Source organism: Notamacropus eugenii, chromosome 1 (assembly GCF_028372415.1).
Source record: "Notamacropus eugenii isolate mMacEug1 chromosome 1, mMacEug1.pri_v2, whole genome shotgun sequence".
Taxonomy (NCBI): Eukaryota; Metazoa; Chordata; class Mammalia; order Diprotodontia; family Macropodidae; genus Notamacropus; species Notamacropus eugenii.
Genome location: NC_092872.1, coordinates 80,741,332 through 81,001,389, shown reverse-complemented (window position 1 = coordinate 81,001,389; position 260,058 = coordinate 80,741,332). Strand labels below are relative to the sequence as shown.

Sequence of the window (260,058 nt, the reverse complement as noted above, 5' to 3'; positions counted from 1 at the left end):
CATATGGTATTCAGTTTTTTGGACAAGACTTCATAGTTGTTGAAAATACTTTTTTAGTTGCTTCTTGAGGTCATTAATACCGAAGTCAGCCATGGGTAGCTCTGCATAGTTGTCATTATTTTGATGTCTTTTGAGGATATCTTAGATACATGCCCTAGAAAGATGGCATATTTCTTTATAGTTATTAGCTACCTCCATACCCCTGAATAGGGAATCATTATATACCACTGCTCTTCCCTTCTTTCTTTACCACTTCCTGAATTATTTATAGTCTTATAGCTTCTGGAGCTCTGTTAGGACATTCTTGGAAGGATAAGCAGTTTCTTCCTCCTCAGATCATTAAGATCTATCCTTTTAAGGAAGAGACTCCAATCTGTCCGTAAACTGTAACTATACAACTGTCCTTTTCTTTCCCTTCTACCTCTGTGTAACATTCTGCCGTTCTCAATGAACTTGACAAAAGTCAAATTCCTCCTCTTCCATTTGAGATTCCTCCACTTTTCCCACTGAAATTTTGCTTCATTTTCCCTAAAAACTTGCAGTGTGGAAAGTATTAAATTCTTTCACCTTCTACTTAGAGAAATCAGTCCATGCGTGCAAGATAGGTAATAGTCACTCATCTGTGGCGGAAATACAAACTTTGCATACTTAATGCAAGTCACTGTATGATTTCCTTTACTCCCCCAGAAAGGTTGAGATGTTCAGCCTGGTTTCTTAGAACAACTTGTGGATATTTATACATGTTGTTCAATCATTTCAGTAGCGTCTGACTCTTCGTGACCCCATTCGAAGTGTTTTTTGGCAAAGATACTGGAGTAGTTTGACATTTCCTTCTTCAGTTCATTTTATAGATGAAGGACTGAGATAGACAGGACTGAATGACTTTTCTAGTCATACAACTAGTAAGTGTCTGAGGTCTGAATTGAACTCAGGAAAATGAGACTTCCTGATTCCAGGCCCTACCTGCTATCCACTGTGCCACCTAACTACTAACGGATGTTAGTACCTAAACCATAAGTAGCTAAACTGCTCACAACCTCTTAATATCACCTTAATATCTTTCAGTATAACCAGATATCAGCTCTTAATCACCTCTTTTGCATTCCATAAAATTTCCATTCCACCAATTTGCACGCCATCGTTTGTCTAGTCCATTAACCTACCTTTTTTTTACTTACCTTGCCATATCTTGCCAACTATCTTTTCCTTATTCTTTTTCAGTTTACCTCTTCAGGGTCTATTCCCTAGTTCTCCTTAATCCTCTTTAATCTTTTTTATATGCTCTTTAGTTATGTTTGATCTGTTTTAGTTTCAACTGGGAAAGTAAATCTGCACTAGTATCTGAGCTTACTTCAAATTTTCTTCTGTTTCTCCTAAATTTTGCCAAATTTCTCCTTCCCCAATTTAAATTTGAATCTACTTCACTAGTCTACATGAGATAATATACATAGTGCTGGACTTGGATTTAGGGCAACCTGAGTTCAAATCCAGCCTCAGATGCTTCCTGGTTATGTGACCCTGGGCAAGCACTTTACCTTGGTTTCCTTGAAACTAAAATGGAAATAACAACAGTGTCTACATGCCAGGGTTATTGTAAGGATAAAATGAGATAATATTTGTAAAGCAATTTACAAACTGTATGTATATACATATATATATACATACATGTGTATGGATATGTACTTATTTATTTTTTAGTTTTCAACATTCACTTTTATAAGATTTTGAGTTCCATTTTTTTTCTCCTTCCCTACCTCCCCTCCCTACCCTTGCCAAGACAGCAAGCAATCTAATGTAGGCTATACATGTACAATCATATTAAAAATATTTCTGAATTAATCATATTGTGAAAGAAAAACTAGAACAAGAGGGAAAAATCATGAGAAAAACAACAGTAACAACAATTGTGAAAATAGTATGCTTTAATCTGCATTCAGAGTCCATCAGTTCTTTATCTGGATATGGATAACATTTTCCTTCACGAGTTGTTCATACTTGTCTAGGATCATTGTGTTGCTGAGAAGAGCTGACTCATTCATAGTTGATCATCACACAGTGTTGCTGTTACTGTGTACAGTGTTCTCCTGGTTCTGCTCATTTCACTTTGTATCAGTTTGTACAAGTCTTTCCAGGTTTTTCTGAAATCTGCCTTTCATTATATCTTATTGCACAACAGTATTCTATTGCTTTCATATACCACAGCTTGTTTAGCCATCTGCTAATTGATGGGTATCCCCTCAATTTCCAATATTTTGCTACCATGAAAATATTTTTGTACATATGGATCCTTTTCCTTTTTTTATGATCTCTTTGATACAGACCTCGTAGTGGTGTTGTTGGATCAAAGGGTATACATAGTTTTATAGCCTTTTGGGCATAGTTCTAAATTGCTCTCCAGAATGGTTGAATCAGTTCACAACTCCATCAACAATGTATTAGGATTTCAATTTTCCCACATCTTCTTCAACATTTATCATTTTCCTTTTTGGTCACATTAGCCAGTCTGATAGGTGTGAGGTGGCACCTCAGAGTTGTTTTAATTTGCATTTCCCTAATCAATAGTGATTTAGAGCCTTTTTAAAAATATGACTATAGATAGCTTTAATTTCTTCATCTGAAAACTGCCTGTTCTTATTCTTTGACCATTTGGTGACTGGAAAACTGACTTGTATTCTTATAAAATTAACTCCACTTTCTATATATTTTGGAAATGAAGGTTTTATCAGAAACACTGGAAGTAAAAATTGTTTCCCAGCTTTCTGCTCTTCTTCTAATCTTGGTTGCATTGATTTTGTTTGTGTAAAACTTTTTAAATTTAATGTAACAAAAAGTATTCAGTTTGCATTTCATAATGTTTTCTCTCTTGTTTGGTCATTAACTCCTCCCTTCTCCACAGAGCTAACAGGTAAACTATTCTTTGCTCTCCTAATTTGCTTATGGTATCATCCATTATGTCTAAATCATGTGCCCATTTGACTTTATCTTGGTATACAGTATAAGATGTTGTTCTATGCCTAGTTTCTGTCATATCATTTTCCAGTTTTCCCAGAGGTTTTTGTCAAATAGTGAGCTCTTATTCCAGGAACTGGAGTCTTTGGGTTTATCAAACAGTAGATAATATTGTCATTTACTACTGTGTCTTGTGTACTTAACCTATTCCACCAATCAACCACTCTGTTTCTTAGCCAGTACCAAGTGGTTTTGATGATTGCTGCTTTATGATATAGCTTTAGATCTGGTACAGCTAGGCCATTTTCCTTTGCATTTTTTTCATTAATTCTCTTAATATTCCTGACTTTTTGTTCTTCTGGATGAATTTTGTTATTTTTTCCAGCTCTACGAAAGAATTTTTTGGTTACAAACTGTTATAATTTACATGTTTTCCTTTTTTCTTTAGTCAGTCCAGGTTAAATGAGTTGCTTAGTTACTCATTCTGAACTCAGACCCTCCTGACTTCAGGGCCAATACTCTATCCACTGTACCACCTAGGTATCCCTTTCTTTTTTTATTATTATTTTGCTCAAATCCTTCTCTCCTCCTCCTCCTTCTTTCTTTTCCCACAGTGACTAGAAGGGAATCATGGGATTCAAAATCATGAGCACAGAATACAGGGAATGAATGGTGAGAGATCCAGATCCTGGCATAGAGACTGAGATTATTGAGAATCTATTTGCACCAGACCAAGGTCATGAACCTCCCTTGTGAGAAGGCACATGATCACAGCAATCACAGTCCATTCAGATTTCATTTTGGGCATTAGGTCTATCCAAAAAGTGGTAGATAATTCCGGGGTTGGGAAATCACATCACATTTTAAAAGCATAAAGGTAGCTGTTATTTAAAGTATCCCAGAAGTGGTTCCACTTCATGTTATTGCTGCCATCAATCCTTCCCCAAGGCCCTGCATCTCTGTGGGAAATATACTCAATCATTTCCCTGCTCTGGTGAATTCCTCTTCACTGACTTTTGTAGTGGAGAGAGCATACAGAATTACAGAATTCTGTTAAATGGAATGTACCTTAAAATCTTTTTACCTAATTTCCTTATTTTACAGATGAGGAAGTTGAGGTTCAAAGAGGTTAAGTCAATTACCTAATATCACAGATTTAATAAGTGGCAAAACTGGGACAAATTCCAGGCTTCTGATCTGTGCAATAAATGGTAATAATGCCCTTTCTGCTATACTCTCACTACATCTTTTGTCTCCTATTTTATGTCTTTTGTGTTTAAATTTTTATATGTCAGCTTTTCTTAAAGTATGGCCCACTTGTATAGTTTCCTGTGTGTTCATTGAAAATCAAGTCCAAAAGGATGTGTGAATGGATTTCATGCCTAAAGATTAATCTGAGTTCCATTAGTGGCTGGGAGATGAATTTCACAGATGATAACTTTTCTCATTTATCCTAAGGTAGGGGGTAGAGAGACCATTTTAATTGCTCATAGACAGAGACGATGAATTGATTACAATATAAGTAGAATGGGAGGTCAGAAACAGAATAAGTCAGATATGCACAGAGAGAGATTTTTTTCATTCCTACTAGCCAAGAAGTGAGCAACATGCAAGGTCAGGTCCTCCTGTTCATTCTGTAGCACTGTACTCCTCTGGTGCTCAGCTCCCTCCTCCTGCTGGAATTTCTAATTAGAATGATATATGTCCAATCTTTTCCCTATTCTGGTGAGTTTTCACTTTACTAGAGGAGGAAAAAGGACTCTTTTCCTGTGCACTTCTAAAAGGGTGGTGGAACAAATGAGTATGTGATGAATGAAAAAGCTTTTATTAAGCACCTATGTGCCAGATTCTGTTTAAGGTGCTAAAGACAGTGCCTTCCTTCAAGGAGCTTGGAAGAGGAAAAAATACATCTAGGGAAGTCCTGGCAGGGAAAAGGAGTTTTGGTCTGGAAGTCACAGGAAAAGTGAATGGAACCAGAAGTTTATCATTTGCCATGCCCTTTTCAGAAATCTTTTTTTTGTTATTGTTGATTAGTCATTTTTCAGTTATGTTCAACTCTTCATGACCCCATTTGGGATTTTCTTGGCAAAGATGCTGAAGTGGTTTGCTATTGCCTTCTCCAGCTCATTTTACAGATGAGGAAACTGAGACAAATAAGGTTAAATGACTTGCTCAGGATCATGCAGCTAGTGAGTAGCTGAGACTGGATTGGAATACCTGTCCTCTTGACCTCACTATAGCCATTGTGCCATCTAGCTGACTCCCAGAAACAATAATAGTATTGATATTTATTACTGTTACCAGAACAAAAGAAGTAGGGATGGGGAGTGGGTTTCGAGAATAAATGGCGGAAGGACAGATGACAAGATATGTAGGATGGAGCATGTTAAGCATGATCTAGCTAGATATAATGGGTTCGATAAATTTGGACTCATCCATTCACCAACCAAGACAACTTTGTCCCATTATGAACTGAATGGGCTAACTGGTCTGGTAACTTCAATGTCTTTTTATAAGTTGACTACAAGGGATCCATCCAATGAGTTGGGAATCTTCCTCACTCTTGCTATTGCAAGGATACTAATAGAATTGTTGTATATTGATTACTTTTTACTATCCACAAAATCCTACTTCAATGTATAATTATAATTTGGAAGTGACCCTAGGTTCTTTAAGGTTGTGCTAGTGAAATGTAGGCTCATATTAAAAAAAGCTTCATATAAGGTCCTGGACATGGGTGGAGTCTATTTTCTGAATATCAGTCTAGTTAAATAGATAGAGATAGAGTAGATTGCCCCTTGGTAATGAATTCTTTGGTCATGGTAATCCATCCCATAACAAGTCATATTGAAGTAGTAGTAGTAATAGTAGTAGTAGTAGTAGTAGTAGTAAGAGGAGTAGTAGTAGTAGTAGAAGTAGTAGTAGTACTAATAGTAGTAGTAATAGTAGTAGTAGAAGTAGTAGTAGTAATAGTAGTAGAAGTAGTAGTAGTAGTAGTAGTAGAAGTAGTAATAGTAGTAGTAGTAGTAGTAATAGTAGTAGTAGTAATAGTAGAAGTAGTAGTAGTAGTAGAAGTAGTAGTAGTAGTAATAGTAGTAGTAGTAGTAGAAGTAGTAGTAGTAGTAGTAGAAGTAGTAATAGTAGTAGTAGTAGTAGTAATAGTAGTAGTAGTAATAGTAGTAGTAGTAATAGTAGAAGTAGTAGTAGTAGTAATAGTAGTAGTAGTAGTAATAGTAGTAGTAGTAGTAATAGTAGAAGTAGTAGTAGTAGTAATAGTAGAACTAGTAGTAGTAGTAATAGTAGTAGTAATAGTAGAAGTAGTAGTAATAGTAGTAGTAGTAGTAATAGTAGTAGTAGTAGTAATAGTAGTAGTAGTAGAAGTAGTAGTAGTAGTAGAAGTAGTAATAGTAGTAGTAGAAGTAGTAATAGTAGTAGTAGTAGTAGTAATAGTAGTAGTAGTAATAGTAGAAGTAGTAGTAGTAGTAATAGTAGTAGTAGAAGTAGTAATAGTAGTAGTAGTAGTAATAGTAGTAGTAGTAGTAATAGTAGAAGTAGTAGTAGTAGTAATAGTAGAACTAGTAGTAGTAGTAATAGTAGTAGTAATAGTAGAAGTAGTAGTAGTAGTACTAGTAGTAATAGTAGTAGTAATAGTAGAAGTAGTAGTAGTAGTACTAATAGTAATAGTAGTAGTAGAAGTAGTAGCAGTAGTAATAGTAGTAGTAGTAGAAATAGTAGTAGTAGTAATAGTAGTAGTAATAGTAGTAGAAGTAGTAATAGTAGTAGTAGTAGAAGTAGTAGTAGTAGTAATAGTAGTAGTAGTAGAAGTAGTAGTAGTAATAGTAGTAGTAGTAAAAGTAGTAGTAGTAGTAGTAGTAATAGTAGTAGTAGTAAAAGTAGTAGTAGTAGTAGTAGTAGTAGTAGAAGTAGTAGTAGTAGTAGTAGTTGTAGTAACTCACATTTATAGATCAAATGAGATATTTGTAAATTTGTTTAGCACAGTTCCTGCCACATAGTAGGTGATTTATAAATGTTAGCTATTATTATTATTATTACATAGACCTTCATGGTTTTGAAAATTCTTTCCTTATAATAACCACATGAGTAGGTACTTCCAATATTATCCACATTTTTCAGGTGCAAATGGTAAGGGGAAATCAGATGACTTGCCCATTGTCACATAAATAGTAGGGGAGGCATTTAATAATGATTTGTTGAATTGATTAATGTGTCAGAGCCCTGACCCAAGCTTCCCAATTCAAGTCCTTCAAGCTTTTCCATGACTACAGTGACGTTGGGCAAGTCACTTTACTTCTATGGATCTTTTTCTTTATATATAAAATGATCAAAATAATCTCTTTGGCCCCTATATCCCTAACGTTCTATTTCACTGACTTTTGGAACTATTTCTAGACTCCGAAGGAACTAGAGTGAGTCATCTTCCCCTGGGCTAATACAGTCTAGCACCTGTATTCTGAATTTTAAATATATAAAATAAAGGCTTAACCTCTTTTTGTATTCTGGATCTCCTTATCAATTTGATGAAGCCTCTGGAACCCTTCTCTGAATAATGGTGGCTTTTTAAAAATTTCATAATGGAAACTAATGCTAATTTTCAGTTAGAGATTAGTTTTTTAAAAAAGATGTAATTTCCTCCCCTCCCCCCACCTAATCCCACAACCCTCCTGAAATCTGTCCATGGACCTCTTGGATCTAATTGAGAATCCCTGACTGGTGGTCTTCTAGATGTCTGCAGCCCCAAGGCCACATGTGGCCCTCTAGGTCCTCAAGTGTGGCCCTTTGACTGAATCCAAACTTCACAGAACAAATTTCCTTCATAAAAGGATTTGTTCTTTAAAACTTGGACTCAGTCAAAAGTCTGCACCCAAGGACCTAGAAAGCCACATGGAGCCTAAGATTCCCCACCCTTGCTCTAGGCTTTAGGAGGAAGCGTCATTATTTTGTCCCAATTGTTTATTTTTGATACCATAGGTCCCTCCCTAGTTTTGGAACAGATGTTATTTTCTTTGCTTTTGGAGGAAAAGATGCCAGACTCAATTATCACAGGTTTTAGACAAAGCAGCCTTGGTGAGAAGGCACTGGCAATTAAGTGGACCAGGAAAGGCTTCATTCAGAAGGTAGCATTTGAGTAGAATCTTGAATAAAACCAGAGATTTCAAGAAGAAGAGAAAGTACATTCCAGTCATAGGTGAAGGCCAGTCCAAAGGTATGAAGATAAGAGATCTGAAATCTTTGACCCAGCTATCCTCAAAAGAATAAGGGCTCCTAAAATGTTAAGTTGTCATTAACCTTTGTGACACAGAGCTGAACTTCCCAGCCCTTTAGTGTAGTCTGTGCCTAAACGGCTCAGTTCATGGCCTTATGCACCCGACTATTTCCCTGGATTCATTCAACTCAGGGCAAATAGAGACAGGTAGGGAAAGATGCCTTGTTAAGGTCCTTAGAATTACATTGCCTTACTGTAATAAAGTTATACCTGTCTATCTTGCTTTACCACTTATTACACTCAGTTCTACAATTAAAGAATTAGGGTCAGTTTAGTGAACACCAGCTGCTAGTGGCCAGAGGGGTTCCTCTATAATTATACAATTTTGCAACATCTCTTGCATTCATCCCCTTTTCTTCATTTACATGGCCACCACCCTAGTTCAGGTTCCCATAACTTTTTGCCTGGGCCAGAGGTGGGAAACCTGCAGTTGCGAGGCCACATTTGTACTGTGAGATCCTCAGGTGTGGCCCTTTGACCGAATCCAAACTTCACAGAACAAATTCCCTTAATAAAAAGATTTGTTCTGTAGAACTTGGACTCAGTCAACTAAGGCCACACCCAAGGACCTTTCTAGTGATCTCAATGCCCAGGACTCTTCCTATAACCTCCTAATTGGACTCCCCACTCCAATCTAACCTTCTTGTAACCATGAAAGTGATTATTTCCTAAAGCACAGTTCTGACCATGTAACTGGGTTACTCAATACACACAAGTGACCCCCTGTTACCTCGAGGATCAAGTGTAAACTCTTCTATTTGTCACGGAAAGCACTTCACAACCCCACATTACCTTGTAAGACTTATTACACCTTATTCTCTTCTGTGTACTCTCTGGTCCAGAAAAACAAGCCTTCTTACTATTCTTTACAAATATCACTCTATCTCTCATCTCCTATACCTTTGGACTGGCAGTCACCTATGCCTGGAATGTACTTCCTCTTTCTTTTTTCCTCCTGGAATCCCTGATTTTATTAAAGATTCAACTCAAATGTTTCCTTCTAAATGAAACATTTCCTGACCCACCTAGCTGCTAGCGCCTTCTCCCCAAGGTTACCTTGTCTCAACTGAAAGACCATTACTGAGTCCACAAGGGCTGGGTACTGTACTCACTCTTTTCTCCATCAAAAGGCCCCTTTGCTATGGATCCCTTGCTTATAGTCCAGACTGTACTCAATCCCGGGGCAGACTGACCTCTAATGAGTGGAAAGGCATGCTCCTTCATATTCCTTGACTCATTAAATCTCCCAATCTGCAGACCAGTCTCTAGGGAAAAGGACTTCTTATGGCTTAGGTTGTACCTTATATATAGAACTTCTCCAAAAGGCAGAGTAAAAAGATATTTAATATATAATATGAACAAGTATTTATTTTCTACACACAAAAGAAATGCTAAAACACAAAAGGCTGTCACTGACACAAAGACTTTAAAAGGAATTCAGCAATTTGACTTCTAAGTACTTTGAATCTCTTGGGAGGCTAATACCTAAAACTCATCAGAAAATAAAGCAGATTTTGCAATTGCTGATCAGAAATTTTATATTTCATCTCAGATCTGCACTGTACAAAGAATTCTTGGTACGTGTCTGCAAGTAAAATGCACCGGATTTGGGTCGATCCTCTGGTATTTGTCATTTCTAAGAGGATTACAATGGATGTTCTATACTACCAGTCATTTTTTATCAAAAAGACCCTAAACCTCAGGATCACTAAAACTCACAGCCTGTATACATTCATTTTGGGATAAATACTCATTCTCCTAAAGTCAGGAAAGGAAACAAAAAACAGAAGAGGTAACCAGGGACTTGGGCACAAGTTTATCTAGTTAAAATCCCTCCTCTAGATGCCAGATGGGTATGATCACCATGATATCAGCATGGAGAAGGGCCAGTCCTTCCCCTACCCTTCATTGGAAGTGTTGGAGTTACATGATGCCACCTCAAATATCTAGATAGACAGTTATCTGGAAGCTGACATAGCACAACAAACTTTGCCACTGTCTCAAGGCAGGAGAAAAGGACCAAGGTACCACTTAGGATTTTTGGCATCATATCAAAGTGTCACCATATGACTGGAAGCAGCCAGGAATTTCAACATCAACAAAAGGTCTAAGGGCAGAATCACCTTGTCCTAGAATTCCCAGAAGTTACCAAGAGAAAGCCAGGTACGCCATCTTTGGAATGACCCCCATAGGATGATTCACCCTTGATATATGTTTGTGTGAGTGTGTGTGTGTGTGTGTGTGTGTGTGTGTGTATTATATAAACTCACACCAAGTGTATATTGTCTCCCCCATTAAAGTGTAACCTCCTTGAAGGCAGGGAGTAGGGACTATTTTGCTATCTTTACATTCATAGAATCTAGCAAAGTGCTTGGCATGTAATAGGGGATTGATAAATGCTTGTCAATTGGTTGATTGCCTAAATAGAGGCTAAAGTGGGAAAGAGCCTGTTTCCCTTATAAAGGCCATTGGCATCAGCTGCGACCCTCCTGAGCTCATAGGATTTCTATGCCTGCCTCCCCGTTTGTGGCAACAGATCCACCTGTAAGAATGAGGAAATAGTCTGGCTTTTACATTCTCTGATTCGAATCCGAAGTTTCTCTAGATATAATTGAATTACTCTAGTTACTGGAGTAAGGAGTTCTTAATTTGTTTTTGTGTTATGGACCCCTTTGGCAGATTGGTGAAGCATATGCCTCCTTCTTGGAAAAATGTTTTTAAATAATTGAAAGAAAGGCTAAATTTCAGGTAGAGGTCAGTGAAAATAAAGATGCAATTTTTTCCCCCACAGAAATCTCTGGACCCCTGCTCTAGCAGCTGTGACCTCTTTCTTCCAAGAATAAGAAATCCCAGGTGTGTCTTTGTGTCAGAACATGTCTAAGAAAGTCTAACCTGTTTTTCCTGTTTCCAACTTAGAATTCTGATAACACAAACACTTCACTGGTTCAATTCCCTTCTTTGAAAATCTATACAATCCAGAGGTAAAGGGCAACTGGGAGGGTCTGTGGCAGGCCTTTATTCTTCCCTGGAGGCCTCCCTAGTATATATATTTTGGTGGTTAACTCTTTTAGGGGCCATGCTCCTCTCTGGTGTGTTATGGATCACAGTAGGAACTCACCTACAATGTCTACATGAGTAGACATTCTTACCCACAGATTTAAAACAGTCCTCACTAGTATGGTTTGAGAAGGATTGCTTTGAGATTGCTATCACACTGTTTCTGGTCTACCAAAGCCTTCCATTGTTCAGAAAGCAACTGCTCTTTTCCTTCACCAGGAATTTTCTATCCAGTCCTTAATGATGCAGACTTCCTTCAAATCAAATAAGTGAAATAAAACAATCCCTACCAAGACTCTCCAGTTACAGTCCTCAATTGACCTGGGTCGTCTTGGTGGATTGAGGTTTCTTATCCCCTAAATTACCTTAGCAAGCTCTTACAAAACATACGCCACTCCTTGCATTCCATGCTGCTGTCATCATTCTTCAGCATCTTTCTAACTAGTGCCCAGACAGTGTGGTAGAGCTTTTGTAGGCTCTCCTTTCTTTAACCTGTCCAAAGAATTTTATGTGTGATTCCCAGTCTTAGTCATTTGACTTTCTCATCATGTTTATTGCTGCCTCCCTATCTGTAGTGGACACAGAGCAAAATACTTAAGCCCTTCCTCTCACAGAGTCTCCAAAACCTCCTTAGTTTTCTCTTAGCTTGTTTCTTCATTATGACTGCCAATGGCTTTCTTCTGACCTTGCAGGGTGTATACAATATTAACAACAACAATGAAAATAGGTAGCATTTATATAGCATATTTAGGTTTGCAAAGCACTTTTCATATATTATCTCATTTAATTCACACAGTAATCTTGTGAAGTAGGTGCTATTATCACTATCTCCATTTCACAGGTGAGGAAACTAAGTCACAGAGAAGTTATGCTTTGCCCAGGGTCACACAACTAGTAAGTGTTGGAGGTGGGAATCAAACACAGGTGTTCCTGACTCTGAATATAAAACTCTCTCCACTGTATCACCTATATACCACATTTTCTTCCTCTTCAGAAAAATCACCCTCTGCCCTTTCTCTATAGCCATTTCAAAAGGCAGTAATAGGCTTCACAGGCTCTCTAATAATTTGCATATTTCATCATCTGTGTCTCGTTTTGCATGCATGTGTTATGTGCTTACTGATGAGCACTCATTTTCCAGGGAATAAGCTCAGTAGTCAATAAACATTTATTAAGCTCTGCCCTCAAGGAACTCACTGTCCAATGGGAGAGACAGCAAATAAGCAATTATATACAAACAAGATATATACAGAATAAACTGGAGAGAATCACCAGAGGGCCACTGGAGAAGGAAATGGCAAACCACTCCAGTATCTTTGCCAAGAAAACCCCATGGACGGAATTGGCATGCTATGGTCCACGAATCGTACTGAACTGACTGAACAGCAGAGGGAAGGCATTCACATGAAAGGCATCAGGAAAGTCTTATTGTAGAAGGTGGGATTTTAGTTGTGACTTGAGGGAAGCCAGGAAGTAGATATGAAGATGGAGCACTTTCTGGACCTGGAGGACAGCAAGTGGAAATTCCTGGAGTGGGGAGATAGAGCATCTTGTCTGTGAGGAGGCCAGTATCAAGGAAACAGAATACATGGGGGTGAATAAAGTGGAAGAAGACTTGAACGTTTAAGGGTGAGGGGTAGCTGCTGACATTTAGATAGGCAGACCTGGCCTGGAATTAATGAACTAAGCTCTTTGAAGGGACAGAGTCTTTTTAATCTTTGCATCGCTAGCATCTAACACAGTGCTGGTATGTAAATAGCAGTTAATAAAAAGTGACCTGAAATCTGAGACACAGCTTCCTTACTTATTCCTCTAACTCTGGCATATGCTAGGTGGGAGATCAGGGTCCACAATCCTTGACTAGCCCAGATAGCTGTGAACCCCATCCTCATACGACTGTGCTGATACAAGTATAGAAAGAATCAGTCTCCGGCAATACAACTGCATTCTTCTTTCCAGACTTGATTGGTCATGTATTCAGGTCATTCACTCTCACTACTGGCTAGTTCCAGCTGTCTTCTTGCTAAGGGAAAGAAGTGCTGATGGCATTCATTTTCTCTTAGTTTAGCTGGTTTTTATGGGCTTGGCCTCAGAGAAGCATCCCAGGGGAGTCTCCTACTTGTGCAACATCACTGGGCTCTTTTCCATGTCCATATTCTTTAGCATCTCATTCTCATTCTCATACCGAGAGATATAACCCCTCTTGTCAAGTTGTACCATAATGGAGGGGTCTAGAAGCATTATGCACCATTATGACTTAGATTTTGTTTTTTCAGTTCTTTCAGTCTTATCTGACTCTTTGTGACCCCATTTGGGGTTTTCTTGGCAGACATACTGGAGGGGTTTGCCATTTCCTTCTGTAGCTCATTTTATAGATGAGGAAACTGAGGTAGTTAAGTATCTGTGGCCGGATTTGAACTTAAGAAGATAAGTCTTTCTGACTTCAGGCTGGGCCCTCTACATACTTCACTTCTTAGTTGTCCTGTATTTTGCTTAGTTTAGTACTTTGCCTGAAAGTGTTTTGTCCTTCGTTGCCTAAGACCACGCCATCAGAGAAATAACAACATGACTTGCACTTGACTTTTTTGAGTGAGGGAGGGCTGTGCAGGTCACCAGCCTCACTTCTCCTCCAGAGCCATCTGAATCCAGTGACCAGATATTCATCAGGATGACTGGAGATGACCCAGGATGAGGCAGTTGGGGTTAAGTGACTTGCACAAGGTCATGCAGCTACTGAGTGTCTAGTGTCTGAGGTGAGATTTGAACTTAGGTCCTCCTGACTCCTGCACTGGTGCTCTGTCCACTGTACCACCTAATAAATGGTAGTTGTTGAAAAGGGAGGAGTGAACGTACATGGATCTGGATATCATGCTTTGTTTTGATTGTTTTCTTTAGCCCATATCTTAAGATTTTGTCTTCTGGCAAGAACATGTTACCCTTATCCTTGAATTGGTCACTATCCTTCCAAGGAAGTAGTAGCGGTATAGAGTTCCACATACAGAATCAACAAATATGGGTTCTAATCCTACCTTTGACCCTTGCTAGCTGTGCTACTCTGCCTCTCTGTGACTTGTTTTCCTCATCTCTGAAATGGGAATGATAGTAAGTGAGCTATCTATCTGCTTCACCAGGTTATTGTGAAGGTCACATGAGATAAGTCATGTAAAACTCCTTGTAAACCATAAAAAGCTGTATGAGTGTGTTAGAATAGTGTTTTATTCCTCCTCAGAGGCAGTGTGGTTAGTGGCTAGAGGAATGAGCTTGGAGTCAGAATAGACCTCTGATTTGGACACTTCCTAACTGTATGATTCTGGGTAAATCACTGCTGAGATAATATATTTAAAGTGCTTAGCTAACCCTTGAAGTCCTATATGAGTGTTAGCTGTTGTGTTCTCTAGGCAATTCCCCGAAATTTATCAAAGGCATGTATGATTACTATTGGTCAGGAGAGTTCTTACAAATTGATGTCTAAGCTGAATAATACAATCTTCTGATATTTGTTTGTATTCCTCCTGATAACTGAAATTCACTAGTAAATCCCACTTTCCAGGGATGAGTGTACAGTAAATTGTGATTTTCTATTCTTTTGCTGAGTAATATAGCCTTTAACATTCAAATAGTCAGAAAAAAAAATCCCTCTTTTAAAAAATATTTTATTTCCCCCCAATTACATGTAAAAACAATTTTTAACATTTTAAAAAAGTGTTGAATTCCAAATTTTATCCCTCCCTCCTTCCTTTTTTCCCCCTTCCTGAGATGGTCAGGTTCAGCTTCATCCTTGGATCTCCCCTCTGACTGAAGGATGGAGCACTTAACTCCTCCCAGGGTTTTCCTTTATAGAGTGCAGGAATTGGACTTCCAGGTCCCTCTACCTTCCATCTATAGTTCTGCTTGATTTCAACTTCATGGAACAAGACACCTTTCCCAGGATAAGCTAATCACTTTTAATTTCATCACTGTGCTGCTAACTCAGTCTTGGATATTCAACAGCTTTCCAATGTGATGAAGGATTTCCTCTAGACCTTTTGGCATTGTGTGGATACCAATGGTGTCTGTCTAACTATTATTACTCACTCTTGCTATGTGATTGGTCCGTCTTTTCCCCTAGCTCTATCCTTTAAGCCATTTTTTTTTGTATGACTCCTCCCTTGTAATGGATAACAGATGGCTTAGGGCCATCACATAACTCTTAATTGCTTTTTGGCTAATCATCCACTTGAATTCTTTAGAGACTATGATATTCTTTGGTTATATAATATCACCAGAAATATATTGACATTAAAATAGTCTTTTGTTTTAAGAAGTGTGGAATTATTAAAAGAAACAGTATTGTTATGCCTATTTTGAAGATGAGAAAACTGAGATGCAGAGAGGTCAACTGACTTGCTCATGATCATATAGCTGAAATGAATAATAATTGAATCTCAAGCCTAAATTTCAAGCTTAGAGCTCTTTTTACTATACCAGATTCTAGTGAAATTTTTAATAGTTTTGTAAATGAAACCATATTTTAGATCTAAAAGATCAAATATCATTGGAGCTTGTCCTTTATGGTTCACTGGATATCCTTGCCCTAAGGGAACAGCAGTAGGAACACCCTGAAAGAGCCCATCATGATTAAGCTATAACTCACTGAAAGTTGTGGCCAATATAATAATAGCAAAAGAGATCCTTCTGGGCTGCTTTAAAAGGACATATGAAGAAAGATGCTATCTGCATCCAGAGACAGAACTGATAAATAGAAGTATGTGTAGAGCAATTTCACACACACACACACACACACACACAACACACACACACACACACACACACACACACACACACACATTGTGTTTAATAGTAGCTATCTTTAGGGTTAAGTGACTTGTCCAGGTCACATAGTTAGTTAAGTATCTGTGGCCAGATTTGAACTTCAGAAGATAAATCTTTCTGACTTCAGGCTGGGACCTCTATCTACTTCACTTCTTTGTTGCTCTGTATTTTGCTTAGTTTAGTACTTTGCCTGAAAGTGTTTTGTCCTTCGTTGCCCAAGAAGACCACGCCATCAGAGAAATAATGACATGACTTGCAGCTGACTTTGATTTGAGTGAGGGAGGGCTGTGCAGGTCACCAGCCTCACTTCTCCTCCAGAGCCATCTGAATCCAGTGACCAGATATTCATCAGGATGACTGGAGATGACCCAGGATGAGGCAGTTGGGGTTAAGTGACTTGCCCAAGATCACGCAGCTAGTGAGTGTCAAGTGTTTGAGGTGAGATTTGAACTTAGGTCCTCCTGACTCCTGCACTGGTGCTCTATCCACTGCACCACCTAGCTGCCCCTAACATGGCACATAGGGCTGTTTTTAAGACTGGCCACAGTCAAATTTTCTTTAGTTGCATACTTTTTGGGGAGGGAAGAAAAAAAAGAAATTTACATGATATTTTTTTTGTATATTTGAAAGGTATAGGAAGTTGTACATAACATTTACAGTTTTATGTACAATCATCTTTATTATTGTACTATGTTATTGAAATACTTGTTTTATTCCATAAATTAAAAATAAAAATATCTGACCACCCCACTCTAAGTCTTCTAAGGAATTTTTTTCTTTAAATTTTCCCTAAAATTTTTTCATTGATGCCTCTTATTTTCATACCTTTCTTCTTAACACTCCCACCTGAAACCAAAGTTTCCTTTACAATAAAGAAAAATATTTAAGCAAATCCAATGTACTGCATCTGCTGTTCAGCTCCCACAGCTCCTTCTACTCAGTCTGTTCTGATACTGCATCATATACATTTCATACGAGTCTTTCGATGTTTCTTTGAATTTTTCAGGAAATGGATACTGCCCCAAACCAAAGCATGATGAAAGTATTGGCCAACTCAAGTTTGTAAATCACCCCCTAGCCCAACCCTATGTGAGGCATGCCAAGATCCATTTATGTATAGGAGTGTGTGAATGTGTCTTTATCAATCAAATCACTCTGTGTACTTGTCTTCATGAATTAGCAACTCTCATTTGCCCCTTCTACCTCTGCCTTACTGAATTGCCTCTATCACTGTCATTACTTTAGCAAATTTCTTTTTAGCCAAAGAAACATAACAAGTCAATACCAAAGCACCCTCTGACTGCATCCCAGAACTCAACCCCTCTTTAGTCCTTCTCTAACCTCTGTAAACAGCTGGGAAGCTTGTAACCCAGAAAATTAGTTCTCTGCTCAGCTTGCAGTCAGTAAACGAGCAGCAGGGTTTTTCTCTTACAAACTGAGTGATTACTCAGACTGAGCCACTTACTGCAGGAACTTCAATGGAGCTGGGATTTTTTTCTCAGTCTACATATATTGGTGTGAATAGGGAGAAATCTGGAGTTGATTTCACTTCTCCCCAGTGCTGTTGCAAGTATCAACTCCTCGCAGCTCCACACTGGTCTTCTCTAGTGCTTGAGATTAGGTGTAAATGTCCATAAACATATCTCTCCCTTTAGTACTAAAATTAATTCTGTCATTTAGGAAGAGACCCTACTATACACTGTCAGGGGCTAGAAAACAAAGCTAGAGAGAATAGGGAATGATGTAAATAGATTTTGAGGCATGGGGTAAGGGAAAAGGGAAACTCAATGAACGTTGTCAATTTCCCCAACAAATTAAGAGGTAAAAGAGGAAGGGATGGGTGAGGTGGTGGCTTAGGGGGCTTGAAGAAAGAAGAGTAAATTTGGGACAGTTCCTTCAGGTATTTTGATAAAGTCCATCTTTGAAGACTTTGGAAGAGAGAGTGAGGCAGGGAATTGGCTACTCTGCCTCTCTTAAATCCAGTTCACAGCACAGGTCATTGGTCCTGTTCAAAAATGAAAGAAAAACAGCTAATGAACAAAGTTCTTTTAAGTTTCTCCCCAGGGAGGTAGTATTGCCTGAAGGGGATGAATAGCCAGGCTTGTGTTTGATCACCATTAGGCCCTATTCCAATCTCAGCATTCTCTGCAATCGTTCTGTTCCAGTTTCAGTGCTGGGGTTCACCCTGTGTCATTACCCTTTTCAGTCTGCTTCCTGAGCCTAGGAATAGCTTCCTTTCAAGCTCTCACTGAGGTTCCCCAAATATGGATAGCTCTTCTCAATCAGTTCACAGAGACCTTAGAACCTGCATAGTCTGTAAAGGTATCTTTTGCAAATGTCTTTAATAAAATGATTGTATTACAATTGTCACTTGGGATCTGCTGTGTAGCACAGCAGGATACACCATATATTCAATAACTATTGTTACTGTTGTACGAGGTCTTATGAGTGCAAGTGGAAAGGACTGGGAAAGGGCATTGGTGAGACACAACTTAGGATATACCTTTGACCCCAAGACTATTACTTGATGTTTCTTCTGTATGTATGTATGTATGTATGTATGTATGTATGTATGTATGTATCTATCTATCTATCTATCTATCTATATATATATATGTCAGGTTCAGCCAAGTCAAGTCTCCATTTGCTTGTTAAATGCATCCTCTGTTCACACATGAAATGAAATAAATATCTGCCTCTGTATGGTAGCCTGTCCTCTGCTAGGTATGTTTTCATGATCTTTGGTTCCAGGATTATTTATCTTATGGAAGTAGTTCTTCCCATGTTGTGCGGTTCTGCCCATGGTTCCATTCCTCTGCAGACTTTCCATGACCTCTTGCCTGAGATTAAGCAAGATCTCTTATCTTGCTTCCATGGTCAACACAGGAGAAGATGTTTGGCACCTTCTACTGACCTCTTCCATGGTTCTCTGACCTCTCAAAACCTTGACTTTTGGCAGCAATTGGTATTTTCCAATCTTCCTCCTGTATATTATAAGACCTTCCAGAGAACCCTTTAGTTTCCTTAATCTAGCAGTCCTCAGGCCACCTGAGATAATCTGATTTTCATCCCTCCTACCTTTACTGCTTCTTTGACTATCAGCTTTTGAAGTTACTCATCTAAGCAGAAATTCCAGAGGCTTCTCTCCCTCTCACAGAGATTCTGATATGGATGTATACTTTTCATTTATCTTTTGAGATATCAAACTATTTCTCTAGTCTTTGTAAGCATTCCCACAATGTGACCTCAGAATTCTGTGACTTCAGGTCACATAGGAGATCAAATGTAGCTTCCCTGAGGCTTTAGATTAGCCCTCTCATTTTTCTACCTCAGTTCCCTTCTAATGATGTCCTATTTCAGTGGTACTTCCATCCAGGGAATCAAATGGTTCTTCCCTAGCAGGATATGAATGCTTTCCTTAAAAGGTCTATAACTTAGGAGCATGAGTTCCTTGAATTTTCTCTAGCAGCTGTATAAACTGCTCATCATCTCTCGATTTTACACAGCAACTTCCCCTTATCCAGTTGTCTAACTCTGTCCTTAGACATTCCTTCATGTTCTTTCCTCATCCTCAGGAGAAGGTCTAGCAACTAGTTTTCAGAAATTCTCTCTAACTCTTATCTCATCAGGGATGTTAGATTTTATAGGATGCTGATAGGGCTCTGTCTGCATCTTTGTACTTTTTAGTAAGGAAGTACTTCACCTCTCCCCAAATCACTTCCAGACCCTCTTAATGCAGCATCAATATTCTTGTTCTCATAGTAAATGGACCCTAATACAAGAGGAGCCCCGATGAGGATTTAAATCTAACGCTATGCACTGACATTCAGAAGATTTAACAGTCATTTTGGTTATTTTAGCTTACATTTTACACAATGACACAACTGTGAATTCTTAATCACACAACCATGCAACAGCGACAAGTGATACCACATAGTGATGTCATCAAATTAAACGCAGAAACACAACAGTTTTGTTCAGAATGGAGCCCCGGTAGGAAGAATACAATTTTGACTTGTCAATACATCTTAACAGAAAAAAAGGGAAAAATGTTTCTAGCTCAAAGGAAATATCTGTAGGCTGTACCAAATAAATTAAAAAAAAAATCACATTTAAAATATTTTTTCTCTGAATGAGCTTTTATGTGAAATAGATACCACCCAACACCAGAGGGCACTAGAGGTATTAGCCAAGCCAAGTTATCGTGTAGGCTCTCAGGACAGCGGGATGTCAATCACACCTTAGCTCCACCCCTACACAGGTGGTGGTGTTCAGTTCCGAGTATCTCTACGGATTTGCTCAATGTCACTCCACCAATCAAATAATTTGCTTTATCCACTAGCAAGTCTTTGTCCCATACAGCTGTGTCATTGAATTACCCCTAAGCCATTACTTTAGACGTGTTCAATTAAAGTGACAAAAGAAAAAAACATTAATATCAACAAAACTGTCCCACTCCACCTCTGCCGCATCCTAGACTATGATTTTTATTTGGTTTCACTTCAGCCTTCCAAACAGGCAGCGAGAACAAAAACCTGGAAGTTCACTTTCCTGATTCCTTCTTAAGGGGGTTTTCGTTAACAAACTAAGCAATTGTTCTGAACAAAATAAGGATGGAAAGAACCGTGAGGTGCTTGGTGTCTCTTCCAAAGCCTATGTGTGAATATATGTACACATATATGTGTACATATACACATACATATATGCATGTACATGCACACATGTGTATGTGTGTTGTATATATGCATGTGCATATATACATTTATATACACACATATATTTGTGTGAGTAGGGAGACATCTGAAGTTGGTTTCATTTGCCTCCTATATTATTACTGGTCTGAACTCATGTTGGTCTCCTCACTTATGTAAGATTAGGAACAGACATCAAGCTATATGTTTGTCCCTTTAATACTGGAACAGAGCCTGTTGGGCTTCTTTGTGAGGAGGTAGCATTACCTAGCTAACAAAGTCCATCTGAAGGCAAATAGCATGAAGGGGAAGAGTGAACTGACTTTATTTGATTGTCATGACTCTTCCTCCTGAGGTGGTGCTATGGTTAGAGCACTGGGTTTCGAATCTGTAAATCTCATCTGAGTTCAAATCCACCCTCAAACACTAGCTGTCAAATCATTTAACTGCTTGCCATCAATTTCCTCATCTATAAAATTATCTGGAGAAGGAAATGGTAAACCATTTCTTTGCCAAGAAAACCCCAAAAGTGTCCATGAAGAGTTGAACATGACTGAAATGACTGAACAGACTCTTCCTCCATTTATCAGCATTTTCTCTTATCAATCTTCAGTCTCTCTCTCTCTCTCTTAAATTTCCCATCCCAAATATATGTATGTATGACATCTAGGTGATCACGATGATCACCTAGGTAATGAGCTCTCTTAATACGGATAACTTTATCTCCAGTGGCTAACATACCATAACTGGATAGGCTCTTAATGGCTGTTTCATACATTGCAATAATATCCCATTATGTTCCCTGCGCACAGCTTGCTCAGCCATTCTCAACTGAGGTTCTTGGATTAGACCACTTCTAAGGTCTTTTCCAGCTTTAAACCTATGGTCCTCTAGGTCCAAAATAGGTCCTTATTTTGCTTCTGGGTTTTTTGGCACCTTAAAAAATTGCCACTACAAAATGTGAAGGAAAGGAGCACTCATTTGGGTCAGTACTTTTACACAACTCCACACAGCCATAACCAGTGACCTGTTTAACTCTGCTTCTGGGGACATGAGTTGGGTCATTTGCATTCCTAGAGTGCAGAATTTCTTTGTAGGTATCTGCTTTGTATGTATCTATGTGGGGCTAAAAGGTTTCAGAGGCGAATCTTTAGGTAACCAGTTAATGAGGATTTGGTAACTGCTGCTCGAAGCTGACCTTGTTCTGATCCATAGAGGTTCTGAATCCTCTGTGATGAGATCCCTAGTAAGGGCAACTGGGGAGGATATTTCCTCATGTGCGCTCTCTAAATGAGTGTTACCAAACTTGAGATGAAAACGAATAAAGGTCAAATGCACAAAATGTCACGATTCAGTTGAATGATGAATCGTCTTACAGGAGACCATTAGAAAAACTGGGGTCAAGTTCTCTAGGTTCACAGACTTCTTTCAAGTGGGCTTGACCATAATTTGTTCCAATAACAGCTTTAAAAACACATTTCCAGGGATCAGGACAGAAAATGAACACAAAGGCTAGAATGAACACTACTGGTGATCTGCTTCTGCTTGATTCAATGCTACCTCAGTGGGTGAGTCGGTGTGTGAGGATGGGAGGGAAGTGGGACTGGAGGTCACAAACCAATAATCCAAAAAAAAATCATGACTCCTATTGCTAGTTTTAAATAAGGCATAATTTTACTTAATGTAGATCTAGTATAACTAGCTGGTATTCCTTAGATTGGAAACAGGAACCTAGTAGGAGGTCTAGGAGGAGATGGCAGTCTTTTAAGAGTCATGAGGGGGAGATGACATAAGGCAGAATAGAGTGTCACATGAATGAGACTGCTCTCTACTGAGGCAGAACAGCTTCCAGAGGGAATAGCTGTAGATGTTTTGTTTTTTAATTGACCCTATGATTTTATTGGCTTAGGGTACTCCTCATCAAGAGATTTGGTTTGTTTTTTTTTTTTTGCCTTTTCAATACTTTTTATTTATTTCATAAAATATTTCCTTATAACTTGCTAAACTTTTAAATTCTCTTTTTTGTCTTTTCAATACTTTTAATGTGTTATAAAATATTTCCCTATTGCTAATTTTTAAAAATTCATTTTTTTTAAGATTTTGTGTTCCATGTTTTCTTTCTCCTGTCCATCCCCTACCCCTTGAGAAGGCAAGCAATATGATATTGACTATACATGTGAAGTCATGCAAAATGTATTTCCATATTAGCCATGTTGCAAAAGAAAACACGCAAAAACCAAAACACAAAAAAAGGGAAAAAGTATGCTTCAGTCTACACTCAGCTCTCTCTGGAAGTGAATAGTTTTTTTCTTCATGGGTCCTCTGGAATTGTCTTGGATCATTGTCCTGATCAAAAAACCTAAATCTTTCATAGTTGATCACTGTACAATGTTGATGTTACTATATGCAATGCTCTCCTGGTTCTGCTTACTTCACTTTGCATCAGTTCATATAAATCTTCCCAAGTTTTTCTGAAATCATCCTGCTCATCATTTTTAAAAGAACAACCATATTTCATCACAATCATATGCCACAGCCTGTTTAGTCATTCCCCAATTGGTGGGCATCCCTTCAATTTTCATTTCTTTGTCACCACAAAAGGCTGTGGTGTTAATTTTGTACAATTAGGTTCTTTGGCCTTTTCTTTGAATCTCTTGCTGGATCAAAGAGGATACATAGTTTTACAATCCTTTGGAGGTGATGAGGAAACTTCTACCACTGAAGATCAGTATCCGCTCTGCAACTTATAGCCTTAGAGTTATGGGGCAGGGGATGAGGCGGCAGGCACTGATCAATCGGCAAGCATTTATTAAACATTTACTGCGCGCCAGGTGCTGTGCCAAGCTCTGGGGATATAATAAAGGGCAAAAATATGGTCCTCGTCCTCAGGGCCCTCATGGGTCCCTACCTATTACTTTCTAATGGGAGATACAGTATGGAGAAATTGTGTACACAAGATATATACAGTGTAAAATGGAATGGAATTTCAAAGGGAAAGCACTGAGAAGAGAGGAGGAGACTAGGAAAGGTCTTTTGTAGAAGGTAGGCGTCTTGAAGGAAGTCAGGAGGCAGAGGTGAGGAGGCAGAGCATTCCAGGCATGGGGGACAGCTATTGAAAAGACAGAATCAGGAGATGTGAGGAGGAGTAAGAAGCCCAGTGTTACAAGACTGTAGAAAACAGAGGGGAGTAAAGTGTAAGAAGACTGGGAAGGCAGGAAAGGGCCAGGTTGTGAAGGGTTTTAAAAGCCAGATGGAGGATGTAATATTTGATCCTGCAGGTAGTAAAGAACCTTTGGAGCTCATTGAGCAGAGGCATTAAGTGACCTACTCAGGGTCACATAATCAGTATGCGTTGGAGGCAGGATCTGAATCTGTCTTCCTGACTCCAAGACCTACTCCCTAGCAACTATGTCAGGATGCCTCTCTAGATACTTTCTCCAGATACTAACCTAAAATAATAAGAGAATTAATTGAGCATCATCAAAAAGATAAAACTATCTGTAACTGACGTGAATATGCTTTAAAGAAACTAAGCAAAAAGAAGGGAATTAAGGGAAAGAATAGGATATAGACACATCCTGGAAGGGTAAAGTGGGTGGCTTTGAGGACAGGATAGTCAGAAGCCAGAGGAATATTCTTTGGGACTAAACAGGGACTGTACCTTCCTCCTTTTGAGGCCAAGAAGGACAGAGATCCAAGGGCAGGATCCAAGGACAGAGAAGGGCACATTGTAGGGCCAGAGGAGATACTATGTGGTCCCACATCCAGAGAAAGAGGTAGTAGAGTTAGGAGAGGATTATGAATCTATCAGAGAGTGAGTGGTACAAACTCTAGTCTACCATAGACTGATAGTCAGAGAGTTCATCTATTTATCATCTTAAACTGATTAGAGGGATATAAAGAAAAGCCAGGGAGAACTCCCACAAATTCAGCCAAAATTGGCTCTACTTTAGTTATGTGAGTATAAGAAATCTGCATTCTGTAAATGTATTTATTTCTGTAGTTTTGCAATTCATTCTTTCCTCTGTATACAGTAACATCAAACTAGGAAGCTTCCTAGTAAATTTCCTATTGAAAAAATAATTTAATTTTCTCTTAGTGGAACTGTGGGGGAAAAGTCAGGTTAGAGAAGGGGATCAAAGCATACCATCAAAGAATTTTAGAATTAGAAAGAACCATAATTACCCCCATGTTTGGAATTCCCTCCCTCCTCACCTCTGCCTCTTGGAGTCCCTGGTTTCCTTCCAAGATCAACTCAAATGCTCTCTTACCTGAAGCCTTTGCATGCTAATACTTTCCTTGAAAAATTACCTGGACTCTATGTTGTATACATATTTTGAATATAACTCTCTACCTACATGTTGTCTCTTCCACGCAGATTGTAAACTCCTTGCAGTCTAAACCTCTAATCAATGTAATAGCCAACCACAATTTGAAAGAATCAGTGATGAAAACAAGCTACCCATCTCCTGAAAGAGAAGGGAAAGATTCTGAGCGCAGAATGAGGCATACATATATATCTCTCTATATGCATACAGATGTGTGCATGTCACATAACACATGCACACACATACATACACATGTATGTGTGCGTGCATATACACATATGTGTATATATGCATGTGTGAGTATATATATGTATGTATATACACACACACGACCAATATAGAAATTTGTTTTGCTCTACTTTACATGTTTTAACAGAAGTTTTATTTTTTTCTCAGTTTTGTGTGGAGGGTCTGGGAGGGAACATAGATTTCTGCTGATTAAAAAAAGTAATTTTTGAAAAGAATGTATTATTATATCTTTTCTCCTATCAAAAAGCTAACACTCACAGCTAGCATTGACATAATGCTTTAAGGGTTACAAATTATAAAGGTGTCGTTTTATCCTTATAATGACCCTGGGAAGTAGGTGCTATTATTAAGTCTATCACCCTCCAGGAGCGACAATAGCAACCACCCACCCATAACATAATCTTCCAAAGAGCCACTTCCTAGTGCATTGGCCTTGCTGTTTATGGGGCTACTAATAAGAATGCTGATTTTATTGTCACTTTTATATTCCTAGAGAAAAAGGACAGACTGGTAAAGAATTTTTGTTGGCTAGTAAACATAAGTAATTACCTGCAAAACAGCTCGGTGTCGTAGACACTAGTTTCATGTCTCTGAAAAATCACAGACCTAGAATTGGAAAGGGACCTTACATCTAACTCTTCCATTTTATAGATGAGGAAACTGAGGCCTAGAGAGGTTAAGCAACCTATCCAAGATTGTTGTTTAGTCAGATTGTGTTTGACTCTCCACGATCGCATTTGGGGCTTTCTTGGCAAAGATACTGGATTGGTTTGCCATTTCCTTCTCCAGCTCATTTTACAGATGAGGAAACTGAGGAAAACAGGCTTAAGTGTAACCCTTAGCTAACACTTGAACTTTTCCTATCAAACAGAAGGCTAATTTAAGGCTCTGCAAACATTAAATAGAAAAGATTATTGCAAATAGTGAATAGGACCAATGAAATTGAGATTAGGAGGAAAGCAGGAAACAAAAAAAAATTACAGCAGGTTTCTCTGAGAAAAGCCTCATTTCTCAAATATATAGAGAACTGAGTCAAGTTTATAAGAATACAAGTCATTCTTCAACTGCTAAATGGTCAAAGGATTTGAACTGGCAGTTTTCAGAAGAAGAAATGAAAAATATCTATAGTCATATAAAAATACTCTAAATCACTATTGATTAGAGAAACTCTGATGTATCACCTACCACCTATCAGATGGGTTAATATGACAGAAAAAGAAAATGACAAATATCGGTGGGGATGTGGGAAAATTGGGACACTAAACATACTGTTGGTGGAGTTTTGAGCTGGAGAGCAATTGGGAACTGTGCCCAAAAGGCTATAAAACTGTGCATACCCTTTGACTCAGCAATAACACGACTAGGTCTCTATCCCAAAGAGATCAAAGAAAAAGGAAAAGGACCTATATTTAAAATATATTTATAGTAGCTCTTTTTGTTGTGTCAAAGAATTGGAATTGAGGGGAACGCTCATCAGTTGGGTTGTGGCTGAACAAGTTATGGAATATGATTGTGATAGAATACTATTATATTATAAGAAATGACAAATAGGATGATTTCAGAAAAACTTGGGAAGGCCTATTTGAACTGATGCAAAGTGAAATGAGCAGAACCTGGAGAGTATTGTGCATAGTAATATCAATGTTGTACAATGATCAGCTGTGAGTGACTTAGCTATTCTCAGCAATACAATGATCCAAGATAATTCTAAAGGACTCCTGAGGAAAATGCTATCCACATCCAGAGAAAAAACTGATAGAATTTGAATACAGATTGAAATATAATTTCTACACTTTATTTTTCTTGCTTTCTTTGGTAACATAGCTAATAATGGAAGCATGTTTTGTAAGTTAATTTATTTTTAGTTTTCAACATTCACTTACTTAAGTTTTAAGTTTTCACCACATTCCTTCCCACTCCAAGATGGCATGCAATCTGATATAAGCTGTACATATACATTCCTGTCACATTTTCACATTAGTCATATTGTATAGAAGAATTAGGATCAATGAGAGGAACCATGAGAAAGAAACAAAAACGAAACAAAAAAATAAAATAGTCTGCTTTGCTCTTCATTCAGTCTCCATAATTCTTTCTTTGGATGTGGGTGGCACCTTCCATCATGAGTCCTTTGGAACTGGTTTAGGTTCTTGCATTGATGAGAGGGACTCAGTCCATCAAAGTCAGTCACTGCATACTGTAGCTAATACTGTGTACAATGTTCTGGTTCTTCTCACTTCACTCAGCATCAGTTCCAGGTTTTTATGAAGTCGTCCTCTTCATCATTTTTTATAGCATTATAGTATTCTATTACATTCATATACCACAACTTGTTCAGCCACTCCGAAATTGATAGGCAGCCTCTCAATTTCCAGTTCTTGGCCACCACAAAAAGAGCTGTTAGAAATTTTTTGTACATGTGGGTCCTTTTCTCATTTTAATGATCTCTTTGGGGTATAACCCTAGAAGTGGTATTGCTGGATCAAGGGGTATACACAGTTTCATAGCCCTTTGGGCATAGTTCCAAATTACTCTCCAGAGTGGTTGGATCAGTTCACAACTCCACTAACAAATGAATGCATTAGTGTTCCAATTTTCCTATATCTTCTCCAACATTTATCATTTTCCTGTTTTGTCATGGAAACATGACAAATATGATAGATATGATGTGGTACCTCAGAGTTGTTTTGATTTGCATTTCTCTAATCACTAGTGATTTAGAGCATTTTTTCATATGACTATAGATAACTTTAATTTCTTCTTCTGAAAACTGCCTGTTCATATCCTTTGATCATGTATCAATTGGGGAATGACTTGTATTCTTATAAATTTGACTCAGTTCTCTATATATTTTAGAAATGAGACCTTTATTAGAGACATCAGTTGTAAAAATTCTTTTCCAGTTTTTGGCTTCTCTCCTAATCTTGGTTTCATTCACTTTGTGCAAAAACTTTTCAATTTAATGTAATCAAAATTATTCATTTTGCATTTCATAATGTTCTTTATCTGTTATTTGGTCAACGGAAACATATTTTGTTGAACAATATTTTATTTTTCCCAATTACATGTAAACCAAAATTTAACATAAATTTTAAAAAATTTTTCAATTCCAAATTCTCTCCCTCTCTTCCTTTTCTTCTCCCCTCATTGAGAAGGCAAGCAATTTGATACAGGTTATTCATGTGCAATTATGCATGATATATTTTTATGTTAGTCATGTTGTGAAAGGAAACACAGACCAAAGAAAAGCCCACCATAAAAAAATAAAATGAAAAGTAGTATGCTCTGATCTGCATTCAGTCCTCACCATTTCTTTTTTCTCTTCCTCCTTTCTTAGAATCCCTAATTTCCTTCAATACTTAGGCCAAATGCCATCTTTTACAAGAAGTCTTTCTTTAGCCTCCCACCTTCATCCCTAGCTATTGGCACCATGCTTTCTAAGGTTATCTTCCATCTTTCCTGTACATATCTTATATGTCCCTACTTATATACCTGTTGTCTCTGCCATTAGAATGCTGGCTCCTTCGGGGCAGGGATTTGTTTGTTTGTTTTTCCTTTTCCTTCATATTCTCATCACGTAGCATAGCGTCTGGCACATGATAATTGCTTATTGATTGATTTCTCCTATTCCTGTGATTTCTCACCTATGTATCATTTATAGTTAATAGATTCTTCTGCTTCTACTAGAGTTTTTTTGTGTTGCCCTAGAGACAATCGTCCTACATGTGCTACTGTTGACGACCCTGTTAGGAAATGGGAAGGAAATGAAGGAGGAGGTGCACATTTATGAAATTATTGCCTGGAAAAAAGCAACAAATTATTGACTGATGGTGGCAAAGGCAAAGGGGCTTTAGCTAACCAAGGACAGGTTATACACATCTTCCTGGCACAGAAGTACCATCCTTTCTTGGTTCCCTATTTGCAATTGACAGCAGTGAATCATGAGAAATGGGAACTTAAATGAGGATAAACACTCTCTTTGTTCTCTTGGTTGCTAAATACAGGCTCTGCCCAAACCTACAGAATGGGTGAAAAATCTCACAAAATGTGGTGAGGTAAAAATAAACAGCCACCGTGGGAATCTCTGCTATCACGGAATATGTGCAGAATAAAATGAGTCTTAAAAAACAAAGAAGTTTTATCAATGCCTCTTGTTTTTACATCAGTCATTTCTTTTTCCTCCCCCCCTTCTCCCACATCAGTCATTTCTGTGTACCACCACCATGATCCTTTCACTATAACAAAGTGAAATGGCTAAGCAAAACCAACTGACACACAGTGCCCCCCCCCAATATGTGATACTCCAAATCCATAGCTGCCCACCTTTCTGTTGAAAAGAGGAAATATATTTCCTCATGTCTTCTCCAGAGTCAATATGGATGATTATAATTGTTCAGCATTTGACTTCATTGTAACAGGCATTTAAAAATTTTTATGGTGTAATCGTTATGTATATTGTCCTCGTGGTTCTCTCTGTACCAGTTCATACAAATTTTCCCATGTTTCCTCATAAGTTTGTTGTTGTTCAGTTGTTTTAGTCATTTCTGACCCTTCATGACTTCATTTGGGATTTTCTTGGTAAAGACATTGGAGAGGTTTGCCATTTCCTTCTCCAGTTTATTTTACAGATGAGGAAACTGAGGCAAACAAGGGTGAATGACTTGCCCAGGGTCACACAGCTAGTAAGTGTCTGAGGCCAGATTTGAATTTGGGAAGATGAGTCTTCCTGACTCTAGGCTCAGAGCTCTATCCACTATGCCACCTAGTTGTATGCCACCTAGTTGTAATTTCTTAAATATCTTGTTACGTACGTATTCCATAGTTTGTTCAACCATTCCCCAGTTGATGAGCCCTTATTTTGCTTTCAGTTTTATTTTGCTTATCACAAAATACTTTGCCATGAATATTTTGGTAGCTATGGAGTCTTCTTTTCTGTCCTTGACCTCCTAAGGGTATCTACGCAAAATAAGATTGGCTTTGTGAATATTGTAGTACTAAGAGAGAGAGGTAGCCATCTTGCCTTGAATACAAGAAGCATTTTACACCACTCAGTTTCTTCATCTGTGAAATGGGTGTGATATCCTCTTCACAGGATTTTGGTGAGTAAAGCACTTTGTAATCTTTAAAATGCTAACTAAATGTAAACTATCATCCTTAAAACCATTTATTTATTCCATCACCATTTATTGGGATCCACTATGAACAAAACACCCAAGCTGTGCTTTTGGTTGGTTGGTTGATGTCTTTTGTTCTCGAAGAGGACCAAAATGACATCACTGTAATACAGTGAAGTTTCAGTGTGTATAACTATGACGGATCAGGCCAATAGGAGCTTGGAATGCTCTACCAGAGACTGGGCACAGATAGTCCATGTGAACATTTGGGGTGGTTACTCCAAATTTGAGCATCCTACATTTACTTTGTGTTGTCTCAATTCTGCTTTGCTCATAGAGCACAGCACCCTTTCTGATGTGAACACGCCATACTGTGTGGTCCTGTCCCATGTCACAAAATCAAATCCAAAGTTCTTAAGAGAGACCTTGAGAGTGTCCTTGTATCACTTCTTCTGACCACCATGTGATCACTTGCCCCATTGAGTTCTCCATGAAATAGTCTTTTTGGCAAGTGTACATTCTATATTCGAACAATGTGGCCAGCCCATTGGAGTTTTGCTCTCTGAAGCATAGTTTGAATGCTTGGCAGTTTAGTTCAAGCAAGGAGCTCAGTGTCTGGTACAGAATCTTTCTAAAACAGGCTTTTAGAGGAGATATAAAGACAATTAAGACAGAGTCCTTACCCTCAGGGTTTATTCCCTTGAGGATGCTAAAGTTGGGAGAGACTTCAGAGATCATCTAATCCAACCCTCCTGTGTCTATCAGTTTCATAAATCACTTATACAACTGGAATGTCTCAATTGATTACATATTACTCTCCCTTATACACTTTATACCCCTGCCAAACTGATCTATTTACTATTCTTCTTCAGTTAACTTTTGCATCTCCTTTTCCATCTGTCCAATTTTTCCTTTTAAGGAGTTATTTTCTCCAGTTAATGTTTGTACTTCCTTTTCCATTTGTCCAATTTTCCCAGTTAGGTTTTGTGTTTCCTCTTCCATTTGACCAACCGTTTCTTTTACGGAGTTATTTTCTCCAGTCAATTTTTGTACTTCCTTTTCTATTTGTTCAATTTTCCTTTTCAAAGAGATGTTCTCATCAGTGAATTCTTTTTTTATAATTTTAAAATCATTGGCCAGTTTTTCTTCTATTTCCTTCTTCAGCTGTTCCAGGAGAGCTGCTTGTGCTTGTGAGCAGTTCATAGTCTCTTCTGAAGTTTCAGATGGAAGTACAGTCTCAGCACTGACTTCTTTGGTGTTTGTGTTTTGGTCCTTATCCCCACAGAAAGATTCTATGGTTTTTTCATGTTTATTTTGCTTTTTTTAATTCATGATGTTGATTGTGTGTTGTGGCTTCTGGTTCTTTCAGTTAGAAGCTACAGAACTTTGTGTTGGGCTAAGGTGTGAAAAAGCTAAGAGCAGGTTTTTGTTTTGTGTTTCCTGATCAGCCCTGGGGTTAGCTTGTTAAGTGTCGGGGAGGAGTGGTCTGGTCACAGGAGATCTTCTCAGCTGAACTGAGGCAAAGGAAAGCTCAGGGGATGGTGATCCCAGCTTCCCTATTGTCTTCCCATTTCCCTTGGAGTGCTGAGGCACACCTAGATGCTAATGCCTATTCCCACCCCTCCTGGGGCTCCTCTCCTGGGGCTGAGGCTTGCCTGGGTCCTAGTGTGAGTTTTCTCTGCCCTAGGTCCTCTGTCCTGGTTTGCTTCCGCCACAGTAGGAGGAATCCCCCTTAGCTATTTTCCTAGCCTCAGGTGTTAAGGAGACGATTGGCTCCTTCTGCTGTTCCCGCTGATCCAGGATTTTTCTAGGGAAATATTTTATGGTTCTTTCCCGGTCATCAAGGGGGGAGGAGAGAGCATTTACTGATCACTCCACCATCTTGGCTCCCAGAAGTTCAAGTAGGCGACTTACTGATGTTTAATCTTTAGGCTGAAAGTCTCAGGAGCTGCTGCGCTGATATCTGGCAGTCAGTGGCTCTCACTGGCTTGGGGAGGCTTGTCTCCCACCCTCGGTGCTGCTCTGCTGGTTCAGCCCACCACTCTTGGTTTCCCGGGCCCTTCCACTCTGCTGCGCTGACCATGTTGCGCTGTGCACTGGGGGCTCACCCCCGTGGAACAGATCTTTCCCGTGGACCTTCCCGTCTAACCTGGGCTCTGATTCCGCCACAGTCTGTCTCCCACTGGATTCTGCACCTCCAAAATTGGGTCAGATTCTCCTTTCAGAGGTATCTGAAGGAGTTTGTCCAAGAGCTTAGGTGAGTCATTGCTCTCACTCCGCCATCTTGGCTCCGCCCCTCTCTAGTTACTATTCTTTACCTAAGGCATTCTGTCTCCCACCTCTTTGCTTTTGTCTAGGCTTTTCCCCATGCCTGGAACACTCTCCCTCTTCATCACTGCCTCTTGGACACCCATGTTGCCTTCAGGGTTTAGCTGAAGTATCACCTCCTTCAAGCCATTCCTAATGTTTTTCAGTTTTTAGTTTTCCATCCAGGTCAATTTACATTTATTTTGTATTTATCCTGCATTTACTTATCCATGTGCCTATATTTTTCCCGCAGTAGAAACTATTCCTGCCTTTGAGGGACTGTCTTTTGCGTTTGCATCCTCAGCTCCTAGTACAATACCTAGCTCAGACTAGGAACTTAAAAAATGCTTGTTGAATGATTAATTTGCCATGGAGGAATTTGGCTATATCAGATAATGCTCCAACGGATAGGACTCTTTTGTGCTTGGGGATTTCTGGAGGAATCCTTTGGTCTTATGTTGTAAAATTTATGTTCTGAAATCAGCATTATCAACCATCTGGCTTCTCAGCCTATTTTAGAATGCTAGCCATGACCTCTAATGTCCAAATGGATGAAGTCACGTTATTCTAAAGGCCAGAGATGGGGAGTCTCAGAACTCACTGTCTTCTCTGTTGCAAAGAAGCTGAAATTTGAATTCCTTCAGGAAATGGTACAAAGCCCACAATTTTAATCTGGTTTTTTGATGGGTGTGACTATGTTAGGGCATTTTCTGTTATCTAGGAGAAATGGCATTGACATATACCTGGTCTGGCAGGGACTTAGCTTTTAATCTGTCAGGTTTGTCCTTTGCCCTCTATTCCTACAGTCATTCTCTGTTTTTTTTTTTATTCCTAGCGTGTCATCTCCTGCCTCAATGCTTTTGCCTAGGCTGTTCCCTATATCTAGAATGCTTTCCCTTCTAGCCTTTACTCCAGACTCCCAAGCTTCTTTCACTGCATAGCTTAAGGGCTCCCTCCTATATGAGGCTTTTCCTGACTCTTCCTTTTCCTAGTTCTTAGTACTGATTTGTCATTCAGTTAAGTACAACTATTGTGACCCCGTGGACATTGTCCATGGGATTTTCTTGACAAAGATATTACCTCAGGAGGTGAAGGGTGAGACCACTTTTTCCTGTCATAAGCATAGCAATTGCCCCAGTGCTAATATAGTACGTATTAGACCAAATTTCTAGTTTAATATTATAAAAGCTTGGGGAATGTTTATTTTACTCCCTTGGAAAGCTTCATGGTTGTTGTTCAGTCATTCAGTTGGGTGTGAGTCTATGTGACCACATGAACTTTTGTCTGTGGGGTTTTCTGGGCAAAAATACTGGCATGGTTTGCCATTTCCTTCTCCAACATGTCTCCATTTTACAGATGAGAAACTGAGGCAAATAGGGGTTAAATGACTTACACAGGGTCACATGTGTCTGAGGCCAGATTTGAACTTGGGAAAATGATTCTTCCTAACTCCAACACCACCCAACTGCCTTAGTAACTTAGGATTAGCACCCTCCAAATTATTTTGTATTTATTTCGTATATATTTAGTATTTACTCATATGTGTATGTGCAGTGGCTGCTCCTCCCCCAGTAGAATGTAAGATCCTTGAGGGCAGAATTTTGAGAAGTGACATAATAGTTACTTAATAAGTACTAGTTGAGTTGATACCACCTTTGTACACACTCACCTCTCATCTCACTACTGAATATCCTTCCTTCCTCCCCTCCTTCCTTTATTCCTTCTTTCCTTCTCCTTCCCCAAACCTTAAACCCAGTGCACTCTGAAGCCCATGGACTGGACAACAATAGGTCCCTGCCCAAGCTCCACTTAATGGCTGGCTTAGAGTAGTTATCACTAGTAACAGTTTCTGTTGATTTATTATTTTTTCTTTAGTTCATTAAAAGGGCCATTCCCTGACTACTTCTCAAAGAGGTCTGTTCACTCAATGGGCGTTACCTCCCTCTAAGTGAGTAACTGAAGAGGCCAGCCTAAAAACACCAAGGTCTCCCATTGCATCCTGGGCCATTTCTAGTCATCCTGATGAATATCTGGTCACTGGACCCAGATAACTCAGGAGGACAAAGTGAGGCTGCTGACCTTGCACAGCCCTCCCTCACTCAAAACAAATGCAAGTCATGTCATCATTTCTCTGACGTCATGATTTGAAGATGAAGGACAAACAGACATTACTGAACGTTTCAGTCAGTCACTCTGGCTCTGGACTTTTTCTGTTGTAATTCATTGTGTACATCATTGTCAGATAAATTTTCCTAAATATGCTTCGTTCCCAGGTCTACCAACCTATGAGAGCTCCTTGCAGTTTATGAGGCTAAGTCCAAACTCCTCAACTTGATATTCAGGATTTCTATCAATTGGCCCCACCCTGCCTCAACCTTATCTCTCTCTCTTGCCAAACAGCTACCCACAGCTCCAGTCAAGCCAGTCCTTTCTATTGTTTTTATCTTTGCTCACACCTATCCTTTATTTATTTGCCTCCCTCATGCAGTTATCTCCATCAGAGGATCTTCAGAAGAAAGCGCTTCGAAGACTATAAAGTACTAATAATTTTTTGTTGTTCAGTTGTGTCCTGCTCTTTGTGGCATACTCTGCAGGCCCATTTGTGATTTTCTTGGCAAAGATACTGGAGTGGTTTGGCATTTCCTCCTCTAGCTCATTTTACAGAGGAGGAAATTGAGACAAACAGTGTTAAGGGACTTGCCCAGGGTCACACAGCTAGTAAGGCTCTGAGGCCAGATTTGAACTCAGGGAGATGAGTCTTCCTGACACCAGGTCCAGCATTCTATCCATTGTGTCACCTAGCTGCCCCACTACTAATAGTGAGTTGTTAATTAATATGAATTGTTATCTTTTTTTTGTTCAGAATGCCCTTCTGTTAATTCAGCTATCATTTTAGGTCATTTCCTCCATGAAAACTTACATGACTATTCTAATTCACATTGACAACTCCTTTTAATAGAATTGTAGAACATTACAAATAAAATCAAATGAAGCAACATATTATTCTGTGACAATTTCTCTTGTATGTTGTAGTAGTAGTAGTAGTAGTAGTAGTAGTAGTAGTAGTAGTAGTAGTGGTAGTAGTGGTAGTGATGGGGTGCAAGGGCACCAAAATATTGAGCCACCAGAATATTGAGGTGAAAGGGCATGTATGTCTTGGTGTCATCTCGAAAGAATTTGCTTGGGCTGTCTCCAAGTCAAGTAAAAGCACTTATTTAGTGCAACCAGTGGGTTCTTATCCTCTAGGGGAAAGAGCCAACCCTTAAAGGAGGCAGCCCCCTAAAGGATGTGACTCCTCAAGGGATGCATCTTCTTAAAGGAGATGTCTGCTTAAGGGAGACTGTGCAAGGAGACTAGCAAGGAGAAGCAAGGGATTCTTATAGAAGAGACATGCCCTGTGGGCGGGGAGATGAGGTAATCAGGGGCATGCAGGCAAGGGGTGAGTAGCTCAGAGTTTTGATTCCACTGCCCAGTTCTTTTGCCCAAGCAAAGAGCAAATGTTAATCTCATCATCTCCAGAAAGGCTTCAGCTAATCTCATCTGTAGTAGTTGTAATAGTATTAGAAGTAATAGTAGTAGGAGTAGTTGTAGTAGTAATAATAGTGGCAGTTGTAATAGTAGTAGTAGTAACCTGTCTTCTTTACAATTCCTCTTCAGGCGATACTTGTGACTCTGGAGTTTCTTTATCCAAAAGAAAACTATTCACCCTATTCACTTCACCCCTAGACTTCACACATTGTAAGTACCTTCTGTGGCTTCTCCCTGTGAAGGACTGATTGCTCACAGATCCTCCTTATTAAAAAAGTAATATTTTATTTTCTGTAGTTACATGTAAAGACAATTTTTAACATTCACTTTAACAGAATTTTGAGTTCCAAATTTTCTCTCTCCCTCACTGAGACAGTAAACAATTTGATAAAAGTTATTCACATTCACTCACGCAAAACATATTACCGTATTAATCATGTTGTGAAAGAAGACACAGACCCAATGAGGGAAAAACCCATGAAAAAATACAGAAAGCCAAAAATAGTATGCTTTGATATGTATGCAGACTCCATCAGTTGTTTCTTTGGAGGCAGATTGCATTTTTCATCATGAGTCCTTTGGAATATTGCTGAGAATAGTTGAGTCATTCGCAGTTGATCATTGTACAGTATTGCTGTTACTGTGTACAATGTTCTCCTGGTTCAGCTTATTTCACTTTGCATCAGTGCATATAAGTCTTCCCAAGTTTTCTTCTGTTCATCATAAGAAATGATGGTACAATATCAAAATCATATAGCACAACTTGTTTAGTCATTACACAATTGATGGACATCCCCTCAGTTTCCAGTTCTTTGCTACCACAAAAAGAATTGCTATAAATATTTTTGTATAAACAGGTCCTTCCCCCTTCCCTTTTTTAAAAATCTCTTTGGGATACAGACTTCATGGTGGTATTGCTGGATCAAAGAGTATGTACAATTTTATAGCTCTTTGGGCATAGTACCAAATTGCTCTTCACAATGGTTGGATCAGTTTACAACTCCACCAACAATGCATTAGTGTCCCCATTTTTCCATATCCCCTCCAACATTTATTATTTTCCCTTTCTATCATCTTAGCCTACCTGATAGGTGTGAGGTGACAACCTCCATTTTAAAAAGGTGCCAGGGCAGCCATGTTTTTATTTCTCTCCAGATTATATTCTTGACTCTCTAGGACTTTCACTTCTGCCTCCCCTTTCAATTTCTTTTTATGTTTTATCTTCTTCCATTAGAATGTATGCTCTTTGAGAGAAGAAACCAATTTTCTTTTTGCTAATACTGTACTTAGAACACTGCTTGCCTATTACACAGAAAATGCTTAGTAAACTGAATAACTTTACTTGATATGATAGCCCTTCCAATATTTGAAGACATGAAATATCTCCCTTAAGTATTTTCTTCTTTAACCTCTTAAAGCATCTAAACTTTATACTATACAATTTAGCACTGTAGTGGATTATTTTATATTTTTCTCTGATTACTTCATGTGTCTAAATTTGGTATCAAAGAGTCAGGAGAAACTTGATGATTTTAGGATGATGTTGATGATCTTTCTTATTAGGTGGGATGTAGGGTTTGTTTCAAATTCCTTCCTAAGAGTAGATAATCTTTATGTATAGTACTTCGAGGATCTATGATTTCATTGGTACAGGTATTCCCTGCATGACTGCAGATCATGTTCCTTCTATGATTTAGGAGATAGTTGTCAAGAATTATTGTGTCTAGATGGCAAAGTAGAAAGACGCACATACACATAGCTCCGAACACACAAACCACAGAACGGCTAGAGGGGACCAAGCCAAGGCGAATTCTGCACCCAGAGACCACGGAGTATTGGAGCGAGGGAGATTCCTGCTCCGGAGAGACCTGCGGACCTCTCGCGGGGGGTCCTTCGCGCCGCGGACTGGGCGCCGGGACGGGGAGCGGAGTGCGGCCGTGCCGCGGCCGCGACACTGAGGGGAGGAGATCCGAGAGGGCTACGGGGACGGGATCTCCAGCGGCCACGCGGGTCCCCCCACCCACAGAGGGACCTGCAAACCTCTCGCAAAAGGTCCGTCGTGCTGCAGACATGGAGCCCAGCCCGGACCTGCGGCGGCGGCGGCGGCCACAGCTCCGAGAGGCACAGATCTGAGAGGGCTCCGGAGGCGGGATCTTCAGCAGCAGCACGGGCCCCCCACCAACAGGTGACTGACGGGGGTGGGTGAGAGAGTCTCTTGGGTGGGTTGAGAGGGGAGTGGGGTGCCCCCAAGGCTCGGCCCCCCCCCCCCCCCGGGAGGTGGGGGCTGAGAGGCGGCTGCGGACGGGGGCTCCCCAAACGGGCAGGAGCCTGGATCCATTGTGGAAGGTCTGTGCATAAACCCCCAGAGGGAACTATGCCTGAGAGGTGGCCCTGCCCCTGACCACCTGAACTTAATTCTCACACTGAATAGCAGCCCTGCCCCCACCAAAAATCCTAAGGCGGGAAGCAGCATTTGAATCTCAGTCCCCAAACGCTGGCTGGGAGGACCAGGAGGTGAGGTGGGTGTGAGGAGAACATTCAGAGGTCAGGCCACTGGTTGGAGAAAATGCCAAGAAAAGGGAAAAGAAATAAAACTATTGAAGGGTACTTTACCGGAGAAAAGACACTTCCTCCCTTCCTTTCTGATGGGGAGGAACAATGCTTGCCATCAGGCAAAGACACAGAAATTGAGGATTCTGTGTCCCAGCCCACCCAATGGGCTCGGGCCATGGAAGAGCTCAAGAGGAATTTTGAAAATCAAGTTAGAGAGGTGGAGGAAAGACTGGGAAGGGAAATGAGAGGGATGAGGGAGAAGCATGAAAAGCAGATCACCTCCCTGCTAAAGGAGAACCAAAAAAATCTTGAAGAAATTGGCATCTTGAGAACTAGCCTAACTCAGTTGGCAAGGGAGGTGCAAGGGGCCAATGAGGAGAAGAATGCTTTCAAAAGCAGAATTAACCAAATGGAAAAGGAGATTCAAAAGCTCACTGAAGAAAATAGATCTTTCAAAACTGGAATGGTACGGATGGACGCTAAGGACTTTTCGAGAAAGACAGACATCTCAGAACATACCGCGCAGATTCGAAAAATGGAAGATAATGTGAAATATCTTATTGGAAAAACAACTGACCTGGAAAATAGAATCAGGAGAGACAATATAAAAATTCTGGGACTACCTGAAAACCATGATCAAAAGAAGAGCCTAGACATCATCTTCCATGAAATTATCAAGGAAAACTGCCCTGAGATTCTAGAACCAGAAGGCAAAATAAATATTCAAGGAATCCGCAGAACACCGCATGAAAGAGATCCAAAAAGAGAAACTCCTAGGAGCATTTTGGCCAAATTCCATAATTCCCAGGTGAAAGAGAAAATATTGCAAGCAGCTAGAAAGAAACAATTCAAGTATTGTGGAAATACAATCAGGATAACACAAGATCTGGCACCCTCTACATTGAGGGATAGAAGGGAATGGAATAGGATATTCCAGAAGTCAAAGGAACTAAGACTGAAGCCAAGAATCACCTACCCAGCAAAACTGAGTATAATACTTCAGGAGAAAAAATGGTCTTTCAATGAAATAGAAGACTTTCAAATTTTCCTGATGAAAAGACCAGAGCTGGAAAGAAAATTTGACTTTCTAACACAAGAATGAAGAGAACCATGAAAAGGCGAACAGCAAAGAGAAATCATAAGGGACTTACTAAAGTTGAACTGTTTACATTCCTACATGGAAAGACAATATTTATAACTCTTGAAACATCTCAATATCTGGGCACTGGGTGGGAGTACACACACACACACATGCACACACGCACACATACATAGAGACAGAGTGCACAGAGTGAATTGAAGAGGATGGGATCATATATTAAAAAAAAATGAAATCAAGCAGTGAGAGAGAAATATTGGGAGGAGAAAGGGAGAAGTTATATGGGGCAAATTATCTCTCATAAAAGAGGCAAGCAAAAGACTTATTAGTGGTGGGATAAAGAGGGGAGGCAAGAGAAAAACATGAGGTCTACTCTCATCACATTCCACTAAAGGAAAGAATATAATGCACACTCATTTTGATAGGAAAACCTATCTCATAATACAGGAGAGTGGGGGACAGGGGCACAAGCAGGGTGGGGGGGAGGATGGAGGGGAGGGTATGGGGAGGAGAATGCAATACGAGGTCGACACTCATGGGGAGGGAAAGGACCATAAGAAAATAGAAGTAAAGGGGGACAGGATAGGATGGAGGGAAATATAATTAGTCCTATACAACACAACTAGTATGGAAATCATTTGCAAAACTAAACAGATATGGCCTATATTGAATTGCCTGTCTTTCAAGGGGAAGGGGTGGAGAGGGAGGGAGCTAAGGAGGTTAGAACTCAAAGTGTTAGGACCAAATGTAATGTTCTTACCACTGGGTAACAAGAAATACAGGTTAAGGGGTCAAGAAAGCTATCTGGTCCTACAGGACAAAAGAGAAGACGGAGACAAGGGCAGGGAGGGAGGATAGAGGAGAGAGCAGATAGGTCACAGGGGCAATTAGAAAGCTCGGGATTGGGGGGGGGAGGGGATAAAAGGGGAGAAAATTTGTAACCGAAAATTGTGTGAAAATAAATGTTAAAAATTAATTAAAAAAAAAAAGAATTATTGTGTCTGAAAAATCCATCACCTTGTGGTCAGTCTCATGTTGAGATTTTCTGAACTAGACTTGTCCTTGGATGACAAGCATGCACCCCATCTCTGGGCAGATACTCAAAATCTTTCAAGTTTGCTGGACTTGTAGGTATCTGAACTTTACTGGCTTAGCATTGGAAAGTCCAGGGTCAAGCTCATGCCCAGTGAGGTATCAAAGTAGGACATTAGAGGAGAAAGAGCTAATCATTCGAGAAATTTGTCTCAGGTTTTAGTCTGTGGTTTACGTAGTATCCAGTTGCTCAATATAAATTCACTCTATGGAAGGGACTGTCATTATTGAGGCAGACACCAGGATACAGGTGAGTTCTTGGGTCTCGGGCAGCATCGACCTTCTGTCTCCTTTCATGTGCTAAGCATATGCATTGTGCAGCTGTCTCTGCTCATTTCTGGGAAAGGATATTCATTTCTCTGCTCTTTGTAACTTGATTTGCAAAGGAATCTAGCAGCCTGTGAGGATAACTGCTGTGCTTTGTAAATGTCAGATGGCTTCCAGGGCTATTTAGCTGCCTGCTGCATCCTTACACATCTCTAGTCAGCTCTTTGTTACTTAGATCTTGAGAGAGCTCCATTTGGAGGTGCACCCCCTCCCCCCCACACCCCCAAGATTTAAAAGACACATCTTGTTCCTGCCTTGCCTGAGTTTTAGGGATTTTTTCTATTGGTGTTCTTTTCTTGTTTCCTGGGAAATGTCATTTGGGGCCTTTCAATATATTTCTGGCCTCTTCTTTCTATAAAGCTTCAGTGTCCAAAGATACTGGATCATTAGTATCTTGAAGGTGGGGCTCAAGTCATAGCTATCTTTCCAGTTCCTTGAAGTGCCTATCACTAGGCAGAACTCACTTAATGTTTAAATGAATTAAGGTCTCTTTCCCCTGGGATGCTTGACATTAGCTGATAACAGTTACTTCCCTCTAGAAGCTTTAATCTTTTGAAATGTGTACCTCTTTTTTTGTGTTTTTTTGTTTAATAGTATTTTTTCTAATTATATATAAAGACAATTTTCAACATTCATTTTTTTTTAAAACAAGATTTTGAATTTGGAATTTTTCTCTGTCATTTCTTCTTCTCTCCCTTCCCCAAGATAGCAAGCAATCTGACAGAGGTTATACCACATGTAACTCTTTCAAGGAGAAACTAAGTCTCCTTTAGTAGCAACAAGGTGAGATTCACAATTGAAGAATTCAGTGTGGGTGGTCAACAAATATACTGGAGAAAACGGTTCCATACTCAACACATTGGTCTATGCCATATTTTAAGTCTTTCTATAGGAAGGTTCACAGTTCATTATTGATAGGCAGATATTTTGCCTTCCTACTAAGCTACAAAGAAAACAGGAAGAAAACCCAGAGATAGCCTTTACCATTTGAAGTTTCTGTTGAATAAATGAAAAAAAAATTTATTAAACACCTACCATGTGCCAGGCATCATACTAAATACTGCGGATACAAATATAGTCATAGACAATCTCTGCCTTCAAGGAGCTTACATCCTCAGGAGGGATAATATATGTAGGGAGTAGTGACCTGGGGAGGGAGTTTTGGTCTAGAGAATTACAGTGATTACCTGTGATTGGAGCCATATGACAGTAAGTAAAATGCCCTTTCTTGAGGTAAGGATAGTATTGACTTGATTCCCCTAATGCTATTCCAGGAGGGGATAAAGGGGCAGCAGCAAGGCATATGTCAAGATGTCTGAGTAGGCTCCGGTTTCCTGGTGGATGAGTCTATGGAAGGTGAAGTGTTGTCTGAGGCCTTATAGATCTAGTGGGTTACCTGTTGGACATTAGGAATGGCTATATGGAACTGCTCACAAACCACTGTTAGATCCTCTGCCAACTAGGCCAATCTGGCTGGACAACTGTTCTCTCTTGTGAACATATTAGCCAATTTTGTTAACGCTGAAAAAAGGTAGTGAAAATAAACTATATTTTAAAGGATTGCATTGGCCTTGATTCTTCCTTATGTATGTATGTATCTAGGTAGGGTTTTACAATACAGATGAGAGGGAGACTTTCTTTAGTCTCCTTCTTGGATTCTCCCTGTCAGCTTGATTGCCAGAGTAGTCATGGTACATACATTTAGAACTAGAAGGGACCTTAGATGTCAAATAGTTAAATTCCTCCATTTTACAGTTGAGCAAACTGAGACCTAGAGAGGTTAAGTAAAGTACCAAAGGTCACACAGGTAGTTAGTGGAAAAGCTAGGATTTAAACTCAGGTCCTGTGACCTGATCCAGGGTTCTTGCCATTGCACTCTTATGCCTCCTAAACCCAGCTACATACTCTATGTCCTTAGATTTATAAGAATAAGCCTCTCATTGAGACGTTGGTCATAGTGATAATAGTTAACATTTATATATCAGTTTTTATATATTATCTCATTTGATCCTCATAACAATGCTGTGAAATAGGTACTACTCATCTCTATCTCCACTTTACAGATGAAAAAACTGAGAAAAAAAACAAGAATAAATCTCTTGTACTTTAGGCTAAATGACAGTGACTGTGCCTGCCAGGCAAGGCTATTGTAGGAAGAAACATGGATTCCTATTGGTAAGTGACATTTCTGATTTGTAGGAGGGAGAAGCCACATTGAGTATATCTTCAGTGGTGCTGACCAGGAGTCCAGAAGTTCCAGCATGTTCCTGACATATGTGGAGTAAGGAGAGGAGACTTCTGAACTATGGGGAGAAAAAGACTGGAGGATCCTATAGAGAGAGATTCAGGCAATATGTGGGCAAAACTGGCAAAGCGCAGACCTACTATGCTAGAGGATTGGTCAAAACATAGAGTGTGAATATTTGGTGGGGGGAAGGCGCAATTGCTTTTTTACTTTTTTTCACATTTTACAAATGCGATTTGCAGTGAGGAAGTTTTCACTGAGGAGTGCATACATGGGGTGGGGAAGGGAGGGAGGGAGGGAGGGAGGGAGGGAGGGAGGGAGAGAGAGAGAGAGAGAGAGAGAGAGAGAGAGAGAGAGAGAGAGAGAGAGAGAGAGAGAGAGAGAGAAGAGGAGAGGAGAGGAGAGGAGAGGAGAGGAGAGGAGAGGAGAGGAGAGGAGAGGAGAGGAGAGGAGAGGAGAGAAGAGGAGGGAGGGAGGGAGGGAGGGGGAGAGAGAGAGAGAGAGAATATAATTTGTCTCCATTTTTGCCATTTCAGAGGCAAGAGTCACAGATGCTATTTTCCTCTGCATCAATTGGAGAAGAGACTGCATTCATTTAGGGAATGTACTGAGAATGTTTCTAATGTCTGAAGTTTCCTTTTATGTTCCAATTAAATGTTTTTTTTCTTTTTGGTTAGTGATTCAAAGCTGCTGCTTTCTGGGGTTTCTGTTGAGTACTTAGATCTGAGTTTGACCTTAAAGATTCTCTATTTCACATGGGAATGGAGGTTTAAGTCATGTGAGAAACACTTACCAAAAAGTATCCTTTCTGAACATAAATCCAAGTTAGTGAGAGACTAGTGCTGACTGGTACATAGGTGATACTTATTTTGCATTACTACCTATCAAGGAAACTATGTTTGAATTAAATCAGACTACAAGTTGTTACCTGAATTCAACATGCCTTCTCTTGTCTTTTAGTTCACACAGACTTAGAATGCATTCTCTGTGTGTGTTTCAGACACCCCATCTTCCTTTAAGGCTCTGCTTAGGTATCATTTCCAACATGTAACCTTCCTTGATCCCTCCAGCTTCTCATGTTCTCCCCTCCTCATATATTATCTCCTCCCATTTCTGCCCTCCAGGGTAAAGGATAAATTTAATTCCTCTTTCATGATAGTCCTTCAAATACTTGAAGACAGCTTATAGTTTCCTTGAAAGTCTTCTCATCTCCAGACTAATCATCCCTCATTCTTTCAAACTGATCCTCCTATAGAATGATTTCCATATCTCTTACCAGGTCTATGACTCTCCTAAAATGTGGTGTCCAGAATAGAACACACAGTTCTAGATGTGGTCTGACAAAAGACTGAATACAAGAGAACTATTATTTTCCTTATCTTGGATACTATGCCTCTCTTAATGAACCCCAGGACAACATTCATTTGTTTGGTTGCCAAATCTCTTCTCCCTCCCTCCCTCCTTCCTTCCTTCCTTCCTTCTTTCCTTCTTTCACTGTTTTTTGACCAAAAGTCATTCAAAGACCACATAGACCAAAGAGTAGATACAAGCAAGCTTTAAAATAAGTGATCAAGAGAGCCATTTTCAGAGTCAGGAAGACTTAGGTCCAAGATACTTTTTAAAAAAAATACAGACTAGCTGGGTGATCCTGGGCAAATCACTTACCTTCTCAGGGCCCTAACAAGCACATGCCTAAGACTAAGCTGCAGAACAGTAGCTGACTTGCATTGGTCAAAAGGACTGAGGAGAGAGAGTTCTCTCTTCAGAAATTTCCTACATCAGTGAAATTAGAGGTCTGGACAAAACAACTCAAAAACAAAAACTGAAACAAATAATAAAGATTAAAACAGAAGTTAATGGAATCGGAATAAGGTAATATTTTAAAGTTTGTTTCACAAAAGTCATCACTGGGATTATTTCATACCGTTATCAGTCAAGCATCTTTAACTCTGATTTTAGAGGTAGCTAGAGCAGAAAGGCTTTAATAGCGATGTACATATCTCGATCAGATAGTAACTTATATCCCCACCCCAATGTATTAAAATTCATATGTCATTGATATACTTGGTATATATAAATGTTAACATAGAATTCAGCTTTGATTTTTCCCTTCCTAATGATACATAAGTGTGTATGTATTTATGTGCATATGTATGTATTTACATATAAATTATCACAATATTTTCAGGTTTGCATTCTTTACCCACTTTCTCTTATCCCCACAGAGAAAGCAAGCAAAACAAAATCTGTTTTAAATGTGTATAATCAAGGAAAACAAACTCCTGCACTGGCCATGTAAAAAGAAGTCTCAATCTGCACTCTGAGTCCCTCATCTATCAGGGTGTGGGCAGCATTTTTCACCATTAATCCTTTGGAACTGTGGTTGTGAGAAGCATCTTTTCTGTCAGTAAACAGACATTTTAGTACTGTGGTGATCTGTGATTTATTTACTAACGCAGATCACTGTCCTTCTATGCCTTGGTAGACAGGACTTGTGGGCAAAAACTAACTACCCGGTAATTATAGTGACCACATATAGCCAGTTGCCCAGTAGATGATAGACATATAAATCCTTGTGGGGCCTATCTGAGAATCTGGAATAGCTGCCTTTGGATCTATAATTAACATTTAGAATGGGGCTAATTACAATTACCTCTAAGAAATTTCTGGCATGGTTTCAGTTAGTTGGGACAGAACAAAACAGTCTGTTAAAAGATCTTTCTCAGGGTCAGTTAATTCTCTGTTTTATTCTGCCCTATCTAAGTAAAGGTGCTTTCTCATGTCACTTTGCCAAGAGTTGGTGAGTCAAAACCTTTTCATAGATCACCAGCCTGTTGCTGGCTCTGCTACCATAAGTCCTTTACTGAAGGAACACACTGGACCCCTGACAGATGTTAAACATGGATTCCATAGTACTGAACAAGGAGTCAGATGACCTGAGTTTGAATCCTGGCTTGAACTGAGTCACTGTCTTAGAGTATTTGCTTTTAATTACATAGGCATTATTGTGGGCATGAAGTGGAAAAAAATCATCTAAAAAGTAGATGGTATTGATCAGGAAGAGCAAGCTACCACTTTAAATTATTCCCCATTAGAATATAAATTCCTTGAGAAAAGGATCTGTTTTCTTTGCATTCCCAATGGCTTAGTGTGATGCTTGGCATATAGTAAACTCATAATAAATGATTATTGATTGATTGATCCTGTGTCACCTGTAAAAATGTTCAACAAATAGAACCAGTCTGTTGAACAGAGTTCTTTGATAAGAGATCCAGTCACACAATGAAATATCTTTGACCTGTAAGTTCATGGAAATGAAAAAGTCTTAGGTAGGGGTGGGGAACCTGTGGCATCAAAGGTCCTCAAGTGAGGTTCTTTGACTGAATCCAAACTTCATTAGATTTAGTCAAAGGGCCACACTTGAGGGCCATATACAGCCTCGAGGCTGCAGATTCCCCACCCCTGAATCTGTAATTATAATAATCCAAATTCTTTAAGTTCTGGAGGTGAACAAAGGCATCCATCAACTGGTGGTTTTAATGAGAATCTCACTTTCTGTTGATATATGATCATGGAAAGTTACATGAACATGGCCTCTAATAGAAGGGGGCTTATTCTTTTCCTTTATTAGAGCTTTTGGGAATACTGAGGTGGGCAGAAGTAAGTTGCATGTTTTGAAAACTCTTTTGTCAGGTTTTGAGATTTTTTTTTTAACCTTCTGCTAAAATCTGAATAGTTTATCCAGTATTGGAACTCAACCAGTCGGAGTTAAAATAGCTTTGTAGGGAGCATATACTCTACTGGTGCCCTAAATGAATACAGAGACGCAATAAGGACTTTGATAGGGTCTCTTTCATCTTTGAATCTATGATCTCTTCTGTATATAATCCAGGGTCACTGAGGTAAATAGATTATGTTTATTAATTCATTTTGGTTGTATTCCCAAAGAGGAGTCCTAAAGTTATTGTGAAGCTTTTGTCATTCTTTTAAAGGTATTTGTGGTCTAGCTTTGTTTAGTCCAGATAATACTAGATTCCCTACACATATTCATTTTCCCCCTTGTAGAACTAATCCTAGCTCTTTCTATTGGCAACCCCCCCCCTTTTTTTTAAATTCCAAAAGGAGTTGTAAGATTAAGGAGAAAAGAAGGAGGGAGAAAACATTTACAGGGACTGTGAACTTTGCATATTTTAAGGAATGTTTGGAGATGATTATCCATATTTCCTTGAGGGCTGTTAGGAACGTTTGGAATCTGAGCCCCTCCTAGACCCTCCAGTTGCCCTAGTTTTTCTGCATAGAAAAATATTTAGAATAATATCTTAGAATCACAAAATCTTAAAATGAGAAGGGACCTCAAAGATCATATATTCAACTTACCTGAACAAGAATGTCTCTTCTAGGATATTTGACAGGTGGTCATCCAGCTCATGCTTGAAGATCATACCATAAGGTGTTCATTCCACTTTTGGATAATTCTCATTGTTAGGAAATTCTTTTTTGGTTTTGACCTTTCACACTTTGTTGCTAGTGCTAGGACAAGTGAAACCCCTCTCCGTTCAACAACTCTGCCCCAGCTATTATTATGGTATTATTTTGAATGCTGGGGGATACAGAGCCAAAGCAAAAACAAAAAAGTCAAACCTGTCATGAAGGACCTTACACTCAACGGCCAGAAATACATGTATAGAAGGTATAATGTGAAATAATGTAGAAAGTCATTTTTATAAACAGAACAATAGCAGGTAGGGGAACGATAGTGAACCAACTGGGAGATGGTTCTTGAACTAAGGTTTGAAGGAAGCTGAGGTTTCTCCATAGTTAAAAGTAAGGGAGGAATATATTTCGGGTATGAGGACAAGCTGTATAAAAGGTGAGAGATGGAATGTCATGTATTGGGGATCAGAAGGCAGTGTCAGTTTGGCTGGAATGCAGAATGCATGGAGAGTAATGCATCATAAGCACAGAAAATGCCACAGGCTGGGGTCAGGTTGTAAAGGACTTTAAGAGTCAAATAGAGGAATATGAATTTTACTCTATAGGCTGAAATGAGCTACTGGAGCTTTTTAAGCGGAGGAGTGACATGATTAGATATATACTTTAGGTATATCAAATTAGAAACCGTGGAGAATGGATTGCAGAGAGAAGAGATTACAATTACAGTTATACCTTCCACATCTTGGCTCCCACTATATCACATGTATACATAAGAAATTAAATGAGAATTTGGGGGGAGTTTTGCAGAAGCTTCAGATGATACACAAAGGCCAGCATATGACACAGAAAAAGTTTAGAAACTCAGAAATGCATAAAATATATGTATAGTATGATCTAGTATCAACATATTTTAATATCATAATAGTTCAGACTTCTTCTCTGGTATGAATGGAGGATCAACAAATTTTACATGGATATTCCAGATCATGGGATTCTTTGCTTTTAACCCCCTCAAAATGAAAGTGATAACTGTATAAAGCTATTGTCTTAGTCTAGGTGAGAGGTGAAAGGTTCTAAACTTAGAGTGTGGAGGTGTGAGTGGATAGAAGGGAATAGGTGTGGGATATATTATGGAAGGAGAATAAGGCTTGGCAACTGATTGGATATGAGAGAATGAGGGAGACTGAAGTAGAAGATGCCTCCTAGATTGTAAACCTAGAGGTCTGAAATAATGATGGTAACTTCTTCCATGTCAGCCCTATAGATACTTAAGAGCCCTGTCATGCGCCCACTTACTTTTCTCTTCTCTTGACTAAACACCCCTATTCCTTCATATGACCTGTACTTCAGGTCTGTCCTGATCTCAGTCAGACTTCTTTTGGACAGATTTCTAGCTTATAAAGAACCCATCTGTAATGTGGTACCCGGAACCAAATGTGCTACTCCAGATGGGGTGTGATTCCAGCACAACTACCTCTTCTTTATTCCTGGGGTCTATGACTCCTTTAATGCAGTTTTAGATTTATTAGTTTTCTTGGCTGTCTTATTATTATGTTGGTAACATATTGCTTATAATCTTTCATTTAGATGAATCACTGTCTAGCTGTAACTCACCCATTTCTACATGGGGTTTTATAGCTAGAAGGGATCTTAGAGATCATTTAATTCAATATCTTCATCTTAGAGAAAAGTAAACAAGACTACTCTTCATATTAGTGGCATTGCCATTCATTTAATTACTCAGGATTGAAACCATGGAGTCTTCTTTGAGTTTTTCTTTTCTGCTTCTTCTTTCTTTAGAATTAGCAACCCTGAATTACTGGAATAGAATTTTAACTGTTTTTCCTGTGTACAGTATTACTTCTCTAGTTCAAATAACCTGTTGTTGTCAGGTTAGTCAATTGACAAGCATTTATTAAATACTTACTATGTGTCTGGCATTGTGCTAAAAGTTGGGAATGTAAATAGAAGTGGAAAGACAGTACCTATCCTCAAGGAGCTTATGTTCATTCCAGCGGATCAAGACAACTCTTAAAAGGGAACTGAAAAGGAGGGTGGAGTGAGGAAGAGACAAGATCTAGCTTGGGGATGTAGTAGAGAAAGTTTGGGATACAGCTTGGGATGCAGGAATGTCTAGTCTGGATTTCTCCCTTAAATGGAGGTTTTTAAAGGAGCTATCCAGTCAGAGGGAGGGTCCCCAGAGGTGGACAGTGCTTCCACTGTGTGAATTATAGGGTTAGAGTAGGCTTCCAAGATGAAGAGGTTTCTGGGACATGGTAGAGGAAGACCAGAGTGCAGCTTCTTTCTAAAACATTAGTTATGATTTCACTTCCCTAATTCAGAATGGTATCCCATTACTTAGAGGAATAATTTTAAAAATCCATATGATCCCCGTTCTGGATATGGTGCTTTTCTCATTGTTTCCCAACATGCATTTTTTTCCCCAAAGTTAACTTTTACTTATGTAATTTCCCTAGCCTGAGATGTCTTTCCCTATCACGTCTGCACCTTCAATTTTTTACCCATCCTTTAAGATCCAGCTCAATTTTGACCTTCTCTAGAGAAACATCCGTAGTAGTAGTAGTAGTAGTAGTAGTAGTAGTAATAGTAGCAGCAGCAGCAGCAGCAGCAGTAGTAGTGGTGGGAGTGGTGGTGGTGGTGGTAGTAGCAGTAGCAGTTATAACAATAATAACTTTTTATGTCAATACTTTGAAAGATCTTCCATTTCATTTAGAGTAACGGTTCCTAAAACATTAACTGGTGATTCTCTAGTGAAAAACTATTCCATATTTTGCTTGGCTGGTCCTTGACCAACTGACATAAGCTCTGCTCTTGGACCTGTCTTGGATATTTTTCTAGCTTAACCTTACAGATTCTTATGAGAAGATGTCAGAAGCCCCCTGGTCCAACCTGAACTTGCATAGGAATTTCCCCTATTACATAACTGACAAATGATCTAGCTTTTGCTTATTAAAGACCTCTAACACAGGGGAAACAACTTCTTCTAGAGGCAGCCCATCCTACTACAGAACTGCTCAAATAGTTAGGAATGATAATAACAATTACCATTTAGTATTATTTTATGTATTTATTATTATTGCACATTTGAAAATGTGCAAAATTCCTTACTTATATTATCTTTCCTTTACATCAAATCTAAATCTATTTCTGCAAACCCATTACTTTTAGTTTTCTTCTGTGGCCAAATAAAACAAATCTCAGTCCTCTACTACTATTCTAAGGGCTGTCATGTGAAATACATGGTTTCCTCCTCATCTCCCAAGTCTACTCTTCTCCAACGTAAAGAAAGGTTCCCTGCCCTTTCAAATGATCCATCTAGTAAATGCCAGAGCCAGAACGAGTACTCAAGTTTCTTGATTTCAAGACCAGTATTCTTTGCACAGCAGCTCTTTGCTGATAAATTCAATGACTGGGACCATAATTTACTTTTCTTTTGTTTCCCTCTCAGAAGATACTAGGAACTCAAAAAATGTTCGTGAAATAAATGAATGAAAGGGTGGCACGGATGATCACACAAATGTAATGGAATTTATTCCTACGTGGAGACCAAGCTGATAGGGTTCGGGTTATCCTTCATTCCGTGGAGTTGGGCGTGTGCATTTGTGTAAGTGACGGCAGCTCATGAGCTGAACGAGAAACATTTTGCCAGTATTTGAGGCCCAAGGGATAATGACGGGGTGCCAGGACTGCAGACGGTGGCTGCGCACCCCCAGGGCCGCTCTCCAGCCCGGTGGGTACCAGCGTGGTTAATTTCCGTTTGCTTCGCCTGAGCCAAGTCTAACCCCACGTTACCTACGGGCCGGCGGGATAGTGATCTCTGGAATCTGGGGCCAGGTACTTTCCTTCTCAGGTGGCAGGGGGAGGATTTCTCCAAGTTTTCCAAAGCTTTGGTAACCCTCGGCAGGGGCGCCAGCGACGATCGGCGGAGTCCAATCAAGTCCCACTCTCCCTCCCTTCCCCTAGCTCCATGCAGAACAGCAACCAACCTCTCCAGCGGACTTCCCACCCCGGGATGGGACCTTGCCCACACTAGACATGGCCACGCTCCGGCTTCACGTGGCGGGCTGTGCCCAAAGCCGAGGAGGGCTCCCGCGGCCGGGATGAGGAGGCTCCGTTCCCACAGTCGACATGGCCGCCGCTTCAACTTCAGCTTCCGCGTGCGGGGTGGGGAAGGAGGGAGCGTGCCCTCCCGCGTCCCTGGCCACCGGCCGGCTCCCAGGCTTCGGGCTGGAGCCACGTGACCGGCCTCCAGCTGTGCCGGGGCCGCGAGCCCGTGCCTCTCGCTGGGTCCCTCTCCCGGGTGTCGTCGCCCTCCCCGGGAGCCCGCGAGGCGCAGGGGGCGGGGGATGCGGCTCGGCGGCGGCGGGAGCAGGAGCAGGAGCAGCGGCAGCGGCAGCGGCGGCGGGCGGCCTCGGGGGGGCGGCGGCGGGCGGGCGGCGGAGGGGAGAGGGGATGTGCATAGGGCGCCGGGGCCATGTCCAAGGTGACGGGGCCCGCGGCCCCCGGGCCGGCCGTGGCCGCGGGGCCGGCGCCGAGCGGGAAGGAGAAGCGCTCCTTCAGCAAGAGGCTGTTCCGGAGCGGGCGGGCGGGCGGCGGCAGCGGCGGCGGCGGCTCCCCGGCCTCGCCCTCCTCCGCCCGCTCGGTGGGCAGCTTCATGAGCCGGGTCCTGAAGACGCTGTCCACGCTGTCGCACTATAGCTCCGAGAGCCCCCCGCTGCCCGGCCGCGGGCGAGCCCCCAGCGGCACGCTTGGGCCCGTGGGCTTCCGCAGCTGCTTCCCGCCGGGGCCCGGCCACGGGCCCGGCCCGGCCGCCCCGCCCCAGCGCTGCCCGCCGCCGCCGCAGCAGCAGCAGCCGCCGCCCCCCGCCGCGCCCACGCCGCCGCCCCCGGCGGAGCTGCTGTGCCTGGCCGGGGGCGACCCGGTGCCCGGCGTGGCGGGGCTCAAGAACCACGGCAACACCTGCTTCATGAACGCCACCCTGCAGTGCCTCAGCAACACGGAGCTCTTTGCCGAGTACCTGGCCCTGGAGCAGTACCGGGGCGGCGGCGAGCGGGAGCCCCCCGACTCTGCCCCGGAGGGCGGCCCCCAGGCCAACGGACTCCCCTTCTCCCGCGGCCAGCAGGGCAAGGGCGAGGTCACGGAGCAGCTGGCACACCTGGTGCGGGCGCTGTGGACCCTGGAGTACACCCCGCAACACAGCCGGGACTTTAAGGTGAGCGCCTCCCTTTGCCGCCTGGGAGGACAGCGGGGAGACCGGGCTGCGGTTGGCCTCAGGCGGGGTGCAGTTGGGGGGCAGCTTTGGTCTGGTGACTTTATGGCAACCCTGGGGAAGGCTGGGCATCCGAATCTCAGTGGGGCCTCAGTTCACTGCGATGTGGATTACGGTTTCCGTTCCTTCCTTCCTCCACTTCTCCCTTGCCTCCAGTCCCCGATAAACGCAGAAATCGGACTTGGTGGTTTGGCTGGACTGGTCATTTTGTCTCTTGGTCAGAAAGATTTTTCATTGCTGTTCTCGTCGGCTGAATGCTGGATCTTGCTAAACACAACGATGTGTGTTTCCTTTAAGAGAGTTTCCAGCTCTTAACAGATTTCACAGAGGGGTTTCCACTTGAATTCATTTAGTAGTTCTCTTTTTCTTTCTTTCTTTCTTTCTTTCTTTCTTTCTTTCTTTCTTTCTTTCTTTCTTTCTTTCTTTCTCTCTCTCTCTCTCTCTCTTTCTCTCTCTCTCTCTCTCTCTCTCTCTCTCTCTCTCTCTCTCTCTCTCTCTCTCTCTCTCCCTCTCTCTCCCTCTCTCTCCCTCTCTCTCCCCCTCTCCCCTTTCTTCCATCCATCTTTGTCTCTTTCTTTCAGAAAAAGACTCAAAAGATGAAAAAAATCACAGACTCCTGTTTTTGCCCCGCATTTAGTTTTATCCTTTGCATTTTGCATACTATGACTTTATGGTCTGACCTGGGTTTTTTTTAAAAAGAGTACTCTTGCACTTTGAATGTGAACGATTGGTACTGAGAGCTGACAAAGAAAAAAATACTCAAAGGCTGAAGATATTAAAAAAAAATCCCCAGAAATCAGAAAAGATCTTAAATGGCCATCAAAAGTCACTTTTTCACTTTCTTTCCTTGTATCTCTTAACTGTAATCTTTATAAACTTTTAAAGGGAATTGTATAGCACCTAAGTTTTAGAAAAAATGGCAAAAAAAAAGCAGTAACAGTACACGTTCCAATTAGAATATTATCCATCACTCTGTTACTTGACTTTCTATTATTGTCCAGTAAGAAAATGAGAACAGAAATGTGTCAGTAGTTGTAGAAGTTCAGAGTGATTTATAGGTAAGTTGTGTTTGGCATTGATAAAGGAATGTTAGGGATGGATAGGTACTAGACCTGGTCTAAAGTTACCACAGGTTGCAGGCTGGCACCTTCTCTGTAATTTGTAGTCTTAGAGAGCAGGCATGTAGAGCATGTAGAGATTTAAAAGATTTCCCCCAGGGGTTACAAAGCCAGTGCTAGTCAGAGGCAGTACTTGAAGCCCTATCTTCTTGGCTCTGAGGGCCAGTTCTCTATCCACTTGACCCAGATGTCTGACAGTCTTAGAAATGACCAGTTTAAAATTAAATGGTCTTTAGTAGATGTCAATAGATGCCTATTCTACTTTTCAAGATGTAAGAAAATTTGTGATCAATACAGTAAACATTTATTAAATTAAAATACTTTTCAGTGGCACAAAGAACAGGCTGCATTTGAAGGATGGTGCACCAGAGCATTCACAACAACAAATATTTATTGAGTCCTTTTGTACAAAGGTATTATGAGAATGATACAAAAAGAAGTAGGGCATAATGTCTGCCCTCAAGGAGCTTCTGTCTTCTGTGTGTATGGAGGGAAGGGCAGGAAGAGATGAAGCAAATTCACAGATAACTGTATTGGATTCATAGATGGAGATTTGGAGTTACGTAGTCCACCTCCCTCCTTTTATAGGTGATGGAACTGAGGCTCAGAGAGGCTAAGTAGTTTGTCCTTGATTTTACAGCTAATTGTCAGAGTTGGGATGTGAAGGCAGGTCTTTCTGACTTCCACATTCTCCCCTTTATTCCAGGATGCATCTCCATATATAGCAGCAAGAATTGAAGATGTACCATAAAAGGGACAAACAAAATGTAATGGGGAGGTCCAATGAGGCTGGGAAGGAGGGATCAGTGCAGGTTGCATAAATGAGGTCATATTTGAAATGGTATTGAAGGATGGATAAGGCATCAGAAATGGAATCCATCCATTCCAATTAGTATTTATAGATGCCTGTAATGTGGACCGCACTGGTGGTGGGTGTGAGGAACAAAAGAATAGAAAGAAAAATAGTCCCTTCCTCTCCCATGATCTAATAATCTGCTTGGGGAGGGGGAAGGGGAAAGTGAGAAATCTAACACGTATGCAGACAAATATATATACATGATGGTTTGAGTAGGATGGAGAGAGTGCAAGTCAGTCAATTGACACTTATTAAATGCCTGCTTTGTGTCAGATGTGTGCTAAATACTAAAGATCTATAAAGAAAGATAAAGGACAGATCCTGCTCTCAAGGAGCCCACAATCTAATACGGGAGATCCACTGAAAACAACTATGTACAAATAAGCCGTATGTAGAATAAACTGAAAATAATCAGCAGGGAGAAGGCACCAGAATTAAAGAATTGGGAAAGGCTTTTTAACTAGGTAGAATTTTAGCTAAGACTCAAAGGAAGCTAGGAGACAGAGATGAGGTAGAAAAGCATTCCAGGACTGGAAGGGGTGGGGGAAGTCAAGAAAGACTTTCTGTTCAGTAGATGTCACATCAATTGAACTTGGAAGGAAGCCTAGGGATTCCAAGAGGCAGTATTGAGGAGGGACTGCATTCTAGTCATAGTAAAACATAAAATGGTACCTGAAAACTAGGAGCCTGGAGTCTAGTTAGTTTGTTTCAGTAGTTCAGATGAGGTGATTAAGACCTTAAGTAGTGTGGTAGCTTTCTGAGTGGAGAGAAGGGGATGTCTGGGAAAGATGCTGTGGAGGTAAAATTGACAAGATTTGGCAACTGCTTTGACATGGGGGTAAGAAAGAAGAGTTGAGGATAACTCTGAAATCATGGCTATGGATGGTTATACCCTCAACAAAAATAGGGAATTTTGGAGGATGAATGGGGCTAGGGGACACAAGATGATGAGTTTTATTTTAGACATGTATTTGAGATGCGTCCTGGACATCCACTTAGCTACATCCAACAAGCAATTGGTGTTATGGAACTTGATGCCCAAGAAAGAGACTAGAGCTGGATAAATGATGTATTTAGCAGTTTTCCTTGTTTAAGGTGGAAGGTGGTGGGTGTAAAAGCCCTTTCCATCTTTTAGCTCCTTAAAAACCTGGTTACAAGAACTGATTTAGAAAATAATTGTGTTCAAAATTAGCTTCCTTCTCATTTTTCCTATCATCATCATCATCATCATCATCATCATCATCATCATCATCATCATCGCTCTCTAACCACATTGTTTGAAGCCCAAGGGATTTGGTAAAGTAAACTTCTTTTGGATGGGCTTACATGATTTTTTAAAGGTCTGTTTTTTCATTCCAATTCTATTCAATAGACACGAACTGTCTACTATATGCAAGACACTGCTAGGTGTCGGGCATATAAAGACAAAAAAGAAACAATGTTTACCCTGAATGGGTCCCATGATCTACTGGGATTGGGGCTGGAGTAATAAATAAGAAATATGTAGATAAGTATATACAAGGAAATTTGAGAGGAGAGCTTGAGTTTAGGAACCGAGGGGGAGGGGAGAATCAGGAAGATCTTCAGGGAGGAGGTAGCACCTGGTCTGAGCCTTGAAAGGTCTGATGAGCCTGGGGGCTGGTTGACTGCTCTTATCTAAGGACTTGGTATGATTCCCAACTTAACAATTTTGGATCTCAGGATCATAGATTTAGGGCTGGAAGGGACCATAGAGGTCCCATCTCATCGTGTCCAATTCCTAATAAAAAAATACAAATTACTGGTACTCATCTTTGCTACATCAGGTACTTATTTTCACCCTAGCTTCAATCTTTACATCCTCCTGATCTGTGGTAGAAGTGTTGTGCCCTCTTTCCATTACCTATTTATTATAATAGCTAACTTGTTGCTTTCACATATCACTTAATGATACTATTGTAACTTGACTCTCCCCTAGCTGACCTCCTAAATTAGCTTTCTAGTAACAGTAACTTGTAATTGTTACTCAAAATTGAAATTTCTTAATGTTGGAATGTACTGGTTTTCAGGGAAACAGTATTTTGCTTTACTTAGTCTAGTAACAGTATGCGCACCTGATATATCTTGTTTGTATATACCATGAATATCTGAGGTGCCTGGGAGTACTTATTTAAAGTACAGATTTTATCTGACATATCTTCTCTATATCCCTTTTGCAGTTATAAAAGGTAGATGCCAACCATTCAAACAAGGTAACTAAATTATTGAGAAAACAAGTGTCTTGTCTGAGATTCCATTACATATTGGTGACTGATGGTCATGGAGCATGCCTGTAATCCCAGTTCTAGGAATTTTGAGGTTGGCAGATCTCTTGAGCTAGGGAAGGAATTCTTAAATTTTTTGAGACCCCTTTACATTCTTAAAATTTATTGAGGACTCCAAAGAGCTTTTGTTTATGTACCTCCAAGGCCATTGTAAAATTTTCAGTGTAAGCATTTACACCTCAGAAACTACCGATAAATCAGAGTTTGGTTTATTTTTTTGTGCATTGTCTAGACTTAAGAGAGTGATGAAGAAAATGCCAGTGTGGCAGGTTAAAATTAAAAGTGTGTCATGCGTACATTTTTTCCTTGGGTTATTAAACACCATTGATCATAATCTGTCAATATTTATTGCATTAGAAATTAAGACTGATGAAATTTTAAACTATTAATTAAAAGATAATAATAACTAACAGTTCATATTTATATAATGCTTACTATGTGCCAGGCACTGTATTGTGATTTTTAATCATTATCTCAGTTGAGTCTCATAACAATCCCAAGAGGCAGGTGCTACTGTTATCACCATTTTAAAGAAGGGGAAACTGAGACAGGGATTAAACCTCTTGTCCAGGGTTATGGAACTAATAAGTGTCCGAGGCTGGATATGAACTCAGGTCTTCCTGACTTCAGTTTCAGTGCTCTATCCACTGAACCTACAATGCTAAACTCATTACATATGAAAATAAATAGCATTTTCAATGAAAAATAACTATTTTATAAAACAAAAAAGGCAGTGAGAACCATGGCATTGTTTTATGTATTTTTACAAATATCTTTAATATCTTGTTTCATGGAAAACAGCTGGATTCTCTTATTTGTGTCTGTTGTGATATGTTGTTTTGGCTGAAGTATTTGAACCTTACGTAGAGAATGTAGTTGAAAAGGGCCTGGTATTTTATCTGACAAATAATATCTTAATATTTTGATGAAAATAGTTTTGTCCTTAGGGAACCTTTAGAAGGGTCTTGGGAGTCTTGGACCACACTTAGAGGACCACTTCGCTAGGGAGTGTTGAGGTGCTTTGGGTGTCCACGCCAAATCTTCATCAGTATGGTGAGCCCTCCAGTGGGCAGAGTGAGGGGACTGGGTTGCTGAAGAAGGAATGAAATCAGCAGGTCAGAACTCCACTCCTGCTCAGCACTGGGAGCTAGCCTGTGAGTAGCCTTTGTACTTGCAGGCTGGGAAAGTTAGGGAGATTCAGTCTTTATTAAAAAACAAAAAAACAAAAAAAAAAACCCCGATGAATTAGTGGCTGAGCATAGAATAAAATTCACTTCATTCAGCAAATGATTAATGAATACCTTCTAATTCAAAAATATATCAGACCAATGATTCTTAGCCTTTTTTTTTTCAATCAAGAATACTTTTTGGCAGTCTGAAGCCTATAGACCCCTTCTCAGAAAAATGCTTTTTAAAAAAACTAAATTTAAAATTTAATTGAAGGAAATGTTAAATATCTGTTAGAGGTTAATAAGTACATCATTCTCCCAATTCAAGTTCAAGGACCTCTTAAAATTTATCCATAAAACCCCATTTAAGAATCCTATTTTAGACAAAGTCTATTCTACTTAAGGAGCTTACAATGTAGTAGGGAAGAAAATATTTCGGTGTTACCAGTTATGGCTTCATGCTTCATGTTTTCATTAGCATCTTTTACTAAGAGGCCATGTAACGTTTCCTGCTAGTACCTTTCTACCAAAATTAAAAGCAAAAAGAAGATGGGCAGTTTTGGTGGATTTCAGCAAATGCAGATGTTCCAGGTTTTCTTTTCCCTGTTGGATTTTTCAGAATATAAGTCTGTGAAGTGTTTGTGTTTTTAAACAAGTCAAACAGAAATGAAAGTAGCTCTTCCTGGAGCATATGAGGGGAGAAGGCAAAGAGCACAGATCTTTAAATAAGACTTGCTCTTAAATCCTCTTGTCTCAGTCCTGCAGACACCTTTTTTTCTCTTCCCACCTCATTGCTTTAAAGCCTCAGGTTAGATTTCCTGCCCTTGTGAGTCAATAAAGTCTGAATCACTTGAAGAAGTTATTTCCTGGGTGACTCTCAAAGTTTAATTCATATCAGAAATCATATGCTAGTGCCGTGCCTTGATCATCCATTCATCTAATTTCCTTGGGTATGACAAATGCATTTCCCAGACCTATCCTTTGTGGCTGTGATCTCAAACCTGAGGCCTACTTTGGGTTATCTTGCAGTTCTCTCAAAAGAATATGGTACAGCTCTTTGTTCAGAAAGATACGTAACTGGACTAATGAGTCTGAAGAGAAATAGAGATTTAGATACCTTTTTGTTATAAACTTGAAACAAATGAGATTTGAAATTGAGGTTGTTGATCTAAGGGAAAACATGGGGAATAGAATTGTATCCTCTTCTTTCAGTCTGTTCTTTATCAGTCTTGTTAGTGTATCTCCTTCATTGTCACTATACGTGATCAGGCATGTAAAATCTGCCCCAGTAAGATGTCATAAAATCTCATCACCTTTCCTGTTTCTAGCATGTTGGACACAATCAGGTGCTTTAGAGCCTAGCAGTTTAAGTTGTGGCATGCTTGCTGTTTGTATACTATCACCAGGCCATTGAACCATATTGCCACTTTGAACTAGGGGGAAGCCTTTTTTCTTAAAAGGATTAAGGTGGGAAGGGGCATGTAACATAGAGATGGGAGGCAGAGTGCAAAGAATGGTAAAATTGCAGTTGGAGGAAGGGAGCTTAAAGCCTGACTCTGACACTTAAAACCTGTATAATGTTGGGCAAGTCACTTAATTTCTCTGGACCTCAGTTTCCTCACTATAAAATCAGGGAGTTGGACTAGATCTCCTGTAAGATGCCTTCCAGCTCTAAATTATAATTCTGTGATCCTACTTTTAGCATTCTTCCTGGCCCCAGCTACTCACTCTCAAGTCCTCATGGATCCGAAACTTTTGTTCTTCTTCTATTTTGAAAACTCCTTTCAGTCAGATCAGCTTATTTTCATTTAGGGCAATCTTACCGTTTCTGTCCTTTTTCTTAATTAAAAAAATACTTCTCCAAAGTCCAGTCAGCTGTTAGTTTAGCATCATTTTCACATTTTTATTGATTGTTTGGTGCTATGGGATTCAGGAAAGACATGATTCCTGCTTGCAAAAAGATTATTATCTAGACATTTGGGATAGGGAAAAAGAAGAAAAAATACTAAACTATTTTGACTATAATTAGGAGGTCAAGGAAAGGAGAGGTCATCCTGGGTTGAAAGAGTAAGGAAATGTTTTTCATAGAAAGATGCTGGAGTCAACTCTGAGCTTTGAAGAATTCATAGGACTTGGATTGTACAGGGGAGGAGAGAGTTTTTCAGGTGTGCATGGAAGGAGGAAGCACCATGAGAAAAAGCATAGAGATTAGAAGCAGTATGGTGTGTGCTTGAGTCAGTGTAGCAGAAAGATGACTGAATTTGGAGTTGGAGAGGCGAGGTCAGACTCTGGCTCCTTTTGAACTTTCTGTTTGATCTTGGGCAAGTCAATCTTCCTGAGCTTTTATTTCCTCATCTATAAAATGAGGGGGTTTGATTAGATGATCCCCAAGGCCCTTTCTAGTTATAAATTCTGTAATCTTGAGGTACTGACTGCCTACATTTGAGGGCTTGGTTTTGGGGAGTGGTGTGAAATAATGTTTGATAAACATGTGTGTGTTTTGGATAAAGTAGGGAGGGCTGAAGAGGGAAACCTTTGAGAGTCAGGCACAAGAGTTAGGGTTTGATAAAGAAGGTAGCGAGGACCCAGATATAGTTTTTTCAGGCAGGAAAGTGACATGATGGAAGTGATCCTTTGGAAAGATTACTGGTAGCGGTAGCAGGCAGCATGACGTGACTGAATGAGGTGGAGGGACCAGGTGGGAAGCTCACCTCATTACCCTATTTATCCTCCTAATTTACTTATGTTTTGCTGATGGAGTTACCATTTTCTTAGTTACTGAAGTGCAGAGTCTCAGTATCTTTAATTCTTCTGTCTCTTGACCACCATCTACCTCCTCAATATCTAAGCAGTTGCTAAATTTTGATAATCATCCATTCCTTTCCTTTCTCTTCATACCTCAGGCCTTCATTACCTCTTCTTGGGCTACTGTAATAGCCTCCTAAAAGATTTCCTTGCTCAGACACTACTCTCTCCAATCCATTCTTCACATCACTGCCAAAATGCTTTTTCTCCAATCCAAGTTCACAGACCCCTTGAAATCTATCCACACACCCTTTAAAGATTCATAGAATCTAGGTTAATAATCCCTAACATTCAGTGGCTCTCCATTGCTTACCAAATAAAATATAGCTTTCTCAGCTTGTTTTTCATTGCCTTTTGTAATCTGAATGCAACCTGCCCTTTCAGCTGTATTTCATATTATTCCCATTAATATTCCTTACACACAATACTCCATCTCCCATCTCTGTGCTTTTGCACTGGCTGTCCCCCTTGGCTGGGATTTATTCTCTTCTTTCATCTGCTTTTTAGAATGCCTTGTTTCTTTCAAACCTCAGCTCATAACCTTCCTAAATTAAGCTTTTCCTGACATTGGCAGCTGCTGGTGTTTCGCTGCCCCACCCTCACACTTGCATTTATTTTGTATGTATTTATATATGTATGTGTTGTCAAGATGTGTTTAGTCATTTTTTTTTAGTTGTGTCCTACTGTTTGTGTTCCCATTTGGGATTTTCTTGGCAAAGATACTGGAATGGTTTGCCATTTCCTTTTTCAGCTCATTTTACAGATGAAGAAAGTGAGGCTAACAGGGTTAAGTGACTTGCCCAAGGTCACATAGCTAGTAAGTGTGTGAGGGTGGATTTGAAGTCAGGAGGATGTGTCTTCCTAACTCTAGGTCAGCTGCTTTATTCATCACACCACCTCGCTTCACTTGTCAAGATACAAACTTTAATTTTTGTCTATCTGTTCCTGGCACCTTGCGCAGGGAGTGGTGCAGGGAGTAGTGTTTAATAAATGCTAGCTGGTTGATTGAATGTTGTCCATATTCCAATTTGTCTGGACTCCCTAGCTGTTTCAGGATTCCTTCTTGTCCCTCCAGTTCTGTGCATTGGCTCATACCGTCTTCTGTGACTGGAGTGAACTCCTTCCACAACTTTGCATCTTCAAAATCCTTCTCTTCTTTCTAAGCCTAGCTTGTAGCTTCTCCATGCAGCCTTTCTTGATTCTACCCAGATAGCTGTGGTCCTTCCCCCCTTTGAGCCCTCCTGGTTGTTCTACTTGGAATTTCCCATGTACTTTAAGCATATTTTAGCTTGCATTATAGTTATTTGTGTATATTTTAACCCCCTCCCACCCACTAGATTGCAAGATCCGTTGAGGACAGGGACACTATAGTTTTTCATCATTCAGCACGTAGTAGGACTGTAAGTAAATGTTTGATGATTGAATGAAACTGAGAAGTAGAGTCATTTGCTTCTCATGCATCGTCTTACAGTTTATAAGAGTTAGAACCACAGAACTGGAACAGAGGTCTACCAAATTAAAATCTAATGCCCTTTCCATAGCAGGCTGCCTTTTGTTCTCTTGTCTCCTTCTCAGAATCTAACTCTTTATCTTTACCTTATACCTCAAAATGTGGCCATTCCTCAGAGTTCTGAGGCCCTTGTGGTTCTCTCTCTAAAATCTCTCTGAAATATCACCCACCTTCAGGCATTCCACTGTTGCTTCTATAGTAATGATAATAGTAATGATATAGTAATTCTAAGCCTGTCTCTCTAAGTCTGTTCATTGAATGAACAAATAAATGAATGAGTTACACAAGGGGAAGGCATAATAAAGATATACATGAAGAAAGTTCTATGAGTTTAGAAAAATTTCCTTTTTAGGAATCATGAAAGTTATAGCCTGAACAGAGACACATTTACATGCACAGGTAGCAGTTTTTAATAATACCTACATATTCAGATTGGTGTGAAATGATGGGGAGAGGAGAAATCCAGATGAACTTTTATGAGGAGCAACCGCCAATTGTCAGTGGGTTAACTGCATTCATTACCTGTGGGCTAAAATGCTCTCTGAAGTTAGCAGTAAGTCCTGTATTTCTAATGAACTGAATTTATGAATGGATATACAGTGTGCAGAATTATGGGAGAATGGGGGAATGCTAACATTTTTAAAGAAATGCTCGTGACTTTAGTCTGAAGGCCATTGTAGTAATATAAACCCCCTTTTTTGAATTCTTTGTTAGTAAGTATCCTGGATGCACATCGAGCTTGCTTGGCTCTATCCCCTGATACTGTCTTGCAAAGTTTCTTAAGTAATTTGATTTAAAATTGACCTTTGGCCTCAGATCCTCTGGTCCTTCTAATAAAAAATACTCTTCTCCTTTGCTAATTCCCTCCCGCATTTAAAAAAATATAGTAGTTGGAAGGCTGTGCTGGTTGGAAAACTCTCTTCTTGCTACTTATTAAACATAGCAGTCAGTTTTTACCTCTTGATCTATGTATATATTTCATTTTCTTTAAAATGTCACAGAACTTTCATTAGTCAGTGAGTCAACAACCATTTGTTAATGTTTGGAGATGTAAAGAAAATCTCTCTTCTTAAAGACCTCACAGTCCAGTGGGGAAAAGAACATGCAAATAACTGTGTACAATCAAGATGTTTACTGGACAAATAGGATGTAATCAACAAAGGAAACATACTAGTATAAAGGGGGATTGGAATGGCTTTTTGTAGAAGGTGGGATTTTAGCTGGGACCTGAAGGAAGCCAGGGAAGACTTCCAGATGAGAACAGATAGAATTCTGTGTGTGGGGGACAGCCTGTGAAAATGCAGAGTTGAGAGATAGATTGTCTTATTCAAGAAACAAAAAAGAGGCCAGGTTCTGGATCTGAGTACTTGCAATCTGAGTATAAGGAGACTGGAATGGTAGGAGGGGAGAGTCAGGTTATGAGTGGCTTTGAACACTAGAGGGTTTTATATTTGATGGTGGAGGTAATATGGATCCACTGGGTTTTATTGAAGGGGAGGGGTGACATGGTCAGGTATGTACTTTAGGAAGATGACTTTGAAGGCTGAGTAGACAATAGGCCAAAGTGAGAAGAGATTATTTGCATATTTTACAAATACCACATACCTTACTATTTGTATTAACCAGGGACACTTAAAGGAAACCCTGTACACTGACTGTGATTCTTGGTCATCGTGTCAGTCATGTCCTACTCTGTTGTGACCCCACTTGGTGTTTTCTTCACAACGAGGCTGGGGTGGTTTGCCATTTCCCTTGGCTCATTTTACTGATGAGGAGCTGAGGCAGAGAGGGGTAAGTGACTTGCCCAGGTAGTCAGTGTCTGAAGGTGGATTTTGACTTAGGACAATGTCTTCCTCATTCCAAGCCCAGAGCTCTATCTTATGCACCACCGAGCTGCCCCTTTGATCTCAACACATTTTTTAAAAAAAAAATCTAATTTTCAGTGTACTGCTTTAAAAAATCCTGTCAAATATAGTTGTTATGAAAGTCATTATAGTAGTAATGAAAGTTATCATTGCTTGCATTTCTTTCTCTCAAGTTTGGATCCAAGACATATGTGGTTACTTAAACTAGGTGATAGCAAAATTCATGCCATTTCATAATAACGTATTTCATTTTATTTTCTTCCATGCTCAGAGATATGATATATTTAAAAAGTTTATTTTTTCTGAGACTCATGGCAAGTTCAGACTCCAATGCCTGACTTTTTACAGTTTCCACGATCTAACCCTAACTTAACTTTTCTGCCTTCATCTATTACCGCCCTTCTGTGTACTTTCTGCTCCAATGAATCTTCTTACATATGCCCTCCAAACACATGCTGCATTCTCTGGAGACTGTGACTTTGCTCATGATTTTCCCTGTGCCTGGACTATCCTCCTTTTCTTTCTTTGTCTACTGAATCCTTACCTATGCTTTAAAACCTAAGTCAAAGGCTCCATTATCTATGAGGGCTTCCTTCTGTAAGATCCTTTCCCTTTAGACTTCACACATCACTTGGTTTTACACTTCTTGTGCCCTCACCTGTAATTGAAAACATGCCAGAATGTCGGTGTTGGTATCTTATTCCTCCTTTCAGCTCCCTTCACCCTTCCTATCATTGCCTAGCGTAATGGTACTTTTGTGCGCAGTAGGCATTTGATAAGTATTTGTTGAATAGAATGAATTAATGTCTAGTGAAAGAACACTTTGTATTCAAATAGAGTTGATTGCTGAAGACATGGTTTACATTAATCAGTGTTATAACTGATGGGTATTGTCATCTAGCATGGTCCTCTTCATGCTTCTGGATACTTTAAATTCTTTGGCCATTAGTAATTTTTGAAAGAACTCTCTAGTTTTGTCTACTCCTCTGTCCCCTAAAAGTGTGTGTCACATTAATTCTTTTTATTCTCTTCTCCTTTTTTTTCTTAGAGATTGCAGTTATAAGAATAGTTGTTCTATGTTTTGGTCCTTATTTTCCTTGTTGATCTCCTAGAGATGTGATGACATTGAGCAAACAAATTGAAGGCCTGGGATGTATCCTTTTGTAGTAACATGTAGGTGTTCATCTCTTTTACCTCTCCCAGGCTGCTGTTAGATGACTGCCCTAACCTTTGATTGAAATGCTTTCGTCCTGATATCCTGCATGTTCTCATTCATTTTTACATACTCTGTATTGTGTTTCTTCTCTGCTAATTCAGTATGGGTTAAAAATCTGGTTGCAGAATCATTAACAGTTTGAGACCTTATCCTCTTACCTTTGTTTGAATATTTGTGAAATTTGTAATAAATTTGGTAACCAGTTCCTTTGATGCCTGTTCATGTTCTGGCTAAAAGAATTATTCCAAGAATTTCCATTTGACAAATAGTGTGGTAATTTTTTACCCCTCTGCCTTTTCAGTCAGTCAGTCAATCAAGCATTTATAAACCTCCTGCTATGTACCAGGCTCTGCTCTAGGCTTTGGAGAAAAAAGACAAAGATTAAATAATCCTTGCCCTCATGAAGATTATATTTTATCAGGGGAGGCAGTGTGTGTGTGTGTGTGTGTGTGTGTGTGTATGTGTGTGTGTACATACAGATTATATACAAAAGTACAAGGCAACTCTTTTGCTGGGAAAAGTGCTGGTAGCTGGAAAAATCATGTAAAAAGTGGTCCTTGAGTTGAGTTTTGAAGAAAATTTGAGGAGCTAAGAGGTGGAGGTGAGGAGGGAATACGGTACCTTCCAGGTGTGGGGGACAGCCGGTGCTGCAGCAGAGAGATGGAATGAAGAGCAAGAAGACCAGTTCATGACAGTTCAACAGAATTCAATTAGATAAACATTAAGTATGTTCAAAGTACTGGGCTGGACTTTTGGGAAGGTTTATAGAAATAAATAAGAGGCGGTTCCTACCTCCATGGAGCTTGTGGCTCAGAAGGGAGGGCTGACAAGTACACAGAACTGAAGTGTGTGAGAGTGATATAGAATGAGAATGATACAGGTAAAGTGTCTTGAAGTTTAGAGGAAGGAATGATCATTTCTAACTTGGGTTAATCTGGGAAGACTTCATAGAGAGGAGGTGGCATTTGAAATTAAAGAATGAGTGGAATTTCCACATAGAGATGAGAGTTTGGAGGGCATCCTGCACCAAGGGAATGGCATGAGCAAAGTCCAAGAACAAGAAAATATTTGACAGATTTGGGGAGAGTGTGTGCAGGCCAACAGTATGTGAGAAGAAAGTAATGATAAGTTAATACCTGATAGTGGAAGGCCATGACTTGCCAGGCTAGAGAGTTTGACTTTTATTTGACGGAAAGCTATTGAAAGATTTTTGTCGGTTGGATTTAAAAAAATTATCTTGCCCACAATTTGTTCAGTTATTGTTATGATGTTCAGATGTCCTCTTGTCAAAAAGGAAAGCTATATTTTTTGTATATGGTTACTTGAAAGATACTTGCCTTAAATTTGTTGGCTGGGCAAGTTTTGTGGTGATGCTGATATCAGTCAAGGCAACAGGTCTGCCGGTATTTATTAACTGCTTACTATGTGCTAGACACTGTGCAGAGGAATAAGAAGCTAATTTTGGATGAAAAAGTGGCATATATTTCTTTCCAAGTTTCTTTATTATAGTTTTTAGGATTTGTGTAGTCTGCAGGGTACTTCTTATACACAAGGATCTGCTGGGTTTTTTTTGTTTTCCTGTGTTGTCTCCCCCATTAAGAATGTTAGCCTTTTGAGGGCAGGAATCATATTTTTGGACTTTCTTTCTGTCTCCAGCTCTTAACTTAATACCTGACATGTAGTAAATCCTTAATAAATATTTGTTGACTGTCTCATAGCATTTGTAGGTGTATGTGAGTGTATTGCACAAACACATTTAATTTGATAGTATTATTAAATCATGTTTTATTATTTTCAGACTAAAACATTCCTCCATGGTAGCAGTTGGTCATGCCATCTTGCAAAGTAGGATAAAAGAAAATTGCAGCTTGGGCACAAACTTACATATAAACACTAAGTTACCACAAATGCAGATTCAGTAACAGGGTCTGACATTACCTCAGAATTAACTATGAACAACCTTCTAAACTTGCAGGCAGAACTTGTTTCACTATCAAAACCAAGTTAGCTGTTTTTGTTTGGTTTGGTTTGGGGCTCTTTTGGGACTCCACATATCAGATGAGTAATTCAATGATAATTTTAATATTTTTAAAAAATACTTGAGTGGTTTCATGATTTTATGATGATAGTCATTCCCTCCATTTCTGCATGTGGCACCCCATCTATGCCTTTTTAAAATTTTTGTTTATTTTAAATTAAATTATTTTGTTTGTTTTCAGTGTTCTACAATCACTTCCTTTTTTCTATTCTGTGTAATTGTTGTCTATGTCTTTCTGTAACTACTGTATAGATTTACTCAATCTCCTAGAGGCTTTCTTGTGATTCTTTTTTAATATTTCCTGGACAGTTGTACAACACTCAGATAGTCCACTTTTTATCTCTCATTGTATTTTCTTTTTTTTTAACTTTCCACTTTATTTCTTTTTAATTTTATAATTTTTATTGGTGCCTTAACTTTACGAAGTTGATATTTTTAATTTATGATTCTGAAAATAGCTTTCCTTTCCCCCACCCATGAAACTATCCTCTATAAGAAAAAAACATAAAAAGAGAGAACAAAGGACATTTCAGCTAAACCAACCAAGGTCTGTCAGTTGAGTCTGCCACGCCCTCCCACTTCTGCAAAGAAAGGGATAGAAGTGGCACCAAGAACGGAAGGTTCAGTTTTTGGGTCTCCCCCCGTTTACATTTTTGCCACTGTTTACATTGTGCTCCTGGTTCTACATATTTGAGTCTTCATTGGTTCATGTAAGTCTTCTCGTGCTTTTCTCTATCTAACAGTCATACTTTCTTACAGTGGAGTGATGTTTCATTATAGCATGTGCCACAGTTTGTTGTGTCCAAAGGTTATAACATATTCTGGATGTAATTATCCTCTGTTCACCCCACAAATCCTGCCTTTATAACAAAGAACAATGACTAAGTAACTTCAGCTAACACAGATTGTCAGACCAACTTCTGCACCCATGGTCCCTTGCAGTTACCTGGCAAGGAGGTATATTTCATCACCTGTTTTGTTATTATCCCTCATTCTTGCTATGTGACTGTCCTTTTCCCCCCTACTTTTTACTGTCCTTAACCACGTCTTTTGCAACACTTTTTTGAACACAAATCCTTATTGATAATATAATTCAGACTGCTTATATTCACCAGACAACTTTCCGTTGCCCTTTGGGTTATTTGCAGTTTGGATCCCTGTGTAACTGTTATGTTACATGATTCATAGCTATGTACATTGCCAAGAGAATATCAGTGTTAGAAAGTTAGACTTTTCCCTGTATGTTATGATGTTTGTAAGAATATATGAACGTAGCTTAAAAATACAATGAATATCTTATGAATTCAGATACATTTAGCTCTTTTATCTTTTAACATGGAATTCTTTGGTGGATCTCAAAATCACAGGGCTAGTTTCATAACTGTTGAACTCGTAGCTGCTTTTCTCTCCCCTTCTCTTCTAGACCTGCAGGGCAGTGAACTTCCCATTTCTGTTTTCTGCAGGAATAAGTGAATGTGACTGCAGGTGTTCACTTCACTCTTGGACCTTTAATTCCTGATGGGTGAATAGTAACATATTTACTAACTTCTGGGTTAAAAATCAATAAAGAGAACACCCACAAGCAGAAAGGTTATTGATGCTTCCTTTTCTTTCTCACATGGTAAAAGTAGCAATGACCTCTTACATTTGAGAGTTCTGTAACTTTCAGTAAATAGGATTGAAAGGAGATTTTTTTTTTTTAAGAATTGGAAGGGACTTCATGACCTAATAGGTTAACATAAAACTATTACTATCATGGAGCTTTTCAGGGAGTAAAGTCTGAGTAGCAGTATGAATATCTCAAGCATTGTATTTATAATTTTAAAGTTTCAATATCTAAATTTTTTCAATTTTTAATTTTTAAAGAAGAAAAGCCTTCTGTGGGGCAGAAGTAATACCATCAATCTTCCCTTTTTCCTTGCCTTCAAATACATATTTTACAATACAAATGATAAGTGATTGGTTATACTTTTATATTTCACTGGATCCAGACATGCTGAAAAACTTCCTCTATTTCTTTGATTTTTTTTTTTTTTGTAGTACTAGGGTTGACCAGCTGTTGCCCCTCATTCCTGTTACATGATTGGTCAGCTTCCTTTTTTAGTCATTCAAATTCTTGGTGTTATGTATTTTATGCTATTTCTTGTATTCAAGTCATCTGTAGTAATATATTACATCTTGTGTATAGCCACTCAACAAGATGTCTCATACTCATATGTTAAGGTAATTCAAAATTTCATGGCGCTTGTGACCACAGTGATAACTTTGTTCCACAGTCTTCTGGGGAGGGGTCAGTTTAGCATGTAACAGTGAGACATATGGTCCCCTAAGACATTCACTGGTGTCATGGAGATTATTCTGTGCAAAGTCTAAAGAGAACTGATTCCCTGTGACAGAGAGGTAGTAAAGATGCTCCTATTCGTGGCTCTTATTGTATTGCTTGCATTTAAATGGATTCCTCCCCAACCTTTTCACTTTCTATCCTTGTGAAATGGAGGCAGTAATATTTGCTGTCCATTTATTTCATGAAGCTGTTACGAGAATTCATGACTTTTATCAACTCTTAAAATTACTGTATCTACTCTTGCTGAGAGCTACCCTGAAGAATAAAAATAAATATAGAGCACTCTGTAATGAAAGTGCATGATCGTAAGACAACAGGCCTGAGCTAAAAGAACTCTGAATTATTGAGATCCAAAAATGTGATTTGCGTCACCAAGTCTCTGTGGTTTTGTAGCCTTCAGTTAAAACTGGAGTGGTTTTAATTGAGTTGGATGTTACAGTTTATTCTTTGTCAGTTAATATTGTTTTGATCGTTCCCAGGACCCATGAATTTTTTGGGTTGAGGTGGTGGGCTGGACCTTTGAGAGTTGCCTGGGGCACTAAACTGTTAAGTGATTTATCCAAAGTCACATGATGAATTTATATTAGAGGCAACACTTGAATCCAGATTTTACTGACTCCAGGGCTGACCCTGTCTCTGCCCAGTCAAACAACCTCTCAGCTTGCAACAGACTTAAACAAAATAATGTGAATATCTTTTCTGTAAAATTTTTTTTCTCCTGGAGACTTTAAAAGGTGTTTTATTTTGTTAATTGCTTGTATTTGTACAGTTTTACTTTTGTTTGCTCTATATCTATATTATCTATAGTATATTACCTTTCTATATTATCTATATTATTTTTTGCACTAAGCTTGCCTTCTCAAAACTTCCCTGATACTGTCACTATTACCCTCCAGTCATAAATGTTTGCAAGCTCAGTGATCTCTTCTTTCTCCCTCACTCCTGTCTCCAAGTAGTGGACAAGTCTTGTCCACAGCTTTTATCACATTCATCTCCTTGGCTCCATTCACGTAGCCACTACCTCGAACTCTTCCAGCACTCATTACTTCTTGCCCAGCCTTGACAATCTATCCCTTACATAGCTGCCACAGTAACCACTAAAACAAAGTCCTGTACATCTTGGGTCTTCAAATAGTACCTGTGCTCCTTGAGGGCATGCTCAAAGGGTTTCATTTTTGTCTTTGGATCCCCAGAACCTTCTCTGGTGTCTAGCACGTAATAGGTGCTTAATAAATGTTTGGTATGATTAACATTACTCCTTGCTTTAGAAACTTTGGTGGCTCCTGTTGCCTGTAGGATAAAATGCTTTCTCCTTTGTTCGATATTTAAAGCCTGCTCTAGTTTGGCTCCACCCTACCTTTTCAGGCTTCATATTACCCTCTTTCACATACCCTTTATGCTGAATGAGCTGTACTACTTGCTATTTCCTGAACATGACATCCTACCTCCCACTTCTGTGCCTTTGCCTAGGCTACCACCACCTTCTCCCATTCCTAGGATGCACTTCCTCATTATATCTTCCTTCTAGAATCTTTTAGCTTCTTTCAAAGCTCAACTTATGTGCCACCTTCTATTTGAAGGTTTTACTGTTCTCATCATGTTTGGTGCTCTTTGCCTTTTCAAACTGTTTTATATTTACCTTTTGCATCTCTGAGTGGAATGTAATGAGGTCTTTGAGGACAGGGATATTGTTTTTTTTGGTGTAGTTTTTGTAACCCAAATATACAACATAGTGCCTTGAATGTAGTTAAGTGTTGAACAAAGGTCTCTTAAAATGAATTGAGGAGAGCTGAGAGAGAGAGAGAAAGAGAGAGAGAGAGACAGACAGACACTGGTATTGAAGTAAAGGGAAGCTAGATATTGACTCATCAGAAATGTTTATTTTATTTTATTTTCATTTGCAGGATCCTTCCCTCTACCTCTTCCCTTCTCATTGAGAAAGCAAGAAATAGATATCTATTATTTGTATGAAATGTTGTAAAGCAGAGTTTTTTTTTTTTAACTTAGGGTCCAGAATATTTTCATTTACTTTGAGCTGAAAAATTTAGCATTTCCTTCAATTATTTAAAAACATTATTCTGAGAAGGTTTCCAGAGGTTTTGCCAGACTGCCTTAGGGGTCCATGGCAAAAAAAAGGTTAAGAATCCCTGTAGTGGAGGGTATTTGTGCTTCAGACAGCAGATGGGTTGAAGGATCTGTAAGGCCACTTTCAACTCCCCAAGTCTGGAATATACTTCCTCCTCACCTCTAATTCTTGAAATCTTCTCATTTCCTTTAGAACTCAGCAAAAACACCACCTTCTGCCTGAGGCCTTTTCTGATTTCCTTAGCTGCTAGTGCCTTCCATATATATATGAGTAGTGTATGTATGTGTGCACATTTTGTCCTTTCTATTAGAATATAAGTTTCTTGAGGGCAAGGACTGTTTTGCTTTTGTCTTTGTACTCTCAGAGCCTAGCGTAGTACATGACACATACATAGTGTTGAATAAATTTTGCTTGTTATTTACTGGAGACTAGATTTGTTATTGATTCCCAGTACAGTGCTCTTTTCAGTCTACTCTGCTGCAATTCAGTTCAACAAATGTCTTCTTGTTCCAAGCCCCTCTATCCCCAAATGGGCAGAAAACCCTTTGTTTTTCTTCTTTTCTACGGGGAGAGAAATGAGTTGGGTTTTTTTTTTTTTAGCATGATATTCTTAGGATGTAGTGCTGTTTAGTATTATTCCTTTAATGATTGGTTCTCAAATCTGTGGAGCTGATCAGAGTTATTTCCTTAGTAGGGGTATTTAAAATTTTGAAGGTTTGTCATAACTTATGCTTTCAAGTTCAATTCATTAGTCCTTTTTTTTTTTTCCAAGACAATTGGGGTTAAGTGACTTGCTCAGGGTTACATAGCTAGTAAGTTCCAAGTGTCTGAGTCAAGTGTCTGATTTGAATTCAAGTCCTCCTGACTCTAGGGCCAGTGTACTATCCATGGTACCACCTATCTGTCTCTCATTAATCATTTAAAAAAAATCAAATCTGTCATTTAATTGGTAGAAGATATTCACTCTGTCAGTGAAGACTGGCACCAGTATTGCATCTCATAGCCTTACAGAGTTGCCCTAATGGATTTGCCCGAAATTACAAATAGCTGTAAGACCATGGCTGACTTTCTATCCATTGCCATGCTGCTTTTCATTTGAACTGTAAGGATATTGGAGTATATGGAAAAGTCTATGCTAGTCTCAGTGTAATGAACGAGAATTCACTATGGAACAAACCTGATATTAGGGCTAATTATTCTTTTTTTTATTAGTCTTATACTTCAGTGAAGATACTTGTTTTGACATATGAGAAGAAGTGATAGTAATAGTCTACATGTCTGTTCTGCCACATAGTTTATGAACTGTCAACAAGCATGTAATGGAGTAGTTAGCTTTGGATCTGGAGTCGGAGGACCTCAATTTGAATCCTGGGTTTTGCTACCTGTCTTACTTGTGTGGCCTTGGGTAAATTATTTCACTTTTCTGGGCTTTAATTTCCTCTTCTGTAAAATGAGAGAAAGGTCCCTGGCAGCTCTAAATATTTCATGCTTATCAAGGTGGCTATTGTAAGTGGGGACAGACCATCACTTCATGCCTATTTCAGTGGCTTTCTGATGGGTCTTCTTGTTTCGTGTCTATATACTCCAATCCATCTTCTACTCAGCTATCAAAGTGATCTTCCTAAAGTACAGATCTGACTATCACCTAATTCTCCCACTTGATAAGCTCCAGTGGTTCCCTATCACCTCCAGAATAAAATACAAATCCTCTATTTGACTTTTAAAGCCTTTTACAACCTTCACAAAAGAGTCTTTTCCTACCTTTCTGGTCTTATGTTTTCCTCTCTTCCACATACTCTATGATCCAGTGACACTGGCCTCCTTGCTTCTCTTCACTGAACACTCCATTTCCCAGTTCATTATCTTTTCATTGGCTCTCCCTCATGTCTGGGATGCTCTCTCCCTCCTTACTTCTGGGTTTCCTTTGAGACTCATCTCAAATTCTATCTCTGCAAGAAGCATATGTGCATACCCTTGATCTTGCCTTCACTCACAGATATGTGCCCTCCACATTCAAGAATTCTGAAATACCTGTATCTGACCATAATCTACTGGCTTTCCCCTTCTACCTCTGCCTTCCCTCACCAGTCCCTACTCTTTGTCTGCATCATGACCGCTGATCCCTTGACCTTTCAGTTTTCTCCCAAGCCATCTCTCCTATACTAGCCACACTCTCTTCTCTTTTCTCCATCTTGTCCTACTAGTGAACCAGTTCAGCTCTATACTATCCTGTCTTCTTGGGTCACTAGCCCTGTATCATTTTGCTCATTGCATCCTGCCAAGCTTCAGTCCTAGATCACTTCCACCATCTGTTGTCTTTACTCTTACATTTGTGCTGCTCAATAAAGGTGGGAAAAAATCACAAAATTATTCTGATGAGGTTCTCTATGAATATTTATGTTATACAACCTTAATTGGGCCTTTACTGCTGCTAAGCAATCCTACTCTACCTCCCTTATTAACTTCCTAGCCCACTTTCTACAGTGGGCTCTTCCAAAACTTTTTATCCCTCCTTAGGCCTCCTGTGGCCACCCCTTCCTTTGCCCTCTCAGGTGAGAACCTTACTTCATAATTTACCAAAAAAAAATTGAGGCCATTCACTGTGAGTTCCCTCCTCTTCCCTCTTCCTCATTCTATATCATTCATGCGCTCTGTAATGGTAGGCAAAGTAGGATCTTTTGCAGTTTGAGTTTTAGCCAATCAAGTGCCTTTGACTGAGTCTAGCTTTTGAGTGAATCAACCAAGAGTCTTTGATTAGAAACAGTATATTTATTGTAGAGGGAGCAGTCAGAAGTAGAGCTGAGAGAGAAGAGCCTGTGAGCAGGTTAGGGGAACTGGGAGGCCGAACAGAAAGAATGTTTGTGATGTTGGTGCTCTGTCTGTTGGTCTGTGTTAGTTTCTCAGACAGAAGTCCTGTCTGTAGATCTGTTTTGATTTCCTAGACCTGTCTGTTGGTCTTTATGGGTGAATTGAGATGATGGCACTGGTAATCTGTATAAATATTGTTATAGCCCTGTTAAGCTTTGTTTTCCTAGAAACAGAAGCTATGGGCAGGAACCCCTGGAGCCTGCTGTCAGGCAGAAGCAGGAAGAGTTTGGAGTGGAACAGGCCCTGTGAGCTGGGACAAGGAGCAGGAGCAGAGAGCTGCCCTTGTGTGAACCCAGGCAAGAGCTGGGAGTGGTCAGCCCACAGAGAAAGAGCCGTAGGATTTGGAAGTAAACCTCGAGTTAAGATGAAAGAGGGCTTCACTTGGACACTTGGTATCGATTAAGAAGATGGTTCTTATTGTGGCCGAGGGGTAGAGAGGGCGGTATTTTGAAAAAGGACTTTATTTGGATACCTGGTATTGATTAAGGATGTTGCTGTTGTTATGAGATATATGTATTAGATGATATGTTTTGCTTAAGGAGACTGGATGAATGTTATGCTTTACTTTATTGAACAATGTTTAATTTATTGCTGAATAAATGGAGTTCATTATACTATATGATTAGACCCTTAAAATCATTCACAACAGCAGTACTTGGGTGTGCTGCTGTGGTTGGCTTTACGCACTCTGCCACTATTTTCTCCTTTTTCTCTCTAACATGAAGAGGAGCTCTTACTCCTTTCCAAGGCTAACCCCTCAATCTGAATAAGCAAACCCTATACTATTCCATTTTCAGCAGATTGCCCTCTTTTTCTTCTCTACTTTATCACTCGCCTTAATCTCTTCCTCTCTATTGGCTCCTCTCCTACTGCCTGGAAATATGCCTGTATCTTCCCCATCCTCAGAAAAATCCTCACTTGAGCTTTCCATCCCTGATAACTGTTGTAATTCTCTTCTGACCTTTGTGGCTGACCTCCTTAAGAATGCTACCTACAATAGGTGCTTCATCTTTCTCTTTTCTCATTCTCTTCTTAACCCCAACCATATCATTCTACTGAAACTGCTCTGTTCAATTACTGTGGATCTCCTAGTTGCCAAATCCAATAGTCTTTTCTCAATATGCATTTTCCTTGACCTCTCTGTAGCCTTTGACAGTGATGATTACTTGATATCCTCCTTGATATTCTCTTCTCTCTCGATTTTTGCAACACACTCTTTCTTGGTTATCCTCTCCCTATCTGACTAGACCTCCTTCCTTAGTCATCTTTGTTGGTTTCTTATCCACATCATACCCTGTTATCATAGGTGTCCCACAGGGTTCTGCTTGGATCTCTTCTCTTTTCCCCTCCCTTTGTAGTACACACTTAGTGATCTCTTCAACTCCCATGGAATTAATTACCATCTCTATGCTGATAATTCTCAAATCCACTTATCCTGCCCTTCTCTGTTGACTTCTAATTTTGCTTCTCTAACCACCTTTCGGACATCTTGAATTGGAAGTCCAATAGATATCTTAAACTCAACATGTTGAAAACCAAACTTGTAATCTTTCTCCTTAAACCCTCCCCACTTCCTACCTTCCATGTTACTGCAGAGAGCAGCACCATCCTACCAGACTTTCAGGCTTGTAACCTAGGTGCCATCCTCAGCTCCTTGATCTTTCTTACTTTCCCATTCAATCTATTGCCAAGGTCTATCAATTTGACTATTTCAACATCTTTCCAATAATGCCTCTTTCACCTCTGACATTGCCCTCACTCTGGTACAGGCCTTCATCACCTCACTCCTAGACTATTGCAACAGTCTGCTGGTGGGTCTGCCTGCCTCAAGTCTCTTTCCACTCCAATCTGTTCTCTATTCAGTCACCAAGTGATTGTCCTAAAGCTGAGATCCAACCATGTCACTCCCCTACTCAGGGTATGTCAAGGGCTTCCTATTGCCTCTAAGACCAAATAAAAAATCCTCTGTTTGCCATTCAAAGCTCTTTGTAACCTAACCCCTTCCTACTTTTTTTTTTTTAGTCTTCTTATATCTTACTCCCTGCCATATACTCTTGGATCCAGTGACACTGGCCTCCTTGCTTTTTCACTAACAAGACATTTCATCTCTTTGCTTTGGGCATTTTTCTCTGTTTCCCAAGCCTAGAATGCTCTCCCTTCTCACCTCTACCTACTGATTTTCTTTAAGACTCAACTAAAATCATAGCTTTTACAACACCTTTTAATTCTAATGCCTTTCTCTCTTATTTTCCATTTATCTTGCATGTAGCTTGTTTGTACATATTTATTTGCTTATTGTCTCCCCCATTAGATTGTGAGCTCTTTGAGGGCTCTATGTCTTATTTCTTTTTGTATCTCTAGGGCTTAGCATATAGTAGATGCTTGATCAATGTTTATTGCCTGACTTTCTGACTTCTCCCCACTATTTGTACTTTCCCTTTGGGATTATGTCTCATTACATGGTCTATATCTTGTTTGTATACCATCATTTTTGTGTTGTCTCCCCAAATAGAGAGGACACTAGTGTACCTTTCAGAAATGATTATTGATTGACTATTACCACAGTAGTAGTAGTTTAAATTATGGTTATGAAAGACCTTGAAAGAGAACTTTCAGTCCCACCCCCAAATTCGACTAATGAAAGTTGGTGAGTGACTTTAGGTGATCTTCATAGAATGAGACTCTTTCTTCACTGTTTCTGCTGGTGATTTTAAGGTCTATATAAAAGGGATATGAGTGACCATTTGGTGCAACTCTTTTGTTTTACTGGAAAGGGAGCCTGATATTTGCCCAAGGTCACACAAGAAGTGGGAAGAGTAAGGGTATCAAACTGAGGTCCTCTAATTCTCTGTTCTCCCCTGTATTCCTTATAAGCAGCCACTTCTTAGAGTTAGTCAGTGTTTTATAGAGCAGTAATAATCCATTACATTTATACACTACAATTTTTTTAGCTTTTCCTCAATTACTACAATTGCTTTTGGGAAAGCTACATTAAAAAAAAAAAAACCAAACCAACACCTAGATTTCAATTCCTGATGGTTTGTCAGTTAGACCACTAATTAGAAAATGTGAAAGGAATGTTGGATATATGTAACATATATTTGGAACAGCCAAAAAAAGTGCTGATACTGTGTTTCTATTGGGAAATTTCCCTGCAAGGCAGCAGGGAGTTGCCTAGAGAGGGAGGGTAGTTTGACAGTCACAAAAAGAAAGAGAAACAAAAGGACACAGTAGGAGAGAGAGAGAGAAAGAGAGAAAGAGAGAGAGAGAGAGAGAGAGAGAGAGAGAGAGAGAGAGAGAGAGAGAGAGAGAGAGAGAGAGAAAGAGAGAGGAAGAGAGGAGAGACGAGATGAGAAATCAGCAGATCAGCATGCAGCAGTGTTGTGGTATTGTCTGTTTTGCCAGACAATCCTAAAAGCTTTTGATAATGAGATACTGGGAACTATAATTTATGAGGCCAGCAATGATCTGTTCCCTCTAATTTTACCCCTGTCATCCAATAAGGAGCAAGGGCAGCACAAAGGAAGCTTCTTTTCCTTTACTCCTCCTAGTCTTTGATTCAGGTTGTGTGAGGGCACTGTTTGTTTCTCTTTGGTTAAACTTTATCCTGTGTACTTACTGTAGGTTTGGATTGTTTAATATTTAAAAACTACTATATCTTCAGAAGCCTCTGTTGTACATTGATCCTGGTACTTTAGAAATACAGATAAGCTTTATTTTCAATAATAGGGGTATTACTGAAAAGCTATGTTAGATAGTTGCCATCCTGTTTTCCTGTACTAAGTGTAGTCTTTTGGTTATCCTGACTTGATCATGAACTCATAATTCAGAGAGAAAGAGACATTCAGACAAAGACAGTCAGAGAGAGACACACACACAGAGACAGATTCAGAAATTCAGGCTTCCACTATAGAAAGCACATAGGATACATTTTTGTTTTTTCAAGTTTAAAAATTTATTTAAAAAAATTAATCTATTTTTAGTTTAAGATTTTGAGTCCTAAATTTTCCCTCTTTCTCTCCTTATCCCTCCCCAAGACAGTCTGCAATCTGATATAAGTTATACATGTACAATTATATCACACCTATTTCCACATTAGTCATGTTGTGAAAGAAGAATCAGAGTGAAAAACTATGAAAAAGAAAAAACAAAACAATGAAAAAAAGAGAAAATCGTATGCTTCAGTCTGCATTCAGACTCCATAGTTCTTTCTCTGGATGTGGGTAGCATTTTCCATCCTGAGTCTTTTGGAATTGTCTTAGATCATTGCGTTGCCAGGAAGAGCTAAATCTGTCAAAGCTGGTCATTGCACAGTGTTGCTGTTCCTTTGTATAATGTTATCCTGATTGTGCCCACTTCACTCAACATCACTTCATGTAAGCCTTTCCAGGTTTTTCTGAAGTCTGCCTGCTCATCATTTCTTATAGCACAGTAGTATTCGATTACATTCATATACCACAACTTGTTCAGCCATTCCCCAATGGATGGACATCCCCTCAATTTCTAGGTCTTGGCCACCACAAAAAGAGCTGTTATGATTATTTTTATACCTGTGGGTCTTTTTCTCATTTTTATGATCTCTTTGGAATACAGATTTAGTGGTGGTACTGCTGAATCAAAGGGTATGCACAGTTTTATAGCCCTTTGGGCATAGTTCCAAATTGCTTTTCAGAATGGTTGGATCCATTCACAACTCCACCAACAATACATTAGTGTTCCAATTTTCCCACATCTTCTTCAACATATAAAATACATTTTTAAAGCAATGATTTAGATTCCTTTTTTTTTTCTTTCCAGATTTGCTTTATAGAAAACTGGCACTTATTTTATTTGTCAGTGCTGTTTGAAGTCAATACTTGGCAGGGCAATCATCTAGGCTGTTAGTTAAATATATGTATTTAACTTTTTTTATTGGTATTTTTTCTTTATTGATTCTGCACATTTATCAGTATACTTCTTTCCTACTTCCAAAAAAGCCATTCCTTATAACATGAAATAAAAAATAAAAAAATGCAGTTGAGGAAAACCAACCAATACATCATCCAAGTCTGACATTATGTGTAGTGTTTCCCACCCATAATCCCCCACATCTGTAAATAAGTGAGGAGAGATGCCTTCTCATATCACTTCTTTATAGTCAAATTTGGTTATTATAATTCTTCAGAATTCAATTTTGATTGTTTTGGTATTATTACTTTTTCTTTTTACATTTGTGTGTATTGTTTCCCTGATTTTGCTTTTACTTCACTTTGCACAGTTTACATAAATCTTCCCATATTGTCATGTTCATTGTGTTTTATAGAGCAGTAATAATCCATTACATTTATACACTACAATTTTTTTAGCTCTTCCTCAATTACTTAATTTCTAGTTCTTTACTATTACAAACACTTTAAATATTTTGGTGCATATGTGGCTTTTCTTTTTATGGCTGACTTCCTTGTCGTGTATACTTAGTAGTAAGTAGTAAGAGCTTTAGGTCAAATTTATGGTCATTTTTTTCTCACTTTCTTAGCATAATTACAAATTGTTTTCATAATGGTTGGATCAGTTCACAGCTCTCTTGGTGGAATATTTTGCTATGCTGTATTAGAAGGATTCAAGTTTATTACTAAAAAATAAACTATAATTGTCTTGCATTATTGAAAACCAAGTTCTTACAGTTTAAGTATTTTCAATAACATGCATAATTACTTCAACAAAAAGCATATGTCTTTCTGATTTTATTTACTTAAAATATTTTTAAGAACAAAAATCAAATGGATTATTTCAACCCAGTCAACGTGAAGCTATCTGGAATAGTGAAAAGAACATTTAGCTATTATCCAGGAGACCCGGATTTATTGAGATTTGACACTAAAACTTATTAACTGTGTAAATTACTTGCCTTCTCTGAACATCAGTTTTATCAATGTGGGAGTCATCCTTGACTCTTGACTCTCATTTTACATATCTACTGAGTTGCCCAGTTCTGTCTATATCCCTATAACATCTCTTTCATCCCCTCCTTTCTGTTTACATCACAGCCATTATTCAGGCCCTCATCAGGTCTTGCCTGTTCTGTTGCAGTAGCCTCCTCATGGTCTTTTTGGATCCAGCCCTTTCTCTCTCCAATCCATTTGGTACACAACTGACAAATTGGTATTTCTAAAGTCCAGGTTTGAGCATGATGCTCCCTTATTCAAGAAATTTCAATGATTACCCATTTCCTTCAGAGGTTCCCAAACTTATTTGGCTTACTGTCCCTTTTTAAAAAAAATTACTCGCCCCCTGGATATCTACTTTCTTTAATCTTTTAGCTTTTTTTTTGAAATTTGTGTCATTTTGAGAAAAATACCGCCCCTCGGATCATTCCTGTGCCCCCCCAATCATTCCTGCACCCTCCAGGGGGCTGTATTTTCCACTTTGAGAGCTTATGCTTAGGATAAAATACAAATTACTTTGGTATTTAAATCCCTTCCCAGTGTGGCACTAACCTAACTTTCTAGCTAAATATACATGGCTCCCCTTTGTGAATTCTCAGTGTTGTGCAAAAACATGGAGATTGGAAATGGAATGTCAGGTAGATAGTAGGCTATTTTTATTGAAATATATAGTACGAGGGAGAATACTGTGTAATCAGCTAGAAAGATCGATTGGAATCAAATAAAGGGCTTTAGCAACCAAACTAGATTACTTGCTGTTTCCTGTATCAGACATTCTAGATCCAGTCTTTCTGCCTTTATACAGTTTGTCCCCCTATGCTCCTCAAATTCTCTTCAGACCCCCCATCTCCCTTCAATGTTCAGACCAGGTTCCAGATTTCTATAAGAAGCACTTCTAATCCCCAGCTGATGCATAATTTTCTGTCCTCTGAAATTACTTTATTTTTATTTCAGTATGTTTTTCGTTAATTAACTATGTGTTCATTCATTGTTTCCCCTTTATAAAATATAAATTCCTGGACTATAAGCTCTGTTTTGTTTTTGCTGTGTATCTCTATCCCTAAGCAAAATGCCTGGTACATAGTAGGTACTTAACAAAGGCTTATTGAATTGAATTGAGTTGAACTATCTGTAAAACTGGAGCAATGATACTTCTTACCAAGGCTGTTTTATGGAAAAGATTTTGTTTATGTAAATCATAAACTGTTATGTAAATTTTAAGTTTTTAAAGGACTACTAGCTTATAAAACTAACCCTTAAACCAGAGACTGTACTTTAAAGTCAGCATTGAAAGAATCTTAGAAGTTGCCTACTCCAAGCCCTTCCTTTTAGACTTGAGGAGCCTGAGGTCCAGAGTATTGAATAATTTGCTCCAGAAGCTTCAGTGGCTTTCTTTTGCCTCTAAGATACTAATTGTCACTTAAAGCCCTTCACAATTTGACTTCAATGTATCTTCCTAGCTGATTCCATCTTAATTCTCTTCCTGCTGCATTCCTTCTTCTTCCCCTCCTTTACCCATTCTGCCAGTCTAGGTAGAAGTAGAACCAGGATAGTGATCTAGGGATTCAGACTCCAAGTCTGTTACCATATTGTATCCCTCTCTCACCAGAAGTATGGCTTACTTAGGCTAATTCCCTTTCCCTTTATCACTTTTCTGTCTTGAGGCCAAATCCCATGCTGTCTTGGTTATATCTTTGGCTGAAATGAAAGAGTAGAGTGGAAGACATAGGATTCCAAAAGCAAAAGTAAACCTGGTACGCTGTCTTAAGCCTAATGGCTTGTATGCCAGTGTGACCCCTCTTTTGGCCTTTGACACTCGGGGCAGGTGCTTTGGTCATCTGGGGCTTCCTCACACTGTTACCTAATGGGTTGTTGATTGTATACTTCTGTGTCCAGGGGTCTTCAGAAGGCCTTCAAGAGCAGCTCCTTGCTCTCCCTTTTTTCATTTTCTCAACTGTTGGTATGTAATAGGAACCACAAATTGACTACCTTTTCCCAATCTTCTCCCTTCTGCCTCTCTTATGCTCTAGGCTAGTTTTATGCTCAGTGTAGGTAGAATACTGCAAATTATTATTATTTTTATTTTATTATTAATTTATTTGTTTTCAGTTTTCTACAATCACTTCTATAAGTCTTAGATGTTCTCCCTCTCCCTCTCCAAGATGGCATGCAATCTTATATAGGTTCTGCACATGTGTTCTTATTAAATACATTTTCATATTAGTCATGTTGCATAGAAGAATGAAAATGAATGGGAGAAACCATGAGAAAAACCAAACCAAACCAAAACGTAACACAAGAGAAAGTATTCTGCTTGATTCTGCGTTCCAATTCCATAGTTCTTTCTCTTGATGTGGAAGGCAGTTTGTCTTAAGTCCTTCGGGAATGTTTTAGGTCTTTGCATTGCTTGAAGGGCTAAGTCTACCAGAAAAATTCCTCATACACTGTGGTTGTTACTGAGTACAAAGTTCTCCTGGTTCTGCTCCTTTCATTCCGCATCAGTTCATATAAGTCCTTCCAGGCCTCTCTGAAATCTTCCAGTTCATCATTTTCTTATGGTACAATAGTATTCCATTACATTCATATACCACAGCTTTGTCAGCCTTTCACCAGTTGATGGGCAACTCTTCGATTTCCAGTTCTTGGCCACCACAAAGAGAGCTGCTAGAAATGTTTTTGTGCATCTTTCCCATTATGATGATTTCTTGGGGGTACAGTCCTAGAAGCAGTATTGCAGGGTCAAAGGGCACGCACATAAAATAGGGCAAATTAAAGAGAGATTTCCTTATGCCCAGACGTGAGGAGTATTTGGAAATTCTGGAGCACTGGATCTTTGAAGAGGGCAGTCCTTGAGGAAGCTTTGGGTAGTACAAGGGCTCTGGGTCTTGCAAAGTAAAAAGGGAGGCCTGTATGAAAGAGGCAGAGGGCAACCAAAGACAAAGCTTAAGTTTTATTATTGTTGAAATTTACTCCTTCCTTTCTTCTGAGGCAGATCTCTGCTGCTATTTGATTGTTGTCCTTTCCGCCGGCTCCCTTTCTTGAGGAACATTGGACTTTGCATGAACTCTTCTATGATTACGCATATGCAGTCAACAAACCTAAGGTTACGTTTATGTGGAGGTCTTCTTTACCCCAAGGTTTCTTTGCCCTTTCATGCTGCCAGAGCCTCCGCTGCCTAGGATTAGAAAGGATATTTATTTGCTTTCATCAGTGTGGAAATGAATGATTTAAAAACTCTTTGAAACAATATGTTTAAAAACATCTGCCAAGTAAATAAAAAGAGTTTTAAAGTTTGATTAACATGGTTTTATTTCTTATCTCCATTTTATGCTGTACGTTAGTTTTTCCTTATCCCTGTCCCTCTGACCCTAACCCCTGACATTTTCAGGACTCTAACTCTGATTTCATGGGTGTAAGGAGCCCTCATTACTGATGCCTATCTACAGCTCTTTTGTTCTTTACAGTTCTAGAGAGTTGGCCAGGGGCCTGGGAAAAAAATAAGTTGTTCTTAGCCCCACAACTAGAATATTTTAGAAGGGAACCATGAATGTTGGAGGCTCAGACTAGACTCTAAGACCAACCTTCTGTTCATTATAACATATAGCTTTTTCATCCCCCATCTACTGCCTTTCACCTTCCGCCTATTATTAAATACGTTATGACTGTGAAATAAGTAAATCTCTGTAGAATGAACCTTCTTTGAGATAGACAAGAGAGATTCACTGAGATTGAACTTACTACTTACCATCTAGTATGGAATAGAGTTTGAGTTTGCTATGCCACTAATTCTTTTGAAGTACTGCATTTTCTGATAATTGTCAGTCTTTCCTGTGTCCACCTGTGCAATTGTTATATGATGAGGGATACTAAATTAGGTCTGTGTCCTCTATTCATTTAATTTCAGCACAGCTGTTTCCCCCTGTAAACACTGTGGAAAACAATGACCCCATACTTTCCACAAAAATCCTTTACATACAACAGTGGAAAAGAAACAACTCATCCAGTATTGGGTCATTTTAAGTTCTCTGCTGTCTCTTTTTTAAAAATTCTCATTTGTTCTACTAGTTTGCTCAGACAGAAGCCTTTGCTTGAACGAGTTTTTTTTTTTAAATTTAACAAACAGTATTTTCTGTGACTGAACAAATCAGGATCTTTTGTTTTTAATTTGATTGTACTCTCTGTTACAAAAGCATTGTTTTTGTGCCTTGGATTGTGAAAGCTCCCAAAGGAATTGGCTGGTCCCCACTGTACATCTGTTGTGCTTCCTCCCCGTGACTGCCAACCCACTAGGGCTCGATGTTTGGTGGATCTAATGTAACTAGTGAGGAAATGCTGCTATTTGTTACTAATTGTTCGTGCTTCTATTGTCAGAGACACACATCTGGAGTGGCATAAAAATCTTCAAATTCTTGTGAGGTTGCTTGCTTTTAAATGCTAGACAGTTCCCTTTAACTCTTTCTTTTTTATGTGCTATTATGTACTTTTTATTTTGTAAAATATTGCCCAATTACTTTTTTTAAACATTTTTATCTAAAGTTTTGAGCTCCAAATTCTATCTCTCCTTAACTCCCCCCCCCCACTTCCCTGAGATGGTAAGCAATAGGTTATATATGTGCAATTATGTAAAACATTTCCATATTGATCGTTTAGTATAAGAAGACTTGAATAAAAGAAAAAAATAATGACAGAAAGTGATAAATAGCATGCTTCAGTTTGTATTAAAAAAATATCATTTCTTTCTTTGGAGGCAGATAGTATGCTTCATCATTCATCCTCTTGGATTGTCTTGGATCTTTGTATTACTGAGAATAGCTAAGTCATCCACAGTTCTTCATCAGTGTTGCTGTTACTGTGTACAGCATTCTCCTGGTTCTGTTCAGTTCACTTTGTATCACTTCATGTGAGTCTTTCCAGGTTTTTCCAAAATCATTCTGCTTCTCATTTCTTATAGCACAATAATATTCCATTACAATCATGTACCACAGTTTTTTAGCCATTCACCAATTAATGGGCATCCCTTTGTTTTCTGATTCTTGGCCACTACAAAAAGAACTACTATAAATATTTTTGTACAAATAGGTCCTTAGGTCCTTTTGTCCTTTTTTGGATATCTTAAAGATATAGACTTAGCAGTGATATTGCTGGATCAAAGGGTATGTTGTACAGTTTTATAGCGCTTTGGGCATGGTTCCAAATTGCTCTCCAGAACGATTGGATCAGTTCATAGCACTACCAATACTCCATTAGTGTCCCAGTTTTCCCATATCCCCTCCAATATTCAACATTTTCCTTTTTGTTGTATTAGCTAATTGATAGGTGTGAGGTGGTACCTCAGAGTTTTAATTTGCATTTTGTTAATCAATAGTGATTTAGAACATTTTTTCATATGATTATAGATAGCTTTAATTTCTTTGTCTGAAAACTGTTCATATCATTTGTCCATTTGGGAATGACTTGCATTTTTATACATTTGGCTTAGTTTTCTATATATTTCAAAAATGAGGCCTTTATCAGAGATACCTGTAAAAATTTCCCCCCAGTTTTCTACTCTTCTTATAATTTTAGTTGCATTGATTTTGTTTGTGCAAAAACTTTTAAATTTTATATAATCAAAATAATGTATTTTACATTTTGTAATGCTCTCTATATCTTCTTTGTCCCAAATTCTTCCCTTGTCTGTAAATCTGGCAGATAAACTATTCCATGTGCTCTTAATTTGCTTATGGTATCGTCCTTTATGGGCAAATCATGTACCCATTTTGACTTTATCTTGGTGTATGATGTGAGATGTTGGTCTATATCTAGTTTCTTCCATACTGTTGTCCAGTTTTCCCAGCAGTTTTTGTCAAATAATGAATTTTTGTTCCAGAAGTTTGGATCTTAACACTGTACTCAGTAACAGCAACATTGTGCAACGAACAACTTTATGAGACTTAGACTTCTGAGCAATGCAATGATCTAAGACAATTCCAAAAGACTAATGATGGTAAATGCTATCCACTTTCAGAGAAAGAATTATGGAGTCCAAATGTAGCTTGGGGCATACTATTGTCTCTTTTTTATTGTCTTGTTTTTTCTTTCTTATGGTTTTTTCCTTTTGTTCTGATTCTTTTTTCACAGCATCACTAATGTGGAAGTATGTTTAACATGATTGTGCATGTAAAATCTATGTTATATTGCTTTCTATCTTGGGGAAAGGATAGTAGAGGGAGTGGAAAAATTTAGAATTCAAAATCTTATAAAAGCAAACGTTGAAAATTAAAAAATAAATAAATTACTTAAAAAAATCTAAAGTTCTTATCTTTGGATTTATCATACACTAGATTAGTATGGTCATTTATTATAATGTATTTGTCCCTAATTTATTCCACTGATGTGCCACTCTGTTTCTTAGCCAGTATCAGATTGCTTTGATAATTACCACTTTGTAATACAGCTTGAGGTCTGGTGCAGCCAGGCTACCTTCTTTTTCATTGATTCCCTTTATATCCTTGAGCTTTTGTTCTTTCAGATGAGTTTTGTTATTATTTTTTCTAACTCTATAAAATCATTTTTGATAGTTTATTGGTATGGCACTGAATCAGTAGATTAATTTAAGTAGAATTCTGATTTTTATTCTATTGACTCAGTCTACCTATGAGCAATTAATCTTTTTTTCAATTGTTTAGGACTAACTTTATTTGTGTCAAAAGTGTTTTATAGTTGTGTTCGTATTGTTCCTGAGTTTGTCTTGGCAGGTCGATGTCCAGGTATTTTATATTGTCTACAGTCATTTTAAATGGAATTTCTCTTTCTATTTCTTGCTGTGGGACTTTGTTGGTGACATGTGTGTGTGTGTGTGTGTGTGTGTGTGTATGTATAGAAATGCTGATAATTTATGTGGGTTTATTTTGTATCCTGCAACTTTGTGAAAGTTGTTAATAATTTCAAGTAGTTTTTTCAGTGCATTCTCTAGAATTTTCTAAATACAGCATCATATCATATGCAAAGAGTAATAGTTTTTTCCCTCATTGTTCTAATTCCTTTAATTTCTCTTTCTTCTCTTATTGCTATGGCTAACATTTCTAGTACAATATTAAACAACAGAGGTGATGATGGATATTCTTGCTGAGTAAAATAAGAAGGCTTCTAGCTTATCGCCTTTACAGATAATGCTTGTTGATGGTTTTAGATAAATATTACTTATCATTTTAACTTAAGTTTCATTTATTTCTATGTTCTCTAATGTTTTTAATAGCAATGGCTGTCATATTTTGTCAAAGACTTTCTCTGCATCTATTGAGATAACCATATGATTTCTGTGCATTTTGTTGCTGATATGTTCAATTATGCTGATAATTTTTGTAATATTGAACCAGCTCTGCATTCCTGGTATAAATTCCACCTGGTTATAGTGTGTGGTATATCTTTGTGATATATTGATGTAATCTTTTTTGCTAGTATTTTATTTGAAAGTTTTGCATCAATATTCTTTAGAGAAATTGGTGTATAATTTTCTTTCTCTGTTTTAGTTCTCCCTGATTTAGGTATCAGCACTATATTTTTGTCATAAAAGCAATTTGGTAGGAGCCCTTCTTCACTTAGTTTTCCAGATAGTTTTATATAGTATTCAAATTAAGTGTTCTTTAAATGTTTGGCAGAATTAATTTATGAATCCATCTGGTCTTGGACATTTTTTTCTTAAGAATTTCATTGATGTATTGTTCAGTTCCTTTTTCTAAGATTAGGCTATTTAAATATTTTATTTCTTCTGTTAGTCTGAGTGATTTCTGTTTTTGTGGATATTCACCTATTTCATTTAGATTGTCAAATTTATTGGCATATAATTGGGCAAAATAGCTCCTAAAAGTTGTCTTAATTTCTTCTTCATTGGTGGTGAGTTCACCCCTTTCATTTTTGATACTAATAGTTTGGTTTTCTTATTATTTTAATCAAATTAACTAGTGTTTTATCTGTTTTATTGATTTTTTTCATAAAACTGGCTTATAGTTTTATTTCTGAATTCAGTGGTTGTATTTTTTCTTTTCATTTTTATTAATCTGTCCTTTGATTTTCAGGATTTCTAGCTTGGTATTTAATTAGGGATTTTTAATTAATTCTTTTTCTAATTTTTTTAGCTGCATGCCCAATTCATCGATCTACTTTTCTTCTATTTTATTGATGTAAGCAATTAGAGATAGAAATTTTCCTCTAAGTACCACTTAGGCTGAATCCCATTAATTTTGATATGTTGTCTCATTATTGTCATTTTCTTTAATGAAATTGCCAATTATTTCTGTGACTTGTTCTTTGATCCATTTAATCTCTCTTTCCATTGTTTATTATTGAATGTAATTTTTATTGCATTATGATCTGAAAAGGGTGCATTTACTATTTATGCTTTTATGCATTTGGTTGTGAGGTTTTTATGACCTAATACATGATCAGTTTTTATGTAGGTGCCATGCACTGCTGAAAAAAAGTTATATTCCTTTGTATTTCTATTCCATTTTCTCCAGTGATCTGTCATATCCAACTTTTCCAGAATTTTATTCACCTCCTTTTAACTCTTTCTTAGGAGTGCCAGAGCAATTTCAGAACAAAGGAGAAACTAGAATTATTCATAGATTTAGAGCTAGAAAGCATCTGACAGGTCATCCAATTTCTTTTAGTGAGGAAACTGAGGTTCAGAGAGGTTGAGAGACTTGCATAAGGAATAAAATGATATAAATACATAATTATTTATTATATCAGATGAAAAATGATGAAATCTAGATTTGAACCCAGGTTCTCAGAATTTCCACTACTTAGCATTGTCAGAAGGATTGTCACTAGAGCAAGGATTAGACTTGTTCTTCCTGGCTTCGAGGACAGAACTAGAAGCAGTGGGTGGAATATTTTGGCTCAATATAAAGAAAAACTTCCTTAGCAATTAGGGCTGCCTAGAAATGGAATGAGCTGCCTCAACGGTTATAGTTCTTTGCAACTAGAAATCCTTAAGTAGAGGCTAAATGACCACTTAGGGATTTTTCTCCAAGAGATTCATATTTTTGTCATGTGGGTTGTGTATTACAGCTATCTATGTATTTCTCTTTTCCTTCTATCCAAATGTCAGCTCCTTGAACAGTGCCAAGCTCAGTGCTGCGCTTATTTACTCTCACATCCAGCATTTTGTCTGCCACGCCAGGCTGACTTGTTAGGTGTTAGAATTACTGAATGAACTTCAACTCTGTCTGGGGACAGGAGGAATCTGATCTCTTGACAGGACAAGGACCATAGGATTTTAAAGTTGTAGAGACTTCTCAGCTTGGGTATTAGCAACCCATTGGCACTGGGCATGTGTAGTCAGCAGTAACTGAGTATGTTCTAGGTGCTTTAAAAACGAGTTGCTTGATCAAAGTGATAATTATACCAGGTATCGCATTCCTTTTCAATGCATTTATAAAAAACCCCAAATCCAGAATTCCATCATAAAGAAGTTTGATTTGCAGTGCATGAGTTTTCAGTTATGATACAAATATCCATTTCACAAAATTAACAATGTGGAAATCTGTATTAATACAAACAGTGAGTATTCCACAAATCATTTGAATTTAATTTTACTGTGAATTTTTTGGTTTTTTAGCAGATTTTTTATTTTCTAGGTAGCTTTGCTAGTGATAATAAATTAAACTGTGTTGCCTACAGCATGATGTAGTGGAAAGAAACCTGGGTTCTAGTCCTGGCTTTGCCACTAATTAGTTGTATAAGCAAGCCATAGCATTTTGTTTTCTGTCTTTGATGCACTTATTATGTAATAGTTTGTTTTATCGAAACTGGTAGGAATTTAGCAAAAGTAGAAGACATTAAGGAAAAGTGGTGAGAATAAATAAAAAAAAAACTATACAAGAAAGATTTTAACATTACTGATAACCTTGATATTGTGGTTACTGATCTAGGACCAGATATCCTGGAGAGTAAAGTCAAGTGGACTTTAGGAAATGTTACTAACAATAAGGTTAGTGGAGGTGATGAAATTCCATCTGAACTATTTAAAACCCTAAAAGATGATGCTGTTAAAGTACTCCATTGAATATGCCAAAAAAATTGGAAAACACAACAGTGACCCCTAGATTGGAAAAGATCAGTGTTTGTTCCAATTCTAAAGAGGAGCAATGCAAAGGAATGTTCAAATTACTGAAGAATTGCGCTCATTTCACATGCTAGCAAGGTTATGCTTAAGATTTTTTGAGCTAGGCTTCAGCAATATGTGAACTGAGAATTACCAGAAGAGTAGACTAATTTTCAAAGCGGAGGGACTAGAGACCAAATTGCCAACATTCTCTGGATTATGGTGAAAACAAGGGAGTTCCAGAAAAAAATCTACTTCTGCTTCATTGACTACACTAAAACCTTTGACTGTGGATCACAGCAAAACATGGCAAGTCCTCAAAGAGATGGGAGTCCCATACCATCGTTGTTTTGAGGGTAAGGACCAGGTTTTACTCTTTGTATTTTCTATAGTAACTAGCCCAGTACCTTGTACATGACAGGTGCTCCATGAATACAGTGTAATATCTGTTATAGGGGTTCTTAACCTATTTTGTGCAATGGACCCATTTAGCGACTGGGTGAGACCTCTACATCCTTTCTATTTGCCTCAGTTTCCTCATCTGTAAAATGAGTTGGAAAAGGAAATGGCAAACCACTCAATATCTTTGCTAAGAAAAAACCTTGCATAGGGTCACAAAGAGCTGAACATGACTGAAATGACTCAATAACATTTTTTGTTGAGGAATATAACATTTTAGTTTTTTGCATAGTTGAAGAATATTTCAAAATTGATTTGTAAATACTTATAAAATTTCTAAATATTTCTAAAATGTACTGTGTACTTTTCACACTTCTATGCCTTCTTATATTATTGAACTTTGTTGAAGATGTAGATGAAGCCTACACATGGCTGAATAACTTATCTACATCTACCTTTCCTCAGGGGTAGCCAGCTTGTTCTTCTTTTCCCCTCTCCCACTTTTCTTCTCTCTACCTCCTTCTTCTAGTGGGGCAGGGACCAAATGGTGGAGATATTATGTTGTTCCAGGAAGACAAGACTAGCTTAGACTGGGTGAGCTTAGGCTTAATCAGAGTAGTGTGAGTAGGCTTTTAAATTACTACAGACTTCTCAACTTGAGTACTAGCAAACTACAGGCACTGGACACGTGTCTAGGGATGATTTTCCGTGGTATAGCATCTGCTATCAAGGCTCTGGGCAAAACTGTGTTCTTTGGACTTTCCCACCTGTCTCCTTTCCCCTCCCCTTCCCATATCTGGTATGACAGCAAGATATCCTTTTTTTCTCCAAAGTCTACCACCCCACCCAAGCTAGCCTTCCTATAATTTGCCTTGTACTCTGAATTTGTCCTTGTGCTCTCCACCATCAAGCATAAACTCCCATATGGGTTTAGTCTCTTCAGAAATATTGATATGACAGTTTGGTTAAATCCGCTGCCCCTAAGGTTGGAGTGACTATTAGATTTTGCTCCTTTTGGTTTGTTTTGATTGGTCTCCTTGTCTCAAGGCTTTCCTAATTCCCGTCCATCCTCTGCTCAGCTCCCAGAGTGATCTTCCTAAAGTACAAGTCTGACCATATCACCTTTCTACTCACTAAATTCCAGTGACTCTCTCTTACCTCCAAAACCAAAAATAAAATCCTTTTTGGCCTTTAAAACCCTTTACAACCTGACTCCTTCCCACTTTTCCAGTCTTCTTACACTTTATACCTCTCCACATACTAAACAGTCCAGCCACACTAGCCCACTTGTAGTTCTTTGCACATAGTATTCCTTGATTTAGTGCTTTTTCAATGGCTGTCCCCCATGCCTGGACTCTTGCTCCTGCTTTAATCAGCCTCCCGACTTTCCTGATTTCATTCAAGATTCCCCTTAGATCCCACTTTCTGCAGGAGAGTGTTCTCTTCCCTGTTAGAGAGTGGGCTCCTTGGGGACAGACTTAATTTTGCCTTACTACAAAGCAAGTGCTTAATAAATTTTTGTTGATTGATTGGCCTTCAAAAGAGGAATTTCCTTATCTAAGTGAATCTCCCCAGCAGTGCAATGCCTGGAGATTTTTGAGCATGGAAACTTCTGGTGCTGCCCCTAGTCTCCCCCCACCCCCAACCATTCTTTGCAGACATGAGCTGTATTCTGTGGGGCTCAAGAAAAAGTGGGAGGGGGAAGAGACACAAGGACCCCAGGAAATATTCGAAACTTTGAATGAAATAGGTAAGCCATTACTGCGCGGCACAGTGGTGGGAGTGGGGAAGGGATCTTGATAGGCCGTGGGAATGGGAATTTAATAGCACTTTTACTAAGTATGCGGAGAGCTGCAGTGGGCCAAAACAACGGGGAGAACCACAGCAGCCAGAACCCCGCCTGCTCCCAGTGCTGAAGGCAGGCTCCACGTAATTACAGAGTGTAGGAATGCCTTAATCTTACCCACCCCAGGCTCCGAGGAAATCCCTGTGGGGCCTGTTGGGGCATCCTTTGGTAAAGTTCACTGGCCTCTTTCTTAAAGGAAATGGGCTTACCTGGAGATACCTGAAAAGTAAATAAACAAACCAAAGATTTCCAAAGTAAAAGTAAACCCATTTAGAGCAAACTGTCCCAGATAGAGAGCCGGTGGCCCAGGGCAAAAATAGCCAGGAGTTTAAGAGTTTGGGAATTTAAAGAAAGGGGGAGTATTTGAAAGTCATTCTGAGAGGAAGGAGGAAGAATGGCCCATTTTCCTTAGAGGAGGGTCTACTATATTTAGGGGTAGCCTCCTATGTCTTCATTTATTTATTCCTTCATGGTTGGAAGGAATTCAGGAGGGGTGAGTTCCTTTGGGCCTATTGATTGTGAGGGACGGCGGAATTAGGCTTGACTTTTTCTCTCTCCATCCCTCCCTTGCTGTAAAAACTTTAAGAGGCATCGGATAATAGCACCTCAATTCCCAGTTGATTTCTTAGAGGAGCCCAGTAAGCAATGGGGCCTGTTGGTAAAGGACAGTTAAAGGACAGAAGAAGTCCTAGAAAGGGAGGTAAGAAGTGGACAAAGATGAAAAGTATGAAGCAGTTTCTTTAGCTGGTCCTAAAGGTATTCAGACTTTGTGACCTATTTGAATGATACAGGAATAACCACCTCATCTAACATTCTAGGGGTGGGTTAGGGTGGACCCCAAACTTTTAAAAAATACATTATATTGCCATATTTTGTTTTTAATTACCAGTGTATCTCTCTTCCCAGAGAGCTGTCCCTTGTAATAAAGAATAAGAAGGAAAAGAAATTGAATGAACACTAATCAACATTTCAAAAAGTCTGATGTTATATGTAATATTCCTCACCCATAACCTTCTACATTTTCAAATAATTGGGGGAGGTGCCTTTCCATATTCCTTCAGGCATCAAAGCTTTTCAGAATATCATTTTAACATTTTTTCTTTATAACTATTTGTATTTTTGTCTTATCTCTTTATTAGACTCCGAGCTCCATAAAAACTAGAACTGTATTTTCCCCCTAAGTTTTGTTTACTTCTGCATCTATTCCAGTACTTTGCATATTGTAGGTATAAAATAAATATTTATTTTTTACTGTTTATAGGATTGTGGGTCTGAATGCAAAAATATGCTCTGACTGTTGTTCTTTTAAAAGAATGGAATGGAGTAAATATTTATTTAGCACCTACTGTATATTCCAAGCTCTGTGCTAAGTGCTTCTTTACAAATATTATAAGTATTGACTCGTTTGATAATGCTGAACTGATAACTGAAATGTTTAAACCCACTGGTGTCTGGGTGTGGTGGTGCATGCCTGTGATCTCTGGTACTGGGGGGCTGAGGCGTGATCTTAATGCTGAACTGTTCTAAGCTGACTGGATGAGTCCTGCACTGATATGATGAGCCTCTGGGAGCTGGGAGTGAAGGAAGAATGTTGAACTAGATTGCCTAAGGAGGAGTAAAATGGACCATGTTGGAAATAAAGCACATTGTAGCTTATGAGCAGTTGTCAGGGGCCCATAGGTCCATGGGGATGCAGTATGTGTAAGAAAGAAAAGAAGAAAGAGATGGAGAGGGGGGAGGAAGGAAGGAAAGAAAGAAGAAAGGAAGGACAGACAGCAACAGAGCCTTAACTAGCCAAAGCTATACCTGTGGCAGTTTCAGTTACATAGAGAGGCATGGCGGCACCAAGGTGAATCTTATCAAGTACGCTTCCATTGCTGTAAGGGAGTTGGAGAGGGAAAGTAGGTCTTTGGGACATGGACCAAGATGGGGAGGAATCATGTACCCATCCATATAAGGTCCATATTCACAGTGGCTAGTTTTAGCTCTTCACAGAGGAAGGCTTCTAGCACATTAGGAAGATCCTCTCCTGAGGTTTTATGTGGTCAGTAAACAAGCATTTATTAAATGCTTACTGTATGCTAGGCATTGTGCAAGTACTAGAACTACAGATCCTAGGAGAAAGGCAGTCTTTGCCCTCTGGAAACTCACATTCTAGCGGGAAAAGATGATATCAAAAGGGAAAGTGAAAAGAGGAGGGGGAGAGACAAAGACCTGGGTGCAGGGAGGTAGTAGAGGAAGTTCAGAATGCATCTTGGGAACAACATAGACCTGGCTGGCCTAGGTGTCCTCCTCAAATGGAGATTGTGCTGAAGGTTCTTCCAATGTAAGAATTCTGGTGCTGGATTGTGGCTTCTGGATGAAGAACTGGGGCCTGGTAGAAGTCCTGGAGAGGATCAAGGGAACATAAATAAGGACTACTTGGTATTAGAAGACTTGTATGCATTTCAGGCCACAATGATGGAAGACTTACTCATATCTAGGAGATTCAATTCAATGCAACAAATATTTATTAAGTCCCTTCCTTGTGCCAGAAGGGATACTGGGGATACAAAGACTAAATTGAAATAGTTTCTGCCCTTAAGGAGCTTACATTCTATCTGAGGGGATGTAACACATACTTAGCTAAATATAATTTTAAGAGGAGGGTGAGTGCTGTGAGAAATGAGCCCATCTAACAAGCCCCCGACTGTGAAAAACATGCTCACCTTAAACACAGAACCATACCTGTTGTGAAATCAGGAAAGCTTTTATTAATATTTATGTCCATTCCCCCCTGAATGTCTCCTCTGCCCATAAGGTTATAGGAAGGCTGCAACATGTTCAGAAAAATGGAGCTTCTTATACTGTTTTCCGAACTTTGGATCTCTCTTGACACTGTCCCCTGGCCATATGACTTTATGTTCTCCTCTCCGATAGACTTTTCCTCAGACAGTTCATCAAGCCTTCGAATTAGTTTCTGATCATGCTAGGTCACAGGTCACAACCCTTATCACCCAGAACTGTGGAAAACAGAACTTCCATGTTTCCTACAGTGCTAATAACAGTAGCTAGGTAAAGCCTTTTGTAGGAAGTGATACCTTGAGATCTGCTTTGAAGAAAACTAGGGAGTCTAATCAGTCAAAGTGTTAAGTTTAGGTCATGGGCTTACAGATAGTCTGGGGTCTGAGGGCCAGGTTAAGGAATATGGATGGAATTTGTAAAGTAATAAGGGAGCCCACTGATGATTCAAAGGAAGGGAATAACATGCTTTAAACTGTGATTAAAGTGGCTCATGCGCTTATTTCCTTTATAAAGTGACAAGTGCTATGCTAACAGACTTTAAACATGTAGGAGACCAGCATTCAGTGTCTTCATAGGACCTGAGTTGAAGTCCTGGCTTTGCTATTTACCCTCTGTGTACCACTGGACAAGTTACTTAACCATCTGTAAAGTGGGAATAATAATATTTTCACTACTTAAAATGCTGGTCATAAGAAAAGTACTTTGTAAAGCCATGAGTTTTTTTTTATATAAGGCTAAGTAGGAATAGTGGCAGTTTTTGAACTCAGCAATTGTGTCATCAGCCAGCCTTGATTAGGTGCCTACTGTGGGTCAGGCACTATGCTAAGTGCTGGGTATACAAAGAAAGAGAAAAACAGTCCCTGTTTTCAAGATTTACAGTTGATGACCTGGGTTTGCATTGTGGCTCTGTTATCTGCTACCTGTGTGACCTTGGGACTATCACTTCCCCTTTGAAGGCTTCAGTTTCCTTATCTGTAAAATGAGAGGGAATTAGATTAGATGATCTATAAAGTCCTGTTCAGCTCAAAATCCTTGCTATCTTCTGTTACTTCTGCTGCAACCACTGTGGAATCTAGAGATCGGGGTGAGCCAGGTCTGATTTGGGAGATAACTGAGGATGACAGTGTTAGGAGAGGGGTGTGGTGGGTAGGACTGTGCTAAGTGTTCTGAGGGGAGCCCTTAGGAGTTTGAATGCTTATAATGTGGTTTGGGGGACAGGGACTGGTGTGGAGTTCTGGTTTCAGTGCAGCTTAAGCCCTGAATCAAAATGACTGGTATACTTAGTCAAACTCACATAGTGTTGGGGGGGGAGGGAGCTGAAGAAAGGGTGATATTGGGGTCCTTAACAGGGACTTATCAGTCAGCGTATTTATTGTATTTCAAGTTGATGACAGGATGATACACAAAAAACAAATGCATCTTGAGTAATGATTTATAGCTACCATTCATAGAGAGCTTTAAGGTTTGTAAGACATTTGGCACATCTCATTTGTTCCTCCTCCAACCCTATGTTGATAAGTTGTAGGTGTTATTATTGTGCTAATTTTCATGGGCTCAGAAGCTAAAGTTAAGGAGGAGGTTAAGAGACTCACCCAGGCCATCTTCCTATGGTACCATCAGCTTCCTGTGAAATGAGTGTGTAGTTAACTCTTCTTTTCCTCTGACTGATGTTTGTGTGTTCTCAGCGATACATGTGCACATTGTTCCTCTCCATAGAAATAGCTGCATATTGATTTAAACCCAAGTTGATGCTCAAGTAACTGGAAACCCTTTGTAAAAGTGGGTTTTGATCCAAATACTGTACATTAAAAAATTCTCAGCACAAATCAATATTACTATAATTGGAAAAGAGACAGAAATGAGAGCAACTCCCCTTTGTAAGGGGGGCGAATTTATGGAAATCTAATTTCTGTTTCCTGTATCTTGTTGTTGTCTGTTTTTCATCTGTACTGGAGGTTGATGGTGACATTTGCTTTAAACTTGTGTTGACTGTGAGCCAACACTTTAGTTTTGTTTGGTTATGTTATAATTTAATCTTAATGTAAAGGTGAAATCTAAAATTGAGGAAGGGATTAAGAAGAGAGATGCTATATTCTAAGTGCTTTCTGAATGAAGTAAACAGTGCATATAGGTGAAGGAGGATAGGAGCCTTTTAAGCCAGTATTCAGTGTAGATAGATGACCTCAGCTGACTCTGATCTTGGCACTAGAACAGTTATTGTATTTATATGGCACAGTGGTAAGACTACTCTGTCTTGACTTTCATCTCTGGGTAGCAGAGCTGCTTAGACCAGTTTAAAATTTTTAAATAACATTTATGAATAGTGCAGGTATTTATAAAAGGAGCAATGCAGCCCCCATCCCCAAAATAAAACCACCTTCATATCAATTTGATGATGGACATGTCTCCTAGGAGAGATCTTTGTGTCTGCTCACTCCTTTTCATCATCTCTTAGCCCTCTTTGTTTTCTTTAGCATCCCAGCAGAGCCAAGCAGCTCTTATACCTTGCAACTTGATCCTTTGTCATAATGCTGGAATATGACCCTTGAATTCCCCCTCCATCCCTCAATAGTAAAATCTTAGTCAGATTACCTTGAACTTACAACTAATTGGAATGTTTCGGGATTTATATTCCAGGGAAAGATGCAATTTTCAACAAAGTAAGCAGTCATTTTTTATATACTCTTGAATAATCTGTACTACACTTGACTTTAAAACAACAGGCAGTTATCAAGCATTTATTAAGTGTTTTTCCTTTGACAGGCTCTATCCTAAGTTTTGGGGTTAGAAAGAAAGGCAAAAAAGTGTCTCTGCTCATATTGTAATGGGGGTCAGGGTGGGAAGATAATACGTTAGGTACATATGTTACATACGTAAAGTAGATAGAAGTAATCTCAGTGGAAAAGGCATTAGCAGGTGGGGTGGGATGGGAGAGGATCTCTTTCAGAAAGTAGAATTTGAGCTGAGCCTTGTAGGAAGCCAGGCAAGCAAAATCAAAGTCCCAAACAATTAAGCATAAATTTGCCACTAGTTACATTTAAAAATTTATCAACATCCAAACACCCATAATAGATTATGAATTGCTTTCTTATTAATTTTTTAATTTACAAAAATAAAATTTCTTCCCTCTCAACTCACCAGCATTAAAAAGGAAAAGTAAACAAAACTCTTGTAACAAAGATGCACATAATCAATCAAAACAAATGCCTCCATTGACCATATAAAAATCATATCTCATTGTGCACTGTGTCAGGCGGTGTGTGTTTCATGATTAGTCCTCTGGAGTTATGGCTGCTCACTACATGGATCAAAGTACTTAAAGCTTTCAAAGTTGTAAGTTTTACAGTGTTGCTGTGATTGTATAAATTGTTTTCCTTGTTTTGCTTACTTCTCTCTGCATAGCTTCATATAGATTTTCCCAGGTTTCACTGAAACTGTGCATTACATCATTTCTTATGGTAGAGCAGTATTCCATTACATTCCTAATGCATATTTGTTTAGGCATTCCCCAATTAATGGGCGTCTCCTTGGCTTTCAGTTCTTTGCTACTACAAAAACCTCTCTAGATTTTAGTGACTTTTTGGCCATCCTTCCTAATTGTTTTACACAGTGGCCGAACCAATTCACAGTTCCACCAAGAGTGTACCTGTTTTCCTGCAGTCCTTCACAATCTTTGTCATTTCCCCTTTTTGTCAGCTTTGCCAGTATTATAGTTGTGAGGTAGAACCTCAAATTTCCTTTAATCTTGTCTAATTATTGGTGATTTGTAGTACATGGAGGGGAGTAAGATTACTGGAAAGGTAGGAAGGAGCAAGTTTATGGAAAGCTTTAAAAGAGGAAGATTTTTTTAGGTTTTATCCTGGTAATAATAGGGAGTTGGAGTTTATTATATAGCAGGGTGACCTGGTCAGACCTGAGCTTAAGGGAGATCAGTTTGACAACTGAGTAGAGGATGGACATTTATCTGGCATCAATGTGAATGTAATTGTAAAGGACAAATTAAGAAGCCATCAGAATTAATGGAAAATAGAGAGAGATTTGAGGCCAGGAGACCAAGCAGTAGGCTAGTGCAATTAAACAGAAATTAGGGGTTGAGGGCCTTTGAGGAATGGCATTATCAGAGGAGGGAAGGGGCTGGTGGGAGCATGAAAGGCTTAGGGTAATACCTAGGTTTCAAGCCTGGGAGAGTGGGAGGACAATAGTACCCTTGACAGTAAATAGGAAAGTTAGGAAGAGGGTAGGATTTGGGGTGGGGGGAAGGTAACAAATTCGGTTTTGGACATATTGAGTTTAAGATTCTGAGACATTCAGTTTGAGATGCCCAAAAGGCAGATGTAGATACAAGACTGAATGTCAGGAAAGAGGTTAGAAATGAACAAATAGGTAATAGAAAATTGGAAAAAAATCGAGTAGCTGGGAAGTAAGGAAGTGGAGGAAGCCTTATTTAGACCAGTACACTGAAAAGACTGTTAGGTAAAAGACATAAAAATATCAAATTGCTTACCATCTCAGGGAAGGGGTATGGGAGGGGAGGAAGAGAATTTGGAACTCAAAGTTTTTGTTTTTGTTTTTAAATTTTATTTTATTATTATTATTTTTTAATGTTTTACAATCACTGCCATAAAATTAAGATTTTATCCCCCCCACACCTGCCCCCCACTACCCTCCTCCCTCCCCACAACAGCATACAATTCTGTATAGGTTCTACATATACTTTCCTATTGAGTACATTTTCACTATAGTCATGCTATGTAGTCCAACTAAAATAAATGGAAGAAATCATATAACAAATCAAAACATGATACACAAACACACATACACATACACACAAACATGATCTGCTACATTCTGCAAATGACTTCCATATTTCTTTCTCTGAGTGTGGAAGGCGTTTTGCCTTAGAAAACCACCATTGGGATTTTTTTTTTTAAATAAGTTCTTGCGCTATTACGAAATTCCAAGTCTACCAGAAAAAACTCTTGCACACTGTGGTCCTTGCTGTGCACAAAGTTCTCCTGGTTCTGGTCCTTTCACTCAGTATCAGATCATATAAGTCCTTCCAGGCCTCTCTGAAATCTTCTTGTTCATCATTTCTTATGGCACAATAGTACTCCATTACATTCATATACCATAATTTATTCAGCCATTCCCCAGTTGATGGGCATCCCCTTGACTTCCAGTTTTTGGCAACTACATAGAGTGCTGCTATAAATATTTTTGTACATGTGGGACCCTTTCTGATTTTTATGATCTCTTGGGGATACAGTCCTAGTAGCGATATTGCTGGGTCAAAGGGTATGCACATTTTTGTAGCCCTTTGGGCATAGGAACTCAAAGTTTTTAAAAAATGAATGTTAAAAATGGTTTATTACATGTAATTGGGAAAAATAAAGTATTATTCAAAAAAAGTAAGAATAGGATATAAGATAGATGGAGCTTTAGGGACAAATATGGTATCTATTCCCCTTCTCTCTCCCTCCCCTCCCCCCATAAGACTCATGCTTATTTTTAGGTATAGGGGAATGAGCCTAGGAGGAAATAAAATGAAGATGGAGAGAAATTTAGCAAATTCAATTCAAGCACCATTTATTAAGCAACTATGTTTAAGGTAGCATATTAGGGGCTAGAGTTACAAAGATGAAAAAATGATACAATTTGGTTGGTAGGGATATGTACTGTAATAAGTATAATACAAAGTAGGGCATGGTAGAGACAAAGATCTGAAAGGCAGAGATAAAGAAGGAATGCATTCCAGATGTGGAGGGTGGATATACATGTGTAGTGGTAAAAAATGGCATTTCCAGCTTGGGAAACAATAGTGCAGTTTGGTTGGAATATAGTGTCTGAAGGGGAATGATGTGAAGTAAAAGTGGAGAGGCCAGTGGAAGCCAGACTGTTTGGGCCCAGAATGGTACGCTGATGTATTTGCAATTTACCCTATCGGAAAAGGCATCCATTGGATGTTTTTGAGTAGGGCAGTGTTGATCATTTTGTCACTTGTATGAAGGTGGCACTAGAGAGAAGAGGCACAGAAATAAGGAGACCAATTAGGAGGCTCCTCTAGCAGTGGAGGCAAAAGGTGATGAAGATAATAATGAGGCAGTGCTAGTACAAGCAGAGAAGAGGGGACCTATGTGAGAGAGAATGGGCAAATGGAATCTATAGAATTTGGCAACAGATTAAATGTGGGGTGGTATAAGGACGTTAAGAATCAGAGATGACTTGAGATTTTGAGACTGGGTGACAAAAGATGGTGGCTTCAACAGGAATAGGGAAGTTGGGCAGGAGGACTGAGTTTTGTAGGGGTTATTAGTTTAGTTTTAGAGATGTTAATTTTGACATCACAGTCAATATCTTGGTAGACTTGGCAGTTGAAAGTTGGGATTGGTGTTGGATAGATTCTGAGTTTATCTGCATAAAAGTGAGTTTTGAGTTTATGGAATGAATGAGATTAGCAAGGGAGAAAATGTAGAGGACTGTTGATAGGCCCTTGGGAATCACTCACTCTTAGGGGTGAGAGGATAATAAACCAGTGAAAGAAAAAGCAATTTGGAGGTCGGACCAGTTTTAGAGCAGTGAATTGGAAGTCAAGGGAAAAGGGAATATTCAGGGAGAGTCAGGTGTACACCATGTCAGATGCTGTAGGAAAGTTTGAAATGCATGAAGAATATGAATAGATTTGGAAGGGGGAACATTGTGGGAGAGATTAAAGATGTCCAGAGTACTATAACCCCCCACAGGTCTGCAACTCTGTGTGTGTGTGTGTGTGTGTGTGTGTGTGTGTGTGTGTGTGTGTTTATAGTAATCCTTGAAATATTGGCTGAATTAAATTGAGAGCACAGAGGGAAGAGTCACATAAAGGAATATGGACATATTTTTTCTCTGATAACAGGAATAGAGGAATTTGGTCATATAAAAAATAATGCTATACATTTTAAAAGTCAGATCCCAGGTTAAGTATCTGTACACTATCCACAAGCTGCTTGGGTCACTGACAGTAAAATGCTGTGCCCAGTGTCTCATACATACATATGTATTATCTATATGTCTGTCTGTCTGTCTGTCTGCCTTTATCTTACCTTACCTTCCTCTCTCACAGAGTAGCTGTGAAGAAAGTGCTTTACAGGCCTTTAAATTTAGTACAAATATGAATTACTATTTTCACATGGATTATCTTGATTGATTATTTTGACAGTCCTGTAAGCAGAATACATATTATCATTTTTTAGAAAAATGTAAGAGAGGGAAGGTAGAGAGCTGGTAGCATGAAAGTTCCAAACTTTTTAGTGAAGTTAGAATAGGGTCTTTGGTTGAGTGAGGATAGGACAGGAGGATTAAGAGAATTTTTTTCTTGGTATTTAAAATAAAAGACATCCTAGAATTCTGAGATTAAGAAGCCTTGTATGAACCACCAGAACTAGGAAAACTATCATACACACATACACATGCATGCACAAACAATTCCCTAACAAAACTGAATGCTGTGTAACGTAATGACTAGTAGTTGACCCTGAAGAAAAGTTGAGCTCATTCCCACCTTTGCAGAGGTAGAGGACTACAAGTGCAGAATATTGCACATACTGTTAGTCTTGATATGTTGGGTAGCTTTGCTGAACTGGTTATCTTTTTTATTTCCCTTTTCATTCTTTAATATAGGTCATGACTGTCTGAGTATGTTAAGGGGAAGGGAAATGCTTGGAAATGAAGGGGACATAAAAACAGAAAACATCAATAAAAAGAAAAAAGTTAAACTAAAAAAAAGACCACAGGAAGCATTCTACAATTCTATTGAATTGAATATCTCTGTAGTACATAGAGTGCTTGGCCTGGAGCCAGGAAGATTTGCCTTTCTGAGTTCAAATCCAGCCTCAGATACTCACTAGCTGTGTGACCCTGGGCAAGTCACTTAACTCTATTTACCTCAGTTGCCTCATCTGTAAAATGAGCTAGAAAAGGAAATGGCAAACCACTCCAGTGTCTTTGCCAAGAAAACCCCAATCGGGGTAATGAAGAGTTGGGCATGGCTGAAAATGACTGAACAACAACAACTCCTCTCTTTCAATTGCCTCTGTGTCTCTGGGTGAAGGTGTTTTATTAGTTCAGGAAACACCAGGACTTCCTTTATTTTCAAGGTTTTTATGATTGTTCTTTTTGCTCACCTCCTGGCAAAAGCTTTGTTTTCTCTTCAGGGAATCTAAAAATGCATTAGCCATGGATTTATGCCAAACTTTTGATTATTCTAGGCATCTTCTACTTTGTATTTTCTGTAAGTCACTAAAGCATTAATTTGAAAACTATGATTTTCTCTTGTGTTGTTATTGGACCAACTGGTAGCATTCTGTGCTTCATTTGGTGCTCTTTCTATGTCTCTATTCAATTTAATTTCATTAAAAGACTTTTTATTGAATGTTTACTAGATGCAGTACTGTCAAAGGTGCTGCTCTTATTATGCTTAGGAAGCACACAATGTAGTTGGATGCAGTAAGAACTGAAAGAGATCCAAGAGTCTTAGTAGACTTGCAAGCTCGATATGAATTAGCAGTATGATATGACAGCCTTAAAAACTAGTTCAATCTTGGCCATAGATTAAAGGAATAGGGAGGTGATAGTCTTTCAGTTCTTTTCCTTTTCAGACCTCATTTGGAGTATTGCATTCAGTTCTGAAGATCACAGTTTAAGAAGGACATTGTTAACCCACAGAGTGTCCAGAGGAGGGCAACTAGGGTAGTGGAAAGCCATGAATGTACATCATATGAGGAGGATTGGTTGAAGGAATTGGGCTTATTTAACTTGGAAAAGAGGAGACTCATCGGGACTTGAAGGGCCTGTGTGTGTGTGTGTGTGTGTGTGTGTGTGTGTGTGTGTGTGTGTGTGTGTGTATGTGTGTGTGTGTGAGAGAGAGAGAGAGAGAGAGAAAGAGAGAGAGAGAAAGAGAGAGAGAGAGAAAGTTTTTTGTTCTGTTTGCCTCCACAGGTAGAGTTATAAAGAGAGCAAGTTAGGCTTCATCTCAGGAAAAACTTCCCAATAATTAAAGGAGCCCCAAAGTGAAAATGGGTTGCCTTGAGAAGCAGTGGGGTCTCTCACCTTGGGCATATTCAGGAGAAGCTGAACCACTTTTTATTTGGTATGTGAAAGAGGGAATTCCTTTTGTGTTTGTGTTGGCTAGTGGCTGCTGGCCTTTTCATTCTCAGATACTATGGTTCTTCTGACGACAAAGTCAGTGAAAACTACACTGGAAGGCAGACCAGAAGCGAAGTCTCTATCTTAGTAGTTTCTATTCATTTTGATGAACTAGTTTTTTTCCTATAGAATCACTAATCACTAAACACTTTTAATCTCCCTTCCATTACATAAAAACTGTAAGTGAGATGTGAACCAAGGTGCTCTGGGGATTCAGAGGTAGGAAAGCTTTCACATCATGTTGCAGGAAAAGTCTTCATGAAGAAAGTCACATTTGACAAACAGGATTTCAGTAAACAGAAATAATTGGGGGAAGACATGTAGCAAGCCTCTCATTGTCTGGTAATGAGTTTATCATTGTCATTCACTTCCTGTATTTTTTTGAATTCTTCAATTTACTTTAAAAAGCAAGATGGGTCCTAAAAATTTGAAGACAAAAAAACGTTCTATTTCCAGTGTGTTTGTTGAGCCAAATATAAAACATTTGATGAAGTCTAGCATCCTGAATTTGGGGGAGTAAAGAAAGAGTTTATTTTTAAAGCTAGAGCCATACTGATCTAGAATGATTTATATACTTGCAGAGCATTGTCTCAAAGAATGCACTACAGTATCGAGGGAATTCCCAGCATGATGCCCAGGAGTTTCTGCTATGGCTTTTGGACCGTGTGCATGAAGATCTCAACAATTTTGTGAAACAGAGCGGCCGACCTCCCCTGAAGGTAAGGGAATTTATTTGTTTCTCTTTCTGTTCTTTTGATTGGAGGTCTAGTTTTTTTTTTTTTAAAGTACCTGGATGTAACAAATATACAAGAAGAAGGTTAGAAGGAAAGCCCGTCCTTCCAAATTGTTGCATTATTTTTTGCAGAGTTTGCATTTAGTTAAATCAATACAATGGAGTAAAAAGATCTGGATAAGCTGTAAAATATATGCGCAAATAGTGAAGGCATTTCATATGCCTACAACTGTTCTTGAAACAGTAGAGGATTAAAGAGATGTTTAAGTATCAGATCAGTAAACAAATCAATGAAAATATGAAGTAGTATGCCTATGACTAACTGTCAGAGTAAGTGATAGAGGTGATTCATGCTGCTTGTGAACTGAGTTTGTCCTTGCAACCTTGGAAGATACAGGGTTTGACCTAGGCCCTAAAGCAGAGGAAAGATGTATGTTCATGGATAGGAAAAGGGGATAGCATTCCAGGTAGGGGAAACTCTGAACAAAGGTAAGGATCTAGGAAAGATAACAGTCTATTTGAGAAGAGAGATGGTGAATAAACCAGTGTGGATTTCCATCTCATTAGCCGTTTTTACTTAGGTGATCAATGATGAAATTCAATAAACAAGTATCTTTCACTAGGACTTCTGGAGCCAGGAAGGCCTAAATTCAAATCTTGCCTTACGTACTTAACAAGTCAGTTATGACCTCTCTCTCTCATTTCTATCATCTCTAAAATGAGGATAATTACAGCACCTACTTAACAGGGTTATTGTTATCAAATGGGATATTTTAAAAAATGCACACCAATCTTAAAGTGCTCTGTAAGTGTTGACTGATATTATCCTTATTCTTACTGTTTCTGACATATATCCTTCTGTAGAAATTTAGAAAATATTTGTGAATTTTAAAAGCTAACCTCTAGGGAAGAATTGATATTTCCAGTTTAGAGACTTGTGCTTTCTTTTTCAGCCTCCATTAGAAGATGATGTAGTGCCTGAGGGACCTTCCTTTCCAGTCAGTAGCACATTTGTACAAGAACTTTTTCAAGCCCAGTACAGGTATAGTACGTCGTGAGCTTTGTGGAACGCATGGCAGTATATGGAACCGCTGTTGTATATAGGACAATGAGCCTCTTTTAATCCCTGCAGGGGGAGGAAAGCTTCATGTGATACACACTAACAATTAGCTACACAGCCCTCTGTTTTGTTCTTTTAGTCTGGTGGTAGCTGATTCTTTGTTCTTTGCGAATATAGGAACATAAGAAATTTAACACTGTGTCAGTCCTGTGGTCCATCCATCTCTGGTAGTGGTGAACATTGGAGAATGTTTGTGTGGGAGGATACAACTTTCCATCAGGTCCCTAACTTCAAAGACTGGGAATGTATACTTCCTGATATTTTAATTTCCCATTATATTGAATTTACTTAGTCCCTCCTCCCTTAAAAAAAGAAGGCACAAAACTATATTTATAGTTGATGTCAACAATTGGGATAATGACCTTCATATATTTAATGGTATACCTGCTGTGAAAAGTTATATAGTCCCCCCTGCTTTGGATCCCGCTAAATTACATCTCTGTACACAGCATTCTCACCACTGGTGAAGATTTGTACCATTTGATACACTGTAGCTAAAGCATTCCATTTAAAAATGAAACTGAAAGCGATTACAGTGGATCTTTTCTTTGAGGAGGGAGTTTGGATAGAATGTATCAATTGCTGGCTTTATCTGCATGTACATATGCATATGAATATAAGTACAGCTACAGTTATAAATATATATTTATATTTGTACACACATACATATGGATACATATCAAATTAACATTAGTAGAAGATGCTGCCTTGGCCATAGAAATAATCTTTTATTTAAGACAGGTTTCTATCTGTGAAATGTTGACACATTTCCTTAGTGCACATACAGTGATTTGTTGTTTGTAGATCTGATTATTTTGTTTGTTTTGTTCTTTTAAGCCTTTTTGTCTTTTCCTCTTAGCTTTGAAAATAACCTGGTTTACTTTGGAGATTCTGGTTCAGGTCTTGTTCCACTTACTGCTCTCTTCTAATCTTTTAACTTGAGCACTTGTCATTCCTTAGTTCTCACTGTGGGGTCTCCCCTGCCATAAACAAAATCCTACAGCAAACAGCAAGTTCAATAACTAAGACTGAAAATATCCACATAATGTTTTCGTAAAATTTGTGCATTTAAATATATCTCATAAATTAGATAAATGTGCTTTGTAAATAATAAAAGTGCTATATATTTAAAATATTATAATGATTATTAAAATATCATTGTATCATGAAATGTTAATAGATAAATAACGAAATAATCCACCATAGAGATTGATGAAATGAAGAAGTGAAAAATACAGGACTTTTCTTTCAGTTGAGTTACATTAAGATCCTCAATATTTTGTTAATAATGGACTACTGGGGAAAATGGGGAAATTACTTTGTTACATAGCACATATGTTATACTATTTTGTAAACTAGGCTTCTATCTTCCTCTCTGTTGGGGAATCTTCCCTCAGTTACCTGGTGATCTAATATAGGAAGTTAGGGAGTAACTGATGTTTACACTACCAACTAATTTTTTCTTCCTTAAGGGAAGTTTGGCACTTACCAACAAATTTTAAATTGGTGGAATATCTGTGGGAATGTTGTTTGATGGCTACTTCAGGCGACTGTTCCTCTCTGCCCCCAAATTAGCTTCTTACTGGGAAGAGGAGAAGGAATCGACTGCCTGAGGCAACTTCCCTTCCTTTCACAAGTAGCTTTTCACCACCATGAAAACTAGAATAGAGAGTCTGGAACATCATTCATGCCTGGAATGAAGAACTTCTCCGATGTGTGGATTTACTGATACTCTGTCTTAAGGAAGTTACTGTGTTTCTAATGATTGAAACTAAGTCCTTCTAGGAGAAAAGACTAATCTTAAAAGTTGTTTCTTTACTTCTTCCTAAATTATTTATTTGTGAGCTACTCGTGGTCTTTTTTTATTATTAATCACTAGTTACTTGTTTCCTAGTTTTGACTTATAATTATGGAATCTTGTAGGTGGAAAGAATTTCAGGTCATTTAGTTAAACCTGTGCCTGACAAGAAATTCCCTTTACAATGTTCCCAGCAAGATTATCTAGCCCAGTCTTTTTTTTTTTTTTTTGGAGGCAAGTGGGGTTAAGTGACTTGCCCAGGCTCACACAACTAGTAAGTGTCTGAGGCCAAATTTGAACTCAGTTCTTCCAGACTCCAGGGCTGATACTATATCCACTGTGCCACCTAGTTGCTCCTAGCTCAGTCCTGAAGACTCCACTGATAGAAAACTTTCCCCTAAGTTAGCATATTCCAAGTTTGGACAACTGCAGACTGTCAGCAAGTTTTCCCATTATATCTAGCCAAAGCCTACTTTTCAGCAACTTCTACTCATAGTTTTTTCTTACAAAGCCAAGCAAAACAAAGCTAATCCCTTTTCTACATGACAACCTATCATATATTGAAAGGAAGTTATCATGTCTTTCTTAAGTTTTTTTTCCTGCCTGGAGAGAAGCCAACATCTCCAGTTCCTCCAAACAAATCCTTTTATGACATGTTTTTGGTTCTGAGTTGACTTATCATCCTAGTCACCCTTCTCTCTAGATCCTCCAGCATTTAGGAACCTGATTATGGTATTTTAGGGCAAAATATAGCATGATTATTATGTCCTTCATCCTGGACACTATTTTTCTCCCAATATGGCATAAGATTGAATTTGATTTTTTTTGACATTGTATTCTTGACTGAGTCTATTAAACCGCCCAGGTCTTTAAAATTTTTTAAATTTAATTTATTTCAGTGAGCCAAAAAATCTATTTTCTCATCCACTTTCTCCATTAAGAAACAAAACAATACCCTGTAACAGATATACATGTTCCAAACAAACACCCACATTGGCCATGTCCAGAAAATATGTCATTCTGTACCCTAAGAATATCACCTCTTTGGTAGAACATAGATAGCATGCTTAATTATTAGTTCCTTGGAATTATGGTTGGCTGTTATATTGATCAAAGTTCTTAAGGCTTTCAAATATGTTTATCATGTCATTGTTACTGTATAAAATAATTGCCTACTCTGTATCAGTTCATAAAAGTCTTCTAAGTTTTCTCTGAAACTATCCCTTCCATCATTCCTTACAGATCACAGGTCTTTTTCTTTTCTTTGTTTCTTTTCCTTTCCTTTTCTTCTTTCCTTCCTTTTTTTTTAAATGAGAGCTATTACATAGCTATATCTTTCCCATCTTGTGCTTGGGATTGTTTTCTTTGAGCCAATGTCAGATTTATATTAATCCCTATTAAATCTTAGGAGATTTGGTATACCCTTATAGCTTATTGATCTCTTTTTGCATCTTTACCAGACTCTTTCTGCCCTACCCTTTTGTGTTATGTTCAAATTTGGTAAGCATGCCTTAAGGACAGAACCCTTTGGGAGCTCTACAAGAACACTCCCTCTGAGTTGACTTTGAACCATGAATGACTGTTTTTTTTTTGGCCCAGCCATTTATTCAGTTCTGAAATCATCTATCTTTACTTTCATTTAGTCCATCTTATTCACAATAGTCTGAGAGACTTTATACAGTACCTGCTAAAATTCAAGCATACTATGTTTATGGAATTTCCTTGATTTGCCAGTCTAGTAGCACTGCCCAAAAAACCCAAAACAAAACAAAAAAAGAGATAATGTTGATCTGGCATGCCCCTTTTTTGATGAAGCTATGCTGGCCTTCAGGGATCACCTTTTTTCCTTTCTAAATGCCCCATAATTCATCATCTTAATAACACATACTAGAATTTTTCTAGGAAATTGACTTTAAGTTCACTGGCCTATGGTTTGAATGATTTTCCTAGCTTGAAATCCATTTTATTTGACAGAGGAAACAGAAACAAAATAAAAGTTTACTGTTCATACCTTTTGTCAGTAGTTTATCATCATTGTCTCATCTCCCCAGAACGGAATTCCTACTGCTTCTCTGGGTATCTTCCTGCTTTCCATGAATCTTTTAAAAATATCCTTCTTTTGTCTTTAGAATTCATGATAAAACTCATCTTCTGTGGTTTAGCATGCTGATATTATTCTCATAGTATTGTACTGTTTTCCATGTTAATTTATCTACTCATGCTTCCATCTTCCATACATATCTTTTTAAACTTATCTGATTTAATCAGTAAGTAACTTGTGTAGTCACATGCATGTCTAGTACCTCTCCCCTTCCTTTGTTTATTGGAAGTATTTTGTATCCGTATCATCAAAATTTCATTCTTGTGGGCTTCCCATTCTTATTGGATCTGACTTCCTTTGTAGAATTGTAGATGAATACAATCTTACCTCTTCTTTCTTGGAGATCTTTGGTTTGAAGGTAAAATTGATTTGAATATTTCCAAAATATCTAAAGCTCTGGACCATTATTGTTGAATTTCTGAGGAGTGGAATAATTTCAATATTAGATCAATTTTGTTCATCATTATTAAATGCTTACTACAGGCAGGGCTTTGCTGGTGGAATGGAGAGGCTGCTGTGAGAAAGAAAGAGCTGTAACCCGCATCTCTGCCTTTGGGGAGTTAATCTCATAGGAGAGATAAGCCAAATACATGAATAATTATAGTTTAAGTGCCAGAAGATAGAGGCACAACAAAATACTTTGGAGAAGGGAGAGATACCATCTGATAGGGAGGAATATCTCACAAATGTTTATGAACAGTGTTCTGTGTGGCTTAGCTACATGTAAAAACAGAGTTGGTTTTCTTGATTCCCTTCCCTGTCCCTCCTTTTAAACATTTGAATTTTGACATCATAGTAATTTTATGTGATGATATTTGATGAATAGTGACCTAGTGTTATAGTTACTGAGTTTCTATGAAAGATTTATTATACATATGTGTGCTTTTGCTCATATCTGATATATATCATATATATCTGACATAATAAATAATATTAAATCATATCTGATTTAGAAAAACTAAAACCCTAGAATAAGAGTGTTTTCATTACTGTCCCCCCCCTCCCCCTTTTTGACTGCTTAATGAAAGGGGATCTTCTGCGTACTGGGACTAAGTTCTAACAATGTTGCTCTGTCTCATGCTTTTGTTTTTGAAGATCTTCTCTGACTTGTCCTCATTGCCAGAAGCAGAGTAACACTTTTGATCCTTTCCTCTGCATCTCCTTGCCCATTCCTCTGCCCCACACAAGGTAAGAATGGAGCTGATTTCACCAAGACTGTTTATGTAGTGTGTCGTCCGTCTTTCTCCCTTCCCCAATACTGACGTTGGCCAGGAGAATACAGCACAAGAAACAGGGTTCTGGACTAAGTTAAGACATTCTTTAATAAACCCTTGAAGAATTATTTCTCTACATTTACAGGGTGTACAGATCTTGGTGGTAGTTACATGAGGGCTGGAAGCTATTCTGTTCAATTAGTCCTTGCTGGGCATGTTGTCTGTCGAGTGGAGAAGACCATGGCCAGTCAGTTGGCCAAACATTTGTTAATCTTCTACTGTGTTCTAGGTGGTATGCTTGATGCTGGGGATAAAAAGACAAAAATGAATCATTGCCTGCCCCCAGGAATCATAACCCTGTTGAGGAAACAACACATACACTTAGAAATAAATACAAAATACCTACAAAGTGAAGCAACTGTGAAGCAATTTCTATCAGGTAGAGGGGAGACACTGGTGTCTAGTGGAATCGGTGGCTCCCTTTTGTATACTATCCTATTAGTAAAATCAGTCTTTGTAGAATACCTTTTCTTGAGGTCAAACCATTATTTGAACTATCTAGATCCAAAGAAGTTACTCTGTTTGGTTTGCAAATAGTAAGTGGTCTGGAGGTAGATTCACCATTGAGTCAGCTCAGGTCAGATTTGTTTATTATAGGTGTTAGCTGAAATGTGAACAACCTGCCTAAAGGAAAGACTCAACTTTGATCTGTGCAGGCCTCTCTATGTCACAGTCGTGTATCAAGGAAAATGCTCTCACTGCATGAGAATCGGGGTGGCTGTGCCTCTGTCTGGGACTGTAGCTAAGCTTCGGGAAGCAGTGTCTGTGGAAACTAAGATCCCTACTGATCAGGTAAGGAGGAACATTGCCCATGTGCCTGAAATTTCTTTTAATCTGTCACCCCTCAGTTAAGTGGTTAGTATTATTTTAGTATTTTTAAGTATTTTTATGCCCAATATAGAAATGGATTTTTAAAAAAATCACTACATCATTGGGGGAGGGATATTTCAAGACGATGTTGACCAATATCTTATTTTTTGTTTGTTTTAGTTACATACACCCTCCCCCCCACATCTTTTGAAGAAATATAAACAAGATGAGAGATTTTGTTACAGGTTTTACCAAAGTCTAAAAGTCTCCTGGGAATATGGAAACAAAAACTCCTAATGAGTCCAAATTACTTTATAATCATTCTTGTTTATTCTCAAGGAGATATGAAATCAATAAAAGTATTATCCCAATGTTAGCCAACAAACAGGCTTGTTTCTTATATATTGCCTAGTGATTCACCCAATAGCTAAAGCAAATCAGTTTTCAAATTGGTAAAGAGTGGTGGTTGTAGGGGAAGCCTACTATCACTCATTACGGTTGAATGCTTTTCTCTTTAGCCAAGTACTTGAACTGATAATTTGGATCAGAATTCCTTGACCTTTTTAGGTGGAGACAAATAAATGGAAATTGTCAATGCTTTTTATGTAAATCTTCCATGTAGTAGTCTCTTTAAATCGAATCAAACTAGTTTTAGCCTGTTTTTAACTAAACACGTCCTTTGGATGTAGTTCATAAGCATTTACTGCTCTGATTTCAATAATAGTTTCTTATTTGAGATTTACTAAGTACTTTCTGACAAAATTTCTGTGATGCAGGTCACACAAGTCTAAGCCTCATTTTACAGAAGGGAAACTGAGACTCACAAAGGCTAAGAACTGGGATGTAAGCTTGGGTCTTCTGACTTCAAAAAAACATTTCTTACCATGATACTACATTGCTTCTCCTGAGAAATATTTCCATTTTAGGATTTACTAAGATACGTCAAGTTTTAAACTTCCTTTTCCCTGAGAGTTTCTGGAAACCATGTTGTCGTCAGTTTGATAATAAAAATGTTTTGCACCCTGATCTCATGGGACTTCATTTGAGAAGTAATTGTGATAAGGCAAACACCATGAGTGCCGATTATTGCCTTAACATAATAATTTCTTAGTTTCTCTAAGGTTGTAGAATTATAGATTTTCAGATGCAAGGTTGTAATGATGAAAATAATGTTCTTTTAAAGTTATTTCCCTTAATCCTTCTCCTGTCTACCAAGTTCAGAGGTTCTGTAGTTAAGAGAGAAGATTTTTTAACATGGGGATGGGTGAGAACCAGCCATCCCCAACTGAGAAACTCTTAGCCTGATTGAGTGGGAATTCTAATGACTCTCTCATACCCCAGTAACCCTTGGATATGGGTGGTGTATCACCAGGTTTGCCCTCCTTGATTTCTGATTATCCTCCTTTCCGGTGAAGGATACCTGACTGAATACTTTCCCACAAATGATACATATAACCCTGAGGAAACCGCATAGTATAGCAAAAAGATCACTAGATGTAGAAATTAGGAGACCTGGTTTTAAATCTCACCTCTGTCACTAACCAGCTGTGTAACCTTAGGCAAAGTATTTAGCCATTGAGGCTTCTACTGCTCCTCCCATGCCCCCCATTCTCCCAAATTAACTTATTGGCCTAGGTGGGCTCTGAGGTTTCTTCCAACTCTAAAATTCTATGACCATATTACTTTAGAGCAATGTACACATCCTGAAATTAGAGTACACCATGCCAGCATTTTCTTAAAAGTGCCTAGGGATTTTTCCCTTCTAAATTGTGCTCATTGAAGAAATGGTTTGTGGAACTGTGTGTTCTTTTACTGTGAGTTCTTTCAAAGATGCTTCTCTGCCAACTCGCGAAGATTTTTGTGGCTCTGCTTCCTAGTAGAATTGAGAGGTCAATTTCTGACTAACTCTATGGTTGTCTAACCATTTCCATTTCTCCTGTTTTTAGATTGTGTTAACGGAAATGTACTATGATGGCTTCCATCGCTCCTTTTGTGACACGGATGATCTGGAAACCGTGCATGAGAGTGACTGCATTTTTGCCTTTGAGACTCCAGAGATATTTAGACCTGAAGGAATTCTCAGTCAAAGAGGTAAATGATTAGGTTTTTACGCAATAATACTTTCAAATGACTTTTAAATGTTTTGATTAGCCATTGGCTATTGTATCTTCTTAAAGTGTGGTATATTGTAAAGTAATAGGTTTGACATGGGTAGTGTTTCCTACAGTACCGACTTGCTTCGTTATTTGATTTTTTCCCATTAGGATTGTCCTTTTTTGAGTCAGGTCTAGAGATACATCCTCACCGGATTGATTCAGTTACTGAGACGTAATTTGCAGGGTCTCTGGGCAATGCCAGGAGAAATATGTGATACGGTATTCTCCTTATTTTGTATATGACAAGAAAATAATAGGGAGAGTGATTAGGTTCTAAATTCTAAAATATTTGTCTGCTGGGCTTGGTACCTGTTTCTAAGAAATAAACACATGGCACTTTGCTGCTGGCACAGAGCTACTTATTATGCCACTGGTTTTTTTCTTTTTTTTTTTACGAAATGTGCATCTGAGAAGATCTTCCAACAGCAGATGGTGGATTCTAGGTCTCTCTCTCTGATGGTCAGGAAGGCTGTTGTCTTGGCAGCTATTGTAATATCCTTGGGGATCTTTCTAGGGGTTACATGTTCTCTGTAAAAATGAAATGTTTGCTGCAGATCTTCTGGCATCACAGTAAGTACCTCAATTAAAAAAAAGAATATAAGAATTGCTAAACTCATTGGGAGTTTGAATATGTATGTTGTGGAATGGTTATTTTCCTTTACAGCAGTCTTAAAGGTTAAAAACATGCCCCCATGTATCCTAGTTTTCTTTAATAACTTTGACTTAAAAAAACAAAACACAAAATACCAGCACTTCAGAACTCAAACTCAGTCTGTCAAAAACTATGGTTATTTTCTTACCTAAGTCCAGCTTTCCTTCTGGCTTTCCTACCTGTCTTTAGTACTACGTTTCACTTAGTCTCCCAGGTTTGAAATCTTGGGATTTTCTTTGACTCTTTCCACTTACCCACATGTGATCAGTTACTTGTAATATTGACTTTATACAGTTATTGAGTGGCTTAAATGAAATAATGTCTGTAGAGCACTTTGTAAACCTTAAAATGCTTTTGAATTCTATATTTTATTATTTCCTCCCTTCCTCCCTTCCTTCCTCCCTCCCTCCCTTCCTTCCTTCCTTCCTTCCTTCCTTCCTTCCTTCCTTCCTTCCTTCCTTCCTTCCTCCCTCCCTCCCTCCCTCCCTCCCTCTCTCCCTTCCTTTCTTCCTTCCTTCCATCTTTCCTTCCTTCCTTTTTCTTTCTTCCTCACCAATGGTTTGTTTAAGTAGATTAGGTTAGAATTGCCTCAATTGAGAAGATAGGAGACACATTTGTATTCTAATTTGCTTTTGATCTTTGCTGTAGGAAGTCAGTGGTCTAATGGTACACAGACAGCTGATTCAGGAATGATTTCCATAGCAGTAAGAAGCTACCATCAGTGTCACTTTTGGGGGCACAGTGTTGTTTGATATTCTTCTTGAAGAAAGTATCCATGGGTATACAGGAATGAGGATTCTGTGTGGTTTATAAGTCTTTGGTTTTCCTTTCTTACTCCTGAATCATGTTTTCCAGTATATGCACGTACACAGATGCATACATGCACATTTACATGTATACACATATGCTGTTGTTGTGGTTTAGTGGTTTCAGTTGTGTCTGACTTTTTGTGACCCCATTTGGCCTTTTCTTGGCAAAGATACTGGTTTGCCGTTTCCTTCTCCAGCTTATTTTACAGATGAGGAAACTGAAGCAAGCAAGGTCACAGCTAGTAAATGTCTGAGGTCAGTTTTGAACTTGTGAAGATGAGTCTTCTAGACTCCAGGCCCGGAACTCTATCCACTGTGCCATCGAGCTGCCCTATATAAATTGTGTGTGTGTGTGTGTGTGTGTGTGATATGTGCATATATGTGTGTATGTATGTTTTAAATATACATTTATATATAGTATATATTTGCTGCCATGTCTTATGCGACCTTTGTGAAGTCTCAGGGCACTCTAAAGTACTTGTTGATTTAGCTTGAAGGATCTTACTGACTTCTTCATATCATTTCTTTACCTCTTCACTGACTGCTGCGGATGTTTAGTACACAGGGTGCCGTTTTTACGTTGCTCTTCTTGCAAATGCTTATCATGTGCATTGCAATTTGAAGTTGCCATCTAATGAAATGATGTTTCTTGTTGGCCTTGGAAATATGAGAAAACCAGCTCTGACAACTCCTTTATTTGTGTCTCCAAAGAGAACCTGTGAGCCATCTTTTTAATTATTTGCATCTTCTTTTTATCTTCTATTTTTCCATACATCAAGAAGGCTGAGATTGATATGCTCTAGATCTTCTAGTTGTAGGTCATTTAGTGTTTACAGATGGTTTGAAAATACTGTGATTTTTAACACCTTTTGCTTCTTTCTCTACCATTCTGACAACTTTCAGTGCAGAAGTAGAAGTGAAAAGGCTTTTTTGGGGGGGAGTTAGTGTTTTTTTAATTTCAAAATGGGTTGTCATGAAATTTATCAAGTGGCTGAATAACTGGAAACTTTTGCCCTAGGCCAAGAGTCAGAAGGGGAGACCAGAGTGAGGGAGGAGAGGCTCAGGGAATCAGATTTAGAGCTAGAGGGGACCCTAGAAGACATCTGATCTAATCTCATTTTATGGGAAATAGTGACGATAATAGCTAATGTTTATATAACGTTTACTATGTGCCAGGCAGTGTTTAGTGCTTTGCAATTATTATGTCATTTGATTTTCACAACAGCTCTAGGAGAGAGATGCTTTTGTTATCCTCATTTTACAGATGAGGAAACTGAGGCAAACAGAAGTTAAGTGACTTGCCCAGGCTTACACAGCTTGTGTCTAAGGAAGGATTTGAACTCAGGTCTTCTTGACTCCAGGCCCAGTGCTCTGTCCACTGTACCACCAGCTGCCCTTGATGAGGGAATGGAAGCATAGAGAGGTTAAGTGACTGGCCCCAAATCCTACAGGTCATAAAGGACAGAAGTAAGATTCAGACTCAGGTTCTCTGTCTCCAAATCCAAGGCTCCTCCCACTGCCCCTTATTGCCATCTATAGGAGTAGATCATCTGGTAGCTTCCAATCCAGCATGAATTTATTAAATGGCTACCTTGTGCATGTGTTGCAATTGGTGCTCGGGATAGGAAGACATGATCATTTGAAGCGAAAAAAACATTGATAAGTATGAGGTTCAGGAAAGACTTCCTGAAGAAAGCAGCACATGTACTGAGCTGTGAATGGAAGCCAGGGGTTCTGTGGAGGTGGAGGTAAGGGAGAGATGACTTTCTAGGCATAGAGACATCTTAGTTATTATTCCCACAGATGACAGAGAAAACATATTCAGTCAGGCAGAGAAACAGAAGAAAGATGTACAAAGGAAACTGAAGCAAGACAGAGTATCTAGAAGGGATGGGCTGTCAGCAGGCAGGCAGAAAGAGGTGAAAATTTAGTCAAGAACTCGGAAGCTCATACATGTTATATGATCTGAATCTTCCATCTGCCTGGGGGGAGAGATTAGCAGGATAGAATTACATTCAGTAGGGATGGAGAGGGGACCTTGTTGGAATCTAAAGACTAGGGTGGAGCAAACTTACACTTCCATAGGCCCTCATTCCTTTCCTTGGAGTTCTAGATACCTGGGAGCCCCAATTAACTCCAGTGGTCTTAGTTTCAACATATGCTGAAGTTTCAGAAATTCCTGAGAGTATTGGAGCAAGATAGCCTAAAGGAAAAAAAAATATTTAAATTTAATTTTCTCAGACCGTAGCAGGAGTGTTGGCCATCATGATCCTCTCCTATCATTCTCCAGAATATAGATCTGTAGATATTCCCCTACCCAAACAGTTCAGGGGTCATGCTGATACCATCTAAATTTGGTCATGCCTAGAGCAAAGTTAAACCATCACTGATTTTGTTCTGCCAAATGGCTTGCATACTGCTGTGTAGTCTTTCATACTTAGCTTGGCTTTTGGAAAGGAGTTATAGTCTGTTGTGGAAAATTATATCCCAGAGCCTTTCCAGCATGATAGACCCTGTCAGAGTTTATGATCTTCCATTATAACTTTCGAGAACCCAGGGCCATCCCTGGGCAAGGATGAGATACCTGAAAATTTATTTGTAGATACATTACCTTTTATCATTTGGGAATATTTGTGTCAGTTCAGAAGATCCATAATGAAAGATATTTTCTGCTTCTCCAGAGAGAGATATAATATACTAGAGGTGTGGAATGAAATGTATATTTTTAGATGGGAACAATATGCTGATTTTTTTTTTTGTTTGATTGCATTTATTTGTTACAATGGAGAGTTCTTTGGCAGGGTAGGGAAGAATCATTAGGAAGTCATTGTGATATTAAAAAGGAAAGGAATTTGGTATCTAATATTACCAGCCTGTTGGACAGGGTATTTTGAACAAGTATGCTAACAAAGATGGAAGATGTGAAGAGCTAGCTCCTTAACTTTAACGTCTTACCTGTTATGCCAAACTTAGCTTAGGGGCTATGAAGGGATCAAGAAAAATTGGCTTGAGGTTCAAGTGATAGCTCTTAGATCTTCATCTTAACCTACAGACCATAAATAAATTATGTCAAATTACTGTAATTAAGCTAAGCTACCCAGAAAATCCATTACTTGGCTAGAAATTCAAGGCAACAAAGTTATAATACCAGAAACTAGGTCAGCCACCCTACCACCCACATATCTGTAATCCATGTTACAGAACTAATCATCAGCTTTTCTTTAACAAAAATGCTTGCTACCTCTTCCTTACAATTTTTTTCTTTATTTTACTAAGAAACTTGGAGACTATAGTATCCTAAAATTACTTTATCTGTGTAGACTTTCTAGTAAAATTCTGTGTTGGGAAGTCAAGGCCTATCTAGCTGCTAGGCTCATAGTAGGGACACAGTGAGTTGAATAGAATATACATTGTTCACAATCCTATTCTTTTGTGCTTAATATGCTTCTCGGTGGTTTCTGTAGGACTATTATCTAGGTTTTAGGACTTTCCATTCCATGTTTTCTGTTGCCTTCCCACTCTCCCTTTGCTTACCATTCTATTCCAGATTCCTCCTTTCTCTTTGGCTTGATCTTAGTCTCTCAGGTGGTTCTATCCTCCTGTATGAAACTGAAGCAGAATGGTAATGGAGACTTCCACATAGAGCACTTCAAAGTCTGCAAAGTGCTTTCCCTACAAAATCTCTGTGAGGTAGATAGATAGACTAAATATTATCATACTCTCTTTTAAAAATAAAATGTTATTGATATCTTTTTATACATCAATGACATTTCTCCCAATATTCTTCTCCCTCTCACCTATAACAATGAATACTCTTTAAAGGAAAAAGAGGAAGAAGAGAAAAAAGTCAGCAAAAATGTTCAGTACATGGAAAACTTCTGAAAATAGATGCAGTGATTCATACCTGTGTACCTCCTTACCTCTGCAAAGGCTTTGGCAGGGTGGGGTGGGGTGAGGTGAGGGGCGGATGGGGAATACAGGTGGGAAGGTGTCTCCTTATACCTCTTCTTTGGGGCCATGATTATTCTTTATAATTCTGTAACATTCACTTTTAGTTGTTTTGATCCACTTTCAATGACTGTTCTTTCAATTGACTTCATAGTAGTCATTATAAATATTGTTTTCTTGGCTCTGCTGAATTTACTCAGCATCAGATATGTCCGTTTTTTGAATGAGGAAACTGATTTTCAGAGAGGTTTAACTTGCTAAGATGATAGAGCTAGCAAGTCTTTGTGTCAGGATTTCATCCCAAGTCTCCTTACTCCAAATCAGATTTCCTTTGTTCTACCACTTTGATTTCATTTAGTACCTTGCAATTTATCTGGTGTTAGCCCAGTCTAAGACTTTCTGTCTTGTTGAAAGTGTATCTACTAGGAGGATGTCTTTTATAATCAGTACTATTTCAGGTGAATCAAAATTTTCCTTCACTTAATTTAATCTGAGCTGTTTTGTTGATTCTACTAAATATTATAGGCCTTTTTTTTTTAAGTGGCCTTTGTTCTAGTGATGGATAGCCATGTTTCTTACTAGCTGTTATGTTTTTGTGCTTTAAGTAGGGAAAGGTAATGCCATTGTAGTGTTAATTTCCTCCAGATACCTGTTGTCATATTCTTATTTCCTTTTTATTTATGGTTTTATAAGTCAACCAACATTTTTGGCTTAGCATTTTGCTTTTTTTATAGGTGGGTTTTGGGAGAGGCAGAAGTTGATATTCCCCCCCCCCCCCATTTTGTGGGGAAATTCCTTTCCAAGGAATTTCTAAAGTTAAAACTAAAGTGAAAAATTCCAATTTTCAGTCTTCTGGGTCAAGAAGAAAGCCAGAATTAAGATAAAAAACTGTGCAACTAGGCACAATGAATAGAAGTTGTAGGAAGGCACATTCTGGATCATTATAAAGAAAAACTTCTTAACAGTTAGGTAAACAGCACTATGTCATTTGTGATCTTCAAGCGGATGCTTGATGGCCATTTGTTGGAGAGAAGAGAGTTATACAGACAGCTGTAGTTGAGTAGGTATGGGCCAGATTTGATAAACTCGGAAGTCCATTACAATTCTAAGATTCTGTGATTCTATGAAAGAAATACATTTTTCTTTCTTTTTAAAAAATGTGTTTACATGTTTTGTTATATATTTTAAGATTGTTTGAAAATTTTTTAACATTTATTTTTAAAAATTTTAACTTCCAAATTTTTTCCCACCCTTTACCCTTCCCCCTTTCCTTGAGAAGGCAAACAATATGGTATTGATTATACATGTGAAGTGATGTAAAATATATTCCCATATTAGCCATGATACAAAATAAAACGAACAAAACACCATGAAAAATAAAGAAAGTGAAAAAATTATGTTTCAATCTGCATTCAGAGTTCATCAGTTTTTTCTCTGGGGGTGGATAACATTTTTCATCATGGGTCCTTGGGAATTGTCTTGATTAGAGTTGCTAAGTCTTTCCCAGTTCATCATTGTTACAGTATTGCTATTACTGTGTACAATATTCTCCTGGTTCTGCTCATTTTTGCATCAGTTCATACAAGTCTTCTCAGGTTTTTCTGAAACCAACCTATGTGTCATTTCTTATAGAAATATAATAGTATTCCATCACAATCTTATAACACAACTTGTTCTGTCATTCCCCAGTTGATGGGTGTCTTCTCAATTTACAGTTCTTTGCTGTAAAAAGACCTGCTATAAATATTTTTGTATATATAAATCCTTTACCTTTTTCTTTGGTCTCTTCGGGATAACAGACCTAGTAGTGGTATTGGTAGATCAAAGGGTATGCACAGTTCCAAATTGAAGAACACATTTTTCTAAAAAATGTATTGCAACAATGGCCTTTGATTCCATTATTAGGTAAAATTCCTAAGTCATGTCTGGAATAAAAAAGAATGCTGAAGTGAGAGAAAAATGACCTGTTCTTATTCTACTTCAGGGATGCATCTAAACAACAACCTGAACAGCTTGAAGTTTGGCAGTGACCACCATAGAATATCTTCTCATGCACAGACAGCCACAAAACAAGGGAAGCCGGACCTGCCTTCCACAAGAACAGGAAATGACAAGATTGTTCTGCTTGTGTGTAATAGAGCATGCACTGGGCAACAGGGGAAAAGGTAAAACAGATCTATTTCTTATCAAATTAACCAATTTTAATTTTTTTTAAGTTTCTTTTTTCAATTTTTCAATTTCAATTTTTAAAAAGATCTTTTGGTCTAAGTATGGTTCCATCTAACAAGGTCCTGGGGAGATAAAGATTGCTTACTATATATACACCAGAGTATGATCTATTTTGACACCTATTATGATATAGGACATATGTTTACATATATGCCATGTGGAGACATAGAATTCCAACCACAACAAATCAACTAGAGTTTTGTTTTTTGTTTTTTTGCATAGAAATACTTTATTGTGATGGTTGATCCTGTCCTGCTGCTAATTACTCTATTGTAAATTCCCATAACATCCCTGTCTCTTAAGGCACTTACCACATTCAGTTTGTAGTGTAATTATTTGTGTATATATCTTATTTCTTCTATTAGGTTGTAAGCTCCATAAGGGCAAAGATTGTGTCATACTCCTTTTTATATCCCTCTGAACCCCAACCATGTTTAGTCTTGCATACAAGTATTTCAGAAATTTTGAATTTGAATTTTCAGAAAATTGAATTGGAAAGAGTCACTGGATAGCAGTGGGGTATTTAATGAGGTAGTCTATGCTTGGCTTTTATCACCGACCTCTGTGTTATTATTTGTAGAATGAGGGGATGTACTATATGATATATAATGTTCCTTCCCACTTTGATGGTTGATTAATTCCTCCTCAGCCCTTTATCCCTCACCTCTTTTATCAGTTATTATCCATACCAAGCCCCTTAAGGGTCTCTGCTGTTATGAATTGGAGTAGTTAGTTAACTATATGTGGGAGCTGAAAAGACCAAAAAAACTGTCTGATTAAGATCTGGCTGTCCTTTAAGCATCACTGGATCTATCATCTCTCTCCTAAACATGATCTAGATAAACATCTAGAGATGTTACTTATTAGATTTTTTTTCTTATTACCTTTTAGCTTGTACTTCTTAGCTTAGGAGTCTCAAACTGAAGTGAATTATTTAAAATTATTTTTTATAGCACTCTTCTATTTGGGTTGCTCTGACCAAAATTTTTACTTCTTTTCTTCAGACTTGTTAATCTGATTGCATAGTTGTCTGAGCAAAGAGACAAAGGGCTGCATATTCTACCTTAGAAAACTTCATACAGCTGGATCCTAAGTCATTCAAGCTCTATTGGGTTTTCCCTTTTATCCCTTCTCAATCCTTTCTGGGACAAACTCTTCCCAGGTTGTTATATTGTAAACTCCTTCTTCTGTGTTGCTGGATTATTGTTTTTGGCATATCCTGATCTCAGAGAAGATCTAGAAATGCCCCTATTTATTAGTAGACTGAATATGGCATAGCCTTTGGAACACACCTACTCTTATAAACCTCTAGAGGTTAAGGAGTTCTTAACTTTTTTTGTGTGTGTGTGTGATGGATGGATCCCTTCACAGAATAATGCCTTTAAATGCTTAAAATAAAGTACATAGGACTACAAAACAAATCAGTTATATTGAAATAAAGTTATAAAAAATTGAAAATAATTTACCGATTCCCATATTAACCCCTTTTCGAGCCTTTAGAACCCCTCAGAAGGAAGTGAATTCACTTTTCTTATGGAATTAGAGGTGTTCACATGTGAGCATCTAGTTATGATTGACATCTGGAGCTTAGGGTATGTCATACCTAGCAGGCAGAGAGGTTTTACTCTAAATTCAGTGAGCCTCTTTTTACCATGTTGTTCTTATGGACTCTGCCTTCCTTTTCATCCTGTTTTAGCTGTTTTTCAAAGATGTGACCTCTTTTCTGCCTGACCGCACCATACTTTGTTCATCCTTCTAGCCTTGTCTACTTCTCTGGTATTCAGTCTTCTTGTCTGCCCAGCTGCTTAACAAGGCAAGCTTCTGGTCTCAGTCTTTCCTTCCTGGTCCTTTCTCGCTTTGCCATGGCAGTCCCAAGATACCATTCTGGCCTATCACTTGTTACATGTAAACTAGAAATGGAAACTTTTCTTTCTACTGTTATCATGTCACTGAAACTGTGGAGCAGAGAGTGTGGTAATTCATGTTGAATTTTGTAGTTTCATTTCACATTTAAGTCTTGTCCTAAGAATAGTCCTATTCTGATTCCAGATAATGACTCAGGCCTAATAAAATAATAACACCTCATTTATATAGCATTTTAGGTTTTATATAATATTTTCCTCTCTATAACTCTGTGAGTTATATGGTTTACATATTATGGTCACTTTACGGCTGAGGAAATTCAAAATTTAGTGACTTAAATGACTTACTCATGGTAGTCTGTAGGACTAAGAGCTGTAGTATTAACCCTCCATATGCCAAATAAAAAACGTTTTGTTTTTCCTTAGATTCGGACAACCCTTTGTGCTACATTTAGAGAAGACAATAGCATGGGATCTCTTGCAAAAGGAGATTTTGGAGAAGATGCAGTATTTTTTGAGACCCACAGTTTGCATCCAGGTGAGTAAAACATTCTAGTTTCCACATCTTTATATAATTGGTAAAGAAAGTGAGTTATTAAAAGTGACTTTACAATTCCAAATTCTTTCTTGTGGGGGCAGGAAACCAGGCTCCAGTGTGGAGAAGACCTGATAAAATGTAACTTAGCTAAGTTGGGTCTGTTCAGATATTCAGTCCTTCCTGGGTTGTATCTTTCCTTTTAAGGGAATTGACCATTGAAGGATTTCCTTTGATTTGGTGGACATTTTATTATAATGTCTGGCAAATACTTAAAATGCTATAATAAAGTGAATTATAACTGAGAAAGCTTGGTAGAACTTTTATGTTTTACCCTCACAGTCTTTAAGCATCAGCAGTTCTTTGCTTAAACACAAACGAAAGACTGCATCAACAACTTTCTCACATTTTGATCTCCCGATCTTAAAAAAGAAAACAAATGCATAAATATCAGTGAGCTTAAAGCGATGTAACAAGAGCACTTTGCTTTATGTAAATGATATTAATTAGATAGTTAACAAATGAACTGATTTTTAAAATAAGTGAAGATTTTTTAGTAAATTGGATTTTCTTTCAAGTACTTGAGGAATTCACTCCTTTAGTGATTCCTTGACAAAGTGACTCTTTATCCATTCTATAAATTTGATTATATTAAATTACTGCAGGGATATACTTGTGTTAGGCATCCTCCCTAACCTAACTCTTATGTTCAAAATAGGTGTGCCCATTTAGTTTGCGTGTTGTCAGTGTTGTGGGAATAACATACTTGCTACCACAAGAGGAGCAGCCCCTGTGCCACCCAACTGTGGAAAGGTAAAGCCACATCTTTCCTGACCTCACTGGCTGAGTGAGCTTTTAACATGTCTGAATACCTAGGATTAGAGGGTTATCTGTTAGACATTCCTCATTAGTGGTAGTTTCTCCAGATCTGTATGGCACTGAAGTTTTCTTATCTTACACAACACATTTTTGAAATAAGAATAAGAGTCATTTGACATTTCTTTATTAATTTCATGACTGTTTTGTGTTTTCTATATTGGTAAATAACAATAATAGCTATGTATCTATGGAACTTCAATTTGTTATGTGTCTTCTACGTTCCAGGCATTGTGCTAAGTGCTGGGGATACAAAAAGAAGCAAAAGATAGACTTTACCTTCTGGGAGTTTATATTAGTATAAATGAGGAAGATACTATACAAATAGATATGTACAAAGCAAACTACATATGGGATAGAAAAACTATATATAGACACACACATGCATATATACATACGTGTGTGTATTAAGTAACTGGGTGGAGGGGGAGACTAGCAGCTGGGGAGGCACTCAGGTAAAGTTTCATATGGGAGGTGATATTTAAACTTAATTTTCGAGGGAATGGGGCATTCTAAGAGTCAGAAATGAAGAATGAGTGGATTTTATTCATGAGGGACAGCATTTACAAAGGTGTTGCTGGAGATAAGAGATAGGAACAACATGTTTTCTTGAGGTCAGTTGGGTTGGAGCATGGAGGTGGATGAAAGGGAGCAGCATTCACGAAACCTGGAAAAGTACTCAGATGAGAAGGAGTCAGATTGTGCAGGTCTCTGAATGCGAAATAAAGGAGGTTGTGTCTTATACCAGAAGCAATCAGGGAGCCAACTGGAACTTTTTGAACAGGGAGGTTTTATAGTTAGACCTGTTCTTCCTAAAGATATTCCTAAATATCACTTTGACAGCTGGAAAGGGACCTTGTAAGTCATCTAATTGAACCTCCTAATTTTAAGGAAGAGGAAACAAAGAGGATGAATGACTTGCTTAAGGTCATATTGGTAGTTAAATGGCAGAGCTAAAATTTGAACTAACTTCAGATCTAGCATTCTTTGCACTGAATCAGGATGCGTACTATGATAATTTTATAAAGATTAGAGTCACTGACTTCACTGTATACAAAATGCCCTTAAAGCTAGATAAAAACCTAGTGTGAAGAAAAAAACAGCTCCTGGCAGCTTAATGTTCTTGTTGATGACACTGTTACTTGGCTTTTCTAAGCTTGGGTTCTGTGCTAGAATGAAAAAAAGAATAAATTAAAAATTACACCTTCTAAAAATATAGTTTGATGACATAAGTGTCTTTTGTTCTGCTATCCCTTAAAATAGAATTAATACCCTGTTCTTTACTCACTTTCCTGCCTTAGATTCTGAGGTAAACACAAAAATAGAATGGAAGAACTTCTGGCAGTATTGGTGCTATGGAATCAGAGAAGGGAAGGGACAAAATGAATTTAGCTCGTTGCATTTTTTAAATAAAAAATTAAATTTTATTTTATTTTCAGATCTGAATTCTCTCCCTTCCACCTCCCTCACCCTCTTGAGAAAACTAGAAAAACAAACCTTTGTTACAAACATGTAGAGTCAAAGGCAGAACAAATGACTGCTTTGGATATATCCTTCCCACCCCCCACTATGTCTCAGTTTGTACTCTGTTTTCATCACCTCTCTATCAGGAGGTGGGTAGCATGTTTCACCTTGCATCCTCTGAAACTGTCATTGCTTATTGTGTTAGCCAGATTTCCTAAGTCTTTTAAGTTGTTTGTCTTTACAATGTTGCGACTATTGTATAAAATTGTTTTCCTAGTTATGCTTACTAAACTGCATCAGTTCATGCAAATCTCAGCTTTCTTTAAAAGCATCCTCTTCATCTTTTTCTTTTTAGCACTGTGGCATTTCATCACATGCACACACCATAGCTTTTTCAGCCATTCCTCAATTGATGGATATCCCTTCCATTTCCAGTTCTTTGCCACCACTACAAGAGCTACTATAAATATTTTTGTACATATGTGTCCTCTTCCTCTTTCTTTGATCTCTTTGGGGGTATAGACCTCATAGTGATGTTGATTTTTTGTTCTCAGAGAACCATGTTATCCGGAAGATGATGCAGTGACTTGCAAATGAATTGGATTTAAATGAGGGAGAGCTGTGCAAAGTCATCAGCCTCACTCTGTCTTCCAGAGCCATCACAGTCCAGTGGCAAGATATATTGATCAGGACAACTGGAGATGGCCTGGGATGCAGTGGGAGACTTTGGCCTTTTTAAACTAAGGTCTTTTCCAGGTCTCAGTTTGACTGAGGCAATGCTTATTCAGTGATTAAGGCTAGGTAAGAATGAGAAAAAGAATGGCCTCTTTTACTTAGTCCAAAAAAGAAAAATCAACCTAGATGGGGAAGACCCTCAGGGTTTTTGGCCAAAACAGAAAGAATTACTATTTACTTTTAGTCTGAGTCAATCCTGGCCTGAGAAATGAAGGCTAAGTGGAGGTTAGGCTGGGACCTATTGTTGGCCAATCAATGAGAACCAGAGTGCATTCTTAAGGCATGGCCCTTAAGAAAGAAATCTAGCCCATTAACCCCAATATATCTTTTGAGGTTTCAGTGATCAAAGAGCTCCTCCTGGTAAGGGTATGATACCCTATGTGGGCAGAGAGAGAGGAAAAGAGAGGAGAGAATAGGAAGGGATAGGAGAGGATGGTATAGTAGAGAGGAGAGGGGACAGTCACCAGCCTCACTTTCTCTTCTGGAGTTATTTGAGTTCGGTGGCAACATATAAATCAGAATGATTGTAGATAACCCCTCCTTCCCCCAGTGATATCATGGGATCAAAGGGTATGCACAGTAAAAGCTTTTGAGGCATTGTTCCAAATTGCTTTCCAAAATGTCTGAACAGTTCCTTATAATTCTGTGATAATAGGTCTATAGAAAATAGTTCCTAGAGAAAAAATAATAGAATATACCTTTCTTATCTTAGCAGAAGGGTGAGGAACTACTAGGATGGAATATTGTATACATTGTCAGATATGGTCACTGTACTGAATGCTTTTGTTAAACTTTTTCTGGGCTGTAAGGGAAGGTTAAATTTGGAGGAGGCTGGAGGGGGCATATTTCTGACATAGACTGTGGTATAAAAAAAAGGGCATCAATAAAACATATTTTAAAAAATCAATAGAAAAGAAAGAAAATAGTGTCACTGAGTACATGTATCCCTTGTTTCACAACATTCTTTCTGATTTCTCTGCTGTATTTGACACTGCTCACCTTCCCCTCCTGATTACTTTTTCCTCCTTAGTTTTTGTAACACTGTTCTCTTCTGGTTTTCCTCCCATTTTTTGACAGTTCCATCTCTGTCTTCTTTGCTGTTTCCTCATCCCTGTCATGTCCATGAACAGTGCGTTTCACCTTCTTCTCTTTTCTCTCTGTATGACCTTACTTGTTGAGCCACCAACTTCTGTAGGTTCAATTGTCATTTCTATGCAGATGATTTCCAGACATATATCTATATCTACCTATATAGATATGTATGTGTGTGTATTTTTCTTTTAGTTGTTTTTCAGTTGTGTCCAACTCTTTATGATCCCATTTGGGGTTTTCTTTGCAAAAATATTGGAATGGTTTGTAATTTATTTTATTAGCTCATTTTTACAGATAAGGAACTGAGATAAATAAGGTTAAGTGACTTGCCCGAGGTCACATAGCTAGTAAGCCAAATTTGAAGATGAGTCTTCCTGACTCCAGGCTTGGTGCTCTGTTTACTGTGCTATATCTGCCTCTATATCTGTATCTATTTCTATAGGTATACATGCATATATATAGATGTATATATACATATATACACACACACACATATTCATAGACATATATTCTACTTCATATAATCTCTTCTTAGTCTCACTTCCTTTAAGAATTAGTTCATACCACATCTTCTGCAGAAGGCCTTTCCTGGTTCCTCCCACCTCTGATTGCTAATGCCTTTCCTGCTAATATTACCTTCCATGTATATATCAGGTTTGTACATAATTATTTACATGTTGTTTTCCTTGTTAGTGTATGAGCTCCTTGAGGGCAGGGGCTGTTTTTGTCTTTTTTTGCATCCCCACAATTTATTACCATGCCTGGCATATAGTAAGCATTTAATAAATGCTTTTTGATTGCTGGCTAAAGTGAATTTACATCAGCTAACGTTCATTTTCCTGTTAATATCCAATATAAAAATCAAGAGATGTGGTATGGGAAAAAAATCTTCCTATAAATTGGGTTGAAAATATTAGCAGATTAGGGCTTAAGAATTGTATGCAGATCATTATAGTAAGACTGTAGTATTCCATCTCTTGGGAGTGTTTTTTTGTTTTTAATCTTAGATTCAAAGAATGTGTTATGCCCTTCTACATACTAATCACTACCCTGGTGTTGTTGAGCATGCAAAAAAGTATAAGACAAACAATACATGCCCTTAAGAAACTCCCAAGTTAAGATGGAGAGACTAGACTTGTGAAAAGACAGTTGACAAGAAAAAGCAGTATATGATAAATAATTGTTGAGAGGTAGAGAAAGTAATGGTAAGGGGAGGGAGAGATTCCAGTAGATTAGAGTTGTTTGGAAAGAGTTTACATACATTTTAAGGACTGTCTAGGTCTGCATGCATGGATATTTTTGCTCCTACCAACTTAAAATGCCAACCTTCAGGGCGGCACTCTCAGTTGGAAGGCACCCGAGAAGTCTTCTGATCCAACCTCTACCTGAACAGGAATCCTCTTTACAAGATCCCTGACAAGTGACCTATTTGATTTCCACTTTATGACCTTTAGTGATGGGCATCCAGTCCACTTTTAGACAACATGAGTGTTGGGAAGTTTTGCTTATTTCTTTTGGCAACTTACACCCATTGCTCTAAGATCTGTTTTGGGGCCAAGCAGAACAAATGTAATCATTATTCTATATGAGGATGATTATTAATAGCAGTATAAATGATAATAACATAGAGTACTTTAAAGTTTGCAGAATACTTTAACAATATTGTTTCATTGCTTGCAGATAGCTATCATTCCACTCAAGTCTTCTCCAGGCTAAATATCCCTAATTCCTTCAATTGATTCATGTATAGAATGGTTTCCAATCTTCTCACCATAATAATTATCCTTTTTTAGACACAATCAATATGAAGAATTTAAAGAAGAATAGGAAGGCTTTATATGAAGACATGCAAAATTAATTAAAAAAACCCCCAAACAATATGCACACTGGCTACAACAATATAAATGGAAAGAACAAAAAAGATTGAGACAGAATACATTGTAATTATGATAGTCACAGTTGACCCCCCCCCCCAAATAAGGAAAATATATCTCCCTCTCTGTTTAGAAGATGTAGGGCATCTGAATGTGGAACCCTGTAGTACTGTCAGGATCAGTTGATATAGTGAATACATGCTCCTCAGAAAGCACTGCTGCCTTCAGTAAGTACACTAATACATCCATTGGTGGAGTTGTGAACTCTTCCATCCATTTTGGAGAACAATTTGGAACTACGCCCAAAGGGCTATTAAACTATGTACATACCCTTTGATTCAGCAATGTCACACTAGATCTGTATCCCAAAGTGACCAAAGAAAAGGGGAAAAGACCCATATGTACAAAATATAGGAGCTGTGGTGTCAAAGAATTAGAAATTGAGGGGATACTCATGAATTGGAGAATGGCTGGCCAAGTTGCTATATAATGTTGTAATGAAACAGTACTGTTATAAGAAATGGCAAGCAGGATGATTTCAGAAAAACCTGAGAAGAATTATATGAACTGATACAATGTGAAATGAGCAAAACCAGGAGAACATTGTACACAGTAATATCAACATTGTAACATTGATCAACTGCGAATGATTTAGCTACTTTGATCAATATGATGATCAAATACAACTCCATAGTTCCCATGATGAAAAATGCTATCCACCTCAAGAAAGAGAACTGATGAACCATGAATGCAGATTGAAGTTTACTTTTTTCGCTTTCTTTGTTTTTCTTGCTTTTGTTTTGTTTTGCAACATGGTTAATAGGGAAATATATTTTGCATGACTTCACATATGTAATTGAAACTATATTGCTTGCCTTCCCAAGGAGTTAGGGAGGGGCAGAAGGAGGAAGAGAATTTGTTACTCAAAATTTTGAAAAATAAATAAGCAAATAGAGGGAAAACAGGAAAAAAGGAAAAGATTTGCAGAGAATATGAGATGAGATGGGCCTCAAAGGATGCAAAAGAATTGAATACTGGAAACAGGGAGAAGAATATTTAGGAAAAACAATATGAACAAACATGAAGTGATAGAGATTTACAATTCACATTCATAGATAATGAGTAGACTGTACTGGAACATAGGGTTTATGTCAGGCAATAAGACTGGGTGGATTAAGTAGAAGTCAACTAGTGAAGAACCTTGAATGCCTGAGTGAAGACTTTGGATTTGATCCTGGAAGCAAAGAGGAGCCATTGGAGTTTTCTGACTAGTTTTAAAATGAGAATGATGGTTTAGGAAGATTAATTTGACCTGGATGTGTAGGATGGCTTGGAAGGAGGAAAAATTAGGGAGATAATGAGGGGATGTCACTTCCTGACTCCTACCTAGCATCATCTTCGTACTTAGACTCCTGGAAGAACACGTTTAGAGCTAGGAAGGGAATCCAGAGATCACTTAGCCTCACCTCTTCACTTTGGGGGAAGCAGTGACCCAGAGACATCCCATCTTTCAGTTCTGTAAGTAGTGCCTTCTGACTCTCTCCCCTTATGCTGGAAGGGTTATGTAATGTATCACTATAAACACAGGCTGACCTCATGGTCAGGTAAGAAGCGTTGAGCTGATGAGCTAACACAGTGCACTGCTTTTGTTTCTTTTGTAGAAAGTTAGGACATCTGTGACCAACAAAGCTCTTTCTGCTTCATCTTGTGCAGCTAATGCATGAACACTGATGTGTCTGTATGCTTGTAGATAGATGACTTCAATAAAATTCCCAGGTAATTGGGAATGTCAAGCATTATTTTATCAGGCAATATTGCTAACTGGTAGTCTGTGTCTTAGTTGTAAAGTTAGTATCTTTTCAAAAGATGTAAATCTGACTGCTACTCCTATTTAAATATGTGTTTGTCTTTTTATGAGCAAAATTCTCTGGGTAGATCATAGGTTCATGGGTGCAAGTTGAAATACAAGTGATGGTAGCTAATTTCAAAGGAGGTTACTTGACCCTTTCAGCTTTCTGAAAAGCATTGGGAGGGAGTGAAGAATGCTGGACCTGAAATCATTCTCACGTCTGCCTCTTTGTTTTAACACTCAGCTCAAACCCCACCTTCTTCAGAAGTTCTTCCCTAGCCTCCCCAGCTGACAGTACCTTCCTCTCTGAGATTAGCTCTTATCATGTACTCTGTACATAACTTTTTTTTTTTAACATGTCTCCCCAGTTGCAATGTGAACTCCTACAGGGCAAGGAATATCTTTTCTTTCTTTTTCCTTCCTTCCTTCCTTCCTTCCTTCCTTCCTTCCTTCCTTCCTTCCTTCCTTCCTTCCTTCCTTCCTTCCTTCTCTTTCTTTTGTCTCCTTCCTCTCTCTCTTTCTTTTCTCCAGTGCTTTACTTAGCACAGTAGGTGGCACAAAGTAGTTCTGGATAAGTCCTTTTCCATTGAGTCAGGAGGGACCCAGAAGCAAAGGTTCAAATGCCAATTCTGACACTTTAATTATGTGACATTGGGCAAATGACTGAACTTCTCTGAGCCTCAGTTTTAATATCTGTAAAATGTAGATGATGCTTGTACTAGTATCACAGAAGTATAACTCGAGAGTTGAATGAAAACTTAGGGCCTCTCATTTCACAAATGAGGAAACTGAGACCCAGGGGAAGGGAAATGACTTGCCCAGAGTCACACAGATAGTAAGAATGAGAAGCAGGATTTGAAACCAGGTACTCAGAGCCAATAGGACATCTAGGTGGTGCAGTGAATAAAGAGTCGGGCCTGGAGTCAAGAGGACCAGAGTTCGGATTTTGGCCTCAGATACTTACTAGCTGTGTGACCCTGACAGGGCAAGTCACTTAACTCTGTTTGCCTCAGTTTCCTCACCTGTAAAATGAGCTGGAGAAGGAAATGACAAACCACTCCAGTATCTTTGCCAAGAGAACCCCAAATGGGATCACAAAGAGTCAGACATGACTAGTCGACCAAAAAAGCAAAAAACCCCAAATCCTCAGAGCCAGTGCTCTTTCTCTTGTACTTTTCTGTCTCTTGGAGGTCTTACATCCCTCAGGGTTGTTTGGAGCAAAAACCCTTTGCAAACCTTAAAGTCCTGTTCAGATGTAAGTAGCTTCTTGCTTATTATTTTGATAGGTTAATTTTCAGTGGAAAATAGACCAGAAACAGTCTTATCAGAAATCTTTTAGACTAGCACTTGTTTCCAAGGTGATTAAATTGCATAGGAACCTAGACAATTTCTGCCATGCTCCAGCTGCCAGTACTCCTGCCTGGGGCTGTGCTATCCTTATTGGGGAGAGTCCATTTTATCTGTCTACCTTTTAAATTGTGTGACCATGAGTTTGTAGTAAAATAACAAAAAGAACCATTGACTGAGAACTTTGAAGGGGAGAAGACTGAGTAAGGAAGGTGAGGAGGAAGTGAGACTTAGTTTGGAATCAAGAAGACATGAGTTCAAATCCAGCATCGGATACTTACTAGCTGTGTGGGCAAGTCACTTAATTTCTCTTTGCCTTAGTTGCCTTAATTGTAAAATGGGGAAAATAATAGCACATATTTCTCAGGGTTGTTGTGAGGAACAAATGAGATGTTTTTTTGTACTTGTTCCTGACTTCTTGACTCCCAACCCGGCATCTTCTTCCCATTAGACTCATAGATGAACAGTTTTAGAGGTAGGAAGGGACTCCAGAGATCACTTAGCCTCACCTCTTCACTTTATATTTGGGGGAAGCAAATGGATGACCAGAGACATCCCACCTTTCAGTTCTATAAATAATGTCATTGGATTCTCTTTGGATTATGTAATTTATATAATGTATGGTATTATCCGACCTTGAAAGGTCAATAGGATTTACCATAGTCAGGTGGAGAAGGTTGTGAAGGGAGAAAGAATGTGGCTGAAGGCACAAAGTTGGGGATACACATGATGTGTCTGAGGAACAATAAATTGACCAGTTTGGTGTGTGGAAAGTTCATATAGAGCTTAAGGTGGTATCAGGTGCATCTTTAAATTCACAACTGTAATACTTAGACTCTTTATCTTGTGTTTTTTTTTTTCTTTTCACTTCTCTTATGCATAGTTACTTTTGAGTGGGAAGAAGATGCTGGGTTGGGAGTCGAGGAATCAGGCACAAGTACAAAAAACATCACAGTGAGAAGTAGGTTTTTCAAACTTTTCTCTCAACTGTTCATTTTGTCATTTCACCACAGAATGATTGTCACGTAATTTGAAAGGTCGGAGAAAGAACTTTATACTTTAGTTATAACGTATTGTTTAAATTATGCATGAAGTCCAGACTCTGGTTAACTACTTTCTTTATAGGAGTTAGGTTTATAAGTTTAACGTTAAAAGAATGGAGCTGAACATCTTTTAATTCATTAAAAATCATTAAAACTAGGAGATGTCTTTCTCTAATTCGGGAAATGAGGAAAAAACAGCATTTTGGGGCAGACTTTTCTGAGGTGAAGATGAAATACTTAACGTTTGTAGTAACAGGTTTTTGAACAGAGTTTATTCATAAAAATGAAACGAGCACATCCAACATAGCTTTTGAGTGGGAAAAGACCCCAGAAGTTATCTAGTCTAATCTCCTCATTTTAAGAGTGGGGGACACAGCCAGAGAGCCCAAGTCAACACAGGGAGCAAGTAACTTGGCTCGGATTCCTTTTCTTCCCTTTCTGTCTGTCATACTCACTCTTAAATGTAATTGACTTCTGATTACCTCACTAATAAACATTTTTGATAATCTATTTTGTACTCTTGTAAGCCAACTAAATTTGCCCTCTACTTGATGTATTTATATCTTTATTCACAAAGTGACTTTCTGGGAATTTTCCCAATGATCACTTGTAGGGGTCTCTTTCTCTTGTGCAAAATAAATGAAGCAAATTCTGGCCCTAGTTCTAAGTCTTTGATAACTTGGTTATTTCCTACATAACTTCCTATTTATTTCCTTTTATCCTTATTAATTTCCTAGTTATTTCATGGAGAATCTGAATCTTTCTTCTTCCCCACTGTCATATTTCTACTTTATTTCATGACACCCTGGATTCAGTTCTAGATATCCTTCTTGGTACAGAGCTATGCTAGAAACTTTGCTGTATAATACTATTATGTAACCAAGAGCCTGGTTTCTTAACATCTTTTAAATATCAAGTTATTGTAATGTAGTAGACCTTGTAATGTTTCTGGAGTTAGAAGACATGGGTTCAAATTCTGCCACCAACCTTTGCTTGCAGACATTCCCTCAGATAAGTCCCTATACTTCCCAGGTTCAATTTCCTTGTATGTAAAATGATGTGATTGGACTGGTAGCCTCTAAAGAAGGGATTCTTTATCTAAGGTCTATCAACTGTTTTTTTAAGTACTTTTGTAACTACATTTCATTACATTTGGTTTCCTTTGCAATTCTATTTTGTTCATTTAAAAATGTTCTGAGAAGGGGCCCATAATCTTCAACAGACTGCTAAAGGGATCCATGATGCCCAAAAGCTTAATTACGTCTACTCTAAAATCTCCACATCTATATCTGTAATTTTCTGTGTATTTTAAAATGTTGCAGCCAAATTGACCAAAGAAAGTGACATGTGATACAGTTATACCACATTTCACATTTGTTTGTTTTGTGGTGGTGTTAGAAGGGTTTTGATTAAATTCAGTGTACCTCTAAAGATATATTTGAAGTTCAATTTTGGGGCAGTGCCATTTTAACATCATATGGCCAATATAAATTTTCCAGTGGATTTTTCTTCCACAGTTTTAAACAAACCAGTCAAAACTGGCATGTACCAAACCTTACTTTTCCTTCTCATGACAGCTAAAATGGGACTTTTAGAGATTCAGAAATAGAAGGGAAAAATATTAAAAGAAATATAAATTAGAGAAGCTAACTGAAAGAGTGGACCATCAAGCAGCACCATACTATTTATATGTTAACTCTCTGCCCAAAGAAATGTTACAATGTTAGAGATGAAAGAGAGGGAACAGAGATCATTTAGTATAATTCCTTCATTTAACAGATGAAGAAACTAAGGCCCAGACTGGTGACAGTCACACAGTGACATGATGGATTTCTGGCACATCCTGCCCTAGAACTTGGGTCTGCTGACTGCCAGCCTTGTGTTTGTTCTCACAACTTCACAGCTGCCTCCTTCCTCCCACCCACAGTTAAAAATTTCCATTGGTCTTTGTCGTACTGTCTGAAATTCCTCCAATTAGAGATTTATTTGGGTTAATAAGTATTTACTTTTAAAAATACAACTGCATTTGGGAGGGTTAAGGAGCTACTGAGCACTTATAACTTAGTGTAATGTCATCTAATTAGATTTTTTCCCTCTTAACAGCTGTACCAAGAGCTTAAGAGTTTTGGTTATGGTGAGGGAAAATAACTGATTTTGGAGTTTGGAGTAGCACTTAGGGAATTTGTATGGGGTAAGTCTATACTTGAGGGAAAATAGCTGATTTTGGAGTATAGACCATTACTTTGGGGGTCCTGTTCTCCAAAGGGGAGGAGCTGTTGTGGGGAGCTTAGGGATAGCACCAGGAAATAGGAAAGAAGTGAAGAAAGGAAAGCATGAGATTATTTAAAACAAAATTAGCATTTCCCATTTCTGCCCCAGGACTGGATTTGTGCAGTTTCCTTGATAGGATTGTAGATTTAGAGCTGGAAGGGAATTCAGAGGCCATCTGTTACAGCATCATTTTACAGATGATTAAACTGAGTCTTAGGAAGGTTCCGTGTTATGCCCAAGCTGATTATTTGCAAAGCACACAAATTTTTTGATGATAATAAAAAAATTTTTTTTGAGAGGGTGATATTTGCCCATACTTTCTGGATCATGTAGGGACATAGAAACACTTACTTAATATGCTTATGTCATTTTGAATGATATTGAGATGACTAGAGAATCCTGAATAACACTCCCATAGCTATTTCCAGTTTACATGAAAGAATTAGGTGGTTAGTAATACTTGTGGAAGAGACGTTGATTGCTCAGCTGTGAGGCCTGGGTAGGAGCCTAGGTTCCTTGATAAGAGGCAGGGTGATATAGTGGAAAGACCTGTGGATTTGGAGGTAATATAGGCATAGATTCAAATCCACCTTCTAGCTGTGTAAGTTCTCTCTCTTTCTACTTTCCTCACATACAAAATGGAATTGATCAAGTAGTATGTCACCTGAGGACCAGGTGGTACTCTGTTCCATAAAGGTTCCTGGGCTCCAGTGAGCCTAGTTTTGATTCTGGGGACCTTGACTCTAAAAAGAAAGGAGAATCAAGCTTTAATCATATTCTCTGACTTTTAAAGACTTACTCAGGGGTTTTTAGGAAAATTTCTTTATCTCTCGTTCCCTGAAAGGCATTAATAGAGTCCATTCTAAAAGAGGTATACAATGTACAAAGCAGATATATGACACAGAGCAGCTATTTATTTCTTCCACCATAAAGGAAATGCTTAAAACACAAGACACTTAAAAAACATCTTACTTATATCTTTTGTTTTATATCATTTAGGTTTCTTTCATATTCCTCTTCATCTCCTAAAGACCAATCTCTTATGACAAATAAATAACAATATGACAAAAAAATCAGCAAAACCAGTCATTACATTAAAAAAAATCTGATATTACATGCACTATTCCTCATTGTGGACCCCAGCCTCTTCAAAGGAATGGGGGTGGGAGTGGGAGTGTCTTCTCATGTCTTCTTTGACATCAAGCTTATTCTTTATACTTTTGTTTCCTTTAGTTCGGTGTTTTGGGGTTGTTCTCTCCACTTACTTTTTTTGTAGTCATTGTATGTATTATTTTCCTGGCTCTGTTTATTTCATTTCACATTAGTTCATTTAAGTCTTATCATGTTAATCAGTATTTCTCATGTTTTTCGTTTCTTACAGCATGGTAGTATATTCCATTACATTAATATACCAAGGCATTATTAGCCATTCCCCCAATTCTCTTCCCTACCTCAGTAAATGATGCTATTTCAAAAAGGACCATGACATCAGGAAAGTGATGCCATGACTTGCAAATGAATTGAATTTAAGTGAGGGAGAGTTGTACAAAGTCACCAGCCTCACTTTCAGGCATATATAGGGCTTTTCTTTTTTGTTAGTTATCACCTTGTTGTGTGTGTGTGTGTGTGTGTGTGTGTGTGTGTGTGTGTGTGTGCGCGTGCGTGCGTGCACGCACACGTGCTCGTGTGTGTATGCACACACATATGCATGCATGTATTTGTAAGCTGTACTTTAATTTTATTATTTTAATTTTTTGCTTCAGTATTTATTGAACCATTGCTAGGTGTGTATATATGTATACACACATGTACCTCTAGCATTGTTGCTATAATATTAAATAAAATTAAAATCATAAATAAAATAATGATAAAATAAAATATTAAGCAAGATTTATGTGAAATGTCGATACCTATCTGTTTCTCTAATTAACCTACCAACCTAGCAATAGAATCTTTTGAGTCAAAAGATATGGGCATTTCAGTCACTTTATTTGCATAATTCTATAGTGCTATCCACAGTTATGATGCCAGTTCACAGCTCTGCTGACAATGTGGGGGTTAACATGGTTATCTTTCCATATTGGTGATTCCCATCTTCTGTTATTCCAGTAGGGGGCCTTAGGAAGCTATTGAGTCCAGTCCTCTCATTTTGTAGATGAAAAGCTGAGGCTGAAATAGATTGTGACTTACTTGGAGATGCCCCATAATTAAGTATTTGAGACAGGATTGTAACTCAGATCTTCCTGAGTCTAAAGCCAGCATCCTGTCCAGTGTATTCACCTTGTTGCCTTGGAGTCACTCTAGTACAGTGAATTAGGGGGTTTCCCTGATACACCCCTCTTGCTTTCATGTGTTTACCTCACAGGATTGCTGTGAGGATCAAATGAGATCTTGTTTGTAAAATGCTTTATAAACTGTAACATGTTCTATAAACGTCAGCTTCAGTTGTTATTGGCGTAGATGTATTGTGGAATCTTTTAGCCCTCCAATATTTAGAAGTATGGAAACACATTAGGAATTCTCTCCAGTCACTTTCTTATTGGGATTCTGGAAGCCTTTAATGATCAAGTTGGGGTCCTTTAGACCATAAGTTGGATTGTAGACAGGCACCATTTATGTCTATAGTTATAAAAAGAAAGCCTAGTCCTAAAAGTCTTTAGCAGCAGTACTCCCAGAGGTTTCAAGATGCAGATATCACTCTGTGTCATGTGCTAAAACTTTATATGTTTGGGTTTCTGGACTGGTATTTCAGAAATGATATCCCTCAATTTATTTTCTCCTGGGTACACTATCTAGAGTTTGGGTACACTGCCACCAGTTGGTCGCTTGTGTCCTGGTATACAAACCTCCTGGGATGAACAGCTGAGGTTCTCATGGTGATAGTTAAATGAATAACATACCATATCATTATCTTCCACCCAATCTCTAAAAAAAATAAACTCCAAATGGTTAAGGATAGCATTTACTAATCACTGACTTCAATAGATCTCTGCTCTAATTGGCATGTATGTTATGTCCATCAGAATCATGTCTCCTCATCATGCCATGTGTTTTGTAGTGGTCCACAAGATTTATTCAGCAGAGACTGTGTAAGCATCTGAGATTCTGTCTCTGTTTTGTATGATTTAGAATTGTTATTGTGCCTTGTTCCACTTCATATGTTTGGAATTTTTTCCTCGTTGTATTTACACAACTTTTCTTTTATTTAACCTTGATTAGATGGTGCTTAATTCCCCTCTTGTCGTTGGTCTAGCCTTAATGCCTATCCATTAGTGGTCATGTTGCAGTGCTTAATGCCCATGGGTCCTTCCTTGGTGCTTCTTGGTTTTGTAACTCATGACATATATTGTATGCAAAGTCTGTCCCCAAGGTCCAGCTTCAGACAGGGCAGTCTGTTCTAAACTTTTACTTTGTACTAGTTGTCCTTCCTGCCTGAAATGCAGGAATTAATTTTTTAAAATTATTTAATTTATTTTCAATTTACCACATTCAATTCCACAAGCTTTTGAGTTTTAAATTTTCTCCCTTTCCCTCCCCTCCAAGACAGGGTGCAATCTGATATAGACTCTACACATATATTCATATTAAGCACATTTTCACATGAATCATGTTATAAAGAAGAATTATAACCAATGGAATGAATCATGAGAAAGACGAAACAAAACAAAACAAAAATGAGAGAGAGCAAATAGTATGTGTCAGTCTGCATTCAGAGTCTGTAAATCTTTCTCTGGATGTGGAGCATTTTCTATCATGGGCCTTTTAGAGTTGTCTTAGAACCTTGCTTTGCTGAGAAGAGCCAAGTCTGTGAAAGTTTGTCACTGAACAGTGTGACTGGAACTGTGTACAATGTTCTTCTGTTTCTGGTCCCCTCACTTAGCATCAGTTCATATAAGTTTTTCCAGGTTTTTCTGAAGTATGCCTCTTCATCATTTCTTATAGCACAATGGTATTCTATTACATTCATATACCACAACTTGTTCAACCATTCTCCAATTGATGGGTATCCCCCCAATTTCCAATTCTTTACCACCACAAAAAGAGATGCTATAAATATTTTTGTACATGTGAGTCCTTTTCCCATTTGTATGATCTTTTTGGGTACAGTCTTTTTATAACCCTTTGGGCATAGTTCCAAATTGCTCTCCAAAATGGTCAGATCAGTTCACAACTCTACTAATAATGCATTAGTGTTCCAATTTTCCGACTTCTTTTTTTATTATTATTTTATTTGTTTTCAGTGTTCTACAATCACTTTCATATAACTTAGATATTTTCCCTCCCTCCCCCTCCCTCCCTGAGATGGTGTACAACTTTATATAAGTTCTACACATACATTCCTATTGAATACGTTTTCACCTTAGTCATGTTGCATAGAAGAATTAAAATGAATGGGAGAAATCATAAAACAAACCAAAACATAATACAGAAGAAAATGATCTGCTACATTCTGTGATCGAATTCCATAGTTCTTTCTCTGGATGTGGAAGGCATTTTGCCTTAAGAGACCATTGGGAATTTTTTAAGTCCTTGCATTGCAATGTAGTACAAAGTCTACCAGAAAAAAAACCTCTCACACTGTGGTTATTACTGTGTACAGAGTTCTCCTTGTTCTGCTCCTTTTGCTCAGCATCAGTTCATATAAGTCTTTCCAGGCCTCTCTGAAGTTTTCCTGTTCATCACTTCTTATAGCACAATAGTATTCCATTACATTCATATACCACAGTTTATTCAGCCATTCTCCAATTGATGGGCATCCTCTTGATTTCCAGTTTTTGGCCACCCCAAAGAGAGCTTCTATAAATATTTTTGTACGTGTGGGACCCTTCCCAATTTTTATGATCTCTTGGGGATACACTCCTAGAAGCGGTATTGCAGGGTCAAAGGGTATGCACATTTTGTAGCCTTTTGGGCATAGTTCCAAATTGCTCTCCAGAACAGTTGAATCAGCTCACAGCTCCACCAACAATGAATTAATATTCCAACTCTCCCACATCTTCTCCAACATTTATCATCATCCTGTTTTGTCGTGTTAGTCAATCTGATAGGTGTGATATGGAACCTAAGAGTTGTTTTGATTTGCATTTCTCTAATCAGTAGTGATTTAGAGAAATGCTCTTCTCTTACTCATACCTCTTAGAACCCACACTTCTCTTCAAGGTTCAGTTTGTGCCATTTCCTACAAAGGGTCTTTCCTGATTCCTCCAATTGTTCATCTCCTGTTCCCCCCCCCCCAAAAAAAATTACTTTATATTTTGCATGTTTTTTGCCTATGCTTATACGTGTACAGGTCGATGCCCACCTCCGTTACTCTGTAAAGTGAAGGCTTCTTGATGGCAGGGATGGTTTCCTTTTTGCCTTTGTATCTTTGGTGAGTTCCTAGAATGGTGCCTGGCACATCATGCAGGTACTTAGCAAGCGCTTATTGAATTGAAGCAGATGGATTTCCTAGCAATCTGCTCGTTGGTGCATGATCTAATACATCTGTAAGTCCAGGAATCTTGGAATGTTAGAGTGCCTAAATGGCTGATATCTTCCTTCCCTAAATAAACAGTTTTGCTTAATTTGATGGTATTGTTGAGTCTAGAGGTGGCTTCTTTGGGTGAACTATGATATTTAAAGAGTATTTCCCAAACTGTTACCAGATTGAGATAACCTTGGTATCCCTTACTCTTGCCCCATACCTGACAAATTTCCTTTTCTGGTCATGTGTCCTCGATCATGTCTTAGAGGTCATTTCTTGCATGCAAGTCATTATTAGTTAGTATACTACAGTCTATTTATACTCATCATGTATCTTTCCATTGTCCTTTGGGTTCCCTGCAAATGAGATACTTATGAGTTCATAGTGTTCCATGATTCACAACTATACATCATCATTTCAAGGATATTGGTGTGGAAAAGATGAGCTTTTGCTGTGGATAATGGAATAGATTATGATTTGGTTTTGGGACCAGATAATTTTGTCATCTCTGGCATCTGCTATCTGTTTGTTCTACCTTTCTTTCTTCCCCCTTTACCCTTTCTCCCCTCCCTTCCAATATTTGATAGCAGTATTTTTTAGTGATACAGAACTGGTCTAGGACTCAGAAATACCTGGTTTTAGGTCCTATCTCTGACACATATTGACTGTGTCCCCAGGGGCAAGTCATTTAACCTCTCAGTGCTCTAAATTAGTGGTCCCTAATGTGGGGACTGGAACCTTACCTCAAGAGATGTATGATTAACCTGTATATGTATGTATATGATTGATGGAATAATGCATCATGTATCAACGGACTGCCTGTCCAATTGCATACTATCATCTGAGCAATGAATACTTTTCATCCCATTGTTTTCCCTCTGTGGAAGGCATGCCTATTTCTTTTTCTATTTCACTCACTCAGAAGACCCTTTAACATTCTGGGACTATATGCTATCAGAATAATGTCATCTGAAAACAGAAGCATCTGTAGTACTGCTCCATTGATAAAGGCAATCCCTCTTCTTTTTGAATATTCTGCAAGGTAGTCTGTGAAAAACATTTGCTTCATTCTTCCATTCAGCAAGTATTTTATTAAGCATCCTGTATATGCAGGCGTTATGCTAGATGAGTTTATATCCCAGCTTGATGCTCCTCTTGATGTTGATAGTGTTATCAATGAACACAGTTACCTTTGGGTTGCCATTTATCATGGAATCTTGATCTTAACCTATGAGTGGAGGAGCCATGTATGAGGAAAAAACTTTAAGATTTCCTTTTCCTTTACAGAGTTGCTTGATTATAATCATCAAATAGACAGGGCAGGATTTTTTATTCCATACAGCTTTCAAGTCACTTATATGACTGTGAAGATGTAGTCCACTCTGGAAAATTAATTGTGAACTTCTGCCTGACCCTTTCTCATTTTCCACAAGGATATCCTCAATGTATGCACAATTATGATTTAAGAGTTTTTATAGAGATGTGGTCCTGAAAATATTGGCCAATAGTTGCTCATGAATTGTCCGTTGCTTTTTTTGGGAGGAGAGGGTAAGAGCAACATTCATAACCATGTCTATCCTTTTGAAATTTTCCTCTCTTCAGGATATCTTGAAAATTGATCTCAGTGTCTTTAAAATTATCATCATCTCAGCAGATTAGAAATTTCTTGAGGGTAGACTCTGTTTTCTTTTGGGGTGGGGAAGGAAGTCTTTGTATGAAATGAACGTATATCCTGTGAAATTATGTTTTTGGTTGTCTTTGGATCTCTGATCAAAATAACTCCTCCAGCATCGCTATTCACTTCTTTTAGGAGATTATCTTTCTGTTTGGTTGCAACTATTTTGTCTTCTGGTTTTACTTATAGTAAGAATGTCTCTTTGGATATGATGTAATTTTTCCAATTGTGTAGCCACTCATGAGTCATTGGACTAACATTGTATATTTAGAGTGCTAAGAATTGGATTAATATTTTTCAATAGGCATTTCAATATGTATTCAATCAATATTGCTAAGTATCAGGGATACAAGAGGCAAAAGAGATTTGCTGTCTTCGAGGAGCTTATGGTCTACTGAGAGAGCCAACATACACATCTATATGTGGCATGAGGGACAGCCAGGGAGAATTCCCAGAGCTGAGAGGTAGAGTATCTTGTTCATGAGACAGCCAGGGGGCCAGTGTCACTGGATTGAAGACTATGTGTTAGAGAGTAAGATGTAAGAAGACTGGATAGGTAGGAGGGGGCTGAGTTAGGCAGGGCTTGGAAGACCAAAGAGAGCTTTTGGATTTGATCCTGCAAGTGATAGGGAGCCATTGGAGTTTATTGAGTGGGGCTGGTGTGGTGTGTGTGTGTGTGTGTGTGTGTGTGTGTGTGTGTGTGTGTGTGTGTGTGTGTGTGTGTGTGTGTGTGTGTGTGTGTGTGTATATGTGCGTGCACATATGCATGTGTAAGAGATGTATTCCGACATGAACTTTAGGAAAATCACTTTAGTGACTGAACCAGGGATAGATTGGAGTGGTGGGGAGACTCACCAACAGGGTATTCCTATAGTCCAGCCGGGAGGTGATGAGGGCCTATATCAGAACGGTGGCAGTGTCAGAGGAGAGAAGGGGGTGTTTTGAAAAGATACTGCAAAGATGAAACCAACAGGCCTTGGCAACAGATTGGATATGGGGAAGGAGAAAGAATGAGTTTTTGTAGATAGCCCCCAAATCCTAGAACCTTCTGTTTCTCTCCCCTCACCCCCATGTTGGTACTATTGTGGTAGAAGCTATTTTGCATTTTTTTCCGTTCAATGTGTCACCATGGTGAAAAAACTCATAACCTAATAGTCTAGTGATGAACTAAGGATGATCTTGGATGGCAAATCTTGCTTCTTGCTGGTATAGCTTTTAGGAATGCAGAGTCATTTCCTGACCATGATAATGCATAAGTACTGTTGTGGAGGAATAATCAGTATGGTTATAACACTATATAATTAGAGAAAAGTTTAAAGAAATAGAAACACTTTGGAGATGTATGTACCTCACTCACCGATCTCCAACACTACTCACTTTATAAAGTGCGTTCGTCTTTCATTGCTGAAGAAGACCATGCCATCAGAGAAATAATGACATGACTTGCACTTGACTTTGTTTTGAGTGAGGGAGGGCTGTGCAGCTCACTAGCCTCACTTCTCCTCCAGAGGATGACTGGAGATGACCCAGGATGAGGCAATTGGGGTTAAGTGACTTGCCCAAGGTCACACAGCTAGTGAGTGTCAAGTGTCTGAGATGAGATTTGAACTCAGGTCCTCCTGACTCCTGCACTGGTGCTTTGTCCACTGTACCCACCTAACAAATGATAGTTGTTGAATGGGGATGAATGAATGTACACAGATCTGGATATCATGTTTTGTTTTGATTGTTTTCTTTAGCCCGAATCTTAAGATTTCATTTTCTGGCAAGAACATGTTACCCTTATCCTTGAATTAGTCACTATCCTTCCCGAGAGGTAGTAGTGGTATAGAGTTACACACAAAGAGTCAGCCCACATGGGTTCTAGTCCTACCTCATATCTGTCGATGTATCTTTCTTGCTACGGATCTTTAGGGAGACATCATGATCTGACTTGCTGGAATCAGTTGTACCAGATACCTCATTCTCCACATTTACCACTCTGCTTGTTTGTTTGGAATTTGTGCCTATGGTATCATTGCAAATTGCTCTTAAATTCCTCCCTACAATCTAATGTTACACCCCCTGCCCTGGTCCCCACCTAGTTATTTCAAGGGATTTGCAAATTTTTAAATGAACAAGTATGTCTCCTATAGAATGTATAAATAACATACCTCTCATATGTATATTTGTTCTTGTTCAGTCACATTTGACTCTTTGTAACTCCATTTGGGGTTTTCTTGGCAAAGATACTGAAGTGGTTTTGCTATTTCCTCCTCTAACTCATTTCACAGATGAGGAAATTGAGGCAAACCGGGTTGAGTGACTTGCCCAGGGTCACACAGTAAGCATCTAAGGATGACTTTGAACTCAGGTCTCCTGACCTCAGGCCCAGTGCTCTGTCCATTGTGTCTCCTAGATGCCATATATATGTTACTGTTTTTCAAATGTGTGTTGATGCTGTGATGAAATGGGCAGTTGGGAACTCATCTTCCTGAGTTCCAATTCGGCCTCAGATGCTTGCTATCTGTGCGACCCAGGGCAAGTCTCTTTAACCCTGTTTGCCTCATTTTCTTCACCTGTAAAATAAGCTGGAGAAGGAAATAGCAAAACCACTCCAATATCTTTGCCAAGAAAACCCCAAATGGATCATGGAGAGTTAGACATGACTGAAAAACATCTGAATAACAAAGCTGTTGTGATGAATAAAATGCAAATCCCTTTAAAATATTACTGAATTCATAGTAGCTTCTTGTCATGTATTTCCTTGAATAATGGATATTGAAGAAGGCAGGTTGTAACAATGGGAAAAGTCCTAATTCTTAAGTCCTAAGACCCGGGTTTCAAATACTTTCACTTGTCCTTCCTGCCTATGTGGCCTTTGACATGTCACTTTAACCTCAGTGCCTCAGTTTCCTTATCTATAAATAGGAGTTAGACTTTGAGGTGCTTTCTATGATCTTATTATCCTGTGATAATATAATTACTATCATGTGGGGATCCAAGAAATGCTTTAATTTTTTAAAAGGACTCATACTTGAAAAGACTAGGAGCTACTTTCCTACATTATGGCCTTTATATCTCCCCAACTGACCCAGCTGCCATTATCTCAACAGCCTGTTTCCTGCTTCCTGTGACAAACTCAACTGGAACTTGATCTTGGCATCTGTTAATATGAAAGTGTAAATGTGATAGGGAAACTTCTGTCCCTATAGGCATTCTAGAGATATAGCTGCTGTCACTCATCCCACCCTATTTTTCAGAAGTACATTAGCTATGATGTTCTCAGGGCAGCTTGAGGACATTAAGTAGGTTAGGGATAACTGTTAGCCGCATACATGGAGGAGTTCAAGGCTCTTTCTCCTCCCTTGTACTGTCAGGGAAGCAGAGATCTAGCTACAAATTCGTTTCAATTCAGCAAGCTTTTGTTAAGTGCCTACTGTATGTCAAGCACTGTGCCAGAGTTGTGAAAATGAAACTGTCCCCACCCTTAAGGATTTTATGTTCTACTTTGGTAGAGCACAACATATATGCAGTTAAGTAAATGCAAGATATATACAAAATAAATATAAATTTAATTTCAGGGACAAGGGAAGAGGAGATGGAAAGGAGGAAGAGGGCAAGAGTGAAGATGTCATTAGCTATTTATTTTTGCCATCAATGGGGATTTAGTCCACTACTGTGCTTGCTGCTCTGGTTCCTGGTACCCTATCTGCCTGTAGTAGACATCTGTTCTCACTTGGAATCTCTGCTCCTTTTCTGCTTCCTCTCAGGGTCCTCAAACTTTATGTGGCTGTAAGGTCTCATATTATCTCCTTCTCTTAAGAAAGGTGTCACATTAGGAAGGTAGATTAGAATGGCCTATATTAGGAAGACTGTGAGAAATTTTAGATGTTAAACATTTTTGTGCTTTATCCTAGAGGCAATAGGGAGCCGCTGACATATCTTGTGGTCAGATATATGCTTTGGGCTCATAGTCCCTTCACAGTGCAGGGAAAACCTGATGCTTTTCTCACTGGAAAATTCTCAAGTTTCTGCTGGGTTGGGACACTTGACTGTTTAGTTTTAATTTGTATAACTCTTCACCTCTTTCTATTGGATCATGACTGTCGATTTTAGTAATCATGTTATTTTTGTTTTTTAATCACATTTAATAGAATAATACAATGTCTTTTTTCCTTTTATAGGGCATTAAAATCATGTGGACAAGGTGGTACTGCTCATGTAAAGTTGGTAGTGGAATGGGACAAAGAGACAAAAGATTAGTGAGTATTGTTTTATTTGGCAATTATGACATCATTGTTTTACTTTTCCTCCTTTTTCAACTCTGACCCTTGAAACTTTAGCTGGAGATAGACAGCCAGAGGAAGACGTCCTTTCCCCTTGTTGTTGTTGAGTTGTTGTTTTTCAGTTGTTTCCAACTTTCCATGACCCCACTTGGGTTTTCTTGGCAAAGATACTAGAGCAGTTTGCCATTTCCTTCTCCAGCTCGTTCTACTGATGATGAACTAATGCAAACAGGTTAAGTGACTTGTCAAGGGTTACACAGCTAGTGTCTGAGACCAGATTTGAATTCAGGAAGGTGAGTCTTCCTGACTGCAGTCCTGTCACTGTATCCACTTTGCCACCTAGCTGCCACCTTTTTTCTCCTCCCCTGATGTAAATACCTTGACAGTCTTGTATTCTATTTGATTCTCCCTAACCATTCTAGGCTTAGCTTCACTTTTACAGTCCCTCATAACCTACTTCATTTGTTTCATTGCTAATGAAGTAAAGGCCATGAATTCAATTTCTGTATATCAGTTGTCTTTATTGTATTCTACCTTCCTCCCATCAGTTGTTTTTTTTTCAAATGGAACATTCCATTGGTGGCAAAAGTACAAATTTAGTATGGATTGCTTCAATTTATTCCTGCTACTCTAAAAAAAAATTTCAAAAGCATTTTTTTACTAAAAAAGAGTGAGATTTGGAATCAGGGAGCACTTAGTTCAAATGTCACTTCTAATCCTACTTATATGACCATGAACAAGACATTTAACTCTCTGAGCCTCAGTTTCCTCAGCTGCAAAATGGACATATCAATGACCATAATACCTAATCTCACAAGGTTGTTTTGAACTCAAATGAAATAATGTATATAAAGTGCTTTGTAAACATTAAAGCTCTATTACAGTTATAACATTATTACTAAAGCATAGTACTTTTCTATTTTGTTTTTTGTTGTTGTTTCATGAATTGCCATGGCCAAAGAATTCGTTACCCAATAACCAACCTACTAGTGAAGTTCCTTTCTCTACTTAGCTGGATGGGTCTTGGAAAATAGACTTGATACCTTCTAGCATGGTAGAGTCTACCAGAAACTATGCTTCATTGGTATTTCCTTAAAGAACATAGAAGGACATGACCAGGAATTGCCCAGAACTGGCAGACATGAGTGGATTGCAATCTGCATTGTTGGAGGAAGCATCTTGCTTGGAGGTGTACTTGAGTGCTCTTCAGAATCACATTTAGTTTATCTCTAGTATTTTTATGTCTCAGTCTCTTGGTTGCGAACTGCTTAACAACTGCATGAACCGAGGCTATCAGAAAATGCTCCAGCTGGCACCATCTTCGTTTGCCTTTGGCTTTGGTAACTCTTCCTTCTTTTTTGCAGCTTGTTTGTAAATACAGAAGATGAATACGTTCCTGATGCAGAAAGTGTCCGTCTGCAGAGGGAACATCATCACCAGCCTCAGACTTGCACTTTATCACAGTGTTTCCAACTGTACACCAAAGAGGAACAGGTGAGTGAAGGTAGAATGGATAATCTGACACTTTAAGAAAGTGGAAAATTGGTAATTGGCAAACAAACAGGCTTAACGATTTTCTTTGTGTGTATTTTTTTTTAAAGTGTATCCATGGCTTGTGGAATGGCTTAATGCCTACGTAGAGGATATTTGATATCAGTTCCATCCACTTAACTCTTGTTGATTTTAGACAAAACATTTCCTTCTTAGCACAGTGCTTGGAGCATAGTAAGGTGTTTTTGTTGACTGTTTTTGACACCACTCTGGGTCACAGTTTCTCCATCCAGGAAGCAATAGAGATGGTGGTGGTAGTGAGGAGGTTGGATTAAATATCTAAGGTTCCTTCTAATTCTAAATCCTGAGATCCTATGTTCCTTTTAGGACTTCAAGGTTATTAATATGAATATCAGTAAAACTTTGATTAATCAGATGGTTTAGAGCAGGGGTTCATAACCTTTTTCATTTTATAGACTTCTTTGGAAAACCCTTCTCAAAATAACTTTTTCTAAAAAAAAAAAAATTGAAAGAACTCTTAAATTTACGTTAGAAGTTAGTAATAAAAAAGTAGAGTTTATTCCCCCATTCAAGTTCACAGACTACGTAGGCAAAGAAACTCTGGTTAAGAGAATAAGATATATATATATCAGCTAATTTAATTTTATGATAAATTAAGAATAACACTGAAATTTCCTTTTTGTTTCAATTTATGGTGCTGAAAAGCTTTATGAAATACACTAGTTCACCCTTACATTTCTGTAATTCTTTTCTTTGGTCTACCAAGTCGACAAGTATCCAGTTAGCACCTAGTTTGTGCCAGGCCCTATGCTAAGAGCTAGGCCATTTTTAAATTTTAAGACTTTAATAATCCCATATGTTGTATAGAATTTGGAATTTGTTCCATATGAAATCGGGCTTGTAAATGAAACTGTGCCCTCCACTAAAATCTTGGAATCTCCAATTCTATGCAGACAGAGTAGCAGCTTTGGCAAGTGAAGCTTGTCTAGGTATGTGTTGGACTAGGCTTAACCTTGCAACCCTGAAGTTTTGTGATTAGGTTGGTTTTCCTCCTTTCATTTCAAGTAGTGAAAGAAAACACTGGATTTGGAAGTCAGAAAACACAAATTCATATTCTGGCTTTGCCACTTATTAGCTATGTGACTTTGGGCAATTCTCTGACTGAGCCTCAGTTTCCTTGTTTTACAAAACAAGGTAACAGGAGGAGGTAATAGTACTTCTACTGCCCATGTCACAGATTTCCTTTTGCGGAAAATGCATTGAAAACTCTTGAAGGTATAAAATGGAATACTATATTATCTACACATTCTTTTAGGATAAACTGATTTCATTGGATGTCATACCAAAATCTGTGTATGTTTGTTTTTCTCCTCAGCTGCTTTTTTCTGTTTTATAAATCAGCAATGACCCCTAATAATCTGTAATGTTTTACAAATGAATGTGTAATCTCAACTGCTGTTGCTGTTGGTTTCGGTCTTTCTGCTTGGCAAGGGAATCGGTCATTTGCTGGCTGAGTCAATCTTTTGTTCTTGTTATTACAGCGGTTTTTTCGTTGTTTTAGTTCAAATGGTGACAGATAAAAGTTTATTCACTTACTCTTTTTTTTCTTATTCTTCAGAGTTGAGAGCTTATTTAAGCGGGTCATGTTGGAATGGCAGTAATTGCACAAAGTGTCTTTCATCCAATTTGATGAATTGTGTGTGTGTGTGTGTATGTGTGTGTGTGTGTGTGTGTGTGTGTGTGTGTGTGTGTGTGTGTGTGTGTGTGTGTATGTGATATTTATTTTGGCTTTTGCTCCAACCAGTTGATGTTTCAACTGCACACAGATGGCTGCTTCTGAAATGACCGCTGTATTGGTAATCAGCTGTTTCCTGTTTGATAAGATATGCTCTACTGCCTCCTGACTCCTCAGAGTATTTATGGTGTTCAGGCTTGCAGTTCTAGTCATCTTGGGTTCCTTTCATTTCTTAATGTCAAACCACATTTTCTGACTGTTGTCATTGCCTTCCCTTTTGCCCATTCAATAAAGTTAAGGCTACGTTGGTCTTGTTTGGAGGATCTCATCAAGTTCACTGTAGAGCTTTTCTTTTTCTTTATATTTTGTATTGGATGTTGGTCCCTAAGCCACAGTTCTCATGGTGAAATCTATTTAGGTTTGTCGTTCACGGTCATGGAAAGATAAGGTAACAGCATAGTCATCTTTTGGTAAAGGAAGGAGTATTTGGAGTCAAGGACATGAGTTTGAATCAAAGACAGCAGGGTATAGTGGGTAGCATGATGGATTTAGAGTCAGAAAGACCTGGGTTCATATCTCACTTCTGACACTTAGCTATGTGAGCATGAGTCCATGGTCTTATGCATTCCTGCTCTGCTGTTTGCTATCTGTGTGACCATGGCAACTCATTTAACTGTTTTTAACCTCATTTTCCTCTTTTAAAATATGAGAAAGTTGGCTCAGGTCTTCTAACAGTTTATAAAATGAAGAGCAATCTGTAAAGTTCCATCCGTTATAAAATCCTATAATGCAGTGAGTGTATTAACAATGCTTTCAATTATACATTCCTAATGTCCAAGTCTAAACTTTGGGCATTATGTATCATCAAAAGAAACATGGTGTCAAGGAGAGTCTTGGAGGCACGCAAAGTCTGGGCTTGAGTTCTGATTCTGCTATTTAGTATCCATGGGACTCTGGATAAATCACATAACTTTTCTGAGACTTGGCTTCCTCGTGCTTAGAATGTCATTATACAATGGCATGCCATGATAATAATGTCTGTAAAACCTAATTCACATGGTTGTTGTGAGGAAAGTACATGATATCCCTTAATGAATAGAGTAGTTGAATCCCATTTGGTGGGAACATTAGTGTCTTTTTACCTCAATAAGCCATCCAACCCTTGGAATTTCTTCAGCCCAAGTCAAGGCTGCTTTGATTGGAAACCAGTTTCTGATATGGTATTAAATCTCATTTCAAGTGAACCACCCATAGCTGAGCTCAGCAGCAGATATTTTCTGGAATGGTATTTAGATTCATAGACTTAGAATTCGAAGGAACCTTAGTGACCATCTAGGCCAACCTTCTCATTTTACAGTTGTGGGAACTCAGGCATAGAGAAGGTTGAGTGACTTGCCCAAGGTAACAGGTAGTACCGAATCCTACATGGTTTTGGACTCTATCCCATTCCCATTCAATCCGTGTTTCCACAGATCAGAACTCCCTTCTCTGGTTAATATCAGACACTAATGTCTAGTGTCCCCCTATTAGAATGTCAATTCTTGAGGTAGGGACTATCTTCTCTCTCTTTTGAATTTGTATCCCTTGTACCTAGCATATTGCCTCATACATAGCAGGTGGTTAATAAATACTTGGTGATTGATTGATCTACCTTATTTTCATTCTAGGATTTGTCTTTCATTGCCATTAGAAGCTAATCACATGGTTTCCTGTATTTATCTTTATTTTCTCTAAAGCAAGAGTTTGGTCTTTGAACATATTTAAGGGGCTCATGAACTTGGACAGAAAGACACATCTGTATTTTTTACTAATTTTTGGTTTCCTTTGTAATCCTATTTTTTTAAAATTTAACAACCTTATTCTGAGAAAGGATCCAATGACCTTTACTAGATTGCTACAGGGTGTTCATGTGACAAAAAAGATGAAGGACTCCTTTATGTCCAAAGTTTCATTCTTTGTCCTACAGCATGTTCCTTATCCCTTTTTACCAGCAAGATTCTGAATTGGAAAGTTTCCTGGAAAGGAAAAATTATTTCTCTCAATCTATATAAAATATCATTGGAAGATGTAGCTTAACACAAGGATAACTAGTCAAAAAAAATTAAACCAAACCTTTTGCTATTAACTTATCTCTGTGATGTTGTATAAATCATTTCACTACTTTGGGGCTGAATTTCTCTTTCTGTGACATGAAAGGGTTGGATTAGATCTTCTAACACTTGGCAATTCTCATTTTTAGCTTGCCCCAGATGATGCTTGGCGTTGCCCACACTGTAAGCAGCTCCAACAAGGGAGCATAACATTAAGCCTGTGGACCTTGCCCGATGTGCTTATTATACATCTGAAGAGATTTCGACAGGTAAGGCATCTTCTGTGAGGTAGGAAGAACCCTAAGGACAAATTGTAAGTTTTTTTACAAAAAGTAAGTGACTTTCCTATAGTGGAATGCTGCCCCCAAATGGTTCTATTATGATTAGCCCAGAACTCCACCAGTACCTCTATTTTTGTAACATCTCCTTATTTTCCAAATCAGTGTTCAGCATCTTCTCAACAAGTTTGCAAATTTGATTTCATGTTGCCGTTTCTTGCTTTGCAATTCTTTAGTGTTTATTGTGTATTTGTCCAAATGCTTCATTTATGGTTTGGAGTGTGTATGAAGTTAGTAGAGAGAAGAACTAGTAGAACCTAAGTAATTGAGAGCAGAAGTAACGAGACCTAGATAATTGCAATTCAACTTCATCTGAAGTATAGCTGCTAGCGCTCATTCCTTCTATAAGTTCTTGGTTGTAGCAGAGCAAAAGTTGATGTATAGTTGCCTGATATACAACTTAACCATTCAGTAGAATGGAAATTCCTTGAGGATAGGGTTTCTTTGCCTTGTCTTTGTATCCTCTGCGCCTAACATGGTACTTGCACATAGTAGGTGCTTCGTGTTTTCCACATTTAAAACATTTCAGGAAAGGTGTTTTTTAATAGCGGAAAAACTTTTATTGGTTTTATCTGGGAAGTGCAGCAGCTGTAATTGGTACAATTGTGACAAGAGATGGCTCACTGAATGAAGAGAGGGGAGTACTACTTTGGCATAGAGTTACTGAGTAAATATATTTTGAAATGAAGGTGGTGTAAGAACAACTTATACCAGTGATTTTTTTTTGTAAGTTCCAAATGGTGATTAGGTGTCATTGAAATAATACTATTTATGAAATAGTATATAAATGAAATAGTGATACTTCAGGGGCATCAGAAGCTAAGTAAGCTTTTATAGGTTGGCCTAGGGAAACCAAGCATAATTTAAAACTTTTTTTTAAAGGAGGAGATTCATTTTGGATTCCAAACAGCTGACTTATAAATAAACTCTTGGAATTCAGCCTGTTTCTTAATAAGAAGTTGGGGCTTATTTGTAGCATGAACCCTTTGTATTTCTACTACTGGAGGGGAATAGAACCTGTGTATATTCATTTCTCTTTTCTTTGGGATGTGGTTCTGTACTTTGAAATGAGATGTGGCAGCTAGGTGGTGCAGTGCATAGAGCACCTGAGTTTGAATCATGCCACAGATACTTACTAACTATGTGACCCTAGGTAAGTCATTCATCCCCTCTAAGCTTCATTTTCCCCATCCATAAGAGTCATATAACAGTAACATATAACAGCATGAAGTCGTTGAGGATCAAATGAAATTACATGTGTAGTTTATAAGCCTTAAAGCCCTATATACATGCATGGAGGCAGCTGTAATGTTGTAGATAAAGAGTGGCCTCAGAGGGTGAGCAGGTTCAAGACTTGCCTCTGGCACATGTTGGTCATGTGATTCATTGTCTTGGTGCCCCAAGTTAAGTCTGGGTTGTATTCAGAGGCATCCAGGGCCCTGTTCCAATGTCACTTCTGCATCCACCATCTTTGTTCAGGCACAATCTGTTCTGCCTTTGCTTCCCTTTCTACCCTGATGCTTTCCCTGTGGCACCCAAAAACCACCTGGTCCTTCTGTCTGTCAGGCACTGAAAATTCCTTTAGTGTTGTCTCTCCTGATTAGAGTGTGAGCAGCTTGAGAGCCGGAACTGCCTCACTTTTCTGTTTGCAGCCCCAGGATTTAACACTATACTTGTCACATAGTAAATAATTTTCTCTTTTCTAAGGTGCAAGGCAGATGCCAGTCAGTCTTCATTGGCAGAAGGAGGTACCTCCTTCTCAGTTTTCTGTATCAGTGAAATCACAGAAATCACGGGTCTGGGCTGTATACATTTTATTGACATTTGGTTTTCACATAATTTAAATTTCCTGCTCTATTCTTCCCCTCTCCTCTCTGAGTCATCTCCTTTGTCGACTTTTCTTTTTTCTTTTATCATTTTGTACCTCCCCACCCCCCACTGAGCAAATTTAAGGAAAAAGCAAAACAAACAAACAAAAAAGACCAAACCCTCAATGCACAGATATAGTCCAGCCAAACAAATGTCCACATTGGCTGTGAAAGAAAAGAAAGTGTATTTCTTATTGCCTTTTAAATTCCTCATCTTTTTAACAGGAGGTGAGAGGCATGTTTTGTATTCATTCTTCTGGATTCATGGTTCCACTGTATTGGTCAGGGTTCTAAAGTCAAAGTTGTCTTCCTTTCTAGTGTTGTCGGTGTGGTAGAAATTGTTCTTAGTTAACTTTGCTTGTATCAATTCAAAGAGACTTTTCCCGTTTTCTGCTGTCTTGTGACACAATAACATTCCATTCCATTCATATACCACGATTTGTTTAGCTGTCCCTCAGTAGAAGAAATGCTCCTTTATTTTCTAATTTTTGGTTACCACCAAACAAGTTGCTATAAATATCATTTTACACACAAGTCCTTTTCCTTTTTCTTTGTAAATATAGACCTCTTCCTCCTTCTCCTCTTTATTTCTTCTAATTTCTTCTTTCTTCTCTCCATCTAGTCCAAGTTTGTACCTAGGATAGTAATCTCTCCTGAAGTGTCTCAGACAGATGGTCCACTAGCTTCAGGTGGAATATTTCCAGTGACAGGGAACTCACTGCTTAATTCTGCTTCTGAGTGTGCCTAATGGCCAGGAGATTTACTTCACGTGTATTAGTCATCCTGCTGGGAAGGAGAAACTGCACAACTGAATCATTTCCTCATCTTGCAATGTTCAAATCTTCCCTACGAAGTCATGCTTTGGACTAAGGACAACTCTTCACCATAAGCAGAGCTGCCTTCTTTCTCTCAAAATGTGCTCAGGTGGAACACTTGTACTTGAAAGGGCTTTCTCTATAAGCTACATTTAAAGTAAAATAACACTGGATATTGGCAACAAAGTAAGTTATTCAGCACAATAGTCAGTCAGCAAGCATTTATTAAACTCCTTCTGTATGTCAAGGGAGTAAACACTACTGTACTTGGAAGAAAGATCTGAAGAACTGACTATACCAAAGAAAGCATGTTGGTAGCCTTGTGTTAGCGTGATTGTAACGTATTCTCCCATTTCACATTGGGGAGGTTTGTTCATTGGATGATAGTGCAGAGTTTGGGGTCAGATGATCTGTGTTTGAATCCTGCCTTGGCCACTCACTGACAGGTGTGAAGTGTGATAGGTTGCTTTACATCTTTGGAACTCAGTTTCCTTGTATAAGAGGATTTGACTAGATGGTCGCTGAGGACCCTTTCAGTTCTAAATCTAGAATCCTGTGGCCAAACCATTGCTCTGATTTATTAAATGAGAAAGCTAGTTTGAATAGGCACCAAGCAGAACTGACCTATTCACTTAAACTTGCTTTAAGTGGTTATAGCTTGTGTTCTTCTTGAAACAGGAGGGTGACAGGCGAATGAAGCTTCAGAACATGGTGAAATTTCCTCTAACTGGCCTGGATATGACGCCTCATGTGGTAAAACGGAGCCAGAGCAGCTGGAGCCTCCCGTCCCATTGGTCTCCATGGAGGCGCCCCTATGGACTAGGGAGAGATCCTGAGGACTACATCTATGATCTCTATGCTGTGTGTAATCACCACGGGACCATGCAAGGGGGGCATTACACAGGTAATCGTGCAAGTCTGTGGTTTGAAAACCGGAGTTACTTTTCTGATCATCTTTCAGATTTTTATCTTGCTTGTAACAGAATTTCTTCATGTTTTGTGGACCTTGCTTCCCCTTGTCATCAACCAGGTGAAACCGAACATCTGTGGTGGCAATTCTCACCACATCTGCACATGTCTAGGAATAAAATGAATGAAGATCCTCCCCTCTTTCCCTGATGTGAGCAAAAGACAGCTGCAGTAGCATCACATTTATCTATTTAAAAAATTAGGATATTCAGAGTAACTATTAGGCTACCTAATTTGTATCACCAGAGTAAAGATTTAACTATCTTTGTCCAAGGATTCAGATAGTAACGGTAGTGATAATTAATAGTAGTAGTATGAATGAATAAAATTAATGAATGAATGAGAAAGTGTTTGTTAAAAGCGTACTATGTGTGAAGTGTTATTATGCAAGTACAAAAGTGAAGACAGTTCCTACCCTCAAGAACCTTATATTCTAATAGGGGAGACAACACAAATAGGGTACAGGTATCCATAGTGAGGTTTTGCTGGTTTAGAAAATTATGGGGATGATAGATTGACATACCTTTTCCAGTAGCAGTGGTAGTATGGATTTTATTTCTAGAACTGGGAGGTGGGCATGGATAGAGGGTGATGGGGGATATATATCTAGAAAAGAAAAGGGCTAGTGAGAAGAGGGTGGCCAAGGTGTAAAGTAGTAGAAGTATTAATGGTGATGTTATTAAGTCCTTCAACATACAGATATCATGCTAAAGAAAATTTTTAAAAGTATAGGAATAGGATTATCTTGGCTGCTATTAGAACTGTCCTGAAGATGCTTTCTTTGAGCCTGCAGAAGATGAGATTCTGTCCCAGGACTTCTTTTCAGTTATAAAAAGCAGATGCTTTATCCACTTGTTTATACCAGGTTGGGGAACCTGCAGCCTCAAGGCCACATGTGGCCCTTTGCCTGAATCCAAACTTCAGAGAACAAATCCCCTTGATAAAAGAATTTGTTCTGTAAAACTTACACTCAAGAACCTAGATGGCCACAGGTGACCTCGCGGTCATAGGTTCCCCTCCCTGCAAGTCTAGACTATTACATATAATTAGAAAATAATAATAACAAGATGGTAACTTGTCCTAGGACCATTTCCGTATGAGCTCCATAAAAAAGATGAGAATGAAATGATAATCATAAACTTTTATTTATAATAGTGCTTTATTATTTTAAAAATGCTTTCATATATGTTATCTCATCTTACCCTTATGATCTTATGAGGACAGGTATTTTTATTCTCATTTTATAGATGAAGAAACCTCAGAGAAATTGCTATTTGAATGAAGTCACATGGCCACTGAGTGAAAGAGCTGAGTCTAGAAAGTCTAGAGTCTCTTAATTCTTAATCCTGTGTGCATTCTTTCCTGTCAGTCAGTCAATAAGTATCCATTAAATGCCTACTACTATGCGCTAGCCACTGTGCTAAATGCTGGGGATACAAAGAAAGCAAAAGGGAGTCCCTGGCCTCAAGGAGTTAATGGGGGAGACAAGAAGCAAATAATCTATATAAAGGATAAATAAGAAATAATTAATAGGGTGAAGGCACTAGAATTAGTACTCTGTAGAAGGTAGGATTTTTCCCCTTTGTCCTACTTTGTCACCCTATAAGATTATGTAAAATATTTTAAAGTGAATTCGAAGGCTTTTTTCCTTTGGAAAGGAGTTGAACCAGGGAATGGATAAATTAAGAAATGTAGGTGATGGAAAACCAGAAGATAGTAATAAGAATTTATTTTTTTCCAAAGTATGACTTGTCATCCTTCCACCATTCTTTGTTTGATATGTATGCTGGAGGAGAAGTAAAGAAGAGAAAAAAACAGAAAAAGAAGAAAAATTCTGGGCTCCAAAACTTTACTTCTAATATCCTTAATGAGGTCTTTAATTATTTAAATTCTCCTAGTGACTATTTTTCAAAAGAATGATCCCAACTTTTAATACAGCTCCCAGTTTAACAAAATGATTTAGTTTTTTTGAGTGCTATGGAAAAATTTTCAAGAAAAAAGAAGATATTAATTAAAACCTTAAAAGAAAATTTTTTTTAACATGTATTACATAGCAATACAAACCACCCCCCACTCCAAAGCCCTTCCAAATTCTATGAATACAAGCAGAACTGTTAACTGTTTCATTACTTATTATTACTAACTCAAATTTAAGATGTAGAGTTCAATTCTATTCAGAAAAAAAAATAAGCTTTTGCAATGTGCCAGAAACTAGAGGCAGAAAAATGAAACATGGTTCCCTAGGTGTTTAGAATCTATTTGAGGGAGAATGGGACATGTATACAAATAAGAGTGACACGGAATGGAATGTGATAAGGACAAAGGAAAGGTCTGGGCAGTGCTGTAAGAAACGTGAGGAGGCAAGTGCTGTATTTTTTAATGTGCTGTATGTATGCTGTATAGGACATCAAGGCCTCTTGCATAATCAGTGTGTTCAGTAAATTTATAACCGTTTTATAGGACTTGGAGCATAATTTTACATCTTAAATGATGATAGAGGTTTATAGCTGTTGGATCTTTGCTTTCATGGCATAGTTGGTCAAATCTATAATTTACTTGATGTTGGCTTACAGAATCTTAGGGTTGGAAGAGACCTCCGAGCTCAAATAGTCCAGTCTTCCACCTACTGCAGAAATTCTTTGTGTAATATCCATGACAGATGGTTATCCAGCCTTTCCTTTGGTCAGGAATGCAACCCCCAATTAGAATACTGCCTCTGTGGGAAAGTACAAGCTGTTTTATGGTACAGGTTCAAGAAATGCATGTGCAGCAAAAAAACAGTCTATGCCAGGTTTTTCCCAGCTAGTGTGGCTGCTTGCATGGAAGAGACTTGGAAAAAAAAGCAACTTAACCCCTTCCCTCTATCTACCATAAAATTTACTCATTTCTTCTTAGTTCCCATGCTTGGGCATTGCCACTTCCTGTCTTTGACTTCTGAACATCTAAAATTTTTACTTTTGTCAATAAACTACATTAAAAGATAGATCCTCTCCGTGGTAGAGAATCTGAGGAGCTGAATGGAAACTATTCTATTAAGCATTTACCCTTTGAAATCTTAGAAAGAATTTATTTTTTTCTTCTTACAAGGGAGAGATGGCAAATAGTAAATAAAAATAAGTAAAAATAAATTTTCATAGATGTATTTTACCTAGAATGTTTGCATTGCTGTGTCTCATTGCCTTTGTCTGAACTTGGTAGTCAACCAGCCTTACTTAAGCACTTATTGTGTGCCAGGCACTGGGCTAAATACTGGTTATACAAAGAAAGGCAAAAATCTATTTCCTGCCCACCAGGAGCATACATTCAAATGAAGGCAGACAGCCTGCAAATAATTGCGTACATACAAGATGCATGTGTAAATGCAGAGTAATCTGAGAGAGAAGCCACTAGCAGTGGGTGGGGAGGAAGTACAGAAAGGTCCTTTTGCTGAAGAAGGAATCTAATGTCTCTTGAAGGAAGTCAGGCAAACTCGGGGTCAGAAGAGAGGAGGGAGAGGATTCTAGGTATGGAGTCCATCCAGTGCAAACTCACAGAGTTGGGACATGGAATGTCAAGTATGAGGGAAGAGTAGGTAGGCAGTGTAGTTGGATCATGGAATGCATGGAGAGGAGTGAAGTATAAGAAGACTGAAAAGACATATCTTTTAGGGAGGGGGCCAGGTCCTGAAGGGCTTTCATGCCAGAGGATAGTCTAGGAAGTAGAAGGCTGCTAGAGTTTATTGAGTAGGGAGATGACGTGGTCAGGCATGTGCTTTAGGAGGATCACTTTGTGACTGTTGAGTTGAAGAGGACAGATTGGTATGGGAAGAAAGAAGTTGAGAGAGTCTGAGTAGCATAGCAGATTGAGGGTCTATACTTGGAGTCAGGAAGATCTGTTTGTGAATACTGCTTCAGACACTTACTGGCGGTGTGACCCTGAGCAAGTCACTTAATCTCTCTGACTGCCAGTTTCCTCATCTTTAAATAGGTATAATAATAGCACTTATCATACAGGATTGTGAGGATTAAATGAAATAGTACATGTAAAGCACTTTGTAAACAGGAAAATGCCATGTAAATGACATCTGTTTTTAATCATTTCATCCTCCTCTTCCTCATTATCATTACTGCTGTGGTTTTCTTTGGAGGGAGTAGTCACGTCAGGTTGTTTGAAATATCAGCACCATGTTCCCAAATCATGGCAAGAGACATAGTATTGCATGCATTGTAAGTAAGTGCTGTCTGTGAGAGATGGCACCATAATGATTCTCCCCTCATAGGACAGGAAAAGGTGCCTGCCTGGGGACTGTACCTGGTAAGGGGAACTCTCAGGTGAAGAAACTCCTATCAGTTCTTCTTTGCAGTTACAGTTTTAATGAGGTACTTAGGACAGTGGTTCTCAACATGTCATCCATGAGTGTCCTTGAGACTCTGCAAGATCAAAATTATTTTCATAATAATGCTAAGATGTTTTAATTTTTAATATGGTGAATATTGATAGAAGTAGCTTACATAAACAAAAGCTCTTTAGGCAGGTGTAGTCCTCAGTTTTTAAGAGTGTAAAGAGATCCTGAGACCAAAAAGTTTAAGAACCTCTTACCTAGGGAGGTTAAATGATTTGCTTTGGGCCTTACAGTCAGTATTTGTCAAATGTAGCACTTCAAACGAAGTGTTTCTACCTCTGAAGCCTTTTCTTTATGTTCTACATCGTTCTGCCTCTCAGGAGTTCTTATGAGAAAAAATGCTGACTCACTTCTAGGAAGAAAATAGAATTATTTTGCAAATGCATCTTATATACATCCATTTCCCCCTAAGATCAATTGATATTTCCAAACCTGTTATAACAAATTGTAGATTTTTCAGGGAACAAGATTGTAATATAGCATCTTAGAGGATGACAGAACTCTTCTGTGAACACAGTTTCTATTTGTTTATTTCAGCTAAAACATGTATATTCTTCATTTATATCTCAGGCTATTGCTTAGACCTGGAAAAGAAGATTCATCATCTTTCAGTATTTGTAGTATTGTTCTCTACCAGCCTGATGAGCATGTTTGGGTCATCTCTCAGTGCCTTCACTGTAAGCAAATGCTCGAGCATTGCGTTATGTTTAAATAGACTGGGTGTATTATGTTTTAATATTGACCAAATATTTAAAAGATAAAATAGAACTTATTTTCTTGTGTGGCTGCCCTCCTGTTTCTACATGTGTAGCAAGGAACTCTTGCTTGAGTATGATGCATAACTTGGGTTATCTTTTGTCTTTTCCAAGAAAGTTGCACTAATTGAATGAATTAACTACTTGCTCTCCTTTTGAAAATGCCATAAATTGACCCAATAACTTAAAACAGTGATGCTTTTTAGTTCATCCCAGGGCTGGATTTTGATGAGGCATTAATGGGAATGAAATGGTGCTGAAACTGAGCTAATGATGGAAATTTCTTGTTGACAGCATACTGTAAGAACTCTGTGGACGGTCTCTGGTACTGCTTTGATGACAGTGATGTACAGCAGTTGTCTGAGGATGAAGTCTGTAAGCAGACAGCATATATACTTTTCTATCAGAGACGAACAGCTATACCATCATGGTCAGCCAACAGCTCTGTGGCAGGTGAGGTCAGCTCAGGTTTCTGGAAATTGTAGTTTTTGTGTAAATTTTCTAGCATAGAAGATTGATTTTTGGTGTGATGCCTCCTCAGAAGGTCTTTACTTTATGTAACTTACAATACTGTTGTAAGTCACCAGTAATATTGTAATGGTCTTGAAATCACCACTAATCAAGAGATGAGAAAAGGATAAACAAAATCCCCAAGAAGATGATCAAATATTGGAAATGGGGGAAGCTGCTGATGGGTCTATAACCAGAGTTTGTAAACTTATAAATGGTTTGGATAAGGTTGACAATGGACCAGTACAGCAGATCACATCTTGGAATGTCTTGGCACTGAAGGGACTCCCCTTGAAAGTTGAAAGAGGTTGAGAAAGAAAGAAAAACAGTATTATTTCTTACATTGAGAAATAAAATGAGAGAGTTCATTACCCCAAGCAGAATAATATTGGTTGAAAATTAAGGTCATGGAAATGTTAAAAAGTTTATGGGTGATGGAGTCATGAATTGGAAAAGGAGACTGGAATATTTTGGGGAGACATCACTAACCTCTTTGAATAATAGTAGTGAAGACATCTAAGTTTTGGTTCCTGGCAGAGATGGAATACTCATTGGAATACACCATATTTGGCATTTCTTATGCCTTGATGACCTTATAATTAAATCATAATTACTCAGGAAGCTGCTTGGTAGATAACAGTAGTTTCTGCCACAGGACAGAAGAACATAAAATTAGACTCTAAAATTTTACCCAAATGGGGTGGTTTCTCACTTAAACAATCATCCAGGTTAATTATAAGATGAAAAAGTAGGGTTTTTTACCCTCAGGATGAATTCAGTGTGACTCTTACCCCCATGGAATGCTTTTCCTGGGAGTCAAAGCCTTAATGTTGCCTTATTCTGTAGAGGATCTCTGCCTATTTAAACAGCTTGTAGCATGTGCAAACTGGCACCCTCAACCCCCACCCCATGTTCCATTTCTGGCAAATATACTGCTTGATTGAGACTAATTTTGAATGTCAACCAGAGCCCGCATGTACAAAAATATTTATAGCAGTTCTTTTTGTGGCGGCAAAGAATTGGAAATTGAGGGGGTGCCCATCAATTGGGGAATGGCTGAACAAGTTGTGGTGTATGAATATAATGGAATACTATTATGCTAGAAAAAAATGATGAGCAGACAGATTTCAGAAAAACCTGGAAAAGCTTACATGAACTGATGCTGAGTGAAGTGAGCAGAACCAGGAGGACATTGTACACAGTAATAGCAACATTATATGATGATCAGTTGTGAATGACTTATAGCTCCAAAAAAGAGTCATGATGGAAAATGCTATCCATATCCAGAGAAAGAACTATGGAATCTGAATACAGATGGAGGCATACTGTTTTCTCTTTGTTGTTGTTTCTTCTTTCTGTGGTTTTTCCCTTTTGTTCTGATTCTTCTTTCACAACATGACTAATGTGGAAATATGTTTAACATGATTGCACATATATAACCTATATCAGATTGCTTTCTGTTTTGGGAAAGGGACAGGGAAGGGAGGGAGGGATGAAAATTTGAAATTCAAAATCTTATAAAAATGAATGTTGAAAACTATCTTTGCATGTAATTGGAAGGAAAATAAAATGCTAGTAAGTGCAAAAAAAAAAAAAAAAGGCAACCTGGTAAACCCAGGGAAGCAGTGTAATGCAACAGAATGAATGATAACTTTGGAGAGAGGACCTGGGTTTGAATGTTGGCTTTTCTTCTGACTACCTGTATGATCTTGGATAAGTATTTCACCTTTCTGGGCCTCAGTTTACCCATCTGTGAAATGGAATTGGACTAGAGAACCTCCATAGCACTTTCCAAATTGCATCTATGATCCTATGAATTTCAGTCATCAGTGACTATAAAAATGACATATTAAAGTTGGGAGGGATCTCAGAGGTCATTTGGTATAGCTTATACCTGAAACACAAATCTTCTCTTATCCTCTCCCAAAAGCAGTCATCTCTTCTTCCCTTGAATACCTCCAATAACTGGGAACTTTCTACCTTTCCAGACAGTCCATGTATCTTTGAGTTGCTCTATACTGAGCATATATACTTATTATGGGGTATATGAGGTGTTCGGGGAAGACTAACACCTTTGTTGTGAGGGCTTGCCAAGTCCTTTTCAGGTTGCTAATCTACCTTGGGTGTCCACCTGTCACCCAACTCTCACCTAAGAGACTGTAGCATATGCAGCAGCTACATTTCAGTAAAACCATCTTGCTAGATGGGCTAAATCCGGTGGAGGGTAACCAGCAGGTCTCAAACCCATTGGTGACTTAGGTAAATGTTTATCCCAAGCATGTCAAGACTTCCCCCAGTGGAATGGGCAGATGAGAATAAATTGGCACTGTAGAATGCTAAGAGCGTGGTCAGACATGGAAGATACCAAAGTCATCCACAGCATCCCAGGCTATTGCCAGTCATCTTGACTTTTGCCTCTCTACTGGACTTTGATGACTCTAGAAGAGAGAGAATGAGGCTAACACTTTGTGCAGCTCTGCCTCACTTAAATCCAACTGACAGGCAAGTCAAAACATCACCTATCATCCACTATTTTGCCCCAACATCACGCTGTCATTTGTCCGCTTCAAAAATGAATGATGAGCAATAATTCTGAAAGTCTGTCCTTACACTTACTCTGTGTCCTTGTGATTTCCATATATTGATGCTTGTCAAGGGGAATAAGTCATGATTTCATAGACTTAGAAATGAAAGGGACCCTCGAGGTAATTTAGTCCCCCCTCTTCCCTCCTCTTCATTTTACAGTAGAAGCTAAAGCCTAGAAAGATTGTTGGGTGGTAGCAGCAGAGCCAGGATTTGATGCCAGGGGCTTCTACTCCAAGTCCTCTGTCTCCTCTTCCACATGACAGCTTTTCAGATACTTGAGCAGAGCTGTCTTGTTGTTCCTCCTTATTCTTTCTCATTCCTTCAAACTGATCCTCTCCAACAGTTTTGAATCATCTCACTTTCACTATCCAGGTCTTACTTACCTCCCTTTATCTGTGTCTATGGTTATATGAATAAATGATTGTCTTCATGTACCTGTGAGTTTAAAAAAAAAAGGAACCAGTGCTGACAGCCTTGAAAATGAAAATCACTTATTTCATAACAGCCAGAAATATCACCCTGGGACTGTATTCTATTCAACTGACATCATCTCTTAAATTTAAATTTTGCTTTATGAAGCATTAAGGACTCTCCTTGCATTATTTATAGCTAAAATGATATAATATGTATGGGAATTGGTTCCCTCCTTAATTAGTCATAGTGTGCTGTCGCCCAAAAGGCATCATTCTGGATTCTGGTGGTTAACGTTGAACTCCAGTGGTGGGAACATCAATAATCACTTGTGATCAATCAGCAGGACTTACAGGGGGCCCTTTAACATGTAATTGGCCATGTGAGTCTACTCTGATCTTACCTCTCTGCCTTCTCTGCAGGTTCCACAAGTTCTTCACTGTGTGAACACTGGGTAAGCCGGCTTCCAGGGAGTAAGCAAGCCAGCGTTACGTCTGCAGCTTCGTCTAGGCGCACATCTCTGGCTTCGCTCTCAGAGTCGGTGGAGTTGACCGGGGAAAGAAGCGAAGATGATGGTATGTATAGGAAGAGATGGGAAAAGCAGGAAATGGCTTTTAGAGATGGTATCAAGGCGGCTAGATGGCACAGTGAATAGGGTGCTGGGCCTGAAGTCAGGAATGCTCCTCTTCCTGAGTTCAAATCTAGTCTCAGATACTTATTAACTATTTGACCCTTCTGTTTGCCTTAGTTTCCCTATTTGTAACATGAGCAGGAGAAGGAAATGGCACACCACTCCAATATCTTTGCCAAGGTAACCTTAAATGGAATCATGAAGAGTCAGGCACAACGGAACCTCAGCAGCAACTACAAAGGGGTTCTTAATCTGGGCCCATGGGCCCCCCCAAAGAATCTGTGTAGATTTCAAAGGGTCCTTGAACTTGGAGGAGATTCATAGACTTTACCACCCTGCCACGGTATTCCATGACATGAAAAATGGTTAAGAACCTCTAGTTTGTAGTTTCTCAGGTTTGAGGGGAGGTTGCTGGAAAACAAAGCATTCACAGACACTGGAGTTGCAGGGGAGTTTGCTGACCGGTGGTGTTAAAGCCACAGGTTCTATCAGGAGGATAAAAGTATCCTTCTCCACCCTCTACTTCATTTTCCCCTGCTTTTGTCATAGAGTATATTTGTTGTCAATGGAACTGGTGTTGTTGGTATCGTTAATAGTGCTTAGAACACAAGTGGAATTGGTGGAATATTTATAGTAATAATAATAACAGAGGCAGCGTGGTATAATGGATAAGGCATTAGAATGGAAGTTAGGAAGACCTGTGTTCAAATTCTACCACAGACACTTATTAGCTGAGTGACCCTGGGCATGTTCTTTAACCTTTCTGTGTCTCAGTTTCCTCATCTTTAAAAATAAGAGGATTGGACAGAATAGCCTCTGAGGTTTCTTCTAGTTCTCAATCTGTGATCCTATAAACTTAGATTTATGTAGAATTTTGAGGTTTGCAAAATGTTTTTCACATGTTATTTCATTTAATCCTCATAACAACCCGGTTATGTATATGTTCTTATTATCCCCATTTTACAGATATGAAAACTGAGGCTGAGAGAGGTTAAGCCTCTTCCCTAGGGTCACATGGTTTAATCAAGTATCCGAATTTAGATTTAAATCCTGATCTTTTTGACTTCAAGCATTCTGTGCACTATGCCACACTGCTTTCATATCATGAAAAGGTTGGTTTGAGTGAATCCTGGAGGAGAGTTGTAACATTAAAAAGTTGGAAAGCCACTCATGGAAAAATGAACTCCTCCAATAAGCCTGGTTTGTTTTTATTTTTCACTTATTGGTTAAGAAATCATTCAGTTTATTTTGGGGGGTGGCTGGTCAGAATATTGATCTAAGGTAGCATCAGATTGGTAGAAAGAATCATACAGAAGGGCAGTGAGAACTGGAAATATCTGGAGGTTGTTAGCTTAGGTTCTGTCACAAGGAAGGCATCTCATAGTGGTCTTTGGTACCTTACCCTGTGACTGATACGTGAAAGGACAGTCAGTCAAGGAGTATCTAATAAACACCTACTGTGTGCTAAGCACTTGAGATACAAAGAAAGGCAAAACCATGGTCCCTGGACTCAAGACACTTTCATTCTAAGAGGAGAGACAGCATGCAAATAAATGGCTTTGTTCCTTTGAGATATATGCAGTGTAAATGGAAGGTAATGTCAGAAGATGGGCACTCACAGTGAGAGATACAGTGATTCCCTTTTGGAGGGAGATGATCCTTGGAAAAAGAAAAAAAAAGGTACTATTTTGTAATAGCAAGAACATTGTTCTGGGAATCTGTACACATGAACCTTAATCCTGGCTTTTCCTTTAACTGTGGAGCCTTGAGCATGTCACTCTTTCTGGTCCTTGGTTTCCTCAACTGTAAAATGAAAGTTTGAACTAGGTGATCCAGCACCTTTCCAGCTCTGATTTTCTATGTAGCAAAAAATGACTCATGATTTCCTTGTCTGTTTAGGCAGATGCTGAATTAGGGAACACTTAATCCCTAATCGTCATTATTTTTATGATAAAATGGACACATTTTTGTCTTCATTCCACTTGCTTAAAAAAATGCAGTTGGTGATTCATTCAGCCAGCAAACATTTATTAAGTGCCTATATGAGCCAGGCATCATATAAGTGCTGAAAGATACAAACAAAGGCAAAAGATGGCTCTTATATTCAAGGAACCTGCTGTCTACTAGGAGAGACACATGAAAACAGCTACATACAGATAAGCTAGATATTGGAGATGAGCAGTAGAAGGGAGGCAGTAGCATTCAGGGGAATCAGGAAAGGCTAGGGATGGGATTTTTTCTGGGGCTTGAAGAAAGCTCGGTGAGCCAGGAGGGTGAGGGAAAGAAGGAGATCATTTCAGGCGTGTGAGGTTCAGGGGCAACAGTCAGTGAAAATGCTCAGTCGGGAGATGGAGTATCTTGTGTGAGTAAGAGCTAAGAGGTCAAATATTGGACTGCAGAATATGTGAAGAGGGGGTGTGGAGGAAAACCGGAAAGGTGGGGGAGCTTTTGAAGGATTTGGGTTGCCTAGAAGTCTAGGAAGCCATAGGAGTTTACTGAGTGGGAGATGGGGAGAGACATGGTCAGACCTGTGTTTTTTAGGAAGATCACTTTTACAGCTGAGTAGAGGATGTGCTCGATTGAGAAGAGTCTTGAGGCAGGGAAACCAACCAGCAGACACCAGATCAGTATCTGTTTAAACATCGTCACTTGTGCTAGGTAATGAGTAAAGAAAACAATCCAAGTGTGTTCTCTGCCCATTACGGTTACTTGTAAAAGACACTATAAATTCCATAGTGAATTCACCAGTATCAGCATGGGTGAAGCATCTTTTAAGTGTTCATTCCCTAGAGCCAGGATGCATTTACAATCAGGCATATTTACTTCTTCCTACGTTCCTTTGCCTTTTGTACCCACTGAATGGATAATAGCTGAAGGTACATGCATAGTCTAGCACAAGAGCTTCAGGTGAGGAAGTCCCATATTTGAATTGTAGCTCTGCTGCTTGGGACAAGTCATTTCATCTCTGTGGCCCTTCGTTTTTTCATCTGTAGAATAAAAGGGTGTGGATTTGGTGATTTCTGAGGTCTCTTCTCATTCTAGCATTTTGTGGGGGTTCATTGTGCTAGAAATGATGTATTATGTTTGAGGCAATTCCAGAAAAATGGGAGTTTTCATTGTGATACCAAATAAGGCAGGTATAAAAATTGGTAATATCAAGAGAGAATTAGGGAAACTGTGTTATGCTCAAAGACACTATAGGCAATGAAACAGTAACAGTGCTGAGTAGGCATATACCAAATGGCATTGCCTCTAGATTTTTTGAAAAAAAAAATTAATTTTCATTCCTGTTTTTTGTTTTTATATCACCTTCATGTCCACATATATCCTTCCCCTTTCACCTACACATCATAACAGGTCATCCATTATAACAAAATATAAAAAGGAAGAAAAAGGGGGAAAATCAGTTCAGTAACCCTAACCAACACCCCCACTCCAATTTTCTATGATTGAATATTTATTCTACCCTTTGCCCTAACTTTGTTTTCTTTGCTTTTCTCAGGTGGGTTCTCAACTCGACCATTTGTAAGGAGTGTCCAGCGCCAAAGCTTGTCATCCAGGTCCTCTGTTACCAGCCCATTGGCTGTCAATGAAAATTGCATTCGACCCTCTTGGTCCCTGTCGGCTAAGCTGCAAATGCGTTCTAATTCTCCTTCGCGTTTTTGTGGTGACTCTCCTGTGCATGGTTCTGCCTCTACCTTGGAGAAGATAGGGGAGGCAGTGGATGATAAAGTCTCTATCTCTTGCTTTGGTAGCTTAAGGAACCTTTCTAGTAGCTACATGGAGCCAAGTGAGAGCCACAGTAGGCGTGAGCACAGGGCTGTGGGTAGAGCCCCTCTGGCTGTCATGGAAAGTGTATTCAGAGATGAATCAACTACCAAGAAAGTGACCTCAAATCTTTCTGATCCACAGAGCAAAAGCTCAGCACAAGGGGATCGAGTGCATCCTGTTTCAGATCCATTTGATAACAATAATCAAATTGCCTACGTGGATCAGAGTGATTCTGTTGACAGCTCCCCAGTCAAAGAGTCAAAGACGCCAAGTGGTTCTGGCTTACTTGTGGAAAAGTCAGACAGCACAACTAAGAAATCCCCTACCTCCAAAGGGGTTTCTGAGCCAGATAAAAGCCTGAGGAAAGGGAGGACAGTCTTGGCTCGCCAGGAATCATCTCTTTCAAACACATCACCCACTTCTCCTGTTCCCTTAAAAAGTTCTGTAAAGACTTCTCGCTCCAGAAGCAAAGCAGAATCTTCCCAGGTTAGTGGGCGACATGCTTCCCCTGTTCCTGGTCATCCCAAAAAGGAGTCATCTACAAAATCCCCGGACTCTGTAGCTGTACAGCAGAAGCAAAAGTTAGCTTCCTCCTCGGCTTCTATTTCTTCCTCTACAACTGCCAAAAAACCCCCTCTGAGCTCTGCCACCAGGGGTCCATCCTCTGCTGGAAAGAGTAGGACTTCAGACAGAAGCCTGAGCCGGGAAGGCTCCAAAATAAGCCTTGGTTCTGACAAAGCCAGTGTCACATCCACCTCCAAACCCAACTCCCCTCGGGTGGGTCAGTCTAAAGGAGGGGAGAGCAGAATGGATGGAAAGCATGTTAGGAGTTCCTCCATGGCCAGCCTGCGGTCTCCCAACCCAGGCATGAAGTCAGCTTTAAAGAGAGATAGCAGGTCAGAAGACAAGGGCCTGTCCTTTTTCAAGTCAGCTCTGAGGCAGAAGGAGACGCGCAGGTCAACCGATCTTGGCAAAACCACGTTGCTCACCAAAAAGTCAGGTGGAGGCTCTACCAAGTCCATCAGCAAGAACACGGCGGATGAGAAGTCAGAGAAAGGCAGCTTGCCACCCTCCTCCCAGCAGCCAAATGCAAACACTATTTCAAAGGAGCAGCCTGCTTCCAAGGATTCTGCTTCTGTAAAACATTCCCTGCTCTCTGCCCGCAGATCCAAGTCTTCCCAGCTAGATCCTGGAAATCCTTTATCTCCCAGTAGCAAGCAATCTGCTGAGAAATCTTTAAAAAAGTTACCTTCTAGCATGCACACCTCTGCACGGCCTTCTCAAAAACCTCAGTGAGATTTCTGCAAACCAGGTGTTTTATCTGTAAAGACATTTATTTATTTAGAATTGAGAACTCTATTTTCATTCCCTTTCCCTGATATTTCCCTCTCCTGGCCCCCTGCTTTTGTTTTGTAATTTTTGGTTCATGTGCCTAATGTGTGTGTGTGAGAACTAAACTGCAGTGTGTTTGAAGTGTCTTCTTATTCTGCCATCAAACCAAATAATAGCCATAGGCAAGAAAGCAGTGATACCAAGTTAACTGGAATAATTGTGAAAAACATAATCCTGGACTGCCTCTTAGCACTTGTGCATATTTCTTTCTAGTGAAATGCCACAACTTTTTGTCAGACACTAGGGTTTGGAAACCTGTGAACCAGTTATGCTGTAAGTAGTATATGCTCTGTAGAACTGTGAAATAATATTATTTTGGGTTTTTGCCTGAGCAGAAATTATCCTCATTGATTTGTGGATTGTCGTCTAGTGTGGTAAGATGTAGAAGCTAACAGTGAAACCGAGAGACTGTTGCTGCTTCTTCTCTTGCCCCCGTCTTCAATCTTTTTTTAAAGGGCAATATTTTAACACTAATGTTGTTTCTCAGGTATATATACTCGGCTTGTATAAGAGGGATGAGCATTAGTGAATGAACTTAATATAAAGGTAACCTTTCATGTGTGAATGTATGTAATTTTCTCTTAGCATCATGGATGTAAGCTTTTTGAGATGTAGAGAATCTTTTGTTACTGTCATACTGGTGAAGATGTGTGTATACCTTAGCTGGCTATCCCTTGACTCTTGGACGTAGTGCTAAGAGGTGGTGAATTGGATAGCAAGAAGTTAGTTAGTATCCATTCTTTTTTCCCCCTCCATTGGAGTTCTGAAATATGGCCACTCCTCAGCATCGTGCTAAGAGGTGGTGAATTGGATAGCAAGAAGTTAGTTAGTATCCATTCTTTTTTCCCCCTCCATTGGAGTTCTGAAATATGGCCACTCCTCAGCATCTTCTAAGTTGTATCCTGATAATATGGATTATTTTTTTTTAAACTGGAATCATGTTGCCTGGTGGTATGAATGATGCCTGGGTGATATATAGATTATACTACTCTTGCTCTATAGCTGCCACTCCTTGTCTGTAAACAGAAGAATTGAATTTTGCCTTTTGGAGGTCTCAGCCCAATGCCAAAAGTCATCCATGCAGTATCGAGGCTCTGTGTAACAAAATATTAAATACTTTTTTTTTTTTTAACATTTCCTTGTAAGGCTTGATTATAACCATGTTTTCCAGCAAACAGTACCTTTCCCTTTCTGTTACAGGTTTTATCCCCCTTGATCCCCTCCCCAAATCTATAGTCAAAAGTAAAGCTTATTCCACAAGGCAACAAATTACCTTTGTTGTTTCAAAAAAGAAAACCTCTCCCACTTGGCTCAGTTTACAGTGCTCATACAGATGCTGCATTTATTTTTAAGTGGTATAGATGTATTCTGGCTTCACACTTTCTCTTCCTTGTAAGAGCTGTATAATCTGGGTTCTTTGTGAAACAAACTTTGCTATAATACAGGGGGGGATGTGCTGTGTTTCATGTTCATATAGTCTCCAGTTGGCATGTTTCCCCATGTCAGTGTTTTCCCAACCCATAAATTCACCCGACTCTACATGAACTTTAAATATCCAGACCCATGTGTAATCTTTCCTACTTAATAACTAAAGCAAATAGCTTTATTCATCCTGTAATTTGCTCAACTTTTTTTCTTTTTTGGGTTGGGGGAGGATGGGGAAATGTTGAGAAATGTTGATATCAGGTCACTTATCTTTCATAATTGCTAATTTGAACATAAAGATGACTAATAGACCTGAAAACTATTCATGGAAGGGTAGCCAAAGATCTAAACCCTTGCAATATTTAAAATTCTTTTATATTCAGCCTTTTGAATATTTCTGTAATGCTTACTGTATTTCATTTATCATGACTTTGTTGGCAGTAACACTCTACCTGATAATCGCAGTTTGATTGCCATGTATCCTTTGTGTCGTTTAGGCATCTATCCCATGCCAAAAGAATGTTGCTCTCTGGTTCTCCTGTTATTTGGCTTCTGGACAAAATCTTTTTGATAGTGTTACTACTTTTACTGGCATGTTGAGTTTTGCATAGTTATCTTTCCTCAGAATAATATTTTAAACCCAGTGTGATCATAACACTCCTCTCTAGCTATGGTGTAGATTTTCTACAGTCAGAAATGGCCTAAGATACGAACAGTGTCAAACGCAGCTGAACAGCTTCTCAAGAAGCTCCCGTTCCTTTGAATATAGGATAGATTTGACTTGGAAGGGTCACCAAAACTTGTAAAGCAAGTTTAGAGTAGTTACAAGAATTTCTTTTGGAGGGGATTTTAGTCGTTACCAGTGAAATAGTTAAACCTGAATAAAATTAGCTTCATTTCTAGAGAGAAACTTAAATTTTGAAGTTTTTATTGCTTTTGTACTGGAATTAAAAAAACACAACACCCTAACCTTTAAATTCTTTGAGCTCAAATATGATTTTTCATTATGTATTAACATTATTTGACTGGTAGGACTGGTTCTCCTTTCTGGTCAGCTGAAAACACACCTAACTGTGCTCTTGGGAATGGCGATGTCATTGTCTTGACATTTGGATTCTATCTGATTTCCTTTAATTTTCATGTTTGACAAACAATGAAAATTTGATGAAATAACAAAGATTTAATTATCTTAAATTACTGCATGCTATAAGGACACCAGACAGTGAACACAGAGAAAGGACAGAGAAGGACATTTTACCAAAATGCTTCCAAGAATGGCTTGAATAAGTTGGTTAAAAACAAAAAAAAATTCAGTTTTTTTTTTTAAACATGGGCCAGATTTTTTTTCCTGTTGATATTTGAAATAAGGTGTTTGCTTATTTGTTTGGGTGAACAATTATCTGTAGATCATATGGTCTTGTGTTTATGAGAGCTGTTTACAGAAGTATGGTTAAAAGGAATTATTACCTGCTAAGCACAAAGAAATCATTAGCAAATCCTGTAATGAGAGCACATCTATAGTGCTTTATCATCATCATTATTATTGATGTCTTCAGCGTTGTTCACTTTGAGATAGAATTGGGAATATTCAGATTCTCCCCTCTTCCCTTTCGAGAAGGATTCATGGTGGTAAAGAAACATTGTTTTTGATTATTGTGTTTCACTCCCATAAGCCCTTTGCTGCATGCCTTTTCCCTAATCCTTAGAGCAACCTTGTGCCAAGTCAATAACCATTCATGCTGGACACATAAAAGTAAATGTTTGTAGTCATTTGAAAGGCTGCCTTGAAATTTCTTATTCAATACGTAGAATAAATTGAAAAGGATATTTATGTAAAAAAATTGTAAATTCACTTCTCAAGTTAGCTTTACTTTAGCTCAGGGGCACCTAGAGTGCAGCCCATGGACCAAAAGAGGTCCATGGAGCCCTAACTGGGGCCACGGAAATCTGTTTTGCAGGTCTTTCTGAATTAGCATGTGCTAGAAAGGGTAGCTCTTGCGACCAGTTCTCTTTTATAGTGTAGTTGTAACCAATTTCATTTTATGGAAAGTAGATGTAGTTCTCATTTACTCATCAATACATTATTTGTCTTCCCATTGGTTTAACTGTTCTGCAGCCCAGCAATGAAGCTCTTTAACTAGATTCCTTATACTGGAATTTGGTCCTTCTGTGTTTGAGGTGAATGTATGATTTTTTTTTTGAGGGGGGAAGAGAAGAAAACAAAACCCATTTTTCTTCAAAATAATTTCCAAGGAAAAGGAAGTGGTAGAAAATTGCAAAGCAAACAGCTGGCTGCAGCTTTTAATGGAAAATGGAGTACCCGGGAAACCAAATTGGTTTCCAAATGGGGAAACCATTGGATGTAAAGTGTGGGTTTTCATTGATCTATAAATTTCATCCTGAGATGTTGCCTTTTTACATCATTGAGCAATTAAGATTTCTCTTTCTTTCTTTCTTTCTTTCTTTCTTTCTTTCTTTCTTTCTTTCTTTCTTTCTTTCTTTCTTTCTTTCTTTCTTTCTTTCTTTCTTTCTTTCTTTCTTTCTTTCTTTCTTTCTTTCTTCCTTCCTTCCTTCCTTCCTTCCTTCCTTCCTTCCTTCCTTCCTTCCGGAGGTGTCCAATTTCAAAGTTGTTGTAGTTTTGTGATAGAAAGAAATTAGTATTTCTGGGCTGGATTTTAGGGATAGTAGTTAATAGTATGCAAATCATAAGCACATTTTTCAGTGGAAAAAGCCAAACCCACTAACAACCCCTTATGCTATATGAGGCACTTTGAACTTTGCCTTAGTGATGGAGCTGAGAAATGCACATTTTAATGACAAACTGGTGCCTCTATCTTTTGAAACATGAAATATATGTGTCACTCTGCAAGATTTTTGTCCCTTTGGTTCAGAAATGGTTTGTTATAACTAAGTCAGACCATGTGCTTCAGATGGAAACCTGACACTTTGATTACAGGACATCTAAGCTGCCTCTACCCCCATCCCCTCCCATCCCTTCCCCCCACACACTCCATTTCCTTTTGTTTAGCTCACAAAATGTAGAATTCTTGGCTTTCCACAGCTGTAATTTGAGCATGACCCGCCATCCCTTCCCACTGCCCCAAGTAACAAGAATAATTCTGCATGGCCTTTATCTAGTGCTGCATCCTGAATGCATGCTCATTAACTATGCAAGCAACCGATACCGACCATAGATGGCAGTAACTGCTTAAAATGAAGCTATTAGATAATGGAGTTCTATTTTTGAATTTATTCTTTTGTTTCCTCTATGACCTGAGTATCTACACTCAGGGGCATGTAGAGGGTTTCTTGCTTTATTTTGCACATCTGTGACTCTTCTTTGCAGAAATTTTGGATTATTGACAAGATGGATGTGTAAAATTTCTTAAGTATTTTTCAAATAGGAAAGGTATTAGATATGTTGAAACGACAACATGCTGGTTTATGTAATGTGTTGTGGTGTCTAAGTAATCTCCTAACGTGTCCTCTTCTCTAAGTAACCTGCCATTTTTCTATAAGATTTTAATGATTTGTATCTTCTATATGACATCATGGTCTCAAGGAGAGACAAAAGCTTCTAGCAGCATTGACAATTAAAAAAACAAACTATGCTTTTGTAGAACTTTAGTGCTATTTGAAGCTGATATTTCCAGCCACCAGACCTAATAGGACTAGTACTGTGGTGTTTATGGCAGACTGTACAGTGAGTTTGGATCTAGAACTATCTCCCATTTGTTAATCCATCTGGTATAGAAGGCTTGAAACCTCTCAGGTGAGGGACCTGGTAAGGAAAACTCTGAAGTCCTAAAGGAGACAGAGCAATGACTGGCATGCAAATTTAAATCACAAGGCACTTGTGCAAATGGGGTCTTGGTTTGCTAGAGTAGGCAGCACACTGAAGGGCTTGGTGTTCTTAGTGGCCCTCTCCTTGGAGGGCTTGGTGTTCTTCATGGCCCTCTGTCCTTGTCTGTATGTAGCAAACGGAGACTTCCAGGGTGGGGGTGGGGGGAGTGAGGTTGTGAAATTCTCACTGAATAATAAAGTGATGAGAAGCTAAGATCAACTCTCTTTGAAAAGCATATCAGTAGCTAGAAGAGGATGCCTTTTAATACCAATGTCCTTTTCACAGTGAGCAATTAAAATTGCAGTCACCCCATGGCCTGAACATTGCTTTTGAACTCTTTATTGTGGTCCTTTTCAGGACAGCAGTTTCAGGAATTCTTCCTAGTTTAAAAACAAATGGGAAGAGCTTTATTTTGAAGTGACATTTGATATAATTCCCCTTCCCCCAATTTTTTTTTTAATTTTTAGCATCTCTTGTGGAATTTGCCAACTGACCCTAAATAATTTGGCTATACATGCAGAGGCAACTGAAATTTAGTTTTAATCTTTGGTGAGCCAGAAGTACTGTGGACACCTCATAATAAAGCCAATTGTAAAACAACTGTTTATCCTGTGGAGCATTATTTTATAGACAATTGGAAGTCAGGATAACATAACCTTTAAGCTTAATGCAAAGGAAGCCAGTGGCGCCCAAAATACATCTGTTTAAAACACATCCAGAATGATAGTGGAAGTATATATAAGTCGAACTCCTCCCTTGAGAAGTTTGAGCAGTGAATTTTGTAGATGGTCATGAAAAGCAGCGTGAAATTGTCCTAGGTGCTATCTTGAAAGCTTTGGTGTCACTGCACCAAAGGGAAGATGTCTCTGGTATTTTCTGAAGATAAAGTTCTCTTTTGTGGCCTTTCAAGTGCACCATACAGGATTGCCACCAACTGTGCCTCACCATTGGTTAAAATTGAATTCGGATCTCATTGCAAATATAGTTTCTCGACTGAAGTCAGACTTCAGTTTTTACACTGGAATTTCTACAGTTCTTCTCAAGCTGCATGTCATTGTCACTGTACACAAAAACATTTTGGTATAGTTCACACCTTTGATATCGGCTTCTGTATAAATATTTTTGAGTTGTATAGTAATCTGGAAAGCAGGATATCTTTATCTGAGGCTGGAGGAAACATAATTGTGCCGTAAATTTTAAATTATTGAGGACAAGTGCATGAGACTGTGTCAATGCCTCCTGTTATTTATTTGTATGTTTTATTATTCAAGGTGGATGCACTTTTAATATGCAGAATTTATATTTTTATGTTAAAACATTTCCTTTCTGAAAGAATAGTTTGAATATTACAGTATGTAGTTGGAATTAAGAGAAAAGTGGAAAATAATAAAATACATTAAATTTATTATGTGATGTCTTGGTCAAATCCTTTTCCTCCTTCCTCAATAATTAACAGACACATTTTGATGTTGATTTAAGAATCTTCCATTCTGTGAGATGAAAACTAACTGTCAAATTTTTATTCTTTCATCTCACCTACTTCTTTCTATCTCCCCTTTGACTTTCTTTTTCATTTCCCCCACTCCACCATCTACCATTTTCCTTTTCTTTTCTTTCCTTCTCCCTTCTCTTTGTCTACCATTTCCTCCCTTTCCCTTCCCTCCTTCCTCAGTCACTCCCCCTTCCCCTTCTCATCTTCCTTTACTTCTGTCTCCCATTCCTCTTTCACTACCTTTGCCTTTCCCCCTCCTCCCCTCTCTTCCCTTCCCCCACATTTTCTCCTATACCTTTTCTTCTCCATTCCATTCTCCCCCCTCATTCCTTCCCTTCCCTTTCCTCTTTTCCTTTCTAACCTTTCTATGTCCCTTTTTTCTCCTTTATTTATGGTCCCTCCTTCCCACTTCCCTTTCCCCCAATGTCTTCCTAATCTCTCCATATGGGCAACACAGACAGCCTGTGTCTCTCACAACTTTTTGGTGTGGTTATATTGCTAATAGCCACTTGAGGGCACTAATGTTCTGTGCAACTATCAACTGTGTCCTTTAAGTCCCGAAATCCTAATAGCCATTTTTTAATACCCTTGCTGCTTCCGATTGAGGAATTAAGTACTTATGTGCATTTAGCAAATGAGTACAGGGTTCAGTTTGGGAAAGAGATACAATCACGTCTTACTTTTTTCTACCATATGTTATTGGGAAAACTCATCACAAGCAAGGTGTGTTAAATGAATCATATTCACATAGGAACAGTGTTATGATTGAGTATTGTATTTCTGATCAAGGACTTCAGATTAAATAATATTTTGTGGCCAGCAATATGCCATAAAAGCAACTCTACATCAACAAAAATCTAGATCTCTTATTTCACTGATATGGGGAACTCCATCCATGCAGAGAGGCAACTTTTCTATAAATTACGGTCTTTGAGAATTCCTTGGAGGCAACTGAGAAGTTAAATGACCCTGCTATGCTCACATGACTGGTATAGCCGAGGCAACACTTAGACCTCCAGCTATGACTGGTTCCCCTCCCCACCACATTGTCTCTAAAATAATGTTAAGCCTCTATAATAATTTAAAATAGTACATTTATTCTCCAAGCCCCATGAAAGAGGTTATAAATGTACTTGACACAATGATTACATAGCATCAACATTAACTCGTAAAAATGCATATTTGACTTTAAGGTACTTTTTTTTTTTTTTTTACATAGAGGAAACAGATACTTAATATTTTGTTCCCCTCTTTGAAATTAGAATGGGTTTATTCAAAGTAGGGTCCCATGCTTCCTTAAAGATGTAGACAGGAAAGTTTGAAATGATGCCTTTTTCTTTTGATCCAGATTTCCCTATAGCAGGCAGAAGACTTCCAAATGATCCCACCAGCATGGTGGAAAGAGTCCCAGATGAGGAGTCTGAATACCTGGGGTTTAATTCAGCAAGCTGTGTGACTCAGGCAAGTCACGGGACCTGTCTGTGACTTCTTTGTGAAGCCAGCTTCATCTTTGCAGTCTCTTCTTTCTCTAATGAGTCAGAATGTTGACCTTGAACTGCATCATTTAAAAACAGGCCATAATTATTGACTGATACATTCCCATGGCAGGAGGCTGTCAAATCAGATCAGATAGAGAAATGGGCAGAAACTGCATTGTGCCATGTCAGGACAGCAGAAGTTGGGTGCTGCCTGAATGTGTATTGATTATCCAGAGTTTGCCTGGAATTGGCACAGTAGAAATGAAGTTAAGTAAGAAAAAAACTACCTGATTTCATGGGATTTCTTAAAACTTTTCTTTTTATCCTTTCTCCTTATTAACTCTAATCTTTCTAGCATGGTTTATGATGCTCTGAGAGATAGTAGTAATAACAATAATAAACAATAACAACGATAGCTAATGGTAGCCAGCATTTCTTTTATTTAAAATTTAATATTTTCCTCAATCACATGTAGAAACAATTTTTAACATTTGTTTTAAAATATTTTGAGTTCCAAATTCTCTCCCTCCCCACAGTTTCCCACCTCATTGAAAAGGTAAGTAGCTAGCATTTCTATAGCACCTTAAGAAAGGCAAAACACTTCACAAATATTCTCATTTTATCCTCTTGACAACCTCAGGAGGTGGATGCCATTGGTTTTACAGATGAGAAAATGAAGTCAGGTTAGGTTAAATGGTCTTCTCTGGAGTCCCATAGCTTGGAAATATCTGAGGCCAGATTTGAACTCAAGTTTTCCTGACTCTAGGTCCAACACTCAAAAATACTTCACAGTAATGGCTAATCCCAGATTTAGGAAGTCTTGGATTCACAGTCCACTTTGGACACACATACAGGTTGTGTGATGGAGAATCAATCGCTTATCCTCTCGCATGTGCTGACCTGCTTTGTAGAGGAAGTTTCTGATGAAATCACAGGTATGAACAAAACCACAACGTAAGCAAAGCCAAAATGATCCTAAAAGGTAACATTGTAGAATCATCTCGTTTGCCCTGTGATACCTCAGAATTTTGAGTTGAAAGGGACCTTAGAGACTGTCTAATCTAACCCCCTTATTTTATAGATGAGAAAACAGGACCAAAGATCCAAATTTATGATCACCTAGACTTAGGGTTTCACACCACTGTGGAAACCCCACAGAATAAGGTTAAATGAATTGTTTAAGGTCACAAACATAGCAAGTACTGGTCCTTCAATTCCAACCCAAGTCCTTCATTTCTGGTCAGTGCTCCATCTAAGGAAATTGCCCAGAATAGCTATCTCTTTATTTCCCATCTAGTGATACTCCTGAAAACTTCTGTATCCTCCTCCTGTGCCTGGCTGTCTCCCTTCTTTGTATATTGTCTTTCCATCATAAGTTTGTAATCTCCTTTAGGGCAGGGACTGTCTTTATTTTTCATATTTTTATACCCAGTGCTTCGTACAATGCCCGGCACATAGTTGGCTTAATAAATATTTATTGACTGAATGATTCTGCTCTATTATCCTGCCTAGTCTTAGAAAGCTAAATGAACTATGCAAGAATAATACATAAATACAATCAGAGGCTTTATTTTGTTTTAGGCTACAGTACCTTACCTATCTGGGCAGCTAGTTGGTGCCATAGTGCATAGAGTGCTGGACCCAGAGTCAGGAAGACTCATCTTCCTGAGTTCAAATCTGGCCTCAGATACTTATTAATTGTCTGACCCTGAGCAAGTCACTTAATCCTGTTTGCCTCAGTTTTCTCATATGGAAAATGAACTGGAGAATGAAATGGTAAACCAGTATCTTTGCCAAGAAAACCTCAAAAATGGGGTCATGAGTCAGACATGACTGAAAAATAACAAAAAAAACATACTGTGTAGTCTACCTTCTTCATCTCTACCATCTTACTTCATTGATGAAGAAACTTAGACTCAGATAAGTGAAAGGATTTTATAATTACTGGAAGAGTTTGCATTACAGTTTAAGTCTCTTGATTAGAGAAGTAAAATACCCAGGTTTGGGGGGGGGGGGGAACCAAGATGCCAGAGGGAAAGCAGCACTTAGCTAGAGCTCTACCCCCAAACCCAATCAAATATCTGTAAAAAATGACTCTAAACAAATTTTGGAGCTGCAGAACCCACAGAATGATGAAGTGAAGCTAATCTCCAGCCCAAGACAACCTGGAAGGGCAAGAGGAAGCCTCTTTTGGGCTGACCAGGGAGCAAAACGCATTTCAGTGTGGGCCGTGCTGGGACAGACAGGACCTGAGTAGGCCTGGGGTGGGGACTGAATCTCTGGCACCTGTGGCAGTTTCCAGACTTCACAACCCCAAAATGCTGAGGACAAATTGGAAGTTGAGAGGAAAGAATGTTGGACCTGTGTGAGAGAGTAGAGTGCTCTAGCCCCAGCCCTAGGTTGGCAGAGGGGATGGAGGAACCCAAGACAGCAGCTATTTCTGGAGCTCTAGATCCACAGATTGTGGGGGGATCAAGCAGCTGACAGTACATCCCCTTACTTCCACTGGAAGCAGAGCCTTGCATTGACAAAGAGTTAGAAAGTCAAATGTTTGGCTGGAAAGATGAGTAAACATTGTAAAAGAACTCAGACTATAGAATTTTACTTTGGTGACAAGGAAGACCAAAATATGCAAACAGAAGAAGACAATGAAGACAAAGCTCCTCCATCCAAAGCCTCCAAGAAAAATATGAATTGGTCTCAGACCATGAAAGAACTCAAAAAGGATTTTGAAAATCAAGTAAGAGAAGTAGAGGAAAAATTGGGAAGAGAAATGAGAGGGATGAAAGAAAATCATGAAAACTAAGTCAGTTGCTTGCTAAATGGAACTCAAAAACTGCTGAAGAAAATAACACCTTAAAAATACACTAACCCAAAAAGCAAAAGAGATCCAAAAAAGCCAATGAGAAGAAGAATGCCTTAAAAAGCAGAATTGGTCGTTTGGAAAAGGAGGTCCAAAAGCTACTGAAGAAAATAATTCCTTAAAGATTAGGATGGAGCAGATGGAAGCTAATGACTTTATGAAAACTCAAGAAATTATAAAACAAAACCAAAAGAATGAAAAAATAGCAGACAACGTGAAATATCTCATTAGAAAAACAATTAACCTGAAAAATAGATTCAGGAGAGAAAATTTAAAAATTACTGGATTACTTGAAAGCCATGATAAAAAAATGAGCCTAGATATCATCTTTCAAGAAATCATCAAGGAAAACTGCTGTGATATTCTAGAACCAGAGGGTAAAATAGATATGGAAAAAATCCACTGATTGCCTCCTGAAAGAGACCCCCCAAAAAGAAAACTCCTAGGAATATTGTAGGCAAATTCCAGAGCTTCCGGCTCAAGAAGAAAATATTGCAAGCAGCTAGAAAGAAACAAATTGAGTATTGTGGAAACACCATCAGCATAACACAAGATCTAGAACTTCTGCATTAAGGGATCAGAGGGCTTGTAATGTGATATTCCAGAGGCCAAAAGGAGCTAGTCTTAAAATCAAGAATCACCTACCCAGCAAAACTGAGTACAATACTTCAGGAGAAAAAATGATCACTCAATGAAATAGAGGACTTTCAAGCAATCTTGAAGAAAAGACTGGAGCTGAATAGAAAATTTGACTTTCAAACACAAGAATCAAGAGCCCCATGAAAAGGTAATAGAGGAAGTTCACCATAAACATAATTTAAAAGTGGTATAGAGGATGGATCCAAACCACTTCTGACATGATACAAGATTAGCAACAACTCTGACTTCAACCTAAGCTCCCCTAACAGGAACTACTGTTACTCTTCTCTACCTGTGTCACAGCTATGAACACAGCATATCTCTGAGTGACTATGGAGACAACTCTAAGTAAGCCCAGATGTTTCTGAAATCACTTCATCCATTATTGATTAACTTGTATTGTGTCCTAGCCTTTTCAGATGGTCCTGCTGTAGTCACTATTCCTGTTGAGGCTTTGAAGTTCTTAAATATTGATTACAACATCCAAGACCATGTGTTTGTGTGCAGTAGATAATGACAAAGTGATACAACCATTTTCTATAATGTCATAATTTTGTCAATGAGATTTATAATTTATAGCCAGGGTTCTGACGGAGCTAGGCTGAACCATCTCTTAAGAGCTGATTGTTAAATACTTGCTGTATTCATGCCTTAGAAATTAGCAAACAGTATAAATCAGGATTTGATTTATTGTTTTGTCTATTGTCTACACTTAAGAAAGTGATAAATAAAATGTTAGGAATATAGATTAAACTTAAAAGTAAAAAAACTATCCAGGGATATTGAATTTATTGAGGAGAGAAATCTTTTTTCTAGTTATGTTTTTTTAAATTGTTGGAGAGGGGATATTTGTTTTAAAAGTTTAAATGGAAATTTGGGAAAGAGGATACACAGCCCTGCACTACAAAAATGATAGGAAATTGAAGGCACTTTTGAGTGGGTTGTGGAGAATAAAGCATAAAAACAAGTCTTGAGAAATAGCTGAGCAGGAGAATATTCCAGCTGAGGTGTGTAACTATTCTAGGCTCACCTCCCCAGACTCAGCGATGAGTATTTGAGGATCTGCTTCTCTTGAACTAGTGCAATAGCTTGCTAATTGTTCTCTCTGCCTCCATCCTCTTTCCTCCATTCCATTCTTCACATAGCTACCAAAAATAATCTTCCTTATAGAAAGGTCTAACCCCATCTTTCTCTGCTTAGAAACTTCAATTAGCTCCTGCTTCTCTGTAGGATAAAATATGAAATCCTTATTTTGCCTTTTAACAACCTCTGTAATTTTGCTATAATCTATTTTTTCAGCCTCAGTTCTTTCCCTTAATCACGTTCTATAGCAGTTAAACTGAACTATTAGTTATTTTTTAAACTTATCCTCATTCTCTGGATTTGGACAGGTTGTCCCCACCCACCCTATTCATGGCACTCACTCTCCTCTCCCTCCCAACTCTACCTGTTGAAATCCTCTTCCTTCATGCCCAGGTCATATTCCAGCTAGTTCTTCCATTTCAAAGAAACTTTGCTTGGATTTCTCTACTAAGTGATAACCCCCTCCTGAAATTTTTCTGAAAGTTTTTGTCTGGATTTCTTTTTGCCACTGTAATATTCTACCCTGTATCATCCTTACTTATGTTCACGTCATATCCCCCATATTAGGTTCTATGCTTCTTGAGGATAAGGACTGTACCATTTTTTATAGTTTTATTCCAAGCACCATCTCAATGCTTTGTACCTACTATGCACTTGATATTAGCATTTTTGTGGTTGTTCAGTTGTTTCAATTGTGTCCAATTCTTTGTGACCCTTTTTGGGGTTTTCTTGGCAATGATACTGGGATGGCTTGCCATTTCTTTCTCCAGCTCATTTGACAAATGAGAAAACTGAGACAAATAAGGTTAAGTGACTTGCCCAGGGTCACACAACTATTAAGTGTCTGAGGCCAGATTTGAACTTAGGAGGATGAGTCTTCCTAACTCCAGTCCCAGCACTCTATCCACCATCTCACTTAGCTGCCCTAATTAATAAACATTAGTTGAATTAAATTAATGTTTTCTTTTAGTAGGTAGTTAGCTATGTATTCCTAGTTACCTACACAATTACTTGCCTATGAAGACCATGCTTGGATTGGTTTCTACTTCTACAAAACCTTGGGAAAACTCCCAGGCTAAGAAAGAGGGTGTCTTTTGTTATCTAGGTTCTTGGTGGTGGTGCCCCGCCCCCCTCCCCCCCCCCATCTCTTTTCCTCACTTCGCCCTATTGATCTTCATCCTTTCAGGTCTGGTTCTTGACGGTTGACACAGGCTGCCCTGTAGCAATATTGTCATCCTCATTTCTGTCTATCTGCTGGCCCTAGCCCTTGAGCATTAGCAATAAATCAATCAACAAGTATCCTTAAGCACCTATGTGCTAGGCATTAGGCTAGGTGCTGATTATACAAGTCAAAGAATGAAGCAATTCCTATGCAATATCCTTTGAGTCTAGCTTGTCTGCTTGGTACTGACCTCATGGATTTGCTCTGTGCTTGAATGTGGCCTATCTATAGACTACTGATTTCAAGTATCTGAAAATTCCACATCTCCAGGAGTTACCAAACAATAACTCTAAGGAAACCTTTCAAAAATGGATAGAAATGTGGTGTTTTTTTGGGGGGGTGGGGGAAGGATTAGTATACACAACACTTAATTTTCCCTGAGTTGAAACAATTTACTGCTTCTGTTCTTTCCCGTGTTTTATTTGTATTGTCTTTAAGGACTTCTGGAAACCAAGGTTTCATCCATAGTGAGACAAGTGTTTTTACTTATTCATTTGTTAGGTTTAACTTTGGGTTTGTCCAGCCTCTTTCACAAGCTACGAAAGATGGAAGAGAGAAGCAAAAGAAACCGGGTTGGTGCAGAGGATGTGAAATTTCGTTTCTCTTTGAAGGGATGTGCTTGAAATTGATTTAAATACTCCTTTGGCCTAAACTTTATCAAGAAGCAAGTGCATACAGTCTTTGTTTCTACTCATGGTAGCTATAAGTAGATGCCATGGCCCGTGCTTCAATTTTAGTGCAAGAACATTAAGCCAGGAACATAATCTCTGACTCAAAAGTCAACAAGAGGAAGAACCTAGATCAAGAAGTCACTAAATTCTTCTTTCTCTTGTGATAATGGCCATGCCCCTCAGAGGCAGAAATGAATATTCTGATTCTATTGGAGGGTTGTTTTCCCACAATATAACAATTCTAATAAATTAATAATAAAACTTTTCCCTAAAAAAGATTAAATTTTTAAAAAATCTTTCTCCCTGGATAATACATAATACAATGGAAATTAAATATCTAACCAGTTTCAGAGAACTGTGGGGTATATATATATATATAATATGTATATATTTATATATATGTTAAGTGTGTGCATTTTCATGTAAGATGTATATGTCTGCATGAGATATCTAAACGTATAGGTAAGAAGGCTTAGGGAGAAGCATGGGTAGTTGTGATCTGAGGTCTGGATGACCTTTGATGAGAGGGTATAGTTAGCTTGAGAGCTGGTGGGATAGAGTGTGACAATGATTTTGATACCCCTACCCAATTTAATCAGCATTTATTCAGTGCATTGTGATTTGATAGGTATCAGTGATTATGTTAGTGGGTTAAGCAGAATAAAATTGAGTGTGAGGTAATTATGTTAGTTAATGCTGTTAGAATAAGAGTTATGAATGATTAATCCACCACGTATTGATGATTATATTAACCATATTTGATTCATACTGTGAGCTAGGTCTGTCATAAGAATGTAATTGCTACACAACCCCAGCTCTCAGCATAGTGCTTGTAATAAGGATCATTTGCTTGTCCACCCTTGGGAATCATTACCCATTCCACAGGGACCTTTGCTTCAAAACCATAACTTCCTTGGACCCTAACATACTGATGGTTAAATATTATTACCTATGAAGGCTATTATAACCTATGAAGACCTGAGAGGTTGTTGACAGGGTCTTATGACCTTTGGAAAGTCCCTGCTAAGATGGCCTACAGCTGATAACCTGTAGCTAATGACCTGTGACAAAGTGGTCATGATTAATTGACATTCCCTTTAGCCAGTCATAAGATTTCCTTGCTTCTGGAATTGACCAGTCATAGAATTGTACTGCCTTATTCTAGTTTTGTTACTCCCTCAATGACCATAAAAGCAATTTTTCCTCAAGCAGACTGATCCCTTTCCATGAGGAAGATCTTGGACCCAATTGATTTGGGACTCCCAAATAAATTGATTGATTAAACTTAAAACTCTAAATGATTTTTGTTACAGATCAGAATTTGTGGCCCTCTGGGGTGTTTGGGTGGGAGGAGAGTGAAGACAAACATTTCTTCCCTCAGCACTGGTAGATGGGCACTCAGAGCCCTTTCCTCCAATATTTTGAGGGATACTGGGTAAGAATTGTATCTGTTATATCTACTTGCCTTTCTAAATATTGCTGGTTTAGGAGTATGATTGGTTCAGGGTAAAAAGTCACTAACTTTACTGGTTATTATCAAAGGGAAGGAGATAAATCCTTAGCTTATACTTGCCAGTTTGACAATTTGCCATCAAATGCTAGTTAACAAAAGCCTGTGCCATATGATGAATAGCAAATGTTCACTAAATAAAAATGTAAATTTGGAGAATTTTTACATAGAATATGCCAAAAAATAAACAGTGAATGAACTCATTAGATGGGAGTGACATGAGATCTGAACTTCATCAAGAGAGCCATGGAGAAGCTCCCTAAAGTCTTTAAAAGTCATATATAATTTTATTTTCCCCCAATAACATGTAAGAATATTTTTAAAGATTTGTTTTTTTTTAAATTTTGAGTTCCAAATTCTCTTCTTCCTCCCTTCCTCTCCCCCACATTGAGAAACTAAGCAATTTGATAGAGGTTATACATGTACAGTCATGTGAAATATATTCCCATAGTAGTCATGTTGGGAAATAAAACAGAACAAAAAACCCCAAGAAAAAAAAAGAATAAAAAGAGAGCATACTTTGATCTGCATTCAGGCTCCATTAGTTCTTTTTCTGGAGGTGGATAGAATTTTTCATCATTAAGTTCTTTAGAATTATCTTGTATTATTATATTACAGTGAATAGGAAAGTCATTCACAATTGAACATGGTACAATATTGCTGTTACTGTGTATAATGTTCTCCTGGTTCTGCTTATTTCACTTTGCATCAGTTCATGGAAGTCTTTCCAGTTTTTTTCTGAGAGCATCCTGCTTGTCGTTTCTTATAGTACAATAGTATTCCATCACAATCATATACCACAACTTGTTCAGTCATTCCCCAAATTGATGAGTATACTTTCAGTTTTTATTTCTTTGTCATCCTTAAAAGAGCTGCTAAAATATTTGTGTATGTATAAGTCCTTTTCCATTTTATTTTTGATCTCTTTGGAATACAGACCTCCAGAATGGCTGAATCAGCTCACAATTCCACCAACAATACATTAATGTCTCAATTTTCCTGCATCTCCTCCAACGTTTGTCATTTTACTTTTTTGTCATATTAGCCAATCTGATAGGTGTGGGGTGGTACCTCAGAGTTATTTTAATGTACATTTCTTTAATCAATAGTGATTTAGAGCATTGTCATATCACTATAGATAGCTTTGATTAATTCATCTGAAAACTGCTTGTTCACATCCTATGACCATTTATCAGTTGGAGACTGGCTCTTATTTTTATAAATTTGACTCAGTTCTCTCTATACTAAGAGTTCTTTATCCAAGAAACTTGCTGTAAAATTTTTTTCACAGTTATGAATACTAACTTTGCATTTCCCTCCATCCTGTTTTCCCCTTGTTTATCCTAATCTCTCTCCTTTCACCCTGTCCATCCTCAAAAATGTTTTACTTCTGACTACTGCCTTCCCAATTCCCACCCTCCCCCGCCACTTCTCTTATCCCTTTCCCCTCCTACTTTCTTGTAGGGTAATATAACTTTCTCTACCCAAGTGTATTTTTTTCCCTCTTTGAGCCAATTCCAATGCGAGTAAGGTTCAAATGTCACCTCCTCATATTACCCATTTTCGCTTCTGCTGTAAATGTTCTTTTGCACCTCTTTTATGTGAGATAGTTTACCTCATTCTACCTCTTCCTTTTTCTTTCTCCCAGTGAATTCCTCTGTCTCATCTCTTAATTTTGTTTTTTAAAATATCATTTCATCATGTTAAACTCACCCATGTCCTCTATGTATATTCCTTCTAACTGCCATAATAATTAAAAAGTTTTTAGGAGGTATAAGTATAATCTTTTCATGTAGGAATGTAAACAGTTTAACCTTAATGAATCCTTTATGATTTCTCATTCCTCTTTACTTTTTAATGCTTTTCTTGAGTCTTTTATTTGAAAATTAAATTTTCTATTCATCTCTGATCTTTTCATCAAGAATGCTTGAAAGTACTCTATTTTATCAAATATCCATTATTCCCCCTTGAAGGATTATACTCAATTTTGCTGGGTAGGTGATTCTGGGTTGTAATCCTAGTGTCTTTGCACTCTGGAATATCTTATCCCAAACCCTCCAATCCTTTAAGGTAGAAGATGCTAAATTTTGTGTTATCCTGACTGAGACTTCACAATATTTGAATTGTTTTTTTCTGACTACTTGCAATATTTTCTCCTTGATTTGGGAGATCTGGAATTTGGCTATAATATTCCTGAGAGTTTTCATTTTGAGATCTCTTTCAATAGGTGATCAGTAGATTCTTTCAATTCCTAGTTTATCCTTTGGTTCTAGAATATCAGGGTAGTTTTTCTTGATAATTTTTTGAAAGATTATGTTGGGGCTTTTTTTTATTGTAGCTTTCAGGTAGTCCAATAATTCTTAAATTATCTTCCCTGAATCTATTTTCTAGGTCAGTTGTTTTTCCAATGGGATATTTCACATTTTCTTCTATTTTTCATTTCCTGGATTTTGCTTTATTGTTTCTTGATGTCTCATGCAGTCATTAGCTTCCACTTGCCCGATTCTGATTTTTAAGGAGTTCTTTTCTTCGGTGAAATTTTGTACCTCTTTTTCTACTTGGTCAGTTCTGCTTTTTATATGGTTCTTTTCTTTAGTGAATTTTTGTATATCTTTTTCTATTTGAGTAATTCTGATTTTCAAGAAGTTCTTCTCTTAATGGATTTTTGTGATTCTTTTACCATTTGGTTATTTGTTTTTTAAGTGTTATTTTCTTCATTTTTTTTTTGTTATTTTCTTCAATATTCTTCAATATTCAATCTCCTTTACCAAGCTGTTGACTTTTTTTCCCCATTATTTTCTTGCATCACTTTCATGTTTTCCCTCTACCTCTCTTATTTAATTTTAAAAATCTTTTTGAGCTCTTTCAGGAATTCTTTTTGGGCCTGAGACCAATTGACATTTTTCTTTGAGGCTTTGGATGCAGCAGTTTTGACTTTGTTGTTTTCTTCTGGGTTTATGTTTTGATATTCCTTGTCACCATAGTGACTTTCTATTGTCAAGGGATTTTGTTGTTGTTTTTTGCTTGTTTTCTGGCTTATATTTTGACTTTTAACTCTATATTAAAGTGCTCCCAGGATGGAGGGAGCACTGTCCCAAGCTTCAGACCTTTTTTGATGTTGCTCTCAGAGCTAGCTTTGGTGGTCTATAAGTTTTCATTTATTCAAAATGGTATGATCTAAGGAGAGATGTGTTCACGACTCTCCTGGTCTGTGCTCTGGTCTATGAGTGATCATAAGCACTCCTTTCTATCCTGAAACTGTGATGAGGGACCCCATAGGGTCCCTTGTGGTCACAAGCTTTGGTGTTATAATGTTCCTCCTTGCCCTAGTACTGAGGGCCCTAGTATCCAGGATAGGACTGTTGCCCAGATCCACATGAAGGCGGTGCAACAGAGTCCTGCACTCAGAGTCAACAAGGGGTCCCTATAATCTCCTTCTGATCAATTATCTGACCCCTTTGTCATCTGTGGTTAAGAGGTCTGGAAGCAGCCTCTGCTTGGCTGATTCAGTCACCCCTAAGGACTTTTGCTGGTTTTCTGGGGTAAAGGCTGTGTGTTCCACTTTTATCCTGGTATGATGGACCTTTCCTGCTGACTTTCTAAGTTGTCTTGGAATGGAAAATTGTTCCACTTTATCCTTTTGTGTGTTTTGCTGTTCCAGAATTTGTTTTGAGGCATTATTTAAAGTTGTTTAGAGGGGAATTTGGGAGACATTTAGTGGGTCTATGCCTTTTCTCCATCATCTTGTCAAGGAGAAATTCTTTAGGGACCCAGGCTAGACAGGCTAGGGACATGTTGTGGAGCTAGCCGTGTCTCTCTTCATGTCTACAGTTGATCCCCAAGAGACACTGGCACCATGGGTGCCTCCCAAAAGAAAATAACCTTTCCTCTTCAGACCTCTCATACCAACTCTGTTCCCTCATGCAGGCATTTAGCATTTATTCCCACCAATTTGGAATCAGACACAGCAGTCAGAATACCTTAGGTTTGCCTTAAAATCTCTCTCCTTTCAGGGGACTTATAATCTGTTAAGGGGAGGGAAGATAAGACCCTTACAGCTATTACATAAAATATCATATCATAAATGTATTGGGGTATTACCAAACTTATGAATTTAAGGAGTAGGTTGTTACTGATATCTAGGGAACTTCATGGAAAAGGAAACTTCGTGGAAGAAGTGACATTTGATTTTTGGCTTAGATTTCCTTCACATCTGATTTTCACATTTCACATTTCACATTTTGTTTTCATATGTATGATCTTCCAGTTTTTTGTTTTTCCTTTAAGTTTTGCTTCATTATTTTTCCTTCTGTCTCTGAATTTTTTGTAGCCCAATTCTGTCATTTTCTTTTTCAGAGGATCTACTGTTATGTAAAGTGTCTGTCTTTTTGTTCTAAATTCACTAATCTCTTTCACTCAACTTGCTAATTTCTTCCTTGAAAGCTCTAATTTTGGTCCTTGTTTTTAAAAATAGCTTTTCACTCTATCTTTTGCTTTTTTGAACCAATCTGGAGGTTTGGGAAATTGCTCCGTTGTCATTAGGGGCTTCTTGAAAAGAATTTGTAGTGATATCTTCACCCTCTTTTGGTGTTACTGATTCATTATCTTTTGTTGCAGAAGTGCTTGTCCATTCTTGACTCAATTTTTTAAAAACCAAATGTTATTAATATCCATTTCCTTTTTTTTTTACTACTACTGTATCTTTTCCCACATACCTTTCCAGAGTGTCCTACCTTATAATACATTTTTTTAAAAAAAGAAAAAAATTCAATAAGACTAATATATTGAAAAGCTCAATCCTCTACCTACCCCTAGATATTTGTTCCTTTGTTCTAGGACAATTATTGTTTATATTAATCACTCTGCTGATATTTCTATGTATCCTTGCTGAAAATATTTATTACTGCCAATCTTCTATTTTTAGAAGTGACAGATCTCTTGTGCTCCTTTCCTGCCCTTCCTATTGCTTTTGTGTTCTCTCTGACCATCAGCATTGGATAAAATGTTTCCCTCAGAGGTGAGGGTGGCCAGCTGGGATACTGCTACAGGGAAGTGGAAGCCAAGATAGTAGGACCAAATCACCTTTCTTAGGCTCACTCTTCTGGGCTCTACCCTCTCCTCCACCCTGGACTTTATTGAATCCCTAGGCTGACTGCTGCGGGGCTGGCCATAAAGAGATCCTAAGAACTATTTAGGAAGAGACAGAGTGGGATGCAAGTTGGCTTTATAGTTCAGTCTTTTTTTTTTTACCTTTCTCTCATTCCTTCCTTCAACTGGCTGTCTGTTCTCTCGTGTTTTTGTTACTATTTTTTTGGAGGCAATCAGAATTAAGTGACTCGCCCAGGGTCACATAGCTAGTAAGTGTTTGAGGCCAAATTTGAACTCAGGCTCTCTTGACTCCAGGGCTGATGCTCTATCCACTGCATCGCCCAACTATCCCTGTTATTGATTTTTTTGTTAAATAGATTTTTATTAACATCTTTGCTTTTAAATTGCTTAGGTTTCTCCCTTCATCTTTACTCTTTCCTCTCATAGAACCATCCCTTATAACAAAGGTTAAAAAAAAAGAAAAAGAAGAAAAAATGCAGCAAAAGGAAACACTTTAAAAACACTGAACACCTGCCATTATATGTAATATTCCATACTTGTGGATGCTTTGCAAAGGAATGTGGAGATGTGTCTTCTCAACTGTCTTCTTTGGGACCAAGTTTCTTCTTTAAGATTTGTAGTAGTCAATTTGGATTGTTTTGTGGTTGTTTCCCCTTTTCATTTACAATGCTATATTCCCTGTGTCTCTTTTCCTGGCTCTAATTCACTTTGTATCAGTTAATGGAAGTCTTTTCATTCATTGTTGTTTTTACTGTTTGTAACTGTTGCTGCTGTTAAATGGTTTCAGTCATGTCTGACTCTTCGTGACCTCATTGGGCGCTCTATGGCAAAGATACTGAAGTAGTTTTGTGGGGACAAAAGTCACCCTTCAGAAAGTGAGGCAGACCTCTGAGCCAAAGCATTTTGTTAAAGGACTTGACTGGCACTCTACAGAGAGTTTGATCTTGTCAAGGAGAATGGTTATCGCGTTATCAGAGGCTAGAGGAAAGGGGAGAGTAGGAAATAACGTTAAGGGATTTTGATATAAAGAGAAAGAGAGAAGAGGGAGTTCATGGAGAATGGCTTTCATTTTCTCAGTTGTGTAGGAGGCGTCCTTAGCTGATAGAGGAGAAATGGGAGGGGAAGTTGTGATAGACTTTAGAAGCAAGAGTAAGTTTGGAAGTGTTTCTGTGGTAAATGAGATAGTGAATCAGCTTGGGAAGAAGTAAAGTATTGACATGCCTCATTCAGGTCCCATTTAGGGTGAGGTAACATACCTTGTGGTCCTGGATGTGTGACTTTTACTTACATTCATTAGTTTGTGAGTAGGAATGGAGGAGGCAGGTAGGAGTAATCGAGGGTTTTGATTTGGCAAGGAGTGAACTGGTGAGTGGAAACTGGGGTGAGGAAATCCAGAGTAGAAGGCAGTATGGAACTGAATTGGTGAATTCTAAGGTGGAAATTGGGAAGGAAAGAAAATGAATTCAAAGCAGGAGTAATAAATGACCTGAGAAAGGGCTAAGAGGTGGAGAGATTGGAGTTTGCAACAAGGGTTTGAAAAACAGGTTTATGAGGGGTGAGGATTATAGGGAGAGAAGGGATGGTAGGGTATGGTCTGATAGGAATGCCAGAATGTGATCAAGAATGTTGGATAATGGTGAGAACCAGGGTGTGGTCATCTTTGTTCATGGCTATGGTGGAGGGGGGGAAAGGAACATGGATTTGTTAAGCACCAGATACTGTGCTAGTTGTTCAGTCATCTTTCATAACTACTCTTCATGACCCTGTTTGGGATTTTCTTGGCAAAGATACTGGAGTGCTTTGCTATTTCCTTCTCTAGCTCATTTTCTGGAAGAGGAACTGAGGCGAACAGGCTTAAGTGCTTTCCCAGGGTCACACAGCTAGTAAGTATCTGACGCCAGTTTTGAGCTCAGCAAGATGAGGCTTCCTAATTCCAGGTCTGGCAGTCTATCCATTGCACTACTCAACTGCTGACACTATGCTAAGCACTTTACAAATATCTCATTAAATCCACATAACTACCCTGTGAAGGAGTTGCTATTGTTATCGTTCCCATTTTATGGATTAAGACAGATAGAGGTTAGGGTGCCCAGGGTCTTATAGCCAGTAAGTGTCTGAGGCTGGATTTGAACTCGAGTCTTTTTGACTCCAGGCCCAGTGCTCTTTCCATGGTGCCACTCCATTGAAGGAGTAGGTCCTGAGGAGGTTGAGTAACTGGGAAGTTAGGGTATTTGAGGGAGCATTACCATAAATATTGAAGTTCCCTAGTATAGGAGTAGGAGTTGAAGAAAGACTATGAACCAGATGGCAAACTTCTTTTTTAAAATTTGTTTTATTTAATTTATTTTCAGTGTTCTACAATCACTTCCATATATCTTAGATTTTTCCCCTCCCCCCACCCCTCTACCTCCCTGCTCCCTCCCTGAGATGGCATGCAGTTTTATATAGGTTCTGCACATATATTCCTATTAAAAACATTTTCATCTTAGTCATGTTGCATAGAAGAATTAAAATGAATGGGAGAAACCATAAAACAAACCAAAACATAATACAAAAGTAAATGATCTGCTTCATTCTGTGATCGAATTCCATGTTCTTTCCCTGGACGTGGAAGGCATTTTGCCATAAGAGACCATTGGGAATTATTTAAGTCCTTGCATTGCAATGAAGTACTAAGGTGGCAAGCTTCTTAAGAGAAGAGAAGAGAAGAGAAGAATTTCCTGAGAGTTGTAAGGAAACAGCCACTATGATGAAAAGGGTGAGAGATTTTAATAGAGTGGTAGGAACATGTGTAGTCTTAGCATTGCAATGGGGAAGCTGGAGCATTTTGATTCTCCCTCAAGGGCCATTGTGTTGGGGGAAGGCTGAGAGTGAGAGAAGGTACAACCACTATTAAAGACTGTAGTATCATTTGATGCCTTGGGCGTGGTATTGTTTGGGGGGATATATGGAAGGAGTATGAAAGGAAGGGATCCAAAGTAAAGGGAAATTTGTTCTTTATGAAACAGGTATTTTAGAAGACATAATGGAAAGGGTGGGTAGAACTGGAGGGATCAGAATGAAAGAGTCAATGGTAGGGAATGAGGATAATTTATCCCTAACTAGCTTGTGATTAAGTAATGTAAGAGTAGAGAACTTAAGAGATCATGGGAGTTTGCTCACTGGAGGGATGGCTGTGAATGGTGGATAAGTTATAAGGCTTGTAATCTTCTTGGGGTAGTTTTGCAAGGTGAATTTTTGTCTTTCTATCCTCAGCATAATGTCTTTCAAATACTAATTCCTTAATGTCCATTGAACTGAAAAGAATTGGATCATTTAGATTGGTCCTATTATCACTGTTTATCTCCCTTCTTGTGATTAGCCCCAGACTCTACCTCACTTTCCTCCTTCTCCCCTTTCTCCAGTCTCCCAGTCTTTCTTTCCCTTCAATACATCCATCAAACCCAAGCTCTGAAGAGAAGTCTGATGTTAGATTTGCTCTATGAGGCTGTTTTTATATTATAATGGTCACTGTCATACATTGATTCCATAATGATTTTCATCATTTGGACATAGCACAGTATAATGGAAAATGGTGGATTTGTAGTCAAGAGGAAGTAAGTATTAAAAAGATCACTATATTTAGATTCCAAAGACATAGGTTCAAATCCTGACTCTATTACTTACTACCTAGTTACTTAACCTCTCTGGGTTTGTTGATCTCAGTTTTCTTATCTATGAAACACAATGATTCCGTTGTGGCTTGGACTAAATGATCATTAAGGGCTCTTGATTCTAAATCCTCTGATTTGATATTATATGCAAATTACACATGCTCCTAGCACCATCTTGCACATGGTAGGTGTTTAATTTTTCTTTGAGTTAAATTTGTTAAATCATTAAAGAAAAAAATAATTTGTTTTAACTCCCTTTGTATTTTACAAAGAATAGGATGAGAACCACTGACTTCTGGTCCCATGAAACAATGGTAGAAGTGGGAACAGAATCCTGGATCACAAAAGAGGACCATGCTTCTTGATGTACAAGGTCATGACCCAAACTTGATCCATCGACTTCTCTAGTGGCTGCCAGTGTTGAAGTTGATGCTTCTGGATTTGGCTTTATAAGATGTGGTAGTTAAAAGCAGTGCCCAATCAGGGTGAATTGACCTGTAAATCCATGAGTGTAAGTTACTAAAATTGATGTGGCTTCTGTTGTGGCTTCTCTATGGGCCCTGATTAGAGGAGCAGATGGTCTCCAGACGAAGCACAGATCCTTCCAATGACCTAAAATAAATTACTAAGGAGAGGAATCAACCTCACAGCTGGCTTTTACCAAAACACTTGTCTCTAACAGAGATTTAATGCTGCAAAGATGTGAATGTGATCTGACAAAGGATTTCCTAGCCTATAAAATAGATCTAGAGGGACATTAGAGGGGTCTTCTGCAGTACAAGTGGCTATAACAGGATATGCATCATGGGAGTGGCAGGCTAGGAAAAGGTACAAGTGTTTGAGAATTCATGCTTTCTGCACCAGAAAAATGTATTTACTGAAAATGAGGCCAACCTTCTCAGCTGGAGGGCCAAGCTGAGTGAGAGAGATAGAACCTTGGTGTTAATTAAAACTGCTAATTTGGGAAGAAAAGAAAACACTTAAGTGGGAATTTCTAAACTTTAGATGGAGGTATGCCAGGGATTACCAAATAATAGAGTCTGGTGAGACATTTTAGGGACAAATGTAACTACCCAAGAAGCAGGTAGATGGAAAAAGGAAATTTCACTTTGGTGAAGTTTAAGGAGGGAGAGAAGAAAGTCAAGTGATACACTTTTATAGATATAGAGACTATATTTTGATATATATATATGTATATACATATATACATATGTGTGTATATATATATGTATATGTGTGTGTGTGTGTGTATGTATAGTTATCCCTTCTACTTCACAGCTTTCTTCATTGTGGTTTCAATATATTGCAGATTAACATAAGAAATTAAATGGGAAATTTTGGGGAGTTTTATGAATGACACATGAAGGCCAGTAGATGACCCAGAAAAAGTTTAGAAAGTCAGAAATGCATAAAATATATGTATAATATCAACAGTTTTTCTTTTTATACCATAATAATTCAGACTTCTCTGGTACAAAGGCAGGGCCAAAATTGTTTTTTTCACTTTGTAATTGAATTTAATTGACTTTGCTATTCTGAAAAGGGAAAAAATGAAAATAGGTTCATGACTCCTGTTCTTCCAAACTCTTGTGGTCCCTCTTCTATACTTACACTAAACTCAGCCTCCTGGCAGTGGGGGATGGGGAAACAAGAACATCACTGACACTCCTGTCTGCCCAAAGAGGTGATGGGCAAGGAGTTAGGGAGGGTCCATGCCAAAAATTTTTGTGTGGCTTTTCTAGATTGTGGGGGCACTGCACCCCTAGTTCCCACAATGTGGAAAGGATAACTGTATTTGGAAAACAAGTACTGTCAGCCAGTCCTCTGTCTATTAATCAAGTTGCCTCTTCTTCTGTTCTTGGCCTTGTGCTGTTTAACATGTTCATTAGTGACTTGGATAAAGACATAGATAGATGGCACGCATATAAACTTTTCAGATGACACAAAGTTGGAAGGGATATCTAACTCATTGGATGTCAGAGTTAAGATCTAAAATAACCTTGATAGCCTAGAACATTGGGTTGAATGTAATAAGATGAAATTGAATAATGAATATTCATAGAGTCATGGGTTTAGAGGTAGATGTGATTTAAGAGGTCTTCTAGTTCAAAGGTGTCAAACACACTGCCTTTGGCCCCCATGACACTGGGGGAGGGGAGAAAGAAAAAAGGGGGAGTGTAGTCCAAACATTAAAATGTAATTGATAAATATTTAGCAAAAAAAGTAAAAATGTAATAGAATACAGATAATGTTAAGATGTGGTTTTCTGTGTCGATGTGAGACTGGAAGAGACCCTTCTGTAAGACTCAAGTGGCTTTCATTTTTATTTGAGTTTGACATCACAGATCTAGTCCAATCTCTACATTTTGATGTTCAGTTATTTCATTAGTGTCTGACATTTCATGATCCCATTTGGGGTTTTCTTGGCAAAGATAGTGGAGTGGTTTGCCATTTCCTTCTCTAGCTCATTTTACAGATGAGGAAACTGAGACAAAGAGGGTGAAGTGACTTGCCTAGGGTCACATATCTAGAAAGTGTCTGAGGCCAGATTTGAACTCAGGAAGATGAGTCTTGCTGACTCCTGCAGGGTTCAGCACTCTATCCACAGTACCACCCAGCTGCTTGAGATATTAGTTTATAGGCTTCTCAAATACGGAAATTGAACTACAGTTTTGTGATACTCTACTGTATTTCACAAGACCCTAAAGGGTGTTAACAAATTCTCCCCTAAAAGAGTATATATATATTTTAAAATGATGCTTAGTATGTATGAGAAGGAGCTGGGGACTTGTCAAAGCAAACTAACAAAGCTAATGTGTCAAGTCTCCTATAATATCCTTTTGGATAGGACAGCAAAATGTGTCCTGTGAACTGGATGCCATTATGGTCACTTGGGCACTAGAGCTGGCCTCAGAGGGTTTGAATCCCGATGCTGGCACTTAACCTTTCTGAATCTCATCACTATTATATGGATTCCTAGTTGATTGAAAAATCATACTCAGAGTACTGATTAATGAATCATTACTTAATTGGAAGGTAGAATTGCATGTGATTAGAGGGAAGGACTTAGAGTCAGGGAGACCTGGATTCTTAGAGTCCAATTTGGATTCTTCTTTCTTTTGAAGTAGAAGAGTATGGTCAGATTTTTCTCTGCCTGCTGCCAATCCAACAAAGAGCTTTGGAACATAGTTTTGGTCCTAATGACTCAGAGTTAGTAATATGAGTTGATAAAATGCTTTCTATTGGCTTCTTCACTGGAAGGACTAATGACTCATGAGAATCTGAGAGAGAACTGAGTGAGTATACAAAAGCTTAGAACAGACAATCTATCACTCTCTTCCCTGGAGACATCTGAGTGAGGACAGTTGTTGTGACCTGCCAGATGAGAAGCTAGCCGTTTTTCTCTCCACTGAGCCACCATATGTCCCTGAGCACATGGTGTATCTGTTTCCTTATGTTTTCTCTTTCCTATTCTTATATGAAAAAACATACTGAGAGGGGAGTGCCTAGATGACCAATAGATCCTTCACAACCATCAGAGGTTTCATTGGCAAAGCAGAGTGACTTGTAGAATCTGCTAAAGTGGTAACCACCAATGACAGAGGAAATGCCTATAAATGGAGATGGAAAGACAGGATGGTGGCAGGCAGGTTCAGGGATTGTGACCACTTAAAATGAAAAGAAATGCAGGCTATGAATTTGAGAAAGATACTGATCTTCAGAGCAGAGCAGATAGCTATACCTAAACTCAACTTAACATGAAGGAAGAAATGTATTCCTAGGGCCAGGAGTTTTGAGGTACCGTTCTATTCCACATGATCTCTACCTGTGTGCTCCTTCCCTTTGTACTTTAAATCCGAACCCATTCTCAAAAGGGGCCCTGTATGTACAAGGGGAGGGTGTGCCCCTGGACTGAGGGGAATGTTTTATAACTGCCTTTCTTGTTATACCTTCTGCATTTCAGTAAATCCTTTTCCTAAAATCAAAGGGAGTTCTATTGATTGATTGAAAATAAGGAGAACACTAGACAGGGTCTCATGATTAACATCATTAGAAACTTCAGGACTTCAAGGTTATCTCTAGAACCCTGAGGGGAACAGGATTTAGCTACCTTCTGGGGACTCAACATGACAATGCGAAGGAGTTGAGGAAGTGGGTGTTCCACATGATAATGTGTTACCAAGTTTTTTTTTAAAGTGTTACCCAAGGTCTAAGGGGGAAGTTTTAGTAAAATTAGTAAGTGGGTGGAGATGAAGGTAGTGCTTTAAAAAGTAGGTAAGAATTTAACAGGAGCATATTGGGATGAGGATCATTCCAGACAGCTTATTCAGATTTTGTGTATGTTTCCCCAGCAAGTAATACATACATACATGTATACATATGTGTACATACACATATATGTACGCACACATACACATACATACACATCTCCATAAACTGAGAGGACTGATGTGAAACTTTAGAGGTCATGCTTCCTCCCTCTGGTCAAAGAGGTGAAGGATTATTGGTCCTCCAGTAAGATGAAATGATGACTTAGAGGAAGTTATTGGGTTGTACCAGAGGTAAGGGTTTGAAATTGCATAGAGGTCTCCCATAGCTGTGGCAGCTTCTTTCTTCAAATCCAAAGCTCTGATAGTAAGGGCAAAGCATGTGATCCATAACATTATGCTCTTGGAGGAGAAGTGAGGGGAGATAGAGGGGTTCCATGAGAATCAGAGTAGGGATAATGGCCACTCTGATCTCAGATAGGGGAGTACCAAGATGGAATTATATCTATCCATACCTCTAAATATTGTTAGCCCAGGGAAAATAAATTTTAGGTTAAAGATGCAGTTATTATTCCTATTCTTTAATGGAGGTGTCCTCCATGCTATTTAGCCAAAACTTGACTCCTTTTCTCACCAAACACCAGATCCATAAAGACCACATGTAGCAAATAGCAAATAAATCTATTAATCCGAGTTGATAACAAACAGAAATCAGAGAAAGTATACAGATGGAGAACATACTAATCAATACTTTGAATAAATGAGCCGTCCTAGTGGGAGTGATTTATCTTAGCTCAATTGAGACTACCCCAGATCTAACCCTAAGGAAAATTCCCTGAAATCTCTCGTATGGATAATTGGGGATAGGGACGTGATTAAGATGCTGTCCTGTATGTATTGACTTCTTCCCAGAGTCTTTTCTCCAAGAAGAGAACTGGACATCTTACTCTTCTCTTTCAAACTCTGGAAGCCAGAAGACAAGATCTCTCTTCTCTCAGTTTCTCAAGAACTGCCCCTTACCAGGTTGTTGTGTTCATCCTTTGTTGCCAAAGAAGACCATGCCATCAGAGAAATGATGACATGACTTGCACTTGACTTTGTTTTGAGTGAGGGAGGGCTGTGCAAGGTCACCAGCCTCACTTTTCCTCCATAGCCATTTGAATCCAGTGACCAGATATTCATCAGGATGAGTGGAGATGACCCAGGATGCACTGGGAGACCTTGAGCCTTTTAGGCCAAGCTCTATTCAGGTACTCACTTAGGGTGAGATAATGCCCATTCATTGAATAGGCCTGTTTAAGAGTAGCCAGTGGATGGTCCTTTTAATGAGGCAAAGAAAAATGAAGACATCAGGCTGGAAGGGAAACAGCAACAGTTACTATTGATAATCACTCTGAAGTCAGGAGGGTCCAGAAGAGAGCCCTCAGGCAGGGGCCTAATGTTATGCAATGTATGAGCTTCAGAGTGCAGTAGGTTTAAGGTTTTGGGAAAGGGAAGGGAAGGGAAGGAAAAGAATTTAGCCAGTAAAACCCAAGTTAACTGAGCATCTTCTGGCCATCCAAGTTTACCTTCCTTTAGAGAGGAGAAGGAAGGGGAGGGTGACAGAAGAGGAGGAGCTGAGTTACCCAGCTAGCTGTGTATACTCACCGATTGTTGTGTTCGTCCTTTGTTGCCGAAGAAAACCATGCCATCAGAGAAATAATGACATGACTTGCATTTGACTTTGTTTTGAGTGAGGGAGGCTGTGCAGGTCACCAGCCTCACTTTCTCCTCCTGAGCCATCTGAATCCAGTGACCACATATTCATCAGGATGAATGGCCCAAGAATTGAGTAGTCAGTCTCCACCAATGACAAGGATTTTATGCAAATAAGCTTTAAGCTGGGGGTTACACTTCATTTCCCTTTTCCCCTTAGGCTCACTCTCTTTTCTCTCTCCAGAGAGGAAACAAGACTGATGCCTTTCCATGAGGAAAGCCTACTTCTTAAAATATATATTTACCTTTCTTTGTTTAAATGTTTACTTTGCCTCTTAAGCTGGGAAATCTGATATACCACTGTTAACCCCTGGCATTGTTATTCAATGTATGTCATTGTTCAAATGCAGTGGAGAGGAGGCTATTGGGAGGAAGCAGGAGGTAGGGAGAGAGGAAAAGAGTAAGAAGGAGAGATTTAAATTTATCATATTTGACAGAATTTGATCTCTGACCAGGGGTTCAGAGCCATAGAAATAAGTTATTGATTTACTTCTCAACCTTCCAGGACCAAGAAAGAATACTTATACTAGAGTTCCCCTAGACAGTGGTTGGTCCACAAAAAGATGGATGTGTGTGTGTGTGTGTGTGTGTGTGTGTGTGTGTGTGTGTGTGTGAGAGAGAGAGAGTTCTGTTTATTAGTAGAGCAAAACACCAAACATGACCACTACCATAGCTACACAAATATTTGAAGGACTGTCATGTGGAAAGAAGGATTAGACTCTTTTTCTGCCATAGGTGGAAGTTGCAGAGAGGCAGATCTTTGGATTGATATAAAGGAATACTTCGGAACCATTAGAGGCATTCCAAAATGAAATATGCTTCCATAGGAGGAAATGAGTTCCTTTTCACTGGAGGTTTTCAAGTAGAGTTTGACCACTTGTTGGCAACATTGAAGAGAGAATTCTTGGTCAGATATGGATTGAACTAGATGGTCCCTGGTCTTTTCTGACATGAAGTTTCTGTAATTTTTTGTTCAGAGCAAGATGAACCTTGTTTAAGTCAGTTGGGCAAGTTATAACTTCTGTGGGTTATAGTTTCCTCTTCTGAAAAATAAAGATTTCAAATTAGATGACTCCTAAAGTCCCTGGGGCAGCTAAATGGCCCAGAGCAGAGAGCACAGGTTCTAGAGTCAGGAGGACCTGAGTTCAAATCTAGCCTCAGACACTGATTAGCTGTGTCACCCTGGGCAAGTCACTTAATCCTGTTTCCCTCAGTTTCCTCATCTGTAAAATGAGGTGGAGAAGGAAATGGCAATCTGAAGTATCTTTGCCAAGAAAACCCCAAATGGACTCATGAAGAGTGAGACACAACTCAAATGACACAACAGCAAAGTCCCTTTCATCTAGAAATTTAAGAACTTAGTTCTGCCCTTGTGAGAGTGAAGCCTTTATTCAGTGAAAGTCTAAGTACTGAGCCACCTGACTGCCTATCTATCTTGCTTGAGGACTGGCGAGTAGGGTACATCCTGGTAATGGCATCAATGTTCTTGCTTTATGCTTGCATGGAATTAAACTTGTCAACAGAATAGTTTTGGATTAGTGGTACCTGAATATATCTTGCTCAGAGTGAAGTGTGTTCTTGTCAGTATAGCTGGATAGAATGATCTTGAGCTTGAGAAAATTTGGAAAGAAATGTCAACATGACACCAAACATCTCAAAAGGTCAAATCAGTGAAGTCAGATAAGTCAGAGAAGAGAATGCTGATATTATAAGTCAAGAGAATCAGGGACCAAAAACTGGGAATTTAGAGGTTAAAGATAGCACTAATGAGTAGAGTTCTGATTCTGGGACAGAAATAATTCTTGTTGACATTTTATATAAACTAATTATATACATAACCCTGGGTAAATAGTTGTTAATCATAGCAAGAAAGAAAACATAGGCTTGTAAGAAAACTCTGGCTTTGATTGAGGTAGGTACACTTTTCATTCTCAGCCTGGCTATGATGTCCGTTCATGATGTCCATATGATGTCCCACCTTCTCATCCAACCAGGAATGTGCTCCTTCCTGTCCTGGGCATCTTAGAATCCATACTTCCTGTAAGGGTCAGTTTGAATGTCACTTTCTGTGGAAGGTCTTCCACAGGAGCGTAGATTTAGAATCAGAAGGAACTGGAGAAGTCAGTTAGTCCAGTCCTCTCATGTAGCAGAAAGCAAATGAGGGACTTGAAGCTCAGAGATCAGATGATTTGTTCAAGGTCCCCCAGCTTGTAAATGGCAGCCACAACTGGAGCTGAGATGCTTTAACTCCAGATCCAGCCTTATGAGCCTTCTAGGTGAGGTCACTCCTTCTTAAATTATGGTGTACTTACTTATATGTGTAAATGTTATGTCTCGAGGATACTGTAAGTTTCTGGAAGAAAAAGACTATTTTAGGTTTTGTATTTTAATCCTCATTGCTTACCAAATTACCTTGCACACAGTAGGCACTTAATACATATGTTTGTGTCCTTCCCCTTCTAGGTAGACCTGTCTTCTCATTTCCAGATTTGTGCTCTTACCTGGATTTTCAAGCCCCATCTTGACACTGGTGGGCACTTGTAGGTGCAATTGCCTATGATAAGAAATGGATCATCTCAAGTTCTATTTCAGATGAAACAGATATATGAAATGGAACACATCATGTACTTCTCATCCTATGCATAGAAAAGAGAAGAAACTAATTATTTGGAGTAAGAGAGCTAAACCTAAGTCTAGCTTTTATGTGTAGCATCCCATCTGGGGTCATTCCCTTAAGTGTCCACTTGCCCTCATGGTTTGGGGTCTCTAGAAGGGCCTAACGTTCTCAGAGTAACTCTGGGGGCTTTGCTTCTAACACTGTAGCTCTTGAGACCACACTGGTGTGCTCCCCATTGACAGTTAGCCAGTTGCTTCAGCAAAGGCTGAAATGGCACAGTAAGAATAGCAGAAACAAAACATTCTCCCCAAAAGTTGGGGTGCATCTCCCACAAACACACAACATCCAGGAGAATAGATAGGGTACAATGGTAGTGAAACCCATGTGGAAGGAGCATATGTGGAACTCCTAGTATAAGAAGTCCCTTCTCCTTTTATGGAGTCCTCATCCAATTCCCAATAGGTATAGCTTTCTTCTGGGCAGGCAGGTATATTCTGAGGACAGGTTCCTTTCTGAAGACCAAAGCCAGAACTTCTTTCTGTCTGCCCCAAGGGGCTACATTCCTTGAAGCTGCTACTTTCATACTATCAGAATGTTAGGATTGTGTTTGTCTTTCTTTACGGGGCCAAGGGAAAGCAACAAACATTTATATCCTTCCTGTTATATTCCAGGCACTATGCCAAGTGATTGACAAATATTATCTTATCTGATGCTCACAGACTCTTCAAGATAGGTGCTATCATTATCTTCATTTTACAATGAAATAAACTGAGGCAAAAGTGAATGACTTGCCCAGGGTCACACAGCTAGTATCTGAGGCCAGATTTGAACTCATGTCCTCCTCACTCCAGATCTAGGGCTCTATCCACTGACCACCTAGCTGACTCATGTCTTTATAGCACAGTGCTTGGCACATAGTAATTACTTAATAAATGATTGTTGATTTGACTTCTCCCAGCAAGCACCTTTCTGAATCTGTGTCTGTCTTCAGCATATCTCTCTTCTTTGGCTGTATGCATTTTATTGCTGGTCCAATTCCTGTAATGACATGGTTAGCAAGAAGGGGAGAGATGTGAGAGATATGGAGAAAGGGGGAGGGGCATTGCCAGTTGCCTTCACCTATGTCTTGCCACTGGACTCAGATGACTCTGAAGGAGAGAGTGAGGCTGGTGACTTTGCACAGCCCTGCCTCACTTAAATCCATTTCACTTGCAAATTGAGACATCATTCTCCTGATGTCATTGGTCCTCTTTGAGAATGAAGGACAAACCACAACAATGGGGAAAGGGAGAAAGGGAGAACATGAGAGATAAAGGGGCAGGGAGACCATGTCCTCATCCCTAAAGAATGATTCCTTTAAACAGAATTTAAATAAAAAAAATTTGTTTTGCGTAGTGAGGGAGGGGGACCTAGATTGAACTCTTAAATTGGAATCTGCAGCTCCCGATGTGGCGCCCTCTGCCACTGGACTGACAGACTTCAGACTGGATTAATTTTTTATGCCTAGCCCAAGGAACATGACTGATTATTTTTAGCCAGTCACAAGATGTTTCCTGTGTGGTGTCCTCTGCCTTTATGTAATGACCAAAACCCTGTAGGTCTTTCAGACCTTATCATGATGGACTTATAAGAAAATTATTCAGCACCTACTCTTAATCAATTTCTATGTTTCAGTCAGAGGCTTTTGCACCTAATGAAGATGTTTACATAGACAAATCTTGTTTACTCATTAAATCCTAATCATTGGTTAATTATGGTAATTGAGGTATGTATATGTGAGAGACCCTTTCTCTACACATCTTCGGAATTGAACTCAAGTTATTATCAGACCCTCCATGTTGGTGAGGGATGGGCAGCAACATTTACCATCGGTCAAAAAAGACACCAAAGATTCATGAAGTCAGAGCATTTGGGTTAGTTATAGCTCTGAAGAGGAACATAACTCTGTGACTCACTGTCTGAGGATTCCAAAGTGATGATGGAGGAATCTATAGGCTAGGGTCAGACATGAAGACAGAAAGGTTACATCTGTCAATAATGCTACTGGACAGAAGGTAGTGAAATGTAGCCTTCCTCTTGGCACAGAATGGTGCATGAGGATGATGAGGGCAATATGTTGCACAAATTGTTAGAAATGCCTGGTTATTTTTGGTGACTGAAACATTCGTTATTTTTGCTTAACTGTGTTTGTTATAAATAAAGTTTCAATTCTGGCACGTCCTAGAGCAAGGGTGTCAGAAATGACTGATATAAAAACTAAAGGCATCAGTAAAACTTATGTTAAAAATAGTTTCCCTTAAGGGGCTCATTGACCCCAGTGATTGGATGGCAGCATCAGAGATATCTCCGGGTAGGATCCTCTTTCCCTACAGCCCCGCAAGGGCCTCTGGGTTGTATGGCTACCTTGACCGACCCAGTCAGATCCTCTGAACTAAGTGGAACTGAACAGGCTCTTAGCTCATCGATTTAGAGCTGGGAAGGACTTTAGAGGCCCTCTAGTCTAGCCCCTTCATTTTACAGATGAGGATATTAATAAGGTCAAGTAACTTGCTGAACATCACAAAGGTGAAGAGTTAGGATTTGATCCCAGATCCTTTCATGCCAAATCCAGTTTTCTTTCTGCTGAACTATGCTACCTTCTCAACATCTGAACTGGCTTGTTGAATAGACTGGGGTGGGGGTGTTTAAAGGCAGTCTAGAGTAGCAGAGGATCTGAGAAGGTCAAGGGAATGAGGCTGTTGGGTCTCAATCTTGGGTGCTGTTATTGTGACATTAAGCTGTCCCTGGGCACTGCCTGTACTTGGCCCCTGAATTTGCTAGTCCTTCAGCAGCTGTTTTTTGAAGGTGTTACGAAGCTACTCTCTTGGTAGACAGCTGAGAGCTGCTCTTAAATCCTCAAAGCTGGGTATCTAGGGCAATGTGAGTTGGCACACTCATTCTGTAAGCTTAACTTGAAAAGCCCAAGAGATCATTGTAAGCTGCTTCTCTCTCCCTTTCATGCAGACCTTTCATTTTGTTTTTCAGATGCAAAGAAATAAGACAAGCACAGTCCCTATGACATCAGTTACTACATCCTTGCCATTTTGGCCGTGGTTTGATAGACGCCTTTTTTGAATTCTTCACTGGAATTTTTCCTCCCTCCCCCCTTTTCCAACTAGAATGTCAGCTTGTCAGCCTACTGCCTCCTCCACCAACTCGACTTTCATCTTGACGTTGGAGATGGTTTCCGCCAGCGTCAGCCATGGCTTTAGATCTGTGGGTACAAGAAATCGTTGAAATGCAACATGTAACTTCATTATTTACATTTTCATATTCTATTAGCCCTTTTTTAATGACTCTGTATTGAACAGAGGCTTAAATGGTGTAAGACTGATAGTAATAGGACATTTAATTGTTTGCTTGTCTAACTCACACAATCCTAATTAAATATTGTTTTTCATTTAGTAGGTTATGCAATGAAGGTTTTTTCCTCTGTCATTGAAAAGAACAAGGGGACTCTGCTAGAATGCTGATGAGCTAAGACTGCTTTTCATAATCACACTTTTTCCAGTCTAACAATGGAAGTCTAGAGTGGGTGCTTCAGCCCCTTGTTCTGCAGGACGCTTGAATATAGAAGAAGAGGCAGGAGGGAAAGACTCTGGGCTGACTCTCCAGTGGGGTTCAGGGAGGGGAAAATGATTGGAGGATGGAATCTCATTACCTTTTCAGTGAGGGTCTGGGGCTGTTGATTTTTTTTATTAGGACCACTTACTCTTGCCATTAGAGTCTAGTTTGTTCTGAAATTCTTGAGAAGACTAGAGAGATGAGAGACCAGAGTGTAGAATGGTGCAAATAATGTCAGATGTAATAGTGTCAGATCATGCCCAAATTTACTCTCCTTTATCATGAATTCTAGGATAGAGTGAGTACTTTTCCCTAGGTTACTATCATTTCTACTTTAACAACTATCTCCTCCTTGTCAGTTACAGAAAAACAGTTCTCTCCGTTGGTTCCTTTACCTTTTGATCCACGAATTAGCATTGAGGCAAACTAGGAATTGATTAGTTGCATTACTTTTGGCAGAGAGAGAGGAGGGGAAAGAGGAGAGAGATCCAACAGATGCTGGATAATTGGAATCCCTTATCACCAACCATTCAGGTTCTTTGCCAGTCTTGTGATTGCTTTCTTGATCTTTTTTCTTTTTGTCTAGATGGTCCACAGTGTACCCCCATGAAAATATCACTTCTGTTCAACCTACATCTGCCATGCTTCTCTGCCTCTGGTTCTTGAATTTATTTTTAATTTATGATATAACTACATCCTTCCTTTTATTGATCACTCTTTTTGAATAAGGTATAGCCTTTCAGAGTCACATTCTAGAAATGAATTACATCTCATTAAATTTCAGTAGTACCTAAGAGTTCAAATTTGCCTCTCAGCATTAGGATCTGTAGTTTTTTTTTCTTGTTACCCACACTTCACACATTTATTTATAGACACCTGAGATCATGGGTTTTATTGCTGATTTTTTTTAGATTTTTGTCTCCCATGACTTTCTGAGTAACTACTACCTTTTCCCCCTACATTATAGATACTGTCTACGCCTATGTTTAAATACTTTTCAGCTACATCTATGCTTATGGATTACTTAAATAGTTTTCTCCCTCCTCAGTTGCCTTTCTACTTTAAAGTCATTTTGATTAGATTTGCAATTCCAGGCAAATTCCAGGATTTACAACTCTATACAAATACATTTTACTAGGTACACTCCATCCCTGTGCAAGAGTTCATTATTTCTGTGTTTAAAGTAAATGCAAGTCTTTTAGCAGTTTCTTTTCCTCTCTTTTGGGTTGACTAATTTAGAAACCATCTTAGTCCGGCAGGTAGGTGACTCAGTGAATACAATGTGGGCCCTGGAGTCAGGTAGACTCGTCTTCTTAAGTTGAAACCCAGACTCAGGCACTTACTAGCTGTGTGACTGTGGTCAAGTCACTTAACCCTGTTTGCCTCAGTTCTTCATCTGTAAAATGAGCTGGAGAAGAAAGTGGCAAACCATACCAGTATCTTTACCAAGAAATCCCCAAAAGGAGTCACAAATTGGACATGACTGAGCATCAACAATAAGTTTAGAAGTCATCCTATTCCAGAAGCTTTCACAAGTCTCATTTCTGGGATATTTTGTTTCCCACATGTCCTTCCTGTTGTTGCACTTTTCCACCAACTTGATATTGTTTTCATTTTATTTTATCCAATAATTCCTTTCTAACATATCCTCATGATGATGATGATTCAAGTCATTGAGTTTTAACATGTGAATTGAATATTCATATCATTTAGAAATTCAAAAAATATATAATACTCTCCCTCTATTCCTTCCACCAGCATTTTTAAGTTAAAACTATCAAGTTGGGGCCTGAAGTCAGGAAGACTCATCTTCCTGGGTTCAAATCCAGCTTCAGATACTTGTTAGCTGAATGACCCTGGGCAAGTCACTTAACTCTATTTGTCTCAGTTTCCTCATCTATAAAATGAGCTGGAGTAGGAAAAGCTAAACCACACCAGTATCTTTGCCAAGAAAACCCCAAACGGAGTCACAAAGAGTCAGACATAGCTGAAAAAAGTCTGAACAACATTAAGTTCCTTTTGTATAATCTTTGCTCTGAGGGAGTAGATAGGACCCTTCACATAGTAGGTGCTGGTGAAGTGTTTGATGAATGAATCAGTGTCACAAAGATCATAAGCTCATACATTTAAAGCTAGAAGGTATCTCAGAGGTTGTCTAGTATAACTGTCATTTTATAGCTGAGGAAACTGAGACCTGGAGATGTCAAGTGACTGGTTCAAGGTCATTCACGTAGTAAGTATAATTTCTCTATAATTTTGTGGCTTTCAAGTGAAGGTGAGTATAGCTCTGGGTCTGAAGGTAGGGAAGACGTCTTGATCCTTCCTTCTCACCTGGTTACCACAATCCCTGAAACTTCCTTTTTCCTTTTTTTGTTCTATTTCCTTCTTTCCTGCTCTTAAGTGAATGAGTTATAGGAGAAAACTAAGCCAAGTTCTAATCTTGCTGGGAGGAATTTTTAGCAGTAAGCTCTTGAACCCAGTGTGCTTAGGGGTAGGTGAGGTAAAGGGGAGAGTGAATTGTAGTTGGGGGATGGGGTGCAATATGCTTGTATTTCTGTCTTTGCTATAGCATCTCTGTAAATATCCCTTGGGAATAGCTAATTAATATTAATTGCTTATCAATGACATTGAAGAGATATCTGCTGATTTATCTCATTCCAGTTGTACTCAGGAGTGTTTTGAACCATACTGGACACTTCTAGTCTAGAGCATTGAGAAGTTAAGTGACTTGTCCAGGGTCAAACAGGCAGTATATGTCAGAGATAGAACTTAAACCCAGGTCTTCCTAGATCCAAGACGTTCTTTCTAGCCATTATTCCATGCTGTGCATCACTATTACCATCACCATCACTGTCACCCACATGCCTTGGTTTCCTCCAGGCAAGGCACAATGAGCACGAAACTGTCAAGGTACCAAGGAGAAAGCTGTAGCTGAGTATATGAAGATACTTTCTGACCTACATGAACTGATCAAAAGTGAAGTTCAATGGACTGGACTAGAATCAGGAAAATAAAAGACACAAAGACTATGATGATGTAAGTGGAAAAGAACAACAATCCCAAAATAATGGGAAGTGGATATCAGAAAGGAAAACAAGCTTGGCCCCAAGGGAGAGATATGAGAAGACATCTCTCCCCCAGATCCTTTTGTAGAACTAAGGGTGCAAGCCTATGAAGCATTGCATATATTACCAGACACTGCCAATGTATTGTTAAGTTGTGCTGTTTTTTTTAAAGTTGTTATTAGAGATGGCTCTTGGGTAGGGGGAGAGATGTAGGACAAATTTAAGTGATGCAAAAACAAACGATATCAACAAAAATCTATAATTTTTTTTAAAGGAGAGACAACATCCAGAAATAAATTAAAGTTCAATGAGAAGAATGTGCCTAAAGCAACAAACACCTATGCAATGTCAGCTTTAATGTACACTTTTAGAATGGTAAAGTGAACCATCACATATCTGGAAAGTAGCCTAATAGAAATCTGTGCAGTACTAGTTGAACACAGTGCTTATCACCATCACCCTAAGGCAGCTATAGAAAGATGAATGTTTCCTCACCAAAAAGGAGAGAGAGGATTGATAGACATTCTCAGAATACATAGTAAACAGACAGAAAAACTATAGGAATGATTTTGGAAGAAGCAGATGTCACTTTGCTGAGCAACGGTTAAAGACTGATAACAGACACATACTATTAGATTTGTGAGATGGAACAGAAATTGGTTTTTCTCTAGATGAGGCCCATTAAATGGCTAAGATCCAAATGCAGACTCAAAGTCTCCTCCATGGGCAGAACCTTATGAACTAAATTAACAATATTTCAACAAAGATGCCTCAAACAAGTAACTGAATCATGTATATTTATTTATGGAAATGAGGCGCCTATAATGACAATTCAGGACCATGCCATTGCCACCAGAATTTACAGAAGGGTTATCCTTAAGGAGTCCAGACTTAGTAATCAATGTAGATTATTCAAGGAAATGATAGAAATTGTGCAACACATCACTATAGGCTGCAAAAATTTATTACCTACTGAATACCTAGGAAGATATCATCTGGTGGCTTGAATTACATATCAGAAACTCATCTTTCATGGACTGACAGACAAAAATCGCTATTCTACAAATTCAAAATATTTTTTAAAAAATTTTAAATTTATTTATTTAACTTTTAACACTCATTTTCACAAAATTTTGGGTTCCAAATTTTCTCCCCATTTGTCCCCTCCCCCAATCCCAAAACACCAAGCATTCTAATTGCCCCTATCACCAATCTGCCCTCTCTTCTATCATCCCTCCCTTCCCTTGTCCTTATCTTCTCTTTTGTCCGGTAGGGCCAGATAACTTTCTATATCCCTTTACCTGTATTTCTTATTTCCTAGTAGCAAGAACAATACTCAACAGTTGTTCCTAAAACTTTGAGTTCCAACTTCTCTTCATCCCTCCCTCCCCACCCATTCCCTTTGGGAAGGTGAGCAATTCAATATAGGCTATATCTGTGTAGTTTTGCAAATGACTTCCATAATAGTCGTGTTGTGTAAGACTAACTATATTTCCCTCCATCCTATCCTGCCCCTGATTGCTTCTATTCTCTCTTTTGATCCTGTCCCTCCCCAAGTGTTGACTTCAAATTGCTCCCTCCTCCCATTGCCCTCCCTTCCATCCTCCCCCCACCCTGCTTATCCCTTTCTCCCCAACTTTCCTGTATTGTAAGATAGGTTTTCATACCAAAATGAGTGTGCATTTTATTCCTTCCTTTAGTCGAATGTGATGAGAGTAAGCTTCATGTTTTTTCTCTCACCTCCCCTCTTTTTCCCTCCAGTGAAAAGTCTTTTACTTGCCTCTTTTATGAGATAATTTGTCCCATTCCATTTCTCCCTTTCTTCTCCCAATATATTTCTCTCTCACCCCTTAGTTTCATTTTTTTAAGATATGATCGCATCCTATTCAATTCACTCTGTGCTCTTTGTCTCTGTGTGTGCGTGCATGTGCGTGCGTGCGTGTGTGTGTGTGTGTGTGTGTGTGTGTGTGTAATCCCACCAACTACCCAGATACTGAAAAGTTTCAAGAGTTACAAATATTGTCTTTCCATGTAGGAATGTAAATAGTTCAACTTTAGTAAGTCCCTTATGACTTCTCTTGGCTGTTTACCTTTTCACGCTTCTCTTCATTCTTGTGTTTGAAAGTCAAACTTTCTTTTCAGCTCTGGTCTTTTCATCAAGAATGCTTGAAAGTCCTCTGTTTCATTGAAAGACCATTTTTAGCCCTGAAGTATTATACTCAGTTTTGCTGGGTAGGTGATTCTTGGTTTTAGTCCTAGTTCCTTTGACTTCTGGAATATCATATTCCATGCCCTTCGATCCCTTAATGTAGAAGGTGCTAGATCTTGCGTTATCCTGATTGTATTTCCACAATACTTGAATTGTTTCTTTCTAGCTGCTTGCAATATTTTCTCCTTGACCAGGGAACTCTGGAATTTGGCCACAATGTTCCTAGGAGTTTCTCTTTTTGGATCTCTTTCAGGTGGTGATCGTGGATTCCTTGAGTACTTATTTTGCTCTCTGGTTCTAGAATGTTAGGGCAGTTTTCCTTGGTAATTTCATGAAAGATGATGTCTAGGTTCTTGTTTTGATCATGGCTTTCAGGTAGTCCCATAATTTTTAAATTGTCTCTCCTGGATCTATTTTCCAGGTCAGTTGTTTTTCCAATGAGATATTCACATTATCTTCCATTTTTTCATTCTTTTGGTTTTGTTTTGTGATTTCTTGGTTTCTCATAAAGTCATTAGCCTCCATCTGTTCCATTCTAATTTTGAAAGAACTATTTTCTTCAGTGAGCTTTTGGACCTCCTTTTCCACTTGGCTAATTCTGCTTTTGAAAGCATTCTTCTCCTCATTGGCTTTTGAACCTCTTTTGCCAATTGAGTTAGCCTATTTTTCAAGGTGTTATTTTCTTCAGCATTTTTTTGGGTCTCCTTTGTCAAGGTGTTGACCTGCTTTTCATGCTTTACTAGCATCTCTCTCATTTCTCTTTCCAGTTTTTCCTCCACCTCTCTAACTTGATTTTCAAAATCTTTTTTGAGCTCTTCCATGGCCTGAGCCCATTGAATATTTATTCTGTATGTTTGGGATTACAGAAGCCTTGACTTCTGTGTCTTTCCCTGATGGTAAGCCTTGTTCTTCCTCATCTGAAAGGAAGGGAGGAGATATCTGTTCACCAAGAAAGTAACCTTCTATGGTCTTATTTTTTTTCCCTTTTCTGGGCATTTTCCCAGCCAGTGACTTGCCTTCTGAGTTTTCTTTCCACCTCCACCTGGCCTCCAGATCCGCCCAGCCAGTGCTTGGGGTCTGAGATTCAAATGCTGCTTCCCATCCTCAGGGCTTTTGGTGGGGGCAGGGCTGCTATTCAGTATGAGATTAAGTTCAGGTGCTCAGGTTGGGGCAGGGCCACCTCTCTGGGGCTCAGTTCCCTCAGGGTGTTTATGAGGAGACCTTCAACAATGAATCCAGGCTCCTGCCTGCTTGGGGAACCACTGTTGCCTCCCGAGGGGGCCTGAGCCATGGAGACACCCCACTCCCCTCCCGGCGAGCCAAAAAGGCTTTCTCACTCACCCCTGGCACCTGTGGGTGGAGGGACCTGCGTGGCTGCTGGAGATTCTGTCCCTGAAGCCTGCTCGGATCTGCTCCTCCCGGTGCCATGCGGCCAAGGCAAGGCTGGGCTCCGCTCTGGGTCCAGTGCGCAACACACCTTTGGTGTCTGTTTTCAGTGCTCTCTGGAACAGAAATCTCCTCCACTTGGTTGTTCTGTGGCTTCTGCTGCTCCAGAATTTTTTGGGAGTTCTTCTTTACAGATATTTTATGGGCTGTGGGTTCAGAGCTAGCATATGTGTATCTTTCTACTCCGCCATCTTGGCTCCTCCCCCAAATTCAAAATATTTTTGAGAATTCAATAAACAAACTGCAATCAGACCATTCTCACAGACTGAACTGTTGTCTAGAATCTCCTGGACACAGTATTGATCTTTGAAAACTCAAGAGCAATGTTCTTAATAGATATACCTAAATCCTGGGCTTGGAGTGAGGAAAACTTGAGTTCAAACGTCCAGCCTCAGAGGGTTCCTAATTATGTGACTCTAGGTGAGTTATAATAATATCATCTATCTCCCAGAGTTTTTGTGAGAATTAAATGAGAGATTATATATAAAGCACTTAGCATAGCGCTTAGTCTATGGTAGTCATTCATTTTCTTCTATTTCCTTTCCCTCCAAATATTCAATATCCCCAGGTTATACAGACTAAAAAAAAATGGAAAACATAGCAACTTAGCAGAAGAAATCCAAATCACATGGAAATAGGCTGAAGTATATATCCGTTCTCTAATTCTGCCTGCCTCTAGAATTATACCAAGGATGTTTTTAGTGAAGCCTGCAGGACATGAGCTTACATCCTAATACTTTTATTAAGGTTAAAAAAAAGTCATTTTATCCACTTGTGCAATACTCTATCCGACAGTAAATATAAAAGAGTAATGCAAGGTCCTAGGATCATTTCTGGCTGAACTCCATCAAACAAGATGAGGATAAGATCATAATGATGATAGCTCATATTTATACTGATAGCTTTCCACAGTTGCTGTAACTCCTCTCTTTTGACTCAGAAAGAACAAGATATTTGCTAGACCTTTTTTTTCCATCTTCCTTGGTTAGCATGTATGAAGCAGACGCTTTGTAACAGGAGTCCTGGCACCCTTCCTGTGTCCTTTTATACCATAATTCATTGATCAAAGCCAGATAGCATCATTTCTTATACCAGGCCCACCTTTGTTGGGAAAAGGTGTTGAAATTGAAGGGGTCACAGGTTTACATGTGCAAAGCTGAGACTAGGGTTAGGGTGGCAAAATAGAAAGACAAGTCACCCAAGGTGCAATATTCAAGGAGGACTTAAGGAGAAGCACTTTTAATTGTTCTGATATTACTTTTCACAATGCTTATATTTTTAAAGCCAGAAAAATCCAGTCTTAGGGGCAAAAATATATTTATGTTCTGAATATAAGGTCATATGTTGTTACCGTGAAGGCTCAAAGTCTCTGGTGTGCCACAGTACCCAGCATGGAACGTCCACATCTCACCTTATGGTCATCCATGCACTGTCCCCAGCTTTGACTGCCCATTGTGATGCAGATCTCACTGGCCGACTTAAGCCGTAAGCATGGAAAGGCAACCTGACACTCAATAATTTCAGGGCCAATGCTCAACAGGGGACAATTTAAGCAAGTGACTAATAGGTTTTATCTGCCTGGTCCCCTACCATTTTGCACCTCTTGGAGGCCACTGGAAACTTTATAGAGAAATCAATACCTATTGATTTTTGCCAGGCTAGAGAAACAGTGGTGTGTTAACAATCTAATTTCAAACTGGCATAAAGACCTTGGAGCTGATGAGAACCCAGAGGAGCTAACAAGGAGCCTTAGCACTGGTGGATGAGAAGCTGAGTCAGACTAAGCTTTCCTGGTGGTCCTTGGAATGGGATCAGTGCCGTGGAAACCATGTTGCTAGGTTTTCTAGATTTCTAAGGAGACCAAGGGTGCCAACATGCTTCTATTTCTTTCTTTCTTTCTTTCTTTCTTTCTTTCTTTCTTTCTTTCTTTCTTTCTTTCTTTCTTTCTTTCTTTCTTTCTTTCTTTCTCTCTTTCTTTCTCTCTCTCTTTCTTTCTTTCCTTCTTTCTTTCTTTCTTCCTTCCTTCCTTCCTTCCTTCCTTCCTTCCTTCCTTCCTTCCTTCCTTCCTTCCTTCCTTCCTCTCCCTCCCTCCCTCCCTTTCTCTCTCTCTCCCTCTCTCTCTCTTTGTCTCTCTGTCTCTGTGTTTCTCTGATGGCATGGTTTTCTTTGGCAACGAAGGAAGAACAGAAAAACTGTCTTTGTGTGTCTTTTCCTCTATATATGTCTCTTTCTCTGTCTCTCTCTTTGCTTCTGTGTCTGTCTCTAGAAGTCTCTTTGCTTCAATGATCACAGAAACCTTTTACAGATTTAGTATAAATCCCAGATCATCAGCGCTACATGCTTGACAAATGATGACTGTTCAAAAGTCTTTTCTTAACTCTTTTCATGGGTATTCTTTACTACAGGCAACGATAACAAATGTAGAGGATTCACTGGGACTAGGTGATGGTTTGGGATAGGGCAGGATTGTGACCTAGATCCCCAGTTTCTAGTCCCTTTACCTTTGCTTGCTCATCATGGATCTTAGATCTTATGTAAGCTGGACGGTGCAGTGGATGGCACCCTGGGCTTGAAGTCAGGAAGACCTGGGTTTGGTCTCAAATACTTACTAGCTTTTTTACTCTGGGCAACTTGCTTAACCTCTGTCTTCCTTAGTTTCCTCAACTGTAAAATGAGGATTATGATAGCACCTACATCCTAGGTTTGTTGTAAGAATCAAGTGAGATAATGCTTACAAAGTACTTATCACAGTGCCTGGAACATAATAGGTTCTTAATAAATACTTGTCTCTTCCTCACCCCAACACCCACCCCTGCTTGGGCTTGATATAGTTTGATAATTGGCAACTTCATCTATATATCATCTCCCTTTTTATAATAGTTGGTTTTAGGTATGGAATAAAGTGAGATGTAGAAGGTGTTGCCCAAACTAACATAAAGCCCAGAATTATGAAGTCCATGTAATACAGTAGTTAGGAACTGGCCTTGAAATTAGAAAGATGTGGATTTCAGAATAGCCTCTGAAATCTGGGAGCAATGTGATCCTGGCCATTTGACTTAATGTCTCATTTCTCTGAGACTATAGCCAATTGACTTTGGTAGAGGGAGCTTCTTCACTAGACTTGCCAATGTTGACAAAATTGCAGGTCCAAATCAGATCCATCCAAACCAAACAAAAACCCTAATATTCTAACACAGGCATAAAAAGTTTGATCTGAATAAGACAGTAACCTCAAATATTATTTCTGGCTGCATCTTTACTCTAGCAGATAATGAAATTTTTTGGTTACACTTCACTTCTGAATCATTTTTTCCTGAAACTCCTAAGTACTAGAACATTGGTCAAGAGAAAGTAGAAGAGGGAAGAGAGATCCTCCTTGGAGTAAATATTAATGCAGTCTCATTGAAATTCACAAAAAAATCATTCAATTTTTGCTAGCTAGTGATGGATTTCAACTCTTAAGGATAAGGGAAGAATTAGTAATTTTTATTGCTTAGTTGTTTTAATTGCATCTGACTCTTTGTGATCCCATTTGGGGTTTTCTTAGCAGAGATCCTGGAGTGGTTTACCTTTTTCTTCTCCAGCTCATTTTACAGATGAGGAAACTGAAGCAAACAGGGTTAAGTGACTTGCCTAGGGTCACACAGTTAGCACATGTCTGAGCTCAGATCTGAACTCAGGAAGATGAATCTTCTTGGTTCCAGGTCCAGCCCTCTATCCACTGCGCCACCTGGCATGGTCTTCCTTGGCAACACACTAGCTGGCCAGAACTAGTAATGCTCATTCTCAAATGAAATTGAGAAGCGAAGAACATTGAAGACAAATTAAGCCTAGGTGCCTGTGGTAAATCAGGACTGTGGAGGATTGCATTGACTCCCTCTCTTACCTTAAGTGTGAGGTAGTAGAACAAGGTCATACTCTTTCAGATCTGAATGTGAGTCCAGTCCAGGGACCAGAAGCAAGTCCGTTCATCTCTCCTGACTTTATTATCTATAGTTTCTTCACTGATAAAATGGAGGTGATTATGCTCATGCTATCTATTTCACAGGAATTTTGAGAAAATGCTTTATACACCTTACATAAAAATAAAGAGGGTAAGTAGTGGTGGGCCCCACATATATAGCGAAGTTCCAGGTGTGTGGTTTGAAGGAAGGCAGAATAGACATCTCCAGCCTCTTCTCCTCCAACCCTTCTCCAAGGGAGAATTTCATTCCTACCAGGAGCAGGAAGTTGGGGATCACAGACCACCACTCATAGTGGGGGGATTAGGGTAGGACTATATCTCTGTGTTCGCTTAAATATCATTCATCTGGGGAATATGACCAGGTTCAACCTAACTTTGGATTGCTTGTCATTTCTGGGGGGGAAGGGGAACCCTGAGCTCTATATGCAAAGCTTGACCCCTTCCTCACCTAATATCATGTTCTACAATTGCTCTACATGCAAGGCTTGACCCCTTTCCCATCTAATATCATGTTCCACAATGAACATATGTAGAGAATAGCAAAGAAGCCTAATTATCCAAATCATAACAAAACAGAAATCAGAGACAGTATACATAGGAGAACATATCCCAGATGATACAGAGTGAAGGAATTCTCCCACTTGGGAGCACATTAACTCAGTTCAACTAAGAGAGAGGGTCCTAGAGCTCACCCAAGGGAAAAATTTCCCATAGTTTCTGTAGTAGCAAGCTGGGAATAGGGATGTGCTAGAGACTGCCTGCTCCTCTCATTCGGTCCAGAGGCTTCTGGGGTTGGCTTCTTTCATTTTCCCTTTCAAAGCTGGAAGTCAGGAGCACCAGAATGATGAGTCTCTAAAGGGGGACTAGTGAATCCTGGAACTCTCTCACTTCTATCAGTCTCCTTCCTGCCCATCATGCAGAGCAGGCCATTTATCTCTACCAATAAGGGGAGAATCCCATATCAGTTGGGACAGGGGTCAAAGTGACATGTACATGTAAAATGAGTTTTCAGGATCATAAATTTACAACTGGAAAGGAACTTAAAGGCTATCTAAGCTAAACATCCTATTTTAAGGATGAAGAACTGAGGCCCAGACAGGTTATGTGACTTGTTCACACACACATAGCTAGTAAATGCCTGGGGCAGGATTGGGATTCAAGTCTTCCTGGCTACCATATTTTGAAGCCTTTCTTTCTCTTCTCAGTCCAATAGCAGGCAGATGTTGAGCTCCAGAAAATGGAGCTTCACATTATGAAGTTAATTAAGGGTGGAGCTGCTGTGTGGGCTTGACACTGACCTCCTGGCTGTCCCAGGAGCAGGACTCATCTCTCAGCTCTGGGCATTTTTTCTGACTGTTCCCCATTCTAGGAATGTTCTTCCTCCTCTGCTCTATCTACTGACCTCCTGACTTCCTTTAAGTCCCAGCTAAAATCCTACCTTCTGCACAAATCCTTCCCCAGCTTCTCTAAATTCCAGTGCCTTCCCTCTGTTAATTATTTCTGATTTATCCTATATGTAGCTTGCTTTATATATGTTTGTTGGCATATTCTCTGCTTCAGTTCTTAATGGGTGTTGCCTCAGTCAAACTGAGACATGTTAAAGACCTTAGCTTGAAAAGGCCAAGGTCTCCCACTTCATCCTGGGTCATCTCCAGTTGTCCTGATCTGGACCTGGCCACTGGACCCAGATGGCTCCAGAGAAGAAAGTGAGGCTGGTGACTTTACACAGCCCTGCCTCACTTAAATCCAATTCACTTGCATGTTATGGTGTTGCCTCCCCGATGTCATGGTCCTCTTCAGGAACGAAGGACAAACAGCAGTAAGCAAGCAGCAAACAACAATTTGTAGACATTAAATTATAAGCTCCTTGAAGGTGGAAACTGTCCTTTTCCTCTTTTTGAAACCCTAACACTTAGCACAGTGCCTGACACATAGTAGGTACTTAATAAATATGTAATTATTACTGGTCAACAGAGGATAGTGGACAAGGCTGAACCAGAATGACATTAGCTGAGATTATTTCTCTTAGCAGCGGACACACTGGCAAGAAAGACTCCAGGAGTATTCAACACTATCAGGGAACACCTAAAGGGTAGGGGAATGGGAAATGGGAGAATACAGTGCTGAGATCAGGCTCAGGGCTCATGTAGGACCTTGGCCTCTTGAAGATTAAATTATGACTCAGACCTTTTTTTCTAGGAAGATATTATTCCACATCTTTTTAAACCCTTACCCCCTCACTACTTTTTTTTTTTGTTTACTAATCCCTTAATCATTTGTGAACTCTTCTTTTTTTGGGGAGTATATTTTAGTCTTGGTTGGGGACACTGCTTCCCAGAGATCTGGAAAACTGAAGTAAAATTCTTTGGCCCTCCCTTTGTACCAGAGAAGAGGCCTGCATTATTATGATATTAAGAGATAAAATATGTTGATCTTATACAACACTATCAATATATTTTGCACATTTCTGAGTGTCTAAACTTCTTCTGTATTGTCTGCAGCTTCCACAAAATTCCCCCCAAATTCCCATTTAATTTCTTATGTCAACCCATGATATATCAAAACTGGGATGGGGAAAGTTGCAGTGTGGGATAGCTGTATAACCTTTCTTCTCTGAACAAGGATACTCTCTCTCTCTCTCTCTCTCTCTCTCTCTCTCTCTCTCTCTCTCTCTCTCTCTCTCTCTCTCCCTCCCTCTCTCTCTCTCTTTCTGTCTCTCTCTCTCTGTCTTTCTGTCTCTCTCTCTCTCTGTCTGTCTCTCTCTCTTTCTGTCTGTCTCTCTCCCTCTCCAAGCCTCCCAGTTTGGCTCAGCTAGATGAGATGCCAACCCATCTCCTTATCTCTAAATCTAAACAATAAGTAAAATACAACAAACTGCTCAGCTTAGGTTGACCAACATCATCATCGTATGTTAGAAACTCAGAAATGAAATGAAACATTTAAGGTAAAGAAACAACACAACCAAATCCCCAGATATCTTGGGGATAGACAGAGGAAACAGGAAGTTAAAATGAGCAAAAAAAAAAAAAAAAAAAAAAAAAAAGTACATACGAAGAGACCATAGGAAAGGGAAGAGGGAGAGAGTGTGCCACTATTTCTCTCTATAACCCAGGCTCACTCAGCAATCCAGATGTCCCTCAGGTTATAGCCCACTTGGAATGTCCTCATCACCCTGACTCAGGAGACATAGACCTTGCAGCCATTCACGCTGGCTAGCAGAATGCATAATGGAGAGTAATATATCCTAAAATGCAGAAAGGTTAGATGGAGACACTTTGTAAATGCTTTAAATGATCTGTGGATAAGTGTGTTTTATCCTAGAAGAGCCAAGAGGGCCCACAGGTCCTGTGAGACTTGTGCTGTGGGACTATCTAATTTGTGAGACCTGATTTGATGGGAATAGGCTTGGCCCAACTCTGTGGGCCAACTTGATCTAGAGTCTGCTTTAGTGTGAATGTAGAGTTTTATGCTCTTTTCTGCCCAGCCCACCATTTATATGGAGCAGTCTAGGCAGATCCTCTCCCAAGAGGATTCCCATTTCAATAGGTAATACCCCTGTTTAGTTGAAACCCAGTGGTAGAGGTTTGAATACCAGCCAACTGGGGAGGGAAGACACTTTGGTGGATAAGGGAGTCTTCACAGCACAGAGGCAGTCCCCCGTTTGTCAGTTTGTTCCTGGTATACAATACATTCCCCTGCACACCTCAGGTCTTAGCTCACCAGTGTGTTCAACAGCAAGAGATAGGATAAGGAACACTTCTCGTTGAGTTGATTTTAAATGTTGAGATCCGTAGCACCTCTGCTCTTTTTGCTGTTTTTGATCTGATAAGGCACACACGTAATGGTGCTAGGATCAAGATAGAGTCAATCCAAAGCCGGTTGCAGCCCCTGTTATTGATTTTGGTGGAAAGAAATTGAAATCAATTGTAAATGCCAGTGAGTACCTGAGGGACAGCTTGTGAGGCAGAGAGAGAGAGAGAGAGAGAGAGAGAGAGAGAGAGAGAGAGAGAGAGAGAGAGAGAGAGAGAGAGAGAGAGAAAGTAGGGAAAGGGAGGCCAAGACTGATAAACAAAGAGAGACACAGAGACAGAGATGGAGGAGAGAGAGAGGGATATACAGACAGATAATAGAAAGAGACAGTAGTGCTAGGTTCCTTGAGATTCCCATATCTTGGAATTCCTTTTGGTGGGTAGGTTCTGTACACTATTTACTGCTTCTTATGGGGTCAGATTTATCAGGTATATCTTAAAGAGGATGCTTATTTCTGGTATTCACACCTAGGAAGTAATGGTGTAGTGGTGTAAAGGACTCTTTGGTAGACTTCTTTCTAAGTAGGATTCATCTTCTCCTCCTAGACTGATTCTTTTAGGAAGTCAAATGAAGTCATTTTTTTGTCTCAATTCTTACCTATCCTTTAAGTACCAAATGGGCTTTGCCTCAGACAAACTGAGACATGGGAAAGACCTTAGCTTAAAAAGGTCAAGGTTTCCTACTGCATCCAGGGCCATCTCCAGTTATCCTGCTGTATATCTTGCCACTGGACTCCGCTGACTGTGGAGGAGAGAGTGAAGCTGATGACTTGCACAGCTCTGCTTTACTTCAGTCCAATTCACTTGAAAGTCAAGACATCGCACTCCTGGTATCATTGGTCCTCTTTGAGAACAGAACCAAGGATGAAGAACAAATTGGAATCTCAGGGTATTTAAGGACTTCATCCAGTGAGCACTGATTTTTCAATAACAGCATAACTTTTCATAAAAACATTAATGTCATTATGCATTTATAATGGTATTTATAATTATGTATATTATATATGCACACATATAATATATAACTTCTAAGAAAGATGGAGTAAAATTTAAAGATGTACAGCATCTAGGCATAATTTTCATTGGATTGTACATTTTGTTCTGAAGGAAGCCAAATCCTTCATTTTTATAGAGGAGGAAACTGAGACTGGGCTAGACCAAGTGTCTGGGCCAGGGTCACAAATAGCTGGCAACTGCCTGAGGTGGGATTTGAACTCAGATGTTCTCACCTGCAAGATAAACTCTCAATCCAGTGTACCACCTGGTTGCCTTTTCTCATTAAATTTACTTAGTATTTAACATTACAGGGCTTACTTACCAACCCTAAGGAGGTATCTCTCTTACTCAAAAAAAGTATCCCAGGCTTTTTTCACTGGCTTGGTGCAAAAGACTGCTGAATCAGCTAGTTTCATCCAGATGCTTTTCTACTCTGTTGCTGGGGTCACACAAGTCCTGTCAATGTGCTCTGTAAAAGAAAGAAAATTTGCCTTATGCTGCTAACCAGAATCTTGAAGATACCCAGTTCCTGCTACATGGCTCTGCCTTACCACTCAGGGTCTAATAGGCCTGTTCAGTCTTTGAGGGAATCTCTGCTTCCTAAAAAGATTTTCATCTTCCTCAGATACAGAGAAGCTCTGAAAGAAAGACTATGGACTATGTGAATCAGATGCCTTTTTCCTTTATGGACATTTTGAAAATGTTAAAGCTTTTAAAAGTGGTTACACTGAAGCTTTCTGACTTTGGCCCCAGAGTCCGTAAGAGTTGTATGCTGTCATGATGGTAGAGGTGGTGGGATATCTGCACGTATGTCAAGGAATGTCACGGGATTGGAGAATGGTCATTTTTCTGGTGGGTAGAGCTGATTTAAGGATGTGTCTGATAGTGTCTTTGTGGGGGTTAGCTGGCTCTGATTTTAATATGCTGGCAATAAGATTCAATATAGTACCCAGGAGTTTCAAAGTACAGTAATTTCTGTTGTTTACTTGTCATATGCATTCCCCCAAAGCACTCTGATTTGCAAAATCAAGCAATGGACCTGAGATGTGGTTGGGGAGCACAATGCTCAAAAATTTCATTAGTGACATGACAAAACTAAGGAACCTAATTAAAAATGGTAGCACAATTTTATATATGTTAAATGGTTAAGAAATACATAGTGGTCCAGTCCTTGGGACAATAGGCTGCTGCTTGACCTTTTTAAAGGAAGGTGTGTGTGGTGGAGGGGGTGAGGACCAACCCTTCTCTGCCCACAGCTCCTACTGCACTGGAAGGTATCGTAAACATGGCAATTTACCATGATAATCTGAGGTTTACTTGTGTAAGTGGGTGTTGGAAGGTTTGGAGTTGGGAGATATTGGGGAGTGGTTCAGTATTCTGCTCTCTTTCACTGTTTCTGGGGTAGGAAATCACATAGAATCAAACTTAAAATTCTTATTGTACTCAAAATGTCCCCTAATTTAGCAATCATTGGAACAAACTCACCTTATTCAAACTTGAGTTCTAGCAGAACTGACTCTATTGTGTTAGGCATTAGGCATATGGAAGTAAACCTATGTTCTGTATTCTATGAAGAGGTGTTAAACCCTCTGCCAGCTGTAAGCCCCAGTTCAGTCCTAACCAGATTAAAATGTAATTGGGAAATGTTTACCAAAATAAATAAAAATACAACACAATATAGAAAATGTTAATTTGTGGTTTTCTAAGTCAGTATATGGCCCAGGATCCATTTCCATTTGAGTCTTATGCCTCCTCAGAGTAGCTTCTTGAGTGGAACACTAGATAGAGAGTTAATTTTATCCTTGAAGATCTGAGTTCAAATCTTGTCTCAGATACTTACTAGGGTTGTGACCCTTGGAAAGTGGCTTAACCTTTCTCAGCCGCAGATTCATTATCTGCAAAATGGGAATAGTAATAGCACCTACCTTTTAAGGTTGTTGTGTGAGAATTAAATATATAAAACACTTTTGCAAACCTTAAAGTGCTGTACAAATGCCTTTATTATTGTTATCATTGTTGTACTTGGAAAGGGGGGAGATGATGTGACATGAATACAGAGAAGTACAAGATGAGGTGGGAAGTTATAAAGGGAGGTGGGTGGTAAAATCTAGACGGAGTGCCTTAAGAATCCTTAAACAGAGAGAGAATACTCAATGGGAATTTCAGGGAGGGCTTCACAGAGGTGGTAGCATCTGAGTGAAAATTTGAAGGAAGATAAGGATTCTGAAAAGGAGAGATGATGAAGCAGCACCTTCTAGGTACAGTGAGGGTGAAGGATACCTGTATAAATGGATGGAGATGAGAGAGGACCCATCAAGTTTAGGGAACAGTTTCTGGAATTCAATGACACAGGAATAGACAGTGAGGCTGACACTTTCTTTACCTCTGCCTTAAATACAATTCCTGAGCAAGTCAAGATGACCTCATGATGTCCTCTTTGAAATGAAGGACAAAATGCAGGGGCACAAGCCAGTATGACAGTTTGTCTAGAATGCACAATACATGTAGATTTTTAGCTTGGAGGCCTAAAGAGCTCATTTGTGAGTCCATTGGTACTGAGGTTGAAGTTTCTTTCCTCTCTCCTGTTGGGGAATTTGGAAAGATGCTGTAACTCTAGTAAGAGACTACTAAAAAAAAGTTAACTCTTGTGGGGTCCCATGGGAAGAGGACTGATCCTGGCACAGTCCTGAGAACTAGAAGGTCATTTGCATGAAATTTTCATCTCATTTGCTTATACATTGTCAATGAATGTGTTGTCTAGGTAGCTACCTTCCAAATGTCAGTATGACACACAAGCACTTATCAAGTGCCTGCTATGTTCAGGATATTGGTTGCTGTTTAGATCATGTGGCATTTAAGGGTATTTAGAAACTTATGTTATATCCTTGGAGTCCCCCACAAACAATAACTTTTATGCCCTCAAGATATTGAAATGTAGGCCCCTCCTCTGGGTCCACTGCAAAGACTTAAGGCCTTGCATTCAGGAGGTCCCTTCCCAGAGCAGATGGAAAAACCTGGCTTCCTCAGGGCCTGTGCGAGAGAATTGAACTGCACAGTTTCTCACCCATTGTGAGAGCATCATCAATTTTTTTTAACAAAGACAGAATCAAAGCCTTACTTATAATTTCTAATTCCTTAATATAATTTAAAGAATAATATAGTTCCTTAACTTCTACAAGTTTTCTGAGGAAAAAGATTTCTATTTCTTTTTTCATCTTTCTAAGTTTTTTTTTTAAGTTGCCACCTTTTAGATTTTCCTGCAATTTTAAAAACATTTTTCTTTAGAGTTTAGAGTTTCAAATTCTATCCCTCTCTTTCTCTCTCTTTCTGTTCCCTCCCCGCCCCGACATGATAAGCCATCAGATATGGGTTATATATGTGCTATTATGTAAAACATTTCCATCTTAGTCATTTTGTACAAGAAGACTTGAATAAAGAAAAAAAGTGAAAAATAGTCTGTATTCAATCACTATTAGTTTTTTTTTCTGGAGGTAAATAGTATGCTTCATCATTAGTCCTTTGGGATTGTCTTGGACAGGGATAGAGAACTTGGGGTCTCAAGGTCACATGTGGTCCTCCAGGTCCTCAAGTGTGGCATCCAAAGGGCTGTACTTGAGAACCTAGAGGGCCACAGGTTCCCCACCCCTTGTCTTTGTATTGCTGAGAATAACTGAGTTATTCACATTTCTTCATCGAACAATATTGCTGTTACTGTGTATAATGTTCTCCTGGTTCTGTTCACTTCATCATGCATCAGTCCATGTAAGTCTTTCCAAGTTTTTCTGAAATCATCTTGCTGGTTTTTTCTTGTAGCACAATAATATTTCCCTCACAATCACATGCCCCAGGATGTTTAGCCATTCCCCAATTGATGGGCATCCCTTTGATTTCCAACTTTTCGTAGCACCATTAATTATTACATTACACAGCTTTGTTGCCGATAACCCTTATGTGGGCAACAGACAGCTGTGAGCAGCCCAGAGATGACACCAAACATCTTCCAGTTATATACTTGGGCTTCTCTTTAGCTGCCTGTTATGATGCAGGGTCTGAGTAGATATTTCTGTTGATTATGCCAGTAGGCAGTAGGCAAGTGGGTCTACAACTCACCATGGTTGCTTGTGGGACTCTCTCTGGCATGTACCATCCCCTCTCCCACCTCCGCTCTTGGACCACCAGGCCAGTGATTCACTTGCTGCCATCTCATCTTGCCCTGAATACTCCCAGAGATTCCTCTGTTATTAAGAGAGCTCTCTAGGGGCAGGTAACCTGAATGAAGAAACGCCTTAGAGGGATAGACATCAGTTCTTGGTTGTCTCTTCCTAATTCTCTTATGTTGGCAGTGGAGGTCCTGAGTGATCCAGAAAAGGAAAATCTCCAGGTCAGCAGATGGTTCTCCCTCCCCATTAATTCCAATGCCAGTTTCTTACCCTGAAATGCTGAATTCCAGTTGAAGTCTGGCTTCATTTTTTTTTTTTTTTTTTTAGTGAGATGGCGTTATAACATAGGAACATCACTGGCCAGGGACCCAGCTCTGCTCCTGGCTAGTTGTGTGACCTCAGCCAAATTCTTCTGTTCCTTTGATGCTCTGTTTCTTCAGCAGAAAAACTGAAGAGATTGATCTCTAGTCTTACATTCATTGATCCATCCAAAAAAAAAAAAACCCAATAACAATCTGAAGTGTGAGGTAGGAAGGGGAATGGGAAGAGGGAGAAAAGTGAATCATTTGTATCCTGCTAGTCTGGTTGGCATTCATCAGAAGATAAGATCCTTTGTTTCTAAAAGGAACACTCAGAGGTAAAATCAAAGGACCATCAAGTTAATTTTTAGAATTTGCAAGATGAGAGACTCCTTTCTTTTAGATACAAGCATCTTTGCCAGGCCTAGTCATGGTGAAAACAAATGAAATCTCTCCCTCTTTTGCAATGCCTCCATGCTTGAAAACCAAGTGTCACATTAAGTCAGTGGGCCATGATTTATTCATATATGATTATATTAAAGAGATATTAATATAGCCTTAGGTGGTACAAAATTAGAGCTAATGTGTTTTTATGATGTATGTTACAGTGGCCAATATTTCTCCAATAATGGCATCCTGTTGCTGTCACTTATTAAATAGAGAGCCCAGAAAAGCCCTCAAATACGGTGGAATTGGCTGGACCCAACAATTGGAAAAGCATTAGAGAATTCAACTTATCTATTTATTAGATTTGGTCCTTTGATTGAGTTTAGGAGGGCTGGCTTTGAGGTCACATGCTGGATATTGTCTTTGAAATTAAAACACCCAAGGGGAGGACTGGCCTTGTGAATCACACCCAGGCCAATAGGGAAGATTAAAGAGGAGACCAGTCCTAACTCACAGTTGTGGGGTTTTGACCGGTGACTTGGAATATTGCAGCCAAGACCAGATTAGATTAGATCCTAGCCTTTGAGTCTCAAAATTCCTGATGTGGCATGTTCAGTGATAGAGTTTATATGAATGTCAGAATATGTGTATATGCATCTATGTGGCAACGAAGAAGCTTCATATAAGAAGCAGAGATAGTTATTTATATACAATCAATGTTCCTCTCTGTTTGCCTAACAGAGTATTACTTGCCATTTTGGCATTTGTAGAGGCAAACATGAAACAATGCCAATTCGCTTTCCTTTGTGAAATGAGATGATTGACCAAGATGACTTCCAAGTACCCTTCTAACAACATGTAATTCTAACATTGTCTGGTTAACCTTATATTACCCAGACCTCTGTGACCATTAGTGTGAAGATTCTATTGTTTTGAGAATTTCCCAGACTGTCAGACCTTGGAGTGTGTTGGACTGGGAGTCAGGTTTCTATTCTAAGCTTTGCCACTGACTAGGTGTGTGAAATGGACAAGCTATGTATGCTCTCTTGGTTTCTGTTTCAACCCTTCATTTTATAGGTGTTGATGTACTCAGGTCTCTTCATACTGATTTAAAGTGGTCATTCCTCTCTTTATTATATTACATATTTTCTCTTATTTTTGTGTTTCATCTTCCTTCACTGCCTAGGATAATGCCCTTGTATACACTTATCCTTTGCCTTCCTTTGTGTCTCCAGCACTTAGCATAATGACTAGTATAGGTTTATAAAGGTTCATTGACTGACTGACTGAAAGTTGGTAATAGTGATGGAGTAGATAGTGCTGTTATCACCATCTGAAATAAGTGGCTCACCTCTCAGTCAGCTTGGAAGATGGTGTCATTTAGTTGGGGCTGCAGGTAGTGTAAAGGAGGTGCAGGGTGAGAGGGCAGCATGGGAAAGGGAGAGTTCATAAAGAGTATAGATACTTCTAATTATATCTTTGGATATACTTGGATATTTCCTAGTTATATCTGTATGTTATGAAGATCATGGTCATGTGGATTCTTTTTTTTCATTTCAAAAACATTTTCTTTTCTCTTTAAAAAGACTGGGTCTTTCTGTCTCAAGCTATTGCAGAATGGAAGTGCTGGGGTACTTATGTACCTACCTCTGACTGGCCTGGAAACTTTGACCTGCTCTGTTTTCCATCTTGGGCTAGTTCTCCACTCCTTAGGCAACCTGATGTCCTCTTTTTCCATATTAATACCAAATTTAATGTGGATACTTGATCAACTTAGCCGGATACGCTTTAGTCTGATTTTAAATGTTTAACAATGACCTCTCAGGGGCAGGGGATGGAGAATGGACACAGGACACACTTTTAAGATTAATCTGCAATATTTTAAAAAATATATATTTTTACTTGTTTTCTAAATATTTCCCAGTTTCATTAAAGAATTTTTAAACATTTATTTAAAAAAAAATTGAGTTTTAAATTCTCTCCCTTGCACCTCTTGAGAAGGCAAGCAATAGATTGATTATACATGTAAAGCTTTTAATCTGCATCATTAATATTTTCCCTATCACTTTCTTAAATCTAAAAATCAACAAAACAATAAGTCAAGCCCTGATTTATGGCATTTGCTGATCTACAAGGTGTAAATTCTCATACTGGAAATTTGACCATCAGCTCTCTCTGAAGATTTCTAGCATGCTATTGGACTTGGCTCATTGCAGCTCAGAACTCCCAACCAAGTTTAGGAGATCTACAAGTCTTAGTCTCCTTATCATCAGGGATTACAGACATGAGCCACCATACCTCCCTAAAAATAAGTTTTATTGATGTCATTTTTTTACATCAGTCACTTTCAGTTATGACACCCCCTGCCTCCTAATACTTCTTCCAAACACAGAAAATATTGTTGAGTCATTTTTTTTTGAGTCAGTCATGTCTGAATCTTCATGAACCCATTTGGGGTTTTCTTGGTGAAGATGCCGGAGTGGTTTGCCATTTCCTTCTCCAGCTCATTTTACAGGTGAGGAAATTGAAGCAAACAGGGTTAAATGACTTGCCCAGGGTCACACACTAATAAGTGTCTGAGGCCAGATTTGAACTCACTCAGGAAGATGAGTTTACTTGACTCCAAGTCCAGCACTTTATCCACCAGGCCACCTAGCTGCCCAGCAAAGAAAAATAGTTAGGCAAAAAAATCAAAACAGGGAACTCACATGATAACATATGCAATGATCTGTTCAACCCTTTCCTCTACTGCCCCCCCCCCCCAAAAAAAAAACCCAACTTCTCAACTTTTGACTGCAGAGGGATGTTTTCTTATCTGTTCTCTAGGGCTAAGATCAGGAATCATAATTACCCAGAATCTGGATTCCTATTGACATCTTTTTCTTTTACATAATTGAGGTTATTGTGTGTGATGTCCATTGCTCTTAAAATTAGTCAGGAATAGGGGCAGCTAGATGGCACAGTGGATAGAGCTCTGGCCCCAGAGGCTGGAGGACCTGAGTTCAAATCTGACCTCAGATACTTGCTAGCTTTGTGATCCTGGGCAAGTCACTTAACCCAAAACAAACAAATTAGTCAGAGAAAGTTTCCTGTGTATTCTTGGGAGCTTTTAAATGAAGAAGGAAAAGAACCAGGTTGTCTGGGTGGGGAAAAATATTCTAGGCATATAATATTGCTTGGGAGAAGATTCAGAGAAAAGAGTGAATGTATAGGCTGGGTGAGGGCTTTCTACAAAGATGAAGCTTCTCTAACCTGGAAAGATGGCAGACAGAATTGGAAAATATGTAACTGTATAAAAGGGTTGGAAGAAGAGAAGGAATGGTGGGGCTGGGGGGAGAAAGGAGAAGAAGGGGCATTGACACTGAAGTAGAATATGAGGCCCTTGGACTTTCTCTAAAGATAAATCAATGACAAGACGTGATCAAGGGCTTAGCAGGGCTGGGGTACAAATATATTACAGACACTGAAAACAGCAACAGCAATGGTCTACTATATATATATATATATACATATATATAAAAATATAATATAGTATATATAAAAATATGTATGTATATATGTGGTCTATTATACAATACTTCACAGTTGTGAAGTCTTTATGATTTCATTTGATCCTTTGACCCAACCACCATGGGAGAAAGAGCATATAAGTACTAATAACTGTAACCTATTTTTCAAATTGGGGAATTGAAGGGTCTTGAAGGTCTCCCTATCAGCAAATGGGCAAGGCTGGGAATTCAAACCTGAGTCCTATTCTGACTCCAGGTTCAATGCTTCTTTTCTATTCCCATGACTCAGGTAAGAGACCCCTACCCAAAGTAAACTTGCAGTCCCTAATGGTGGAGGAGGAATTGAAATGTCAGGAAGAGGAATTGACATTGACAACCCTGTTGAGGCAGTTTTTTTTTCTAACTTGATAGAGACAGGGCTGAAGGGCCTTAATAAATACTTACTGGGTTGGATTAGATAGGGCAGGGCCTCGGGCCTTTTTGTGCCTTTGGAAATTAAGGGAATAAAAAATAAAGGGAGGAGAAGGTAAATGAGTGACAGCCTGCATAAAGACATCTCCTCCAGAGTGGGCAGAAAAAGCCTAAGGAGGAAGCTGGAATAATACTTCTTGCCAAAGACGGTTGAAGGATGAATGTCAGTGAGTTTGAGGTCAGCAAGCAGGTCTGGGACTGAAAAATGACTCATTTTTTACAAATGACTGCACCCACACCTTCCCTACTGAGAGAAACTGCTCTTCTGGTGAAAAAAAAACTTAGAACTTAGAGAAATTCTGTGGGTTCAGAAGTGAAAGAAAGAAGCTGTGAAAAGCAGGCAGAAACATAGGGGCGGTTTGGTCCCCCCCAGAGGCCAGCTCCTGGGCAGGGCGGCCTGACCTCTGGGGCCAGTTCCCTTCCCTGACATTGCCCCCTCTTCCTTGGGGTTTTTCCATTCTCTATGGTCACATGACTAGAAATTCTGCCACTAAGTGCCTGGGGTACAAAGATAATATTTTTACATTTGGGTTAACATTCCTTTTTGTAAAAATACGTAGGCTTCTCTTACTTACCCAGGGGTCTGGGGGGTGATGGTGGAGAGAAGAAGGGTGTAGATATTTATATAGTACCTACTGGTACATATTTCTTACCCATGAGCCTCACTGCTATTATGGTCTAAGTTTAAGTTTACTCCTATCATGGATGCTGTGTGTGGGAAAGAGTGAACTGGGTATTAACTGTCTTTACCATGTTATTTGAGGATAGTGGTAGCTGTCCTCCAGGGACCCACCCTGAAGTAGTGAATTAGCATTTTTATTTCTTCTTCTCCTTTTCTTTCTTCTTCCTCCTTCTCCTTTCCTTTCTTCTCTTTCAAAAAGCTGGGACCATTGACTTTTTGCCCTGTGCAGTTTTCATTTTTGAGTTTTTGAAACAGAGCTCTAACAATACCTACTACATGCCAGGCACTTTTTACAAATATTTGATTCTCATAAAATCCTACAAGGTAGATGGTTTTATTATCCTCATTTTACAGTTGGAGAAACTGAGGTATACAGAGTTGTGCAGTGGAAAGAACACTCACTCTAGGAGTCATGGGTTCAAATCCTGTCTCTGACGCTCTGGGCAAAGTCACAACCTCCCAGGGCACCAGTTTCCTTATCTGTAAAATGAACAACTTGGACTAGATGCCCTCTGATGTCTTTTCCAGCTCTAGAGCTACAATCCCGAATCTGTGTCTCTAAGAAGTATTTGAAAAAGTAAGGAATGGATTTCATAATAATAGAAGAAATATAGGACTGTACCAGCTACCCATTATGGCCCCTCCATATAGTCTATGCTAATGTGACTCAGGATGAGGGGACAAGGAGAGAAGAGGGGAATAAACATTTATTAATCATCTATAACTATATCCCAGGCACTGTGCTAATCACTTTACAAATATTATCTCATTTGTTGTGTTTTGAAAGGCTCTAAAATGTAAGGGGAAATCCTCAGATCCTAAGTTTCCTTAGCCACCTGTTTAAGGGTGTGTGTAAGAAAGGCCTACATAGACTTGTGGGTGATATCTGAGAAGTTATGCCAACCTAACCTCATTTACTTTTTGACAGCAATACTAGACTGATAGTAAGAGAAGCATTGTGGGAAAGCGAAATAGATAGTGGCCCTGGAATTCAGGAAGACCTGGGTCTAAGCCCTTCCTCTGATAGGTGGTGCAGTGGATAGAGCACCAGTATAGGAGTCAGGAGGACCTGAGTTCAAATCTCACTCACTAGCTGTGTGACCTTGGGCAAGTCACTTAACCCCAATTGCCTCATCCTGGGTCACCTCCAGTCATCCTGATGAATATCTGGTCACTGGATTCGGATGGCTCTGGAGGAGAAGTGAGGCTGGTGACCTTGCACAGCCCTCTCTCACTCAAAATAAAGTCAAGTGCAAGTCATGTCTTCATTTCTCTGATGGCATGGTCTTCTTTGGCAACGAAGGATGAACACACACACACTTTCTGTGGTTATGAGTAAGTTCTCTCAGGGCCACTAGGTAACTTACTAAGATTATAAGTTATATACAAGCTATCAATGTACCTCAAAGTGGGGAGTTCCCCACATTGATAAAATCATGACTTCATCCCCCAAATTCCCCACAAATATACAAATACACTAATTGAATACACAGTGTCAAGCTTTTTGTTCTTCAGTCATTTTCAGTCATGTCTAAATCTTTGTGACTCATTTGGAGTTCTCTTGGCAGAGGTACTAGAGTGGTTTGCCATTTTCTTCTCCAGCTCATTTTACAGATGAGAAAACTGAGGCAAAAAGGGTTAAGTGACTTGCCCATGGTCACACAGCTAATAAGAGACTGAGGCCTGATTTGAACTCAGGTCTTCCTGACTCCGGGCCCAGCTTTCTTTCCATTGCTTCACAATGTCAAGCATAGTTGCACTGGTCACTAAGGATGCAAATATCAAAAATAAAACCAGTCCTTGCCTTCAAGAAATTTACACTCTACCTAGGGAATGCTACATGTGCACATGTATGTATAGTAAAGGGAAACTGAGGATGGAGAGAGCACTGAAGACTGAAGGAAATGGGAAAGTTTTGTTGAGAAAGTGGCCCCTGAGTTCATCCCTGAAGGAAGACAAGAAAGCAGAAATGGGGAGGAAGAGGCTCTCTGGGGTTGGAGAATGACATACACAGAGAAGTAAGGAATATTGAGTCTGGGAAATGGTCAGTTTCATTTGGTTGGAACAAAAGGCTTTTGAAGGGGAGTTGTATGAAATAAACTTGAGTGCCATATTGGGCACCCTTTGTCTCACTGCCACAGAACACATGGAGGGACCATGCAGCTGACCCAGTCTTGTGTTTCTTGTATTTTTTTTAATAAATCATTTCTTTTCCGAATATTTCTTGAACGACTCTTTTGGACGCAGACCTAGAATCATAGATCCAGAGCTAGGAGGGACCTCAAGAAAGGTCTACTCTAAACCTTATAGATAAAGCCCTAAATGGTACCCTCTAAGTTTATATTTCATCCTTTGGTTAGGATAATGGGGAGTGAGAGAAGGTTTTTGAGCAGGGGAGAGACTTGGTCAGATCTCGGCTTTAAGAAGATTTTTTTGTGTGGAGGGAAGAAGGACTAGATCCATGAAGACCAATTATTATATGTAACAGAGAATTGGCCAATACAGGACAAGTCCTTTGACCATGAGCAGTTTGCTCAGCACAGAGTCAAAGAACACAGATGCTCGGGAATGCTCACTTCCAAGCATGTATAATGGAGGTCCCAGTCCTCCACTTCAATGGAAGTACAGTTATCTGTGACTGTTGGCTACTTGTTTACTGAGTACAGAAGAAAAGTCTTTTGATTAGCTGCTGAACTAATTGTGTGCTGAGCATAGAAAAGGTAGTAATTGACCTTTGGAAACTCACCAGGTTGTAGCCTAGACTCCTCCATCTTCCACACTCCTTCAACCAAGAGTAGGGAAGAATGAGATTCACCAGGGCTAGAAAAACAGCCTTGCCATCTCTTCATGGTGGCCTTAGTGGAGAGACTAGACTGTTTTTATTCAGTCACTTTTTCAGTCATATCCGACTCTTTGTATCCCATTTGGAGTTTTCTTGCCAAAATACTGGAATGACTTGCCATTTCTTTCTCCAGCTCATTTTACAAATGAAGAAATTGAGGCAAACAGGATTAAGTGACTTGCCCACAGTCACACACAGCTAGCGTCTGAGACCAGATTTGAACTTAGGTCTTCTGGACTCCAGGTTCAGCACTCTAGCCATTGCATCACTAAGCTAGTCGTGGAAGAAACCTTACAGGCTATCATATCCAATGTGCTTCTTTCCTAGACCATAGTTTCTCCATAAACCCTTTCTTTCTATTTACATTTGTATTTCCAGCCTGTACCACCTCTTGGGAGCAATGAGGCAATGAGTTCTATACCTGTATTCCCTGCTGTGTAATTTCCTAAACTCATCCCTCTCAGAGTATCTTTTATGAGTCTCTTGGATTTTGTAGAACAAGTCTATTTTACCTTTTTCTTATGCCTTTTGGATGTTATAGGCCTTTGTCTCAGCTCATCAGTGTTTTGAAGATATTCCATTTCTTAATCAGAAGCCAAAGTCTGAGATTTGTAAAATGTATTCCTTTCTCCTTCTAAATCTATGATCTTTGCAGAGGGGCTGCTTCTGCAAACAAATCTCTGTTAGGATGTAAACTCTTTTGCAACAGGGAGTATTCATTTACTGTTTTTGTATTCCCAAGGCCTGGTGCATAGTCAGCGCTTAATAAATGCTTATTGATTGAGAATGCTATGACAGAGTCAGAATTTCCAGGTGCTCAATCCACTGTCATTACTCCTTCTATCTCTCCTTTCCTGAAAATTATCCAGAGTGTAGATTGTTTCTTAGATCACTGGGCACATGTCTGATTGTCCTCTAGAGGTAATCCACTCTCCCCCACCTCCATCCCTATTCCTCTTTCCCTTCTGAAAGACCATAATTTATAGGGAACACTGCTTCAACCTCAGGATAAGTGTTGAGTGAGCTGCTCTGAGACTAGAAAGCTTTTTAGGAAGTGTTAAAAGTTCAGGAAAAGCCCAATGACCTTAAACAGTGACTGGAACAGAATTCCAAAGGAGAAGGTAGAATTGCTCTCCATCCCATACTTTACCTGCCTCAAACAGCTACCCAAAGCTCCTTCTGTTTGGGACTAGACAGTCTCTCTTCCCTCTTTATAGCATAGCTATGCCTTGCTAGCCTCTGGTGGATTTGATTGGGACATGAACTGAGGTAGCTTATGAAACCAACGTAAAATCTGGAGTTTTTCAGTCATTGGTTCATTCCCATCTTCTCCCGTTGATTCAATAGCTGTGGTTCTGTTTGGAGTTCCCTGTCAAAGCTACATTTCAAAGGAGCATAAGATTTGGAGCTGGAGGGACTTTAGACATCATTTCTACAACTCCTTAATTTCAGAGGAGGAATTTGGAGCCCAGAGAGGTCAGGCAATTTGCTCAAAGTCACACAGCTAATTAGTGACAGAGGTGATATCTTAATGCATGTCTTCTGAGTCCAAATCCAGTGCTCTTTCCTCTAGAGCAGGGGTTCTGAATCTGGAGTCCATGAACTGGTTAAAATTTTTTTTTAATAACCATATTTCAGTATAATTGCTTTCCTCTGTAGTCCTGTGTATTTCATTTTATTCATTTTAAAACTGTTATTTTGAGAGAGGTTCTAAGCTTCATCAGATGGCCAAAAGGAGGTTTTAAAATGAATAAATTAAAACCCCAGTTCTGTAGTATATGACAATTTTCCTTCTTAGAGCATCACCTCTGCTCCTTTTCTTTCATCTTTAGAGGACTTTAATCAGCTTAAGCTTTAGACTGAGTGAACACTGGTCTTCCTCCCCGCCCTCCACCCCCCATCTCCCTCCCACCTCCCCTCTCCTCTTGTTTGGATCCTGGGTTTCCTATGGACATCTAGAGGATGGATCATTCAGCAGGGCCTTCCTAATAAGTCTTATTGAATATTCACTCATCAAAAAACACTCACAGACCACAGAGATCAGTAAGCAGAAGGTCCTGGGGATACAAGCTGCTACCTGAGAGCTCTGTAGTATGGAGACATTGTTTTCAAGGGCTTCTTAAAGTATAATTTTTACATTTAGGAGTATAGGCAGCAGGGGAGTTTTAGTGCAGCCTTGCTTTATAAGGGTCATTATTTATCCTGATTGCAGGTGACAAGCTCCAGAAATACACAGAAAACATATGCACATTCACATGCAAGATAGGCATAAGCAAGTACATCTCATGCCCAGATAGACTGTATGGATCCAAGGCGCAGCCATATACAAGGACACACTGCACCTATATACATATGTGTGTGAAGTATATGTGTATGTGTGCACACACAAATACAGACTGTTATAAAGTGGAGTTCTCCATAGCAACTTTGTCTTTTGGATCACAACCAAACATTGGGACCTCCCCCGCTTCCATAGGAATAAGGATCCTCAGTCGGATTTACCATTAGCTTAAGTTCAACCTTCCTTGGGTAAAATGTGTGTGTGTGCGTGCGTGTGTGTGTGTGTGTGTGTGCGCGTGCATGTGTGTTGGAACAGAACTTCAGATATATACACAGGTACATACCCAGATGTGCATGAATACACATAGTTATAAGGATACTAATACACAAACTCTCAACCTAGAGAGAGAAAAAGAGGGAGAGATAGACACAGATAGTAAGAAAGAGACAGTGAGACAGAGACAGAGAAAGAGAATCCACTTTGGCCTCAGGTACCCAGTTTGCAAATCTATTTTTTGAAATTCAACAGGAATAGGAACTGAACCTCTAATTTTGTTAGTACGGGGAACTCCCAGGTAGGAAATCTGCTAATGCAGATCAGAAACTTTTTTTCTTCCAGTTTACCTCTAAGAAGTTAGATGGGTAACAGCCAGTTTGTCACAGAGACTGGACTTGAACCCATAGTCCTTCTGGATCTAAGGCCAACTCTCTGCAATTCAAGGCCAAGCTGCCTCTGCAAATCTATATGCACTTAGAAAATGTGCCTCTTTGTACAACAGGAGCCACCTTGTCTGTGGGAGCCTTTCCTGAATTAACCTCTGGGCTTTGTCACCAGGACCCCTGAACTCTTGAATTCTGCTCTAATTAGAGTACTTGGTTTCTTCTCCTCATCCATTTTCCCTCCAGTTGGTATTGATCCCTCCTCTACAGGGGACCAATTGTTGACAATTTATAGTCACATAAATAGAGGAACTCCTAGTGAAAGCCCAGCTTTTAACCTCCTACTTCACCTCTCCTCAGATCCCACTGGAGGGAAGATCTAGGTGGCATTTTCTAGAACAGGAGGCTGCCCTAGGAGACAAGAGAGGGTCCGACGAGTGTGGGCATCTCCTTGGTGGAGAGTTCCACTGTCTAGGAGGAGAAGCTTTCCCAAAGCTGGAGTCTTTCCCAGATGGAGATGTCACTAATTGGAAAGGAGCTAGCGGAGAACATCATGAAGGCCACCACTGGTGCCCTCCTTGGGGTTTCCCACCCCTTCCATCTTCTCTGCAGGGAATCTGGGCTGCAGGCAGCCTGTAACGACGGTATTTCTGATAAAATCACTTTCTCCATCTGGCACTGGGAAATTTCTCTGCAGAGGGTTTTTTTTTTTTATTATTATTATGTACCAAAAAGCAACTTGGATAATACTTGAAAGATATTATGATCCTCTCCTATTAACATCTGAATACAGCTGAGCGTCTGTTGCCCAGATAAGAGGAGTCGTCCTCTGAGCGCCTTTGAACAGCTGCTGCTTAGGCGCCACAAACCCGAGCTTACCATATTGCTAGCTCTATCTCCTCCATCTTTACGCTGGAGAAACCTCTAATTTCGGGTTTTAAAAGACTCTACTCTTTCACAGCTCCTTATCTTTGACTTTTCCCAGGGAAGGAAGCAGCTTAGGAGTGGAAGGTTATTTGTTTATTTAATTAAACTCCCAGTCCAAGAGCTCAAGGCCAGTTTCACTATCCCCCAAGGGCTTTGTCATCCCCCTCACTTCAGAGGTGGACTCCTTCTTTCATTATCAACTGAGCCCAGGGGGAGGGAGCAGTAAAAGGTGTGTGTGTGACGGCGGGGTCTCCGGGGAAGGATTCAGAGATATTTCCATTGCAGTAATGAAGTAGGGATGGGAGAGTCCAGAAAGACCTAAGGTTGGGGAGCCCAGGCAGGGGCCTGTGAACCTGGAGGCCAATGCTTAGGGAAGGACAAGTCCCACTAATGAATCTGCAGTTGATGGACCTGGGTTTGTTAATTGTGTGACTTTGAACCAGTCATTCAGCTTCTCTGGGTCTCAGTTTCCTCATCTGTAAAACAAGTGGGAGGGACTAGATCAGAAGTTCTCAATCTTTTTTTTTTTTTTTTTCTCTTCAGCAGTTTGGTAAAGTCCATGGAGTAAGGGAAAGGGAACGGACATTCATATGGCATCTATTAAATGCCAGGCATTATGCTAAGTATTTTACAAATATGATCTCATTTGATCCCATTTGGAACCTTTCAGAATAATATCTTTAAATTCATAAAATATAAAACTTAAGATTATAAAGAAAATGAATGGATTAGAAATATATATATACATGTAATATATTAGATGTATTATACTTACTTTTGTCTAATATATGTAAATCTAACATATGCATGTACATATGTGGCTAGAAATAGACAGATAGATGATAGATAGACAGAACCCATTTCACAGACCGCAGGGTAAGAACTCCTGGATTAGACGATGTCTAAGAATCTCTCTTAGCTCTTTCGCAAAAGTTTTCTCTAGCTATTCCCTATAGTGAAAGAGATGTATACTCTATGCTTTTAGAAAAAGACAATTATGGTTAAATGGAGGCGACTGAGAAGTTGCATGAGACCAGCTGCCATCGTTACAGCAGCTTGTGAATGAATAAATGAAAAAGCACTGATAAAGTGCTATTCTGTGCCTAGCACTGTGCTGAGGGCTAGAGATATAAACACAAATAGCAAAGATACTCTTCCCTCAAGGAGCTTGCTTACGTTCTAATGGTGGGAAACAACATGTAAAGGGGAGCAGGGATAATGGGAGGGAAACATGTATATGTATATGTGCACACACATATATACACATGAAATATGTGTGTGCATGTGTTGTGAATTTTTTTTTTCCTTCGCAAAGTTACTGTCTTGATGAACGACTAGAACCTCGGAAGAGTAATGTGTCTTCCTACATTCTGGGTTGCTGCTGGCTTTTTTCCCTCCACAGACACAAAGTCCAAAGTATTTATTTCTAGTTGTTTTACAAATTCAGTGCTCAGTTTACAAATTTCAGCATATTATTTTTTTGGTTAAATGGATCTCTTCTCACCAACTGCAATAGATTTTTTTCCCCTCAGTCTTTATCCTCCTTTGCCATTTGGTCATCCCCTTTCCTTGGCTTTAGATGACATCTATGAACTGCTTTTCTCATCTCCTGGTTCCACCTTGAATGTGGTTATTCTGGGAATTCCATGTTGATTACTATTTTTATCCAGGAGTTCGTAACTTCGAATACATTGTGATATGTGAACTACTTGACATTAGGGAATTTCTGTTTTGGTTTTATGCTCTCAGCATTTGCCTACCAAAGTAGTAAACATGTGGTGGGCAATTAATAAGTACTTGTTGATTGAATGATTTTCTTAGGAGTGATCTATTAATTGCTTCTTAGCCACTGGGGTTCTTTATTCCCATCCTCTCCCTTGGGGTGGGAGAAATTGCCTACTTGGTAACTCCTTTGAGATTCCAAAGACTGGTCACATCCCAAAGTTATGGGAGGGACCCCTAGATTCTGGAATCTTATGTCTATTGCCTGGTCAATGCCCCTTTTTTCTAAGATGCAGAAGGGCTGAGGCAACAGGATAGTAAGAATGAATTTGAGCTACAATTTTGTGTAGGCATCATTTACTGCCTTGGTTTGCCCAACTGTCAAATGAAGATATTGAGCTAGATGACCCCTGAGGTCCCTTCTAGCTCTAGCTAGATCTAAGATCCCATGATGCTATGCTTGTGGTGCTATGCTTGTGAAGCTATATACCACTGTAGTGCTATTCTGGAATTCAAAGGGCATTAGTCTACAAAGTGTCTTTGTTGTTTGGGCCTGACCCAAGCTGCCACTCTTGTCCTAGGGGACAGTGTACATGTACATCCTCATTATTCATGACCCATATAGGTTGATACTGGGACTTTCCAACTGAGAAAGAGGAAACAGTGACAATATCCATGTCTAAAAGGTCTTTCTTTTCTTCTTCTTTAAAGGACATTTTGCCTTTGAATTTCATGCTCCCGGGTTTGATATCAGAAGTGAGAGGCAGGCTGGAGCAGTGGACAGAACACTAGTCTTAGAGTCAGTAAGACCCGGGTCCAAGTCCTCCTTCTGACACACACAAGTTGTGTGACTATGGAAAATCATTTGGCCTCTCAGCATCCCCAGGCCACCCTCTGAGTCTATAAATTACAGAATAGTTGCTGATCTGAATTGGTGGAAGGAATTTCCACAATGGAACTTCCCATTTATCAACTAACATATATTTCTTAAACACCTACTATGTGCCAAATACCCTAAATCAATGAAATACCCATCTAAGACCTCTATTCTATTCTCCCCCCACCAAATAAACAAAAAACAGCCCCCTGACTGGATCAGTACTCATGGAAATAGGTAGAGAACTATTTGGCAGTCTAGCTTTTCTGCCTTAGAAGGGGCACTATTAGAGGTTTTGATGAAGTAGAAGTTCCTTTGGAGAAGAATGTTGTCATTTGTGCTTTGTTCCTAAAAAGGACCATGACGTCACAGAGGTGATGCCATGACTCGCAAGTGATTTGGATTTAAGTGACGGAGAGCTGGGTAAAGTCACCAGCCTCACTTTCTCTTCTGGAGCAATCTGGGTCCAGTGGCAAGATATAGATCAGGATGACTGGAGATGACCCTGCAGAAGAATGAATATAGATAGGAAGGAAATTCTTCTTCTAGCATCTGTCCCCTTGCTTTGTCATCTCAGAGACTGCGAGCTCATTTCCTTCCTTCCTTCCTTCATTCTTTCTCTCCTTCCTTCCTTATTTTCTTATCCAGATTAAGTGACTTGCTCAGGGTCACACAACTAGTAAGTGTCTGAGACTGGATTTGAACTTAGGTCCTCATGAGTCTAAGGCTGGTGCTCTATCCACTGTGCTTTCTGCCTTCTCATTTCTAAAGACCCCAAGGGAAGGAGACTCCATTATTTTCTTAGGCCAGTCATTCCCATATGATACTCACTGTCCCAAAGTCCTTCCCTGCTTCTAACTGAAGTCCTCTTGTTATATCTTCTGCCAATTTTCTTAGGTCTGGTCCATGGTGGAGGAACCAAAAAGCCATTCAGATCTTTCCTTTCTCTTAAGCTAAGTCATACAACTTCTTTTTAACTATGGTTCCCATTTTCCAAAGTCTCCTGTGCTCTGTGGTTTTCTGCTATTCAAGTCCTCCCCATCTCTCTTTGCTTATGGAGACCCAAGGTCTTGGATAAGAGCAACGCAGGTACGTTGGTATCTATGTGATGTTGTGAGAGAATGGGGTAAATGACCCAGGAGCACTAGTGTACTATAGAGATCCAGGCACATTTTTTGGACGGGCTGTTTCTTTTTTCTCTGGCTTGGCCCCACTCAGAATACCTGGGAGCCTCCATATAGCACACTCCCCACTACAGATGTCCTCAGTTCCCTTTACAAGCATAGTTACAGAAATCAACCAAGAAAAACATTGTTGATAGGTGATAGCCCTATCAACAAGACAAAATAAAACAGCCACACACCAGAGCACATGGAGAATAATGACCCCCGTCCATGAGTAACTTTTCCCTAGCGACCTAGCCACAGTCCCTTACTAGCCAGGGCTTCCAGCATATGTTGCCTGCCCCACCGTCTCATTGTGTGGGTCTCAATGTCTGTTCCTTTTCCTCTTGCAGTTCTCAAAGCTCCCAGCAGATGGCATCACAAGTCCTCTTGCTTGGGGGGAGCTCTTGATTTAAGGTCTACCTCTGTACTGTGAGTGAGTGAAGTACCATTGGAATTTTCCTGTCTAGGAAGGAGATAAAGGTTTACCCTGTGGTTGAGTTGAAAAAGTAACAGAAAATGGTGCCTCCACTCTGAAGCTTCTCCTTTAGACTATATATGCCCCTGACCCCTCGTCTTAAAGAAGTGGACCCAGAAATCAGGAACACATTCTACCTCATCTCGCCTTTGAATGGATCTGTCACCAGTACTAAGCTGGACTGGGAAGTCATGTCTCCAAAATCTAAGGTCTCCAGTTCATCTCTCCTCCCACCCCAGCAAGGAGCCCCTTAGGGCCACATAAACTTGAAAATTCTCTTCTTCCCTCTCGCTTATCTTTCTTTCCTAATCTCCCTCACCTCCCACCCTTTTGCAGTGCCATCTTTTAAGTTAAACTGGAGAGTTGAGCCTGTATTGCAAATAAAGCAAGAATGTTGGTCAGCCTGCTTTCCTAGGGGTATCACAAATATAGATTCCTAAAGTCAGGAGAGAGACCCTGAAGCCACGTCTGTTCCAGCCCCTTCAGACAAACAGGGTGAGTGCCAACTGGCTGAGAATGGAGAGAAAGACTGAGCTCTGCCTGGGCTGTTTGAGAAATTGGTTTTGTAGATGACTGCCATAGCCAGTCTGGGGCTATGGGTCTATGGACCTGAAGAAATAATATCACCGCCTCTCTCACCACAAAGCTAAAACATTTTGAAAGGGGTTTAGATTTCACCCCTGAGGATGAAATACCCTGGGGATATATACATATTGTGTTTGCACTGGCCCTAGGCAGGGGTAGGCTGATACATGTTTAACAACCAGGTATCCAGTACTCTGGACACACTTTTACATTTAATGTTTTCTCCATCGCTTACTTAAGTATTAGACAACCACTAAAACGATAAACCCAACTCTGATTTGTATGTAACTTTGGCCAATTTCTGAGACATAAACGTTTGCACATTAATTTTAATTATCCACCAGCCAGTATGCTGGCTCCAGCATACTTGTGCTGGGGAATCAGCCCTTATTCACAGCGTTTTTTCTTAATTCTTTCCTTTTTCTTTTTTTGTTGTATATTGAAAAGAACCCTTGGCTTGCCACAGTCAGAAATGGATTTCAGATCCTCTTCTGACATTTAAAATAGCCACCTGTAGTGTTAATACTTCACATATGTCATTTCAATTGATCCTATGCGAGATAGGTGCTAATTTCATATTTTACAGATGAGGAAACTGAGACCCAGAGAGGTTAAGTGACTTTCCCAGGGTGACACAGCTAGGAAGTGTCTGAGGTAGGATTTGAACTCAGGTCTTCTGGCACCTTATCCACTACTCAATCCAGTTTCTTCATCTGTAAAATGAGGATAATAACAGGTTCTACCTTCCGGAGTTGTTAGGAAGATCAAATGAGATAGCATTTGCAAAGCACTTAGCACACAGCGCTGGTACATAGTAGGCTCTTAATAAATGTTCGTTTCCTTCCTTCCACTAGATCACCTAGCAAAAGGTGAAAAGGACCTTAGAGAACACATTCATTGAATAGATGAGGACAATGAGGTCCAGGGCGAGGATGGAAGGTCACAGAATTACGGACGGAGTTGGGTCTCAGACCCAGATTTCCTGACTTGCAGTCTAATGTTGTTCCCATGGTGCTGAGTGGAATAGGTTTAGTGAAGACTTCTCAGATTATAGTTCTTCTCCCAGGGGTGAGATAAGACTGAGAGGCTCAAGGTTACTATATTTTTAGAACAGAATAATTCCATATAAGGATATAAAACTGCGTAGTACATTAGGGTCTCAATGATTGGATCAAGTTTACCTAATTCTTCAATGTCTTCATTTCCAAAGGGATTGGTTAGATTTCGTGTCTAGAATGTAAGATCATATTCTCAGCTAATGAGAATAATGGTCAGTGGGGGGTAGGGGGAGGGACTTGCGTTAGGGTCTATATAAATCACTGCCTTTTCTTTGTCTTCAGCTTTTCCCTGGTAGAGGAATTGCCCGATTCTCGAGAATCTAATAAATAAACTTTCTGTCATCACTTTGAGAGGCCTCTGAGTAATTGATTTAAGTAGGGATCTGAGCCATCCCACACAGTGCCTTGAAGCTTCCTTTATAAGCTAGGTGACCCCAAGCAAGTCTCTTAAGGTCTGAGCCCCAGTTTCTTCAGACAAGTAATGGGGATAACATTACAGAGTACTTGTAGTGAGGAAAATGCCTTGTAGTTTATAAAGAGCTCCATCAATGTAAGTTATCATCATCATGCTGTTTCTCCGTTTTCTCTCTGCGGTCCCCTTTGTTCTTTCTGTTTTCTCGATTCTCTCCTACTTATTCTGTTCTTTAATTTTTTTAAACTACATTATTTCTTGCTCAGTCCTTTCTCTCAGTTCATTATTTTCCCTTTTTGTCACTGCTGTCATTGTGATTCTTCTCCATTCTTTCTTTGTATTTCTCTCCCACATATATTTCCCTTTGTTCTCATTCAATTTCTTTCTGTTTGTACCCCCCTGTACCTCCTCTTGCATTGCCCTATAATATTAATGATCTTTTCCTTAATTTTGTCTTGGTAGTGGAAGTTCACAGGGTGAGTGATTTAGACCCGAAAGGAACTTTAGACGTCATTAGCTCATCCCCATCCTCAATTTATAGATGAGGAAATGGAGACTCCCCCAAGTCCATGCAGGTAGTAAGTGGTAAAAGGAGATGGAATAAATTCAAACTTAGGTTCTTTGACTCCAGCTTCTATACTTTTTCCTCTTTTTCTTTTGTTAAAATTCCAGTTCTATTTTCAGATCTACATAATCTCCCTTTCACTTTCCTTTCTCCCTCCTCATTGAGAAAGTGAGAGAAAAACATCCTTTATTACAAATATGTTTAATCAAGCAAATTCAATTCCCTCTTTAGCCCATATTTATGCATATATAAATGTGTACACATTATGTGTGTATATACACATTCACATACATAGTCATATATCTCAATCTGCACTCTGGGTCTATCACTTCTCTATCTGGATATAGGTAGCAGATTCCTTATGAGTCCTCTACAGTCATTGTAGTACGGGTCGTGTTTGTCTTTATTTTACAGTCTTCTCTTGGTTTTGCTCATTTTGCTCTGCATCAGTTCATATAAGTCTTCTCATGTTTCTCTGAAACCTTCAGTACAATAATATTCTATCATATTCATATTCCATAACTTGTTCAGCTATTTCCTGATTGATGAGTACCTGCTCAGTTCCCAATTCTTTGCCACCATAAAAAGAGCCGTTATGTTTTTTTTTCTACTTATGGGTCATTTTCTTTTTTCTTTAATCTCTTCAGAGAGTATCATTGGTTCAAAGGGAATACACAATTTTTTTTTGTTATACTTCTAAATTCTTTTCAGAATGGTTGGATCAGGTCACAGTTCTATCAACAGTGCATTAATGTACTTGTTTCCCACAACCTCTTGAGCATTTGTAATCTTTTTTTTGTCAACTTTGCCAATGTAATGGTAGTACCTCATAGTTCCTTATTTTGCATTTATCTAATTATTAGTGATTCAGAGTATTTTTTTCACATATGGCTATTATAGCTTGGATTGCTTCCTCTGAAAACGGACTATTCATATCTTTTTACTGTCAGTTGGGGAAATGGCATGTATTCTGATAAATTTGACACAGTTCCTTTTATATTTTGGAAATGAGACCTTTATCGGAGAAACTGACTGCAAAGATTCCACCCCTCCTTTCAGTTTTCTGTGTCTCTTCTAATTTTAGTTACATTAAGGCATTTTTGTTGTTGTTTAATTTTGTTATAAAAATTAGCTATTTTACTTCTTGTAAACTCTCTTTAACTCTTATACTTGGCCTATTCATAGATCTAAGAAGTAATTTCTTCCATGCTTTCTAATATTTTTGTGATGTCACCCTTCATGTTTATTCATGCACTTATTTGGAGCTTGTCTTGATATAGGGTGGGAGATGTTCTCTACCTACTTTCTTCCAGACTGATCTCCACTATTTCCAACAGGTTTTGTTGAATATTAAGCTCTTACTCGATAGTTCTATGTGTTTCCCTTTATACTACAATCTGTTTTTATACCATAATGCATGTCAGCAGGACATATGCCCTGTGAAAAATGTAGAGGACGCAAAACAAAGTAAAGATGGAACTAGTGCTTTGTCTGTGCCCCGCTTAAACTGCCTTAGACTAGCCACTATTGTGCCCATCATGTCACTTGGCAGGTGGGTTGCTACTGTGCACTCTCCCCTGTTTGTCACATGACCCGCAGCAACCAATCATCGTCAGTTATCTTTTTCACTGTGTTTTCAGTCGTTGCTGGTGTTGAACAGTGACAGAGTGAGTGCAGCCACGTGCCAACACAGCTGATGCCCACTATGCCATGAGGGTTTCTTCCCTTCTCTCGTTGTGCAGCTGCCCTCCAAGTGACATGAGTTTCTGGTGCTCTCTCCAAGGTCAGGCAGCTCAGTATTTCTTTGTATATGAGCAGTTGCTGTGGGGATTTTTTTGGCTCTAACATTACAATTTTGGGGTGACTTTGTAAAATGGGTGATAAAAAGAAACAGAAAACTGAATCAGAACACAGAGTGTTTAATCCAGAGTGGACAAATAGATACTTGGTTACTTACACGAGAGACAAAATACTGTGCCTTGTTCCCTGAGAATAGCTGTTCCAAAGGAATATAGTCTTCATCACCATTTTGAATCAAAACATCTTGAGTTAAGCAAATTGAACACCAATGAAAAGCAAATTGTTGAAAAATCTTAGTGGGGAACAACGTTTTTTCCAGAAAGCCAACTCAGAAAATGAGGTGGCTACTAAGGTTCATTGTCAGATTTATAAAGAAATGATTTCAAACATGATTCCAGAGTATGATAAAGTGATTATTGATAAGACATATAATACATCCCATTAACTAAATGTAAACCATACAAAACCCTGTATGTATTAAAATTTGTACTGCTTAGCAAAGTAATTTTTTAAAAATTAATGTGTTTTTATGATAAATAAAAATCTTAAGTAGTAAGTGTAATTAATTGATATTCATTGAAATTTCCCTTTAAAAATATGGTGTATTTGCAATATAGTTTAATCATTAATTGTATTTTTCTTAGAGAGTGAGCTTCTAAAAACCTATTTGCATTGCAAAGAAGTTTAGCTTATTTTAATTTTGGCCCCTACCTACTACCAAGTTGTGAAGGTCTGCCATAATGAGCATCCTCAGGAGTGGCACATATCCATTGTAATATACTCTTTCTAACTAAAGGCTGAAGAGTACAGGCATGTATTTTTGCCTATCCTGTCACAATGAGCAAGCAGTTCCCTTGGCTATGTAGTTTAGCTCATGTCCTTCCTTTTCCCCTCTCTCCTTCCCTTATTGTCTTCCTCCATGGGATTTAATAAAGGGAGAGCTTGCTGGTACTACTCAGGCCACAGATGTGCCCATGTCTCAAGGACCAGGGATTGTTGAAGGTGTAGGAACTCCTTCAGCCAACAAAGATCACAACCTGACTGTAATTTCCGGTCTTAGAAAGTTACCAGAGGCTCAACGAGATTAAACACTTTGTCTGGGGTCATATAGCTAAAAAAAAATCACAGAAGCAGGCTCTGACCCAGGCCTTCCTGACACAAATACAACTCTCCACCATTCTGTGCTAATTTTCCAGGACACGGGTGTATCCATAGACTATTAAAAGCTAGAAAGAACCTTACTGGTGACAGGATCATAGAACTAGACAACTCCTTGGAGATCATCTAGTCCAACCCTGTCAAGAAGTTAAGTGACTTGCTTAGATCACATAGACATTAAGTGATAGCCTCGCGTCTACTGCCCCTCATCCCCTTCCTGTCATTTTATAGATGGGCCAAAACTGAGGCCCAGAGAGTGTGTCTTGAATGAGGTTACACAAAGGGAGTATGGCCCAGCCAGAACTAGAAACTAGATCTATTAACTCCAAAGGGAGTGCTTTCCCCTTTTGTCCCCATATCCTTTTTATCTATTCCCTTGTACACGGGCAGGTTTGGGAAGAGGGGCTTTGCCAGCTTCTCACCCAGTTGTTTCTCTCCTTACGTCTCTGGTCCAACAGGAGTACATACCCCACTTGAAAGTGACCGAGCCAGCAGAACTGGAATGACTGCTATACAGTGTTGCTACTGTGCTGGAACCTACTTCACCTGCCAGGCCAGCTCAGCCACTGCTTTGGGGAAGTCTTAATGTTGAAACTGTTGCCTGGCTTTCTGGCCTGGCAAATGGTGCAGGGAGGGAAAGGGTGATGAAAACAGGATTGCAGTTGTTAGGAAGGATATGTCTTGTGTGTCTTCCTTTGTTCTCTCCTTTCTGCTCTGTCACTCTGACACCCTTGCCCTGACAAGGGGGCATTAATTTTTCATTTCACCTGCCTCAGACACAGATATTTGTTTCGATGAGGCAAGCTGTTTCGGGAGATAACAGATGAAACAGAAAGATGTTTGGAGTCCAGAGCAGGGAAGTGAAGCCTGCTGGTCATCTCCTCAGACCCCCCAGGATATTTGCTGCTCTGTGTCTGCAGAGAAGTCAGTGTGAGGAGCCAGCAGATAGGGAGGGGATCTCATCACTCCTGTATCTAAGCTGCCCCTACCTATGACAGTGTCTCTGGGCTGGAACTGCCCCCACTCTGCAGGCTTCTTTGGGCCCTTGTGGTCCCACTAGTAAGAAGCTGAGCTCTGGGGAAAGTGTAGTCAGTAGCCCAGGCTGATAATTGGAAACCTGATTAAGAAAAATCTAATTATTGTTATTAGTTTCTTAATTGTAGGTACTTCCTAGCCAGTCGGGGATTGTAAATGCTAATTACCTGAGTCCCCTTCCCCCAGTGCTTAAGTAGGAAACACAAGCATGCTATTTCCTATTAAAGTCATTCATCAAGGAGCCAGTCACAGCCTTTCCAGGAGGGGCTGCCCCCCTGGACCAACAGAATAGAGACTTGGTGTCTAACACAACATGAATTTCTTAATAAACATGTGGAATATGGATGGCCTGATATTCTTCCCTCAGCCTAAACTCAAGCATGATGGATTGATGCTTTCTAAATGTAGCGAATATTTCTTCAACCATTCATCAGCCCTACAACAAATACAGCTGTCAGCCCGAGCGGACATCCGATTCTAAATACCTCCTCTAGAGCGCAGAGGAGAGAGAAGCTGGCATTCTCACATAGGGGCCTCATCACTATTTAATGTACTGCAGTCTTTGGGCTTATCGAATATTTATACCAGTGTCATTATTTACCAAACAAGCCACCGGCGTCCTTCGAAATCCCTCAGCAGCCGCCCTTCTCCGGGCATTGTGTGTGTGCATGGGTGGTTTCTGTGTGTGGTCTTGCGTACGTAGACTTCTGAGTGCAGGTGGTTTTGGGGATCCATGTTTCTGGATGACTTTGTACATGTCTTTTTCTGTAGAAGCTGTTGATTGTGTGGGTGTGGCTGTGGATGTCTCAGGGCTTCTCAGCTCTCTTTCTCTCTTTGCTGTTCAGTTTTAAGTCATGTCTGACTCTTTTGTGAACCCATTTGGAGTTCTAAAATTTTTTTTAAGCAGTCACACAGCTAGTAATTGTCTGAGGTCACATTTGAACTCAGGTCCTGCTGACTCTAGGGCTGGTGCCACTACCTAGTTGCCTCCATTTGGGGTTATCTTGGCAAAGGAATGGTTTGCCATTTCCTTCTCTAGCTCATTTTACAAATGAGAAAACTGAGGCAAACAGAATTAAGTGACTAGTCCAGGGTTACACATCTACTAAGTGTCTGAGATCAGATTTGAACCAGGGAGACGAGTCTTCCTGACTCTAGGCCTGGCATTCTATCCACTTCACCACCAAGCTTTTCCCCTTTCTCTTTTATTCTTTTAATAAAAGTTAGTTTTCTCCTGGACAAGTCTTGACTCTTGGAAAATGCCTGTGCCTCTTTCTCCTGACTTGTTAGGTTATGAGACCATGGATTTAGAGTTATAATAGACCTTAGAGGTCATTTAGTTCAACTCTCTCATTTTAGAGCTAAGGGAGCTGAGGGCTAGAAATGATGCCTTCCCTGGGGCTACATGGATAGTAAGTAGAAGAGTTGAAATTTGAATTCAGGTCGTCTTGTCTCCAAATTGAGTTCCCTATCCACTCCACCATGTTGGAAGCATCACTCTAGACCTGGAACTGTCAAAGTCCTCTGCCAAAGTAATAATGAAATTGGCAGCATTTCTGGCCCAAGTCCCCTTCCCTGGTGACACACACACACACAGTGGAATCTGAGTGAGAGAGGGACACCATATCCCATCACTTCCCTGGCAGTGGGAAGTGCCACTTTACTTACTCCAGCTTCTGGATTTTCATAGCTTTTAATAGAAAGAAAGTAACTTTAAAGATACCAGCTTGTCCAGGTCATGTTCGTCAATCAATGGATAAATACACATTTATTGTTTGATGAAACTAAGGCCAGCAGAGCCAAAACTAGGGTGTGGTGATTAAGGCTTCATCCTAGGGTGCCAAATTTAGAGGGGACTGACAGAAAGTTAGTCTTTCAGCAGTTTAGGAAAACAAAACTTAGTATCCATTTAGCAGAAAATAGTTAAACTAGGAAGCTACTAGCTAACTGAATGGGTCACATAAGCTCCTTACCCGACTTCCCTTCAAAGGTATGTTTTATGCTACCTGCCTCAAGCATGCTTTGTGGTACTTCCTTCCAGGAGCAAAAGCTCAAGTTGTGGGACTGATGCCCAGCACTATATTGAGAGCCTATTTTGTTCCTGTGGGTAGATCACACAAGTGCAGAAGGCATTCCTTTGTTCAGTGGGAAAGCGAATGTTGGAACAGATGGCCTCTGAAGTTCCTTTTAGTTCTGGGATTCCATAATTCTAGTTCAGGGTGATAATTTAATTGTAACAGCAGACATTATTATACAGTACTTTGAACCTTGCAAAGCACTCTATATACTTACCTCATTGAAGCTCTGCAGCAGCCCTGCAGAGGAGACAGAGGATCAGAGAGGGTAAGCGGCTTTCCTATGACCCCACAGCTAGTAAGAATAAAGGTGAGATTTCAATTCTGATTTTGATCCTCATTCCAGAATTCTATCCATACTACCCAGCACATTCTGGAGGAGTCACGTAAATAATGAACATTACGTTAGGTGAGTCCTATGTCACACACCTTAGGAGGCCAGTCTCCTGAAAAGAAAAAAAGCTGAAAAGTTAAGGGATTAGAAAGGGAGAGGAAGAGTAGGAGCTTTGTACTTTTTCTACTCTTCTAGAATCATATGTAAAATGTCCCAAACATCTTAACTAAGGTATTCTTAGAACTAATCTATGATACTTGAGACACCTTGTATTTAGAGCTCAAAGTAGAGGCGTGCTGGAACTGGCTTGCACAGGCTCAAGAGAGGCTGTTGTGAAATTTTTAGTGTGAGCATTCATACCTCAGAAATCAGCAAATCAGGCACTTGGTTTATTATTTTGTTGATTGTCTAAATTGAGGAAAACAATGGAGAAAATTCTAATAGTGCCAATTAAACTTAAACATGTGTCACTGAGTACATTTTTTACCCCTAGAGCAGGCTGTTTAACATCAGCACATCCCAAGCTAGAAGGGACCGTAGGGTCCATTTTGTTCAATTTCCTCATTTTACAGCTGAAGAGGCTCATAGAGCTTCATTGACTTGCCCAGGGTCACACAAATAAGTGTCATAGGCAGGATCTGAACCCAGGGATTCCTGACTCCAAATCCAACCTTCTCATTCCCATTTTACCAGCATAACAAAACAAAGCTTGTTTAGTGGTAGTGATAAAATGATAATTTGTGAACATTTGAGTTACTGAACTTAAATTCAAATAGAACAGCAAGTTGTACAAAATAGATTTGCAGTTTCATGTACAATCTTTTTTCCCCCTCATTCTATTATATTATGGAAATGCTTATTTTATTTCTTGAGATCAGAATAAAATAAATAAAATTTAAAAAAGAAAAAAGAAATGGTATCTCTACTAGAGGTCAGGATCATAGTTTGGAAGTTGGAAGGGAACTTAGAGGTCATTGAATCCAACTTCCCCATTTTACAGATGAAGAAACTGTGGCCCAGGGTGGTTAGATGACTTGCCCAGGGTCACATAGGCAAAAATTACTCAAAACCAGGTCCTCTGACTAAATCTGGTGCTGAAATGTGAACTCTAAGTCCCTCTGCCACTTTGGGGCTAGACTGAGATCAAGAACACCATTTTGCAAGTCAGCAACCACAAGAAGCCAAGGGTGGACACAGGGTATTGGCCACATGACCCATCCAACCAAGAGTTGGGATTCTGAGAGAGGCTCCCAGGGATGGGTTTGGATCCTTCTCATGGCTAATAGCCATACATCTAGTAACCGTTTCTTTTTTAAAATTTAATTATTTTATTTGAACTTAAGAAATAAAATAAACATTTCCATATATAATAGAATAGAAAAAAGATGATTGTACATGAAAGTGTACATCTATTATGTACAACCTGCTATTCTTTTAAAATATATAATAAAGTTATCATGTAACTTTTTTCCTTTTTTTCTGCCTCTGCCCCATCCTGACCTAGAGATGGCTATTATTAGATATAAATAAGTGTGTGCATATGTGTGTATACACATATATATATTTATATATGTACACACACAGACATACATACAAATATATACATATATGTATGTGTATATATATAAGTATACAGATGCACACATATACACACACATATACATATATAAAATACATACCTACATATACACATATATGTGGCCCCATGAGGGCCCATTTCTGATGACCGATTATACTGTTTGGACAACATCTCCACAACTCCACCTTGGAGTTCCTTCAGACCAACCCCTGACCCCTGGTTCAGCTTTTAGAACCAACACACTGAACCTTTTGGAGGAGGGGGCTGTGAGTACTTTCTTCTGGATCTGCCGCCTCAAGAGAGTTGGATCAAAGGAACAGAAGTTTGGAATCTTCCAGTTCCTCATTAATTCATTAAAAGGCAGCTGTAGGATCTGGGCTAGCTGCAGGATGTGGGCCTAGTTTAGAGCCCTCTCCTCCATCTCCAGTATCCAACTGACTTCCCTCCTTCTTGTCCTGTGGAAATTAGCGTGGTATGGTAAAAAGAGCACTAGCTCAGGAATCAAAGAACCTGGGTTCAAATCCTGCCTCAGTCACCGTCTATTTGGCCTTGAGCAAATCACTTTACTTCTCTGGGTCTAACTTTTCTCATTTGTAAAATGAGGAGGGTAGATCAAATGGTTCACAAGCTCCCTTCCTGCTCTGCATCTGTGGTCCTATCTCTCCTGTTTTCATCCAGATCTTTTAAGTGTTGTAGGAACTCAGTCCCATTTCATTTGTTTGTCTGTCTGTCTGTCTGTTTATGTTTATTTATTATTTAATAATATTCTTTTTCTCAATGACATGTAAAGACAATTTTCAACATTCATTTTTTGGAAAGACTTTCTGAGTTCCAAATTTTTCTTTCTCTTACTCCTCTCCCCTCTCCCCAAACAGCAAGTAACCTCATATAGGTTATACATATGCAATTATGTAGAACATATTTCTACATTAGTCACATTGTGAAAGAAGATCAGCCCCATTTTTCAAAACCCAATTGTGTCCCCAGACGGACTCTGCCTCTCAAGATATGGACACTGACCGGTTGGGCAGAATGCGACATTCAGTTATTGCTGTCCTCTGGTCCTGTGGAAGATCCTCGCTTGGTGGTCAGTGCTCTTTCCTCCAGATAAACACAAAAATGTTACAAGAAAGAAAGCGGGTCCTCTTCTATGCCCTTCCAGTAAATCCTGCACCGTTAGTGAGTTCTGATTAGAAAAAGTTAAAAATATCTCTACTATCATCCATATTAAAAATCAACTTCCTCTTTATAATTCCTCAGTGAAGTCACTACCCTAATACCTTCTGTCAAAAGAGCCTTGAAGGCTATGGCAGTGGAGGGTAAGTGCTAACAAAGTCCATCATGTTGGAAGAGTTTGAAGTATAATTTTAGTAATAAACCATCATTGTTCCTGATGACTGGCATGGGTAAATTATTATTAGTTGTTGCAACTGGCTCTTCATAACTCCATTTGGGGTTTTCTGGGCAAAGATTCTGAAATGCTTTGCCATTTCCTTCTACAGCTTATTTTCCAGTTGAGGAAATGGAGGCAAGCGGAGGGAAGTACAGCTATTAAGTGTCTGAAACCAGATCTGAATTCATGAAAATGAATCTTCTTGACTCCAGGCTCTGCACTCTATCCTCTGTACCACTAGTTGCTTAGCCAGCTCGGCCAGAAGTTAGAGAAAGTAGACTATGGCCAATAATTGAATCAAAATGCTCAATGAAGAACAGGTTCTATTAGTGTAGCAGAACAATGCATCAAGCCAAGACAACTTGTCCAGTGAAGAAGAGGTCATAATATCACAAGAGAACACTGGGAAGCTTGCTTGCTTTGGAATTATTAATTGCCTATCTATACATGTTCGTCATTTGGGAGGTCCTTATGCATGAATTCTGTCCTTGCTCACTCTCCTCATTGATGGGATGTATGTTTGTGTAACAGTGTGCCCTTACTGACTGACTGACTAATAAAAGGTGAGCACATTTGTGGGAGTTTTTTAGCTATAGTTTGAGGCTAAAGTACCTTGAATCTGTACTGTGAGTACCTTAACTTGAATTAGTCCACCTTGGGGGGAACACCACTTTTGAGTGGGTGTTGTGACTGAGGGGAAACATCCAAGTTTCAAGGCATTCTCCTGGTCTGTACTCCTAAGGTTTTAATTCCTAAACTTTAGCTCTCAGTGGTGATCCAGAAGACATAATTAACTCAAAGCAAAGCCATATACAAAAACTGCAAAATTTACAATAGAATATTTTCTTTCCACACCCATAAACTCCTCATGTCCAAAATTTTCTGCTCTATGGCATTTCACACAGGTTTTACTCCCCTTTCACCACTTCACCACATGAAAATTCCCATTCTTTTAGTTTGTCTGATCTTAACTCAGCTGTGAAGAACCAATTTTCATTAAGTTGTGAATGACTGTTGTTGTGTTTGTCCTTCATTCTTGAAGAGGACCATGACATCAAGATGATGACATGACTTGCAGTTGACTTTGATTTGAGTGAAGGAGGGCTGTGCAGGGTCACCAACCTCACTTTCTTCTCCTGAGCCATCTGGGTCCAGTGGCCTGATATTCATCAGGACAGCTGGAGATGGCCCAGGATGCAAAGTGAGACCCTTGCCCTTTCTGGCTAAGGTCTTATCAAATTCTCACTTTGAGTGAGATACACCCATTGTGAATCACTAATATCTATCTTAACCACCTCAGGGGACTTCAAAAAGATACTTGGTAACCCTAAACAAATATCTAATCATGGAACTCCAGGCAGTTACTTTAATTCAACA

The 260,058-nt window shown here is 39.1% G+C and overlaps 1 protein-coding gene and 1 long non-coding RNA gene across 2 annotated transcripts; both read left to right on the top strand.

Annotated features, from left to right (window-relative positions):
* The first annotated feature begins 22,289 nt into the window (after positions 1-22,289).
* LOC140523341 (uncharacterized) lies at positions 22,290-44,300 on the top strand. The gene is made up of 3 exons (XR_011973369.1): positions 22,290-22,361; positions 43,590-43,671; positions 44,172-44,300. It is a non-coding gene; the product is annotated as an uncharacterized lncRNA (long non-coding RNA).
* Positions 44,301-52,542: 8,242 nt separating this feature from the next.
* USP31 (ubiquitin specific peptidase 31) lies at positions 52,543-175,041 on the top strand. Its single transcript, XM_072607218.1, has 16 exons — positions 52,543-53,302; positions 106,342-106,479; positions 107,447-107,535; positions 112,608-112,700; positions 113,443-113,578; positions 115,543-115,687; positions 123,146-123,326; positions 125,679-125,790; positions 126,506-126,600; positions 149,644-149,721; positions 151,110-151,239; positions 155,232-155,351; positions 158,782-159,007; positions 164,503-164,661; positions 168,138-168,290; positions 171,849-175,041. Exons 1-16 carry the CDS (start codon positions 52,565-52,567, stop codon positions 173,411-173,413), a joined length of 4,158 nt encoding a protein of 1,385 aa, XP_072463319.1. The 5' UTR covers positions 52,543-52,564; the 3' UTR covers positions 173,414-175,041.
* The last annotated feature ends 85,017 nt before the right edge of the window (positions 175,042-260,058 follow it).

What these genes read in the sequence shown, in the direction of transcription:
- USP31 (XM_072607218.1), top strand. Translation starts at nt 52,565, where the DNA reads ATGTCCAAGGTGACGGGGCCCGCGGCCCCCGGGCCGGCCGTGGCCGCG. An exon ending in GCGGCCGACCTCCCCTGAAG is followed by an intron (nt 106,480 to 107,446) that starts GTAAGGGAATTT and finishes TTTCTTTTTCAG; the next exon opens with CCTCCATTAGAAGATGATGT. An exon ending in ATCTGAAGAGATTTCGACAG is followed by an intron (nt 155,352 to 158,781) that starts GTAAGGCATCTT and finishes TTCTTGAAACAG; the next exon opens with GAGGGTGACAGGCGAATGAA.